Source organism: Podarcis liolepis (genome assembly GCF_965112155.1).
Source record: "Podarcis liolepis genome assembly, chromosome: 5".
In the NCBI taxonomy this organism is placed as follows: domain Eukaryota; kingdom Metazoa; phylum Chordata; class Lepidosauria; order Squamata; family Lacertidae; genus Podarcis; species Podarcis liolepis.
The window spans coordinates 4,013,600-4,257,392 of record NC_139556.1 but is presented as its reverse complement, the minus strand read 5'-3'; the positions used below and the strand labels follow the sequence as shown (position 1 = coordinate 4,257,392).

Genomic DNA, 243,793 nt, shown 5'->3' with positions numbered 1-243,793 from the left:
GTTTTTTATTCTCTTGCTTATCATTAAACTTGATCAGATCTTTCTGGCTTTTCTTTTTTTTACATAATAGAGGGAGGGAGGCAATTAGTTTACAATCTACACTTCAGCTGTTCAGTTTTCAAAACACTTCCCTTGGAATCGGTGAGTTAGAGTCAGTGAATAAATCAACAATTACAGCTTTGAATTTTTAAACATGGAATAACAAGAGGATTCTAACTAACTAGGTATCTCCATGGAGTAGATCTACTGAAATGTGAACCACAAACACGTGCCAGGAAGTGGATCTATTGTAGCTGTCCTCTGAAATTTGGATTTCGAGTCCCATGTTACATTGGAGCTTTTGATATATATTTTTTTATTGATGGTTACTCTGAAACATTACAAACAGCAAATGATGTGGGAATGATGATCCACTTATGGAACTACAACACTGAATTTAAGGCCAGGTTAACTGTTAGTCTCAGTCAGATCCAACATTCAGCTAAAATAAAGAGCTTTTTTGTTTTATTATCACTGAACATTGGCAAACTGTTCTATTACAATATGGTTTTTATCAACATATGCAAATATTTTAGGCAATATGAAAATCTCAACCAGTTAGTATCTACCAAATATCAATCTATTCCTTATGGAGGGTCAGAAAACACATTTCATTTACAACGTTCACAAACTAGAAGCATAAAACTGCTCATTAGAAACACACAATTCCCAAAGGGAAATAAACCCTTTACAAAATACAGTGAGTCACACAAACCATTATCTAATACAAATTCCTTCAGAAACACAAGCTTTTTACAAAGATCTCTGTGACAATTTCAACATCACAATGAAAGTAGATATTTTTTTATAAAAAACAAAACAAAACAAAACAAAACTCCATGTACAGTTTAGGATTAGTTTGGAAGAAATCCAGATGAATGAATATGTACAGAAAGAAACTTGGTTCAATGTAATCTGTCAGGTAAATTATATTTGCTGAAAACACTGCTTAAATTGAAATGTAATATTGCCTGGTGAATGAAATCTTAATCTTTTTCTCTCTTTATAGTCTGATTAGGCTTCATTCTTATATCTGTGTGAACTCATACTATAAAAAAAACATTTAAAATATGCAGCCAGGCAATTCCAATTCTGTGACCTGCACAAATTATACAATCTCCTGAATACTTTATATCATTTATTCCATTTCACATACTGGGTTATGGTTTTCCTAGACCTGGGATGTGGTAATAACCTTGGCAGAGTCCTGAAGCCCACCACCTCAAACAGTCTTATTCAGCCAATCGTCCGGCTTCTGAGATTTCAGCAGTTATAACCCGTGTGTTGTCAAGCATCTCTTCTCAGCCATAAGTGTCCTCGACCCCGACCACAGTTGCCAACGATGTGCAGTGGGGGCAAGGAAATTCACTACACGAAGTGCCTGATCCACGCAGCACAACATGGCTGGGGAGGTAGGAGGCTTGTGAAATTTGGCACAGGGGGACAATCCCAGTGGAGAATGGATTTAACCCAGTGTATAGAAGCTTGGAGTGGCATTTTCTGTGTTTTACTCTCTTAGTGGTTCCATTCTAATGCTGATCCAAATGAAAAGTGGTGACTTGGGAGTTGATTGGAGAAAATATGTTGCTTAACAAGGATAGTTCAGAGACCCAGTTTAAGTCAGCAGTGCACCTTCACTGTGGTAGCTCACTGCAGCCTTATTAAGAACTGGCTGAACGTGTCCTTGGATGTGAAAGAGGATGCACATCTTCATCTAAGGCTACTGTGCTCATGTGGGACCAGTTGCCGGCAACTGCAGCTACACAGCCTGCTAGAGCAAAGTACAGCCAACTGCTTTGCTCAGTTTGACGTGTTCCAGGAGAATGAATACAAGAAGACTGCTTTGGAGTGGGCAACACCTAAATCAATTCAAAAAGAGAATATGTTCTAACTTAAATTAAACCTGAATTCTGAAGAAGCATTAACTGACAAATGGTAACTTTGTGCTCATCAATGCCAGCAGAATTTGCATCCCGACAACACTGTACAGTCATACCTCGGGATAAATACGCTTTAGGTTGAACGCTTTCGGGTTGCGCTCCACGGTGACCTGGAAGTAACGGAGCGTGTTACTTCTGGGTTTTGCCTCTCGTGCATGTGCAGATGGTCAAAATGACGTCATGCACATGCACGGAAGCGGCGAAATGTGACCCGCGCACGTGCGTCTTGTGTTCCGTTTGGGATGTGAATGGGGCTCCGGAACAGATCCCATTCACATCTCGAGATACCACTGTATTGTATCCCACCAGAGGCTTGATAGACGCTATGTTTTGGTGTCTGGGTCTACAAATGTTGGGGTCAAGAGGGAATTATCGATAATACATGACTGAATTTGTCATGGTAGATTGTGTGTAGCTGAGGGCTGCCCTTCTGTATAGCAATGAGATGCTATGCTGTGTTAATACTATGCACGTTGTGACAGATCCATTGAAAGGCTAAGCGGCTGCTGTGGTTCTGAAGACTGCAGAACTGCTCCTTCCCTCAGAATCCGAGGGCAAAGAACAGCAGGGTACCTGACCTTCTAACACAACCTTTGCCAACCTTCTGCCCTCTGGGTGTTTTGGACCACAACTCCCATCACCTGTCACTTCTGCATGACAGAATCCCCTCTTCTACCCATCAGTTAAAGGTATACATGTTTATTCTCCTCTGCACAGGATTATAGTGGGTAGACAGGATTTCTGATGGGATGAGAAGTGGAAGAAGTAGATTTGCTCCAAAACCAGAGGTATATCATCTTCACAGCAAAGAAGATAAACAGAATATCAAGGCAAACATGGGCACAGAATCCCCCCCCCAGTAGATTTTGCTCTTGACTACACAATGCTGCATATCCGAATGCTTAAAATATTAATGCCTTTTTGAGAGAGTATTTTCCATTCTTATCCCACACCTTCAGATGTATTGGGGGAAACCCTTTCTACAAAACAGAAAGCTCAGAGGCAGTGGTGATATGAAGACCTTTGTCAACTCTACCCATCGGAACGCTACATCGATGGCTGTGGAAATAAAACATCCAGTCTGAAAGCCTGTCTCAAGGACCTGCAAACTCAGGCCCCCTTAAGAGTTGGCTGACTGTGAAGGGAACATGGCTCATGTCTGAGCTGCTACATGTCTAGGGCAACAGCAGACGTGGTGCCCCTAGGAAAGCTGGAGGAACTGTGCTCTCTTCCTGTATCATATGCTTCCCTAGGAGACGTCCTGCCAAGAGAAAAACAGGAACCAGCTCACTCTTTGATGTTCTTGCTGTATTTGGTGCTCGGGTTGGACTAGTTGAGCAACTGACAGCATACACTGCATGTATAAGGTTCTGGGTTCAATCCCTGTACTGCAGTGATTGGCTGAGCTGCCTGAATACTGGGTTGGCAGAAAGGCATTGGAAATGTGGAACAGATGTAATATGGGCCATATCTATGGGGAAGTGGGAATTCAGGATGGGGCTTGGAGAGGGAGTGGTCTAGGGGAATGCCAGAGGGAGGTGCTTACGAGCGGAAAGAGGCAGAGAGGAACAGTCAACGTGGCTAGGAGCAGCAGAGGTGAGGAATCAGAAATTGACTGGAAATAATCAGCCAAATCTTGGGCTGCTAGCCTCTGGTCTCCAGTTAAAGGCTGTTGGGTAGCTAAGCTGGATATGCTCTTGCATGGAGCTTGATATGCCATACTAGGTAGACCACTATTCTGATGAAGCATAAGGCAGTTTTCTAAATATTGTATCCTGGACTAACCAATATTACAAAGATAATGTTTGTGGACTTTTCCAGTTGTGTGCACGATCGCTGGTTATGCAACCTCCTCCTTCTGTCCGCTATATTTCTGCAGGTAAACAACCAATATTTCCCTCCCAAATATAAAAGCACAAAGTGAAATGCTTTCCTTTTGAAAAGGCATCTCCAGAGAAGACCTAATAATAATAATTGAGCAAACAGAGAGTGTTTTCCTGATACTGAATTGTCAACTAGCAACAGTGTGTGCTTTGCTGTACGTTAAGTCATGGTGCCTAATGGAGTTTTTTAAGAATGACCTATAAAACATTGCCATAGCTTCACATTATATCCCCTTCCATTAAACACGCAAGATGCTTCATAATGCACAATATCTGACCATTGCCACACTCCTTAGCAAGAGCATCTCGGCTGTCCTGGTTTGGAAGGCTGTCATCAAGTTTCTGAGGGGGAGGTAATTCCTAAGGCCAGTTAAAGGGCAAATAGTACCTTAAAAACAAAGGAATTGGACTATGAACCTCATTTATCAGAGGGCAACAACTATTTTATTGCTTTAAATTATTACAAGTGGTGCTATTTGTCTTAGATTCTCTTCCCCCCACTTGGGGTCAAGAAGGAAGAGGTTGTGCCTTCCCCTTAATTCCTCGTCTGAACAGGCGATAGAGGCCACTTGGTGTGCTCAGGAACATGACATTGATGCTTGACATCTTGTCATGGAGAAAAATGGTAAGATTACATAATCTAAAACGACTGCTGTCCTTTCTACTGGCTCCGAAAAAGGGCTCATGTGGGGGGGGGGATAAGAGAAAATAATTCAAACTGAACTATATCTACCATATTGTGACAACACTCACTAGAGAACTTTGGAAAAAAGCCGCATTCATTATTTTGACGCTTAAGAGTCGGCTCAAATACCAATTTAATGGATGGGGGAGGCAAATAAAGCATATCGACCAAAGGTTCATACTGTAGTCTATGCCTATTCTCAGCTTGGATTTCCACTACAGCAACTTGTTTTCCACTTCAATAAGCATCCCCCGCAATCGCTTTGTCTCTCCCCAATAAGCAAAGTTCTTCACAGGTATTGCTTGCATGCCATTTTCTCACAGCCATTTCTCCTTATCACCCACTTGACACAGTGATGGTTCTCTCCCGGCAAGTAGACTACACGCCATCTCTTGGTTGGGCCACTTTCCTTCATCATTCACTCAGATTTCTTCCCCCTTCCGGGACTGAAGTTGCTGCTCTTCTTGGATATAATCTTACCTCTCCCATCTTGAGGCACATCAAAATATTTTTCTGGAAAATATATACATATATAGCAAACACATCATTGCCAGAATAATTTACATCCAAAATGCTTAAGAGAAAAAAACAGAACAAAACCCAAAACTCAGATTTTTTTCAAAGTATATTTCAAAATGTATGTTTTCCACATGCCTAGACACACTAACAAAATTGAATTCTGGAACTACAGTTCCCATTACTGAATGAATGTCAGTACACCTATTGTGCTCCTTCCTGTGCAAATTGTAGTTGATATACTGACATGCACTCAGCCATAAAGTTAATTACACCAGAATTCTACTGTTTGTACAGCTGTACAGGCACAGATCACCATGATCTTAATAAACTTATGCTTGCTGCCTGCTGGGAATGCAAAAATGGTGGGTAGCACACGGCTCTTGGATTATGTTCAGCTTGGTGCATAACAAGATCTGCAAGTCACAACTATTGTCACCTGAAAGTGACACTTTACGACATTTTGGTAACATTAACAGCTGTTTATATTATCCTCTTGGTGAGGAAACATTTGTTGAATTATTTCAGCACTTCCCAGTGCTGAAAATCTGAGGACAAATAAATGGTGCTACATCCTCTGAAGGTGCAGTTCTATCCATATTTACATGGAAACAAAGCACATTAAACTCAGCAGGTATTACTTCTGCATAAATACACAGAGGATTGGGCTGCAGAAGACAGAGCCTTAGCATGGGGCATTTACCTCCCCTGTTCTACTTGTTCTCGCAACACCCCACCCAAGTAAAATGTTTAAGTAGCAATAAACTCAGCCAGACAAAAGGTACTAGGGATGTAGCAAAACGACAATAACACATTCAGCTTAATTCATATTGCAAAACTAAGTAAATATTTATTGCAAAAAGCAAACACAATAAAACAAATTGAAAATAAAACATAACAGATGGTTCTCCCAAAATTCAGATTTAGTATGAGACAGAACTGAAGCAGCTACCCAGTTTGTGTTCTCATACAGTATGCATTGTAAAGGTAAAGGTAAAGGGACCCCTGACCATTAGGTCTAATCGTGACCGACTCTTGGGTTGTGGTGCTCATCTCGCTTTATTGGCCAAGGGAGCCAGCGTACAGCTTCCGGGTCATGTGGCCAGCAGGACTAAGCCGCTTCTGGCGAACCAGAGCAGCGCACGGAAACACCCACCAGAACGGTACCTATTTATCTACTTGCACTTTGACATGCTTTTGAACTGCTAGGTTGGCAGGAGCTGGGACCGAGCAACGGGAGCTCACCCCATCGCGGGGATTCGAACCACCGACCTTCTGATCAGCAAGCCCTAGGTTCTGTGGTTTAACCCACAGCACCATTGTACTGTACTGTACAGTAATTGATGTTGCTGTGAAATCCCGAGTCCCAGTGGCCAGCTTTCAGCACTATATCGTGGACAGCTCCATGGCTCTTCAGGCCTGTCCAGCTAAAGATGACCTCTGACTAAAGACTGTTAAGGGGGAGGAGAGCCATTGTGCTGTGCCAGTAGGGGTCCAATTGCCACTCGACCATGAATGTCACTGGGTGAGCCTGGGCCAGTCACTATCTTTCAACCTAATCTACCTTGTAGCAAGGATAAAATCAAAGGGAATAACTATGTGTCCTGTCTTGTAAACTGCACCCCTTCCAAACAGCTCATGGGCATAAAGGTTGCCAGCTCCTGTTCTAACATAATGACATTTTAGAAGGTGAGATAGGGAGCAAAATAATTGTTTTCTTCACCTGAAATACAAAACCATAGGACAAACGTCTGCTACAGATTGAAAATATGAAAGTGTAGCAAGATTGAAGGGAAATGAAATGGGAAATGAATACTAGGAGAACTAGTAAATCCAGGAAGCTTATCATTTGTCTGAAGTCATTACAGTTTGGAAATAAGAGCTGGTTCCCCCCCCCCCCAATTTCTTAGACAGTATAGGCTGGCAATGAGTTTAGCATTCTGTTGACAGGGAAAGTGTTTTGCTGTAGAAATATAAATGATTTTATAGGAACTATCAATCACATCCCCTCAATGTGGGATAAATTATTCAGGTCCCATCAAAATGATTGGCTTTTGGGAGTGAGGATCAGGCAGGGGCTCAGCTCCCTGAAGAAGCAGGCAGAGTTCACGATGGGGGTGAGCAGGCGCCTTGCTTGTCGGATCTACTTTGGTTTTTTCCTGGAACCAAAAGACCTACCAACCAGAGCCAGGTGCAAAAGGCAATTAAAAAGCAGGGTGACTCTGACCATAATCTGAACTTCACAGTTTCTTTTCTTAGTACCAGAATGAAGCTGAGCCCACAATGCTCTCATACACTCACTGGCTAATCCAATATGTCTTCAACTTAGCAGCCTAATTTGAGGGTGGGTGGGTGTGTGTTCTCTTCTGCTACTACAATTGTTAACCACAGGGAATTTGAAACCCTGGCCAATCTAAGAAGAGCCAGACGGATCAGAGTAATGACCAGCATCCCATTCTCGCAGGTGCCTGTGGGAAGCCCGAAAGCAGCACCCAAGCACAGCTGCACCCTCCTCTTTTAAGGCCTTCCAAGGTGGTGGGCATCACTGCCTCTTGTCGGAGCAAATCCCACAGTTTTAACTATGTGATGTGTGCAGAAGTACTTTCTTCTGGATGTCCTAACATTTCAGCTTCGCTGGATGTCCCTGAGTTCTAGCGTTATCTCTATCCACTTTCTCCACACATGCATAGTTTTATACTCATCTAGCATAGCTCCTCTTACCACTCTGACTCACTACACGTGCAGCTCTGTGGCGGGGGAAAAAGGTCAACAAATGGTTTTCTAGACTGGCCTTCAAAGCACGTTTCCCTGGCCTTGCTAACCATGAAGAATGGGGTCCTGATCTTGAATATTCGTCATATATTCCTGATGTATCTTTTTTTTTAAAATAGATATTTATTAAGAATTTTCCATTTCAAAAAAAACCAAAAACAAAAAACAAAAAAAGAAAACATATACAGTTTAGAACCCTTCTTTTCCTATAACATATTTCTCTGACTTCCCCACACCTCCCCTTCTTATATTCCAATTCAAATTGTTAATTCAACAAGTTCTTATCCCCAATTTTTAACCTTTTTATATTTAGTTGAATTTAAAAAACCATTTTTTCAACATCAAAATTTATACATCAATGCTCATTCTTAAATCTTAAATCCTTTTCTAAAGTTGACCCAAATTCCCTTCCACGAATTCCCCACATTTCATACTAGTAACAAAACAAAAGAAAAAGAAAAAAGATGGATTATAATTATACACCCTTTGGATCCCCAAACCCCACCCCGTCCCCTTTCCCGGTTTCAATCCCCAACAGGTGTCCATCAGTCTTAATCTGCTATCAGCCTGGAGATCTCACGTCCGAGGCTCATATATATTCCTGATGTATCATCCTGACAATGGTCGAAACCTAGCTAATGTTAGGCACCAAAGAGTCCTGGGTAAACCAGTGGAGCAAATTAGTCACAACTAACGGGGCTCTCGTTGGCTTTAATGAGATACATGGTGCAATCCCCAACATGCTTCCTCAAGAGCAAGAACCACTGCATTCTGTAGAGCTGACTAGTGCCTACTAACTATGCTTAGGAATGCAACAATTGTCATGACTAACTTCAGCTGAACTGGAGCCCATATGCTTATTCGAAGAGCTTTCTTGAACACTGATTACGCTTGACTCTTCAATAAGACAGATACACACACTGGGAACACAGTGGCCACCATGTTAGCTTGATGAAAGGAACTGGATGTTCTGTGTTGCTTTTCCATATTTCACTCATAATGAATCCCACAGCATGTGTGATGTGGTTTAATGTGTCGTGTTTCCCCCATATCACTGGCTGCCAGGGACAGAGAGATGCAAAGCATGGTGACATCACACACTGCTTCACTTGGTGTGCACAGCATGAGGATGAGAGAGCAAAGGGACACTCAATATTTAGTTCTGTCCTCAATGGCAAATTCTACTAGTGGGAAATTTTGCAAGCTTGTTGTTCATAATCCTTTTACAGCAATGAATTTTGGCGCAAATAATGGCTTGAACTGTTCTAATGATAGAAATAATGTTGAGTCAGCAAGATGACTGCAGTGACTCCTCCTGTTATCACAACCTCTGGGGGAAGTGCCTCCAGGAAGTTTCTGAGCATTTCACAAATTGCAACATGCTTAAAAGCTGATCAATGATCAACCTATCATTTACATTCATTTTTGACCCTTGGTTCAGCCCGAGAGAAAGCAGAGCTTGTTTTGGGCTCGGCCAGTAAAGCGAGATGAGCGCACAACCCCCGAGTCGTCCGCAACTGGACCTAACGGTCAGGGGTTCCTTTACCTTTACCAAATTATTATGGGCCCATGTTGCTTTCTCTAGTGGCCTATGTGCAAATCCAGAAGACCAAGGGATCACACAACCACAGTTTGAAGTGGGAAAAGGATGAAGTTCAACATAGAGCATCAGCTTTGCGTGCAGAAGGAATGAGATTCAATACCGGCATCTTCAGATTGGGCTGGGAATGTGTCCTGCCTGAAAGTCTGGAAGGCGGCTGCCAGCGAGTGTGGCCAACCCTCAGCTGGATGGCCCAATGGTTTGACTTGTGCCTGGATTGTATCACATCAAATTACAGCTATGTGCTCACTTGACTGTATTAACCCCCACAAACCTTCCACGTTGAAAATGAACATGTCAAAGAGAGGTCTAGACTAGAACCCTTGACCCCAATGTCTAGCTTTTATAAGGAGAATTTATTATTATTAGTACGGAGGGGCATTCATTGATGCGAACATGCAGTGGAAGGTGGTGCAGCCCAGAAAGATTTCTAATCTAAGTGAGGCATAAGTCTTTGATGTGACAGGATGTCAGCTCTCGGGGCAAATAATGTGTTGGCATCGTGTTTAGTAAATAGGGTTTTCTGTCATAGGAGACCTCGGGATGTTATTAAACTAAAACAAATTAAGAACAAATAATTATCCATTGGTCCTGCTTAGCAATGAAGATTATTACAGATTTTCAAAATGTGTTCATCAAAAAGAACCTGTTAAAACAGGTGTTCTTTTAGCACTTTTGGAGTGCTTTTATGCCAGATTTTGAGTTCGCACTGAGAAACCAATTAAACCAGAACAGAGTGTGCTCACAAAATACTAGAGGCTTTAAGAGAGCATGCTGTCAAGCATGGGTGTGCAAAAAAGCCTTCTTTTGGACTCTTGCCTGGTATGCTCAATAAGGCAGGCAGGTATCAAAACCAGGCTTAAATGTTAGTCAAGGAAAACTACCACCAGCTACCCCAGCGGTTTCACTTGACACTGCTTCTATATCAAATCTACAATTCCTTCAAATGCGCTGTGTGAAATTGTATACACCGACAGCAAACTCATTTTCTGAGTGCCTACCCTTATGTAGCCAAACCAGTACCAACCACACACAAGACAGTAGGAGGCGCCTTGGTGGCCTGCCAGTTTGAAGAAGTATAATTCCCCCCCCCAAAAAAAACCAGCCTCTAAACTGCATGCTCAGTGGGCATGGAAAACTGAAGGACTGTTGCGGGGGTGGGGGAAGGGGAGGGATGAAATGGAGGGGCTGGAAAGCTGCAAAGGAGCAAATTCCACTTGTAATAGTCCATCTTCAGTGTTCTTCAACCTTGGGTCCCCAGATGTTCTTGGACTACAACTTCTGTTGTCCCCAGCTAGTTTAGCCAATGATCAGGGATGATGGGAGCTGTGGTCCAATAATATCTGAGGACCCAAAGTTGAAGAATACTGGCATTTTGTTTATCATAATGTTATTTACAAATGTTAGCTTTTCTAACTCCGAATTTTGGAACAAACTGCCTAGTTGATCAGTTCTCAGATTGGAGAACTGGCCCAAACTGAGGGACTTTGTTTATATAACGGATGCAGCACCTTCATGACTATTGTGGGCTAGCTGTAAATAATCCTGAAAAAAGAGCCACAGAAATTATAATAAAAATAATAAAATAGTAATCAAAACCCTTAGCCAAACTTATTCCATCAGAATCATGGCCAAAACATCTCTACTTCTATTCCAAGGTACTGTTCCAACCAACACAAGCATGACAGTATGCAAGTATGAGGCCTTCACTGTATATCATTTACAGTGATTTAACCAACTTTTGTTGGCTGTGACTGATAACCACCCATGTGAATAAGGCTGAAGGTAGGAAAAAGCTGAAGCTGGAGAGGAGCAATCATCAATGATATTTACAGCATCGTCAATGTACATGATGCTTTGTAAAATAATCGGGGGGGGGGGGGACCCAGGCGGGTTTCTGCCTTTAGAATCCAACTTTCAGCACAAATGAAGGGGAAGAAATGAAGACAACATTTTCAAATGCATATATAAAGCCATTAGTGTTCAGGTCTTTTCTAAATTTTAAGGGGAACTCACACACCTGCCAGCATAGCCAAAGGTTAGGGATGATGGGGCCGGCTGGCTGAGGGGAGCAGCACAACTACACTCTTCAGAAGCAGAGTCTTCACAAGATGAGGAGGCTGCCTGTCTGTTTCACTTGCATTTACAAATTTAAATTGAGCGACCATCAGCTTCTGCTTCACCTTTTCAAATGCAACGTGAAACTGAAATTAACCAATCTAGTCATCTTTGAAGAGCCTTTTGAGAGCAAAGTACAGAATGACTAATGTTCCCCTTTTGAAATTCTGTTGTTGGAGCCTGCTTTAGAAGATTGCTGGGCTGATTTCCAGATTTGCTATCAAATTAAAACAACCAAACAAAACACAAGGCAACTGCTTTTAAACGGTTGCCAGATTTTTTGTAGCAGAACATCAGATGTTCAGGTGCATCAGAAAATGTGAGGGAGGTGGAGAGACACAGGTCAAATTACACCTGGGGATAAAATGTGTCTTTGAATTCCATGAATTGGGTTCCCTTTCTTTCCATTGCTCTCTGCCTCTCTGTGCTTCTGTCTCTGTCTTGCTCGCTCTCATAAACAGAATCTTCCACCCACACCCTGTGGATTTTGACTGGGGCAGATAGGAGGGTTTAACCCTTTCCCCTGTGCTGTTTTTCTGCTGAAAATTGCCTCCCTCCAGTCCCCCCACCCCACTAATAGCAGCTTCAGGAGGGAAAAAACAGCTGCATTGGGTGTTTTCAGTACGAAAATGATACAGAGGAAAAGAATTTCACCATTCCTTCCCTGTGCAGCTGCTTTTAGTTTAAATGAAAATGAAGGAGAACAGAGGTGTACGTATGCGCTTTTGCGCCCTTGGCAAGGAACTGTATCGGTGCCTCTGAAGCTGGGAGAGACCATGTGAAACAGTTTGCTTATCATCGCCTTTCACATGCCACCAGTGAGTTCCTCCATGACCACCAGGGTTGGGTCTGCTGTGCACTGCCTCTCCACTCCCCCTCCGTTGGGCCATCCATCCTTCCTTTGCTCCCCACTCCCTTTTGCTCCTCCTGCAATTCTTTCCCACTCTCTCAGTCTTTCTTCCCGCCAAGCTTGCTGGATGCCCGGCTCACACTTCTAATAGTGCTGTTGGCTATTCAGTATAGTATACTATCAAAATAATTTTATTTATTTACAAAATATGGATAGATATGAGAGCAAGAACATCAAATGATACCGGAGACAATCCTAGTTGTGTTTTCCAATGTATTTCTTCGCAATAAAATATTTGGTTTGGCATGAGCAAATTTCTATTCTGCAAATGTGGCCCAGAGGAAAAAAGTTGGTGGTTGGGTGGCAACTGCCCTCCCAAGGCCAGTGTGTCTGCTGCTTACCTGAGAGGACGACTTCCTTCCAAATAAAGTTTTCCTGCTTGGCAGGGGGTTGGACTCGATGGCCCTTGTGGTCTCTTGCAACTCTATGATTCTCTGATTCTAAAGTTCAGGATCTGAATATTAGCCTTGCATAGTCTGAGTACATGAGCTCTTATAAATGGGAAAAGAGAACCTGGAATTGGCTAACATGCAATTGCCATCGTTTGAGCAATTGAATTTAGGGCTGCAATTGACTGGATAATTACACTTGCATGGGGAAAATAACAGACAGATCATTCTTGTCTACTGACAGGGCTGTGTACTTGGGTGCCATCATTCCAGAAGAGGACAGAGAAAACACAGAATTTAGTTTTCAGAACGCATCAGCTTTCAATGAGAAAAAATTGCAAGTTTCAAGGCCTTGTGGTAAAGATACGACTGAAAACGTATGCTCGACAGCTAGAGACTTGGAAAGGGATGGTGGTTGGCAAGGAGGGCTTTCCAAAGACTTATCACTTCCCAAAGACTTAGCAAATTCAGAAATAAATACTTAAAATAGTAACATTTCCAGCGTCAATTATTCAAAAGAAGAGTCATACAACTGTGTTTCCTTTGTGAAATATATTACAAGCTACAGTATTCAGGTTCTCTTGACAAAGAACTTCTGCTTCCACAGAACCCTAAATAGAGGCCATAATTTATATAAGCCCCAGTCTGTGTTTTCAGATGGTTATGCTCAGAGTGGATCTTTCTGATCAGATGTTTTTGTAAGGATGGAAAGGAATCTTTCTGCCCAATGTGGGGCTTGAACCTGCAATGCTGCCATGTAAGGGGCTGTTGGTTGGGGTGGTGGAGGTGGGGGGGATGAGAGTCCCGCTAAATACACCATTAGATCCTGTTCCTTGTGCAAGAAATGCCACACAGCTGACCACAAGCATCACTTTTTTAATTCATGCCCCAAATTTCTAGCCCAGTTTTCTACCAGGTACACAAGATGGCTTACAGTTAAAAACAAAACAGTGTACAATACTATATAAAACATCAATTAGAACACAAATCATGGTCAAAGAAGTAAAAACAAAATACAGGCAACTCCTCATTTATGCATGTTCAATGCATGTGTGCATCGCCACAAATCCAGAAGTGGCATGAAAAGGAGCAAAAATGGCCCTAAAAAGCATGAAAACAGCAAAAATGGTGCAAAAACAATCCCAGGAGCCTACTGAGCCTTTGAGGCATGTGGAGAGTTTGGAGGGAGCGATTCTGGTGGAGTTTGGTGAATTTTGGGTTTTTTTAAAAGGGCTTTCCAAGGGTTTCCAGAGGCTTACAGAGTGTTTGGCAGCTTTTTCAATGGTGTTCCCAATATACACAATTTCACTTAAATGTGCAGTGCCTCAGAACGTACCCCCCGAATAAATGGGGAATTGCCTGTAAAAATAAATAAAACAACGGTGGCAGCACAGACTCATATTGAAAGCAATGTTCTTAACAAGCCGCCTTCATAAATGAGTCCTTTGTGAAACAAAATCTCCTCTTTTGCTCCATCCTCCAGCAATGGAGCCAGGTAGGCCTCTCCTGAGAAGAATGATCCCCCCCCCCAATTGCTATCACTTAGCTAACAGTGCAATCCTATCCATGTCACTACTCAAGTAAGTCAGCTGAGTTCAGTGCGGCTTACTTCGGGGAAAGTGGTATAGGATTGATAGTCCCTATCAGTTGGACCAAATGCAAGGGGGAGGTTGGGATGCCTTTGGGGAGAGGCAATTTCTTTTGCTGGTGGTATCACTGCAAGAAAGGAACCCTAAAGTACAGGAAGGTGATTTGCCTGTGGCTGCAATATGGTCTGTGGAAACCAGGAGAACCCTTTATGTTGAAAGTGCATTGGATTATTGCCCACTTTCTAGTGCTTTTGGTATCCTAAAGGGCCGCACAATTATATTATCAAGCATGTGAATTATTATTCCCATTTCACAGATGGGGACCTGGGAGCCAAAACAATGGTTTGTCCAAAGTTATCATCAAACAACTCTGGATTGAGTTGAGATTTGAAAGTAGATCTTTCATAGGTTCAAGATCAACATTGCATTCAGTAGCCTCACTAGATTAATGTAGAATCATCTGTAGGTCTTTCCATTTCATAGTTGCTTCTGTATATGCCCATAGTGCTTTTGAATGAGAACGAAAGCAGAATAAGCAAGCAGTGACGTATTTTTGCACCGATTTTTCTGACACTTGCTATTAGACAGTGATTGCAAAACAGGTTTCTATTCCCATCTCCTTCAATATAACCTGGAAATCTGATCCATATGCCTTTCTGTCTTTCACAAAAATCATTTTTAATTAAGCCATCCAGAGTGCTTTGGGGTAATGTCACCAATGCAAATGAACACAGCAGACTGAGAGTAAAAATAAATTAAACTGTCACCTCAGAAGATGGGAACCAATTTGTAATCATAATCAGAGAAGTGATTAGCCTCAGGTTAATAATAGGATTCCTGCAAAACTATAAAGCTCTGATGTGCTCTTCAGTCTCTGTTGTGAACACCCAAATCCAAGTTGCCAGAATTATGTATGATTGACACAAGCTGAGATCAGGACTGATGACAGTGATAAAAAAGTAATAATAATCATATATCCAGGCAAAGGGGTTACTGGCTTGGAGCTCTAGAGCACGATTTACACCCCCCTTCAGGATATTTTGACTGGCTATATATTGCTTATGTATTTAATGGAGACAGTATTGCTTTCTTCCTATGTATCACTTTGCAAAACCTACAATGCTGTCTCCTTTTAAGTCAGGACGTCTTCAGGACGTCTAAGCTCTGTACTTTCAAGTTTGCTGGCCGGCAGCTCACTGAAGCCTCCAGCTTGAAATATATGCTGTTTCCAGACCTGTTACCTGAGATCCTGTTAAACTGAAAATGCCAGGGATTGGACCCGAGATCTTTGGCATGCAAAACATCTTCTCTCCCACTTCAGCAATGGACCCTGCCAGGCAAGACTCGGATTAGGCTGCCTTCTGTGAGAGGAACTGAGGCAGGTGACATGGCCAACTCAGGAAGTCTGCCTGCCAGATTCTCCTTAAGTCCCTCTCCTCAGTCTGTCCTTCTCTCCAAGCGGTAAAAGTTTCTTAGAGGCCAGGAAGGGTGAGCTGCTGGTGGGTCCCAGTTGGACTCTCCCCCCCCCCATTTCTTCACCCCAAACTGAATAAAATGCTGCTACTGCATCAATACTGCAGTGTCTTCTCCCAACTGGGATCAAGAGTCGTAAACTTTTCTTACTGCATGGGTCATATTCTGATCACATGCATGGTGGCTCTTGTGAATATTGATGACAAAGAACTTAAACCAGGCATAGGCGAACTCGGCCCTCCTGCTGTTTTGGCACTACAACTCCCATCATCCCCAGCTAACTGGTCCAGTGGTCAGGGATGATGGGAATTGTAGTCCCAAAGCAGCTGGAGGGCCAAGTTTGGCCATGCCTGGCTTAAACCAAAACCAAATGAACATTGATAGCATTTTTAAAGAAAAAGAAGAGGAAACAATTCACAGGGGCACAAATGATCAAAAGAACTGATGATATTCATATCATGAATCCCCCCCCCCCCATATGCACATGAAGAGAGATATAGACTGTAGCCCAATTTATGGGTATTCTGGGAACAACGGGTTGAAAGGAGTAAGGTGTCATTTGATAATCTTTTAATGTTTATCTTATCTAACTCAACACTTTTTTAAGATTAATGAGCCATCTTAGCAGAAGGAACTGCTGCTGTTCTTCTCCACGGAGCAAACGAACACAAAGTAACAAAACAAAAAGAACCTTTCAAATTTATTTATGTGCAATGTGGGTAAAATGAGCATATGGGTATTATAGAATTCTCTCTATTTTTATCGGTGTGGGGCCAGATTGTTTGCCTCCCCATCTCCTCCCTAACAAAAAGTAAAATGTGCGAAAGATTTCTTGAAATAGCAGACTTTGTGAACTGGCCAGCTTCCTCCTCCTTCTCCATCTTACCGAAAGCAGAACTCATCAAGAGGAATCTGCCAGGACACACGTATGCTGGGCATTTAGCAGCCTCTAGCCCCCATTTGCAATACCTCATTTGCTCTGTCAGCATTTGCTTTATCCTGAAAGCTCCTGGGGAAAGCAGAGCAGCAAACAAGGCCCTGTAAATAGAAAGTTGTACTCAGGACCCCTCCAGGCATCCTTTTTATGGCACATTCATAATGATTTTGTGCTCATTATACTCTCCAGGGCAGACTCACGTGATCCTGGTTTCAATATTTTTGCAATTGCAAAAGTTAAAGGGGTAGTCACTGGGGCTGGCCGATATCTGATTTTCAGCATCACAATATATCAACAGCTAAGTATCACGATATCTATGGCGGCAGAGGGCCTTGCCGGGCCTCCCCATGGCACTGGAGGGTCTTAAAATGTAAGGAAGTAGTAGATTTAATAAAAATATTAAATAAACTTCCATATAATACATTTAATATATTTTTAACTAATTTAAGAGTAGTTTAAGTGATTTACTAGTCAAGTTGCATCTGCTTCCCCACTCAAGAGGTCTAAATGGAATCTGCGCATACACAAGCCCCACTGTGTTCAACTAAACTTACTTCTACTTTCCTGGGAGTAAGCCTCATTGAATTCAGTAGGGCTTGCTTGTGAGTAGATACGCATTTGCTTGCACTGCTTACCAAAGAACATCCTCCCCATCATTCTCACATAGTACCCAACCTCCCATTTCAGCCATAAGGCAGCCAGCCAAGTCCTCTCTCCTCCATCTCCCCCCCCCACAGAAGCCCCCCCCAGCCCTCATCCCACCAAACTCTCCCTTTTTATCAAAGGGAAGGAGAGAGGGCAAGCAAGTGAAAAGTTAGTCTCCTTTAAATAGTTTTTTAATAAACCTTTCTGAAATGGAGGAAAGCTATTTAGGGGGAACCAACAACATAAACACCACCAGAAAATAAAAACAGAAACTCTTTTTTTCACCAGCGGGGTGAGGAAAGAAAGAAGAGTTTAGAAGAGCTTTCCAGTTCTTTACTTCTTCACTTTGGGCTGGATCTTGATTGTCTAGCCATGGGGGGTCCCTCCTGGATTGTTAGGATCTGCATAATTAGATGATGATGAAGCTGAAAGAGTTTCCTGGTTTGTGTGAGGGCTTATCATCATTTCTTATTGGTTAGGAGGGAGAAGGGAGAGAGCAAGCAAAGCTGGAGACACCAGTGCCTGCAAATTACCTGCAAAGTACGTGTAAAGTATTCTGAGCTACCCCCAGGGAAGCTGTTAAGTCTCCACCTCCTTTTGTTCATGGTGTTATTTCAATACTGGTATTCAACGGTATGGTGATTTATTGCACCTCTCTAGTAGTCATACTGCTTCATTTTCAGTCTCATAACTTCCTGCTGAAACTGCACAACTTTTATACCACAAATGTTCTGGTTTAATTTTTGTCTTCTTTTGTTCTACCATAGCCACTCAGGACTGCAATAACATAGTAGCGTTGGGGATCCATCACAGAAAAGTATACCAAAATAAATCTACCACCAACGCTCTATTATTGTGTTAAGAAAATGTGGCAATAAACATCTACAATGAAACACCTGTTGGAGGTGCCTGTAGACTTTTCAGTTAAAATGCTAGCCAATTAGATTCTCCCAAATGGGTACATTTCTGGCTTAATTCTCTTCAATAAATAATATCCCCTTAGATTTCAACAGCTGGTAAGATTTGTTGAGCTCATGATCTTGCCGATGACCCGGGAAACCACCATGGAGCAGAGCAAAAGAGCTGCCTCTTATTCAGCCATGGATCCCACACTGGTGTCAAGTGTGACGGCGTTTTGTGAATATTGTGGGTGCATATCTAACAGAATCTTGATTCAGATCACACAACACTCAGATGGTTTCCAGACTAAAGAGAAAGAAATTCTGTAATTAGTGAGTGAATTTACTTACTGCTAGAATCATGGAGCTGCATCAAAGTCAAAGTTATGGTTGCTGAACTTAATTAGCCTTCCCTCTTCTTCCATAAAACTCTGTCTGCTAGAGAGCAGCCAAGAATGTATGACAGATCCCAGACTCCTCTGGCTGTAATAATATTTTGACTATACATAGACATCTTTTCTGCAAACAAATAACTAAAGTGGGCTGCCACAACCAAAAAGCTTCAACAATTTCAAACACCTTTGCTTTTCCATATATTGCTTTAGGAGAGGAAAAGTAAGAGAAGCTTGTCAATGCCTTTAAAGCAACTATTTCATATTTACAGAGGATGGAATGGAAGACTAACCAGGTGTTTCCATAACTGAGACTTAAAGTGCCTCTTGCTTCAATTGAGTTGTAATGTGAATAGACTCCACATCATCAGAGAATCATTCACGTTACAAATGCCTGCCTTCCACATTTACAGTAATCAGATATTAAAATAAATAGGACAAGAGAGGCTCAGAGGTGCTTTCATGTGCGAAAATGCTGTTAGACTTTCAAGGATATGGCCTGACACAAGAAAGAAACGAGGCTGTGCAAATTAAGTCACAACAGCATGTGTGTAGGAAATTATTTTACTAGAATGATTCCAACAGTTTCTGACCTAATCTGACATTTGGGCAACTAGTTACATTCATCAGGGGCATCAGCTAAACAGAGTCATCATGTAACAAATTGCCCTATTCACCTGACATGAGCTACCAATGAGATGGAGGGCCTGATTAATGTGCTGTTGGCCTGATCAATCTGGTAAGTCCCACATTATGGGGTGTGTATGTGTAGGAGTGACTGATGCTCACACACAGTGCAATGTGTAGTCCAGGACATAGGGTGCAATCCTAACCCTGACCAGCAGTGATGGGAATTGATGGAGTGGCACAGCCAACATCACACCCATGCTGGCCAGCGTGGAAGGTGGAGGCAGGAAAGAAATGTTCCTACACCACCACCAGCTCCCAAACTGGTGCAGCAGAGGCCCAGATCAGGCCCAGTGCTGTCACCTGCCCTCTTTGGAGGGCATCCTCTGGCTACTGCTGGTGGGGACGACACCAATGGTAGCTTCCACCCACCTGCCCTTTTGGTGGGTATGTGGTGTGCTCCTCATCATTGGGCTTCCCTGATGGTGGAGCTACCCTGATGGCAGAGTCTGGTGGAGACTGGCAGTGCTGGGTGGAGGACCTCCTCTGCTCCATCCAACGCCACCCACTCCAGTGGACTAGAGGTTTGGATTGCTCTGCCCATTGCTAAAGTTCCATAGGTGGCACACACTCTGAGAAAGGGATGGAAAAGTTCCCCTTTGACTCATTTTCTGTGGATGTGCCAGCCTGGTGGTGGTGTGAAATAGCATGGCCACCTGCTCTTGAAATAGAAATTTAAGCTCCCACATTCTGCTGACAGCATGGGAGCTGCTGCTTGCCATACTTTTGGAATAACCTGGACTGGCCCAAGAGATGTTGATGCCTGGGGCAAAGGACATTTGGCACGCCTTCCTATTCCATGCACAAAAGCTGACTGGACCAGCAGCTGACTCTTACTTCAGCACCAGACAGCACCCTTCGTTGCATCTGAGGGCAGTTGGCGTCTTGAGAGGTGAAGAGTAGGTCATGTGGTACACACAGCCTGGTCTGCCGACACCCATTTTCTCATGGATTGAATCTGCTGTGGGGAAGAGGCAAACCTCTCACATCGTCTGGGGCTTTCCGTGTCGCCCCAGCACTGCAGGGCCCCCTACACTGCAGGCATCTTATAAGAAGAGTCTCTTAAGGGGGATCTCAAAAACCTTTTGTGCCATGGCAAGGAAGCCGGCAGCTCAAAGGAAAATAAAATCCCATTACTGTAAAACCCCCATTACGGTACTCATGGAGATTTAGCATGCTTTTACAATTCCAGCAATGATTTCGAGGAAATCTGGATGTTCTTTTAATCCGAGTATGGAAAGAACTGCTGCGGTGCCATGCCCTGAAAACTGTAGTCAGTGATGAATGAGCTGTTTTTAATATTTGCACAGAGAAGGTTTTATTGCTGTTGAGACTAACCAGAGCAGATCCATAATCAGAGACGATGTAAAGTAGTAAGACAGAAAAAACTAAAAGCACTGACCTTTGAAATGGTTGAGCATGGAGAATGATTTGTTTATACAATAAGTTGGTCATAGGTTTGTGACATGGCATGGTTCAGATTCCCCAGAATATTTTGCAATCAGTGCCTGCCACTAGTTAAGTATAAATTCAGTTCTTCCCCAAATCAGACTACAGTGGCACCTCTAGTTATGAACTTAATTTGTTCGGGAGGTCCATTCTTAACCTGAAACTGTTCTTAACTAGAAGTGTGCTTTCATTAATGGGGCCTCTTGCTGCTGCTGCGCCACCGGCACACGATTTCCGTTCTCATCCTGGGGCAAAGTTCTCAACTCAAGGTAATGCTTCCAGGTTAGTGGAGTTTGTAACCTGAGGCGTTTGTAACTTGAGGTACCACTGTATAAGCTGACAAGTATAATACAGAAGTACTGATTTTTCAACTTAGAAGTAGCATCTCCTCTTGAAATAATTTGTCGCCCAACACACTATACCAGACTTTAGCTTAGCAAGACTGCATGAGCTTCTGAGCCTCTGGAGAGGAGCTCATGGCTGCTTTCCTCTTCCCTGGTTCTTTGGTTCAGGAGCAATGCAGGAAATGCCATTATTGTCCTTAACTAGGGTCAAAATCCTTTGCAGTCGTGTTGGTTTCAATGGGAAAATGAACCATGTGTTTAAATATCTGCCACTGAAATAATTATAAGTAAAAAGTGCTTAACCATGGCTCAATCATGCCTTGCGACATGTTCAAGGAAAAAAGAAAACTCTTGCTTCTGTGAGACATTTTTACTCTACTAAAGTCAACGAGAACCTGAGCAATGGCATCAATGGGGTGAACAGAAACTCTGTGCCTGATTTTATTTTATTTTATAAAGGTTACTGAAACTTGCCATGTCTAACAGCACAATTTAAACAGTGTCTTCTCAGAAGCGAGTCCTAATGCATTCAGTGGGGCTTAGTTCCTGGTAAGTGGGGTTAGGACTGCAGCGCTACTAGGAGGGGAGAACAAGGGGGTCACATGAAGGCAATGTCAATCCTTTGAACTGCCAGAGATTTTTAGAGGGAAAAGGGAAGAGCTGGGAGAGGAAAATATGGGGCAAGCCAGGTTTTGGGGGTGGGGTGTCGTCCCACCACAGTTGTGATTACAACTGTTTCAACTGTGTGGGATACACTCACCTGATCCTAACATAGGATCCCCGTTTAATGCTTCAGAAGGCAAATAAGAACAAAAACAGAAAAATGATGGTTAACAATGTAACAGCATGCATTTCTACTTATACAAATGTTCTCTTAAAGACTAATAAGAAAACATTAGGCTTGAGACAAAGGTTTGAAAATAACCCCCTCCCTCCCTGCCGCTGCCACCCTCCACTCTCAACTACCAAGATGGCAATAATTGAGAGCCTATTTTGCCTTGACTTGGTATGGAGCGGGGGGGGGGGGGCTTTTGTGTCTAAGGACTGCAGTCCCTCGTGGGCAACCTTTTGGAGGTTGGGGCAGCGATAAGCAAGGCCAGAGCAAAACCTGGGCTGGTCAAGGGCAAAAGTCACCTCTCTGCCCTGTATTAAGGGGACAAAAAAAAAACCACCCCTGTGTTCCAATACAGAATAATCTGCTCCAATACAGCTGCAACACGTGGCTAACAAATTTAGTAAATATAATATTGTTCGTGGTTAGAATGTCATCCAAACTTTACAAGTTATCAACTTCAAAATATATATCAGTCCATAACCAAGAAGTAGTCAGCTAGTCAGCGTAATGAATTGCTGGGAGGGAACACCACGTCGCAGGCAGGGTGTCCGGATTGAATCTACTGTTTCGAAGGTGAATCTTTGTCAGCTGATGATAAAATTAAATATGTTACATACAATGAATGACAACAATAATTATTTGGTATGTATTCCTCATTTATTATTTATTCATTATTTACATGCAGCTTGCTCAGTATTATTTTTGTTGTCATTCATTGTATGTAATATATTTAATGTCATCATCAGCTGACAAAGAGTCACCTTCGAAACAGTTGATTCAGTCTAGACATACTGTTCTGTTTGTTTGCTGGTTGCTATTGAATTCTTTACGCTGGAACACCCACCACCACAATATTTTGGGACACCATCCATTGAAGGGCATTGAATACATTTACTACATTTATTGCCTCGTGTTGGGCAGAGAGCCCAAGCGCACACCATAATGCCTCTTGCTTGCTTGGATGGTGAGATGTGTGTGTATGTGGAAACCTCTGGCTTCCGTGTGGCTGGAATACAGCCTTACTATCCAAACGGTGAGAGTCATATTTATTGCCCCATCCACTTTGGTCTCTGGCTTGCCCACCATGGGCACAAGGCAAGTGGAAGGTTCCCCATAAGCAAAGGCAGCCCTTGGACTGAAAAGGGGTCCCTACCCCTGCCCTGCCCAGGCCGTAGCTGAATGGAAACCATTTCAAAAGAAATAACCAGTGTTTTTTTATGGGGTGACGCAGGGGTATGCATACCCCTAAACATTTTGTGAATATAAGTCTGGCCTCATTGAGTGGCAGGATTGCAATATGAGTAGGAAAATGAGAGCACCCCTAAACATTTTTTAACGAAAAAAGCACTGGCAAAAACAAACATTTGCCTCGAGTGAAATTGCAACGAAAAAGCAAGCGCTCTCTCTCTCTCTCTCTCTCCAGTATTCAAGATGTGGACAGATTGCAGCGTTCTGAACACATGATTAATTTTTAAACCTTCCAGCATTAACACAAAATAGCTACCGGTAAGTTGCAACGGAAAACTAAAACTATGGTTTGCTCCGGTTCAAACCAAGACAGCAGGCATTTCTTCCCCATCACAAGTGAGTGAGTGAGTGAGTGAGTGAGTGAGTGTAGGGAGGGCTTGCACATTACAAAGGCTGCTGAGCATCTTTGTGCAGTTCCCTGAAGAATGTCTGCCAGTGAGGGCTAGAGGGAACAGAGTCAGGGCTCCCGCCCCCATGACGGATAGGCAGCTTTTCAATTTTTCAGGAAAATCACATTTTCTCTGCTGGCCTCTGGTGGTTCCAGGCACCGAGAATCAAACTATTAGTCACACTTAGGCCCCAGTGAAATCGATGTGAAGAGTTAGTTATGTCTAATTAACTCCCATTGATTTCAATTGGGATGAATGCAAGCCAATGCATTTTGTGTTCTCAAAGTAATAAAATAAGTTTAGGTCTAGTACAAAACAAAATGTTGCATAGATTTATTCATTTGCTTTAAAATTCATATGCCAGTTTTTGACCTTCAAGGACATCCAAAAGTTTTGTAAAATCAAATTAAACAACAACAACAAACAGCATAAAGTGATAGAACATAAAGGAGACTGCATTCTCAATCGGACTGCACCAATGCCTAATAGCTCTTATTATTGAAATGCTTCTTCATATTTTTGCAAAGTCAGCTTCCTTACAACTGAGATTCATAGGTTATAGTCCTGTTGCTTGGAACAAAAGGAAACTAGTTTGCTGCATCCTATGCATCACAGTTCTCCAGGTATTTGAAGACCACATTCATGTATCCCCTCACCTCTATTCCAGATTGCATCTCACTTATTTTGCCCCATATGACTAAAAAAACCAAGCTGGTCTCTCACTGCACACCCCCAGCTGAAGTTCTGTTTCTTGGCACTATGTGGTGACTTGATGACACACTGTTGGCTAATTCACACGTTACAGAGAGGAAGAACTTTAAAAAGTAGCCTGATGGAGTGGAACTCAGCCATTTCACCAAACAAAATATCCCAAAGACCCAGCAGCTGCTCCTAGGGTTGAGGGCCCATTACTCAGTGGGAGAGCGCATGATGGGCTCAACACTTTGTCATTAAAGGGATTTCCAGAAGCAGAGCTTAGAAAGAACTTTGCCTGAGGCCACAGAGAGATACTGGCAGTCAAAACAGACTCTACTGGACTAGAAGAGCCAATGGCATGGCTCAGTATACGGCCACTTCATGCGTCCATATGCACATGCCCCGCTTTCTGCAGAAGTTATCGTGAGAAGCTCAGTCCTCAAACAGAAAGAGAAGTCAATTAAACCATAAACAAGTACCATATTTTTCGCTCTATAACACGCACCCGACCATAACACGCACGTAGTTTTTAGAGGAGGAAAATCCGTAGGCATGCCACCCGTAGGCATTCCCTCCATAACACGCACAGACATTTCCCCTTACTTTCTAGGAGGAAAAAAGTGAGTGTTATGGTGCAAAAAATACGGTACATCGTGCAACACTTCAGAACTTCATGTGAAGCACACAGCCACATCTTGTGGAAACTGTAATGACACATAATGAGGAAAACAGAGGCAGATTTCAGACGTGTGGGCTGAAAAGTTCTTACACAGGTTGGGTCACACTTCATTAATCTAACATTTTTCAGTTCAACAGCAAGATTCAAATTGCCTTCTTTGTTTTCCAGATAGGCAGCTCTAGTCCCTAGATATAGTGAATTGAATTTATTATGGTCCTAGACCAGACTCACGTGTCCCTAGATCAGTGTTTCCCAAACTTTTTTGGGCAACGGCACACCTGTTTACAAAAAAAAAATCTCGCGGCACACCACCATTAAAGCCCCGCCCCATGACGTCAGCGCGCAGCGATCGCGCACGCGCAGGCTGAGCGGCGATGGGATGTGGTAGCAGCGGCGGCACACGAAGTCCCCCAGGCAGCGGAGCAGCTCGCCCGTCGAAGCCTGCACGATCACCCGCCGCGGGGAGCCGGGGGTGGCGGCGCGGTTGCCGGGCAGCGGCGGGGGTGGCGGTGGCTGCTTGCCGCCCTCCTGGGCGGAGGCGGGCACGGTGGGCACCGGCACGGCCAAGGGCCCCTGCCTGGTGCCGTCGGACGTGGGAGCTCGCTCGCTCGCCGCCCCACGTGTGCTTGCCGAGCAGGCGCAGGCCCAGTAGCGGCACCTCGTAGCGGCAATAGCGAGCGGCGATGGGGCTAGCCGGAGAAGAGAGGGCGAGCCCCCTCTGCTCCGGCCCTAAAAAGGGTAAGCCACGCCCCCTCCAGCCAGCCGATTGGCTGGCCAGGAGGCGTGGCCGGATGGGATTCCCCTGCTCTCGCGGGGGCTGGGATGGGATTCCCCCTCACGTGGGGGCGGATGGGATTCCCCGCTCACTAGCGAGCGGATGCGCAGGCCCGGTAGCGAGCGGCGATGGTGGGAGCTCGCTCGCTCGCAGCCCCGCATGTGCTCGCTGCCGCCGCCCCGCCTCTCACCGCCCGACTTGGCCGCCTCCACGCGGAACACAAGGCAAAGTTCCACGGCACACTACTGTGCCGCGGAACAGCGGTTGGGAAACGCTGCCCTAGATATAGATTCTGAACATTTGCAAAGTTAGGGCAGTTTGGACCTGGAGTTTCCATTTAGGCCACTGTAAGAAAAAGAGCTATTGATCTATTTCAGATTGGCTCTGGTTTAGAGCAAACACAACAGAGCATCTCAGAACAAAGGGTCCTATTTAGATTCTCCTCTAATCAAAATGAAAATGAAAATAAGCTTATTGAAATTGCGTGAAATTAGAAAGGGGTGATTTCCCCCAGGCATGCACTGGAACAGCTTGGAAAACATGCCAAGCTCTTCTCCCCCCAAACCAGAAATAATGCAATGTATTTTATGATCTGTTCCAACATCACTCTTTTGCTTACCCAGGCCAGAACCACCCAACCCCATTCTCCCTATAAACTCAACTGACTGGGCCATGCCAGTGTAGCAGGAGTGGGAGCAGGGAATTCAGCTTGGAGGAAGCAGGCAGGTTCCTGGAGTGAAGATTGCAGCTGCAGCACTTGGCCATGCTGCTGTCATGCTACGCAGGGCGAAGTTATAGTTTTATGTTGTGGTTTGTCTCTCCCAAACACACAACAAGCAGTAAAGCAGGAACAAAGCTGGTTACAGCTCCTCATTTGTCTGGCACTGTCTGAGGTGACTTTGAGGAGGCAAAGAAAACAAGCTACACTTCAACCATAGTTAGGGACTGTCTGGGTTCACATGTAACAAGATTCAACCATTGTCAAGATCAGTAAGCCAACAACAAACCATGGCTTGTTTTTTCCAACAAACTATACTTAATAAACCATAGTTGCAATACTAGGATGGGTTCACATGTTACACTAAACTGTGGTTTATTAATTAAGGTTTATGCAAATCATGGTTTAATGTTATGTGTCCATCAGAACCAGTGTATTGTGGTCAATAAGCCCCTTAGGTTCTTCATTATTTCTGTGGTAAATCATAGAATCACAAAATTGCAGAGTTGGAAGGGACCACAAATGTCATCTAGTCCCAACCCTCTGACATGCAGGAATCTTTTGCCTATCATGGGGCTCAAAGCCACAAGCCAGAGATTAAGATTCCCATGTTCTACTCCCTGAGGTTTCCCAGCTACACTATCAAGTATCCACTCCCTTACCGTAAGCTTCATGTACAGGTTTCCCATTTTTATTTTGAATAAATATTGGAAAAACTCCCTCTTTCTCTGTCTTTCATTATTCTCTTGCACCTCCTTCTCCAGAAGCCCATGCATTTCCCTCAACAGTCCATGCAAAGGCTGCACAGAATAACCTTAATTTGCAGTAGCATCTCCCACACCACCATTTCCTGTGAATTCTTTCCTTGTGCTCCAAGTTCAAACTCTGGAGAATTCTTTTGATATCAAGTGGCTCATTTCTGCATATCTCATGGGTGACTGAAGCAACTCGTAAATCCAACGGAAACTTTGTCTATGCAGCCTACGCTTGGAGCAGACTCCCTCTGTTGTCTCCATGACTCTTATTTCTTTCATTGTTTCGAACACTATAGCAATTCACAGTTCAGATCAACATACGTTTCTGGAAATAACCATATGTCAGGCAGAATTATTCGCACGTGCAGCATATGTACCAAGGATTGCTGTGTGTTAGACATACCTATCCATACCAAATACACAGCTTTCACACTGGGAGCAGAAGTAATGCATATCTGCATTTTCTTGTACCCTGTAACTTATACTCTATAGCCGTGTTTCCCAAACTTGGGTCTTCAGCTGTTTTTGGACTACAACTCCCACCATCCCTAGCTAGCAGGTCCAGCAGTCAGGGATGATGGAAACTGTAGTCCAAAAACAGCTATAGACCCAAGTTTGGGAAACACTGCTCTATAGCATATTTTTATTAGAATGATTGTTGCCATGCTGCAGTTTGCAGGAGAAAGCAGAAAACTATATGTAAAGAAATTGGGGGGGGGGGAGAGAAAGTGAGCTATACTTCACCACTAGGGGTCCCCCTACTCCCTTGTCTAATTTCTGCAGAGAACAAACTTTGCAAGTTTCCCTCTCCACTTTGATAATGAGTAGGATGAGGAATAATGAACTTAGGCTCATTAGCTGGCAAGGAATGAGAACTCTGCCAAACTGTGATAGAATGGGTTGTCTTCATTACAAGATGGTGGGGGTGGGGAAACAGAAAAGAAAAAGCCTGGAAGCAGATTTCTGCATAGCCATCCTGGAAAGCAGCGCCTCATATAATTACAATCCTCATTCCTTCCAACACTTGAAAACCACAAGGCCACTTAAAATATTACTTATTGTCATGGGCTGGTGTATTTAGTAGCTCTCGCTCATGCACTTCTCATTAAAACAGTGCAATCATAAAACTTTTAATTGGGGAAGTCACAAATGTAACCAGACCTCTTTTATAGGAATGACCCATGGCCTCTCTCTAGTGTGGAACATCACATTTCAACTTGTATGACGTGCTTTTGAAGCTGGAAATCTCTACTCACAAGGTAGAAATGCAGGGCTTAGCAACTGAAAATATACAAAAGCTGGTTCTTCCTTGCTACTCACTACAAAAACCACTTCTGTTAACTAATTCCAGTACAATCAGCAAAAGAGGGAACCCCAGACCAAGTGCACAAAGTTTCATAGAAAAATGCATCCCATGTGATGCACATCACATCACATTAACACGTACACGTCTCAGACAAAACATATGACAGTGGGGTAACTATCAACATTATTTCAAGCTAGATAATCATTTAAAAGGTATGAAATGAAAGTCATACTATAGGAAGACGCTCCAGCTACTAGAGACTTTATACTGTTTTGGAATATATGGATAGGATTTCCCGAGAGTAGTTCTCTGAGCCTTTAACACGTCCAAGTCAATGAGACAGAATACCCCACTTATCTTGGATTTTGCAAAGCACTGAAAGAACTATTTTTTCTTGCCGGCTGAGCCCAGAAGTGGCAGAACTGGGTTGCCATTATAACCCTTTGCAGGGCGTTTTTTCAGAGGGAACTCACAGGAACTTAGTTCCGGCCCCTCTCAGGTGGGCACCATTGCCATTCTGATAGAACGAGGGAGGTGTTCATGGTGAGTTCCAGCACCTCTTTTTCTAGAAATATATCACTGACACTTTGAAAGAGACACAGGATATTTGACGAATCTTTACCATAGTTGGAATGCAATTCATATGTTAAGATGGCAGTTCATATATTAAAAGTTACTGGGTTTGATAAGCTCATGCAGCAGAGCTCTACCTTGTTGTGCAAACATTGCTGGCCAGACCACGGTTTCAGGATGACAGCCATATCTCCCTTTTATCTCCAATAAGGAATACTGCCAGCATGGGTCTCACATGACCCAGTCAGGTTCCTCCATGTTTTTTCACCATGGGATGGATGGCTCAAGTCACAGCCCTGGTGTATCCACGGCCCATAAGGTGAGGTGCAAGCTTGAACTCAGTCTCCTGCCAGGTGTATGAAAAGGGACCTATGCGTGCAAAATAAATGATGGCTATTCCATGACTGCATGTGAGATAACAGCAAACAGATAACGTGGAATGGAATAGGTAGCTATGTGCCTGGCTTTGCCCTCCAGTTTTTACAGATTCTTCATGTATCTGTGTGGACACTTACAGCTCACAAGCCAGCACAGAATGGGGAATCATTCAATAATAGTATTTCTCATCTGAAATGGTACAGTCACCTCCATCCCTGGACTCTACTGCCTGTTCCTGAAGCGTCCACGGATCTGGCTTAGTTCAGGCGATGATGGTGGGCCTATATTCTCTATATTGTACAGGTATTAACAAAATCACCCTGCTCTCCTTCTCATGAATGATACACTTTCCCTGATAGCTGCCAACTGAAAACATTACAGTACAAAAAGAGGGTTAAAAAAATAGGCACCAAAGCCTTCAAACTTACCAGGCAGTTGAACTGGGAAAAGACATCAGTGGCGGATTTAAAGCTTCTGCTTTTAATGCATGTGCTGCCTGCAGGGTTTGAGGCGTAGGCTGAGTCGCAGCCGGTACTTGTCTTGGGTCCTGAGCAGGTTTAATCCACCGGCTTGCTTCCGGTTTCATCCATTTCCCCTCGATTCCCCATCTTGCCAGGTACAGTTTGCAAATATCGTAGTTCATTGAGGAGTAATACAAAAGGTCCAGTACCAGCAAAACCACCACAAAAAACCCATAGATCCAGACGCCTAACAATGCACTGTAATTACTGCAAAAAGAGACAAAGCAAAGGTTAATAATGAGCCATGACTATTGGCCACTCCAGTCAGCCACTTAATTTTTTAAAATGCATACAAGTATTTTCTGTCTGCCAGAATGTATAGTTATACCTCTCTCTCCCTTTAAAAAGCTCAAAGCTGCTTACACGGGGACTCCCAATGTTCACACAGTGCTACCTATTTTCTTTACATAGTCTAAGTACAGTGGTACCTTGGTTTACAACCATAATCTGTTCCGGAGGTCTGTTTGTAAACCAAAACAGACTGTAACCCAAGGCGTGCTTTTGCCAATGGGGCCTCCAAAAAAAATTCTTCGTAATCTAAAATAAAAATAAAAATGAGTTGTAATCCAAAAAAAGTTTGCAAACCGGGACACGCACTTCCGGGTTTGACGTGTTTGTAATCCAAAACGTATGCGAACCAGACTGTTTGCAAACCAAGGTACCACTGTACCAGATTGTGGCTCAAAGTCACTCCAAGACATGGCTGCTTCTAAAAGCCAAATTATAAACTCAACAGGTTTTTGCTGGACTGTAACGCTGAATTACTCCTTCTGGTCTTGCTTTCAGGTTGCAGAGGCCTCCATAAGCACTAACTTAAGGGATAGCTTCCAAAACCCAATGTTGAAAGTGTCCTTCAGTGGGTGTTAATGAAAAGGATATAAAGTGTGTTGTGTGTCTGGTTGGGGCTGGAGCCAGTATACTTTTCTGGAAACTAAGTATTTTTATTCCATAGTTCTGCGTTGGTCAAATACCTCCACCCAACTCATTGCATTATGCCATTCTGCTCCCAGCCTGGTTCATTTCTATGCTGCCCAAGATCCTTTGCTGTTCAGGATGTCACACAAATTACATTTGGGTGCCACAAATTACCATTGGAATTAAACGACAGGGAGAGGAAAGCATTTTATATGTAAATTTTATTACTCCAGTAAGTAGGAAAATTAAAGGACAAGAAAAACCTCTTTGAGCAAATTTTCTACTTTAACCAGACCTTTAAATGATTTCATCTCTTTCAAATACAATGGTTCAATTCTCACCTAGCAAGCTGCACAGCACTGGTCCTGTTTCAGAACAGAATGAGGCCATGTCAACATAAAGTAGGTTTTAGCCTGAAGTGGTTTATTATGCATGCTTTACACTGCAAAGAATACATTTCAGCTGGTATTTGCTTGTCAAAGTCTACTCTTTGATTATATAGAAAAGAGAAAGGAATCGGAGGAACCCCCAGGGTCTGTTGGGCCATAAACTGATGCTTAAAGAGGGCATGTCCAGCTTCACAGCTGATGAGTCAGGAGACAGAAGTTAATGCTCTGGGCTCTGGTGTGGGACATGAGCGTTACAGCATTTTAAGCTGCCTGCTGGAGAAATACTTAGCTGGTGGGAATGGGAAGAGGTTAAGACAAAGATTAGGGGAAAAAAAGTCTTTGACAAGTTGTGGAAATAAATATTTATCACCATGGTAACTTTATCACTTCTTGTAATAGAAAACTTCCATAAGATGTCACAGAGCTGGCATCAAATCCCACAACATTCAGCAAAGATACATCCAGATGTTAATGGAACATGCTGAAAACGTGGGGAGAAAGTCGCAAATTATGTTTTGGTGGAGGTGTGAAAAGATTATGAGGTTTTCAATAGTTATTGCAGATATACAAGAAATAATTGGATACTTCATTCAAATGAACTCTAGTTCATATCTTAAAGAAGATGTGAAACCAAAATATCCAAATTTAGTTGGAGTTTTGTTAACTGCTACCAAAATATTGATAGAACCTAAATGGTATGCTTCTGTAAGTCCAACAGAATAAGTATGGTTTAATCAAATTTGGGTTTTTGGCACCATGACAAAAATGAAAAAACCTGGAAATTTATGGTTCATTCTTATTAAGCACATGAAAATAGAACATAAATTAGAACTATTTAAGGCTTTTTCACTGCTGTCTTAACCGACTAATTAATTTGCAACATAGAACTTCTAAATATATGATATAGATTTCTAGCACTGTATTTTATATTTGCACTGCATTACATTAAAGCTACTATTTTAGTGGATGATGATATAAACCGTAATTTTAGTGACTATTGGAATATGTGATTTGTCAGCCATAGAATAAGTTTGCTATAAATTATAAAATTTTGAACAAGAAAAAAGCAAGAAGAAGAAGAGGAGGAGGAGGAAGAATTTGGATTTGATATCCAGCTTTATCACTACCCGAAGGAGTCTCAAAGTGGCTAACATTCTCCTTTCCCTTCCTCCCCCACAACAAACATTCTGTGAGGTGAGTGGGGCTGAGAGACTTCAGAGAAGTGTGACTGGCCCAAGGTCACCCAGCAGCTGCATGTGGAGGAGCGGAGACGCGAACCCGGTTCCCCAGATTACGAGACTACCACTCTTAACCACTACACCACACTGGCTCTCAAAAAAGGGTGTGTGTGGAGCGAACATATCTGGTGGGATTTCAAAGACTAACAGGCTTCTTACGGCACAAACATAGCTACCCCTCTAAAAACGTTAGGCCAGTAGTTCACAGACACTGTGCTAAATGCAACCACCAAAATAATGTTGCTTTTCATTGGGAACAGTTACATGCTTACACTGCTAAAAAGAGCAAAAGACATTTAAAAAAAGCTATTAGTGATGGAAGAAAAATGACTGAACTGATAGCGATGCTGATGAAATCACTCTTTTTTGGACTCATGAGCCATTGTTATTCAGAAAAAGAAAAAGAAAAAACACAGTGCTATCAAGGGGAAGCCACTCACGAAACTTCTGCACAGGGAACCAATGTGGATCCCAAGTGTTTAGGAAGAAGGACAGGCAAGCCCCCTCCCGGACAAGAGGATTTATTCCTTCCTTACCTTGCTAAAAGTCATGGCACTTGACAGCCTAACAAGAATTCAATGGCACAAATATTAGCACCTCTTTAGATCAGCATCATCTGTTTACCCATACACATACTTTTTAAGGCACTCATTTTTGTTCATTAAAAATCATTTAGTGAACAATGAATAGTGTTCTAAAATGGCAGCTTATTAAATTGGCCGTACGTGGGATCTCCATCTGTTCTTTTAAAATAACATCTGCTTCCAACAAGTTAAAAATGAAAAGCCAGACATAAGCGTGCCCCCTCCCCCCACACAAAATGTTTTGTTTAAGTCCTAAGGCAAAGTGGATATACTTGTTCCTTATTCCATTAAGCACTGTCTTTTAGTACGATCTGGCAGGTCAAGTAATGGAGTGATCATCTGACACCACTTTATTGTACTATCACAGCACTAAAGTGAAATTCTTCTGAGCACTGGGGCCTGTAAAGTCTGCCCAGGGTGAAAAGGGGTTTGGCGAGTTAGGAAATGGGTCTCTGTGGGCTTATTGGGCCCCCTGCGCTAAAGCCATGTACCGTATTTTTCGCTCTATAACACGCACCTGACCATAACACGCACATCGTTTTTAGAGGAGGAAAACAAGGGAAAAAATATTCTGAATGAAACAGTGGACGTATCATTTTTGTGATTCATGCTGTGGCCACAGACATGTGATCTGATGGTGAATTTGGGGTGACCCAATGCAAAAATCCTGAGAATCCCTGTGGATCCATGCTTTGTAACCACGTTTTTGCACCATTGCAGCCCCAGGCAACAGTGGGTGCGTGATTTTTTTTGGGGGGGGACAGGCTGTAGCCATGGACATGCTATGTGCTCTGATGGTGAATTTTGGCTGACCCAATGCAAAGATCCTGAGGATCCCTGTGGATCCATGCTTTGTAACCACGTTTTTGCACCATTGCAGCCCCAGGCAACAGTGGGTGTGTGATTTTTTTTTGGGGGGACAGGCTGTAGCCATGGACATGCTGTGTGCTCTGATGGTGAATTTGGGGTGACCCAATGCAAAGATCCTGAGGATCCATGTGGTTTGTAACCACATTTTAAGTGGGGAGGGAAGGAAAAACACAGAAGGCTAAGAATGCAGGAGAGGGCTCTAACGTGAGGAAAGGAAGGCAAAAGTTTTCCCCCCCCAACCCACACAAGCCAGCCACTGTTTAAGGATTTCATCCTTTTAAATGGAAGAAAGCATATTTGAATGCTGTGTGTCTCCAAAAACAAAAAGCAGGAAGTCAAATCAGAATTTTAAGCCGAACCTGTAATCTCTCTTCCCTTCACAAACATTGTTCCCTCCGGAGCAGGGACAGGATAGAGCGAGGGACGCTCTGCTTTCCCCTCTACTTGCCTGGAGGGGAGGGGCTTTCCCTGCTCTTTGTTCGGACGCTCTGCCTTCCTCTCTTCTTGCCTGGAGGGGAGGGGCTTTTCCTGCTCTTTGTTTGGACGCTCTGCTCTCCTCTCTACTTGCCTGGAGGGGAGGGGCTTTCCCTGCTCTTTGTTCGGACGCTCTGCTCTCCTCTCTACTTGCCTGGAGGGGAGGGGCTTTCCCTGCTCTTTGTTCCGTTTGAGCAAACACAGCAACGAAACAGAGCAGGGTGGGCAGAGAGACCCTGAGGCAGAATGCAGGAAAGCAACAGCTTTCTCACGGAGCTCCCTTCTCCCTGAAGCGCGGTTTGATTTTTGCCTTATTTTTCGGCTACAGGGACCACACATTCGCTGCATAACACGCACAGACATTTCCCCTTCCTTTTTAGGAGAAAAAATCTGCGTGTTATAGAGCGAAAAATACGGTAGTTTTCATCTTCCATAGCTCCCACTGATTTCTGACTGCAATAAAAAGGCTTCCATCCTTGACCTTATCCTGAAGTTCCCAGTGGCTGTGGAGGGACTTGACCTCTGCCTCAACTGCTTCACAAAATGCACAGATAGGGGAAATATACTCCCTCTCAGTGCTGTTGGAGTACACCTCAGTCTCAGTAATACTGAAGATGCTGTTTATTAAAACAAGAAAATAAAAAGCGGTGCCTTTTTTCCAATGAGGGAGTAAGACAGGGCTCAGGCAGCTTAATATTTTAAATGGCACAGCTGAACGAGAGAGAGAAAGTCACAATATGCCGAAGTGCAAAGCTCGCAAGGAATTCAGATGAATAATTCATCAAAGTTTTATAGCATTAATTCATAAAAGATCTTTAAAGCAAAATAAAATGTTTAAAAAAGGCAGGAAGTGGAATGAATTCAATTTGCTGCTAAGGTGCTTTGATGGTCACTACTCACATTAGATTCTAAGAATGTGCATGTAGTAATGAATTTATCACCGCATGAAACTTATGAACTAGGGAAAGGCTTCTTCTCATATTTAAAAGGTAGGAAAGATCTAGTGCAAGACAATCAAAGCAGGGTGTCAGCCATGATGTTGCAAATCAGCTAAGGGAATTCACCTGCAATAACTTCTCTGGCTAGATTCATATGACCAAACCACCAGGGTGTGACCACGTCAAAGTTAAAGTGCCTTTAAGCCACACTTAAAAGAGAATTCAGCATTTGTGTCTCTGATAGGGAAGCCCTGCAGCACCCAATAAATGGCAGGAGACTTTATACTAGCAGTTAATTGCTCCCCGTTACCAGCACAACTTACTTGGGATGGCTGCTTTCTACTCAGGAGGCAAATTCAGAACAGCAACTCAGAAAGGCAGTCTTGGTTCCTCCAATGGAAATAAATGCTTATCCTTTCACACACTAAAATAAATCCTTTTGGGGTATATGGCACTGAAGTGTGTCTTAATTAAGCCTTCTCTGGAAGGTGCCACTAATAGAATCATAGAATTGCAGAGTTGGAAGGGACCATGAGGTTAAGGGGTGATATGATAGCCATGTTCAAATATATAAAAGGATGTCACATAGAGGAGGGAGAAAGGTTGTTTTCTGCTGCTCCAGAGAAGCGGACACGGAGCAATGGATCCAAACTACAAGAAAGAAGATTCCACCTAAACATTAGGAAGAACTTCCTGACAGTAAGAGCTGTTCGACAGTGGAATTTGCTGCCAAGGAGTGTGGTGGAGTCTCCTTCTTTGGAGGTCTTTAAGCAGAGGCTTGACAACCATATGTCAGGAGTGCTCTGATGGGGTTTCCTGCTTGGCAGGGGGTTGGACTCGATGGCCCTCGTGGTCTCTTCCAACTCTATGATTCTATGATTCTATGAGGGTCATCTAGTCCAACCCTGTGCAATTCAGGAATCTTTTGCCCAACGTGGGGCTCGTATCCACAGCCCTGAGATTAAGAGGCACATGCCTCCCTCCTTTTTCCAGCAGTGTTTCCAGCAATGTATGAGGAAATCAGGTGATATCACCATTTCCTTAACCTTTCTTACAATAAAATGGTCTTATTCCCTAATAAATATCTTTAGCATCGGGACAGCAGAAGAAAACTTGTTTTATTCCTGTAGTCAGGATGGTGCTATGATTTAAGTAAGTTCTTAAACTGCACGTGCTCAGAGCAACCGTTCCTTAATAAACAAAGCCAAGGTTGGCAAACAGTTTTTTCTTTGTTCTTAGCTCTAACATATCAGGATGTTGAAGCAGTTGCAGTGCGTGGAATGGCAGTGGAAGACACAAATGGGACCTTCCCATCCAAAGCCGCTCCAGGACTGTTAAGTCCAGGGTCTAAAATTACCACTAGCTGCTACACTGCCTGCTTTAAAGCCTTCTCCTCCTACATGACGAGAAGGACAAGCCTAGTTGCCTAGGGCATAGCAATTACTGTGGATGTTTAGCTGGAACACCTGAGGTATAAATTATGCTTAATGAAGCACAGACAGTTTGATCTAACAGCAAAAGGACCTCTTCCTTCAGTTCAGTTTAGAATGAAGTTAATTACAGTTGGAAAATAAGCTAGCAGTGATAATGCACATCATGTCTGCGATAATTAAAAAAAAAAAGTTAGAATGTATTATTGGATTAAGACTGAGCAGCATTTGCGGAGCCAAAACTTTTTGGTGCAGCGGATAACATGTTCTCCGAAACTCTCTCCAAAAACTTTGCAGTTTCTCACCATTTCCTACCCCACCTCCTTGCAGATTTAGTGCATTTAAAAAATGAATTAAAAGATGGGTCCACTGACTGTGTGATACAAACAATGAGGAGTCATGAGGCCAGTTGAGTGATGTCATGGCAGCATGCAGCCAATCAGATTTAGCCACAAGACAATACCTTGAAACCAAATTGTCCCTGCCCTCCCTCTGCATAAAAGTACTATTTCTAACAAAAATATACAAATATGCAATGTAGAATTAACACGGACACAGCCTCGTTTCAGCTCAGCCCTAGCATATACAACACACAGAGACAGCCTATGCGATGCCCTGCAGATGTTGTGGGCTACAACTCCCATTTGCCCATGAAGATGGGAGTTGGCTCCCTCCAGATGTTTTGAACGACATGTTGGCTACCTCTGCTTCAGCACTTCACATTCTCTCGGTCACACGGACAACAAGACAGAGGTTGAATGCTTAAAGAGCAAGGCTTTCCAGAGAAGCCATCCCACATCCATTGTTCTGCCAAGGGAAACTTGTGCATTGGCGCCATAAAGGCTTTTTGAGAAGAGTTGGGGAATCTCTGGCCTGTGGACTTAATTATGGCCAAGCCACACCCATCTTCCCCACACCGGATGTCCTATGTGATTCCAGGTGTGGAGAGGGGGAAAATGCAAGCACAGCCAACAAGCTGGTCAGAAGGGCTAACAGAAAGCACCATGTCTTTGTCCACAGATTTAGATTTCAAACTGCATGCATGAAACATTGTGTTGTCAGGTGATTGACAGATGGGCCACCTTTCCCACCTGTCAAATTTGGTATCTAGAGGGTGGTGTAGATAAGGATGTGGCCCTGCCCACCAGGTCTAGATCCTGCTTCCTGCCCAAAGATAACCTCAGCCATTAAACAAAGGGTCCCCTCTTTCCCTCTCAAATTAAGATGGGGGTGACTGAGATCTCACCAGCGCTGCCCTTTGCAGTGCACTCAAGTTCCATATAAGCAAAGTTTTTTTAAAAAAATGGGGAGGGAAAGGGGCATAACCACACCCTTGGTGACAGTCACATTCTCTAGGCAGGGAGGCAAGGAAAGCTCTCACCAATATAGACATTATATTTTAAAAGCAGAGTGATGATTCCATCATCTAGAGACGGGGCTTTTGATGCCATTCCCCCCTCCCACCCCTCTCCTGGGGGGCCAAGCGGCAGCTGCCATTAGGAAAACAACAACGGAGAGGAATTCAGGATTTCAGCATAGTTGTGATTGGGAGACAGTGTATCCACACTGACCTCCCCTCCCCAGAAAAAGGAGTTCATGTTGTTTCTAACTCAGGTCTTGTTTCATGGAAAATGTTTTTTTTTAAAAAAAAGCAACAAGTTTTTAAACATTAAAAATTGACATCCTAATGCAATACATAGTACAGTTATCATATCCGTGCTGCAAATTAGGGAGCTAAATAGGTAAAGGTAAAGGTACCCCTGCCCGTACGGGCCAGTCGTGTCCAACTCTAGGGTTGTGTGCTCATCTCGCTTAAGAGGCCGGGAGCCGGCGCTGACCGGAGACACTTCTGGGTCACGTGGCCAGCGTGACGAAGCGGCATCTGGCGAGCCAGCACCAGCGCAGCCACGGAAACGCCGTTTACCTTCCCGCTAGAAAGCAGTACCTATTTATCTACTTGCACTTAGGGGTGCTTTTGAACTGCTAGGTTGGCAGGAGCTGGGGCTGAAAGACGGGAGCTCACCCCGCCGCGGGGATTCAAACTGCCGGCCTTCTGATCAGCAAGTCCTAGGCGCTGAGGTTTTACCCACAGTGCCACCCAGGGAGCTAAATACAAATGGCTTAAAGACAACGCTGCAGTGTAGTCCACTGCTGGTATTGTAAACTGGAGATGCAGCTCAGGCTGAAAGGGCAGTTGTCAACAAAAGCTTCGTGGTGAGAAGCCCCACCTCTTTTTCTACGAAAAAGCACTGGCAACACCAACAACTCTGAGTAGTAGCGGCCTTTCCCAGTCTTGCTACCCAAGAAAACCTGAGCTGTGCCTCATCTTTCTTTCTTTTTAAAAAAAGGCACACCATGTTTCCTCCACTGACACATGCTTTTCTGGGATTTGAACAGAGTACCTCTTGTCATCAAAGTAAGCACCGTGTCTCACTGCACTTGAAAGACCATGATCACACGAACACAAGAGGTCAAGTAGATTGAAGCCTTCAGCTGATTCATACAGCCTTCAGACATCTATCACTGGCCAGTTAAGAGGACTTTTCAACTGGTTTTGCCAGACGCCTCCTGGTCCAGTTCTAATGCTGGTCCTGCTTTTCAAGTGAGGTGAAATGGAGAGAATTTGGGCTGCTTCCAGTTATTTAGTGGTAGGGAAAAACAATTTGTACATGCTCAGGGGCACCAGGACCTGAGTTTGAATACAACATGTGTTATGTGAACAAGACTTTGGTCTCAGCGCCTCCTTTCCTTTTCCTCCTCTGGCACAGCCTTCACTTCCACTTTAAACCAACCACACAGATCATCATTTTGCCTGAACTGGGACAAATTCTGCTTTCATTTAACTATGGCTTGTTGAAAGGAGCCAAGTTGAAAATGGAAGTGGATTCTCCCAATCTTTTTCCTTGCAGCTGTGCCAGAGGAAGAAAGGGGAGGGGGCAAAACAGTTTGGATGAAATGACAATCTGTGGTTAGTTAAAAATAGAAGCAGACACTTCCAAGCTCCTCATCATTGCTGTGCTGGAGAAGCAGAGGGGAGACAGAGCGAGCCAGCTCTCGTATGCAAAGTGTGATTTCCAGTCCAGGCCACTATTACTACTTCATCTTGCCCTTGGCACTAAAAAGAAGATTTGGGGCTAACTAAGTCCTGGGGCGTCCTGGCTCAAATGCAAACTTGCTTTCAAAATTTGTCTAATATTTCTTTTTGATCTTGATACTTCTTCAAAAAGTATTCTTAGAAAGGCATTTTTCAAAAATAAAGAGAGTTATGGGACTGAGGCAATAAAACTGGCCACAGAGTTAAAATTAAGATATAAAAAGGGATTCTGGGGGCAGATTACACTCCACAGACACACAATCAAATGCACCTTGCTGTTTAAGTGCAAGTGATTGCAGGTAATTAATATGCAAATCATGCACAAATTTAAAACAACAACTAGTCCTGTGAAACATTTGTGCTGTGCGGAAAGGTCATTTCCCTCTCCAGTGTTCTTCTCATCTTTGTCAACTTTTTTTTGAGTTATGGAAACACATTTCTGTTTTCTGCAGATGCAGTACAATTTTGATTACACCAGGATACATTTGGGGGAGAGGGGGAAGAGGGAAGTACCCCAGCTTATTTACTTACTTGTGCATATATCCATCTGCATTCCCTGTTAGGTTCATCTGCATAACAGTCTGAAACTCCGTCTCATTACAGCAGTATTTAAACACGGTGTTGTTATGGTGACAGCAAAAGATGTACGATTTATTGTCAGAAAGACGTGGACAGTGGAATCCAAAATGGGAGCGGCCTTTGTAGTCTGTATATGGCTCACAGACTCGAAAATGTGTGGACAGAGCTGTAAGGCAAATAGCAATTTTCTTTCTAACTCAAATTGCAAAAGAAAAACAATAGATTCTGCAATATAAAAACTATTCACCAATTCAGCAGATGCCTGATGTATGCTTGTTACAAAGTCACAAGTTAGTTAAATGTTAAGGAACGAATAAGTTGAAAGCTGAACTTCCGTAGTTAGGATAGAATCCAAACAAAGTTTAAACTCTTTGAAATGCTATTGATTTTTCATGTGAGAGATATAGCCCTATACTTTCTTTTCCCTTTGAAATCCATGGGACAAAGTGGTTAACTCTGGTGGAATCATACCCTTAAATAACTCCAGTACATTGATTTCCATATGTTTACTTTATGATTTAGTTGGATAGCCCACATTTTGTATGGCTAATGGTCTTACGTAAAAAGCAAAATGTACGTCAGTGATATTCCAGAAATCAAAACAATCCTTAATTTACTTGGAACCCCAGGATTAGTCCCTGCAGTTAGAAATTGCTTTTTAAAATCAAAGCATAGCAAGGTTGCTCCAGATGACCTGTTTATGGAACATTTATCCTGGTTTCTTTGCACCATGTTTGTGGGGAAGTTGTATGATGTTGTGTCAAACAATTGTCACCCCACACCTTCCAGTGTATTTCTCTACCACTTTCCATTTAACAAAAAGGCCGATTTTTTAGGATGAAGCAGGTTACTTGTATAAGATAAAACTCCACTATTGAAGGTCCTGGGGACCTGTCTGTTTTTTTCACCTGGCCACCTCATTTCAGATATACATCAAAGGCAGAATGCACATGTTTTGACCTCACAAGACCTAACTATTTATAGATGGAAATTAACTGCTGATTCACAATGTCGTTTTTGACCTTGGGTACAAAAGTCAAGTGATCCTGGCAAAAGATGCACACCACGCATTCAGTTGAGAATGGAACGCTCACATTTGGATGGGAGGGTTTCTCTGCAACATATTCAGAAAATGAAAATTTGGAAAGGACTCTGCTCCTCTCTGCATGGTATGGCAAAGCCCAGCCATGGAAACAGGAATGAACTTTTCAGAGAGGCTGATTCTATACATATTTTGCTATTAAACTCCAGCACTTCTTGTCCTCTAGTTTGAAATATAGCTCAAAGTAAGCTCTAAATAGCTTTGCATGTGGTAACAATTAAAAATAAAACAAAGAAAGAAAGAAACAGGAAATATGACTACTGCATGCAACAAGAAAAAAAGATATATGAAATATGAACAGGATACTGCTAGCAGTGCTTTAAAAACACACAAAGCAATTCAGCCCCCAACCTGACATGCTGGAGGGGATTTGGATGGAGGGAACCTGCCCTTCTTTCCAGCCATGCCTGGCTATAGCAGCTTCTACCGGCAGGGAAGGTCTGCCATCAACAGGAGAGCTCTGACAGTGAGGAGTGCCCCATTGTGCCTGCCCAAACTGTGGGTGAAACTGTTGTGGTTGTTTAGTCGTCTTAGCCGTGTCCGACTCTCCGTGACCCCATGAACCAGGGCATGCCTTGGAAACTCTCACTTTCAAACAAGGCATCTGAAGGGAGGAAGAGAGATAGGGATGACCCTGCTGCCATCATCTAACAGCAACAGGTCTGATCTGGGTCTCCCCGCTGTACCAGCCTGGGAGCTGATGCAATGAAGGGGCATTTCTCCTCTCCCAACTGCCCCAGTTTCTGCCCTAGTTGGTGTGAGCACTGGGGTTGTAGATGCTGCACTGGCTGCTATGCCACTCCATCAACTCCTGCTGGTGCTGGCCAGGTGTTAGGACTGCATCCTAAATGAGTAAAAACCTTGGGCAACACAACGTACAATTTTATTTTGCTACGAAGAGAACACGAGGGGAGGAGAATGCAGATTTCATTGCAAAAGTAAAGACTAATGGCTAACAGGGGCCAAATATTTGCTGTGCTCATATAACAGATGGCATCATTAGATTCCTATAAAGCAGTTTCCAAACTACGTATTAGAAAAAGGACAGATGCAAAGTATCACTATTTTCCAGACCTCAGATAAGATTTGTAAAATAAAAAAAAAATATGAACATCCAATGGCATTCCCCCCGCCCCCCTTAGCTCAGGCAGATTTCATTTGTCAGTCTTCTTTTGAAAAGAAAGTAGTAGAACATTTTTGGAAAAGTAATTCCAGTCTTTTATATCTCCATCAAAAGAACAATCGTTTTCTACTGCTGTGATTCTACAGATATCTGGATTCATATTAAGTGGATGGGAAAGAACACGACTACACAATGGTCAACACTGCTGCTGTAGATGGTGGAGTAGTCACCACCCCAGCTGAGGAGCTGTAGGCCTATCTTGTCCTACTATTTCACTGAGAACGGCTGTAACTGCTCGGAACAGTCTCAGCAGCCCTGGAAGATAGGGCATTAGGAGTGGGCAGCAGTTTCTGAGCGCCAGAGATGGCTTTGCTTGTTGTGCTACTGATACAGGAGAGGGTAGGGTTACATGCTTGTGCAGTTGGTGCCTGTTGTTAGTTGGGTCCAAATTAATTAGCTACTTGGTTAATTTGTAGCTCAGATATTCTAAGAAGTTGGATTTAACATCAGAAGTCCTCATTATAAATATGTATTTTTTAAACTCTTCCAGAAAGGAATATTAGCAGACCTGGGGTTGACCCCTGTCATTCTCAACCTGCTCCAGATTTCCTCAGAACCACTGCTACAACTTCTCATGGAGTGATGGGGTTGGAAAAGAAGTTCTACCTGTCATCTTTATTCTTCCCATGCCCACTCAAGGACCGTATTCTGCAAATGACACCACAGCCAACAGGATAGAGACCATATTTGCTTTAAATACCATCAGGTTATATAGAACTATGATGTCAAATGGCAAAGGGAAGAACTTAAGGAAGAAAAGATAGGCAGGTGATGAAATTAACTGGCTGGCTTACCTAGGTTTCTATGTTGGAAATGCTATATAAACAGTTCATTGGTAGAATTGCATAGTTTCACAGACCACTTGACTGCTCAGTTTTGGGCTATGTCAAAATACTAAACATAAAATGCATACAAAACAAAACTCCATTTTAGATTGAGGAAGGAAGATCTGCAGGTATATTCTGTGCCAATACACATCTGGACACAAATTAGATTCCCCAGCACATCTGGTGCTTATCTGGATGAAACTAAACTTAATGACACTTTTCCATTCGCATTCATGACCAAGTGAAATAAGTCTGACTATAGTATAGCTTGACTGGTGTACAAAAATAGCAGGCTATATTTAACAAAATCCTACTGAATTTTAGTTCTTCTGAATCCTGCTTAATAAACCACTGAAATTAATGAATGTAAGTAAGTCGTATCCATTAACTTCAGTGGGTCTACTCTGAGTTGAATACCACTGAACACTACCCAATATTTAGCAGATATCCTTATCTCTGCAAAACTCTTGGACTGATTCCTTAAGGTGTTTCTGCTGCAGAAAACTAAATGGAAGCATTCTTCTAGAATTTAAAAAGAAACCCAAGCCAAATAAAATACAAGGCTTACCTGCTGGCAAAAGCAAGGAGAAAACAACCATCAGCGTATTTAAGGATTGTAGACCACAACTTGTCATCGTTTTGTTTTCATCAATCCGTTTGAGAATTACCTGCTTAACAAAATGATATTTCAGAGTTAAGTGGCATCAGTGATTTGCATGTGTGCATTCATTTAACTAAAATAAATAAACGTTTTTAATGCTTTCTTCAAACTGTAATGCATGATGAGACCCCAAGGCACAATTCTGCAACAACTTTTACACATGTAAGGTTTGCACACTTAAATGCTACTGAACATGCTCAGCTGCTATATATAAATTTGATAGGGAATTTTTAAAGAGCACATTCAGGAACAGCAAGGTGGAACAGAAGTATATCCATGGCCCAGTATACCTAAAGAGCATCTCCACCCCCATCATTCAGCCTGGATACTGAGGTCAAGCTCCGAGGGTCTTCTGGCAGTTCCCTCACTGCAAGAAGTGAGGTTAAAGCAGAGGGCCTTCTCAGTAGTGGCACCTGCCCTGTGGAATGCCCTCCCATCAGATGTCAAGGAAATAAACAACTATCTGACTTTTAGAAGACATCTGAAGGCAGCCCTGTATTGGGAAGTTTTTAATGTTTGATGTTTTAGTGTGTTTTGATATATGCTTTGAGCCACCCAGAGTGGCTGGGGAAGGTATAAATTGCCAGATTGGCAAGGTATAAATATAATATATATTTGTTATTATCATTATCATTATCATCATGCTGTTGGCAATGATCCCAGTTAGAATATATTAGGTCAGACCATAGCCTCCTCTATCTGCACTGTGGTCTGCAGTAGTGTGTTCAGATAATTCCCAATTGTTGGTGCAGACAACTTCATGGTCCCAGTTATCTCATAGTGTTGGGAACCAACCTAGGCATTTCAGGCTACAAGTGGTCAGGTAAAAATGTGTTTCCTTTGATTCCTGGCCAATCGGTGGTGCTAGCTGCCAGGAAGAAGGCACACATCAACTGGGCAATGCAGCGAAGAGATCATCTTGATTTGCATACTATGCAAATAAGGCTGCCCAGGCTTGGGCAACTGGGCTATGTTAACACTATATAGGAAGCTTCCTTATGCAGAGTCAGACCATTGGGTCCTGCTAATTCAGTGTTGTTTACCCTGACTGGCAACAGCTCTTCGGGGTTTCAGACACCAGTTTTCCAAGCTGTACCTGAAGATTCTGGGGACTCAACTTTCTGGGAACTTTCTGCCTGTAGAACAGATGCTTTACAACTGAGCTACAACCTTCTCCCCATTTCTCTGTTTCATTTGAGCTTCTTCTTTTTCCATTCCATTCTCTTATCTTAGTACTTCCCAGCCTTCTCTTTCCTGCCTTTTCTTTTCCAGATTTTTAATTTTCACAGAACTTCCACCTCCCTCTCTCTCCCTTTCTCTTTCTTCACACCAGATCAAGTCCAAACATTTTGCTCCTCACAGGCTCCAAAAGACGTTGGACTGGCTCCTTGGGATTCAAACTGTTTCCATCCCTCACCATGACATATAATGAAATTAAATGTATACACCAAAACATAAAATTGGACATTTAGTACTCTGAAAATGAAGGGGGTGGGGGAACCTGCCTTTGTTCTCTTGTTCCTCCCTTAATAACAAAAAATAAACCCCAAACGTCCTTTCTATCTCCCTGAACCCAGCACATATTGAAACTTTGGATTATAACCTTAGTGGACCTTTTGTTTTTTGCTCCTGCTGTACAGCAGCCTATGCATTAACAATATTGAATTTATTATTATAATAAAACTAAATATTTATATAATGCATTTCAAGTAAATGGCTGTTAGTTCAGTAATTCCCACAAATGTTTTGCAAGGTATGTAGGTTAGTACATATTGGGGGGTGGGGTGGGGGTGGGTTATAACGGAGAAAATAGCAGCTGGCTCAGTTTGCAGCCAAGGCCAGATTTGAAACTTGGACCCCCCAGCAGGAGCAGACTTTGGTAATATGGCACCCTGACTAAGGACAAAATTTGGCACCCCCTCCTAAATATTTCTTATTTTCACAATAATTCCTTTTGGTGCAGTTGCTTTGTTAGGAATCTTCTCAGTAGGTACCTGTATTATTATTAATAATAATAATAATAATAATAATATGCACCCCCTTGACTCAGCACCCTGTGTGGGGGGGGGAACCACTCACACCACCCAAATTCTGGCACTGCTCCCAGTTCTAACCCCACATTACCCCCAGGAATACCAATGGACTAGGTCAGGGACATCCAACGCCCAAGAGACTGTGATCTACTCACAGAATGAAAAACTGGCAGCGATCTACCCCTTTTCAGGGGGGGGGTTCAGGTTTGAACTTTTTTACCGGGGAAAACTTGCTCACAGAAAGATCGCTTAAGGAAGCAATCACAACAAAAACTCCGTCTTCTGTCCTAGCATTCATGCGCAAATGGAGGCCGGGGCAACGGGGGGGGGGGGAGATGCTCATTTGCAAAGGAAAAGGAGCCAGCAATCAACCGCAATCTACCAAAACCTCTTGGGGATCAACCAGCTGATCCCAAATGACCAGTTGGACATTCTTGGACTAGGTGACCAAGAGGCAGATTAGGAGTGGACACTTGCAGCCAGCCACGAAACTCATGGGCCGACCTTGGACCAGCCACTGACTCTCAGCCTTTCAGGGCAGGGGCCCGAATAAAGCAGGGAAGAGAAAGCCATGTTTGACACCTTAAAGCTCCTTGGAGGAAAAGATGGGGTATACATGTGCCAACATCATCCAAACCCTTCAGAGAATAATGGGAATTTGTTGTGGCCAAGAGCTCTGCATTGTGGCATGCCAGGACAAGTGGGGAGGTGGGGACAGGAGGGAAATGCTGCTGCTCCCTCTGTGGACATTTGGGTGTGAAGAAAAAAGTAGGCGTTGCAGATTAGGGGGCAGGCCAATTTGAACTGAGTTAGAAATAACCTCATCTTGGAGGGAAACAGCTCAGCCTATTTCTGAACTCATTCAAGGTAGTGGGGCTGAGCACCTCTAATTGCTCCAGCTCTCTCAGGTGCTTTCAATAACTCCAAGTCATTCTCTTGCCTATTAAAATGATTTACACCAATCCGACAATCTTTATGAGTAAAATATGAATCTTTGAAGCTATGACTCTAGGCTCCTAGCAGGAATGCCTGTCATTGCCATTATTACTGGAGATTTCATTACAGCCATTAAGAACTAATATATATATGTGTGTGTGTGTGTGTGTGTGTGTGTGTGTGTTGAGGGTTGAGGGTAGGATGTAAATCACTTTAAAATCTATTTATATGCAGATTGTGTAACTTATAATACTGCCAGAGGGATCATTTGCAAAGGTCGTGAAACTCTCAGATGAATTTGGCCAGATCTCTGGGTACAAAATTCATTTCCAAACATCAGAATAGTTGGGGGTATCATATGCAGAAGAATCTTAAGTATGACATTGCCAAAGACATCTAATTCCATGGAAGAAAATCTCAGCTAGATACGTTGGGATTTGGATAACTCAGGAGTTTAATGACTCTAACCTGATGAAAGGAGACAAAGGGTAAAAGAGGATCTGTCCAGTCTGGAAAATTCAACACTTTCTCAGAAAGGAAGAAACTCAGTTATTAAAATAAGCATAGTACAATGTACTGTATTTTTCGCTCTATAACACGCACCCAACCATAACACGCACGTAGTTTTTAGAGGAGGAAAATCTGTAGGCATGCCACCCGTAGGCATTCCCTCCATAACACGCACAGACATTTCCCCTTACTTTTTAGGAGGAAAAAAGTGAGTGTTATGGTGCAAAAAATACGGTATTTTGTTTCTATTGTTAAAAGGCTCCTTAGACTGAATGATTAATTTATTAATCCAGAATTATATCTAACATACTTCATCAGCAATTAAAAATAGATGGCTGGCATTCCTGAATATCAAACAATATTACAACACAGCCATGCTTGGGCACCTAAAATATGGGTTAAAAACTCTTTTTACCAGATACAGAGCAAAATGATTATCAGCAGATTTTTTTCCTGCTACTGGCAAAAGCCTGGGTTTATCACCACTTACTACAATTTACTACAATGCTGAATGTGATAAGAAAGTCTTATTGGGTGACATGAAGCTTTAAGGAGAGACATGGAATGCTCAAATTAGGATGATAATAATAAAGGAAGGATTGGTAAAGATCTTTGTCAGGTGAAATGGGATCCTGGGTCAAGAGCGGCTGCTCTTTCTTCAATATTTCCAAATGGGCATATTACAAATAGATTACTAAGGCTTCACGTTTCATTAAGGAATCACACAAGTTTTGAAATATTAATTTCAACTGCTAACCAACTGCATAGCACATAACGCCTGATTTATAAAATAATAGCAAATTTAGGACCATCTGGAAACTATTGAGTGAAATAGGAATTTGATATGTATCACTGGATAAATGCACATGGCTTGGGAATCTCAAAGAAACATTTCTACAATATTAGATAGGTGGTATTTGATACCAGCCAGAATAAACAAGATCTGTCCAAGGCTTAGTGGTGAGGGCTGCAGATGCAAGGCACCTGGAACAAATACATTTCATATTATATGGGCTTGTCTATAGATTAAGACATTTTGAGAAACTGCACTAACAGAAATAAAATATTATGGGTCAAGATCTCCCCAGAGATCCTGTTGCAACGTAGATTTGCCATCTTAAGGGTACAGTATTAAATGATGATTTTGAACTGATAGTTCATGTACAGGTTGAGGCTAAAATGGCAATATACCAAAATTGAGAAAATACTCTTTCGCTTTCTACTGATTTATAGTTGATCAGCAGTTGGGATATGGCTTCTTTGATGAAATTGGTAACTATTACCAGGGTAAGAAGAGGTAGGCAGCAAAATAATACGTTTCTGAAAAATGAATTCTGTTTGTTCTTTATTGGAACAACAAAGTACAAGATTTGATCAATATAAATCCATATTATTTTTTGTGGGAAAGGGTATGAAAGTATATAGCACTACACAGTTGGTTTCCACTTGAAGTTTCAGTGTTACACAACTTTGTTTTGTTTCAGTATTATTGGCTTGTAGCCTTTAAGCCACACAGAATGTGATGGCTATTAGAACAAATAGGAACATCAATCAGTCATCGGTTTCAGCTGTTGAGGCTGAAGAACACTGGAATAAAAAATCCCTATTAGCTAGTTTGTGTTAGCTGTCTGTGGAAGCACAGGTACAACTCCAGTTACATAAGTTCGGCCTCCTTGTTAGTTACATCTATGAAGAAGCAGCCATGATTAAAAGACAGCATGAATACACCAGGGAACCGAATGAACAAGAGGCAAACTTTTAGTCCAGTTCCTAAAGAACAAAATGGAATGCCATTTACTCATGTTATGGTGAGAAAATGACTAGCGTGTGGGTCAATGCTCACCCCCTTTTTCCTTCCATCATTCATTATAGGTGTATTAGGATCTACGGTATGTACAATCTATACTTGGCTTTCCGACTGAACATCTGTACTGAAGGGGGGGGCCATGTGCTTTGCACAGTTACCTCTGCCTGCATCCCTAGTGTGTTCCTTTGCAGATTTTTTTTGGGTGGAAAACAGCAGGAAGGAAAGGGGTTAAAAGAAACCCCCATCAATGCACTGGCAGAGGAATGGGGGAGGGGGGAGCGCACCGCCCCGGCACCATTGGGGAGGGAGGGTACCATCGCGGCCACCCCCTGACATGCGCCATGCACCCCCACCACGCACCACACCCCCAGAATGGAAGCCACACCCCCACAGGTGGCATGCCACGCCCCTGGGATGTGCGCCAGCCACACCCCTCCTGCTCTCCACCCCCAGTGCTGGAGCATGCAGCTTCGCCACTGCATTAATGTATCCTTCCTAGATGCATCCTGAGGAAAGAATCACAAAAGTCCATATAAGGGTAGTCTGAGCATAAAAAATAAAAGGGAGTGCGCGCGCTCATGTGCACACATATACACAAATTTATGCACTGCGGTGTACACTTGGTGCATCTGGCTAAATGGGTTTTGGGGTATGAAAGCTTCTCTGCATTAAACTTTCCCCCCTTTTTTTTCTAAACCTGATTGTCAAGATTCATTGGTATATTCCAAGTAGTGGATAGTTTTTCAGATATCTGCTACGTTTCAGACATTTGTTTAAAAAAGTCATTCATCAGAAAATGATTGGGCAGAAAGTCACCAAAATTTGTCGTTAACCAGGCATCTTAAAATTTTTCGGAGGGCACAAGGAACTGCCAGAAGATTCTGATATTTATTAGTAAATCTGAAGCCTGGGTGCTCTTGGTAAATGATTGAATTTCGTCATCATTTATATTGGCTCATTTGTAAATGTTATTTTTAAAAAGTCTTATGACACCATTTCTTGTATTTACTGTTACTTTTCAAAACCATTTTTGTTTTCTTTGAAAACATCAGTCATGTCATGCATTTACAATATCATGTTCCAGGATACAGGGATCTGTCTTGTAAAATCAACAGCATATATAAAAATCATGTGCAGCACTGTTGAAGAAAACATTTCTGATTATGTACAAACAATTTTGGAATATGACCCAAACGTATTCATATTAACATGTTCATATACCATGTTCATATCAAGTTACTCTTCAGATAACAAACTTGTCCAAATTGGCCAGCAACCATTTAAATTTAAAATCTTCTGACTAGACTTCTAGAAAACTCTGAAACGAACAAAGAAATCTATCCCTTGGTGAATTGTATTAATTACAGAATGTAGTGCACATTAGGCCAAACTGAAGACAATCTGTATACCTATTGCCCTATTTAAATTTTTTACCAGTCAGACCTATTAAAAAATTTACTGGTGAAATAATAGTAATAATAACAACAACATTCTATACAAGACATTCTATACAAGATCTCAAAGTAGCTGTTTTACTACAAAGGAATTTCAGAAATAGACTGGAAAGAGAAGCTGCTGACTTGCAACTCATTACCAAACTTAAAACCATGGAGGGACCTGGTCTGAACAAAGACATTGGATTCTTATCTCATTATACATGACTAAGCCATTTTTCACCTTCTCACCCCTTGCCTTTTCCTGTAAGACCTATTGCAGTCGTTAAGAGTCGTCAACAGGCTCATCTCAGCTATCTGCCAATCACCCATTCCCACCACCCTTCTGAGTAATACCCCTCCCCACCTTCTCTCTATATAGAAGGATCTGGCAACTTCTGTTTCAGTGTATCTGAAGAAGTGTGCATGCACACGAAAGCTCATACCAAGAACTAACTTAGTTGGTCTTTAAGGTGCTACTGGAAGGAACTTTTTTATAATAACAACAACAGTAATAATAAAAAAACATTTCAACGCCACCCATCTGACTGGGTTGCCCCAGCCACTCTGGGTGGCTTCCAACCTAATAAAAGCACAACGAAAAAACAAACATTAAAAACTTCCTGATATATTATTCTGTGAGCACAGTTTGAAATCCAAGCTGAGTAAATGTGTGTCTAGCAGGAAAAGAAGTTAATTCCTACAGATATGCAGCCTTTTTATAGATGATTTAATTTTAACGTACCAAACTGAGGACTCAGAATTCTTCATATATTCAAAGTCCATCTTGGCATCTTCAGTAAAAATTACATCGCAGATTTTTGGGTCCAAAATGTCCTGAGATGAAATAAAAGGAAAACAATGAATAACTCAACAGCAAATGGTTAATGGCCATCTCATCCCTTGCTTTTTCCTGTAAGACCAATTGCAGTCATCAACAGTCGTCAACAGTTTTACCACACCTATCAGCCAATCACCCACTCCCGCCACCTTTCTGAGTAATACCTCTCCCCACCCTCTCACTATATATAAAGGTCTGGCGACTTCTGTTTCAGTGTATCTGAAGAAGTGTGCATGCACACAAAAGCTCATACCAAGAACAAACTTAGTTTGTCTCTTAGGTGCTACTGGACAATTTTTGTGTTACTTGTTGGTCCCTGATTTTAATTTTTGTAGCTATTTTGTAGATAGATAGATAACCACTTTGATATTTCTTACGATATGGTGGTATACAGTGGTACCTCGGGTTACAGACGCTTCAGGTTACAGACTCTGCTAACCCAGAAATAATACTTTGGGTTAAGAACTTTGCTTCAGGATGAGAACAGAAGTCGCGTGGTGGCGTGGCAGCCCCATTAGCTGAAGTGGTACCTCAGGTTAAGAACAATTTCAGGTTAAGAACGGACCTCCATAACGAATTAAGTTCTTAACCTGAGGTACCACTGTATAGAATTTTTTTATATAAATAAACGAACATCTGCAGGTCTAAAAAACACAGTTCTGCTAAATATTGCTCTGACATCACAAAGTTGTTCTGCTAGGAAGTTCCAAGTACAGTGGATGCTTGGGTTGAGAACGTGATCCGTGCGGGAAGCATGTTCGCAACCCACTGCACCTGCGCACGAGTGGGTTGCAATTCTGTTCATGCACAAAGCACGATTTAGTGCTTCTGCGCATGTGCTGAAACCCGGAACTAACCCATTCCGGTACTTCCTGGTTCAGCACAGTGCGCAACCCGAAATCACACAACCCGAAGCATCTGTAAGCCGAGGTATGACTGTACAAAGGAGTGGTGAGGGGAATAGCTAAGGCACTATAGGGAATAGGAGACATTTGGCCAGCTGAGAGTGGGAGCTGGACAAGCAAATGCAATGGGGAGGTATGGGGCAAGGCCATGGTGGGCTTTGAGGTTAAACATGTAGAGTGTGTTGGGATCTGGGAGCAAACAGAAAACCAATGTAGTTGTTTAAGGAAAGGGTGCCACATGATCAAAATGATGAGAGAGATTCAACATTTTGGGAGCTGTGTGCTCAGTATAGGCATGAGGGCCAAAGTAAGGCAACCAAAGACAACCAGAGAGTAGGACGGGAGAGTTTTATTTTTGCCAACTATTACTACGGCATTTATTTCTAAAGCACAACAAATCTATTAGTATATGGGTTTAATGGGGGACAACCCATGATCAGAGCAACAAGAGAGCGTATTGGCTTTGGCAGCAAAGTTTACTGCAAAGAAAACAAGTAATATGGCTGAAGTTTCTCATTAAACTGTTTTCCCCAAAATTAATAAACTAGGGCAATTTTTTCTTAAATTTATCATCCAATTGATATTCATCTGTGACATTTTATAATTAGTCAGTTATCTGGCAGCTTTTTTATGGTAACCTTAAACATGAAAATATTCACTCCTTACTGCTGACTGCAAGATTCAGTCTGAAAATGTACACAAGATGGAGTGTGTGATCTTGAGATCATATCTCTTCATCTTTCCTTTCAGATCACAGAATGATCATAAGGTCTATATATTCATAGCCCGTGATATCATTCATTAGTTTAATGAAATGCTTACTAGTACAGTATATATAAGTGTTTCAGGCATTGCCACCCGAGACAAACCAGGTGTACTGGGAGGTAATCACCTGGAGTTTCTTTTTTTAATGCACTTTCAGGTAGGAAATAGAATGTAAGTGATGCTCAAACAAACAAAATATTATTTGCAAATTCATGTACAGTATATCAAGTGCTCTGAACTGTTTGAACTGCTCAAAGTGCCTGATAGGGGTCTGCTTGGAAGCCTCGGTTCCTAATGGTGACTGTGTTAAGGCCAGTTCATGCCACACTTTTCTAAAACAAAATTGCTCCAAGTGGCACACAATCTGCCAGGTGGGTGACATTATAAAAACAACAAGAACAAAAGCAGATACTGGTTTCTAAAAGAAGATGAAGAAGCAGTTACATTCAAAGTTAGTAAGCTAAAAGGTCTTAAGCAGATGGCAGAATGCAGACTGACAGGTGGCTCGGTGTATTCTCCATTGACTCATGAAGCGAAATATGTCAAAGTATAGAAGGGATCCTTTTCAAACTAGGTAGTACTTCTACAGAAGAATAACTGAAGGAGGCAATTCCTCAGAATAGGTACCGTCTAGTTTGAAAATAATCCTCTCCACACACCCTGACATAGTCACTTTATGAGCTGATGGAGAATACACATCAAAAACATGAGAGGTGTGGGATCAAGTGGAAAAAACCACCAGCACAACTAAAACCAGATACGATAGTATTAAATTACATGGAATAGCATAGAATGGAGCCACAACGAAAAGAGAAAACCACACCATTCCTGTAATGTTAGAATTGAGCCTTAATGAAGATAAATGACTTTGCTCAGGCATAAATCTAAATTGCTGAAGGAATGAGCCTGGGTGAGTCTTGAACTTGCCCACTCCCAGTCTGCTGCTGCCACAGGCGTGAAGAGTAGACTGGATATTTTTCGCTTCCATTTCCAGCTAACTGTGGTGACTTGTTTTGTCTTAACTGAAAACTCTGGTTAGTGTTTCTATTTCACAACCTGAAGTTGGCTCATTTCCTGAAACCAGGGATGGGGAGCCAAATGTGGCCCTGCAACCCTGAGAATTCTCCCTATGCCACACCCTTCCCTGGCCCTGCTCCATGTTCTTGCAGGCCTCGATGTACCCTCCAAGTGTGATAAGGCCTCTGGACTGACTATGAGGAGGAGAGACAGATGCGGGTGTAGAAATGTCTGACTTTTACGCAGCTGGAATGTAGCCTCTCTCTGATTGGCTACCTAGACAGACAGGGGTGGGCGGAGCCAGCACTTTGGGAAGGAGAATAAAAGGAGCTGTTTCTGAGAGAGGATTCAGAGAGGGAGATGGTTTAAGAGAGAGCAGGAGCAGGAGAAAGAAAGTTGGTCCTGGTCTGCGTGTGTAACATCTACCCTGGGAAAAATATCTACAGCTAGAGAAAGAAGTCTCTGAGCTTAGATAGGAATCATAGAATCATAGAGTTGGAAGAGACCACAAGGGCCATCGAGTCCAACCCCCTGCCAAGCAGGAAACACCATCAGAGCACTCCTGACATATGGTTGTCAAGCCTCTGCTTAAAGACCTCCAAAGTAGGAGACTCCACCACACTCCTTGGCAGCAAATTCCACTGTCGAACAGCTCTTACTGTCAGGAAGTTCTTCCTAATGTTTAGGTGGAATCTTCTTTCTTGTAGTTTGGATCCATTGCTCCGTGTCCGCTTCTCTGGAGCAGCAGAAAACAACCTTTCTCCCTCCTCTATGTGACATCCTTTTATATATTTGAACATGGCTATCATATCACCCCTTAACCTCCTCTTCTCCAGGCTAAACATGCCCAGCTCCCTTAGCCATTCCTCATAAGGCATCGTTTCCAAGCCTTTGACCATTTTGGCTGCCCTCCTCTGGACACGTTCCAGTTTGTCAGTGTCCTTCTTGAACTGTGGTTCCCAGAACTGGACACAGTACTCCAGGTGAGGTCTGACCAGAGCAGAATACAGGGGCACTATTACTTCCCTTGATCTAGATGCTATACTCCTATTGATGCAGCCCAGAATTGCATTGGCTTTTTTAGCTGCCGCGTCACACTGTTGGAAGACTGTGTTGAGTGTCTTGGGAGAGCATTCAGACTGAGTTGGAGCCAGGAGAAGGAGAAGTTGTGAGGATAAAGTCTCCTTGGGTCTCCTTCCAGTTAGGAGGGGAGAGATCTTCCAGAAAGAGAAGACTCCCAAACCAGGAAAAAAGGGGTGCGTGGGGATCCCCTGGGTCTGTTAGACTGCCAGAGGTATCTCAGGAGTATGACTGATCAAAGGCTGGGAAACGGACAGAAAGTACCACCACCTTGTTTAGGAACCAAAGTATTAAGCTGTAACACCTACCCTAGATTAAATATAATTATTAATAAGTTAACAATTTCCTGAAAGAACATTATTTCCTGACACTTCGTTCTCTAAAATAAAACTTTCTTTATTGGTTCAACTCCTGCCTGAGTCTTCAAGGATATAAGTTTACCCTCACACATGGTGGCTATATTTAGAGCATACGTAGGTGGGATCTGCCACAATTGGTAGCCAGAGGAGTGGGATCTGCTACACATGCCCATAAAATCTACTTTGCAGAATATTACAGCTCATCCAGTCAATAGACAATGAGACATACATGAACAACAACCTTGGTTGTAAATCAAGCATGAGTTATGTTCATCACGACATAGCTTGAATTGAAATGTTTCATCTATGAAAACAGACAGCTGTATTCTCTGCCACATTTGCCAAATCATTTGCAGCTGAGTTGGTTATAGCCCTCGGCCTTTTGTTATGTCATCGTTTTTCAATACTGTCACCACTGGATTAGAATTAATGGCATGATATTAATAGTGGCCCATGTAAACAGATCACAGCAGTAGTGAAACAGGCATGTGGCCACAGTACCAGGAGCAATGCAAGGCATCTGTCCATTCCCAATACAGTGGTACCTCAGGTTACAGACTCCGCTAACCCAGACGTAGTACCTCGGGTTAAGAACTTTACCTCAGGATGAGGACAGAAATCGTGCAGCGGCAGTATGGTGGCAGCAGGAGGCCCCATTAGCTGAAGTGGTACCTCAGGTTAAGAACAGTTTCAGGTTAAGAACAGACCTCCGGAACAAATTAAGTTAGTAACCAGAGGTACCACTGTTTTGTGGGGTCCTGCCACAGCTCCCATTATATACAAGGCTGTGTTTAAATATTAACCCCCAAATTTGGTATCCCCTCCAAACCGATGTCAAAGTTTTGTGCTAGGTAATACATTAAAATCACTAAAGGTCTCACATATTTTAATGATTATAGAAATGAATATTATTAAATAGCAAAATTATAAAATGCTTCTAGAAAAGGATAACTACATCTAGAAAACTGTGCATGGCTTACATCTAGGCATTAACCTGAAATGCGTTGGAAAGCCAAACTGTCACCCAAGCCATCCAAGGTCCAAGGTGCCAGCTTGGAGTCAGATGAAGTGGTTGGATCAAGTTAGCAAAAATCTAGCATACTTTTAAGGTCAAATTTCAAGGTGCTATCTTGCCTCCCCAAATCCCTCCACTGCTCCCCTAAACCACCAATCTCTGCCCCTCCCCACCCAGTTTCAGCACTTAGCTTTCGATTATGAATATTTGAGAACCCCAAGCTGCCTTCTCCCCAAATGGCACTGCTCACCTTCCAAATATCTTACCTGTAGGGACAGTTCTGCTCTTCAATATCACCAGAGAGCTAGAGGGCGTTTCCAAACCTTTCCAGGAAAATGCTGGCAAACTGTGCACTCCATTCTAATGCAACCCACTTTGCTCCATACTCCTAAAAACTCCTCAAAATGGAAAAGGAACAGTCTTTACTGCTGCAAGAAGTAGCAGCTACTGGCGAATCAGCCCTGCCTAAGGGTTTGCTGTTCCTAGCCTTGAAGATGGTCCATGCAGGCCAAGGAACACTCCAGTTGGACACCCCAATCGGCCAGATAGCCAGCCCCTCCTTGCTAGGCTTTGTGTGTTGCAACCCTGACTTGCATGCATAACAGGCAAAGTTTTGACTTCAATTAATAAGCTCCTAGCTTGACTTCAATTTCCCACCTCCGATTCCAGAACAAAAAACTAATTACTGCATGCCACCAGGGGAGCAGACACTACGAATTAAAACCTGCATCCTTTTGTCAAGCAAGACAAGGCAGAAGCTCCATGTAATGACAGATTAGAACTTTCCAACAGAACCTAAAACTATACAAAGGGAAAAGTTGGTGAGGAGGACGGGCTCTCTCAAAGTTGACAGGCAAAAGGGGGAAATGCAGGGAGGGAATAAAGGGAACGCTGGTGACAGAAGGTTGAATGAGCTCGTACAACCCCCTCACATTTTTTGGACTTTAGACTCTTTTGCCTGCCCAAGCAGCAATGTTACCCAGTTCCTGTCCAGTTCCCAATGAATCATTAATTCACTGGAATTAATTCATAATTCAATAAATGAATTATGTCACTCATATAAATGAAGTGTTTATAAACAGTTTGGGTCAAACATATCATCCTGCCTGCACCTTAAGATGTGCTCCACAGGGTCTTCTGATGCGCCCACCCTCTTGGTCAGTTAAGGTGACTAAGAGTAGGAGGACCCATGGCTATGGAACTCCCATGTTCTCTCTGGTTCTGGAAAAGAATTGGAATCTAGAGTGAGAGGCTGGTAGATGAAAGGAAAGCTCCCAGGAGAAAGCTGGAAGGCCTCACCACTTTCTGTGTGGGACAAGGGTTGAGAACTACCCTTTGAGAGAGACTGTGTTCTCTTTTCCCTTTCCCTTTCTCTCTCTGTTTTGGTTTTTATTCAGATTAGTCTCTTTTATCTTATTGTATTATGAAAAAGCTTTAACAAAATCATATTTTAAAAAAGAGAAAAAATGTAATGTTAAGTTTTTATAATGTTTTAAATTTTGTGCTATTTTGTCTTCCGTTTTGAATCTAAGCCATTTTGGATGGAGGAGCCAAAATATTTTAAATAAAATAAATGCAAATAAATAAAGTTGAGTCTCACTTGAACAAGGTGTATCAGCTTGAAAGAGGAAAAACAATAGGATTTGGAATGGTTTTTGTAAACTACTAAAGCTCTGACTTTGAAGGAAAATAAATTGACAGAGCTATCATACGTTAGGAGAGATCTTCAGTTATGAGTGAGGTCCAGCTCCAAGACTCCCAGGATAGCCACAAAGAAGCTGTTATCTGCTAACGGTTTTTATATTACTATTGCTGTTGCCTTTATGAAAAGTGGCAGAATGTCTGCATCAACTTCTCTGTCTTAAAACCTTATTACAAGGGACCACTTCAAATGAAAACTCTTATGAACTGTGCTCCGACAAAGACACAAGGCTGAATGACTTTTGGAGAGCTAATAAACTCCTTTACAAGGAAGTCAAGAAGTAATCCAAACTGGAACATCTGCAATTTTCTTTTTTCCCCTTGCCACATCCTCTTGACAATTATAGAACACAACAATTCATGCTCCCCAAAGAACAAAACAGCTGAGAACATACAGGCAAGAACTACTGATGCACAAAAAAGATTTCCCTTACTGGATATTTGCTGCTCACTGCATGAATGAAACAGGGTCATTCAGAAATCCAGGCAGTGCTCATTGCTCATGAAAACAGCCAGAGCCTCTAGCTCAAGCAGACTGGCTAAGCTCTGAATATGTATTCATCTGTGAATTAGCCAACATGGGATATTATTATTCCTAAAAATAGTCAATATCAATGTGGAAACTCAAGTGACAGGAATGTCATGCCAACCAATATGTGAAACATAATTTTAACCTTCCTTTCTTCTTGACTGCCAAATTATGTAGTTTCTAAAATTCAGGGTATATGGCTGAAAGTCAGTGAATATTTCTAATGCAAGGTGATAAAGACAGTGCCTGTAGCAAAGCACATTTATGGAACTACCAACACCATAGGAGAAAGTGTAACATTTTTAATGTTTTAATAGTATGTTATATCTTGCCAATTTTTTGTATTGCACTTATAGCCAGATCATTATAGCAGCTTACATGCAGCTCTCAAGCTATCACCCACCTGGGCCTTGACCTGTTCAGCTTTAAAAGTCATGAACTCTTGAACCATTGTCTAAGACAAGTTTCTTACTACAGGGCAGAACTTTCCAAGCTTTCCATGTTGGTGACACATTTGCAGACTTTCATCATTAAGCCCATTTCCCAACTACCTTTGCTGAATTATGCAGAACATTAATATTTCAATACTAAATGAACATCAAGAAGAACTTGCAACCCCCGGCCACTTTCCCCAACAGCTGGTTATACAAGCAAGGTATTCAGAAGGGTCTGCCAAAAGCACTGTTTGGAAGCAAAAAAAGATACAGCCCTGGTTATGTCCTGGCTGGAAGCTAGAGCTGTCAGTCACAAGACAACCACCATAGTCTTCCTTTTCCACTGTTTTTTGTTTTTTTTTTTTTAAACGAAGAGCTTGGAGGTGAAATGTTAATTATTTCTAAACAGACAGACTGAAACCAGCTCTCTGAATGTTCTAAGTCTTCTGAAGAGCAGAAACTTTTGGAGCAGCTTGGTTTCAGGGAAGCCCTGCTTTGCATTGGACAGACTCCAAATCATTCTGAAGCAGCCCACATAGATTCTGGATTCGGGCATTGTCTGAAGTGGAGACACGTGCCTATTGGGCCATTTGAATTAAACATTTTGCTCCCAACGTGAAATAAGTTTCTCATCAGGTACAGAATGTGCAAAATTAAGGGGAATGTATTTCTTGGTACTGCATAGCTTACATTTTGATACTGTTACAGCCAGCAGCATTACATATAGTGGTGCTTCTGAACAAAAACCCTACAAATACCGTAATCTGTGATGTGAATTTACCATGCTGCTCTTCAATATCAAACACAATATTGGCTTTCTCTCTTTCATAAACCACACCACAATATAAACATACTGCAAAGCCATCGCAAAAATGTCAGCACACATGTGAAAAGCGCAATAAATTCTAACCTCTAGAGAATGACTTTCTTTACAAAAGAGAATAAGAGAGTTAATGAAAACTTGGGTTGGTGTTTTTTTAAAACAAACACACACACACACACACACACACGTAGCTCAGCAGCACTACGACAAGAAATGTACCAAGTACAAGACTGCTGATTTGGCGGTCTAAAAGGAGGGACAAGCAAATCCCGGTGCCTCTGCTTTGGGAATATTCTGAAAAGTGGATCAATATGCTAGACGTCTGAAAATGTAATTCGGACTCAATCTCAACTGGGCTCCTATGAATCAGCACATGCTTACTACTTTTAGTGTTTGACATTTCACTGTGTTTTTTATATTCTGCTGGGAGCCACCCAGAGTGGCTGGGCCAATCCAGTCAGATGGGTGGGTTATAAGTAATAAATTGGTGTTGTGGTGGTGAGGGAAATTCCTGCCTCAGGGAACAAAAGGGTGGAACTTCCAGGGAACTCCTGAAGAGCTGAGAGTGTCTACTAGCAGTTCCTAATACCGTGGTACCTTGGGTTAAAAACTTAATTTGTTATGAAGGTCCGTTCTTAACCTGAAACTGTTCTTAACCCGAGGTACCACTTTAGCTAATGGGGCCTCCCGCTGCCGCTGCACCACTGGCACATGATTTCTATTCTCATCCTGAAACAAAGTTCTTAACCTGAGGTATTATTTCTGGGTTAGTGGAGTCTGTAACCTGAAGCGTCTGTAACCCGAGGTACCACTCTAAGATTAATTGCTATGCTAGATTACAAAATCTCAGTCTAGGACACCAAATTGTTTGGTTAACACCACATGGTAGCAGCACAACCTGACTTTAAAAAGCGAGGTGGGGAGCAAGAGATACTACATTCCACCAAGAACAGCAAAGGTACACTGTGCAAGAGTGTTAGAAGGCAACAATTAGATCTCTACAGCAGCAGCTCTCATTTCAATTTCTTAGACTCAGTGCACACACCAAGTAGCACAAGACCCTGCAACTGCATTCAGACCATGAATGGAAGCCTTCCTGGTTATGGTCACCACCAAGTAATCATGTAAAGATTCCTAAAAATGTTCACCCAGCTATTCAACACGGAGGAAAAGTTATTCGCCACCCTCTTAAAGGTTAGCGCTACAGTGGAGACTGGCTTCAACATCAAAAGCCTGGGTAAATAAAAATGGCACCTAAAACCTGACAATGGTGGCACAAGGTGTGTTTCACAGACAGGGAGCTACCACTGAAAAGCTCATTCTTATGCAGCCAACCTCCACCACTCCCCTGGCACACAGAGAAGGTCCTTTGATGAAGACGGCAGGGTCAGGGCTGGCTCATGTCAGAAGTGGTGGTCCTTCAGGTACTGAGATCCTGAGTCACATGTATTATTATTTTTATATAATAAAATATTTGTTGAGCCTTGATGAGGTTGTTATACTGCAGGTCCTTGAGATCCTGCTGTGCTACTTAGGCTGCAAACAGCCTTAACACAGTATCATATTTTTATACTACATTAGAGTCAGCATCAAATACTCTTCATTTACACACATGTGACATAACTGTAGCCCATTTGGCCTTAATATTAGATTAGTCAAGTGATTTTTATAATTGTAAGAAGGTTAAATATTGTAAGAAGGTTAAATATTGAGGGGGGAATGTCATTATTATTTATTAATCATTAAATTTGCATACCACCCTTGATCTGAAGTTCTCATGGTGGTTTGTAGCATAAATAACATCAATTGATTGAAACGCGGAGGTAGAAAGTTAACAAGAAAAGGAACAGAAACAGCCAAGCTGCTGATTAATATGTTTCAGCCATGAAAAGGGAACAAATAATGAAATCAAGTGCAATAAAAGCCTTAATGCAAAACACACACATAGAGGCTTAATTCAAGCTGAATGACTGCATTAGTATAAAGAAAGATTATTTTTCAAATTTAGGCTGCAGGAGAATGGTTACAGCTGATTACTTTCAGTCATTCTTCAGCGCTCTTGCATTAGTAATGACATATAAGACAGACTGAAAGAAAGTAATCATTTCTCAGATGACCAGAAGTTTGTTGCAAGAACAGAAACGATACCATAATACATGTACCCTTCCTTATATACTGGGTCAGAGCATAGAAAGAACCAAGCAGTTTAGACCTATTTCAACTTGTTTTGTGCAGTGGCCTTTCCTTGCTCTGATACATAACAGCACAAAGGATCAACGTGGGGTTCTTTCAAAGGTGGTCTCATACCAGTCTTGGTATTGCTCTCCCTCCCTCCTTCTCAAATTCACAGATAACTAGCAGGAGTCCACTCAATAAACTCCCCGGGCAAACCTTCATCAGTCATGATAAATAACGATTGGGCAGATTGAGGATGAACAATCCCAAGCACATTTGTCTGCCTCTTCTAGTGTCAATAGCTGAAGTTCATCGGATGTAGCAAGATTAAGAGGGTCTGGACCACTGAGGATTTGTTATCCCAATTTAGCACCCCAAATCAGTACGGTTGTAAGGAATTTTACCTACAAAGCACTTCCTAAAATGGCCACAGTATTTTTCCAGTTTGGGGGCTGGGGAGTCAAAAACCCAAAACTATGAGGATAAGGCTAAAGCAGTTATTTCACTACTCAGAGAGCTCTGCTGAAGGAAAAGCCTGCATGGCTAAGATGATGATGCAGAGGAATAATCTCTGCCACCACAGACATAGGCCTTCAATCACACTCTGCGTCATGTTTGGTCAAACTCATTATAGGGCTTCTTCCACTTGCCCTCTGGCCCTCGTTCCCAGACCTGCCTTACCAGCCAAGCCTAACATACCGAGAAGGAATTTTCACTCAGCCGCAAAAGGTAGGAGCTTCTGTGTCTACACCCAAATTGTCTTCTGTAGAGACTCAGCCCACTAATCACCCCCAACTGAATATAGCAGACCCACTGCATGGTCTGCCAATAAAATGAATTTCTACAATTTACCCCAAGCTATCTTGCGGGGGTCTTGTGTGAGGGAAACTTCAATTTGGGGGTGTCAGGCAGGAGTTGAGCAAGCAAGAAAACTTTTATTTACAAAAAGAGGTTGGTGAGACAAAGTTGGGTCAGGAGATGGGTTCTTTCAGTAGAAGTTAACTTATTACTTAAACTAAATATAAAGATGTCAAAGCTTTTCTTAAACTTCACTTGCTAAAAAATCAGCCAGTATGCTTCAGGTAGATGTCCAGGTTTCTGGAATAGGTGGTAAAATGCTTAACTTGGTTACTTCACTCTCATTCCTTTACGTAGTTGTGTCAGGTGTGACAGTTAAATACTTTGGACACAGCGCAGCTTCCTTCGCAGCTTAATACTTTGGTTCATGAGTGAGGGGCACTTTCCATCAGTTACCCACTCTCTTAACAATCCCACTCCTGAGGTACAGTGGTACCTCAGGTTAAGTACTTAATTCATTCTGGAGGTCTGTACTTAACCTGAAACTGTTCTTAACCTGAAGCACCACTTAAGCTAATGGGGTCTCCTGCTGCCAGAGCACGATTTCTGTTCTCATCCTGAAGCAAAGTTCTTAACCTGAAGCACTATTTCTGGGTTAGCGGAGTCTGTAACCTGAAGCGTATGTAACCTGAAGCGTATGTAACCCGAGGTACCACTGTATTTGAATTAGTATAACAGACCCAGGGAGTCTGTCTTCCCACAGGTTCTCCCTCTCCTGGCTCAGACTCAGCCCTCCAGGTAACTCTGGTCTGTCCACTTTCCCTAGACACTCAGCCTGGTCTTCCTATCTAAGCTGCAAAGCTCTTTCCTCTTTCTATGGTCTCCTCAGAGCAGATGTTCAACTCAAATCAGAAGCAATTCTTCCTCAGGCAAACCCTATCCTAATCCCTATCTCTCATCTCAAATCAAGCCCTATCTCCCCAACTAAACCCTATCCTAATCCCTATCTAAAAAGTGCCTCAGAAACTGCTACTTTTATTCCACCTCCCGAAACTCCCCCCCCCCAAACAATCCTCTAAGGCCCAGCATGTAGATCAATCAACCTGCAGAGGTAATCCATCCTAATCCATCCACTACCCTTGTGGAAATGAGGAGAAACATTATTTTTTTAAAAAAGATCTCTTGCACCAAAAGCATTCCAGGTGTTCATCAAAAGATTTCAGGGTGGTGTACAAAACAAACTAATCTGCTTAACATATAAATTGAACTTAAAACCAACCAACCAACACACAAGATACAAATAAAAAGCCCCAAACTGCAGGGGGTGGGGGGACAGAATAGGCATGGCTTCTCACAAAGCTTTTAGAGTTATTTGACAACAAGCATATAGACAGACAACATGAACTTCCAACTTCCAAAAAACTTTTGATAAAATAACTCTGTATTTTAAAAAATCTTAAACTTAGTAGTCATGGGATAAGACAAGATGTTAAACTATGAAATTTACTCTTACAGGAAGCATTGATGGGCACCAATTTGGATGGCTTTAGAAGAGGTTTAGGCACATTCATGTTGGCTAATAATGATGATGATGATATGATGATGATGATGATGATGATGATGATGACAATCATCATAATGCTGTCAATGGCTGCTAGCCACAAGGACTATGTTCCAACTGCAGAGTGAGAGGCAGTTTGCCTTAGAATACCATTTGCTGGGAATTAGAAGTGTAAGAGTGCTGCTATACTCAGGTAGGCATCCGGCTGAGCACTGTGAAAGCCTGAGTCTTTGGTCTGATCCGGCAGGACAAAGTTTCAAAAAGCAGCTAAAATCCAAAATGCCTTGTTCAATTCCAGACGTGCCTCCATGGAGGAGCAAGTTTCAAAAGGTCAGGGCAGCAACACAGAAAAGGCCTGCTATTAAGAGGGTGCTTGGAGCAGGGCTTCTGCAGAAGCTTGTAAGACACAAGACAGGCTGGTATGAGAAGACACACTTCCCTCGGGTATTTGGGCCCCAAGCCATCTAGAGCTTTAATTGTCAAGCACCGGCACCTAAAGCTGTGCTCAGAATCAAATAGGCAAACAAAACAGATCTTTCAAAAGAGGTACAGTATCAAGTCAAGCTATACCCATCAAAATTATAGCAGCTGAACTTTCCACCCACTGGAGCAGCCCCACAAAAAACACATTACAGTAATCCAACTGAGAGAGGTTAACCAGAGCATGCATCAATGTCGGAACAGTCACACCTGGCTAAAGGCACTCCAGGCCACTAAGACTATTTGGGTCTCAAATGACATTGCTGGATCAAGGAATTGTTCTGTCCTAGGCAGAATGCAAGGGGTGGGTTCTAACCAAAATGGCAACACATGCCAACCACAGAATCCAGAAAGGGTCACAAACCACTAATCCTGCTTCAGTATCTTGTAGCAAAGTCAATCAAGCTGAGATCAGGTTTCAGCAGAGTAAGGTCAAACAAGCCAAGGCTGGACTTCAGTGAGTATGGTCAGACAAAGCCAAGATCAGATCCTACTGAGGTCAACCAAGCCAAGCAAAGGTCAAAAGACCCAGACAAGCAGAGTTGGGCAAAACAGTGCCCTGGATAGCTCCAAGTGACCTGCCAATCGGAGAAGTCAGAAGAATATTACCCACAAGCACTGAGCTGCATGTAGACCTCCAGGTGCGATTTCTCTGAGCCACTAGCCCCATCCCTAACAAGTGGAACCTCTACACTGAAAGGGACCCAGCCTGTTTTAGGTGCAGCTGACTTTGGCCATGTGGGAGAAACCAGCGTTTAGCTGTGAATTCTGAGAGGGAGTCTGAGAAAGCCAATGTGAACTCTTCAGGCTGGAGAAGCATGGGCATCTGTTGCTGGAACTCCAAAGAAGGCAGGGACATCACAGACAAATCTGCTTTCTGACCAAAGTTATCCTCTCCATGGTCTTTTCCCACATTGATGGAGAGTTGGAAACTGTGTTATGATAGGAGAACCCTGAAAATGTATAGCTGCTCTTTTGGGAGAACAGAGTAGGAGGAACTTCAATTTCATAGACCCAGAAACCGACTACTTCCACCTTCAAGAATTCAGCTTCAGTTAATAAGCTCTTAGGCAGTCCATTGTTGAGTCTAGACACTGATTTCAGCATCAGTGGAGTCTCATCTGGCTTAGATGATAGCAAAAAACAGAGTTGAGTGTCATCAGCGTATTTGGTAACACCTTACTCCAGATTCTTGAATGCAGTAGAGTTGTTTGGGGTTTGAGCAGAAGCCCCCACCCCTACAAAAAAGACTCACTGCTGGCTTCATAGGAAAGGTCCAGTGGCACCTTTGTTGAACTAGACATGCATTCATATGACTGGCAGCAAAACGAGCTGAAAAGCACTGAGGGTGATGACCCAGCTCAGATAACAACCATACAGAGCACCTGTTTGCACACCCAGTGCCTGATTGAGGTATGGACAGGGATGCAGAATTCTGCTTTTACACAGGTATAGCCTTAGCTGGATTGGACTGGTTATCATAATACAGGGGTTTTTTTGGGGGGGGGTGAGCATCTGTAGCTCCTTGTATTTCCAACACAAATGCTGAACACACTGTGTGGAAGGGAGCGAGGGGCCACAGAATTCTGTGGCTGTATGGTGTCCCTGTTGTTGTTGCCAATAGCAATATTACGTTTAGATTAAAAACATCAATAACATTTACACTGTAAAAAGGGATTATAGCAAATCAGATACAACAGATGGCTTTCTTGATTGCATTTGCTTTGTTTCTAATAACCAGGCAATTTAATTTAGGCAGCATCTAACCTGTCTCTGGCTTTCATACAGATTTAAAAACCAACACTGACTCAGTGTTTCCAACACAAGCTAGAACTTGTTGGACAGAGTCACAGCAAGGCAATTTGGAAATACTTTCATCTTTAAAATTTAATCAGAAGTGTGTAATCTTCTACGTAAAGATCACAGAAAATTTGTTACACAACATTACAGAGTGAAGTGGTAGCCTCCCATAGCGGGTCTTTATTTTAATAAAAGTTTGTGGGAAATTACATGCAATTGCATACAATTTGCAATTCAGCACTAGAATTCGTTCTTGATTTTGCCTAAGGCTTCAGCAAATTGCCAGAGGAATTTGAAAGACAAAAGGTTGGGGTTGTTTTTTTGTTTTTGTTTTTTTAGAAGTGGAAGTTAGCAGGGGAAGATGAGAGGCATTAGGAAATTCAGATTTAATACCTTCCTGAATATTTTGGAAAGCATTGGAAATGAAGAGACTAATTGCTGAAAAATGACTAGAAAAACATTTCTACATTGCAGTAATGATGTGACATTTGCCTTAAAGAGCCATCTCACATGTTACACTGGAGTGCAGCTGGGGGCAGTTGCCAATCTAACCTCTAAGCTGTCCTTTCTCAACCTTGGGTCCCCTGATATTATGGAGGGGACGACGACAGAGCAGCTGGCAATATTAGATGAGCCATAATTAAAAATTCAATGTCATAAACCCCCATCATCCCTAACTAGCAGGACCAGTGGTCAGGGATGATGAGAGTTGTAGTCCAACATCTGGAGACCCAAAATTGAGAAAGGCTGCAGTCTCAATAAAGTCACGTACATCATACACATTTCCAAACAGGTGTTTGCACGCTTGCACATTTTAGGCATTTACAACGACATTTTAAGGAGCTAACTTATGAAGCAGCCTAAAGCGAAAAAGCAAGTGATTTAAGAACCTTGCCACACAGGCAAGCAAGGTTTGGACTAATAAAGAATTCTGTTCTCCTAGAACAAGGGGAGCTGTTTATTTCTGCTCATCTTCCATCCCCTTTAGCAGCTAATTTTCTCCAGGGGCTGGTAGGGGGAGGAGTAGGGAAAACTAGGTGTTAAAGGAGAGGGGAGATAAGTGGGAATAAACAACTCTGACTGCCTCTGGAAAAGCTTTCAGAATTCTCAGTGGAGTCTGGCTTGCACACGGCTATTTTGGATGAGATGAGAGTAATGTGGAGCCAGACTCTGATACGTTCAGTCAAGACGACCCTATTTATCACTCATCAGAAAAGCAGAAAGACTAAATAATAGCAACTGCTCCGTCTCGTAACAGGTTTGTACAACGATGGAGGTGTGCACAAGAGAGAAAGAGATTTGGAGCTTTTATTTTTTTAATAAAAAGTCTGCAGATGACAATTCAACAGACTCCTATACCTCTGTTTTAATGATATATACAGTGGTGCCCCTCAAGATGAATGCCTCGCAAGACGGAAAACTCGCTAGACGAAAGAGTTTTCCATTTTGGAGGTGCTTCGCAAAACGAATTTCCTATGGGCTTGCTTCCCAAGACGACAATGTCTTGCGAATTCCTGCTGGTTTTTTCCCCTCCCCCCCTTTTCTAAGCCGCTAAGCCGCTTATCAGCTGATCCGATCAGCAGATAAGCCGCTAAAAGCCGCTAATAGCGCTAATCCGCTAATCCTTCAATGGGCTTGCTTCGCAAGAGGAAAAAACCGCTAGACGAAGAGAATCACAGAACGGATTCTTTTCGTCTTGCGAGGCACCACTGTAATAGTTTGGGGGCATGACCTACACTCTTGCTGTGTTGATAAGAGCAAGGCCATCTGAAAGAGCCCTGGGAGAACCTCAGCTATACCAGGAAACCCAACTCCTTCAGGGTCTGATGATTTGTACTTCATTTATTGAATTGCTATCCCACCTTTTCTCCAAAGAGCTCAAGGTGGGGAACATGGCTCTCTTCCTCCCCATTTCATCCTCACAGCAACCCTGTGAGGTAGCCTAGACTGCGAGACGGACAGGCCCAAGGTCACTCAAGGACCTTCATAGCTCTCACGCCATATCAACCTAACCAGCCCCTGCGATTATCATCTGATCTTCATGTGCCCCCCTCAAGGAGAGGTCTGGAGTGTGGCAGCATGAGAATGGGCCTTTTCTGTGCTGGCTCCCCACTTGTGGAAGGCTCCCCCCAGGGAAGCTCACCTGGCACCAGTGGCGTAGCGTGGGTTGTCAGCACCCGGGGCAAGGCAAGTAATTTGCGGCCCCTAACCCGTGGATTTGAGCCCCCTAACCCGTGGATTTTCGCCCCCTAACCCTAACCCCCAGATGTTGCGCCCGGTGTGGCCAGCCCCCCCCTGCACCCCCCACGCTACGCCACTGCCTGGCACCTTCTCTTCCTGGCCTTGGCTAATTAAACAATCTATGGCCATTAAAACGGGGGGGGGGGGGAGTGTCTTTGTGCTGTACAGTGGTACCTCGGGTTAAGAACTTAATTCATTCCGGAGGTCCGTTCTTAACCTGAAACTGTTCTTAACCTGAAGCACCACTTTAGCTAATGGGGCCTCCTGCTGCCGCGCAATTTCTGTTCTCATCCTGAGGTGAAGTTCTTAACCTGAGGTACTACTTCCGGGTTAGCGGAGTCTGTAACCTGAAGTGTCTGTAACCTGAAGTGTCTGTAACCCAAGGTACCACTGTACTATGGTGTGTATTTTTCCTTTTCTATATTGCAAACTGTTTTGTGATTCTTGGATGAAGGGCGGTATAGAAATTTAATAAATAATATTTTTAAAAATAGCTGAGCAGCAATATGAGCATCCCAGTCTGAAACTCTAACCACACCCCACACTGGCACAGCTATGACACCCAGGGATTGGCAGAACCAGAACTTCCAGCAGCATTGGCTATCTTTGCAGACCAACTTGAGAGGCCTTTCCAGTGAATTCATTAGGACAATTATGAGTGTACGCTCTTATAAATAAACATATTTTGTTTACTCTTTGCATAGTTCTTTTATCAACCATTAAATTGGAGAATGCTGATGAAAAAGAATTGTTCGAGTGGGCTTTGCTTGCGATAAGGCAGGCGATTTGATGAATAATCAGGATTCCCCCCTCACTTTTAAATTATGGTTTATTTCATGCACCCACCACCTTGATATATATAAACAAAAGTTTGGAAAGCATTGTTTATTTATATGCCACCCTTCAATAATAAAATATTTCTGAGTGCTTTACAAATAAATCAATAAATTATAGAATAAAATGCACAACAAGCGTAACTATTTTTTTACATAAAGACACCTAACAGCTAAAAGCAATGTAACATAGCAGAGATAAAATTAAGAGTTAGAAGGCCTGAGAATAGGTCTTCCTTCAGGTGGTGAGCCTCCCTGGAGTGCCTTCTGAAGAGACCTCGCGGAGGGTGTACAAGGATGATCTCTGTGAGCAGAAAAAGCTCACCAATCATCACTTGAACATTTGGCTTCCCCTCCCCTATTGCAATTTTTTTTTGGGGGGGGGGGGCATTTATTCTTCCTCCAAAAGGGGGTGGAAGGAAAGCAAATGCAGTAAGGCAGGGATACCCAATTGGATACCCTCCAGAGATTGTTGGGCTCCCCCTCTCAACAGACCCAACCTTCATGCTAAAGGTCAGGCATCCTATATCTATACCTATACCTATATCCTAGATCTAGCTCTATACCACGCCAAGCCATTAGTCCATCTAGCTGGGCAATGACTACATTAACTGGCAGCAGATCTCAAGTATTTCTGGCAAGGGTCCTACCAGCCCTTTCTGGCGATGCCAGGGACTAAACCTGGGACCTTCTGCATAAGAAGCAGATGTTGTACCACTTGCACGATCCTCCTCTTTCCTGGGCCAGAGAAGGCTGGAGGCAATTGTTTTAGATTTCAAACCAAATTCCGATCCTGTTGACTTCTGGCATGTTTAAACTATGGTTTGAGAACAAGCCAGGATCTGAAGCCATGGTTTGATCCTGGCTTGTTCTCACTAACTTTAGTTGAAACAGGCGATAGGGCTCAGAGTTCAGATGTCATGGTGAACCATGGTGAGTTTTTTAAAGTGGAAGCTTTCAATCTCCTCCTTTGATGTGGGGAGAGTCAGAGTGTTTGAGCCTGAGGTTCATATATACGGAGGTAAGCCATAGTTTCCTGTTAGTTTGAAATGGGTCAATGCAAGATGCTAGCAAAGATCAGCACTTTATTAGAAACTTGCATAATCCTGTACGGATTCATTGCATTTTGGATCTCATTTGAGAGGATGAATGAGCTTTGAGGGAAGATTACAGAATGCCCCCAAGGCATTTTTGAAGTAATACATTATGTTTGTGGTATTGACAGTTCTAGTTCAGTTGGACAAATGGGTCTTTCCTCTTGCAACACCAGCAGAAAAAGAAAGGAAATGAAAAAGATTTAGTGGGGAGAGATAGGTGAGGGGCGGGAACTACTCTGCTTCTCAAGAGTGCTGCAGGTGCCAGTGCCGAATACTCGCTGCACAGAGTATGGTCATTTCCCAAAGCTAGTTTATAACACAAGTTTTTTTTAAAAAAAAATTACACCACACTGGAAACAGAAATATTTAGATATGTCATCTCCTGCCATAAATGAGAGGCTCACTGCAGAAAATCTGAATGGAAAGTCTGCCTTAGAGACTGTGTTTGCATTGGGGCACCTGTTTTACTGGCCCCTTCCTATTCCTTTGCAGAAGACTTATACAAAACCAGCAAAAGCTCCTGATGTGACACATAATGGGAAAGGTAAAGGGACCCCTGACAGTTAAGTCCCGTCGCAAACGACTCTGGGGTTGTGGTGCTCATCTCGCTTTACTGGCCAAGGGAGATGGCGTTTGTCTGCTCCACAGTTTTTCTAAGCCGCTTCTGTTGAAACCAGAGCAGCGCACGGAAACGCCATTTACCTTCCCGCTGGAGCGGTACCTATTTATCTACTTGCACTGCTTGCTTTCGAACAGCTAGGTTGGCAGGAGCTGGGACTGAACAACGGGAGCTCACCCCGTCGTGGGGATTCAAACTGCCGACCTTTTGATCGGCAAGTCCTAGGCTCAGTGATTTAGACCACAGCACCACCCAGGTCCCTAATAATGGGAAAATATTCACCTAAAAATTTCTATATGCCAAGGGTCCTATTAAGGAAATAATGAAAGAAGCAGCTTTAAGCCAGGTGCACATGAAAAGTGTGTTTTATTTGGCCCAGCCCCTTTTTAGGGAATAATGGAGCACTATGAAAAATGAAATTCTGTATATGCATCTGAATAATTTCAGTGAAATAACTTTTAAAAACAAGAACCTACACACCTCAAATCACTGTGATTCTAAACAGCAAGAAACCTATAGAATGGAACAAACTGCAAAGAAAAAAATAGTATTAACAAGAACATTCAAAGCATTTACATCCAGAAGATGGTCCTTCTATTTGCAGTAGTGTTTACTCCCAGGTAAATGTGCATACGATTGCAGCCTAAACTAGAATGTGCAGGGCAATCCTAAACATGTCTACTTAGAAGGCAGAATTCAATGGCACTTACTCTTGCGTAAGTGGGGTTAGGATTGCAGCCTTTGCTCTGCGTTTGTGTCATTTGTAAACCATTTTTAGATTACATTTGTTACATAATATGGGTTTCTTTCATCCCTAAAATTATTCAAGTGGACATTTGTAAAAGAGTAGTGCTCCTGATGAAGAAGAGTCTTTGGGTCCTAATGAACTCCAGACTCCTAGAGCACTTTGGAGGACAAGACTTTGTCAGTTGTGTACACCGTGCCTTCTCTCTTGCAGGCTGCTGCGAAAACACAGAAAGAGCTAGAGAAAGAGATGCTATGCCTAAATTCCACATCAAATCTTTCCTTAATTAGCATACATTTTCCCAGGAAAAGCCAGCTGAGATGTTCACAGGCTCTAGGTGTTAATTTATTACCCATCCCTCTGGCCCCTGGCCATGCCCAGGGCTTCACTCACTACTTAATTAGCTAATGAAACTTTCCTGCCAGCTGACCAAAGCACACCTGGGGCTTAAGGTGGGGACATCACATAACAGAAAGGTGTACAGATGAATGAGGTGGCATGGCCAACCAACAATCCCCTCCCCCGCTAAACACACACAGACACACACCACACTAGCAGGATTTAAAGCATTTTTCTTCCAGGCTTTGCAAGAAGGAAGATTTTTCTTTTGCTCCTACCTGAAAGCCAAATATCTTTTGTAATGTAAATTAACATTTTAATTGCTTTTATATCGGAATGCAATTATGCTCTGAAAAGTAATTCTGTGCAAACAACAAGCCTTTATGCTCACTTGTCTTAATGATTTCATTAGCAAATTTGTTCCATTTAGAAATCCAAAAGATATATTTTCTTCGGTGCCATTACTTAAAGCTTCACTGAAGCCTTCAACTCTCAAGCCACTCAAGGACAATAAACTTAGACTGTTTTGGAGTGGAAAGAGGTTGACTGCCGGACAAACCACAAACATTTTATATTCATGCAAAGTGGTTGTCTAAGAGCATTTTCACAGATCACTTGCAAATATATGAATGTTCTATGAACATGCATGACCAAAAGCAGAAGGGAGAACTTTTTAAAACCGATTTTAAATACAAGCCAAGGTAGAGTTTGCATGAGACTCACCTATGTCATGTCATAATCCCTTCCCGCAATAAGGCAATGAAACTTTCATAGTCCAGGTTCACGCATGAAACTACAGCATGGCTAAGATCAGAAAGACAACAACAAACCATGGCTTATTTTTCCAAGAAAGATGCTGGGCCAGGTCTGCATATACTGCTAAATCATTTATGAATGAAGATTTTTTAAATAAACGAAAGAAAACCATGGTATAATGTTACATCTGAATCAGGCCATTTACCAGAAGAGAAATGGGGGGGGGGATGGGGGGAGGGGTCTTCAGAGCCACAATACACCATCAACAACAAAGGTGTGTGGGCAGGCAAGCTATGAAATCTGTTCAGCAGCAAGGAACTTTTTTGAACTTAGATGGATGTTTGGTTTAACTTGCATCAGTCCTCCGATTATTGCAACTATAGTCACAGACTCAAGTTGTCCAAAAGAGAATTGCACGTGAAAGTGCTAGAAATGAGTTGCCAAGTACACCAATCTCAGTTCACTATGTATCCACTCAGTCCCATTCTGAACTCTCCACTGTGGTTTGGTAAGCCATGTTGCAGAATTCAAGCCTCACAGTTCACCCCAGGAACTGAAATATTGCCTTCACTGCATGTTTGCATGAACTTGAGTTTACTGGAAGAGTAATTTTCAAACCCAAGGCACACTGGTCTCATTTATTAATAGGGATGAGGAAGGAATACCGCAAACTTTAATGTAGACCCAACTGATCCTATCTGGGCAGATCATGACCAGGATCGGATAGGAGTTCTGAATCCACAGTCAAGTGGATTTCCTTATGATGGAGTCTCAGGGTTGCACTTTTGTTTATAAATTTCCTTTTTAAAACTTCAGGGAAGTCTTCTAGCTACCCAGGTGGTTTCTTGAAGCCATGTGTTTTGAACAGAGCAGAGGAGCAAGTCACCCCAGAAGCAATGGGACTTGGCGATGTTCTGCAACTGTCAGAAGAAACTGTACTGCAAAAACACAGCTGCCTCCATGTAAACACTGGATCCACATGGAAATGGGATGGAGCAGACTTAGTCCCACCCCCTTGTAGAACCAGACTGGACATGAATGGTTTTTACACTTAAGTACATAATGGTCAGGGGTCCCTTTACCCTTTACCCTTTACCTACATTGGGTTACTGCATTTTTCTCCTCTGAAGATAAGCTGCCAGTCATGAAAACTAAACAGAACCCCACCCTGTTCATTTTAAGCCTAAAAGCCAACTGCAGGCAATGGCCATCCCTCTTCATGTGCTGCTGGTGGCCTTCCAGAGGCACGTGGCTGACCTCTGCTGGAAAGATTAATCTTGGCTGATCCAGCAGGGCTATTCTTAAGCCAGTGTGGTGTAGTGGAAGGATGTCAGACTAGGACCTGGAAGACCATGGGACCTACTCAGCCACAAAGTTCAATGGGTAATCTTGGGTCAGTCGCCTTCTCTCAGCCTAACCTTCCTCACAGTCTTGGTGCGAGGGTGAAATGGGGAAGCAGGGTGGGAGAGAAACCATGTGAGCCACTTGGGCTGCTTTGGAGGAAAGGGAAATAGAAACAAAACAAATAAATAAGTTTTTCTGCTGAGAATCTAGAGCCTATTCTAACTAGGCCTTCCATGTCAGAATGGACACTGAGAGAAGAGGCTTGTCTGAATCCCCACCAGGAATTGAGAGATACGAGCAAATGCGTTCTTTTCCTTGGTTGCAAATCCACCCTGTTCCACACATCCACTCTGTTGCTCAACTCACAAATTCACTCTGTCATTCAACTGCAAAATAAAAAAAATTCCTTCCAGTAGCACCTTAGAGACCAACTAAGTTTGTTATTGGTATGAGCTTTCGTGTGCATGCACAATTCTTCAGATACACACTGCAAAGTCGAGCAAAAATCAAAGGTGTCTGCCACCATCTACAAGCGATGTTTTGCCCAATTATCTGATGTCCCCCTCTCCTTTCTGCTAGTGCTGGAGAAGCCCCTTCCCCACCCTGCCTAGCCCAAATAGTGCCCCACAGTGCCCTCCTGGTAGACTCAGGTGCAAATTCATAGGTGTCCTAGTCCACCCCTTCACTTTCACCATCCCTACTCCAAGGTGCACACCAGAGCAAATGGCAAACAGACAAGAAGTTTTTCAATCTCTCTTCTCAACTTTGTGCAAGATCACTAAACAGCCAAACACATCTTCATTTCACCCACACAGATTGAAATGTATGCACAGTGCTGGCAAGCTCACCCTCACCTTTCTTCTCTCTACACAGATGGAAGGAAAAAAGATACACAGGAGGCGTGTCAGAGGGACAGGAAGGGACATTTGCTTTTAAGCAGGATAATAATGGTCCCCCCATTCTTCTGTGCAACTATGAATACTGAGCCTAGCCAGAATGATAACTAGAACAATCTTAGGGGTCACATCGTCATGGAAACAAGTTTCCACTAATGAGCTCTCCAAGAAACCAGTGATTAAAAACGGCAAACATTGACTCATAACACAAATGTACAAGGAGCAGTCAAAAAAAATGTTTTAAACATTGCAAACAAGCATGCTAACCTTTCCCCTAGAATAATAATAATAATAATAATAATAATAATAATAATACAGCGACATACCTGGCTCACTTCCTTCTTTTTTAGTTTCTTCAGCTGCATGCTCTCCCCACACCCAAGAATGAGGCAGGTAAGCTGACACCAGAAGTTTCCTAGGACAGCTGAAAAACCGATGTCCAGAAATACAGAACAAATCTTCTCTAGCGCCTTGTTTTCTAGTCAGTGGTTCTTTCTAACAGAAGAAGAGAAAAGAGACACTCCTTGTCTATTTCTGATTGTGGCAATGCTGCCAAAATCTGTTTTAGGACCAAAAATGTGGTGAAATACATACTCTGTTCTCCTTGACATTTTCTTCCCTGTTTTAAACTTAGGCCACTTCCAGATTGTTGCCAGTTTGCAAGTGGGATGCAATCTTATTGAGGTTGTGTAATTAAAGTAGATTTGTTCACTCTTGCACAACAAACCTACTTCTAAAAAGGGACAGGAATTTTTTGCAGTAAGGAAAGCAAAGGGAAATCCTCTGGAAAGTGTGGTATAGCAATTGTTTGATACAACACCATATAACCTTGCTGCAAACACATCAGAATAAACGCTCAATAGGCAGATCTGGAAGCAATGCCCTGGAGGAAGAAAACAGGTGGAGAAAAACTCTCTTTTATCAGATGTTCAATTCTTCTGCCACACTTTTCAATCATCCCACTGAAGTTACTATTAGCCTCACAGTAGAAAACACGCTGTTTTATGCAGCAGAGTTAACAGGAGCTTGAAGGTAGATTGCGGTCAAGGCATGGAAACAAGGGTTGAACTCTCCGTATCCCTACTCTAATCAAATAGTGTAGCCCTCACAACTCACAAACAAAAACCTCCACCAAATCTAATCAGAGGCAACAACAAAGACAGATCTGGTTCCATAAACACTGAAATCAAAGCATTTTCAAATCCAAGTCTTATTGAAACTGGCCATCAGGTGAAGCCACCAAGAAATTTTACCTCCAACAATGAGCCAGCAAATTTGCTGTCTCAGTTTTGAATGCACTGCAGTCTGCAAGGTTAAGTGAGGTATATTCCACAGAGTCCTCCAGGAGGGAGAGAGAGACTGGTATCTGGTAGCAATATCCCAGTTAAGAACGCTGGCTTGAGGACCACAGCGCCGCAGCCATCAGGTAGAGAGAATCCCGGAATTGGAATCTTCAAAAACCCGCTGAGCCGGAAGCATGAACAGAAGTATAATCCTATGCATGTTTAATCTGACTCAAGTCTCACTATGCTCAATGTGGCTTACTTCATGATCATCGTATTTTGGAAGGCAGTCTGGGCAGCCATGATATTTCAGCCTAACCTTCTCCACTGAGAGTGATGGTTACCCATCTTCCTGTTCTCATATATGACTCACCTCCCTATACAGCTGTGAATCCAATTAGATGTGATGTGGCACCTTAGAAGAATCTTTTTCCTTGGATGGGGGGAGTCCTGCGAGGTCAGGACAATTTGTGTCAGAGCTGCAGTGCATAGGAAAGGGGTACACCCTCCCCTATACAACACTGCCCTGATCCAAGTCGTCCCCCCATCCAAGTCCCCCCACAAAAAACCCTATTGGCCATGGAAGGGAATATTAAGGGATTTATGATGCCAGGATCTCCCCCATCTTGTCTACTTTTTGAACTCCTTTTCCCATCTCTTATATACTGTTTCTCTTCCACCTCTCCACCACCACTTCCCCTGAAAGCAAGAGGTGCTCTCTTAGAGAAAACAAATACATGAAATGATTAAAATAAAATGTTCCAGGATCTTTCTACTCAACAAACCAGGGGAGATTGTTTGATTGGGATTAAACAACAAACAAAACACCCCAGCCATCTCTCTCAGAAGTGTTGTATTATTTTATAAACAGAGAGAAGCCAGTGCGTATATATAATGGAGAGTTATACTGATGTCAACTAGTGATCAGGAAAACTAAGAGGTTAATCTGGCTTCCAAAACATCACAGCACCACCTCACTGTAAAAACATCATTTCATTCAGCCTTCACCAACCCTGGCATAATTTGGACTACAGCTTCTACCAGTCTCAGCTCCCACATTTGCGAGGTCTGAAACACCTGCAGGGTACCAGGCTGGCAAAGCCCGATCTACCTGATATTACCCTGGCAGAAGGCCACAGTGCCCAAGCTCCCGGGATCCTTCCTAGCGTTATCCAACTGCCCAGCTAAGAGGTGAACCAATGAGCACAAAGGCAAACCTTGCCATTTGCAGCCATGATCCCCAAATCCTCCTCTCTTCCTCACTTGCACTGGGGACATTTATTTCCAATCTTTACTTTGAAGCGCATTCAAGATGCACAGATGTTTCGTACAATTCAAATAACTTCAACACCCAATGCTTTCCTCCCCCTGCGGCCCCAGCTGGCTGGGGCTGATGGGAGTTGTAGGGCAAGCCATCTGGGAGGCCGGGGGGGGGGGGTGGCTGCTGCTTGTGTCTGGGTTCAGGCTGTTGTACCCTGCCCCACAAACCGCCTGCCCAAACAATATTTCTGACTAAGGACAGGGGTGTCCCAAGATATTTTGGTACCCGAGGTGGAAACCAAAAGGCACCACCCTCCCTGCCAGGGAAGAAGGGGTGACTGAAGATCTACATCAGGAACAAGCATAAAATAAAGATCTACATGGTGATCCTCTGCAGTGGCGTAGCGTGGGGGGTGCAGGGGGGGCCAGCCGCACCGGGCACAACATCTGGGGGTTAGGGTTAGGGGGCGCAAACCCACGGGTTAGGGGGCGCAAACCCACGGGTTAGGGGGCGCAAACCCACGGGTTAGGGGGCACAAATTACTTGCCTTGCCCCGGGTGCTGACAACCCACGCTATGCCACTGACCCTCTGGATCCTGCCTCCTGAAGCAGTTGTTCCACCTTACCTAATGGGCAGGCGGGCCCTGCCTTAGGGGCAGCCCAGTTTCCAAAGAAGCTGCCACCCTCGCCATCCCCTTTTCGCCCGCTAGTCCAGCTGCGCGCCCTCTCCGTCCTCCGACTTCTGCCCCGCGCCCCGCCACGCAAAACCGAGTGGGCCGCCTTCTGGCCAGCGAAACTTCGCCCTCGCCTCGAACAGCATCGAAGCGAAGCCGCGCAAGCGCTAAGCTGCCCACGGAACCTCCTCGATCCTGGACGGGGGGAGCGGAGCCGGCCTGGTCTCAAGGGGGATCCCGCGCTCCTCTCGGGTGCACCCTGCTTCGGGTGGAGCCTGGGGCGCTCGCTTCCCGCCTCGGAAACCCGAAGCCCCGTCTCCCCAGCAAGGGTTGGCGCACGCATAGGAACGCACGGGAGCTGCGCAGAGGATCTCCCTGCGCCCGGGGCGCGCGCGCTTGGTGTGTTCTTGTTGTTTTAAAAAATAGACGCGCGAGCGATCCAGAACCGGAGGCCAGAAAGAGGCAAGCCTTCCTTGCGCGGAGTTAAGTTGGATTCAGTTGCTTCCGTTTGCCAACCAAAGCAGCAAACTCACCGGGAACCGGAGCGTGGCCAAGGGACGTAGAGCCACGCAAAACCAGAATCGCGCCGTGGGCGCCCGTTTGGGGAACGTTTGCATTGGATTACCGCGCACCTGAACAGGTGACGCTTGGAAGACCCCCCCCCCCCGCGATGCCGGCGTTACAGGAATAAGTGAGCCGTTTCCAGCCTGATCCTTCCTTGGAAGCCAGTCCCATCGAGGTCAATAGGCTTCCTCGGAGGAGGCGGCACCGCTCTGCGCGCTTGCCCCGGAGCGAGTCCATTCGGGTCTCAAGCCAGACTTTACATCCGAGTAAACCCGCCCAGGTGCACCGAGAAGTAAAAGGTATGTCCACGATCGCTAGCTTCGGAGGAAGAGGGCTGCCTGGGAAGAGCGGGTCTCGGAGCTCACGGCGCCCGGAGCAGCTCGGTCTCTGCGCCCCCCGCCTCCGCGCCCGAGGGTGGGACGGCAGCGCCCGAAGTTGGCCGCGTGGCTGGGAAGCGCCGAGGCTCCGGAGAGCGGAGCCCCCTTTGCAGAAGCGACTCGACCGGCTCCTTTTGCTCGGAAGCCAGCTCCGGAGAGCAGCTTCCCGGGGACGGGGAGGAAGAGAGGGGGGAGCCGGGGTGGCGAAGGGGCGCCTCACTCACCTGCCAGGCGAGCAGGGGAAAGGGCTGGAGCCGAGAGCGCCATCGCCCGGGGCAGCGCCGGGCGCCCTCCTTCCTGGCTTGCCGCTTCCCGGGGCGCGGATCAGGGAGCGCCCCACATCCTGGCCGGGCGAAGGCTGCGCTTCTTGCCCGCTCCTCCGCCGGGCTGGGCTCCGGCTCCGGGGAGGGAGGGAGGAGGGCGGCGGCGGCGGCGAAGAGCAGGCGGGCGGGCGGGCGGGCTCGCTGGCGCCTGCTCGCAGGTCGACCCCGCCGGCGCGCTTAAGAAGCGGCGGAGGGGGCGCAGCCGCGCCGCGCGCCCTGCGCAGGGCTGGCGAGGCACGAGCAGCTCCTCCCCGGCAGAGGTCGGCGGGGCGAGGTCGGAAGGAGCTGAACTCAACGGGGCGCCAAGCAGCGGGCGGCGTCACCGGGGGGGGGGGAATCCTCCCGGCGGAACCCCGCGCGATCCGTTGCTGAGGAAGCGCGGGCAGGATCGGGCTGCGCTCTCAGCCTGTTTACTCGCGAGCAAGCCCCACTGCCTTCGATGGGACGCGCCGTCTACTAGCAAACATTGCTTCTTCTAGGTAGTAAGTCCCACCGAACTCATGTTGGGCTTTCCAGTAGCCTCTGGTTTTATGGGCTATTGCAAAAGCCCTGCAGTCACACACTCATTCCCAAGCAGGTGTGCGTCGAAATTTGCTGTTTCATAGAATCCTCTCCTAGGCAAAAGAGCACGGAAGAGAGAGAGAAATGCTACAGTCAAAGCACCATGGGATTCAGTGGCGTAGCGTGGGCTACCTCTGCCCGGGGCGGCACAGAGGGATTCCATTGCATTGGCTGAAGTTCTGGGCATCTTCACTTGAAAATTTGAAAGCAATGGAGCCGGAGCAGATGGTTTGTGTTAAAGAACTTAGTAAAATTCTGAGGGAACCAGTGAATTCCAAAGGCCATTGGGTAGTATTTGCTTTCCTTGTGTCCCTTAGGCTACATCTGATTACTTCCTTGAAAACAGTTCTCATAAGACATGATGTCACACTTCAGATGGATGGATGGATAGACAGACAGATATACATAAATTATACTGCCTGTTTTATGGCCTGGTTTGCAAAGTTAATTATAATTGTACTTGCCAAAGAAACAATATGGAGGCCAACTGAAACAGGAAGACAGGACGTGAGTTTCCATGTGGGTTTTGAAAAAAGGATAAGATCTTCGTTCACTTAATTACAACAACAATGGTTCCAGACACTTTACAGTGTCATAGCAAGCCTTGACATGGGGTGTCATTCTCTTCCCCCTCCCCCTAATATTACCCTGGTGTTTTTTTTAAAAAAAATGGCTAATGGTAAATATTTCAGATGAAGTCATTCCTTTTAAAAGAATGTTTTTAATTTTTTTTACTAAATCACCAGGATAAATCCCATTTTAGAAGCCTTACATTTACAGCATAGAACTCTTGTTTTCAAGACTTGTTTCCCTTGCTGTATATCCCCCCCCCCCATTTCCTCCAAGGAGCTCAAGGCAGCATATATGGGGGGGGGGGAGAACCTGTGACCCTCAAGATGGCTGAACTACAACTCTCTTCCTCTTTGTCCACTGGCCAGGCTGGCTGGCGCTGATGGGAGTTGTAGTTCAGCAACACCTGGAGGGCCACCACTGGCATACTTCCATTATATTCTTGCAACAGTCTTCTGAACAAGGTTTGCCTGACAAAGAGTGACTGAGTTTAATGGCTGAGTTGGCACTTCCCTGTCCTTGCACTCCAAGTTTGGCTTTGATTTTGCATATGGATGGTATTATATTGCCATCCTTATATGGCTTTGTATGTCATGGCCTAGGTGTTCAAATTAAAGAAGGGCAGGGAGAAGCCCACCTCCTTCTCAAATCACAAGCACCCTGTCAGAAGGAGCAGGAGATTCAGGGAGGCAGACAAAGAAGGCATCTGAGGCTGCCCCTACTCTGAGCTTAATTGTTCTCTCTTTACCACCTTCCCTTACCAGGTTATAGGACTATCTTCCGCTTCCCCGTGGCTGGTGTCATTTGTTTTGGTGAATCTATTTGATTCTTTTTTTAAAAAAATGTTGTCAGCTGCTTAGATGATTCTTGTTGAAAAGTGGGATGGCAATCAAATAAGTTGTAGTAATACTGTAGTTTGCACAGAACTCCTTACAAACTCTGATCCCCCCATTAAAACTTGATGCAGGAAAAGTGGTAGCTTTTTCTTTTGTTTTCTTTTTAGGACCAATGAAATATCACAAAGTAGCCTGGAAGCTTTTTCGTTCGTTAGAAAATTGCTTCAGGCCAGATGTTAAGGCAAAATTTAAAAAAGTTTAAGGGGATCAGAGCAGAAGATGGTACACTCTAGGAGTGCTTTTCAAACATGCAGTCTTCAGAAAACACGAGTCGTGTCATCTGCTGTGGAACCCCCAGGTTCTTACCCTGGGACTCTAGCAAATTCAGATCATGTGGGGCTCAGGGTATCACCATTGTCCTGTATAAACTGAGAATTTGCCCAGGAAGGAACCCCAAACCCCTGTATCTCCATAAGGCAGGACAGGGAGTGTAAGCGTGCTGAATAATCTGTCTTTCTGAAAAGCTTTCCTAGCATTATCAGTTTTCTCATTTAACCCTTATGCAAGCTTCTGGGGAACTTCAGGGTTTCCCCTAGAACATAAAAAGCCATGTTTCTAAGGGAAGTAATACCTGTTGCAGGACAAGCCACATTCTTGCCTGTATCAACCTGGCTGAGAGAAAGCAAATTGCTAATCAAGGCTACGTTACTATGGTAGAGGAGGAGAGCTTGGATTTTTGTCTGTGGCACCATATGACCAAACAGGCCTCAATTAGTGCCTGAAGCGAACCTAGCAAATGTGAAAAGCATTTGTTCTGAGGATACGGCAAAGACGCGTCCTCTGAATAGCATCTCCTAGGAGCAGAATGACGCAGGCAGCAGTTTCTGGTGTCAACGCTGCGAGCCAGCAGCCTTTGCTTAGGGGCAGGTTAATATAAAACGAAGCGAAATTGCAGCAAGCTACGCTGAGTCCATAGGCTAGGGTGGGGTATAAATGTTACCAGATACCGTATTTTTCGCTCTATAACACGCACCAGACCCTAGTTTTTAGAGGAAGAAAACAAGAAAAAAATATTCTAAATGAAATAGTGGATATATGATTTTTGTGGTTCATGCTGTGGCCACAGACATGTGATCTGACAGTGAGTTTGGAGTAGCGCAATGCAAAAATCCTGAGGATCCATGTGGATCCATGCTTTGTAACCACGGAGGAGGGAAGGAAGGGGAACCATGGATCCTCTGCTCACGACTGCAGCAGATCTCCCCCGCCACCCGTAGGCATTCACTCCATAACACGCACAGACATTTCCCCTTACTTTCTAGGAGGAAAAAAGTGAGTGTTATGGTGCAAAAAATACGGTAATTTGTAGTTTTATCCACCTAAGCCCAAACATTGTCACTGCAAACAGAAACACTAGGGCAGATGGGAATAAATATCAGTCCTGTTTAATAAAAGAGCCAGGAGAGCGTCATATGAGAGGTAAATGCCACAAGGGCATTTAAGTTGCCAGTTAATCAGAAAAAAAGAACCTGAACTGCTCTGTGCTTAACAGCAGCTTGAAGTATGGAAGTCAATAGGTAAAGCGCTGGTGATAAACATTTTCACCTGCCAATATCTACACAGGTGCAGGGCCCAGTAAAAAAAGTTGGCAACCTTAGGAATATTTAAAGATCTCAGTTTAAATGCCTATTTCATGCAAGACCTGGAAATAGATAATTAGAAAGGACACAGAAAAATGGAAAAGGATTTTTTTTTTTGTATAATCAAGATTCTTGTTACCTGATACCTTCTTGTTGCAATGAAACATGAATGAAGACAAAAATGCAGAATGGATCCTGCTCTCTTCCTCACAACTGCTCTCACTAGGTGCTAGGATGCTCTGAGAAGCTGTGTCTTAATTTTTCACCCTTACATCACAGTTGGCACAAGACAGGATACTACCTGAGGTGACCAGAACCACTGCTCTTCCTCTTCTCCTTTCAAGAGTTTTACTGCTGCTAATGCAGCAGAAATTTGGACATGCTATTTGTCTCCCCCTCCTCTCTGCCTTGCTTTGTGAAAGGGGGTCGTCCTTCCTTAGAAAAAGGCGTTTGGGGCACGCTGCCCCAGGAGAGTGTCTGTGCCGCTGCTTTTTCATGGTGGCTAGAAATGACCCTTTACATTTAGGGTGTGTGTGTGTGTGTGTGTGTGTGTGTGTACACACACACACCTCCCTCTCAGCAGCCTCATTTGCAATACATGGCTAAAAACACTTGCCCACCTTTTCATTTTTAGTTACTTATTTTCAGTATTTGTTTTGGCTTTCAGTGGGGTTTCAAGTTGGCTACAGAATAGAATCACAGAATTGTAGAGTTGGACGGGACCACAAGGATCATCTGTGCAGTTCAGGAATCTCTTACTCAGCATGGGAGCAGCGGCTGAGACCCGGGTCAGGGAGGAGGAGGCTGCGGAGGAAGCCGAGCTGGGATTGCTGCGGGTGGAGCAGTGGCGCCTCCACTTGGCACTCCTGGCACTGGCTCTGCCAACAGCAGGGGGCCATGGCCTGCAGGCAACAGCAGGGTGTGCAAGGGCAACCCCTAGCTCTCCCAGCACGGGTGCCTGCCACCCCTGTGGCTCACCACCACCACCACCCATGTACAGCCCAGCCTGGCCGAGGGGGGGGGGGAGTGCCATCACCACCCTCTGAGGAGAGAAGAAGAGGACGGTGGGAAAGCACCCCAAGGGGGAAATGCCCCCTCAGCATGCGCCTCCACCCCAGCTGCTCAGTTCACGGAGGGGGGGGGGATGCAACACTTAGAATCATAGAATCATAGAGTTGGAAGAGACCACAAGGGCCATCGAGTCCAACCCCCTGCCAAGCAGGAAACACCATCAGAGCACTCCTGACATATGGTTGTCAAGCCTCTGCTTAAAGACCTCCAAAGTAGGAGACTCCACCACACTCCTTGGCAGCAAATTCCACTGTCAAACAGCTCTTACTGTCAGGAAGTTCTTCCTAATGTTTAGGTGGAATCTTCTTTCTTGTAGTTTGGATCCATTGCTCCATGTCCGCTTCTCTGGAGCAGCAGAAAACAACCTTTCTCCCTCCTCTATGTGACCTCCTTTTATATATTTGAACATGGCTATCATATCACCCCTTAACCTCCTCTTCTCCAGGCTAAACTTGCCCAGCTCCCTTAGCCGTTCCTCATAAGGCATCGTTTCCAGGCCTTTGACCATTTTGGTTGCCCTCCTCTGGACACATTCCAGTTTTTCAGTGTCCTTCTTGAACTGTGGTGCCCAGAACTGGACACAGTACTCCAGGTGAGGTCTGACCAGAGCAGAATACAGTGGCACTATTACTTCCCTTGATCTAGATGCTATACTCCTATTGATGCAGCCCAGAATTGCATTGGCTTTTTTAGCTGCCGCGTCACACTGTTGGCTCATGTCAAGTTTGTGGTCAACCAAGACTCCTAGATCCTTTTCACATGTACTGCTCTCAAGCCAGGTGTCACCCATCTTGTATTTGTGCCTCTCGTTTTTTTTGCCCAAGTGCAATACTTTACATTTCTCCCTGCTAAAGTTCATCTTGTTTGTTTTGGCCCAGTTCTCTAATCTGTCAAGGTCGTTTTGAAGTGTGATCCTGTCCTCTGGGGTGTTAGCCACCCCTCCCAGTTTGGTGTCATCTGCAAATTTGATCAGGATGCCCTTGAGTCCATCATCCAAGTCGTTGATAAAGATGTTGAATAAGACCGGGCCCAAGACAGAACCCTGTGGCACCCCACTAGTCACTCTTCTACTTGCCCCACCCTGGGTGCCAGCAGCCCGCAGAACACCACTGCATGGCAACAGCCAGAAAGGAGGAAGAACAGCCAGGATTTTCTCTCTAGGAACCCACAAGTTTGCTCTTTTTGTGCAAAGCCTTGGCTTGGGGTTACGTGTTTGCTGGGTCAGAAAGTGACCAATAAGCATTTATCGAGAAATGCATGTTCTGTTTCTCCTTCTCCAAACATGGGGAATCTCTGTAGGCACTTTGGGAGAACATATGATGATTCATTCTATTACCCTGGTGGGGAATGGTGCCACATCTAAATGAGGCTGGCTCTGCTTAATAATGTAATCTGCTGTATTCAAAAGCATAAAGCCAGCCCTGCAAACCATTAGTTCCCCCTCTGCTTTGCAATGGCCAGCTGCTGAAAGCAGAGCAGAGAATCCAGAAAAGTGTTCTGTGTAACTACTAATTCCCACTGCTTACAGATAGATGACCCACCCATGGGCTTTTACTGCTCAACACTTGTGAACCAATAAAGGAACATAAATTCCAAATGAACTGTTATTCAGTCCTACTAATTCACAGCAAATGTCAATTAACAGAAATCCCTCTAAGAAGCTTTTACCAGCCTCCTGCTGGTTTTCAAGCTATTAGCAGGCCGTTTACACATTGTTATCTCTTTCTTTCTCTCATTCAAAAAACCACATGTGCAGCTGTGATCCTAAGCATGTTCACTCAGCAGTAAGTGTCCCTGAAATTAATAACACTTATGCTTTCACAAGGAACACGGGTGGCGCTGTGGTGTAAACCACAGAGCCTAGGGCTTGCCATTCGGAAGGTCGGCAGTTCAAATCCCTGCGACAGGATGAGCTCCCATTGCTCCCAACTCCTGCCAACCTAGCAGTTCAAAAGCACATCAAGTGCAAGTAGATAAATAGGTACCGCTCTGGCAGGAAGGTAAACGGCGTTTCCGTGCGCTGCTCTGGTTTGCCAGAAGCGGCTTAGTCATGCTGGCCACATGACGCAGAAGCTGTCTGAGGACAAACACTGGCTCACTTGGCTTTTAGAGCGAGATGAGAGCGCAGCCCCAGAGTCATCTGCAACTGGACCTAACAGTCAGGGGTACCTTTACCTTTTCCTTTTATGCTTTCACAAATGTGTCTAGCACTGCAGCCTCCAAAATTAACAAATCTTAGCTAACGTAATGTAAAATGCTCAAGTTATCCTCATATCAGCTAGCCAGCCCTGAAGAGACATATTTTGTAGTATTTTAGGAGGACTAGATTTTTTCTCTCTCTTGGAAAGTGTAGAAGCACTGAAAAGGCATGACTGTCAGAACTGTAGACATTGTGCTACATTAGAGAATTCAGTGCTAAGAAACACAGAATTGTGGTTTTTTTGCAGAATATGAGCAACTCTGTACAAGAATATGAACAACTCTGTAGAATGGATATATAAAATGAATATGTACCATCAACTTTGAACAAGCAGCTCCATCTTTCATTTTTATGAGTTTAAAACACTATGATAGCATGCCTGCACTTCATTGTTTTGTGGTGCAAATAGAGCTAATAGAGCGTTTCTGTGTGCTGCTCTGGTTCGCCAGAAGCAGCTTAGTCGTGTTGGCCACATAACTCGGAAGCTGTATGCTGGCTGCCTTGGCCAATAAAGCGAGATGAGCGCCACAACCCCAGAGTCGGCCACAACTGGACCTAATGGTCAGGGGTCCCTTTACCTTTTACATATTGTCAAAGAAAAAGAGTAAATTCTATCAAAACCTCTTTCCTTCTGAAGTGCTGAAGGTGTCATCCTCATACAGAATCATAGCATTGTAGAGCTGGAAGGGACCTGGAGATAAGAGCTCCACATCATCATCAATTAGCAGGACACTGAGAATGGAAAACAGGAGGAATCTCCTTGCAATTCTAATAGGAAATGAGTGTTCAGTTTATTTTGTCCCCAAATGGGGACAAAACCATTGAGTTTGAAATGCATTGCTCTTGCCATCCATGGACAAGAGCTTTGCATAGCAAACCTTAGAAACAGTCCATCTGAAGAGTCACTCAAAAGAACTTTAATCCATACCCCAGGCTCATACATTACTATATGTATATAAAAAATATACCGTATTTTTCGTCCCATAGGACGCTCTGTCCCACAGGACGCGCCTAGTTTTTTTGGGGGGGGGGGAATAAAGGAATTTTCCCCCTTTATTCCCCCCCAAACCAGGTCGGGGAACAGTGGGATGGCGGTGCTGCGCCTCCCCGCTGTCCCCCAAGCTTGTGGGGCTGGCCGATGTCTGCCCGAAGCACGGGGCGCTCTGCTTCAGCACTGCAGATATCTGCCCAGGCTGCGGATATCTGCCCGGCGTGTGGGGCGCTCTGCTTCAGGGTGCCCTGCGCGCCGGGCGGCAGGCTGCTATCCACAGCGTGGGGAGCCCTGCGGGAACTCCCGTGGGCTCCCCAGGCTTGCTGATAGCTTCCTGAAGCCTGGAGAGCGAGAGGGGTCGGTGCGCACCAACCCCTCTCGCTCTCCAAGCTTCAGCGAAAGCCTGTATTCGCCTCATAGGACGCACACAGATTTCCCCTTCATTTTTGGAGGGGAAAAAGTGTGTCCTATAGGGTGAAAAATACGGTAGTTCCAGGTGATAGCAGATATTCTATAATTGCAAAGCCTACTCTTGCCTGTTCCTTTTTGGAAGCCCCTGCTTCCATTCCTGCTTCCCTTCTGCTTGTCCTGTCCTTATCAGGGGTCACAACTGATCTGTCAGTGGAACTCCTGAATTCCAGAATGTTTGTGACAGGTAAATAACCCAGCTAACCAGTGCCAGCCGTTCTTTGAGAGAGGAGGTTCCCACCATGTAAACCACACATAGACAAGGTGTACGAAAGATGCAGCGAGTTCAGAAGCGCCACTGTCTGCAGTGAATTAAGGGCCAAACTGCTGACTGTGAATGAAGAGAAGCCCGAACTCAGGTGGTTTGGACAGGGCGCCCACCACAGGGCCTTGAAGGAATGCCAACAAAGGCATTCCAATAATAAAAAAGTCAAGGAGATGACTCAGAGGCCAAGCCTTGTAGCTGAAAGCCAGACTACACATATCAGTTTCAAGGAGAAACAGCAGTTCTCTCTAGGCAGACATCTAAAAGATGGCCACAGCCCAGCACATTTGGCACAGTTCACGGCTGCAGCCTTTGAGGGCAGCTGTGACTTCTGCAAGGGATTATCTGCCCAAGGCAAGTGGTGGGTCTTTGCTGGAGAGGGTGATGACGGAAGTAATTTATGTTTTTGGCATGGTGAAAAATAAGTGGAGAAAAGAGGTAGCGCTTTCTGGATGTGCAAAACAACAACCTCCATTTCTATAACTGCCTCTTTGCAGGCAACACACGGTAAAAAGTATGGATGTCATCATTTGCCAACCACAGTGTGAATTTTACAGCTGGTAGTATACAGTCAGACCTGGAGCTTCCATGAAATCTGGGCGTATCTTTACTCCCTTCTCCAACTACAGGTCATTTCTTGACAGGGGGAGGAATGCTTCCGAGGGCCCAGTAGCTCTGAGGATCACAGGTGGTAATGAATCCATAACACACTGGCTGACTTCCAGCTACTGGTTCTTAGCATCTGTCTGTCTCAAGAGACAATGGAGTGCACCTTCAGCAGCACCAAACTGACCTCCCTGGGGCACAAGCTTGGGCAGGGTGTATGGAGCTCCTGGGCTGCCCAGACAACAAAACTCCTCTCTCTGCCTTGTTGATGTGGTCCAAAGGAAAGCAGAGCAAGACATTTGGCACCAGCTTGGCTGCAGGCATATAGAACGCCATCCAGCCACCTTCGGGATTCCACTCCAGATTTGTGGGATGTTTACTCCTTAGTCTTTTCTTCTCCTGAAGATATCACGCAGGGCAACAGAGGTTTGGGATCAGAGTTTTCCATCTCCTAGATTGGCAACCTTCCCAGGTTGATATATACCAATGACTTTATACCACTGTCAGAAGTAGTGCAAAGCAGATGGTGTATGTTTTGGAAATCATAGCTCACCCAAAATTTTGTTAGAATAGGTGGAGAGATAGTGAAGCAATTCTATAGTAAAGACAACCAAGTCAACTGTGAGATAAAGCATAATATTGTGAGTCTGGGGTGGGAAACTGTGTGCCCCCTCTAATCCCTGGATCTAATTTTTGGAGTAGCCAGGCTAGCCTGGTAAAGTCATAGCCTGGGTGTTTAGCAGGGGAAAAGGAAAGAGCCTCCACCTCAGGCTCAGGTTGCAAATATGCGTAGATAAACCACGTATCCTAAAGACACCACAGTCTCCGCTTTGTCTCATTCCAAAAGGAAACACGGAGCCTGAGTAAGTGCCTGGAAACCATGGAATCTCACATCACTCAGAGATTGGGGTGGCGTGCAAAAGTTAAACACCCCTAATTTCTTAGACAAATTAAATTGATAGGGAGCAATTAAACATCTCACTCTCCTGATTTTTCCATCAGCACAAGCATTTCTGCTTGATAGATGGCATGGGGCCCCCCTCTCCCCTCACTTTTCTGGGGCATCCTCTGACCTGCCAGGTTGGAATTGGGGGTGCAAGGGAGGGTGAAAACCTCATTGTGCTAGTGGAGCCCTAGAGGTGGCTTTGCCAAGCATACTAGATTAGCTGAATTTATTTATACTACAGTTGTACCTTGGTTCTCGAACGTAATCCGTTCCGGAAGTCTGTTCGACTCCCAAAACCATTCAAAAACCAAGGTGTAGCTTCCAGTTGGCTGCAGGAGCTTCTTCCACTCAGTGGAATGTCCGATGCTCGTCGGACATTCGGCTTCTGAAAAACATTCAAAAACCAGAACACTTACTTCTGGGTTTTGGGCATCCGGGAGCCAAAATCGAACCAAGGGGTTTGAGAACCAAGGTATGACTGTATTTATTTACACACCTGGCTCTTCTTTTCTGTAATATGTGACAGTATTAGTCAGGGCGTCTGCTTGGGCAGTAATTCCTGATGTGAAAATATGGCTATTCTGAACATAAGAGGCTGTTATGGAGGGAAAGGCCACTGATTCATGTAGCCTAATATTCTCTCCTCTGATTTCTCAGCTCTGTTACCTGAAATCCTTTAAGATGGGGACCGTGCTACAAACCACATAAAAAACATTCTCCCTGTCTTTATGGGTTTTCTCTGAGTGGGAGTGTCGCAAATAAGAACAAGGGTCCACATTTCATCTGTGAAATGTAGGGTGCAATTTAGTAGCATAAAATGCTTGTGTGCATGTGTGTGTACTACAGAAAATGTAGTACACACACTTCTCGGGGGAGGGGAACAATCACACACCTGCTGCCTGTGATGCTTCTTGTCTCTCTACTAGGGAGACTGAGAGACATGTCAGTCCACTGATTTAGGATGGGGGTTGAGAGCAAACATGGCATGATGAAGCCTTGTGAAGTCCTTCGGTTGCAGCTGTGTGGAGCTTGTCTCATGCAAAACCAAGAATTTGATTCTTTATTTTCAGGGAAGAGGAATGGACTTTCCGTCTTTAATCAGTGAAGGTTTTCTTTTGATGCTGCTATAAATAAACAAGATTTCCCTTAATCTGATGTGTAATTCATCCAAATAATCTCTCGGTTGGGGCTTCACATTAATCCCTTTTATGGAGGAGGGTTGGGGGTATGTAGAAAGAGGCAGGGCGGGGAGAGAGAGGTTAAGCAAAGCCAAAATACGAATCCATGCCACAATGTTTTCTTCTGTAGGTGACTGCATGATAATAAAGACTAGTGTTTCTTTCCCCTTCAAAATTTAATTGAAAGGATTCCTTGCAGTTGATTCCTAAATGATAATAAGAGGATAGTGCTTTTTGTAGAAGAAACATGCTGAGTAAGAAAATCTTGTGTCACCAAGGGATTTCTCCACTGTAGAGCAATAAACTTCCCAAAGCTGGGTCAAGCGGTTTTTGAACCCAGAGTTTGAAGCGAGTTCTGCAGTTGCTTATGTTTATTCAGTCTCCATGGATCCCATCAGCACAAAGTAGACCAAAAACAAATGACAAAAAACAACAACCCTGTTGTAAACAGATCTCTTTCCCACAATGTTTTTCAGCCGGACAGATTTATCCTTGTGTTAGGGCTTCACGTAAACCAGTGACTGATAAAAATCCCTTGTGCATTAATGAGAAATTAAAACTTGGATACAATGCTGTGGCTTCCTAATTCACCAGTGGGGAAGCATCCTGGGTAGGGGGGAGAATTTCCTTAATGAAGTATTTTTCTTACAGGTTTGAGTATCAGTTACTCAGTTTGAGGGGGGCAGTACAAAACACAGGGTTTGTGGTACAAAACCATGCAAAACTATTGCAAACGTTTGGCAGCAGTTTGGAGTGAATAAGACAATGTTTGATATTTGGGTGTTAACTACAAACACCAGTTTGATGTATCAATTACTCAGTTTGGGGAGTGGTATAAAACGTGGGGTTTGAGGTACAATGAAATATAATGAATTGGGGGAAAATGCTGAAACCAGAAGCTTTTCTTTTAGGTATTTTAGGTCCAAAGATCCCGAAGGACCAGACGAAATTATTCACATACGCAACCACGGCTGCACGGATGCTGTTAGCTGAGAGATGGAAAGATGGCACAACTCTGACCAAGGAAGAGTGGCGGATAAAACTGATGAACTATGCAGGGTTGTCAAAACTTACAGGAAGAATTAGAAACCAGGAAGAGACCGACTTTAATGAATGGAGAAAGTTTATAATTTATTTTAAAAATTACTGTAAACACACACATTGGTAGCATTGACATAGAACGTGTAGCAAAAATTTGAACTATGGAGTGATAAAGGATTTATATATTTTAAAAATTAAGCTACAGAAGAAATGCAGAGGGGAAAATCATTAGATGAAGATCCACAAAGGGGGTGGGGGAGGAAAGTCAAAGGGGATTTTATATTTATTTACCGTATTTTTCGCACCATAGGACGCACTTTTTCCCTCCTAAAAAGCAAGGGAAAATGTGTGTGCGTCCTATGGAGCGAATGCAGGGGGGAGGCAGGCGGGAAAAGCTCTTGCGGGCTTTTCCACAGGAGGGAGAAGGGTGGCTGCATCAGTCCCTTCTCCTACCTCCCAGAAAAGCCAGGAGAAGCCACGATCTCTTTAAAGGGGTTGCGCGGCTTCTGCGGGCTTTTGCGAGAGGTGAGGGAATCCCCCACCTCCCAGGAAAGCCCGCAGAAGCCGTGCAGCCCTTTTAAAGTGCACGTGGCTTCTGCCAGTTTAACGGGAGGTGGGGGAATTCCCCCACTTCCCAGAAAAGCCAGGAGAAGCCGCGATCTCTTTAAAGGGGTTGCGTGGCTTCTGCGGGCTTTTGTGAGAGGTGAGGGAATCCACCCACCTCCCAGGAAAGCCAGGAAAGCCCTGTGCAGCGTCTCCTGGCAAGGAGAGGCTGCACAGGGCTAAAGGGGAAGCCAAAACAGCGAGCGGGATCCATCCCGCTCGCTGCCTTGCCTTCTTCCATAGCTGCGCGCAACCCCTCCAGCAGGGAGAGGTTGTGCGCAGCCTGTACGCTGCTCTTTGGGGCTGGGGGGGGGGAAGATTTTTTTTCTTGATTTCCCCCCCCCCAAAAAAAAACCTGGGTGCGCCCTATGGTCCAGTGCACCCTATGGTGCGAAAAAATACGGTATTTTTTATTCTGTTTTTATATTGTAAAATTGAAAATGCAAAATTAAAATAAAATAAAATAATTTAAGAAATCATTTAAAATACCCCAAAATGTGGGGTTTGAGGTACAAAATGGCACAAAATGAGTGAAAAACTTTGGCATCTGTTTAGAGGGGATCCCAAATTTGGGAGTTCATTGTCAATTAAAGGTCTGAGGTGGTGTGGCTTTGACCACCATTGCTCTCCTGGCTTCCCAAGACAGTGGGTCCCTGGCCAAGAGGGAGAGAGGAGGTGCAAGGAGCTTGGCCTGGTGCAGTGCATGGTGGTGGGAGCTTCAGATTGGAGCAGTGGTCTTCCACCAGTGCCATCTCACTGGCTGCTAGTGACTTAGGGAGTCCGTGTTCTGCCTTGAGATGCCTTTCTAATGGTGTGGTCCAACTCAGAAAGGTGAGGACCTTCTCAGAATCACCCTGGTTCACCTCATAATTTGTGTACCTACAGAGCTGGTTCACTGGGCTCTCATCCCCTTTGATGCAACAGCACTACCCACAAACACATGTGGTTGCACATAGGTTTCGCTGGTATCAAGCAGAACTTTAAAGTTAAAGAATAGCCAAAGAGTGGCTATGTATATCTTAAGAAAGCAAAGGCGAGAGAGTTGGTCCAGCTGCCTCCTCGTTTTAAAGATCAACTGGCCTGTAAAGATGAGCCAGTGACTCAGTGGTGTTCTAAAAAGAGCCACAAGGGAAGAGCACCTCCACTCCTTTCTTTGAGGAAGGTCTTCTGCTCTCCCTCTGCCTGCTCATTATGGATGCAGATGTTCATCCAGAAGCCACCAAACCGGATCGAACCCCAAGTATTCCAGTGTAATTTGTGGGTTGGACTGTAAAGATTTTCATCCTTTCAGCATGATTATGTGGGCAATGAAGTCACGGAAATATTCAACTGAATAATAAAAACATACCACATTTGTGAAAAAGATACTTACTGTGTGCCATGTGTTCAGGAAGTCAAGTAACCTTGTTTTTATTAAAAATTATTTTAAATTAAAAAGTATTTTCTGTTTTGATTTATACTGCCTTACCTATCACTTTTGTATCCAAAGAGAACAGGGTGATTTAGTTGGATGTTTTGGTTCCATAACCAATCCTGTATGTGTGCAGAATATTTATTTCAGTTAGTCATTTAAAAAATGGATACACCGTTTCTTCAAGGCTTGGCATGTCTTCCAATAAAACTTATTTTTTTAATGACAGTAGCAAGAGTTTAGACTACCTCTGGGCTCTTCCAAATGTCCCGTTTATTGAGCATTCATCTTGATTTGCTTGCATAAAGCTGAAACAGTGGTGAGCCTATGGCCAGTATTTATTGAACATTTGTTCCATTTTATTGTGGGGCACTTATACAACAATGAACATTCCTTTTGATTTGCTTGCAGGGTGTTTACACAGCTTTCCATTAATCATTCGTTTATCCCACACTTTTCAATGCCTTTCCCCTTCACTTTCCAAATCTCAACAATTCTTATTCATGTATTTATTGCATTTGTCATGCTTGAATTGCACAAACTTAAAATACTGCTAGGAGCATGAATCCCTCAATCAAAGTCGCCACAAGACAGTCTGGAGGCATGTTGTGTCACAGGCGACACCCCAAACCCAGTGAAATATTCAGAAGCAGCATAGATAAGTGGGTGGGGATTGTTTGTTTGTGTAGGAAGTTCAAGGAGAATTCGTTTTGAAGGTTGGATTTTGTGTGTGGAATATGAATTTCTCCTTACCTAAGCAATTTGCAGTGAATAGATTTCCAACAGGTATGGATGGCAGGTAAATGTGGCTTTTCTAAGTGCTAATCAAATCTAAACCATTTGGCCCAATTGTATAAATTAGGCCTGGAACACCAAAATCAAGAAAAATATTAGATATTTCTGTCTAGTATTTCCCCCTTACCTATCTTGTTTGTTTTGGCCCCCAAATATACTTTTTGGGTGCATCTAAAAATTCAGTGGAACAGAAAAGGGCTTGCTGTTTTTGTGAAAATCTATAGCGTAAGGAAGTCTTAGTGTAAGTGGATGCAATGTGAAATAAGAGTTTACTGCAAACTGAAGTTTTGTGCTGCCTGATTTGAATATTGGTGGAACCCCTTCCCAAAATGAAACAAACACAGAATTCTGCCTCTCCCCACTGCTTCCTTTCGTTATGGTAGCAGCTGCCCTTGTTTAGGAGGACACTCTACCCAGACAACACAACGCATGAACAGAGTGACAATGGACTCTCTTTGCAGGCCTCATCAGTTACCTGACTCCGCCAAGTGTAGGTGCTAGCCAAGCTTCTCCAAGTCCACTCTGCCCCACCACACCACAAGGGCTCTCTGATGTTATTTACTATTAATAAGCAAGAAAAGACTGTTTAATTAGTTGCTGTTTGGGCAGTATTATTCTCTAAGAAGAGTGGCGCTTGCGAGCATCCTTTCCACGAGATTCTATTTATGTAAGAGCGTGTGTGATACTTATTTGCAGGCCTACATTTGGAAATGTGGTTGGCTGGTTTTAAGTGCTGCAGCTGAAACTCATAGTTCTTCCTTCTGTGTGCTTCCCTGCCTTTGTGGCAAGCCAAGTTAAGAAAAGAAAAAACCTTAAGAGATACTCAAAATTGAGGCTCTGGGGAGTAGTGTTTATTTGCTAACTTCATCTTCTGCAGAGCAGTAGGGGGTCCTCCTCACAAAGTATTGCTTCCTTGTGTTGCTCCACCATGGCCAAGAGTACAAACAGATTTCAAAAAGCTGCTGCTAAAACACATATTGATTTTCTTGGCAGCAACTATTGTGATTTACGGCAGGCTCTGAAGACTCATAAGTTCAAGCAATGGGCAAGATCTGCTGTGTGGATAACAGACAGGAAATGTCTTTCCAGTCTTGGCTGAATTAGTAGAATGGGAAGCTTGTCCAACATTTCATATGCAGATATGTGTTTAGCTTTACTTGAGTTTAAAAAATCATGTAGTCTTTGCTCTAACAGGATGTCAAATTAGGACAGCACTGGTTGGCACTTTCAGCTTCAAATGCTCATTTGTGGAATTACGCCAGTGACTTTTGTCTGAGATGGTACGCCAACAATTTTTGTGCTATCTAGGATTTCATGTGCCGTTATCCATTTCCCTAACTTGGTGCCTCAGTCCTAATACTGTATATGGGAGGCGGGCATCCAGAGGGGACGACTTGGGCAATGCCACCCACCATTGCACTCAGTGTGTTTTGAATATATGCAGTTTGGACAATAGGCACGATCCCTGGAATGAATGTAAACCCTGTGTAAGTTGGGACTCAGCTAGACTGGTAAAGAAAAAGTGATTTATATGTGTTGTATGTGCAATATAACAGTGTGCCACCAGATAGAGATGTGGAGTCCCATTTTTCTCTACCTGTTTTCCTTGTTTAAATTTACAACGCTTTAAACTGAAAACGCTTCTTTGATGCGTCTAGATCCAGCCTTACTGTAAAGTTATTTATATCCACAGGTACTTCCTGACTTCTCTGCATTCTGGTAGGCACCCAATTTATGCCCACCAAAACCAAAACCAAAAATAACAATTTGAAGACAGTCTGTAAAGTGGAAATGCACATAGGAATGTGTCTCATAATAAAAGCAATTGGCAGCCCGCACATTAAGTGCACATGCTGAAGTACATTGTATTTACAGCTGTGTGGTTTCTGAAAGCAATGCTATCCAAGACAATGAGTAAGAAAAGCAGAAAACAGTATAAAAATAAAGGGACAGGCTTTGTGCATCCCTATTATTTGTTAATTTTGCTGTTGGCTTAGTTCATGTCTGAGCACAGCTGAAAGGCTGGGGTACTTTTACATGTTTCGTTAATTAATGAGCACACTACTGCGGTTTAAAACACTGAGTGCTAAACAAGGACTGCACTTAGAAAATCTTGGACAAAATTCACAGCAATGAGGAAGGAGAAAAAGTCAGGGCTACTGATGAAATAAATGGAAAGAAACTGTTGCTTGTGACAGATTCAAACCATGTTAGGTATGCTATGCAACAAATTCTAATTAATTTGGCCTGGAAATATTTAAGCAATGTGGCATGATAGAGCATAGAGCAAAGGAGATGCCAACAGCCCTTAATCTGCTGCTAAGTATTGTCTTCTCAGCACAGAATCATAGGATCATAGAATTGTAGAGTTGGAAGGGACCCCAAGGGTCATTTAGTCCAACCCCTGCAATTCAGGACTCTCAGCTAAAGCATCCGTGACAGATGGCCTTCCAACAGCAGGGTATACTGTTCTCCCACTGCACTTGCAGATTGGAACAGGTGCGTTTTGGCATTCAAAACAATGATAGATATTTTCATTAACAGGTAGGAATCGCTTAAATTGCTTTGGAATTGTAGTAGAGACTTTGACTTGAATACTGATGCCTCTTCCTCTGGATTCTCGGATATCTGCCTGTCAAACGGAATATCTACGTAGTCATGAAACATCCTTCAGTTGATTATTGAAATATGATTTATCCAGCCCTTTAGATATTTGAAGGTCTTATCTCCTCTCTGTCTCCTCTGTTCCAGGCTAAACATACCCAGCTCCTTCAACCATTCCTCATAAGGCTTGGTTTCCAGACCCTTGATCATCTTGATTGCCTTCCTCTGCACACCTTCCAGCTTGTCAATATGAACTTCACACAATTAATCCTTTACCAATTCCACCCCCTCATATTTACAATAGAATATTTGAATCTCCCTTCACCGTACAATAACTTCTTCATCACCATATCCACATAGTATACAATATAGTGGCATCGTTCCACACCCTGGAATGAGTCACTTGAGACAATTTTGCAAAAAAGTTTGGCTACCACTGGTCTAATCCTTTTTTTATTCCTTTTCCTTTTTAATAAATTCTTTAAAATCTAGGAATGAAGCAAGAGCAAAAAAGCAACACAGAAATTTGCTTACAACTGAACAAAAGTCAGCCGAAGTTGTTTCTGAATGGGAAATTGGAAGCAAACACATAACTGTTGCAAAAACTGGTGTTTGTGATTCAATAGGTGTCTGAACTTTCATATCAGAATATGTATTAAAACAATGACTCAGCAGAGTGTAGAAGGGATCCTGTAATAGCTGTTGCTCTGAAAGCATTAAAACAACAGAACGGCACTGGAGTTTCTGTCAAAAAAACAATATACTTTTCTTACAACTAAAAACACCATCTACAAGCAGTAGAATGAAGTGGTACAGCTTCTCCGGTCTTGGACATTTGAATTATTCTCCTGAAATCAAAACGCACACCATGTGGATGGAAAACTAGCATCTCAGAGGGAAGGATTCAGCGCACCCCTCTCTCCCAAATGCTATATTTTCTGTGATATATCGTGAATCATGATGTGTGTGTGCGTTCTATGTAAAAACTCGCGATGTGGGAAAAACTGTGAAGCCAGTCATCGTTTCTCTCAGGATTCCTTCTGCTCCGTTGCTCTGAACTATAAAACAACAGTTGTAGCAATATGTGAAGGTAAGTAAAAATGTATACATTTTAGACCCCCTAAGTCACACCAGGACATTGCCCTGTTCACCTCTTCATAGTTACATCCTTATTTCAGACATCGTGATATATCAGTATAGCATGGTATTTACCTGGTGATATATCACAATGTTAAAAGCCAGGCATCACTCAGGCCTCACACACATCATAATTTGTGCTATATTGCTAGGTCAAAAATTATGAAACCAAGACCATGATATGGGCTTCAAACCAGTTTTGGACGATATATCGATATATTGTCCAGCCCTAGTATCCAACTGGATGGTCCTAGGAAAGTTATCTGTGGTTTAATTCCAGCATTTGAAACTCGGGCACATTCTTTCTCTGAATATGGAGGTCATAGTGAGCTTCTCATGGCTAATAGCCCCATCTCCTCCGGTAACAGGTCATTGGTTTTAAAAGAGAGGGTTGTAAAATAACTCCTGTAAAGAGCAAGGGGTTGTTCCTTTGAGTCTCAACACAAGCCATCAGCTCCAAATGCCCTTTTAGAAAACAGGAAATGAACAAGTCTATACTTAAGCATCTGGCTCAGGAGACATTCACAGATTCCGGCCCAATGGAGCCGAGGAGAATCCTGTGTCTGTATGGAGGGCTTTCCTTGGACCAGAAAGCTCCCGGCAAGACTGTGATTATATATTTGGATAAGCTACAACAGGGAAGACCAACTCCCTATAGACTGCATTCTACTCACAGTATAAAAAGACTGGCAGTGATCTACCCATTGCCGTTGGTTGGACCAATTTTTTTGGATAGCCAAAGTTTTTGAGCTTTTTTTTAGGAAGTTAAAGTTTTGGAGCTTTTTCTTTCTATGAAACAAGATCACTGAGGGGCCAGAGATCTACTAGAATCTCCCAGGAACACCCCAAGATCTACCAGTAGATCGTGATCTACCTGTTGGACATGCCTGAGCTACAACAAGGATGTGTAAACTGGGAAAGAACAAAGTTCCATTCATGTAGTCAAATCTTAGAGAATGGGGAATCCAGCACCTGGGGAAACAGTACAATGTCTGTGGACTATCACACCCTCGGATTGACAACCAGTTTTACAATATTTTGAGGAGAAATAGCAATTTTCACTATTTCTATTGATACAGTATAAAACAAGTGATCAAAACCTTCCATTAGTCATCTAATGATACCCTTGAGACAATAATTACATAATACAGAATAATCATAGATTATTATTATTTTTGCTCGTATAAGAATGAACCTTCAGTCTTTTAAAGCTTTCCAAAACAGGGATGGCAGAACAGTGTGTCTTTGCACGAGACACAAGGTAAGGCTTTTATAGACGACATCTGAAGGCAGCCCTGTATCGGGTAGTTTTTAATGTTTGATATTTTATTATGTTTTTAGATATACTGGAAGCCGCCCAGAGTGGCTTGGGAAACCCAGGCAGATAGGCGGGGCATTTATTATTATTATTATTATTATTATTATTATTATTATTATTATTATCTGTTACCCCACCATCATTTAGCAGCGTCATACACTGTGCTTTTTTCCTGGGGGTACGCAGGGGTACGCACACCCCTAAACATTTTGTGAATCTGAGTTTGGCCTCATCGAGGGGCAGTATTTCAATATGAGTAGGAAAATGAGAGTACCTCTAAACATTTTTAAAGAAAAAAAGCACTGGTCATACAAGTGCCCTTTGCTCCTCTCTATGAGAGAGAGGGAGGGAGGGCTTACAGTGTCCAGTTGAAGGGACGTCCCAGTCCCGCTCTATTCTGCCTTGGTCAGACCACACCTGGAATACTGTGTCCAATTCTGAGCGCCACAGTTTAAGAAGGATGTTGATAAGCTGGAACGTGTGCAAAGGAGGGCAGCAAAGATGATCAAGGGTCTGTAAACCAGGCCTCATGAGGAACGGTTGAGGGTGTTGGGTATATTTAACCTGTAAAAGGGAATATATGATAGCCGTTTTCAAATATCTCAAGGGCTATCACATGCAGCAAGCTTGTTTTCTCTTGCTCCTGAGCATAAGACCCAAACCAATGGATTCAAGCTACAATAAAAGAGATTCCAACTAAACATCAGGAAGAACTTTCTGGCGGTAAGAGCTGTTTGACAGTGGAACAGTCTCCCTCGGGAGGTGGTGGACTCTCCTTCCTTGGAGATTTTAAAGCAGAGGTTGGGTGGCCATCAGTCATGGATGCTGTAGTTGAGATTCCTGCATTGCAGGGGGTTGGAATAGATGACTTTTGGTGTGCCTTCCAACTCTACAATTCTGTGATTCTTTGGGTTTTTTAGGCAGGGGTTTGCAGAAGGACAACATTGATACTTGTTGTTTCCCAAACACTATATACCACATTACATTGCATTTATCTACCTATGTAAAAAAAGCAGTATATGCAAACGAAATGGTATATTATGCAGAGGGCAAATACCTGTCTCTTATGTGCATCATCAAGCCATGTTCAAGATGGCCGTATTGTCCCATTGTCTGCTGAAAATCTAAGCAGTGATTCACATCAGGTCAAAGGACAGGTGCAAAGTTGCCATTCTTCATTTCCTTTTACACCTGAAAAGCTAAGAAAGAGAATATTAAAGTGAGAACGCGCACCTTTAGAACATTTCTAGCCTCTGATTCTTTTGATGTATTAATTATTACATTCTGAAATGATAGGCATTTATATGTACGTGTGTGAGTGTTTGATGTTTAATTTTTGCATGGCTAGAGCAACTATTGGTTCCAGGTGGTTTTTCTGTATGCCAGTGTTGAGCACTCCTCTGAATTCTTCTGGTAAGATCCGTATAAAAGCCAAATAAACAAATAAATAAACTAGGTGAGTTTGATTGACTATATAGCTTATTGATACCTTCATGTTCACTTCGTGACCCCTGCCTGGCTGAGAAGAGGTCCATTAAATTAAACAACAACCAGGGGTGTGAGGTGTGTGGCAAAGGGACATTTACAGATGGGAACAATTGCTGTGTAGAGGAACCAAAAATGGTATGAAAAAATGGGGGATTTCCCCCCTCCATGAGCATCTCCCTCTCTCCATCCCAAATGTTTGCAGAAAAACCTGAACCCTACAAAAAACAGATTCAGCCCTTCACGCGGTAATTCAAGCTGCTCCATGTATCCCTGTGTGAAAAGGAACCTTTTTCAGAAACATTACGCCTTTCCCTGAGGCTTTCAGATAAATGACGTTATGCTCCAAGTTAATGCTGTTTCACCAGAATCAACTTTACTTGTAAAGATCCTTAACCCTGTGAGAGTTTCATGGGAATAAGGCTGTCAGCCATTATTATAACTATAATGTTTCCAGGCTGAAATGGGTATTTATTCCCAAAGGATTCTTGTTCCAGAAGACAGTCTGGATATAAATCTTATGTGCATATATATATGATAACTGTTCAATCTAAGTGCAGGATCCAAATATTGTGAAGGGACAAATAATTTTGAATGACTATCAAGTTTGCTTTGTTAAGTCTTCCATTGAAGTTATTAAGCTTTGGAGCTAAATTGGAGGAGGAAAAGGAATTAATTTTATTAGATGATACTAATTAAAAGCAGTTCAGGTAGATTTTCACAGAACTCCACCCACACAGTTCTTCTGCATAGATATTAAGGTAGCAAAATGACATCAGCGGAACAAATCGCCATTGGCTGGTAAGTGATCCAGAGGGCAGTTCACGGTTGCTTAGCAACGTCTGGGAGCTGATTTTTAGTATTAACCCTTCCATAGTCCTCATAGAATGTAATCTACTCCCTCAAGCAAGACAAAGAAACAGTAATGGATTTGCAAACTTTAATCCCAGATTAAAGCTTTAAGCAATTCTTCAGTGTGGACCAATTTTAATCAGTGAGTGCAAACTTTAACCATTGACACACCCACACCCAAATTAAGACAATTTTAAGGTTACTAGATTTTTTCCAATGAATCCGGGGACACTCTTCAACTTCAATGGATTTTGTATGGGGACTGATTTGTAAATCCGGGGACTGTCCCTGGGAAACAGGGACATCTAGTAACCTTGAGATGGTTGGACAGTGTTCTCGAAGCTACAAACATGAGTCTGACCAAACTGCAGGAGGCAGTGGAAGACAGGAGTGCCTGGTGTGCTCTGGTCCAGGGGGTCACGAAGAGTCGGACACGACTCAGAATGAAATGTCTCGAAAACCATTGTTTTTAATTACTGACTTTTAACCCTAGGTGCTCAAAATCTGTCGACAATTTCTACTTTTAGTTAGGTATTTTTGTTCATTGCTTGATTTGGGGGGAGGGCAGCTGCCCCCTGCCTACGCCCATGCCAGCAGTGCCTCCTATTTGCCAAGAGATCGTTGTAGAGATGCCAGGGGGTGAGGAACAGACAAGTAGGCAGCAGAACTGGCCTCCAAGCAACACATGGCAGCAGCAGCGGGCAAGGCATTATTTGGAGACCAGATCTGCTGCCCCTGTGGATCCTGCCACTTGACGCAGTTGCCTCACCTTGTTTGAGGTCTGACCCTACCTCTCCTGCCAACCTAGCAGTTCGAAAGCACGTCAAAGTGCAAGTAGATAAATAGGTACCGCTCCGGCGGGAAGGAACATGAGTTGCAAAGCAGGTGATGAACACACCAGTAACCTTGACTCTAGCAGGTCTGGGGAACAAGGCAGGCCATGGAATTCTGGAATATATGATGCATTTATCCATATTGGATGTTGTTCAAACAAAAGGTGTTCAGTTGATAATAACTGACAATTGGCAAGCATTTCAATCCAAACTCTACCCAACCCCATAATTATGCATTGCCAAAAAGTATTTTACCACCTGGTAGAATTTACAGACAGTGGTGTAGCGTGGGGGGTACAGGGGGGCCCGGCCGCACCGGGCACAACATCTGGGGGGGCGCGCGCTTGCACTCGCAGCTCTCTGCCCCTGCCTGGCTCACTCACTCTCTCTCACTGCAGTGCTGGCTGTGCGAATCCGCTGCCCACTGTGGAGGGGGTGGGTGCCAGGCGTGCGGTGTGGAGAGAGAGCGAGGGTCTATCTGGGGGAGGGACAGTGCAGCGGCCACCCAGCGCAGCGCTGAGCGCAGGAGAGAACCACACCAGACCAGACCAGGCAGCAGCAAGAAGAAGCTGGCAGCGGCGGCAGGTTAGGGGTTAGGGGGCGCAAATTACTTGCCTTGCCCCGGGTTAGGGGGCGCAAATTACTTGCCTTGCCCCAGGTTAGGGGGCGCAAATTACTTGCCTTGCCCCGGGTGCTGACAACCCACGCTACGCCGCTGTTTACAGAGATATGAATAATGCTATCCTTTGGGTCAATCTTGATCACATTTAAATGGCCTGCCTCTGACAGTTCCAAATCTTGTTTGAATTATGGTGCAGCTTCAGAGGGAGCCAAATTAATTTGCAAGGTGGAAGTACATTCTGGATCTTTTTTCTGAAGCCAAAACAGGTTCACAAGTTACACATAATTCTCTGTTTTCTTGGTTACTATATTAATCTGGTTAAGCTTTAAACACCAAGCTATTATTCACTGGACAACTGACCAAGCATGGATTTTGCATTATGGATTCCCCCTCCCCCCTTCTTTGATAGGTCAAATGCCAGCCCTGCTGAAAACCTTTATCAGAATTCCACATTTGATTCCAGTCTTATTCTAAGTTCACCTTCTAAGTTTCCAGGCTAGCAGTCAGAAAGAAAAACATAGGTTTGCATTGCTCGTCTCCCTATGGGCTGCCTGCAGTTTTTGACCTACAGGCTTCTTTCTGCGCAGAATGTGTAGGTGGGAGCAATCTTGGAAATGTTGGGCTACATTCTGAGTTCTGATTCACATTTCTTAAAGTTTTGCGTAAACATGAGCAGCTGAATTATTCATGAAGTCCCTCTCCCTTTTGCTAAGACTGCAGGCTTGTTTGTTTTTAACAAGAAGGGGGAGAAAATGCTTCTATGCTCATTTTATTCACAGCATTTTGCCACACAGCAACCATAAAAGCAAGCAAGAAAGCAAGAGCCCTAAATCTTTGCGTAATATAGCAGGATGGGAGAACGTGGATGCAGAGATGCTAATGTCCTTTACTATTTCAAAGGCTTGCAAGATTAAAATGGTAATAACCCTTAAATCGCTCACTTGTTTGCTTTCACAAGCCATAGAAAGAACCTTGATTCATTCTTTACATTTCAGATTAACTTTTTAGCATAACCCATTCTGATTTTTGAAGACCGAATGAAGGCCACAAATATGGTGCAGGTCAGCCAGGATTTGTGAGGCCCCAGTCACAGAAGGGCACCATATTCACAGATCCTTTGCGCTTCTCATGAAAGGATTTCAGGTATTTGAGCCACTGCTAAGCAGAATGCGCAAGACTGGGCAAGATGGAGCAAGGCTCTGACTCAGCGTCAAATGCGAGGTCCCTTTCTCAGATGTTCAGCTTTTGTCCAGAAAGATTAAAAAGCACATTTCCCCACCCAGTGAAATCAAGCAGGCACCTTCAATGTATTCTTATGAGTTGCTGGGTAAAAGGCACCTTAAATTCGTGTTGAGGCTTCGTGTTGAGGCTCATGTGTTAAAATGGTGTGTCAGATTCCCATGAGTTAGAATCTAATCAAGTTCCGTGTATATTAGGCTGTGTCAGACAACCCTTTAATCCTAGGTAATAATAATAATAATAATAATAATAAATACGAGGCACTACACTTCTGTAAAACAAGAAAATCCTTAATAAAATATATATTAAAAAAAAGACAAGCCTACCCAGAAGGCTGAAATGTGTTTTAATCCGTTTTTAGCTTATTGTTTATTTTATTTTTAATATTTTTTTTTAAAAAATGGAATATTTGAAATAGTAGCTTTTACCATTTTTTACTGATAATTTTATTGTTTCCCCCCTCTTAGTAAACTACTTTGAAGTTGTTTTAACAAGCAAGCGTATATACATTTTATGAAATAATTTTTTAAAAAAATTAAAGTTATGCCAATTATAGAGGATCTGTTTTAATTCTGCTGCATCAGATTTTTACTGAGACATCATGAAACAGCAAATAATGTCAAAAAAAAAGCTAATTTCCTTTTGAGGTGATGGCCTGGGGATGAACCATTAAGACAACATAATGGATCAAGGGAAATTTTCATTTGCAAGTGAGTGGTCTCCCTCCATCTACTGACAGTTAGTTTAAAAGACAATGCCAGTATTTTAGAGTAATTTATGATTGAAGTTACCGTACTTTTCCATCTATAAGACGCCCCCATGAATAAGATGACCCCTATTTGGGGGGACTCAAATTTAAGAAAACAGGGGGAGATGGCACAGAGTTGTTGAGCTTTTTTGTAGGGGGGGATTGCCGAAAATCGCTCCCACACGTGTCACTAAATCTGCCTCCTGTCTGTCCCATCGCCGGCCAATCACCCACCCAACTGCCAGAGTGTCAGTCAATAACACACGCAACAATAACACGCAACCAGTAACATGCGCAATAGCCACTGACAGCCTTGGCAGCAACCAATCAAATGTCCACCCTATGCACTACCCATGTATAAGACAACCCCCACTTCTTAGCATGATTTTTAAAGAAAAAAACATAGTCTTATACACAGAAAAGTATGGTGAGCATTATGCAGTGGAGATAGCAAACAGCAGGCTGGAGAGAGACTCAGAGAGCAAAGTTTGAGATCAATGGCTGGAGTCTTGTTAAATCCAAGGGTGCTGTGGCTATGGAAGAAGTTAGGGGTGTTAATGCTATCCCATCCCACTTTCTGATTCCGGAATGTCCTATTTCCCCTTTTGCCTCTCCTTCAGGTCTTGGAGAACAATTAAAAGTAGTGGAGAGATCAGATGCCCCCTGTCCTTTTCAGAAACAGGAGCCTTTGTCTCTCTGTGTGTGTTGTTGTTGTTTAGTCATTTAGTCGTGTCCGACTCTTCGTGACCCCATGGACCAGAGCATGCCAGGCACTCCTGTCTTCCACTGCCTCCCGCAGTTTGGTCAAACTCATGCTGGTAGCTTTGAGAACACTGTCCAACCATCTCGTCCTCTGTCCTCCTCTTCTCCTTCTGCCCTCCATCTTTCCCAACATCAGGGTCTTTTCCAGGGAGTCTTCTCTTCTCATGACGTGGCCAAAGTATTGGAGCCTCAGCTTCACCAGCTGTCCTTCCAGTGAGCACTCAGGGCTGATTTCCTTCAGAATGGATACATTTGATCTTCTTGCAGTCCATGGGACTCTCAAGAGTCTCCTCCAGCACCAGAATTCAAAAGCATCCATTCTTTGGCGATCAGCATACTTTATGGTCCAGCTCTCACTTCCATACATCACTACTGGGAAAACCATAGCTTTAGCTATACGGATCTTTGTTGGCAAAGTGATGTCTCTGCTTTTTAAGATGCTGTCTAGGTTTGTCATTGCTTTTCTCCCAAGAAGCAGGCGTCTTTTAATTTCGTGACTGCTGTCACCATCTGCAGTGATCATGGAGCCCAAGAAAGTAAAATATCTTGCTGCCTCCATTTCTTCCCCTTCTATTTGCCAGGAGGTGATGGGCCCAGTGGCCATGTTCTTCGTTTTTTTGATGTTAAGCTTCAGACCATATTTTGCGCTCTCCTCTTTCACTCTCATTAAAAGGTTTTTTAATTCCTCCTCACTTTCTGCCATCAAAGTTGTGTCATCTGCATATCTGAGGTTGTTGATATTTCTTCCGGCAATCTTAATTCCGGCTTAGGATTCATCCAGCCCAGCCTTTCACATGATGAATTCTGCATATAAGTTAAATAAGCAGGGAGACAATATACAGCCTTGCCGTACTCCTTTCCCAATTTTGAACCAATTAGTTGTTCCACATCCAGTTCTAACTGTAGCTTCTTGTCCCACATAGAGATTTCTCAGGAGACAGATGAGGTGATCAGGCACTCCCATTTCTTTAAGAACTTGCCATAGTTTGCTGTGGTCAACACAGTCAAAGGCTTTTGCATAGTCAATGAAGCAGAAGTAGATGTCTTTCTGGAACTCTCTAGCTTTCTCCATAATGCAGCACATGTTTGCAATTTGGTCTCTGGTTCCCCTGCCCCTTCGAAATCCAGCTTGCATTTCTGGGAGTTCTCAGTCCACATACTGCTTGAGCCTTCCTTGTAGAATTTTAAGCATAACTTTGCTAGAATGTGAAATGAGTGCAATTGTGCGGTAGTTAGAGCATTCTTTGACACTGCCCTTCTTTGGAATTGGGATGTAGACTGATCTTCTCCAATCCTTTGGCCACTGCTGAGTTTTCCAAATTTGCTGGCATATTGAGTGTAGCACCTTAACAGCATCATCTTTTAAAATTTTAAATAGTTCAGCTGGAATACCATCACTTCCACTGGCCTTGTTATTAGCAGTGCTTTCTAAGGCCCATTTGACTTCACTCTCCAGGATGTCTGGCTCAAGGTCAGCAACCATACCATCTGGGGTGTACGAGACATCCATATCTTTCTGGTATAATTCCTCTGTGTATTCTTGCCACCTCTTCTTGACGTCTTCTGCTTCTGTTAGGTCCTTACTACTTTTGTCCTTTATTATGGTAATCTTTGTACGAAGATTTGCGTGTGTGTAGGTAGGTACAAAAAATGGTATCCTGTTTATACTGGATATAAAATACCTGCACCAAATGAAGGAAATGGTGAACCTGGCATACGAGCCTCTTTCCCCAGCTCGGACTGGCAGCAGTCACAGTGTGTAGAGCAGCCCAAGCCCAAGCTTGACAAACCCAGGCATTTCCTTTTAAACGTAAAAATCCTCCTGGATGGACATGTTGGCCCCCCAAAAGAGAACATGTCCAGTTTTCCCCGGACATATGGAAACCATACCTGAAGCTGTCCACCAACAGTTACTATCTGGAGATCAGACCCGAGCGCACAGGACACCAAGTTCACAGTATTATATTTCTATTTAAATTATTGTAATGATTTCTAATGGGATGCGGGTGGCACTGTGGTCTAAACCACTGAGCCTCTTGGACTTGCTGATCAGAAGATCGGTGGTTCAAATCCCCGTGACAGGGTGAGCTCCTGTTGCTCAGTCCCAGCTCCTGCCAACCTAGCAGTTCGAAAGCACGCCAGTACAAGTAGATAAATAGGTACCACTCCAGCGGAAAGGTAGACAGTGTTTCCATGTGCTGCTCTGGTTTCGATGTTCCGTTGCGCCAGAAGTGGCTTAATCATGCAGGCCACATGATCCAGAAAAACTGTCTGTGGACAAATGCCAGCTCCCTCAGCCTGTAAAGCGAGATGAGCGCCACAACCCCAGAGTTGTCTGTGACTGGACTGAACTAAACTGTCAGGGGTCCTTTACCTTTTTAATGATTTCTAGGGGCAGGATTCAACTAAGTTGTTGCAAGCATGGAGCAGGGCCCACTTGTGTGACAGGGCTTCCCTCTCCTCCCCTGCATGCTCTGAACTTGCTTTGTAAGGTTGGAGTAACCCCCAGAACAGGGTTAGGGGAGCAGAAAGGAGGGAAAAGTCCAGTTGCGCACCTAGTTCTCCTACTTAATTCCACCTATCATTTGCACATATAAACCAGCATTTGCAAATGTTATGCCATCCTCCCTTATCTTCTTTTTGGTGCTGCATTTTCACCTTTTGGGTGATGTGTGAGTGACCACCCTACCAGAATAGAGTACCAGATTTGAGTAGGCCCTCAGCAATCTGTCATTGGACCCCCTAGTGCTTCCCTGGTTAGCCCAGAAAGCAGAGGGGATGGGCAGCAATGGGCAATAGAGGGAAAGGAGCAAACACAGAAACCAGTGCAGCTCCAACGACCTGGCACTTCTCTTTACCGCCTGGACTGAGGAAGTACCAGGTGAGGCAGCTGCCACCATCTTCATTATCCACAATGAAGCACACATTTGGGATAGGGCCCACAGGTAATGGAAGCTGTGAAAGCTACAGCTGCATGGCTCAGCAATTCTTTTCACAGTCTATGAAAAAAGATATGTAAACATTTGTTTTTTAAAGGGCAGCTGTCATCAGCTGTTGTAGGTGGTGCCTTTTGTATCCCACCAAGCTGGATGCTGATGCTAGGCTTGGGGGAGCAGTTGCTGAAGCCAAATAGCTGACCAAGTAAGATTTTCATTGGTTAAAACAAAGCTGTGGGTTCCTTAGTGTACCACCTATGAGCAGCAGCAGAACAGAAATTGCTGGGGAAAACTATGCAAATTTGCTCAATTTTCATCCTTTTATACAGGTAACAAAATCCTGCTTTTCCTGGGACAGAATTTGGATTGCCTGGACACAGAACCTCTCTCTAACTCAGAAACTAATTCTGATCTCATATTTCTTCCCCAAATGTACCTGTATCTTTCCGTAGCTCCCTTAAGTTGAAGTGTCTTTTTGTGTATGTTGATTCACTTTTATTGGGCTCCAGTAGAATTATTGGTCTATAAACCACCTGGGCTTCAGTTTACCTGGGTGTGGATTGGGTTTGCCTGTTCCATTTCCCACAAGTTTTTTTTACATATAAAATATTATTAATCATAAATAAATTGCCCAGGAGCACACGTATATTGCGTATGTGGGCGTGAGAGTTATTTCCATCTTTCGCTGCCCCTTGGTGAGAAAATGAGTGGGTGGATGATGTGGGAATCTCTCAGACAGCATCACACTCTATATTATGCACTCAGAATACATATTTCTACTTTCTAGTGCAGATGAACAAAAGGGCGAAGGGAAAGAGTTTCAGTTTCCAAACAGTATTTACATTCTAGAATGGTCTGAAAAATCTTTGTGGGTTTTATTTCCTGCATAGAAGGGTTTCCTTCATGCAGATTATTATGTGTGCCTTGATGCATTTTTTGTTAAGTCGCTGCTTTGTGTCACAAGACCGGTCCAGACAGAATTTCATTTGGAACAATTTCATTTCCTTTGGTATGATGAGGACTGCTTAATATGTAGCATTTATAACGACATTTGCGAATGTCTGTATCTCTGAATGCTGTGATCCTTTCAGCAGCCTTTTAATGCAGATGACGTTTATTATTCCCCATACTGTAGTTATAGCAAGGTCATGGAGAAAGGGAGATTCCAGTGGATGACTTGCTAATACACACCTTTGTCTGCTAGCCATGATACTACATCAGATCCTTACTTCACATATTGTGGATTTCCTTCAAAGTAACAGCTTGTAGATCACTACATCTGATGACTTTGCTTGCATCTGTTTCAGTTCCTGTTCACAAACAGTGAATGCAGGGCCATTCCATAAATGTGTTTTTGGTATCGGAGTTTTGGAGTTTCTCTGTTTGGGGGGAAAGAGTCAGATTTTTCCTGGCTTTAGCTTCAAGTTGAGGCTGCGTTGTAGACATTACAGCAGTTGCACCGAAGTTGCTTTTTCATGGGTTCATCACATGAGTCCCTGCTATTCAGTTGCTGCACCACTCTTCACACATACAACTGTGTAGTAAGGCCCTACCCAAGTGGTGTTGGGTGTAAAAACTTGACAGCAGTGTCATTATAGAATAATAGAATTGTAGAGTTAAAAAGGACCCCAAAAGTCATCTAGTCCAACTTCCTGCAATGTAGGAATCTTAGCTGAAGCATCCATGACAGATGCCCATCCAGCCTCACTGGATGGATCTATGAAAGGGCATAGTTAGGTGAAACTGACATGGAAGACTTCTGCAGACACTACTTATGGCTCACTTGCTATGTTGCAGTGTCTCTTCTCAGAAGAGGAAGTAATATCAGAAGAGACCCCCACCCAGGGAAGTTCTCAGACTATAGCACAACCTGATTCTACATCAAGTGAACTGTAAGGCAAAATTGTAGAACTCTGCTTAGGCACAGGCAGCACAGAGCTGAACGAGGGAGGGTGGAGAAGGGTTAATTGAGGCTGTTCCTGAAGGCGGTGTGTGATGGCCTGGGAATCCGATTCAGAGGATGAACCGGAGGAATCCCAGCCTGCACAGGAGTCCCCGCCTCCAGGGCCGGCTGAACTGGGGCAGGGCCTTGATTCTGAGGCACCTACACCTGTGCCGGATCCTCAGGAGCAGGCACCAGGTGAATCCATTCTGGCTCCAGAGGTGGTTGAGGACTCAGTGCCTACAGGTGAGTCTCCTCCTGGGCCCAGTAACCCTTCAGCCTCTCCTGAACTGCAGAGGCTCAGGGCAGAGAGGCGAAGGGAACTGGTTTCTCCCAGGAGGAGTGCTCGCCTTAAGGCCAGGAGAGGGTCTCCTGGGGGCCGGGACCGCCCCTGGCCTCAGAGAAGATAAAGGCCAGTCAGCCCGGTCCCAGGTTGCGGAAGCAACGTCGTCATTGAGTACCTGCTCCTACCCGGACCCAGCCCTGACCTTCCAGTGTTCCTGTCCCCGCCCGGCTTCCTGCTTTGGACCTCGCCTTGCTCCTTGTGAGCTGTTTCCAGGCTAGTGACTCAGGACTGGACTTTGACTATGACAACGATAACCTTCCCCCCGGGGCTAGCACACGGTGTATGTCTTGCCTCCCTCAGGTAACAGAAGCTCCATGTCTGCCTGAGGCATGAAGAAGAAGAAGAAGAAGAAGAAGAAGAAGAAGAAGAAGAAGAAGAAGAAGAAGAGGAGTTTGGATTTGATATCCCGCCTTTCACTCCCCTTCAGGAGTCTCAAAGCGGCTAACATTCTCCTTTTCCTTCCTCCCCCACAACAAACACTCTGTGAGGTGAGTGGGGCTGAGAGACTTCAGAGAAGTGTGACTGGCCCAAGGTCACCCAGCAGCTGCATGTGGAGGAGCGGAGACACGAACCCGGTTTCCCAGATTACGTGACTACCGCTCTTAACCACTACACCACACTGGCACAAGGGAAATGGCATTTGTCCTGTGGTGTCTTTCTCTGTGAACGGAACGAGTGACCACCAAGATCCACAGATTCAACAAGAGGAGAGCAACAACAGAATTGAAATGTTTCGCGGATGTTGCCAATCATGAAGCCTGAGACTGTAAACGAGATCCCATCAAAATCAGGAAAGTGCCGCAGGAGGACTTTTCACATCTCCAATTGCTGTAGAAAACCATCTAATGACAACAACAAATTCAAAAAGTTGAATTTGGAGGGCAAAACGGCAAAAAGAACTTGTGGAGTTTTTAAATTACATGCTCCAGCATTCTGCCCATTCCTAACGTATATTTCCCTGTTGCTTAGTGGCTTACAATCTCCTGAAATTTAATCAAACCTCAGTAGGAGCTCTGTTCACCCCTGCTAATCAGACTAGGCTGTGTGTAATTAAATATCATTCCCTACTATTCTAGGTGACTCAAAGGCAACTTTGTCATTGCGCCTGAAGTCTTCGGAGAGGCAGTCATGTTTGTTTATGCTTTCAGGAAGAAGATGCAGGTTCAGTGATATGAGCCCGATCACACTGTGTGAAAATTAAATCTAAACCTGCCCAATTAGAACACTTGAACCACTGGGAATCATCTATTGTTAGAGATTCCTATTAACAGTTCTCACCCTACAAACTCCTTCCTGCAAGGAGCAGGCTGTCTTGATTTGCACTGAAATACCCTTTGATGAATGTTTCACCTCCAGAACTTCAGTTCTTTCACCTTTTCTCCTTTCAAGCAGCTTGCTGGCAGATTTGCAGGGCAATGCCCTGTATCCTCAGCTGCTGCAGACAAAGGATCAGGGAGGCATCCCGAAGCCCCATGAATCTGGGGGGGAAAGGATGACTGCAGATGAAAACACATGCCATGCTATGCTGCCAGAATGGCCAAGGTGGAAGGAGCACTGTATGTATATCTGCATCTATTGTACCTGTTCCCTTCCATTAAGCTGCTTTTGCTGGCTTTGCACATACCTTAAACTGAACTAGGGAAATACAATACCTCTTTTCAGAAGGCTGAGCTGTCATGAGCAGAAGCTCTTGCAGGTGGCTGTTAGCTAGCATTCATAGGTAAAGGTAAAGGGACCCCTGACCATTAGGTCCAATTGTGACCGACTCTGGGGTTGCGGCGCTCATCTCGCTTTATTGGCCGAGGGAGCCGACGTTTGTCCGCAGACAGCTTCAGGGTCATGTGGCCAGCATGACTAAGCCGCTTCTGGCGAACCAGAGCAGTGCACGGAAACACCGTTTACCTTCCCGCCGGAGCGGTACCTATTTATCTACTTGCACTTTGACGTGCTTTCAAACTGCTAGGTTGGCAGGAGCAGGGACCGAGCAATGGGAGCTCACCCCGTCGCGGGGATTCGAACCACGACCTTCTGATCGACAAGCCCTAGGCTTTGTTGTTTAACCCACAGCGCCACCTGCGTCCCTTACCTAGCATACATAGAATCATAGAATTGTAGAGTTGGAAGGCACCATGAGGGTCATCTAGTCTGACCCCCTTGAACGCAGGAGCTTGAACCCATTACCCTCATATTGAGACTCTCATGCTCTACCAACTGAGCTATCCCACGACTTAAAACTGAAGCTGCTCCTCATCCCTGAAACACTCCTGCTTTTACAAGTTAAAAGCAAAACAAACATATCCCTGTTTATGAAGGGTGAACATGTATTCAATTACTATGCTACAGATAGGTACGGGGGAGGAAGTCAGTTCTGTTTGCATTTTAATGTTGATCTACCTAATTTGTGCTTCTTGAAACAGTATGCTAACTGAAACACAGCTCTCCTTGGGAATTCACACTTTTCTGAATTCAGTGGTGCAAGTTTTCCTAGCAAAAAAATGTGTATACTTTTTGGGTGTGTGTACAAAAATGCATTCTATCAGAGAAAATTGCTTGCAAAAAGGTCTATGCTAGGGGAAATGTGCATTAAAATCCTTACAAAATTCCGTGAGGACTTTTTAATTTAAAAATGTAGCACACTGAAGATTTGGTGGGGGAGAAAGCAGAGAGGAATGAAAAGTGTCCATCGCTAGTTAGAATTCCAGGCTTTCCATCTGCATCGAGACTCTGTTTCTGTGGAATGAGGTCACTGGAGGTTTACTGGTGCTATTGTGCTGTTTGGTTGTATTTACACATATGCATTGTGTTGAGAATAAGTGAAGATTTTAAATTTAGTCTTCCATTCACTGCCCTCCATCAGATTTCTAGGAGGCCAGCAGGACAATAGGATTTTTGCAAAGAGCAAGTTTGTGTGTCTCTTCCAGTCCAAGACTAAACTCATCCTAAACACGCTCATGGCTTTTTCTCAAGCAGCTGCATGGCATCATTCCCCACAGAAGCTGGTGGAAGCAAGACATGCTCCTTTCAGAAAGAGACTTTGGCCATTTTATTAGTTATGGGGAGATTGGCCATTGAGCCCCACTGGAGCCAATAAACCTGACCAAAGGACAGTGACCAGGCTAAACTTGCCCACCCAGTTTGACTCTCTCTAGCAGTCTCTTTTTTACATCCAGGTTTGAGAATCCTTGAGAGATCACACAGACCAACCTTCCATCCCATTACAGCTTCCATGCAGCGGCTTCTGAAGACTTTTCAGAAATGTCAGCTGGTTCAAATCCAACTCAGCCCTCTGCTTAGTCACTGTCTAACCTAACCCAGAGGGACGTTGTGAAGATACAACGGGGAGGGGGAGGCCAAGGCACGCCACCTGGGAGGAAAGGTGAGATATAAATGAACAGAATAACTGCACTATTCCATTTATTTTTTAAAGAGCATCTATAACAAGCCTCCTTCTGCATAGAAGTTGGTGTCTTGTACTTCACATTGTCATGAAATATTGAAAGCATAATTTTGTGACAAAATCAATAATAGAAAAATCAAATGTTGCATTATTAATACTGTTCTTCCACCCATTTTAGAACTTTTCAGCTCAAAAGACTGCAAAGTGTTTTATGAACTGAAACCCCTGATTTTTCTGTCTATGGTATTCCAAGGGGGTCTTGGAAGACTCAAGTGCTTTGTGTAGTAGCTTTCCTGCCTTTCAGAAGAATCCGATAAAAACTTCCTAGTCCATGAGGCCTATGGCTCCCTTCTCAAATTCTTCCATCTATCTTCACATTAAATCAGATTAACTATAGGGCATAACTAAGCATCTGCCAAGCCCTGCCATTTCCATCGCTTTGCCAGAACTCCCCATGGCTCAGTTTGGAATTAGATTCAGCCATCCCAACAATTTCCCCACAGAGCCAGTTCATATGTCACCTGGAGTAATGTGGGCTGTGCCATCTTGCAATTGCTCCCATGCTGCTCTAGGGCGCAGCCAGTAGGGGCCTGGGTGGTGGGGCAGAGTTGTCCTCCTTCAAGGGTTTCCCCTGTGGCCAAACTAGTTTGGCTCCTAGTTTCTAGAATGTGAACATTTAATTTCAGAGTGCAGTGTTGTATCCATAGGCCCCAAACAATTCAAACATAAGAGAATAATGGGCCTCACACCTCAAGGAACTCTTTGCAGTGTGTGTGTGTGTGTGTGTGTGTGTGTGTGTGTGTGTGTGTGTGTAAGAGAGAGAGAGAGAGAGAGAGAGAGAGAGAGAGAGAGAGAGAATTTTCTACTAATGTGCACCATTAACTGGGGGAATCAACATTCATGGTGTTATGCCTTGGCTTGGTTTTTAGTATATTGCAAATTGCCTTTTCGGCTATAAAAAGTCAAATATGGCAAAAATAACAATATGACTCCTTTCTTATCTCTTTATATGCCTTGTTATTGATTTGGCCTAAAAAAGTCATGACTTTATCCTCTGTGTTTTGCATCAGAACCCTTGGGAAATCAATGTTTGATCTCGTCTATAATGCATAGAAGTTTTATCCCTTTTGCATCTTGGACATTTACTAGTTTCCCTTCAAATGTGGGATATAAAAAAAGCAGATGAAAATTTACTTCAATAGTGACTTTTTCTCCCCCTCCTCCTCTTCACAAAGATACCAACAACAAGAGTGCCATGAAAATTCATTGCCACAGCGCCAGTTTGATGCTGCAGACTATTTCTGAATGCCTCATGAAATTACAATGTGGCTCATATTTAATACTCTTTCCTTGGCCTAGTTTTCCTGAGGTAGTGAACCTGTGTCTCAGTTGTGCCCCTTCAACTACAAATGGGGGTGCACCTCACCTAAGAAAACTCTATTGCAAAAATAAGTAAAAGCCCCCTCAAAACTACATAGGGAAAAATACAGATCAGGTAGAAGCATCTAGACAATTTCTCTAGGATTTTTCTACTTTAAATTTAGAAGAAGATTCTGTCATGTGCCCTCCCCCAATACTCTCTTGCGTTGTATATAGCCCAGGCACAGGTCTACCATCTCAGTGAGAAATAGGTATTGGTTACACTCTAGCCAAGTGGTAAAGATGGAAATAAGACCGTCTGGATGTGTGACTGCTCTTTTAATGGCCCCATATCTACCCTTTCACACTGTGGATGATTAAAACAGAAGGAAAAGGGGTGGTTGAGGTTTTCAGAAACTGTTTGCAGAGGAAGAGCCATAGATCACTGGTAAAGCGCATACTTTGCACGCAGAAGGTCTCAGGATTAATCCTTAGCAACTTAAGCTGAGGGTTTGTCTTTCTGTTTTGTAAGAATGAAGGTAGGAGAAAGATCTCTGCCTGAAGCTTTGTAGAACTTCTGCCAGTCATGATATAAGAGGCCAATGGCTTTATATGTGATGCATGCCCACCACTTTAACACTAAATCATGGGGCACATGTGCCATAACAGACAGAACTCTCATTGGCGCAAGGGCAGAACATCATTTGCTTTTTTAAAATAAGAAAGTATATAGATCTCTAACATATAATTTTGATTAACATGATTCCTGAACCAATGCATGAACTGAAGCAGGGCTATTCAGCGGCGTAGCGTGGGTTATCAGCACCCGGGGCAAGGCAAGTAATTTGCGCCCCCTAACCCGGGGCAAGGCAATAAATTTGCGCCCCCTAACCTGGGGCAAGGCAAGTACAGTAATTTACTCTCCCAAGCAGCAGCAGCGAGGCTTCTCTTTCCCCCGCGCTCTCCTGGAGCTGCCTCTTTTCTTTCCTTTCGCTTTCTCTCCTTAATTGATTCCTCCTCCACACCGCAGCGTTTCCTGGCTGCTTCCCCCCCCCCCGCCTTCCCCTCTCCTCCTCGCTCTGCTTGCCTTGCCCTGCCTGAGGGCGCCCTGAGGAGACTCCGCTCTCCTTTTTGACCAGGCGAGGTGGAAAAGTCTCTTCCCGCCCCCTCGCCCGACTCCCTGCTCGGCTCGGCTCACTAGCCAGGCGGCCAGTGGAGAGAGAGCCACAATTACCATAAAGCTCCTCTCCCTCCGCTTCGCCAAGCTGTCAAAGCCCCGGCAGCAGCAGCAACGGCAGCAGCAGGCGCAGCCAGACCCCCCGCCAGCCAGCCAGCCCGCCCGCCCGCCCGCCCGGCTTCCTCTCCTTTTTTTGCCCGGCAGAAGGCTTCGCTCTCCCCCTTCTGCGACCTCCTCGCCAAGCCGAGCGAGCGCAGGCTCCCTAACCCGTGGATTTTAGTAGGGGCAGAGAGCTGCTAGTGCGAGCGCGCCCCCCGTCCATGTTGCGCCCGGTGCGGCCGGCCCCCCTGGCACCCCCCACGCTACGCCACTGGGGCTATTATTCAAAATGTGCACTTCTCTGAATCTTGTGATATTGTTCTCCAGTCAATATATGCTCAACACCCAAAAAACCAAAGTGCTGCACCAACAAGTACAAAATAACCCCTCTGCAGCACCACAAATCCAACTCAATGGTGTAACATTGGAAAATGTTGATCACTTCTCCTACCTAGGCAATTATCTTTCCACAAGGGTCAACATTGATGCCGAAATCCAGCATTGCCTGAGCTCTGCAATGCGGCTTTCTCCCGAGTGTTTGAGCACCAGGACATTTGCAGGGAAACCAGAATGCTTGTTTACAAAGCTATTGTACTACCAACCTTACCCTATGCTTGTGAAACATGGACCACTTATAAACACCATCTCCAACTTCTCGAAAGATTCCATCAATGGTGTCTCCGAAAAATCTTACACATCACTTGGGAAGACAGGCAAACTAATATCAGTGTACTGGATGAAGCAAAGATCACCAGTGTTTAAACAATGATTCTTCAACATCAGCTTCGTTGGACTGGTCATGTTGTGCGGATGCCTGATGATTGTCTTCCAAAGCAACTACTCTATTCCGAACTTAAAAATGGAAAGCGTAATGCTGGTGGTCAACAAAAGAGGTTTAAAGACTGTCTCAAGGCAAATCTTTAAAAATGTAGTATAAACACCGACAACTGGGAAACACTGGCCTGCGAGTGCTCCCCTTGGAGAACAGCCTTTACCAAAGGTGTCATGGACTTTGAAGACACTCGAACTCAAAACTGTTGTAAACAAAAATCTGCCCTGAACGCAAGGGAGAAACATGCTAAGAGGAAGGCACGCTTGGCAAATCCACACCATGATCAACTCCCGCCCAGGAACCAATGTCCCCACTGTGGAAGGATGTGTGGGTCCAGAATTGGCCTCCACAGTCACTTACGGATTCATTGTTAATCTTACTCGGCTATGAGTGATTGCCGAAGAAGAAGAAGAAGAAGAAGAAGAAGAAGAAGAAGAAGAAGAAGAAGAAAGAAGATATGCATACTGAGAAACCTATATTAGATCCTAATGATTAGGCAACAGTAGACACAAATATATGTATATTAGTGGAAATAATGTTTAAAAGTGCATGATATCAAGGGAAATGCATATATATTAGGAGAACACCTTCAATCTGTGACATGCTCTCTTTAGAGAGAAGCAACCTGACCTTGTGAAAAGACAACCTCTGAAGCCTCCTTCTGCTTGAGCTCTGCAGGAATACAGCTCCTTGAGGGGTCCACACACAGTTCATTAACCAAGGTTTGTTTGGTTGGTTTTTTTCATTGACTGGCTAAATCCATAAGAAAACACCCAGTGGATAAAAAGTCTGACATTTCAGCAGCTGGTGTTCCTGTTGTGTTTGGAATATAAGCTCATTAGCATGCAATTGCTTTGTCTGTTACTAAAATGCCATAGAATAAAATGCCTTGGAATTCTTTTTCCGTTTTTTTCTCCTTTGATATATATTGTACTATAATTCCTGCTTCATCTGTTGCATTCTACACAACTGGTGGTTTGCACACACACACCCGCCACCCAAAACAAATACAGGTTGTCACAGCAAAGCAGTATTGAGTATCAACTATAAAAAGTTTGCTAAGGATTTCAGGCATTTGTGGAAACATACCAGTGACTGTAAAAGGGCTATGCTAGCTGGTCAAATAGAGTACAGGCAATTTTGCATGGCTCATAAGAAAGTACAGCAAACTCATGGCAAATAGGTTGCCAGCCCAGCTGGCCATTGCTTGACTGATCTGACCACTAAAAACTGTTAAGTAGCAGGTATTAGAGCTTGATATTCCAGTAAACCCATTTGTTTATTTCAGTTTTTCATTTTTTCAAACCAAACTGAAACACATGCAAAAAAGTGCAATTTCCCTAATAAAATGCAATTTCATAACCTGTTTTCATTGGCATCTGCATTTTTAAGCACAGTTTTCCCCAATATACCAATTTTTGTACACATTGTTTGGTTGGAAAACCGCATCACAAAATTTGGACAAATACAAATTTCTAAGGATGCCTGTCGAAATATATAAAAAATAAAAAAATTGTCCAGTAGCACCTAAGAGACCAATTAAGTTTGTTCTTGGTATATAAGCTTTCGTGTGCATGCAGATACACTGAAACAAAAGTCACCAGACCCTTATATATAGTGGGAGGGTGGGGTGGGGCTTTTCTCAGGAGGGTAGTAGGAGATGGGTGATTGACTCAATGGGTATGGTAAACCTGTTGGGTACCCATTGAGTCAATCACACAATGCACACAAAAGCTCCTACCAATAACAAACTTCATTGGTCTCTAAGGCGCTACTGGAAGGATTTTTTTTATTTTGTTTCGACTACGGCAGACCAACACGGCTACCTACCTGTAACAGGCTCTTCCAGTCTTGGCTCCCAACAAGACTTGGATTCCCCTGACCTGCCTTCCTTCTTGCTCCACCAACACTATTTTTCTAAATCAAAGGTTCACCACCCTGTTGGTAAAACTATGACTGATCAGGCAACCTGTAGTTATGGACATATATCAACATAAATTAGCATACTGGGTGGACGTGTCTATTTGGGGGGAAGTGTAGAATAATCATTCTTCAGTGGCCAACTTTTTCAACTGGCTTTGATCCCCTTCCTTCTAGAGCAGTCAGGCATATGGATCTCATGAAACTTTCTCCATCATTTTACTGCTGTGCCAAAAAAGGTTTCACCTGTTAAATATCTGGTGTATAGGCAGAGGAAGAGGAATAGTTTGAAAAATGGGCCATTGCAGATTTATCTACATTTCACTTCATGTACTACACGGCAGCAAAACTGGGTTTGTTTGCCACTGATTATCAACTTATCAGTATGCGGAATAATGAATTTTCTTTCCACGCTACCCATTTCCTATACCATTAGCCGGAAGCAGCGAGGGGGAACAAACAGCTTCAGAAGTGGAACAAGAATAGCACAAACCTTGCTGAGCCCTAGACTTTGTCCGCTAGGTATGTAAGCACGGAATACCACACCTCTGCAGTTACTCTATAAAAACTTATGCAAACATTTTAAGAAGCATTAAGTGAAGGCTTGGATCTCAGGAAATACCCGGCTGGCATTGCTTATAAGAATATAAGCCTGCAGCAAGCTGGTAACCATTATCTTGCTTGAGCTAGCTTTAACAGCTGAAAAAAGGAGAAAAATTGCAACAACATCTCAGAGCTGCAATTGATCCAGAAGGACTTTCAAAACACATTCAAACTATTTAATTCTTTGGACTGAGATTCCACCAGACTTCTGGTGGTGACTCACTGTCTCTTGCCCTTTACCAGACCCATAGAGGTATGAGCGAGGAATCTGAGCTGTGTGTTTCAGATGTACTTAAGATATTGTTTTGCTTGCCTGAGGAGAAGCACTTGCCTCTCTATCCCAGAAACTGTCTCATGTCTCACAGCAGCCAATCACAACAGCCCTGCAGGAATGATGGCAGGGCTGCTGCAGGAGTGAAACTCTGCAGCTGAGCTCCAGGCCAGGCCAGGTTCTGACAGGGCATCTTTCCAAGGCATTTAGGACATGAAACCATAAAATGACTCTTGACACCTAACTTGTGCCAAAAAAGACCAAACAATGGAAGAAGAGCAACAACTGGAGAAAACAGATATCATCACAGGCACTTCTTAAAGAGTGGGAGAGACTGAATCATGCAAATTTCTAGAGGCAATGAGTTCCAAAGATAAGGTGCTGCCAAAGGAAAGGGAGAGTGGTGTGAGGCAACTGATGTGATCTTTGGTCTAACTAACAGATTGGTATCAGAAGAACACAGAGCTCTGGGAGGAGTAATTTAAAATGAGAAATAAAGTCAATGGATTTAGAAGTAATAAGCAGAATTTTTAAAATCAACATGGAGAGTAAAAGGAACTCTGCACAAAGAGAAACAGCAAAAACATGACCATGCCTGTGGACAAAAAAAGAGAGATGTTCTCACCACCTCAGCTTCAAAGTTAGATTGTAAACTTCTCAAGGCAAGGACTTCTTCCTTTGCTTACTTGGCAAAATGCCATGTACAGTAATGCCACACTAATAAAGCAACCATAACAAGGGACTAAAATCTAGTAAACTGCATCAAAGAGGTAAAGCAGAGATGAGGGTTGAGGGAAGTGTTGCCTAAACTTTACAAGACCACAACCCGATTCTAAATTTACCAGATCTCTTGCATCCCCACCCGCACAATAGAAATACACACCATGTCACTGTTGCCAATCAACTATGAACATTTGGAGCTGCCTTATACTAATCGCGGGTGGTGCTGTGGTCTAAACTACTGAGCCTCTTGGCCTTGCCGATTGGAAGGTTGGCGGTTCGAATCCCCACGACAGGGTGAGCTCCCGTTGCTCCGTCCCAGCTCCTGCCCACCTAGCAGTTCGAAAGCTTGCCAAAAAGTACAAGTAGATAAATAGGTACCGCTCTGGTAGGAAGGTAAACGGCGTTTCCGTGCGCTGCTCTGGTTTCACCAGAAGCGGCTTAGTCATGCTGGCCACATGACCCAGAAAAACTGTCTGCGGACAAACGTCGGCTCCCTCGGCCAGTAAAGCGAGATGAGTGCCGCAACCCCAGAGTCATTCGCGACTGGACTTAACTGTCAGGGGTCCTTTACCTTTACCTTTTATACGAATCCAGTTTCCGTGCATTTAGTGAATAAGTGAATAACATCCATGCATTCATCTGGAAGGACAGCAATGATGTACACCCGTTGGCACTGTTCATTCTATAGATGTGTAGAGTGGGATGTGGAACCCGTGGCTCTCCAATTGCGGTTGGTCTAACTCCCATTAGCCCCAAACATCATGCCCAAGGGTCAGGGATGGCAGAAATGGCAGTCCTGCAACCATGGGTAGTCTGTATCCCTGGGCAGTGATTGGGAGCAGGAACAGCTACTTGTTGTCTTGCATGTCCTGCATTCATTGAGCATGTGGAAAGGTCTACTGGAGAAGCCCATTCTCCTGACTCATCTAGTGTGGAATTATACACCCTGTCTGGCAATGGCTTTCTAAGCCGTAATTCTAAGGCACTCAATATCTTTTGCTTGAATTAAGTTGGAGGAGGATTGCAGAAATGGCTTCTGCACAGCCACGGCAAGCACAAACTGAATGGTGTGGAAAGCACAGTTGATGTCACACAACGGCAAGTGATAAACTGGTGGGAGTGGTTATTTAAGGTTGGTGGGTGTGGTTTTTAATATTTGGTTGGGAGCTACCCAGAGCATTTAAACACTTTTGCAAAGAAAATTATCCCAGCTACAATGCATTTTTATGTTATTTTCATGAACAAAAGACTTTTAAGGCACACACTGAAAAATTCAGAGGAGTGTGAGTTTGAAAGGACCGCTGTGTTTAAAGTTGTGTATTGTTCCAGGAAATGCAGATAGCTAGGTTGGCCTCCACAGACAAACTGCGCTGATTTTTTCCATCATCACTACCCAGCTCTGCTCTAAAGTCTCAGGGCCAACATACATCCTATGTTCACAGTTTTTATGTCCTAGAACTGGGCATTTATTTCTTGGCCAAAAGCAGCTGGAAAGGTTGGGGTCGGGGAGACGTATTCAGATCAGGACCTGGTACTTCTCAGTGTCTTGGGCTGGGGAAGCTGTACTTGAAGAGTTTTAAGGTATCTGTGGCCTCTTTTGATGTGGAGAGGAACTGCTAGACCCATCTTTTATATGTATAGATTCATTTGTTAGGTTTTTAATTGGTTGGGTTTGCTGCAATTGGTTTTAGTATTTCTACGGCATTTGCAAGCCACTTGGAGCCATTTCCAGCAGAGTGAGTTATTGTTACCGTCCCAATAACAGTGGTGTGTGTGTGTGTGTGTGTGTGTGTGTAGGGGTGGTGGTATCGCATTGGTTGCTGGATCATAAAGTTTGGCCGCCAGACAGAGGGGAGAGCAAGGCTGTACTTGGGACCTGCTGTGTGATTCTGCCACTGAACAATGCATCAAGTCACGAAAACTTAGCGAAAGATATTCACATGAAACATTTACAGAACTCACGATTGGAAAAACTTTGGAAAACCTATTCCCTTTGAGTTATTCAGTAACAAATCTGTATACTTCTGCACACCCCTGTTTATGCAGTAAGGCACGCCAAGATGACATGAAGATACCTTTTCTACCAGGCTTGCCACAGGCACTTTGCAAATATAGCTGAATTTCAAAATATGATTTCTTTTTTCTTGCTGTTGTTACTGCTAGATGTTGTTGGAGCAGGTTTTTTGTGTTAAACCCTCTTTGTTTCTTTTTATGCTATTGGTGTTTGGCATTTTTGAGGGGTATAGCACCTGTGAGCAGATCAGCAATGCTTGGTTGGTTTTTCAGCCCAAAGCAGCAGGGGCGGGGAGCCCCTGAGAATGCATGAAACACTCCCCCTGGAGTGGTGGCATCAGAAAAAAGAGCACTCGGGGGAGGGGGAACCACAGAACAGGAAAAGCAATTTTCGATGCAAAGGGCAAGTTTTATCCTGCATGTTAGATTTGTGAAGGAAATAAATGAATTCTCCCCTGAGTTGGGATGAGCTGCTTGTCTAGGTGGAAGCATTCGTCTTCCTTATTACATCTCTGGTGATTCCCATGCCAAGCAGTTCCATTGATCTAAACATTTCATGGGTTTTTTGTTTGTTTGTTTGCCAATTATTCTTTATATTGCTTTAATAATGTTGTTTGGCAAGTTTTATTTTATTGCCAATATTCATATAACACCCTTTGCGTTGAAGGGTTGATTAGAATCATAGAATCATAGAATCATAGAGTTGGAATAGACCACAAGGGCCATCGAGTCCAACCCCCTGCCAAGCAGGAAACACCATCAGAGCACTCCTGACATATGGTTGTCAAGCCTCTGCTTAAAGACCTCCAAAGTAGGAGACGCCACCACACTCCTTGGCAGCAAATCCCACTGTCGAACAGCTCTTACTGTCAGGAAGTTCTTCCTAATGTTTAGGTGGAATCTTCTTTCTTGTAGTTTGGATCCATTGCTCCGTGTCCGCTTCTCTGGAGCAGCAGAAAACAACCTTTCTCCCTCCTCTATGTGACATCCTTTTATAGATTAATCAAGTTAGTAATATAAAATTGCTAGGGTCTGCCATGCCTGCTCGCCAACCCCACTTCTCCTTTCACCCCCCTACACTAAACCAACCCCCCTTTTTACATCTGACCCACCTCCTCTCCCATCCCCCACAACTCACCCCAAGCCCCACCCCCTTCACAGTGCCTCCCCCCTCCATTAAACAGCTCAGCTGGGCAGTCTGGCCATTCCTCATGCTGCAGTTTCATTTCCCTATGGAAATCCATTAGTTTCAATGGGTTTACTCAGAGTAAAATTTAGTTGAATACTATCCTTATGTTTAGTGTTCCTATAGGGATTGCACATAGGGTCTTCAGCCACGGGTCCAGAGGTGAATGGCATTAGTTGAAAAACCTAAGTTTTGAAATCAGGTTTGTCTTGAGACATCGTTGCCCTGATGTTTCCTGTTTCCAATGAAAAGTAGAGAAAGGTTTCTAGATAGGCAGCAGACCAAATCAGGCCCCCATTGCCACATCTCAACAGCAGTGCCGGATTTACATATAAGCTAAACAAGCTCTAGCTTAGGGCCCCACTCTCTTGGGGGCCTCCAAAAAATTTAAAGGAAAAAATATGTAAATTTCCAAAATATAAGATAAAAAATAATTAAAATGGCTTTAGACACCTATTAGGTCCATAAATTACCATATAGCATATAATCAACACAAAAACCAGCAACAATTTGTTGTTGACAAAGGACAGCTGGACATATAAAGGGCCCCATTACCTTCAGGAGCTTAGGGCCTCATCACACCTAAATCTGGCTCTGCTCAACAAAGCCAAAATTATGCAAGACAGGAAGCTCTCCTCTGCCTCTTTCTTGCTTGTTTGTTAACACAATTCATGGCGTGGCATGCCCTGCTTTCATATCATTCACTCTGTCACTGGGAAAGGGCAACACACAGCTGTTAAGTATAATTGTTTAATTGACACTGGAATGGAAAAAACGCCTGTGTGTATTGCTGAAAGGTTTAACACTGGAAAATTCCACTGGAGTGTATCAAGAAGAGCTCTTTGAGCTGCCTAGATGTTTTGATAATTAACTATTGTTATTGTTTTCCAGTAGCTCTGATGGGGTGGAGCACATGAGAGGTATTGAATTATAAATTTGCCATCATGGAAGGGTGGTGGCTGAGTCTTCCTTCTCAGGCTCTGTTGAAGTAAAGACATGTAAAAGAGTCTTCTGAAGGGGACAACAGTTCCAGGCAAAATGGAGGCTCTGGGGAGACAAAGACCTCTGCTTCTAGGTCTATTTGGAATTATCTTTTATTTCTAAGATGCTGAGCCTGTGCTGGACAGCACAATATCTTATATGGAATCTGTGAACTTTTTTGTTCTGTTTTGAAGGAAGTTCTGCAAATAAAGCTTTGAACCATCTAACTGGTCTGGACAACGCTTCATTCCAAAAGGAATCATAGAACTGTAGAAGGGATCCTGAGGGTCATCTAGCCCAACTCCTTGCTAAAGCAGCCATGACAGATGGCCATCCAACCCCTGCTTGAAAACCTCCAAGGAAGGAGAGTCCACCACCTCCCAAGGGAAGTCTATTCCACCGTCAACCAGCTCTCACCATCAGAAAGTTCTTCCTGAAGTTCAGTCGGAATCTCCTTTCTTGTAACTTGGATCCATTGGTTCTGGGCCTGCCCTCTGGTGCAGGAGAAAACAAGCTTGCTCCATCTTCCATGTGAAAGCCCTTGAGATATTTGAAGGTGGCTGTCATGATGACTTCATGTCACATGTTATATTACTTGAGACATTAATGGGAAAGTTGCAGAGCAACAGAGGCTCCATGTATCCTGCAACATCAAATTCTGCCTTCACTAGGACTTTATACTACATTTAAATGTGCAAATCAGTCTGTATCTTATTTATCATTGCAATAAAACGTTTTGAAATAGTTCAGTGTGCACTCCATTTTGCAGGTGGGAAACTGAGATCAAGAAGCAATGTGCTTTTTCAAAGTACAGAAAAAAGTTGGGATTGAGACCAGGTCTTCTAGGACAAAGATTGGCTAATATTCCACACTGGCTTTCCGATGATATTTTGAACATACTTTTGGGGCTAGAGACCCCAGAGGGCCCTCAGTTTGATTCTCACGAGAGACAATGACTCATTTACTGCTAGATATATTTTTAGAGTGCTTCCTTATGAGAACAGACATACATTTCCAGTACAATTCAATGAAATCCACTTAACATTTCCTAAGAAAGATAACTCTTTCTCTCTTACTTAGCTTTCATCACTTCCTGCCTGGCTGAGTGTGAATCAGAAGGAATGCATGGGAAATTTATTGCCACATGAATCTCCACTGGTAAGCATATTTGCTCCTTAAATTATGTGAGCCACTGACAATGCTTGTGAAACAATTGATGAGAAGGAAGCCAGGAAAGTTGTTACCTTCTCTAGTAACAAGAGCTAGATAACTCACAGCCCCAATTCGCTCTTAGCAAGTGAATTTGTGTAATAAAATCCACTATCAGCCTAAGAAAGAGCATGTCATTAAATATTATACAGCATACTTGAGCATGTTTTATTAGTAACTAGCAATTTTCGGTATTTTCCATTTCATCATTTATAAATCTGAGCCTATAAAGGGATGTATCCAACTAAGACCGACTCAGAGCAGAAATTAATGCACCTAGGTTAATCATAAGAATATAGGAAGAGCCTACTGGATCAGGCCAATGGCCCATCTAATCCAACAGCCTGTTCTCACAGTGGCCAGTCAGATGCCTGTTGGAAACTCACAAGCAGGATCTGCGCTCCTGCGATCTCCAGTAACTGGTATTCAGAAGCATCACTGTCTCTGACTGTGGAAGCAAAGCAGCGCCATTGTGGCTGGGAGCCATTGAGAGTCCTCTCCTCCATGAACTTGTCCACTCCTCTTTCAAAACCATCCAAGCTGGCAATCATCACTGCCTCCTGTGGGTGTGAGGGCCATAGTTTAATTATGCACTGCATGGAAAAGTAATTTGTTTTATCTGTCCTGAATCTTCCAGCATCTTCCAGCATTCAGCTTTGTTGCATGTACGTGAGTGCTAGTGTTATGAGAGAGGAAGAAAAACCTTTCTCCATGTCATGCAAGGCAATCTGTTTTGAGCCTGTGGTGTGTTGGAGGGAGAAGGATTGAAAACTTTGTACTGAGCTCTCAACCTGGATCTCTGTCATCCTCTGCCTGACCTGCCTTCTGCCATGCTTAAGAGAGGACTTAAGAAGTAACGCTCGTTTGGCCCTAAGGTGATGATGATCTCAGTGGATGGGCAGAGAGATGGGGAAGAAGGCAGTCTAGCAGATATTTGGGGCCTCTTGTGGCAATTTTCAAATATAAATAGTAATACTATAGACATCTGTTGTCTCTGTCCTTGGAGTTTTCTTGGCAGGGATACTGGAGTGGCTTGCCGGTTCCTTTTCCAAAGCAGAGACATCACCTTGCCAACAAAGGTCCATATAGTAAAAGCCATGGTTTTCCCAGTAGGGATGTATGGAAGTGAAAGCTGGACCATAAAGAAGGCTGATCGCTGAAGAATTGATGCTTTTGAATTATGGTGCTGGAGGAGACTCTTGAGAGTCCCATGGACTGCAAGAAGATCAAACCTCTCCATTCTGAAGGAAATCAGCCCTGAGCGCTCACTGGAAGGTCAGATTGTGAAGCTGAGCCTCCAGTACTTTGGCCACCTCATGAAAAGAGAAGATTCCCTGGAAAAGACCCTGATGTTGGGAAAGATGGAGGGCACAAGGAGAAGGGGATGACAGAGGACAAGATGGTTGGACAGTGTTCTCGAAGCTACCATCATGAGTTTGACCAAACTGCGGGAGGCAGTGGAAGACAGAAGTTCCTGGCGTGCTCTGGTCCATGGGGTCACGAAGAGTCGGACATGACTAAATGACTAAACAACAACAACATAGACATCTGTATGCACATAAAACATTGGAGTTGGTAAGATCAGACATGCGGGGACTGGTTGAATCATCTGAGATCTTTGCTGAAATAATTTAGAAACACACCAGGGTAAAATTCCATTATAATGTTGTGTGTGGGATGTTACTCGCTTATTTCTATCCATTACTGAATTGAACTTTCCTCAGCGCTGCCTAGAAACATCCCCTCCTAATAAGCCACATTCGTTCACTGAACTATTATAAGAAAACATGAACAAATGCTTACAGTTATTGAATCCAGCTATCAATGATCTGTTTAGCATAATATGTAAAAAGGAACACATACACTCGTTCATAGTGGAAGGGAAAACAGAACTGTTATCACTTTGGTATAAAGATAGCAGATTATTAAACAGCTACATGATGGGCATGGCTGAATAAATGTCCCCATCTTTATTCAGTAGCTTGCAGAATCTCCAAGAAAGTGATTTAAAGGGGCAGTAAGAGCTGAGCTGGCAAATACAGCCACTAATTGCAGGCAAGGAGGACAAGATGAAGTGATTACTCCTAAAGCAGTAGGAGCAGCATAGCTTTATCAGGACATTCCAGAGGCAGACAAAAACATTTTCTTGAAACCTCCCTCTGTGGTGCTATAAATTGTTATGATGCCCAGGTCCAGGCCTGGCTGCCGGGCTCAAGCCCATGTGCTTTATTGCCATATAAATAAAAGCTTGGGGGAAAGAGAGCCAGCAAGGGGTAGTGGTTAAAATGCTGGACTAAGATCCAGTAGACCAGGGTTCAAATTGCCACTTGGCCATGAAGCTCATTGGGTGACCTTGGGCCAATAACAGCCTCTTAGGCCACCCTACCTCACAGGGTTGAGAGATAAAACTTTATTCGCATTAGCCAATGGCTACAGCAACAGTAAAACATCACAGTATACGCAGAAAAGGACATTTGATATAAGAGCACAATTTAAAGTCCTGAATCAGCCGTCAGTTAGTGGCCCTTATTCTGATTGCCCCTTTGCTGTTATCTGCTCATTTTGATCTGATAGAAGAAAGGACATTGTGGCAGCGGTTGAGCGCCCTGGGATGCTTAGTACGAGTGGGGTGATGATCTCGTTCCTCAGGTCTTTGTAGAGAGTGCAAGGCAGGAGGACGTGTGCCGCTGTTTCGGTGGTACCATCACCACAGGGGCAAAGACATTTCTCAGACAGGATCTTTTGGAAGAATTTCCTTATAGAGGCCAGGTTGTTCTGATGCTCGATATCTTTTAGACGTCGACCAATTAGACTGTTTGCTTTAGTAGGGCCCATAGTGAGTAGGTGTTCTGGGGATAGGCCACAAGAGTGGAGTTTTTGATAGACAGTTTTAAGCCAGGCACTTTTATGGGAGTCTTGAAGTACTAGGGATAGTAAACTGGGGGGGGGGGGGTGAGTTTAGATGGAGCCAGAAGTTAAGAGTTCTTTGCCAAGTCCGTACTTCTACTGAAGGGAGACTGGCCTCCAGTTTCCAATGGCCAATTGCTGGCTATATCCCAGACATATGGCAACTTGACTCTGGTGAACGTTTCTGGATGATGGTAAATCCTTGTAGTTTTCTGGTCCGATTGGTTATGCTTCCACCATGAAAAAACAAACAAACCAAATGTACCAATAGATGCTATTTTAAAGCAGAATATGGCAATTTCTTTTTAAATAGGCTTTCCATAGTCAAACAAATGGAACTCATATGGTACTGCTGCAGAAAAATTGAATATTAGTGAGCATGTGCACAATGTTTAGATGGTTATGCATCAAGGGGGGAGCACATTAATCTCTATCCTTGAATGTCATTAAAATTTTGCTGAATGCAGTAGTAAATTAAATATCAGTATACGGGTCAAGAAATAAGGACATCTGAAACATTGTTCTGGAACTCTGATAACAAATTCTGAAGTTGCTTATTCATGTCATAAAGATGGATGACTACTTTTGTCACTGGACAAATTGAAACACCTTCCAGGGAGAATAATACCCAAGAGTACATTTCTGAACTAATGGTCTATGGACAGGCATTTCTGAATATCCAGAACACTTAGATATTTCTGTTATAATGTGAATATCATGGCATACTTCATTCATTTGAGTGGATTTAATCACTTTATGTGACTAAAGTGAACTTCAAATGTAACAAAACACTTGGATATTTTGTGGCTCAAACATTAATAATCAGCTGCCAGTTCATCAGATGTGAGAAGTGGACATAGAATGTGTTAGAAACACACATAGACATGGTGGAGAAGACCTAAGTTAATAAAACAAGAATCAAAATTACAGGAACCCAGCACAAGGGGACTTGCCAGATAACCATTTCTAGTAGATATTGCCAAACACAGCTGTGCATTCACATACACAGCTTCAATATGTATGAAAGGCCTATTTCAGGCTTCCTCAACCTCAGCCCTCCAGATATTTTTGAAACTACAATTCCCACCATCCCTGACCACTGGTCCTGCTAGCTAGGGATCATGGGAGTTGTAGGCCAAAAACATCTGGAGGGCCAAGGTTGAGGAAGCCTGGCCTATATGAATGTTTGCAAAGGAGTCAGCCTCTTCCAGAGCTACTATCAGTGGTAGGCTGTGGGTTTTGAAATTTCAATGGCACCCTGTGTGATGCCAAAATTTGGTGCCCCCCTCCTTTTGCCTTCCGTTGTTTGTCATTGTTGTGGTGCTCCCCTAATTCCACGTCTGCTACTATGCCCCTACAGCATTTAATTTCTACCAGGGCTCAGTGTCAGGACCCAGCCTTAATCCAAAATAAGAAACAATGAACATATACCTGAGTCATAGAGTCAGAGAATTGTAGAGTTGGAAGAGACCACAAGGGTCATCTAGTCCAGCCCCACTGCAATGCAGGAATCTTTTGCCCAATGTGGGACTCAAATCCACAACCCTGAGGTTAAAAGTTTCATGCTCGAATGACTGAGTTATAAGGCTGGTCAGTACAGAGTAATTTTCCTCAGAATTGCTTAGCTTCTGAGAGTCCCTAGACATCAGGGATTTGTAAAAGGACTTCTAGATCAGAGGCTGTTGCCAGACAGATTTGGGATTAAACATCTCTTTTTCTAGAAATCAAGCCTCCCTAGACCTAGTCATTTTGCCTTCAAAATGTCAGAGCACACAGGACTGACATCCCCTCTAACATTTCTCCAGTGAAAATAGGGACATCCCTCTCCATAATGATAATTTTACTGTTTATACCCCACACATCTTACTGGGTTGCCCCAGCCACTCTGGGCAGCTTCCAACATATATAAAAACATAATAAAACATTAAACATTTTTTAAAAATTCCTTCCCTATAGCCTTCAGATGGCTAAGGGGTTGGATAATTCCATACCCCCAACATTTCTCCAGTGAAAATAGCGATATCCTAAGGAAAAGCGTGACATTCCAGGATCAAATCAGAAACCAGGACGGATTCTCTAAATCAGGGATGTCCCTGGAATACAGGGACACTTACAGGGTCTGGACTGAGTTTTTGGCTCAAACCATTTCATGGAGGATATCAATGGCTTTACTACTACCCAAATGAAAATGAAAATACCTCTGAAGACCATTTACTGGGAATAGCAGAATTCTGGCTGTGTTCTTTCATAGGTTTCTGGTTGACCAATGAGGGAGAAGAACGTTGATACTGCAGAGAACAGCAGCCCCACATTAGTTGCCATCTTTGGCTGCTGAAGGCCAGAATCATACCTGGTATACATAATACCTGGCAGACATAATATATATCAAATTAATAATAAAATAATAATACTCTAGAAGTAGATTTTCACCTGTGAACACTACTTACACACTTATTTAAAACATTTATATACCCCCCTCACCCTGTATGAGGGGTATGCAGTCAGTTGTATCACAGCACAAATACAATGAAACCACAGGGAAGGAAATCCTTTTCCAATCTGATTTCACAATGAATTGAAATGCTGGATGAGTAAGAACATTTTTGTCGGTTCCCCAAAAGATTGCGATGTAGGCACCCCACAGCCACTATCCCTCTGCTGAGAAAGCTCTTTCTTTGTTGTTAAATAGTGCATCTCTGAGGCACTGTGGAGAGGTATATTTTTGTTTTATTTCTCAGGTAAAGCTTTGTTTCAAAGGAATGCGCAGGGGAATCCACAGTGTTCAATGTAAAGGGATTTCTGTATGTAAAATGTTGCTCTTTCTGCTGAGACCTGTGGAGGGGCACATCATCAGCGGGACAGCTGCAGGTGACTGTCCATTTAATTGCAATTTTACTAAAAGAGCTTTTGTTATAGACAGAAGCAGCAGACTGAAAACTGGCAAATTCTAATTGGTCGTCTGTGTACATCCTGACTTTATCCCCTTGGACCATAGTTGCGGCCTGATGAGAGGGGAGAATTCTACCCAAATTTGACATGATTGGCTGGGGAAAGGCCTTTGAGAGGATCCTGCAGCTAAGAGCCACTGGGTGGCTGAATGCCAGAGGTGGCAGAGGGTGCATAAGAGACCCCAGGGGTCTCCAACCCAGCGCCCGAAGGTGCAGGGACACCCACAAGGTATGCCAAGGCAGGAGCCACAAGCGCAGAACTTCTGATTATGACTCTGAAATGACATACCCTCCAACATGCCACACAGGGAAATCAGGACGCACATTTATGGGGGCCATACTCCAGTGCGAGTGACATGACTCATATGAGAGCGAGGCCCCCTAAAACATGCATTTGGGGGTGTGCTCTTGGGGGAGCCAAAACGATACATCTCAAGATCCAATCAGAAGTCAGAATGGCTTATGTAATTGCAGGATGTCCCGCTCAAATTGGGACAGTTGACGGGTATGAAATTATTATTGTGAGTGTAAGTGGTCACTAGTTTTAACTGTATTGCTGTCGTTTTGGCATCTTTGCTGCTTCCTTTGGGGAAAGGCACACAATATAAATTTAACACATAATAATTAAAGTGCAGGTGGGTTGATAGAAGAAGAGGTGTTCCCTCAGGTTTTCAGGACCCAACACATCTAGGGTCTCAAAGGTAAATGCCAGCCCCTCAAATAAGGTCCAGAAGCAAAGCCAGACCTTTGGCTGACCTTTGGCATCCTGTGTCCTTTTAAATGTGTTTGTGGTGGGAGTAGGAGCAGGGTGGGGGGTCTTTGGTTTCATCTTGTTCTTGTTTTTATTATGTATTTTGTGCTTTTATCTTGTATTTTTATGTGAACTGCCCTGAGATCAATGGGTGAAGGGTGGTATACAAATGTAATTGATAATAATAATAACAATAACTCTTAAATAACTTTTAAAATTGATGTAATATTAATATGCCTGGCTGCACCAATCACAATTTTGGCTGTTGCATTCTGCAGCAACTGAAGCTTCTGGGTCACCTTTAAGAGTGGTCCCAGGTATAACAGTAATGAAAATGGGAACTTTATTGCTTGTCAGCCAACATGCTTATGAAAGTACTAAATAGGCATTACATGAATCTGGTCCTCAGCAGCCAGAGATTTTCAACCATTCTGGTGCTAATATCAAGCACATTAGGACAGTGGTTTCATTTCTGGGCCATTTTTGCCTGAATTGATGTGAGATGTCATGACCAATAATTACATTTAAACGAGCTGCAAAAGGAACTTTGGCTATTTAATTAGCAGCACTGTGGATAAATACATGTAGCTGAGCTGGCTGCTAATAATTAATTGTTTTACATTCTGGTTGATATGCTGCAGGTTGCCTAAATGGAGCCTAGCTTGTTACACTGTTAATTAAGGACCTGCATTTAGTAGATTTCCCTTTTCACAAGAGCATTTTATCAGCCCCTTTTCCTCCCGTGAGAAATAATCTGGCACCCTAGGGCTGGGCAAAATTGCCTTGCAGCTCTGGCATCTGGCTCCCTGGCAGACTTCATAGACAGCTGTGTCTGTTGTGTTAAAATTGTGTCTTATTTCTACACATCATTAGGTTCTCTTGCTGGAGTGTCAGGTCTGTCTGCTACTCAAGCAACGACTTAACTCTGCTGGTCTTGAAGAACACGGGGCTCTGGGATCACTGCTATAAGTAAGAACCCTAAGGCCCCCTATGAATTTCTGCACTCCTCAGAATCTGAGATCTTCAGGAATTTTCATGTTCCAAGCACCTGCCATGTCTGAAAATAGGCTGATAGTTGCAAGGAACAGGACTTGTTTGATAGTGGGGTCCTTCTCTGTCTATGGAGGCCTGACTGGTCAAGAGGATTGTCTACCACAACAAAACCTATAGCCCATTTTTGCTTTCAGGCTAGTTCCAGAAAACTCAGAAAAGTACTTTAGGCAAATATACATTTTTTTGTAGCATCTCTCCTATGCCTGCCAAAATTATTGGGGTGTGTCTCTACACCCACTTTGAGTTCCACCCCAGCACAGTATAAGATGATATAAGAAATATGTCAAAAGTAGACAACCAAAGAGGCCCAATCCCTCCTGACTTTTTAAAGCCTACATAAACCGTTTCATTCTGGGAGTTCTTTGAGACACCTGGCTAGATAATGATGCTTGTCACTGTTATTTTGCTAGTTGTTTCATCCTGGCTTTTTATTTGCTTCACAGGGAATTTGAATACATACCTAAACGTAAGGACTGTGTGTGGTCTGCTTTGGTCCTGAGAAACAGCTACTTGTGAGAAATTAGAGTAAGATCAGTTACCTTGGCACTCTCGGCTAAGCAGCTACACAGTGTTCTGATAGGGTTACAGGGTCCTCTGCAAAATTCATGCCGAACACGACATATCATGGCAGTAACAAATGAGATCTCTTCTCCCCTTCATCCCCTTGGATTTTCAGATTAAGCAGAAAGCAGAAGGGCCTTCATCTGAGCTAAAAATGAATTTTAAACTGAAGAAACAAATGAACTCTTTGTGCTCATCATTCATTCGTACACTGGGACCAGTTAGGCTGCTTGTAGTTATTGCCCCAGTGTCTTCATAATTAAGAACCAGCAGGAGCATGAGAATCTGCAGAGGGAGAAAGGAGGTGGGCAACTGCCTCTCCCTGCAGATAAATAGGAAATCCCTACTGCTCACCTTCATTTTAAAAAAAGAAAGTTTGAATTTTTAGCGTTCGTACAACCTGGCTTATCGGGCAAAATGTACACACAACCTTCGTCTCTTTTTTTGTGAGAAACTAGCCTGCTCCCCACTTTCAGTGTTTCACTTTGTCCACCCATCCAAACAATATCCCCACAGACAGCTGTGCTTTTGTTTTCGTGCTGAGGTCCAGTTTGCGCTGGCTTGGGCTCTTCTATACTGAACACACCTTTAAACACGCCTGCATTTCAGGACAAACCCCTTCCCTCCCATTCAGGGCACAGACGTCGGCCCCAAACTGTGGGTGCCCAGTGTCGGCATGTGCCATGCCATAATGATGTCTCAATGTGCTGTCATCACGGCGTGACATGAGTGTTCCGGCGCCACGGCCTCTGCTTCCACTGCCACGGCTGCTGCCTCTGACTGGACCGGGCCCAAGTGCCAGATGTAAGGTGGAGAGTGGCCCCACGGAGACCGCCAGGGCAGGCCCTGCCAGCCCTTTCAGAGGGCGCTCCAGGGCTCCCCCCTGCTGTGGCTGCGTTGAGCTGCATTGGGCCCTACACTCACTCTGATGGGCTGTGGCTCTGCTGCAGGCTATGGGTGACATGCAGAGGGGGGGGGGCATTGCACAAAGGTAGCCAGGGAGGCAGCAGGCAGCAGCGGTGGGAGTTGTGGAGGCCAAGTACCCACAGCAAAAGGCACCCAGGGCCCCGGAGAGTTGGCACCTATGTTCCCATTCTGAACAGAGGAGAACCTCAGATAACAGCTTCTGTAGGTGTTTTGATTAGTCCGTGACGTGCTAATTGATTTATTATCCGCAATTAGCTCTTTATGGCAGCTTCGGCAGGTCCGGCACACTTCCTCTGCACGATCTGCTCCTTCTTCTCCGTCACGCCCAGCAGAGTAAAACACAGCAGTAAACTGTCACTTAGTTTCCCACAAACACACAGAGCACAGTAATGTCCATTTACAGCTCTTTTATTGCATCATTTTCTCAGATATTTCCAGGACTCCTCGCAGCCATTATGAACTGCCTCTCTCTCTCTCTCAACGACCGGAGAGGAACAGCCAGGAAAGCTCCTCCCAGCTTCTAAAACTGACGTCAGAATGCTGAGGCATCATGGGAACAACTTAACCTCTTAAGTTCCAACTCCCATACCCCCTCTGCCACACATTCTGACAATACCTGTGGAACATCCACGTAACTCTCAGGTTCACACTGTGCGAAACTTACCAACGCACCTGTGGCTTGGTATCTTTCCGGTGGAACACCCTTCGTTGTGCGACTGGATCGCCTGGGCACAAACTCAGATGTTACCTCTGACTCACTGCCACTAGGAACTGTGTCCTCAGCATCACGGGATTCCCCCTCTGACTTAAAGCGTTTTCGAATCCTCTCCATCACACTCACAGGAGAACTGGGCTCACTCTTGGCCTCCCTTTTAACAACTTGTGGAGATGCCCCACCCTGCTCCAGACCTTGGTCAGTGACCTGATCGTCATCAGCAGACTCAGCCTCTTCTTCCTCCCCCTCAGAATCTTCCTGTTCTGAATCAGAGAGACACTCTGAGAGAACATCACGCTTGACAGCAGCCTTTGACCTTTCATCCTGCTCATAGAACTCAGCGTGTTTGCTGATCAGCAGTTTACTCTGATCACCTGATGGGAACGCAAACCTCCATGCATGCGCTGCTGGCTCATACCCACAGAAGATCATTTTCCGGAACTTGGATCCATCTGGCCCCTGCAAAACTTTAGGCACTGGCACAGATGCTTCCGACCCAAACTTGCGCAGAAAATGAATCTGGGGTTTCCTGCCATGCAACAAGCCAAACGGTGTGTCACCTACCACTGAATTGTAGGTCCGATTCCAGGTGAAGCTCACATACCTGATTGCCTCCAGCCAAAACTTTGGTGGCAACCCAGAATCTTTCAGCAACACCTTTGCAGTCTGGACCAGAGCCTCACAACGTAGCTCTGCCTCCCCCCTCTGATTGGGTGAAGTCACTGTGTGACGTATCCCTTTCTTGTGAAAGAACCTCTGCAAAGCAGAACCTGTAAATTGAGCTCCTCTGTCACTTGTGACAGCTTGCACTTTGGTGACAAACCTTTGTTCCACCTCCTCAATCCACCTTTTGATCAGCTGTGCTGCATCATCCCTGGATTTGAGACCATGGGTCCAGGAATTCTGCGTAAAATTATCCTGCATCGAGAGCAGAAACCTTGACCCTCCCAGACTTGATTCCTTCACAGGACCAAACAGATCTATGTGAACTAGCTCAAAAGGTTTTTCGGTTACCCTATCCACCTTTGGGTAACTGCACCCTTTCACCTTTGCATGTCTGCATGCTTCACAATCCATCGCACATCCACATTCTACAATGTGGCAACCGTTAGCGACCTCGGGTAGCGTCTGTAGTTCTTCTACAGAGCCATGAGCTGTCCTAGCATGCCAAGCGTGTACACATGCATCATGATTGGGAATTGTAGCACGCAGTGCTTGTGCTTTCTCAACCTTCCCCTCACCCTCCAGAGACGTTTTAAGAATGAAAAGATCATTCTGCCCCTTTTTAACCTTGGCAAGCATCCTCCCTCCTTTGGAGATTGTGCACACATCACCCTGAAAACAAACCGTAAATCCCATTTTCAGTAGATAAGGCACAGATAAAAGACAGTGGTTCATCCCAGGAACGGTACAACACTCCAGCGTTTCCTGTAAAATACGAAAATGCAGATTTACAACGTTAGTCAAATTTCCTTTCTGTCCATTTGCAAACAGTACAGATTTCCCGGCAGGAATTGCCTTGCAATTCCACCCCTCGACAGCAGGGGTCTCTGGAATCAAGTTGCGATTAGCTGCAGAGTCAATAACGAAACGAAACTCTGAGCCTTTCTCACAGCTGTTTTCAAACAACGCCAGACTAGCCGTGATCTCATACGTCTCTTCCTGGCACCTGGCACGTCCACCAGCCTCAGTCCCACGCCTGGTTGTTTTCCCAGACTTGTTGCCATGGAAACCCGACTGATTCCCATGAGAGTTGTCCTTGAAAACATCCTGCCTTGCCTCTCTGCTCCGGTGGGGGCAATCTCGACGTACGTGGTCAGCTGACTTGCAAATGTAGCAACGACGAACTTCAGTGGAAAAATACTGCCTGGGGCTCCTATCAGCTGGCCTGGCCCTCCTTCTTCTGGAAAAGCACCCTTTGCCAGATTCGCCCCCTCTGAAATCCACTCTAGCAGGCACAGTGGAAAACTTTTCAAACTTGCCTTTGGAACTTTCCGCCCCCCCGACTTGCTCACTAGCACTCCTTGAGGCTAAATCATCAGGAACAGGGGCTCCAGCCATCTCTAGGCTCTCAGCTTTGATCTGCCCTTGGCCTCCTGCTGAGCCTTCACACAGACGTTTCAGCACTCGCCAAGCCTCACACGCAGATTCAACGCTTCCCAGGTGATGTTGCAACTTAGCATGCACACCTGCTCTCAACATGCAGATCTCAGCTCTCTCAGCTTTCTCTCTCTGCATCTTCTCCTCCAGAGAAACAGATTGCAGCTTTCCTGCATCTCTGTCCACCAGCCCTGCACTTTCAGCAGCAGCCGCTTCGCTTGTGGACGGCTCTTTCTTGCTTACGTCCCACAAGCCAGTTGCCCAAAACCAGGCTCTCACCCTTCTGACCCAGATTTCCCACGACTGGGTGGTGAGTTCTTCAAGCTGTTCAAACGGAGCTTGAAACACCTCCTGGCCATCTGCCATGTTCTCCTGTTCTCCCCAGGGGCCCCAAGCTGTACTTACAAAAACACCAGCTCTTCCGGCTCCTGCTGCGTGGAGAAACGATTTCCGCTGTTCTCAGCACTTCTGCATTCAGCACAGGCAAACCTTTGCATCTTTCAGCTAGCTGCTTGCCTCAAATACAGACCTCCGCTTTCGCCAACTCCACTGCCATCCGAACGCAACTTCAAAGCATTCCAGCAGCCTCTAGCGACAGGTTTACAAGCGGTAATTTAGGGTCCATAACCTGTAGGTGTTTTGATTAGTCCGTGACGTGCTAATTGATTTATTATCCGCAATTAGCTCTTTATGGCAGCTTCGGCAGGTCCGGCACACTTCCTCTGCGCGATCTGCTCCTTCTTCTCCGTCACGCCCAGCAGAGTAAAACACAGCAGTAAACTGTCACTTAGTTTCCCACAAACACACAGAGCACAGTAATGTCCATTTACAGCTCTTTTATTGCATCATTTTCTCAGATATTTCCAGGACTCCTCGCAGCCATTATGAACTGCCTCTCTCTCTCTCTCAACGACCGGAGAGGAACAGCCAGGAAAGCTCCTCCCAGCTTCTAAAACTGACGTCAGAATGCTGAGGCATCATGGGAACAACTTAACCTCTTAAGTTCCAACTCCCATAGCTTCTTTATATATTAAACTTAACTAAAATTGCTGCAGAGGGCTCCGTTGTCTGTCTGAAGGTTTTGGGAACTAATTGTCCTCTATACTCCTGATTGCTTTCTTCCTGTGCCAGGGTCTAGGAGTAACTACTGTCCCATTTATTACACACAAACACTACCTTTCCCCCTGACAGGGATTCAAGGCACCTTACAGATAAAATAGGAACAGCTAAAAACATGAGGGTGCAGGGGTTGGAATCATTAAAAAACAATTAAACATTAATAGAATTAAGCTATATATAGAATCAAAAAACTGTAGGGTTGGAAGTCATCCCAAGGGTCATCTAGTCTAACCCCTTGTCATGCAGGAAGCTCAATACATAGTCCCCCTTCCAATTTAAAACCAAAAGAGAGCATGTAACCCTTTTTTACCTGTTTTTCAGGTGATTACGTGGTATTTGGGTATAATGCTGTTTTCCTCCGCCTGCCAGCCCATTATAAACTCCAGTCTGACCGCAAGGCGCAGATAGCAGAACAATGGCTTCGATCAAGCTTCGTGAGGATAATCCCAGATCACTCTTATCTCCAGAGCAATTGATATAGCCAGGCTATCTGGCTATTATCAACCACCACATAGTTATCTTCTGTCAGCTGGAGCTAACAGAAAGATCCAGGTTGCCATTCCTCTCAAGCTCTCCCATTCAGCTCTATTTCTCTGTAACATCTAAGTCAGCATCTGGTTATAGCTGTGGGATGGATGAGGATCAATAAACTGGGATAGAATCCTGGTAAGTGGTCTTGTGGGTGGGTGGCTCATGGATCTGGGAAAGTGTTCATTTGCCTGTTCTGGGCAGGATGACTCTCGTCCAGGTTCATCATCTAATTCAGCTTTGTCACTAGAGACTCAAGCGGCTTCATTGCCAATGGTGGACTTTGGGCTCTCAAATTTCAGCAGCACCCTGTGTAACACTAAAATTCAGTGCCCCGATTCTCATGCTCCATTCTACAGCATTGCTGTGGTGCCCAGTGTGGGCAAACCAGTCAAGCTACGCTAAAACCACCTCTGCCATTGCATAGTTGTGCCTTCTGCCATTTCAGCTGGTATGCCAGCTATGGCTATTCCTGGACAGGGATAATCTGGCCATCAGTAATCTCAGTGCCTGATTACTGCAATGCAATCTATGTGGGGCTGCCTTTGAAGTTGTCCAGAAGCTGCATTTAATCCGTGTTAACATAAAAATGCTGTATAATAATTTCTATATAGAGTGGGTTCCTAAACACAAGACCCATTCCTGCTAAAGTAAATACACACACCTGTTAAATCTTTCAGTGCTATTTTTAAGCTCATTCTCAAATACCAAAGGTAATAACACACTCATGCTTTTACCACACAATAACTCCATGCTGGTTCTACCTAAATTATACAGAGATGTGGTGGAATAATAATGGAAATTATGTTTACTTTTGCTACAATCATCTTCAGAATTCATTTTTTTTCTTTTCAAACATGCTCTCTGCAATTATAATCCTTTTCTCATCTTTGTAATCATATATTTTAAGACTCATTGTTCCTCTTTACAATGATTTAAGAAATCTGTTATTACTACCTCCTGTGATACCACCACTAATATATTGTATCTACTATATATGCTTAGTTTTGCTGTGCTTTGTGTTACTTTTTGGTGCTAAAACAGTCTCTACCTTAGCTACCTTTGGGCATCATGTTCCTATGTATGTTTAGCTGTTAACAGGAGCAGAGGAAATTACCTTCAAGAAGACCATTGGTCCATCCTGCTCCAAGGATGGGGCTCCTTTTCAGCCCGGTGGGCTAGATTGCCAGCTAAATTTGAAATGTGGGTTAGGCAGCCTCTCAGTCAACCACCTGACATCATAATGATCCACCAAGTGAGCAATGAGTCACACAATAAGTTCAGAAGGATGAACTTGGGAGTTACTTTCCCTGAACCAATTATAAACCAAGTACCAAACACCACACATCAGTTGCTGTTGACCATGAAGCTGAATGGAAAAGCCAGCCCAAGGTGGGGGAGGGGAGGGGAAATCAAGTGACTGCAATGTTAGAGATTCAGTTCATGTTTTATGCATGTTCCAGTTTGCCAGGGTCTGGAGCACTTCTGGTCCAGGTTTACACAAAGCTCAGTAGCTGTGGCTGCTACCAGGGTCCTGAAGCAACCGAGGACCCAGATTTCTGGTGGGCTTTTCTCATGCCCAGTGTGTGTTTGAGTTTGTTCTAAATAAAGGTTGTGTACACACTACTGTTTACTCTGCATTCAGTACCCCTCCCACTGCTTGTTTGGGAAGCAGTGATAGGATACACACTGTTAGCTGTAATCCACGTCTACCCTGCACTTTCTTCTGAAACACTGAATTTTGATGTGTTTTTGCCCCAAACCAGCTTCAATCCAAATTGAGGAGTGTTCACTGGATAAAAACATCCTTGCCTGTGCTAGGGCCTCTTGTGTAGAAATACAGGGGTGACTTAGATGCACATCAGACCATGCTGATGTGTGCAACAGTGTGGCAAAGCAGTTTGAGATGCAGTGAAAATGAACAAACTCGCTGAATTTTAAGCTGGTAATGTATAAGCAACCCAAGAGAATTGTTCACCATTCTTCATATAAAGAGTGTGACCTACATGCGTATGGGGAGAGTCTCATAGCCTGGAGTTAGTTGTTCAAAAACTGCTCACACTTATTGGGAAAGGACTGTTGTTTCTGGCATTAGCTTACAGCACTCTGTGATGACTGTGAAACAACTACCTTGTATCCACTGTGGAGAAAAGAAGTATACACTGATCTGATTGCTGGGTACTCTAACTATTAGCAATGCATTCATCCCTTTGTTAGATGCATTGACACACCGCAAAGCAAATGAATTATAAAGCTGGGATTAGAGTACTTGCTTGCTAGAATTTAATGTGAAAATGAAATAGACATAATGGCTGTGTTTGTCAAATAAAGCCAGTGACTTGTGTCTCCTTTGTAAATGTATTTGAGGCAGTGAGTATTATGAAATGAAGCCCTTTTTCCATGAGTGCATGGTTATTCTCTTAATATTAACTCTGTTCTACTAAGTAGGAACCCCCCCCAAAAAAATATGTCTATATTTCCCATCCTTGGCTCAATATGCTGAGTAGCATCATCTTCACATTATGTTGTGTTAAAGCAAAAATAGTTTCATTCCTCTAGTCTCATCTCATAAATCATTTTCTCAAGACACATAATTTAAGCTGCCACTGTGTATATAAATAAGGGGCAATGGAACAAAACCTCTCTGGAGATTTCAATATATGATCTGCCTGCACAAAACCAATATAATATTTTTCTTTTCTCTTGAAGTGCCACTGCATTCTGAAAACATCGATTCAATTCCTTATCTGCAAAGCCTTGGAGATTCCTTTGGCAAGTCTGTTCACCACATTCCTATGCTGAATCCTCCATTGTAACGCTTAGACACAACACTTACCTGTGTTGTGAAGTCATTAAAAGGCTACAGGGGAGACATTCCTTTAGATAGCTTAGTCCCAGACCATTTAAGACTCTTAGAGTACTTTAAATTGTACCCCAAAACAAGCAGGCAGTGTGGATCTTTCAAAATTGATGTTCTGTGGTCCTTTTGAGCAGTTCATAGGAGGAGCCTTGAAGCTGAATTTTGCACCTGCTCCAGTTTTCAAACAGCTTTAAAAAGTAAACCTACATGCAATGCATTACAGTAGTCCAGACTGAGCTTATGATGCTATATATCATGAAAGCCAGAACCTTATTCTTCAGGAAAAGGATACAACTGCCACAGCAGAATTCATGTCACATCTGAATCTTTCATGATCTCCACCAGTAACTTCATGTAGATGTTAAAGAGCATTTGGGAGATAAGATTAATCCCTGAGGAACCCAGCAGACGAACTACCAAAGAGAAAAACAGTTATTCTCCAATACCACCAAACTCTATGCCAGGCAAAGGAGGACCCCCTATTCTGTGTGCAGTAGAAGGATTGTTGTACTGATATTGCTCATCACAAGCACTTATTTAGCCATAGTCTCCCCTTTCCTCTCCCAGTGAAGGTCATCCATTAATACGACCAATGCAATTTATGCCCCATAACTAACTGGGCTTGAGACTGGATTGATAAAGGTCCAAATGTGCCCAGAACTGAACAGTCATTACATGCAGTGCACACAATGGTGAAAAAGTAAGGATACTTTGCCACCGTCACCACAGAAAAGGCTTTAAAATGAGCTCAACCTTGTGTTCAGTCAGATTTGTCACAAGTTGGTCTCCAATTACACTCTAGGTGTCATCCCTCCTGCTTCCTTGAACACATTTTCCAGTTATACTACGGATCAATTCAGAGTCTATTCAGTAAGGAAGGATGTCTCAGAGTAACAATTTCCCATGGAGACCAGAGTTTCACAGATGGGCTGGCAGATCTAGCTGAAAAAGCCCCAAGGGCATATGGCCGCTGAGTCCTTCAGCCAGTTCATGCAAACTGCTGGCTTTGCAGATCTCACCAATCAATGATCTGTCAAGAGAAGTCTTGATATTGTCTACTCTCAAGCCATTCCCTTCCCAACATGAACAAAACATCAAACTGATGGTAGAGTTTGCCTCGTGATACATGGCTGAGCTGAAGCAACCTGCCCTACAGACAACCGGTTCTATCTGTGGTCATAGTGGCCATGCAATCTTGTGTGGGACATACTTGACAGGCTCATCGCCTCTTCCAGTGCGCAAGCAAGATCTGAAATGGCATCCCTCTGGATCACACTATGTATAGGTGCTTAATATATCTAGAATCACTCCACTGTTCCATATGAGATGACAAAGGCTAGAGTGAAAACAGATAAATGCCTCTGACTGGTCCAGCCCCTAGTCTGCACGCTCAGTTTCAGCACATCTGCAGAGCATTAACTATAAAACCCAAAGCAAATTGTTTCTAAAATATTACAAGGCAACAACACATAATAAAGTAGCAGACCTTAAGCACAAGGGAAACATCTGGTTTTAATGTTTTTATGTACTGCCGGTTATGACTATTTACTTGACCTTTTACAGTCTGGTTCACTATGTATTATTAAGAGTTCTTAACTCGATGTCTATAATACTTTACTCAGATCAACCTTTCAAGTGTATGAATAATATCATCCTCAGTGGTGATCGTCGCAGCACACTCTCTTGCTCCTCTATACATTCCTTAGTGATAGATTGAAATGATTACCTTTTTATAAAACTATTTTGCTAAAATTCAAGGTACATTTCCATTACTTCTTGCAAAAGTTATGCCTAAAGAACTACTCTGGAATTACTCATAGCTGTAAAAATGGCTTTGGTTTTCAACTGGAATTGTTCCCTACTGCCTACTAAAGCCCAACAGTATGAAAATCTGGGAGCTATTTGCAACTAGGAAAGTAACGAATCAAATTCAAGTAGCCAAAGATATGGGAAGTCCTAACAATTTGTAGTAATTTATTTATTTACAATATGGACTTAGCTTGTAAATTGTATAGGTACTCATGAAACCAATAGCATATTTTATAAAGAATAGATATACCGGTATTTTAGATATATATAATTATCATACACTTAATATGATATAACCCTAATTATATTTAATATATATATAACCCGATATTATATTTGATTTCTACAGTATATGGTTTCTTTCTTTGCTTGAAGCTGCTTAATATAGTTTACTAATAACATTTGTAACTGATTTTATATTTCATATAAGCTATTTAACAGTGCAGTCTTATGGATCTCTACTCAGTAGTAATCCCTATTGTATTCAATGGTACTTACTCTCAGGTAAATGTGTGTGTGCAGGGCTATGGCCTCAATTATTTAATTCTGCTGTGGGATATGGACTTTTTTCGTTTATGCTTTTGTGTGCCCTATGTTAACCAATATTTTACCTAACGTTAACTTTCAGTTTCATGGCATGCATTGTATGGCCTCTTTCTATCTTTTTTCTGAAATAAAATCTTTTTAAAAAAGAACCATACAAGATGCTCCCACGAGAGTATATTGCTGTTTATATATCTAGCAAAGATATGCACCCAAACATTTTTACATGAGAGTACTAATCTTTGGTTTGTAGTTATAATTTTAACATAGGTTTTTAATATATATCTGATATTACTTGCATAAAAGTTAAATGAAAGATATTTCCCAAAGACAAAATGCCATGAGAAAGAACTTAGTACACCCATAAACATACATTCAGGAACAACAGTCCAGTCCCACCCCTCTTTCCAACAGTGGTCAGCTGACCAATTGCCCCAGGGAAGGCTTTACAGTGGGCCCACTGTGAGCTTCCTGTTGGATTTCTGAGTGATACCTATGACCCCTGGTTTGAGTAACAATTACTCAGTTTGTGGGGCGCTACAAAATGTAATATTTGTGCTTCCAAATCCTGCAAAACGACTACAAAACATTGGGACCAGATTGGAGTAAATTGGACGTTGTTGGATTTCTGGGTATTAACTATGAACCCTGGTTTTAATATATCAAATACTCAGTTTGTGAGGCACTACAAAATGTGAGGTTCACACTACAAAACCCTACAAAATGACTACAAAGCTTTGGTGTAGGTTTGGAGGGTATCCAAAATTTCGTGGTTCCTAGTTAATGAAGCCGGTATTTGAAACTACAGTGGTACCTCGGGTTAAGTACTTGTTAAGTTGTGGGTGAACATATCAGACGACACAGCGATTCTTCAAACAGCTCTTCTTTATTCAGAGGCCAGAACAGAACTGAGCTGAAGGGCTCGGTCAGCCTGCTTATATAGAGCTTCAGTACACATAATTGTTACAACTTTCTAAAACTATCCAATCACTGAACATCACTTTCGATCCCTTATTTGCATAACTATCTACAGTATCCCCCTGCTGGCCCAGGGTGAGAACTTCAGTACATAACAGTATTTACCTAATTCATTCTGGAGGTCCGTTCTTAACCTGAAACTGTTCTTAACCTGAGGTACCACTTTAGCTAATGGGACCTCCCACTGCCGCCGCCACGCAATTTCTGTTCTCATCCTGAAGCAAAGTTCTTAACCTGAAGCACTATTTCTGGGTTAGCGGAGTCTGTAACCTGAAGCGTACCTAACCCAAGGTACCACTGTAGTAAAATCTAATGCCGCAATCCACAACAGAGGCGGATGCACCTGAAAGCCAGCTTTTGCATGCTTATCTCCAGCCAGGTGAACAATCACATATTCACATGATTCTCTAACCCAGTTTAGTAGACAGGGAGACAGGCTAGAGTGTTTAATTCCCCTTCTCCATCAAGTAGCTGATTTACAGGCGTGCTGGTTAGAGCAGTGTTTCCCAACTGGTGTTCCGCGGCACACTAGTGTGCCGTGAGACACCGGCTGGTGTGCCGTGGGAGGGAGGCGGGCGAGTCGGGCGGCGAGACGCGGGGCGGCGGCGGCGAGCAGCGGCCGCCCAGCGCGGGGCTCTCGCCGTCTGCCTGCCTGGCTGCCTGCCTGACGAGCAAACCCCCGGCGCAGGCGCCTCGCTTGTTGACACGGGAGGGGAGGGGGGAGAGGAAACGCTGCTGGTGTCGCTGCTCCTCGGCGGCGGCTCCTCCTCTCAGCCCGCCCTGCCTATATTTGCACCAATCCCCGCCCACTAAAGCATTCGTGCCTCCCAATGGGAAGCCTTGCCGGGCGGCGGGTGCTGCTGCCTGAGAGTTCTGAAGCCACGCCCACTTTCCCAGAGACTGGCGGTTCTGAGGGATCCAGGGCAGGGCCGGCGCGTGCGCGCTTCTTGCTGCCCGGGCGCTTGCTCTAATCCCGCCTTCCCTGGGAGGGAGGGATGGCGGTGGCCGCGAGCGTCCGGGGTGGGGCGCGCGCTGGCTCTCCCTGGCGGCCCTTGTGCCTGGCGTTCTATCAGTGCGCCTCCTCTCTCTTTCCCCACCCATCCTCCACGTGCTGCGCTCTAACCCGGAGTTAGAAGCAAATTAGAACACGCCCCCCGTGTGTGGTGTGTTTTTTGTGCTGCTCCTCTTTTTTTAGGGCTTTTTGGCGGCTTTGGGGACGGCGTCGAGGGGTGGCCGCCTCAGCTGCCGCCGTCCCTCAGTCCCTCGCTCTGCTGCCTCCTCCCACCCCGGCAAGGGGGAGGGAAAAAACTTTCACTTTTGTGCGTCCCTCCCGGCGCGACGCTGCGCGCTGACGTCACGGGGCGGGGCTTTAATGGTGGTGTGCCGCGAGATTTTTTTCCGGTAAACAGGTGTGCCGTTGCCCAAAAACGTTTGGGAAACACTGGGTTAGAGTAATTAAGTTCTCTGATGCTGAATTATTTGATACGGTTTCTCCACTGAACATGCTACAGAAATCACACACGCTGCCACAGAACCAAATGCCTGTAATGGGCTGGAGAAGCAGGTCTGCTGTCTTTGGCTGCACTCAGTGTTCCCTCAAACAGAGCAAGAGTGTTGAACTTGGACCTGGCAGGACTTGGTTAAAATTCCCCCTCAGCTTTGAGCTCACCAGATGGATTCCCACAGCACCCAAGCTTAAAATACACACATGTTGCATGTCTAGACTGGATCTCCCCAGGAGGTCTATTCCAATGACTGCTACCGTACATGGTGTGTGCTATGTGTCACATACTCTCCTCACGCATTGGTTTGTGGGGATTTATTGAAGATGAAGCATAGAGTGGCAGGAGGAACGTGCTTCCTTGCCGTGTCCTCAAATCCACATGTTCATCTGTTTGTGGGTAGACCTCCAGATGACTGGAAAGCCTGCGCTGGTGGTGTCCCCAATCACATCGAAGTTTATATAGCACACAGCTAAACATGCAGAGACTCTCGCTGACAGGCTGTCTTTGCTGACCACATGGGTGTCAGGGCCAGGATCAGTGAGGTGTGTAACATCAGCTGCAGATCCTGGAAGCACAATCCTGTATCTCTCTCTCTCTCTCTCTCCCCCCCCCCCGCCACATTAGCCATAACCAGGGGTCAGCAAACTTTTTCAGCAGGGGGCCAGTCCACTGTCCCTCAGACCTTGTGGGGGGCTGGACTATTTTTTTTTGGGGGGGGGGAGAACGAATTCCTATGCCCCACAAATAATCCAGAGATGCATTTTAAATAAAAGCACACATTCTACTCATGCAAAAACACCAGACAGGCCCCACAAATAATCCAGAGATGCATTTTAAATGAAAGGACACATTCTACACATGTAAAAACACGCTGATTCCTGGACCGTCTGTGGGCCAGATTGAGAAGGCGATTGGGCCGTATCCAGCCCCTGGGCCTTAGTTTGCCTATCCATGGCCATAACCATACAGGCAAAATTGCGCTTTCTTTGACATCTTATATTCACCAATATGGTTCCTCAAGCATTAAAGGTAAAGGTACCCCTGACCATTAGGTCCAGTCGTGGATGACTCTGGGGTTGCGCGCTCATGTCACTCTATAGGCTGAGGGAGCCGGCGTTTGTCCACAGACAGCTTCTGGGTCATGTGGCCAGCATGACTAAGCCACTCCTGGTGAACCAGAGCAGCGCAGGGAAACACCATTTACCTTCCCGCCGGAGCAGTACCTATTTAATTACAGTGGTACCTCGCAAGACGAATGCCTCGCAAGACAAAAAACTCGCTAGACGAAAGGGTTTTTTGTTTTTTGAGCTGCTTCGCAAGACGATTTTCCCTATGGGCTTGCTTCGCAAGACGGAAACGTCTTGCAAGTTTGTTTCCTTTTTCTTAACACTGTTAATACAGTTGCGACTTGACTTCGAGGAGCAACTCATAGAACGCGGTGTGGTAGCCTTTTTTGAGGTTTTTAAAGAGTTTGGTGATTTTTGAAGCTTTTCCAAAACTTTCCCGACACCGTGCTTCGCAAGACAAAAAAAATCGCAAGACGACAAAACTTGCGGAACAAATTAATTTAATTTAATTTAAATTAATTTAAATTAATTTCGTCTTGCGAGGCACCACTGTACTTGTACTTTGATGTGCTTTCAAACTGCTAGGTTGGCAGGAGCAGGGACTGAGCAACGGGAGCTCACCCCGTTGCGGAGATTCAAACCGCGACCTTCTGATCGGCAAGCCCTAGGCTCTGTGGTTTAGACCACAGCGCCACCCATGTCCCTCCTCAAGAATTAGTCATACACAAATTTAAAGTTACAGATAGGTAGCCGTGTTGGTCTGCCATAGTCAAAATAAAAAAATCCTTCCAGTAGCACCTTAAAGACCAACTAAGTTAGTTCTTGGTATGAGCTTTCGTGTGCATGCACACTTCTTCAGATACACTGAAACAGAAGTTGCCAGATCCTTCTATATAGTGAGAAGGTGGGGAGGGGTATTACTCAGAAGGGTGGTGGGAATGGGAGATTGGCAGATAGCTGAGATGAGATAGCTGAGTTTCAGCATTTTCAATCTCCCATTCCCACCACCCTTCCGAGTAATACCCCTCCCCACCTTCTCACTATATAGAAGGATCTGGCAACTTCTGTTTCAGTGTATCTGAAGAAGTGTGCATGCACACGAAAGCTCATACCAAGAACTAACTTAGTTGGTCTTTAAGGTGCTACTGGAAGGAATTTTTTTATTTTGACAAATTTAAAGATAAGAGGAACTTGTCTGACAGCTTCAACTGTTCCTGGACCAGCAGTTCTGTTGCTGATAGGAGTCAGACCCTGTTTGCATATGACACCCCTGCTCGGAGCTCTGTACTGGCTGCCAATTTGCTACCAGACCAAATTCAAGGAGTTACTATTAGTATATAAAGCCCTTAATAGCTTGCAATCGGGTTACTTGGAGGATCATTTTACCCCATAAGCACACTTGACGGCTTCAATCTGCAGAACTGGTGCTTTGCCAGGTGCCACATAAAATTTGCACCCCGACTGGAATTCCCTTCCCATTCCTATTAAGCAGGTGCCTTGGCTGTGTTGCATTTGGAACCTCCTAAAACCGTTTTTGTTTAGGCAAACCTATGTGTAAAACTGTAATGTATTTTAATAAGTCATAACACTTCATTGTTCATAGTTTTAAAACTGCTGGTTTTATTTATATTTTGATATTTTTTTTATGTCAACTTGTTTGTAACATCCAATTTCATTGGTATTTTTAATATATGTTTTCTGTTTTTCTGTTAGCTGCTTAGAGACATTGATGCCGAAGAAGTACACTGATAATGCTAAATAAAATAAACAAATAAAATTCTTTCTCCATATTATAATTGCAGACAACTTCCCAAGTATCATGTTATTTTCACTAATAATTGCGAGGGTGATGTAGTGGTTGGAAGGCTGGACTAGAAGCTGGGAGACCAGGGTTCGAATCTCCACCAGCCATGGAGCTCACGGGGTGACCTTGGGCCAGTCACAGTCTCTCAGCCTAACCTACCTCACAGAGCTGTTGTGAAGATGAAAGGCGGAGAAGGAGAACTATGTACATCAGCTTGAGCTTCTTGGAGTGAAGGTGGGATCTAAATGCCATAAATAAGTAATATGCATTTTATGCAGAGCTTCCCTTAAGGCGTGCATTATTGTACACATCTTTCGGCTAGAGAACTTAATTCCAAATCCAGAGAAGTGCAAATTTCAAAGAATAGCGGTTTGTTCAGTTTATGCATTATTTCAGCACGTGGACATTACATAGGTTCACACCTACATGCAAAGCAACCCGCCTCCCTTGTTAGCTTCGAAGATTTCATAGAGTAGGAAAAAGAGGACAATCCACAACTAAGGGGGGATGGGGTGGAATAAAGGTCAGAGGGTATCTGAAGATCCATAAATGGAAAAGTAATTGCACTTACTTCAGATGCCAAGTAATGACAGGAAGGTACACTGCTCATTAGAGAAGCGGCACTTAAAACCTCTTGTTAGATAAAAACCCCATAATCTCAAAGACTACATCTGAATTAAACTGCCTACTACATGAAAAATATTAGGTTGCCAATATGGATAAACAAACCAATTACAAAGGCTGCAAATGGAGAAGCTCATAAATGCCATTAAGTCTCTCTGCTGAAAGAAAACAAAGCACTTCAATGGGAAGAGTTCTGAGAAAAAGAAGTCACAATTAATTGCAGGGGTCCATCAGACAGTTTTGCAGGCTTGAGAAAGGACTAACACTGCCAGCATCTCAAAAATAGTGAGAGTTCTGCATTTTTGGAACTGATGAAGGGAGAAAGGAAGGAAGGAAGGAAGGAAGGAAGGAAGGAAGGAAGGAGACTAGAGATTTAATTGACAATAATAGCACTATTCAGTAACATTAACTGTGAACTTTTGTATAGCTCAGGAGCTGAAGATGCTTTGCTGGCCTTTCTCCAATCGCACCAGACATGAGAATTTGAGTGAAATATCAGGGAGGACTGAAAGAAGCAATGTGACTACAGTGGTACCTCGGGTTAAGTACTTAATTCGTTCCAGAGGTCCGTTCTTAACCTGAAACTGTTCTTAACCTTTAGCTAATGGGGCCTCCCACTGCTGCTGTGCCGTCGGAGTACAATTTCTGTTCTCATCCTGAAGCAAAGTTCTTAACCCGAGGTACTATTTCTGGGTTAGCGGAGTCTGTAACCTGAAGCGTATCTAACCTGAAGCATATGTAACCCGAGGTACCACTGTATTTTCATCTGTCCAGGGAAAGAAAAAGAAGCCTGAGTCTTTCCGGAGTCTGTTGAGAAGCAGCCTTGGGCAACTGCAGTGCTGTGTGGCTGCTTTTGTGGCACTGATTATACAATTGTAGAGTTGGAAAGGAACCAAGAGGGTTATCGAGTCCAAGCCCCTGTAATGCAGGAATCTGTGTGTGCATACACATCCCTGCTTGCTCCTTCTGTGCTCAACTCTCTGCCCTCACAGGTCTCCAATTCTTTCTCCACACAAGGAACAGGTAAAAGGCTGCCCAAGAACTTTCTAGGACTCAGGGAGCTCTCTCTCTCTCTCTCTCTGATTTAAATAGTTAACATTGGCCATTGAGATGCAAGGAGCACCATGTGGACATTCATTGCAAAAGTCTTCACACACAAAGTACCTTGCAATTCAGCCACTGATGCTACCAAGAGCTAGAGGCAAAGGCAAAAGCAGAGATAATATTATCAGTTTATCAAAACACAGCAGCTGTGTCGTGTTTTAAACAAAGACATCTTCTTTAAAGAAGTACTTTAATTTTGACCTGAATGAACAAATGCATAAAGCAAAAGTAGATTGGTTTTAAATCAGGCATGTCAGAGGCTTCATTAGTGCACTGCTGGAAAATACTAATTTTGGTATTTCTTTCTCCCACAACTTGCATGAACCTTCCAATTAAGAAAGAAAATTCTTGTTTCAGCAAAAGGCTATTTGGAAAAGCCATTAAAGGGCCTTCTGCTGATCAGTCCTATAATCTGATGAGCTGCAGCTCTCCTAGCAAAGAGATTACTCAGAATATTAGCAGCATTTGTGTCTGCCAGAGAGTCTTGGAGCAGCATTTCAGCCTCATAGCCATCCTGCAAGGTAGGTTAGCCTGAGAACAGCTTACACATCACTTGCAAAGTGTAAAGTTTGGGGGGACTTGCTATACATTCCATTGCAATCTAGTGAGCATGTCACACCCAGACTTCACCCCAACTCCAAAAGCAACAACAGGAAGTGAAGGTTCAAGCTGCAATTCAAGAAATGTCAGCTTGTGACTTGATGGTGGACAGCCACTTTTATCACGATATTTCAGTCTGCAACAATGCAGAAAAACAATAGCATGTTTTTAAAGTGCCTCCATTCACTTGGCTACTAACCAGAAACAGAGGTAGGCAACCTTGGGGAATGCACATAGCCCTGCCACACCCAGCACCTCTCACTTATTCGCTTTGATCTTTACCAATTAGGTACTTATTAATGGAACACTTTAAACATGTGGAACACCCCCCCCCCCATTTCATCTGAAAACACCAGCACCAGGATATACTACAGTGATTGGACTTCAGTTTAAGTATTCTCTAATCAGTGGCGTCAAGTTACAAGAAAGGAGATTCCGAACGTGGTGGATTCTCCTTTATCAGAGCTTTTTAAGCCAAGGTTTGATGGCCATCTGTCATGGATACTTTAGCTGAGATTGCTCTCTAGGAGAGGGTTAGACTAGATGATCCTTGGAGTTCCTTTTGACTCTACAATCCTGTGATTCTATGATTCTTGTGATATAAGTAGTTCCTGCGGCTTTCACACAACCCTTCTGTAGAATGAAAGCAGTAGGACACTAGATGTTTCTCTTGGCTTGGTGATGGTTGGTTCTAAATCCATCCAAAGCTAGAGCTGTAGACTCAAAGTCTCTGACATTTCCCCCTCTATAAAAATGATTTACTGCTTATGGGATGACAGCACTACATGCCCTGTGTGCAGAATTTCTCTGTGTGGATTAAATTTAGAAGTTGGAGTTTTTGGAATACTGCAGAAACACTTAAAACATTGTGCCCAAATCTGTGTCAGGATCTCCCTTAGCGTTAGCCAAAGTTACATGCGCCAAACGGAAAATAATATATGGCCTCGTTTCAGCTTCAGTTTTATCAGGCCAACAATTCTAAATACACACTTCCCCATTTGCAGGACATACTTAGCTTTGACAAGCAAACACCACCTGCACCTCATTATAATGGAAGCATTCATTCATGTTCATTGCATTCCCCACTTTAAACCTTGCAAAATATCAATTTTACAATGTGAAATAAGAACCTATTTAAGCAAATAGGTGGAATCCAACCAGTAGACCTGACCTGGGGTTACTCAAGGTGACAAATGGGTCTTTCCCAAAATTTGCTAGATCACAATCTGACTTCAGAGTCAATGGGATAGGAAATAAATAGAAAAAGCTGACTCACTGAAGCAGCCTGTATTAGGGTCCGCAGTTGTGCTGATACCGTTGCTAAGGAGGTGGCTATGTAACTTTTGAGGTTTCAGCAGAAATCAGCTTTTACAGTGGTGCCTCACAAGACAAAAAGAATCCGTTCTGTGATTCTTTTTGTCTAGCGGTTTTTTCGTCTTGCAAAGCAAGCCCATTAACAGATTAGCGGATTAGCGCTATTAGCGGCTTTTAGCGGCTTATCTGCTGATTGGATCAGCTGATAAGCGGCTTAGAAAAAGGGGGGGGGACCAGCAGGAACTCGCAAGACATTGTCGTCTTGCGAAGCAAGCCCATAGGAGATTCGTTTTGCGAAGCACCTCCAAAACGGAAAACTCTTTCGTCTAGCGAGTTTTCCGTCTTGCGAGGCATTCGTCTTGCGGGGCACCACTGTATATGAGCCGGTAAAATCAGAAAGGTCATAAAAGCATAGAATCGTAGGCACCAAGGGTCAGTGAGTCCAACCCACTAAAGCATCCATGACAGATAAAGGCTCTACGCTGCTTGTTAAAAAAAGACAAAGACAAAACAACCCTCAAAGTGGTGCTGTGGACCTTCCGTTCAAATGTAATTGACCATACTGTGTGGTAAGGCTGAGGTGCTTGGGTTGGCAGGGAGGGCAGCAAGGTGCAAGTGTACCAGCAGGAAGGCCACATTTGCTCAGCAGGTGTGTTTGCACCGCATTGACCTCACCCATCTCACTCTCGGTAAGAAGCCTGTTGGGAGGTCAGGTGAGCATGACAGCCCCATCATGCCATCACTTACTGCCCATAGTTTATAGGTCAATGTGGTTTTGGGATTCCAGTGAGAACCAGTAGTAGATAGGTAGCCGTGTTGGTCTGCCATAGTCAAAATAAAAAAATTCCTTCCAGTAGCACCTTAAAGACCAACTAAGTTAGTTCTTGGTATGAGCTTTCGTGTGCATGCACACTTCTTCAGATACACATCTGATACACACTTCTTCAGATACACACTTCTTCAGATACACAGATGCACACTTCTTCAGATACACTTCTTCAGATACACATCTAAGTGTATCTGAAGAAGTGTGCATGCACACGAAAGCTCATACCAAGAACTAACTTAGTTGGTCTTTAAGGTGCTACTGGAAGGAATTTTTTTAGTGAGAACCAGGTGATTCATAAGAGGATTCTGAATTGAGAATATGGGGGCAGGGTTTCTTAAGAAGAAAGTCAGAAGAAAGAAGATGCAAGCCTGGAGAGAGTCTGGAGCAGAGAGCAGCCACTGCCTGGCAAAGCAGCAAAGTGCCAGGAGGGAGTTGAGAAGTGGAGGAAAGGGATCCCTTGGGCAGTTCTCTTTTTTGGAAGTACTCAATGGAATGCTGTACCTCCCCCTCCCATTTTGGCATCTAAAGTGAGTGTGTGAGGGGGCACACCTTTTCTCTCCTGCCCAGGTGGCAGCACTTCCTCCCCATCCTTGTCCTGTGGCAGCACAGCTGCAGGAAAGTGCTGGGCCAACACTGAACTTACCTACTGCTACTGCAGCGTGGTCCACCTGGCAGTAGCTGAAGTGTCAGCCAAGAAAGGTACATACTTTATGGTGAGTACCAGCACCCTTTGTCTGGAAAAAAACGGCACTGCTTTTAGGTAGTAAGGAGCCAATGCCCTGAAGCACAAATTGCAGAAGGCAGAAACTATAAAGATTTTCAAGGGGTGAGGAAGACTCCCGCAGTAGTCCTTCACAAGAGCTGAAGCCAAAGAACCAGAAGTTGGCAGTTAACCCGGGCAGCAAAAAGGGTTCCCTCTGACTGGGCAGCAGGAGGAGCAACAGCTGCCAACAGTGGGTTGTGTGTGTGTGTGTGTGTGTGTGTGTGTGTGTGTGTTTAACACCATGTTTTCTGAACTGATTTGCTATAGAGTCTAGGAAGCAAGAAACTGGAATTTGCAACATGAACAACAACTATTAGAAAGAAAATAAGAAATCTCCATAATGTTAATGCCCCTCATCCTGAGGTCCCAGGATGGGTCAGAACAATTTTTTTAAAAAGGTTAAAATAATCTAAAACAATTGCCAAAAAAACGCTATCACAAAAATAGGATGGGTCTTGAAAATATATCACAGGTATCTTTTCAGGACTGATTTTTAAAAAAAAAGTATATAATGAACTTTCCAGACACACCTCTGTGGTCGAGGGAGTGTTGAAGAGAGGTTTGGAAGAGAGATTTCTACTCTTAAATAGCGGTTAAGCAAAATGGAAATTGCTCAAAGCATATTAAAACTTTGCATCTGATCTCATCCACCTTTAAACAAATATTCTCCACAAAAATACTTAGGCTAGAACAAATCACACTTAGCTTTGCCAATGCTTCAACGTTTTACTCACAGAGCTTCCAGAAGTTACAGCAAACAAGTCTCCATCTGCTGGAGACAAGAGAAATGTTCCAAAAACAAATCTCTGCTGGAGACAAGAGAAATGTTCCGAACAATGGAAAGTACTTTGTTTCCTTATGAAAAGGATAATGCAATTTTTGGGTTAGCAAAAACGCAGGCTATAAAATCTCCTTTTAGAGAGATTCTTCATGCACACGCAGCATTTGCTGAGTTGGGAGCCAAGCTACAGACTCCCTCTTTGCTTGTTCCAAGAAGCACAAAGAGAAAAGAAAAATGGGGGTGGGGAGCAAGGGCTGCTACCCACACCGGTAACTTGAGATCAGGTTAACCCTTTCATGCATGCAAGTGTGAGTCAGAAACTGCACATCATAACAAGGAGTTCCACACCTTAGGGGGTGCCACAGAAAATGCCATCATCCTCCGAGCCTCTGAGGGTGGTGGAACTTTGAACATGAGCACCTTGAACTGGCCCACAAAACAAAGTTCAATATGTAAAGAGCTGCTAGACTTGAATCCAGAGTCTGCAGGCACGTTTTTGCCTGTCAATGGACATGTATAGACACACAGCGTTAATCCTCAACACTTCGTTGAGGCTGTGATTGAGGAACAAAGCCAGAAACAGCAGCTTTATATGACCAGCTGGACCTCAGTCAGCACAATTCTGCTGAGCTGGTAGCTCCAATATCACCTGTTTCCCATCTGCAGTAATGGTGCTGAAGAACAGTAAAGAGCAGGCCAGAAATGTCTCCCTTATCTGGCAAGCTATGCAGCTGCTATAGGCAAAAACGTGCCTGCAGACTCTGGATTCAAGTCTAGCAGCTCTTTACATATTGAAGTTTGAGTCGACATAGAGGAATACGTTTAGCTATTGCTGAAAGTGAACTTATGGACCAAAACTGCTAGTTTAGATAGCTAATGGCTTTATGAAAATGAAGCAACTTTCTTTTCTCCCCCCCCCCCCCTAGTTTCTTTTCTCAGTTATTATACACATTTACATGTCGGCTTTATCAAGTGGAAAAAGCCATTAAAGTTTCTGGAACTTAAAAGAGAATATTGTAATTTCCTCCATCTCATTACGTCCTCAAAACCGTCGACATTGTAGAACATGCTTTGGTTTTCTAGGCTACTAACTCTGAACTCTGATATGTGAAGCACCTGGAAAATGTAAACAACAGTTCCTTGTGCTTAAAAGTGCAGACTTTGTTCACAGTTAAATAGACTCCTCCTTTAAACAAACTTCTGTAATCACAGAATTAAACATAGATTTGTATTCTTTTCAGAACAGGAGGTGGTGTAAGGCAGCAGATTAAAGCTATCATTGGCTACAATTTTGAACTGTGCTGTATTTAAATATAATTGATTTCCATTTGTTTTTAAAATATATATATACCTGTACCACCTTCTGGGATCTTCCAACCGCACAGCAGCAGAACCACTCAAGAGCAGTTCAAGACCTGCTTGATAAACTGTAATTTTCCCGTCAACACTCCACAGCCACCCCTCCAATCCCACCAGCAAAAGAATTACTGAAATGAATGGATGTCATGCTGGAAGCTTTCTTTCAAGTTTCAGAGTTACAATAATTAGTGGTGGAGTGGTAAATTTTGAAGAATTGCTCAAGATTGACAGTCATGCTCCCAATAAGAGTCCCAAAATGCAGGTGACTCTGTTGAATGCCTTGAATCCCTCACATATACAGTGGTGCCTCGCAAGACGAAATTACAGTGGTACCCCGCAAGACGAATGCCTCGCAAGACGGAAAACCCGCAAGACGAAAGGGTTTTCTGTTTTGGAGGCGCTTCGCAAGACGAATTTCCCTATGGGCTTCCTTCGCAAGACGAAAGCCCATAGGGAAATCTCCGGGGACCTGTTTTAAATTGCTGGCGGTCGGGAGCAAAGACTTTCGCCCACAGCCGGCCCACAGCCACGCTTCGCTCCCAACCCCCAGCATTTTAAAATCTCCCCGGGACAGCGGAGGCTTCACTCCTGCCCGCCAGCATTTTAAAATCGCCCCGGGACAGCAGGGGCTTTTAAAATGCTGGCGGTCGGCAGCAAAGCCCTCCTGTCGCCGGAGCTTGCGGGGCGGGAGGTGGGAAGAAGGGCTTTTCTTCCCAGCGCCAGCCTTCAGAACAGCCTTCTGAAGGCTGGGGGTGGGAAGAAAAGCCCTTGTCCCCCCCCCAGCCTTCAGAAGAGGTCGGGGGACAGACTGTCCCCGGACCTGGTCTGAAGGCGGTTTCCCTAGGAACGCATTAATTGATTTTCAATGCATTCCTATGGGAAACCGTGCTTCGCAAGACGAAAAACTCGCAAGAAGAAAAAAATTGCGGAACGAATTAATTTCGTCTTGCGAGGCACCACTGTAATCCGTTCCGCGAGTCTCTTCGTTTTGCGTTTTTTTCGTCTTGCGAAGCTATTAGCGGCTTAGCGGCTTTAAGAAAAAGGAAACAAACTCGCAAGAACTCGCAAGACGTTTCGTCTTGCAAAACAAGCCCATAGGGAAATTCGTCTTGCGGAACGACTCAAAAAACCGGAAAACTCTTTCATCTAGCGAGTTTTTCGTCTTGCGAGGCATTCGTCTTGCGGGGCACCACTGTAGTTTTAATGTGCAGGAGGGCTCATTTGAACCAAATGAGAGGTTTCTCTCTTTCTCAGTTCAGCCACATTAACTTTGGCAACTATCAACCATTAGGGTGTGTTATTCTATGGGGTGGAACTTAATTTTTGCAAATTTCTTCAGTGAGGGGTCTTAAAAACATGTTTTTGAGTGTGAGGCATTCAAATCTGCTATTACTTTAGTGACATGACAATATTTAGCTTGTTTGCATTTGATGAAGATGCACATAAACTGCTTTTGGAAAACAAAAGAATTTTAATTTTACCTTTGGAAAATGTCAGGTAATGCTAAATAATTATCATAATATTAATATATAATATAACTGCAAGTACTTGGCAATCATTGCTAATGATTTCTATGCAATTTTACACATGCTTTACTTATCAAGCAAAAATATTAAATTAGCCAAAATATATTTCGAATTTCCAAGTCATGTTACAACTTTTTAGCACCACTCATTTCTGGAATTTGAAAGTTGAAAAATTCAACTTGTCCTGATCAACCATCTTAATATCGGGCTTTAAAGGTTTTTGGTTTGTTTGTATTGCTTTCTCAACACTTGTCTTATTCCCTCAGTTTCTAACTTGGTGAAGAGTCAGTCTAAATGCCAGAAGAAGAAGAAGAAGAAGAAGAAGAAGAAGAAGAAGAAGAAGAAGAAGAAGAAGAAGAACTTATTTCTCTTCACAGTATAAAGCAGTACCATTCAGCATGGGTTCTGCTGCATTCCCATAACTGTTGGGAATGTACTGTATATGTTCCCATACAGTACATGGTCCGATCTTCAATCCCAAAAGCTCATATCAACACTGATGGCTTCATTCATTCCTTTAACTGATTGTTTTATAGTCTGTACATGTTATATCAGAGTGAATTTATCTTTGAATTTCATTTTTATGGAACATTATGAAAGCTGCAACTAATACAGTTTCTCGTTATCTCAAGTCTCCTCAAAATGCAGCTTTTCCATTCTTTTGGATTAGAGGTTATGAATCTCTTACAGCAATTAAGCTTTTGAGACTGAGTTGCACACAAATCATTCCTGCCCTTCATCTTCTTCCCTGGGCCAAATTTTAAAGTGTAAGCGCCTCAAGGTAGGGGCCATCTTTTGAGGGTTACTCTGTGAATTGCCCTGAAGATTGATGGTACTATATATACAATTTCAATGCACAGGTGTGTCTTGGTATCTTTGCTATTCTAGCGGTGGTTGAATCACAGCTGTAAATCTGTCTTGACTAGCTGGTGAAGCTGAATTTATGGCTCCCCTGAAGCATAAAAAGCTTAATAAAGGAGGTAAAACACACCAATCAATCAAATTTATTCCATTAAATACATCGATGATTAGATCTGACAGTCTGCAAAAATGAAAGCTTGAAAACAAAGTTGTGAAGTAGAAATAAAATAATGCCAACTATATCTATCAAACAATTCTTTTTCTTCTTCATCTTGTTAATAAACAAAACAATGCTGGCATGGTCCCTGTGCTGCTGTAATGCCCCTCAAATCTGTAACCACATAGGAAAGTTTACATATTCCCTTCCTCCACCACAAAAGTTCTTCCATCCCCCTCTTTTTCAGAATCAAATATGGTGCAGTGTCACATCTTAAACCTTTTCCTTTTTTAAAAATTTTCCCAGGTGTCTTAAATTTAACCAACATTTGATTGCTGCTAGTTTTATCCATTGTTGTAATAGCATATGGCTTTCCTGCAAATATTTATTATTGTTGTTATTCTTAGAATCTTAGAATTGTAGAGTTGGAAGATACCCGAAGGATTCAACCTTCTGCAATGCAGGAATCACAGCTGAAGAAGAATCCATGGCAGATGGCCATCTAACCTCTGCTTAAAACCCTTCAAGGGAGGAAAGTCCACCACCTCCCGAGGGAGAATGCCCCACTGCCAAACAGCTCATGGTCTCAGAAAGGTCTTCTTCCAGATGTTTAGTCTGAATCTCATTTCTTGTAACTTGATTCCATTGGTTTGGGTCCTACTCTCCAGATCAGGAGAAGACAAGCTTGCTCCATCTTCTTCACAGCATAGCTAGTTGACGGCCTGTTGAAGGATGATGCCCATCAACAGACTAACTAATGATGGAATTCACTGCCATGATATATGGTGACGTATGCCAACTCAGATGGCTCTAGAAGGGTTTTAGAGCAATTCATGGAGAATGATCTACTATATGTAATAGGGATGCAGGTGGCGCTGTGGCCTAAACCACTGAGCCTAGGGCTTGCCGATCAGAAGGTCAGTGGTTCAAATCCCTGCGACGGGGTGAGTTCCCGTTGTTCAGTCCCAGCTCCTGCCCACCTAGCAGTTCGAAAGCACGTCAAAGTGCAAATAGATAAATAGGCACCGCTCTGGCAGGAAGGGAAACAGTGTTTCTGCGTGCTGCTCTGGTTTCTTAGTCATGCTGGCCACATGACCTGGAAGTGAGATGAGCGCATAACCCCAGAGTTGTCCATGACTGTACCTAACGGTCAGGGGTACCTTTACCTTTACCTTTATGTAATGGCTATGTTCTGTCTCGTGCTTTCTCAAACTTAGGTCTCCAGATGTTTTTAGATGACAATTCCCATCATCCCTAGCTAGCAGAACCAGTTTTCAGGGATGATGGGCATTTTAGTCCAAAAACAGTTGAACATATTGAAGTAGGTTCATATGTTTGTATGCCATTTTGTTTGCTATGCACTGCTGTGCTGATGCCAATAAATAATGGACAGTTATAGTGGTGGTGATGGGAGCCAGCGTACAGCTTGTGAGTCTGGCTTCTAATCTGCAATGCACTAAAGGGAGGAATGTGCTTTTTAAAATGAAAGTCAAGGATTTTATAAGCTGTTGCTTTAACTTGGCTGCAGTATATGACACAGAGAAGAACTATGGATAGGCAGCAACTGAATAAATGCAAAACTCTTTCTTCAACACAATGATTTGTGCATTTGCAATGCAATCAAATGCATTTTGATTATCTGATTACCACCTTTGGAGTGCCAGCAACAGAAATAACCTCTCTCCATAAAAACCAAACAGGCTCACTCAGACTGAATAGGAAACAGATGGAAAGATGCAAACCAGCTGCTGCTAAATCACCACAAAGGGGTGTGTGTGTGTGTGTGTGAGAGAGAGAGAGAGAGAGAGAGAGGGAGGGAGAGAATGAGAGAGTGAAGATGCACTAGCAGGCAGGAGGCATAGGCTTGCCACAGGGGGGGGGGGGAGAAGCTGGTTGTAGGAATCAAGGAGTAGGGAGGAGAAAAGATAGAAGGTAGGGAGAAAAGTCATCTGCTAACTAGATTCAGACTCCAAAGGCAACAGTCTGCAGGAAGGTGAGTTGGTGGGCAGGTAAATAAAAGCAGTTAATGAGCCAAACAGACCTACAACCAGACTTTTTCCCAAACATGATGATGCGGCACTTACTGTGAGGTCAGGTTAGGGATCAGTGGCTTTCTGAGGGTGCCGCCATGCTGGGACCTGAAGCACTCTTTCCTTACACAACAGCTTTAAGTGGCTCACCATAAGGGAGTCAGTAGGCAGACCATAAGATTCCCAGTTCAAATCTTGGCTACCCATGAATGCTAAAAGGGGAAAAAAGTTTACTTTAACTGCCTTATAAAAGAAATAGACACTGTTTCATGTAACAAGACATGCCAGTCGATTCATTCAATAAGTGGTTTCTCAGTCACGAAGAAGGTATTCTATGCCCCAACTTTCTAACCCAGAAGGGCGGGTCGACATGGAACATAACTGTTAAACCTTCCTTTGTGTCTGGCATCCATCAGCTCCTTAGAAATAGAGGAGAAATCTGGCACGACGCTCTCTGTTTTCTTTTCCAGTATATATTCCAGATTCAGATCACACTCATGCTGTGGGCTCCATTTCAACTCAACTTGAGGATGTGTCTGTTGCTGCTGGATGGAAATTCCTTTGGGGTGGGGCTTCTCTCTGACACAGGACAAACCTTAGGTTTTGCATTCAAGTATGTTGACCCAGCGGCGTAGCGTGGGTTGTCAGCACCCGGGGCAAGGCAAGTAATTTGCGCCCCCTAACCCGGGGCAAGGCAAGTAATTTGCGCCCCCTAACCCCTAACCTGCCACCGCTGCCAGCTTCTTCTTGCTGCTGCCTGGTCTGGTCTGGTCTGGTGTGGTTCTCTCCCGCACTCAGCGCTGCGCTGGGCGGCCGCTGCACTGTCCCTCCCCCAGATAGTCCCTTGCTCTCTCTCTGCACCGTGGCTCGGATCAGATTCGCACAGCCAGCACTGCAGTGAGAGAGAGTGAGTGAGCCAGGTAGGGGCAGAGAGCTGCGAGTGCGAGCGCCCCCCCCCCGATGTTGTGCCCGGTGCGGCCGGCCCCCCCTGCACCCCCCACGCTACGCCACTGTGTTGGCCACTTGGAGCCTCAAGGTGAATCACACAGAAACTGAACAACAAACTTATAGCAGACTATGCTGCCTAATCCAAATAGTTTTAATCCTATGCACACAAGAAACCTAGGTTTTAACTACTTAACACAAATTCAGACACTTCAGCCTCCAGAAATATAACTGAAGCAAAAGTATCACATATAACAAAATCAGCCTATGAAAGAACATTAAAGGTGCTTTATTGGCTTAAATAGACTTTTGGTATCCTCACCAAACAAGTAGCTTGTGCAGCCCCAAATGCCAGAAAGGAACTGTGCAAAATCTGTCTCAGACAAATGAGATCTAACTAGTTAGACCCTGTGGGATCAGTATCTGTTAGTGCAGCCTGAGGATCTGAACAAGACACTTGCAGCCGTGAGGCTGACTATGTGCCCACTCAGTCCCTGCCTCTTATGGCACGTAAAATCTAGTAGAAGGAGATTTGATGAAACCTGCCTTACTTACCCTTTTGAATGCCGTTGCCACCTTTTTACAGCTACTTTGTTTTTTCACTAATTCGTGGATTCAGCACTATTTTCTTGAATAAGGTCTTTTCCCAGAGAAGAATGTAGGTATAATAATAATAATAATAATAATAATAATAATAATAATAATAATGGTATTAATTATGCCATACCCATCCGGCACCCATCACACAGTATCACATAACTGATCAGATTTAACTATGCGACAATATCAGTAACCCAAAGCGAGGGCAACATTTAATGCACTTGAAATTGGTGAACATTTTTACAGCTCTTCAGGAAACCTGATGAAGCAGCAGGTGTTTTTTACAAGTGGCCAAGTATTATTTTTATGATTTTTGTTATCAAATCTGCTTCTTCCCCACTTTGCCTAAAGCCTGCTTAAATTCTGCTTTAGGCAAAATCTGGCAAAAACCAAACAAACTCATGTTCTTGTATTTGTTGTGTTTTTTAGTGTTTTATTGTGAACCACTTCAATAAATGATATATTGTAGGAAATGTTCAATTACTTACAATTAAATGAACAAAAAGCAATTCTCAGAAGAAAAGCTGACTTTTATGTTTTCTTTTTTATACCCTATAACACACCAAAACCAAAATATTCACTTTTTAAAACCACTCCCAATTAAAAGGAGCTCCAGTCTATTAAAATTATACCTAGTAGATGAATCATACTTGATTAATTCACTGGTAAAAGCCTGCATATCTATTTTTAACTACCTCCAAGCCAGAAACATTTAGCCTGTCTGGTTTATTTTGTCCCACAGAATTCAAGGTTGCTGGAGAGTTTGATGGAATGTTGGGATCTGGCTTTTAGTGTTGCCAGGATATTCAAGCTCATTTGACATTTATTTTACATGCATAAATTTACCAGATCTTCAGTTAGGTGAACAGGAAACCAAAAACACCCCTTCAATCCTTCACATTCCAGTCATATTAAGAAGGGACTATCCCAATGAAAGCTTTGAAGATGAAAATAAAAGCAGCCATCTCACAGTTGACCTAGTAAGTAGAGATCATTACAACAACAACAAAGGCCCTTAATTTGAAGCAGACAAAGTTGTCTTGAATAGGAAGGTGAATAGGACTGAAATAGCAAAAGGAGAAGAAAAATAAGTGGCCAATTAATTTCCGCCCTTTGCAGTCCTAGAGATGGAATGAATGAATGTGCCTTTATGTGGTTTTATGTGTTCACATATCAAATTGGATTATTTGTTTGCTTTGACAAATATCCAAATGAATCTTGCATCCTTAGAAAACTAAGACAGTCCTCCATTGACTCTGCCTAATTAGTGTCCTAATGTTGCCATTTAAAACTATGTGATTTGCATCGTGTTATTTTATCTGTGTTTGTGAAATGCCACTTACTTAGAGGAACAGCAAACTACAGAGACATAAAAAAGATTGCCATGAACTCCTGAAGAGAAAGTAGCTCTTTAGATAGCAGTAGGAACATACAGAAAAACCTTATATAAATGTAGATTACTAAAGACACAGACCTGACTTTTTCACCTTCATATTAATATAATTCTTCAAATTGTAGTTAGTTAACTTTTAGAAAATAAAATACAAAATATTGAGCAGTGATCCTAAAATAACACTACTGGATTATATTGCGTCTAAGAGTATCAATGTCTGATGTCTCAAGGATGCAGTTCATACGTCCTGTAAGGCAGCAAACTAGGATTCATTGCTTCTCATGCCGAATCAGGCATAATTGTCTTGTTACAAAAGTCGGGTGTCTCCCCCTCTCTCTGCCAAGAAGTGGCAAGAGCCCGTGAGGTTCCAGGCACTTGCCCGAGGGCTGCGCTCCTTTGGAGAATTGAGACACAGGGGAAACTGTCGTAGCTTTAAGAAATATGGCCCTCTGTCATTTCAAGAGAGGCTTGTATGCTGCAGCAGAGCAGCTTTGGATTCCAAGGCATCTCTCCCAGCCAGCCTCCAGCTAGCCTGCCCAACATGGACCCCAGCCCTTCCTCCTCCTCCTCCTCCTTCCCAGAACCACATGCTACCAGATTCCCTTTTCCTGTCACCTCAAACACCCAGTTACCCTGGCAACCTTCCAAATCTGCAGTCTCTGTTCACACCTCAGGGCAAGTGGGGAGGACAGTTCTCTCGCATGCCAATGACTCTCAATGGCCCTGTCTTGTTTCTCAATGGACCAAGCTTGGCCAAGTCATTTGCATAGGCTAGCCCAGGAATTCCTCTGCAGTTTGTATTTCTCCCTTCGCATCCCAAATCATCAGAATCATACCATTTGTTCATTTCTAGAGTTTAGGAGAGCCCCCCTCCATAAATCTATAACAGTATTTTCAATTTCTCCATGACTGGGAAGACTGGGATTGCATTCATGTCATGTTTCAGTCACATTGTGGTTGGTTGCCTATTTGGGTTTTTTAAATTAGCTCTGCATTGACCAGAATAGAACAGTAACCTTGCCCAACAAGCAGGTCTGGATCATATAGAACTCTTAGCACTGTTCTCAGCATAAGTGTCTGATCTGCACTTGGCTTAAGGCATTTTTAACATGTTCACTGTACATTTGAAACTGCATCATACCACTTTAAAAAGTCATGGCTTCCACAAGTTAATATTGGGAGCCATAGTTTGTTAAGGGTGCTGAGAGTTGTGTTGAGGATAGTTGATAGGAGATCCCTCTCCCCAGAGACCTGGGAATTGTGTAGATGGGGCCTTAAAAGTCATGTGCATCTCCAACATATGTAATCATATATTGAAATGTTCCAGTGGTTTGTCTCTTTGTGATACTCCTCAATGATTAAGAAATTGAATCCAAAGTAGGGGTTTTAATAAGGGTCTACACTGAGATGTAGTTCTCAGTGATTCTCTCTGAGTTCTATGTGAGAAAATTAGATGCACCAAGAATCAAAACACTCCCAAGGTCACAGTCTATGCCACAGAATGTGTGGAATGGCCTTTCAATTTAGTTCATCCTTGACAAAAGTGTGTTTCCGTGGATTAATGGCCAGCTCGAACTGGAAAAACCTGAGTGTGATTCCTTGTTCAGCTTTGAACCTCATTTCCCCCCTCAACTCCACAGCATTTTGTGAAGATACAATGGGATGGCTCCATGTAGCCTGCCTCAGCTTTCTTGGATTAAGGGTAGGGTATACATTTGATAGATTATTTCAGCTAAATGCTGTGCCTGTATTATTTAACATGATACGTTGGGGAAGAACTTAGACTAAGGGACTCTGGGTAAGGCGACTCACTCCTCCTTTTCACATGAATGGGGAAACAGCTCAGAAGACTGCAGTTAAACATAGCTGCCTGTTATGTGTGAACCAGAAAACCATGGTTAATGGCTTCCAAATAAACCAAGATATTAAGCCATTGTTTGTTTATATGAGCAAACATTAATAAATGATTAATAAATGTATCCATAGCTTTTCAAATGCCCCAAGGCTGTGAGTACTGCTCTTGTCTCTGAGAGTGAGCCTCACCTTGGCAAGAAGCAAACTTGATTCTGTAGGAAGGTTTGCCTGCTGTAGAAACTGAAAAGCCAAAGACGACAACTGTTTCTTCCATGACAGAGAAGTTGCAGTATAGACCATGTCTTTGTATTGCACAGCCCTAAAGTTACTGGAATTTGTATTTGCATAGCACATCTCAGAGAGCCCAAGAGAATGCTAACAATGCTGGGGAGCTGGAAATACTGCATAAGAAATGCATAGCATGTGATAATATACAATATAGTATAATGAAATATTCATGTATGCTAATCTGCTAAAGATTGGCAGCAACAGGGGCATTCACTCAGATATATTGACAGTGGTAAGATTTCTTCAGGAAAAGAAATCGCTTATCTCTAAAAAGTGGGCATAATGAAACTCTAGCACCAGCAGCTTAAAAAATTCCATTCTATTACTGATCCCAGACATTTCCACAGCCTCACCTGGATCGGCTGAAAAGGAAAAAATCCATCCCACAGAGTGATTTCCTCATGTGAAAATATAACATGTATAAAAAGTATCTGTGAGTAATACATATACTAGAAATGTGTTACTTCCAATCCAACATTAATTCAGTCAGTGGAGCTCAAGACTCTTAATCTCTGGGTCCCCAGTCCAAGCCCCACATTGGGCAAAAGATTCCTGCATTGCTGGGGGTTCAACTCTAAGACCCTTGTGGTGCCGTCCAACTCTGTCATTCAATAAGTCTATGATTCTAATACAATTTCAGAAGAGGAGATCCAGATCCAATAGGGAGAGTATAGATGATGGAGGTCTTGAAAGGACACAGCCGTCTAGTACAATGTTGCATACATAACGTTCAGGGCCAGATTTAGGTGTGATGAGGCCCGAAGCTCCTGAAGGTAATGGGGCCCTTTATATGTCCAGCTGTCCTTTGTCAACAACAAATTGTCGCTGTTTTTTGTGTTGAATATATGCTATATGGTAACTGATGGACCTAACAGGTATCTAAAGCCATTTGTCACTGTTGCTGTATGTAGGCTTTATTTTATTTGTTTTTTATCTTATATTTTGGAAATGTACATCCAGGTTTTTTCTTTCCTTTAAAAAGCTATAGCTTGTTTAGCTTATATGTAAATACAGCACTGATAATGTTACCGTGAGTGGCAAATATGTGTAGATATTTGCTAAACGAAAGTAGAATTCTAGCTCTAGCTTTTTCCTCTTTACTTTCTAGAATGTCACCTAAAAGCTCCCTAGGACTCCCACTCGGGCTCATGGCTAAGCCAAAGCCCTTAAAACTCCTATTCAGGTCACCCATGTTGAATTATTCAACAACTCTACAAATAATTAAATACTTTTACCTCACATTCTCTTCTGGATTTGTGTTCATTTTGGGGGCAGCCACAGCTGCTCGTCTGTACGATCTATAGTTTCATAGGAGAATTACAGACTTAGATACCCAATCTATTTTACGACAGGCAGACATTTACAAAGTGCCTATCTTACTTTTTTTGGGTGCTGGTATAGAAATTTCATCTCACCATGTACAGAAACCTGACCTTCAAAGGCTCCTTACGACACTGTGAATCATCCTCAGTGAATTTTGAAGCAGTGAAAGAATGCAGGAAGTGGGAATGGGAAATGTCCTTGTCAAAAGGTTCCTCAAAATTAATTCCATTTTAATGTTAATGTGTTCTGATAGGGCCATATTTATTGAAAAGTAAAGGTCATTTTTAAAAAATCATTGCATTTTTAATTAAAAGCCAGAAATATGCAGCTGTCAAGAAGTGCATCAGATAATAAACCAGCAAAAAGAGACAGAATAATGTTAGCTCAGTGATGGAAAGTCATTTGAAATTTGTATTGAAAATATATATATTCTCAAATAATAATAGAGAATCCAGGTTTAAAAGATTCCGCTCTTCATTATCAAAGTATTACAATACTAATAAATACTTAATAATTGCAGTAAATGAAAATCATTAACTTCAGGAATCTATAGGCCATATTTAACTAAAAAGTTGTACTGGTGGAGTGGGAGTCTGTGCAATGAATCCCACCAGCAGACAAAAGCTGTTCCCTCTTCCACTCTTGGGGGGGGGGGTGGATGTTCCCAGAACTGCACACTTCGCCCTAATTTGAATTCCACCCATTGTCTTTTATACCAATACTTCCAAAATGATTTCTATCTTCTTTTGAAAATATTGATCTTTGCTGTTGATTCCTTGCCCAAATATCGCTTGTTAATTTATGTTTAGTGGCTAAATCCCAAAGTGTTGCCAGCCAGTCTTCGAGTACTGGAAAATCTTTTTTGTTTTGTTTTGTTTGCTTCCAATATTTAGATTTAATATTCTAAACAATCACATAAAGTATAATGATTTCTTTTTTTCTAGCAGCTTTCAGTAAAGTGAAGTAATATATTTTAGAATCAATGAGCAAATTAATTCCCTGTATTTCAGGAATCATTTCTATATTCATTTAGCGAAACGGGTTGAGGGTTACACTAAGAGCCTATAGTCCACCCTCAATAGAACATGAGCCATGTCAATGTTTTATAGTGGAATGGGAAACCAGTTACCTGCCAAATGTTATTTGACTACAACACCCATCATCCTTGACCACTGCTAAGTTGCTGGGGGGTGATAAGAAGCAGACAACATCTGGAGGGCTACAGGCTAACCACCCCTATGCAACTTGTATCTGATTCTAGGTCAGTAAAACTCAGCACAACAGAGATCTAGGAAACAGGAATTACTGTATGAATGCATTGCTCACTGAATTGGTGTTTTCTTAGGCAGTGAACCGAAAGTTTATAGGTTCATGGTACCATTTTTATTGTGGGATAATTTTCACACTGTCTGCCTTTAGTGTGTGTGTGTGTGTGTGTGTGTGTGTGTGTGTGTGTGTGGTGTTGACAGCTGCTCTGGGCTTCCTTTTTGGAGGGAAAGGGAGGCACAATAAATTGAATGAACAAACGCAATAAAAAATAGTAGTTTGCCTTTTCCTCTTCTCTACTGGGAGGACCAGAGAAGGGTCAGTAGGCTGCGTCAGCTTTAGATCAGTTGAAGCAGCTCAGGTCAGAGCGTGTAGGGAGGTTTTATATAATCGCTATCACCCATTTCAGGCCCAATTGCCAGACAGACATCAAAGGGAGCCGATATTAAAGGAAGCAAACAGGCAGCAAATATAATGGATAGAACTACTTTAAGATAAACAAACAAGGTGTGCATCTGCTGCTCTGTGCCAGAGGGAAGGATTGGACCCCACAAGGGAGTAGGAGTATGATTTGGCGGGTGAATGCAGGTAGGTGTTTGTGGGGTCCAGCAGCAGTTATGTGAATTCAGGTGTGTGGCTGAAAGGAGCAGAAACCTTCTCCCCAACTTGTATTAAATAAATTATTCTGAAAGTGGGCTGTGGAAACTAAATGCATCTTGTGAGCTTGAAAACTGATAGACTACCTCCATTGTCATAATCTTGTTTATATTCAGAGGGGTGGGGAGTAAAGCAGTCTCTGTCTTTCCTACCTCCCCAATCTATCAATCTCCATTTAATCCTATTTTATCCATTTTACATTTTAAATGTATTCTGGTTTTACGAATTTATCTCAAAATGGAAACTATTCTCATGTGCCAAATGCTGGCATTTAAATCCCAAAAGGCAGAGTTGGTGTAATCCCTTTACAGAGAAACCCTCATCTAAATTATTCCTGGAGAGTCCTTCCTTATAACTTTGGAGTATTCTCATTGGTATTCATAAACTTTCCCTTAACATTCTGTAAAAAAATAAACCCCCAATCTTTGCCATTTGTTTAATGCCTCTCCCTCTCTCTTTTAAATCAAACTCTTGATCACTTTCATTCTCTTCACACAAACAGAATCTGACTTTGAGATACTGTAGAACATTGTTAAATCTACTGAACAGCCCTGTCCCCTGAGCTGCAGGTGGGGAGTGAAAAAAAGTTGCACCTGATGAAGTCTCTTCAGTGACCACAAAGGAGCTGTCCTCCTCCTTCCTGCCAGGCCACCCCTTTTCTTTGCCACACATAGAATGTCTCAATTCTTCTAGCATTTAGCCTACTTGGCAGGTTCCATTTAGCCATTATTCCTGACAGGGGCTTTCAAGGAAGAAGCCAGAGTGGGACAAGTGGATGGAGAAAAGCAAATCTGGCAGGGGTATGTGAGTGGGTTGGTCGGCAAGGGACTTGAGAATTGCAGCACATCCAGTTTTGGGAGGCATCAATCTTTCCGGATTTTGTGTGCCTTGGAGATTAAATAAAGAAAATGGTTAGAAACCAGTATGACTCAACAGTGTTTCGAGATGTTTAATTGTAGCCTCTTTTAGTTCACTTTTTATCGTTACTTTAAGCATAGCATTTAGTTCAGCTCAGAGTTTCATGACCTGCAATTATTCACCAGGTCTCTTACCTCTGAATCGACAAAGAATAGAAGAATTAATTAGAGCAAATCTAATGTCCTTTGATTATACAGCTCAGGTGTCAGGTAGGAAATAGAAAAGGAAGAGAGAGAGAACAGCCTGTCTGCAAAAGAGCCCACCCACCTCCACCTGCTCCTTTGTAGTGATGGTCAGCATAACTACAACATACAAGAGGAGCAAAATGCTTCTTTTTTCCTAGTGCCCACAAATTGCTTTATGCACAGCGCAAGAAGCTAGTGGCATTTGTTTGCTCCATTTGTTTTTGTTTTCATTTCCCCCCATGAGTTTTTATATTCATATGTTTTAACAACACATTCTTCTTTGGTGAGTTGAAGGTGGTTTGAGAAAGGTGTTGTGTGTACCTATGGTGTGTACACTCATCCTGCTTCCTCCCTAAGCTTTTCTAAGCATTACATTGTTTAAACATTTCTAATATTTATTTCTAATATTTATTTATTTCTAATATTTATTTCGTAATTTCTAATATTTATTTCGTATACCTAAGAAAGTAATATATGTTTGTCATGAACTTATCACAGAGGCAGAACTGGATACAGCCCTCAGTCAAGAATATTCTGATACAGACACTTAAAATTTTGGGAGGGTGCCCCAGCACCCATTCACACCTGAACATACCTTCTGTCTGTCAAATATTGTATTTAGTTGTCAAGGTCGACACAAAGGGGGGCATAAATCTGCATATACCACAAAGCCATTAATACACACTTGTGCAATCTTCTGCAGGTGGGGCAGAGGGCTCAAAGCCCAGGAAATTGTGCTGGCACCACTGGAACTAGGTACAATCTACAGCAGGCTTCCTCAACCTCGGGCCTCCAGATGTTTTTGGCCTACAACTCCCATGATCCCTAGCTAGCAGGACCAGTGGTCAGGGATGATGGGAATTGTAGTCTCAAAACATCTGGAGGGCCGAGGTTGAGGAAGCCTGATCTACAGTAACAGCACTGAGTACAAGATGTCAAACCCCAAAGCTCCTTCATGACAAATCCGCTCTCTTAGTATGAGTTAATACAGAGGTGGGAAAAGGGGGGAAGCAGCCGAATGACTCTCATGCTAAATTAACAAACTGCCAGAGGCAATTGCCTTGTGTGATGTCTGCAGCTTTAGTTTATAACCCAGCCAGGAGCACACTAAGTGACAATGACACACTTATTTCAGATTGAGGATGAGGCCAACAGTCAGGGCAAGGTGAGGCAACTACCTCAGGCGGCAGGGTCCATTGGGCCAGCAGATCCCAAGGTCAGTCTTTCTTCCCGCCTCATTCCTGATGTAGTGCTTCCCTGACCCCTTCTTCCCTGGCATGGAGGAAGCTGCCATTCCAAGTAGGTCTGATCAAGAGTCACTTGGACTCCTCAGGTGGACAAGAGGGAGATGACAATGTCCTTCACCCAACTCCTCTGTTGCCACGACTGTTGTGGGAGCCCGCAGCAATGAATGTGGTTTTATACAGCCTTTTGATTCCAGGGGGCTCAGAGCTGCTAAAGAGTATATATACTTCATATATACTAGGGTTGCCATATGTCTGGATTTCCCCGGACATGCCTGGGATTTCAAGGGTGAAATCACCATCCGGGCAGATTTTTACTCTGTCTTGCTCTTGCCCTGAATCCTGTTTGCTTGACTGTTTCCTATTTGTTTGCTCTTAGTTTTTCCTCTCGTCTTTTCTTCTGTCTGTAAGGCTTTGGGATGGGAGCTATGTTGACAACTTCATGGGGACTAGCCAATGGAGCCTTTTTAAAGAAAAAAAAAACCAGTGAAAGTTTTGTCCAAATGAAGATTTAAAAAAATTCCACTTTTTGAGCCACAAAGCAGGCAAAGAAAGAATTTCACTTAGTGAAACAGAGCCTTCTATATTTCATTGTCCTGAAGAACAAGAAAAACATCTGAAAGTCATCATAGATGTATAATTTGAAAAGGGCCCCTGCTTCTAGCAACCACACCAGACCAAATTCAGGAAAACCAATTATTGAATGCGAAAATTAAATCAGCACCATTGTCTAGCTATTCATTCTTTACAAGCAAAAAAAGTTGTGGCTTCCCTCCCTGCAGAAGCCAGCTGCCATTATATGACTGCATGGTCATTAAGTGCTAATTAATTTCTCTTCTACTAGCAAAACCAACCAAGCATCTTTTGAAGATTATTTTAAAGGAACGTAGTGAGGGATGTGTGCATGTTTCAGTTTGAAAAGGTTTCAGATGAATAGTTTCAAATGAAGGTTGTGTATAGGACGTCCCACAACAAGTTGGAAAATTCAAAGTCATGTGAACAGTTGAAATGCAACCTGCTGTGTACAGGTTAAGTACTTAATTCGTTCTGGAGGTCCGTTCTTAACCTGAAACTGTTCTTAACCTGAAGCACCACTTTAGCTAATGGGGCCTCCCGCTGCCACCGCGCCACCGCTCCTCGATTTCTGTTCTCATCCTGAGGCAAAGTTCTTAACCCAAGGTACTATTTCTGGGTTAGTGGAGTCTGTAACCTGAAGCGTCTGTAACCTGAAGCGTATGTAACCCGAGGTACCACTGTACTTCACAAAGTGGTTGTCACATTCCAGCCCCTCATGATCAACCACATGACACGGGATGCACACACTAGTTGAATGACAATGCCCATCAACATTGGAGAGGCCTGGACCCCTCAAATATTTTATTGACCTCAGCCCCTAGGAGTTGGCTCCTATGTCTCAAGAGCTGTCACATGGAAGAGGGAACAAGTGAATTTTTTCCTGTTCCAGACGGGTAGGACGTCAACCAATGGATTCAAACTTAAAAGACAGTAGATTCTAACTAAACACCAGGAAGATGTTTCTTTCTGACAGTAAGAGCTGCTTGACAGTGGACCGGACTCCTCTGGAAGGTTGTAGACTGTCCTTCCTTGGAGGTTTCTAAGCAGAGGCTGGGTGGCCATCTGTCATGGATGCTTTAGCTAAAATTCCTGCATTGCAGGGAGTTGGACTAGATGACCCTTGGGGTCCCTTCCAACTCTATGATTCTGTGAGTACATTCATTCATTCTTACTTTGCATGCCTGCTGACTGTTTCTTGACATTGAAGATAGATGCTAAGGCTGGACCCTGCTGCAGAAGACCGAATATGTGATGTGACATGTAAGCACAAGTGACTCGCAATTCTTGTCCCATGATTCTAAATCTAAAAATAAAATAAAATCTGGAGATGCGCCTGTTCCCCTGGGGGTGATATGCATTGTTCTCATACATCTCAAAGTGTGGGAGAGAGTGTAGATCTTTCTGGGGAAAATATTTAAGTCTCAACGCTTCATATAAAATGTGGGAGAGTGATCACAGGACATACAAGTGATGCACACTTCCACTTTGCATCAGTTCCAAGCTCTCAGCAAACAAGTAACATGGCTGGTTTGGGCCATCTGCTATTCTTCCGCCACCCCAAGTTCATGTCATGCCACTGGAAGACTCCCTGGCAGTCATTTCGAACTGCCTGATTTCATAATTGGCCCAACAGTGGCTCATCTTCAGTGATGGTCACCTTTGCTCTCCCATCTGTCTAGCTAGCTGTCTAGCTAACCATCTATATAAAAAGAAGTAATTCAATATGTTTGCCATTCAATCCTTGGCAATGGCTGCCGCTTGCCAGTTGTCATCAGAGAATGTAACGAAGCTTAATGATGCAAGGAACTTGTGCCATCAATTTAGAATGCATATCAGGTTTACTTGCAAATATAAAACATCAACAATAAAACAGTTTCACCACCAGACTTTAAAGAGCGGCTCCATTAGCATAAACATTCCTGATTGATTCATCTCAAAATCAGTGTCTGAAGAATCAGTTTATAACCAAAGGAAATTGCATGGAGTGGTTCAATGAGCCCTAGTAGTTAGAGCTAAGTTACCTCATTTCACGTCATAAATACTGCAAGAAGATCAAACGTATCCATTCTTAAGGAAATCAGCCCTGAGTGCTCACTGGAAGGATAGATCCTGAAGCTGAGACTCCAATACTTTGGCCACCTCATGAGAAGAGAAGACTCCCTGGAAAAGACCCTGATGTTGGGAAAGATGGAGGGCACAAGGAGAAGGGGACGACAGAGGACGAGATGGTTGGACAGTGTTCTTGAAGCTACCAGCATGAGTTTGACCAAACTGCGGGAGGCAGTGGAAGACAGGAGTGCCTGGCGTGCTCTGGTCCAGGGGGTCACGAAGAGTCGGACATGACTAAACAACTAAACAACAACAACAAGTGCTTGTGAACACTTTCTATTGTTTCTATACTCTTCTTCCTCTTTTCCTTCTTTGGCCTTCACCTTATTTACCATGCTAGTATTTAAATCTTACTGAATGTCTCGACCTGCATCCTTCTGTATAACTGTAGCAGTGTTAGGTCTAACCCTATGATATCACGGTCACTAATGAACAAAGCCAAATAGGGTTTGCCATTGCTAACAGGATTAACTGGCAGGGAGAGCAACTGAGCCTGGCCGCAGTGAGGACAAAGAATAAGAGTGAGGACAAACAACAAGAATACGCAGCACAATGGATATATTTGGAGTGGGGGGAGGCTGCTTTTGAAAAAAATATTACAATTAATTCATGCAGCCATCCCATAATCCATCGATAGAAGGCCCATTGCAAGAGGGGAGAGGGGGGAATACATATTCAGTATTCATATTTCAAGAGCAGAAATAATCCTAGATTCTGTAAGTGCTTTAGTCATCTGATCTCCCCTTTCACAGGGAATTTGGGATCAAAACTAATCCTCTTGCTTAAAAAAAAATTCCCCTTAAAGGTTAGATTAAGAATCCATTTAGGGAGTAATTAATGCTGAGGGCATTAGAGAAATGCAAGGTCTTTTTAAGTGTATCAGCCTAAGACCATTCCTATTAGAATATGGTGATCCATAGCTCATGCAGGTTCCCTTTTCAAAACTGGAAAAGGAAATACTATGTATGCTGCAGCTTCAAGAACCTCTCCCAAAAGATATGGTGAATTGGCGAGCAGGATTTGAACTATGAGCAACAGAAATAATTAGAGATTATTGTATTATGGTTGTGACATAAAAGAGTGAAGATAGACTGCAGCAATGAGGTAGAATTAAAAACCCCACAGAAAATGGCCAGGCCACCTCAAATATTTTATTGGGTGGGTGAAGACCCCTCAGCCCTCAGGAGTTGGCTCCTGTGATGGCTGTCTTCTCTGAAAGGTGGGTCTATCAATTGCTATTAGCCAAATGCTACTCCTATGTACAGAGACTGTATACCTCTGATTGATGAAGATAGTGGAAAATAAATAAATTTGTCTCTTGGAGGCAACGGATGATCATGTTTTGAAGCAGAATGCTGAACGGGGTAGATCTAGGACTGAAAATGAAATTGAAAATGCATTGAGATGGTCCCACCTTCATTTGTTCATTTCCCAGTAATACTTCCCAATGCCGCAGTTACCCCCAGTGCCAACTCCCAATTTCCATGTGACATTACATTTGAACTTAAATGCACCATATAAATTGAGCTACACAACCTAGGGCCCACCAAAATGAACACATCCCACCACCAGCCTGTCAGGTCAACTGCCCCACACAGCCCCAGGTAGACAGCAATAACAGGAAGTTTATTGAGCCATTTGAGAACCACAGTTATTCTAACTTGACAACTGGGGGCCTGAGGCTGATAGATAAGGGCTTGTCCAAGTCAACACAATGAGTCCATGAGCAGAAGAACCTATGAATACATCTCCCAGGTATAAGTCTATCCATTAATTCCACTAAGTCATCAGTCCCATATGCAGCCGCTATTTCAAACAACATGTTCAGTTCAATAGAAGAACTTGCTGTAAGAAAATCAACAGCAGTTACTACTATGTAAACACAGCCTTAGCCATGTGTATTTATACGTGCATGTTACACCAAAGAGGGAGAGCATGATTAAAGAAAATGGTCAGATCCTGAGCTAGCCTTTCATGGAAACCTTATGTGGAAGAAAGAAAGCGGGGCAGAATATCTTGATTTATTAATGGAAAACTTTACAAGAAAAAGAAAAGGACAAAACATCTGGCAGTGTTGATTTAGAGCCAAATTAGATGTGATGTTAAAAGGTGTCTTTGCATCTAAAATGTAGATTTTTCCTAAAATACATACTGCATCAGGTGACAATTAACAGGATCAAAGCAGGCATTAAGAAGAATGCAACCCTTTACTCTCCTGCAGATTGAAGCTAGTATTTGCATTTAGACGAAATCCCCTTTGGTGCTAATGAGGAATTTCCCCTAAAAGCTCATACAAACTTCAGAAGAGGTATGTTCTTCAACAGAATTGGAGGGAAGAAAAGTTATATTCCCTCCCCGTCTTCTTGGATCTCATTCCTTGTTACCCCTCCCAGCTGATGCAATTTTGTTCTAACCCCCCCCCCCATCCCCCAATGCAAACATGCATGTCTAGTTTGACCTTTTTATAAAATTTAAATGTGTACTTTGGAACAAAGACCTGGAGGAGTTTTTTTAAAAAAGTAGAGGCCTGCTTTCTTCAATGATATTCCAGTTCCTTTCCTTGATCTGCTAGTTTTCTTTTTTAAAAAAAATAATAATGTGTGTGTGTCTAATATGTATGCATTCTCCTGTATATATCTACACACACACACACACACACACACACACACACACACAGCCATATATATATCCCTAGCCTCTTCATTGACTTAGAGCAGGCTTCCTCAACCTCAGCCCTCCAGATGTTTTGAGACTACAATTCCCATCATCCCTGACCACTGGTCCTGCTAGCTAGGGATCATGGGAGTTGTAGGCCAAAAACATCTGGAGGGCCAAGGTTGAGGAAGCCTGACTTAGAGGTATGGAGAGATGTGCAAGCTATATAAAATTGTGCAGTAAAAAGTAAACCTGCTCCTAGCTTGTTCCCAGTATTCTGGTCAATGAACATAAACACACTGGAATGTTGCAATTTTGTTAACATTATTTAACACATTGAAGAGCTCTGAATGCTTAACAATCCACTTTCATTTGGATGTTTGCCATTTCAAATTGATTTATGATGACCCGCTCTGCCACAGGTAGACTTAAGCCTCATTATCAGTCACCCCCCCCGGGGTAACAATCAATATAAATGAATACATGCATGCATACATGTAATGCCACAACTTTTTTGGCCCAGACCTGTTTCAGAAACAGATTAAGCATCATTTGTCATTTAGAGTTTTGGAAAAGTACAAATTCCTGACTGGAAACTCCAGGATTTCTTCCTCATTCATCTATAATTATTGTGCTTTGTTAATTCTGCACCAGTTGCGCACTATCTCTAGCACTGAAGGAAGCATTGCCTCTGGATTTAAGTCAGGGGTCAGCAAACGTTTTCAGCAGGGGGCCGGTCCACTGTCCCTCAGACCTTGTGGGGGGCCGGATTATATTTTTTTGGTGGGGGGAAATGAACCAATTCCTATGCCCCACAAATAACCAGAGATGCATTTTAAATAAAAGCACACATTCTACTCATGTCAAAACACCAGGCAGGCCCCACAAATAACCCAGAGATGCAATTTAAATAAAAGCACACATTCTACTCAGGTAAAAACACGCTGATTCCCAGACCATCCGTGGGCCGGATTGAGAAGACAATTGTTTGCCTACAGGCCTTAGTTTGCCTACACATGCTTTCAGTGGAACATCTCTTTTGAAGAAAATCAGAAAAAAACAATGTTTTGGGGAGGCAGGAATGAGTATAAAATACAATACCTGTTAGATGGGTGGTTGTTGCCGCTAATGGGTCTGAGGCTACAGGTAATGTCGCTCCAGGTGCTTGCCTGCTACTGATCTTCTTCATGTAGGGTGAGATGCATGCTCAGAAACTGCAGGTCTGGTTAGTTTCAGGTCTACCGAATGCCAGTTCTTTCATAGCCAGCTCTAGATGAAATATTCTGTAGTTATTTTTCACCTCATCAACCAAACAGTGGAAGGTCGAAAATTATCGAAAGCCACAAAACCTTTTGAGGCAGCTGGGATCCCACCTCTAGATTCAAAAGCAAGTGGGGATTTAGCAGCGCAGGTTTTACCTCATAGCACAGAGCAGTTGTGACAACCTGCTCTCGGTATACCAATCCACATCTTTTTCTAGTCTACAAGGTCTCTGGCTGCTCCTTTTCTTAGGTTGCTCGAAAGGTTTATATTTAGCACATGGTCTTTTTGAACTCGACAGATACTTAAAGAGCCTTTTTCAAAGAATCAAAATTGTTGAATATAAATTCCCCTTCCTTGCGCAGAGCTGAACTGAGCTCTGTTGTGAATTATTTCTGTCCAGTGAGTGCTGAAAGCATTTGGGAATATTTTATTTGTCATGCTCTTCTTCCCCCTCCAGCCTTTCCTCATGAGAAGCACCAGCAAGATGGATGCTAATCCCACACACTCCTTGTCTTCTGTGTTTTCACATTCAAGGCTAGTAACCCATTTTTGTCAAGTCCTAATAAAGGACTCCTCCAGAGTATATAACGAGTCTTTATTTCCCTTTGCAGTATGGACGGCAGCCAGTTGTTTGGTTTCTTTTATTCTTTGTGGCATTGTCTTTATTTAAATAGAAACTGGGTCGAAGAAGGCATTCAGTTCTGGGATATTTTTATGTCACGTTGTGCTGTGCAACAGGCAATGTTGAAAACAGAGGTTTCCTCAGAGGCTCCAGAATTTCCCCAGAGATTTCAAAAGCAGTTGAGTAAGCATCTGTCTGAGGTGCATGCTCAGTCTATGCAAGTAAAGCATGGCACATTCAGAACACATCAAACTTTTAAAATACAGTATTGCTTCTGTTTAGTACTTCAGCTTTCCTGGCAGAGAAAAGTGTCATTTGCTCCACTTCTATGTGTCAGGGAGTAGATAAAGACATAATACTGGGGCCAGGGGAAAAACAGTAAACAGAGTTGCCACCAAAACGTTGACTAAGTCAAATGCAAAATGAATATGGTTTTTTTTCCTCAGACAAAAATTTGTATGGTAGAGAAATTTCAGCAATCTTTTCAGAAGTCTTTGACTTCCCTCGTTTCTACATTATGCTCGGTGTTGCTCGGGTTTTACTAGTATGTTGCCTAATTCTGTAACTTCTCCAATTTTTTGATATCAAGTTCCAAGCGTACAGAATCCATTGCTTGTTTGTGTCCTTTGCTGAAAGAACTGCTGAAGATCAAGAGCCACAACAGAACTAATAGGATTGCAAGAATGTGCTGGGGTGGCTGGCGGTGCTATGGATGCCTTTCTTATTCCAGCCAAAACAATCTGGAATGCATTTGCAGGAAGAGATATAATAAGCGGGAGAAATGGCAGGAAAGGAAGACCAGCATGTCTTGCTGTAGCTGCTAACATGGTAGGTAAACATGGTGGAATCTACACACATATAAAAAATGTTTTGGGGAAAAAAATATTGAATTTCCCATAGCTCACTGTCACCATCTAGTGTCACATTTGTATATTGCACTTTACAACATACTTAAAACATTTTATTTGCAGCTGAGTCCCATGTCCTCCCTCAAAAAATCTGAAAGTGGACATTAAAACTCCAGCAGATTTGCAATCTAGAATTCTGCTCTGAATTTTGATACTGAATATTCTCCAGGTCTTCTCTGACTACTCAATTATTTGGCAAATACCCAACAAATATTTAATATCTGATTTTGACAACACTTGTGTAGTCAGGATGTCATGGTTCTTTCATAATTGACCATAGTAAATAGCTGAAATGCAATGGCAATTAATATCTGTTCACCTTTGATAGCTCAGGGCCTGGTTATCTGAGCAGCCCTCCCTCCCTGCCCAGCTCAGCGGCTATTCTCAGTTGGGGGACCTTTGCTGGAGGCGCACGTGCAGTAGGAGGTCTGCTGGCTGTTATACAGCAATGAGCCTAGCTCCCACTTTATGCAACTCTATCCCTGGCTATATATTGCAAGCATCAAATGTGCATGTTTCAGCACCTGCTAAAAACTTTCTTCTTGACCCAAGCCTTTCCTGATCAAGGCTTAACTGCATTTGTATTTTTACCTCATCACTGCATGTTGTAACTGCATGTTACAACATCTCTGCATGTTGTAACTGGAACCAGTATTTCAACCCATTTTGCATTATATGCATTGATTTTACTTTGCACCATTTAAGTACGTCAGTTTGAAGTGTTATATGAGCAACTACAGCAGCCATTGGTGTGAACAGTGGCGTAGCGTGGGGGGTGCAGGGGGGCCGGCCGCACCGGGCGCAACATCTGGGGGTTAGGGTTAGGGGGCGCAAATCCACGGGTTAGGGGGCCCAAATCCACGGGTTAGGGGGCGCAAATTACTTGCCTTGCCCCGGGTGCTGACAACCCATGCTACGTCACTGGGTGTGAATGCGGGGTTTCCTCACAATGCAAATAACAACTTCCGAGGAGAGTTTCCTCAGTTCTACAGCAGGGGATCGCAATAATGATTGCCTCCCTGCCTTCTGTGATCCCAGTAATGATCGCTCCCCATCCAGTGTATGCATTATTAATTCATTTGTGATATTTATATCCCGCCCTTCACCATGAGGAAGAATATATGTCATGAAAATGAGAGCGCATACATCATTAAAATCAATATCAATGACTTTAAAATCAAATAGATGCAGACTAAACTATTGAAACCAATAACAGAACAATCAGCACTAGTAAAGGTAAAGATACCCCTGACCATTAGGTCCAGTCGCGGACTACCCTGGGGTTGCAGCGCTCATCTCGCTCTATAGGCCGAGGGAGCCGGCATTTGTCCATAGACAGCTTCTGGCTCATGTGGCCAGCATGACTAAGCCGCTTCTGGTGAACCAGAGCAGCGCATGGAAATGCCATTTACCTTCCCGCTGGAGCAGTACCTATTTATCTACTTGCACTTGACATGCTTTTGAACTGCTAGGTGGGCAAGAGAATCAGTACTAATAATCTATTAAAACAGGGAGATGCATGATTTCTGACAGAGCAGCTCATATCAGTAAGCTTCATCCCTTCCCAAGGAGGTGCATCTTCACCTGCCCACAATAAGCTAATGACATGGTACAAGATGCATCTCAGAGAGGAGATTATGCCAGAGGTGGGGGACAACCACAGAGAATGTCCTTTCCCCACTGCTAAAATTCCCTGTAGTGGTGACACCATGAGTAGGACTTCTCCCGCACATACAGGCAGGTCAGGTTGATATGGTAGGAAGCCTTCTATGGCTTATGTTGCACTCAGCTGAGAAAATCCCTGGTCTCTTGCTGTCTGAGACTGGCAGGACACTGAGGAGCGGTGGCTGGATACGAATGAGTAGGCCCTGGGAGAAAGGACTGTTGGAGACCGCTTTGGAAGAAGGGATCAGGTATCTTGGGGAGTCTCTAGCAGCCAGGAGATGAATCCAGCACTCAGCCATGGGAGAACCAGGACACTTTTGGGGTGTTAATGCTGTGACCCCCTCCATTCCAGGCTCAGGTTGTATATATGTGTAAATAAACCATATATCAGAAAGACACCACAGTCTCTGTTGTGCCTCATTTCCCAAAGGAAACACAACCCCTTAATTCCCTCCTAAAAGAATAAAGACACAACAGTCTTATTCATAAGTAACAGAAAGTACTTTTACCCACGATCAGGCAGAGCACAGTGTGATCCCTGAAGGCACGCTTTAGGCTTAATGTTATAAATAAGTACAAATAGGTTTACCCCATATGGGAGATAACCCAGGGACCGCTGGCTGAGAGGAAGAGGAGGTGGCTGCGCGACTTGGCCTTTTACCAGGTCTGGAAAGGTCACGTCCACCTACTGGTAATATGCAAAGGAAGGATGTTCCAGCCAGGAGGAACAGGAAGTTTGACTGGCTGGACCAAACATGCCCTTGCATGTCCACTCTAGCGAAACAAGGAATGCTGTACTTGACTGCTCCAGTGGATTACATCCCACATAGGGCAGTGACAACTTGAGGAGGACCCTGGCACTGTGTTTGGCACCGTGTTGCCCCTTGTCTTCTGCCCACCTAGAAATATGCTAGTTACTAAGACTTAGTATATAATATGCACTATGAAGACTGAGTTAGCTAAATAAACAACATGGCCACAGGGTGAGGGACCTTCCATCTTTGACAAAATTGGGGTTTTTAAAAATTGCTTTCTTGTTAAAAGGAAAAGATGCACATTAACATTCTTGCGCAAAACCTTCATGTCAACTGCACTGCTGTTTATATTGCAGAGGATGTTTACAGTCTTCTCAGCTTCCCTGCGGGTTTTTAATGAAAATGATGGTGGGGTAAGTCTTTTCCTCTTGGGTCAAGAAGAGTTCAGCACTATGGAGGGAAATGCTCTGTTTATGCATAGCACAAGGAATTATGCCTGCCCGCCAACCCTGTCTTCTTCAACAGACAATATTTAATTTCAAAGGACAACAGCTTGAAAGCTCTTCTATCCCCACCACTGAAAGAAAACAGCCCTGCCCCCCCCCAGTTTGTTGAGTCTGGACATGGGGGTGGGGGCACTGCAGGATGCCAAGCTGGTCTTTGGTTTCCAACTCAGGTTGCCTTCAGCCAGTGTCTGGAGCTGGAGCTGGAGCTGGGTGCATGCCAGGGTGAAAGGGAGCAGATCCTGAGGTCAATTAAGCATTTATTGCAAACTGTTAAGGTGGTCTGGCCTTGCAGCCACCACCATCTCCCAAAAGAAGAGGCAAGGCAGCCCATGGGTAAAATAGAAGAAGAAGGCAGGGGGAGAGCAAAATCTAAGAAAGGGAAAGGGGGAGAGAAGGGGTGGGGGGTGAACACTGCGACTTCTGTGGCTACAGCTCCATTTAGTGGCTGGACATAGGAAAGTGTCTCAAACCAGTTATAGCACTGGCCTAGCTAGCTCAATAGTGTATACAGTAACTGGAAAAGGCTCTTCAGTCCTACTGAAGATGTCAGGGACTAAACCAGGGATCCTTTGCTTCCAAAGCATGCGCTCTGCTACTGAGCTAAGGCTGTGGATTCGGGGAGGTCTTTGGGCACAGCTCTGGTAGAGCATGAAACTCTTAATCTCAAGATTGTGGGTTCAAGCATGGCAGGGGTGGGCTAGATGACCCTCGGGTTCCCTTCCAACTCTACAGTTCTATGTTTCCTCTAGGAATAGGCCCTCCAGCCTGGAAGATGCAGGACATGCAAGCCAAGAATTTGCTCATCATCCCATCCCACTGCCCCTGCTGGCACCGATCTCCTTGCGTGATTTGTGCAAATCAACAATGTTCACAATCAAACAGCATTTAACTTGCAGAATGCAGATACTTGTGATCTGGCTACCTGACAAGCACCTGATCCAACGATACCTGCGGATGCTGTCAGGCCAATAAACCAGGGAGCTTGGGATAATTTCAAGGAAGCTGGAAGCTCCAGTATACTTACTCTATTGATAGCTGTTGTTCAAGGTATTAACAGGGAAAGCCAATTAGCAGCAGGAACTGTTGCCCACATTGAATGGCTCCCACACTTTGCTGTAAGTAGAACCTGTTCTTACATTTATCACAAGCCGATAGCCTTGAAGTCTGGATGCAGAAGCTACTGACGTCAGACGTATCCTATGCTTGCTGGAATCTCAGCTTGCTTACCCTTTCTCATTGTGATGATGTCACTCTAGTTAAATACAGTTCAGAATGGCTTTGTTTGGGATTACAGAGAATTGGGGACTTTCCGTGACCTTTCCTGCGCGCAGTGGTGCCCTGCACACCCCCTCTGCGCTCGCTCCCAATTTATGTTTCCCTGCTATCCAATTAGCACCTTGTTCCAGGTGCTTATCTGGAGTGCTCTTTCTTGGGGTCACTGCCCCTTAGTTATTAGCCTCCCCCATTTCAACACCCAACAGCTGCTCTGACATGGAAGCGCAGGAACAGTTTCGCACATTGTCATGCTGCTTCAGAAACTGAGGGGCCACTGATTCCTCCTCCAAAATGGCAGGATCCTAAGATTTGCATGAAAAGACTGCTCAGCCTTAATTTGTTCTTTAGGACTATGTGCAACAATATTCTTGCCACAGGCCTCACTATAAGCAAAAAAAAAAAGCCGTGCCTTTTTAATAGCTTCTCACTCAGATACTTAAAATGAAGACTCCTGGAGCCTTTCCCAACCTTGGCTCCCCAGATATTGTTGCACTTCAGTTCCCATAATCCCTAATCACTGGTACTGCTGGCTAGGGATGATGGGAGTTGTAGTCCAATAACATTACAGGCCCCAACTTAGGAAATAATAATAATAATAATAATTTATTATTTATACCCCGCCCATCTGGCTGAGTTTCCCCAGCCACTCTGGGCGGCTCCCAATCAGTGTTAAAAACAGTACAGCGTTACATATTAAAAACTTCCCTGAACAGGGCTGCCTTGAGATGTCTTCTGAATGTCAGGTAGTTATTTATCTTTAGGAAAGGCTGTACTACAGCATCAACGAAGCCTATACTGTGGGAATGTTCAAGTTTTTTTGTTTTTTCAGAAATCCCCCCTGGAATTGGTCTTCTTTTGCTGTGTTGTGCTACCTAAACTGTACATCTCGTTATCACAAATAATAGCCAACTGGACTTTCCCCTCCCTGCCCCCAGGATAATCTGCCATCAATCACTTTATGGGAATGATCCTGGTGACTTTTTAATATTATTTATTGCATTTTTAGAATTTGTAATTTAATGCTACCTGTAAGTCACGTTGAAAATATGTGTATCTTGAAAGGTGGGATATAAATTATTTTAATAAAATAAATATTTAACAGTAGTAAATTGTAGTTACAGTTCTGATGTTCTAGTCACACCTGTCCCAAATGTCTTCCCAATGGCATCTCAACACCCTTACAGACTGCAGTGTCACCACAGCATCCTCCATAATGGAAATTAAACAAAGAAAGAGGTGCCACGTTTATATTCTAAGCTAACTGACAAGGCACAGTCTTCTTTTCCTAAGTGATAAAGTAGCAGTGCTTTAGAAGAGAGTTCATCCTCCAGATTATATCTGGACCGACCAGGCTTTATTTGAAGTGCAATTAAGAGGATCTCAGGAAAGAGCTGCAGTATATCCATCATTCTCAGATTTAATCATGAAGGTTAAAAAAAAGCCCTCCTTTTCCCAGCTCATTCCTATTGAAAGTTCAGCTTTTGTGGAAAGGTTAAATTCATCCTTCAAAATCTGCATTTATATTTGGATTAATATCATGAGATTCAGAGGTGCTTCTTAAGAATGTTATGATCGTTCTTGAATATATGGATAAAATGGTGATGGTTGAAAAGGGGTGAGGTTTCTTGTTTTTCCCCCTCCAGATTATGTTTGAAAGTTATTCTGTATTAATGATTTTATACATTTGTTGAAAAAAATGAACCTAGGAAAGTAGACATTTATCTGATTTCTTTGTCCATATGTGCATATGCAGGTACAAATTCTACCAGTGCCCCACAAGTCATGAAGAGTGTTTGCCATAGAGTCTGTTTTCCCCAAGGCAGCTTCTCTTCTTGTTGGGGCATGTGGGGTTGAAGCAGACCTGGACTAGCACAGCAGAAAGACAGGCGGGCAGAGGAGCTAGCTCAAAGCGAGACTCCGAAGAAGACCAGAAGAGCCTTGGCCAGATGCCCACTCCAATACTCACCACCATTTTTTGTGTGGCATCTGCCCTCCAACACAGACCAACAAGGCCCCAGACGGATGGCCTGGCTGCCGGCACATTTGCTGTCATTGAAGGGGCTGTAGTGGGGGGAGGACAGGAACGGGAAACAGGGAAAGAAAGCAATTCTAAAGTAATCTCATCTTCTAAATTTGTATGATGCTTGCTCATGTCTTCTTATTTCTATCTTCTCTTACGTTTGCAGTGTAACATCACCATGGAAAATAAGAAAATCTTTAGTCAAAGAGAGAAGGAGGGAGAGAGGGAATGACTCGGAACATGTTATCAAATTCTCAGCTCCCTCACCATACTGCAAAAGCCAAGGATTTTCATGTGTGTGTGTGTGTGTGTGTGCGCACACACACGCGCAGGAGTGGGCAGAAATTCAACTGGTATAAAACCACTATGTCTATAATGATACAGTGTCCAGAGCATCTACATTAATTGGGAACAATACTTAATTTTGGGTAATTATATGGGACCTAAACACACTAGTCACATTAGCAAAAGAGAGTAGAGAGTAGCTATACCTTTAGTGAATAATATATAAATAATTGAAATTAAATTCATGAATTGAATCAAAACATCAACAGATTTGAAGCCAAGTAGCCTTGATTCCTGTCCCAATTTATCCCCACCCCCGCACTACCAAAGAAATATTACGTTCCTTTAACCAAGAAGTGGGATCAATTTTAATTTCGTTCCGCTTTGTTAGAGAATAGCCTGCAGGATTTCAGTTATACTTAATGACACATCCATTTCTTCTGCATTAGGGTAAAAACCAATATTTATATTACAATGAATTTACAGTAGAATTAGTTGCAGCGAAATCAAACAAGCCGAAAAGGTTTCTGCAGTGTAAATGGATCACGCTCTTGGGAAAATATACCAAGGTCTGCAGCTATTCCTGGAAACATGCCAATTAAAGTCACCTCATATTTAGGCAGCAGGAAAACAATTCTATTATCCTAATAGGACAAAGACTATGCTATCCATGCCTCTTATTTCAAGGGTATTGTTAGTCCGTGCTAAAACCAATGAAATAGCTTATAAATGCATTATATGTAAATGTAAATAAGATGGTCCTGAAAGCCTGTTAGCCACACTGCATTTGGACAACAGGGTCCATAAATCCTATTTTTAATTATTTGTCAACATGAGGTGTCAGAGGAAAAGGAGACAGCTTCCAAATATGTGAGGTTGCTGTGGGAAATGTTGCTACTTTTATTGGATTTTTATAATTTTTAAAAATATTTTTCGCTTCCCCTAGAAATTCCCTAAATGTTTGTCTCAGGAGAAACACTCTAGCTCCTCTTTTTTTTTAGGATGGATCTGGTGACAAGGAAGCAGCCTCAGGTACCTGCTCTGGGCATCTTTTTCTGGCTTTGCCTGACTGCCAAAGCTGGACCTGCTGTTTTGTACTTTATGATGCCATATTACCCCCTTGGATGTTGCTTCCAGTGGTTTATACTGCCAGATTTATTGTGCATTTGAGTTTTACTGGACACTACTTAGGGATTTAAAAATAATAATAATTAAGATGTTTAATAAATAAAAGTTTTGGTGGCAACTTTATACCCCACCCCCACAAAAAAGGAGACCTGAAGACAAGAAAGCAGACTACCAAAAAGTCCTCTGAAATTATTTTTGTGCGCACAGTGGCCCAATGTGTTCCCAGTACAACTGCTATTCCTCATTGTGTAATACATCATTATGTGTTATGTTGCTTGGTCAGTTTCCTAAAATAAAAAAGATGGTGCAGCATTCATCCAACAAATGTATTATTTGTTGATAGGATTTATATGCACCATCTTTTAAGTGCAACTGCCCCTTAGGATAGAAATGTCAAACTGTGGAGCAACAAAAAATTGGCAATGGAGGGAGTTCAGGTAACTCAAATTTTCCCCAGCAATATCTGTGCCTCAGTGGGGATGCCTGCTGATCAAAATAACTGGGTAATTAAACGATTATGGCCTGTGGTCTCTGGAATGGTTTCCCAGGGCTCCAGGATGGATCAGATCTACACTTCCAGTACAGTGGTATTGTGGTTTACAACCATAAACCGTTCCAGAGGTCCGTTTGTAAACCAAAACAGGTTGTAACCCAAGGCGCGCTTTTGCCAATGGGGCCTCCCAAAATTTTTTGTTCATAATCCAAAAAAAGTTTGCAAACCGGGACACACACTTCCGGGTTTGACGTGTTTGTAATTCAAAACTTATGCAAACCAAGACGTATGCAAACCAAGGTACCACTGTACTGGAGACAGCTCTGATGTCAGAGAGTGAGCTCTGATGTCAGAGCCTCCCTCTTTGGCAGTACCACTTCCTTCAATGCCCTGACCCAAGCAACATCAAACTGCCCGTGTTGGAAAAGTCCCCCCCCCCCCAATTTCTTGTCACTCCTGCAAATTGGGCGGGAGGTGTTGGATTAGTCATGCCTAGAAATAATGGGGGAGAAAAGCTTTTAAAGTGTTTTTGAAGCTGGGAAATGGTTGGAAGATTGCAGAACATTCTTCTTCTCTCACTTCTACCTTGCTGGTGCAGCTGGACATGGGACAAGGCAGTTTAACCACCTTCAGGTTCCCACCTGCACTACTTAAGGTTGCAGTCTAAAATATAAACCGAATACTTTTTGTCAGTTGCCCATTCATGTAACTTGACTTATGTAGAACCAAATGGAAAATGTTTCCGCCTGGCTTAGTTCATCACAGCTACCATGTTCATCACAAGACCTCTTGCCTTATTATCTTATAGCTGGGTATAGTTGAACGTAATGCGTTAAACATAAAAGATGCTGCTATTAAATTTCCCAGTTTAGTAGTAGTTGCTGCTGCTGCTGCTGCTGCTGCTGCTGTTATTTTCATCTCTTAATGCAAAATGCCTCCAGGGCTCATCTGAGCAGCCTTCTTCTATCATATTCAGCATTTAGCAACCAATAGATAGTCCCACAGCTGACAGATGGTGACTATTTCAGCAGGTGGCTGTTAGGAATGTGGCTGGTGTTAATTCCCCAAAGAAATACTTTCACATTTAATTCGTTCTATCCATATAAGTTGAATGATTTATTTTGTCACATTCCCACCACTGGTCTCAAAGCGATGGTTCCATTTAAATCCCCTTGGACAAACAAAAGGTATATTTTGTTTGCTTGTTCCTGAAGCTCTCCCATCCCTGGATGCTACTGTTGCCAGCAACTCAATAAATGAATCCAAAATGGATAAAGCTGTTCTGCGGGTGACCTTCTGCTAGTGTGTTACTGACTGCTGAATTTCACACCTCTGACATGGATAACCCAGAGTAGTGACTAAGGATGCATGACACAGATTCAGTGAAGTGGCACTTTTACTCAATGAATTTATAACGAGTACTTTCCCCTCCAGCTGGCTTTATTAAGTAGTTTATTTCAAAGTTATGAGATTAGAAGTAAGGAAGATGGGGGCAAAGCCTCAACCAATTCCCAGAGTCCCACTTCTGACAAATGAACTCTTTCCTGTTGAGGCAGTTCCAGCTTGTCACTCCATGCTTTAAACCCACCTTCGACCTCAAATGGAATTCTCCAAGTTTTTTTTTTTAAAATCCTGGGGTGTTTGTGAGTTTATGTAGCTGAGCTAATTGATATATTGTAAAAGAAAGGCAGGTAGGATAAAACTAATTGCTTCAGAGACAGCAGCCTGCTGTTTGTTTAGGAACTCTGTTTATTTCATGTTGATTTTCATTAAACCAGGAGTCTTAACATTGATTGCCTGGGTTTCCATGGCTTATGCTTACATGACAAAGGAAGTGTATACATGAGTAGCCAATGGTTGCAGGGAGAAGGTCAGATGGACTAAAGCTCAGAATCAACTCACACTTGCAAGAAAAGTTAAAAATAATAAAAGGGTTTCTTTGGCTATGTCTGAAGCAAGAGGGAGAACAAGCAAATAGTAGGTTCTCTGTGTGGAGAAGATGGAGAAATGCTATTAGGTGGCAGAGGGAAGACGGAACTGCTCAACACCTACTTTGCCTCTGTCTTCACCCCAAAGGAAAGCAGTGCCCAACCTGGTGATAACAGAATAAATGATGCTAGGAGGGAGCTGCGACCCAAGACAAAGAAAGAGGTGCTAAGGGAACTTTACTTGAATTCAGATCTCCAGGGCCTGGTGAGCTGCACCCAAGAGTACTAAAACAGCTTGCAGATGTAATCTCAGTGCCTCTGTCTATAATCGTTGAGGATTCTTGATGAGTAGGTGAGGCTCCTGTAGACTGGAGGAAAGCAAACATTATGCCCATCTTCAGAAACGTAACTACCAGGAAAGGTCCTAGAACAGATTAAATGGTCAGTCTGTGAGAATTTAGAAAAGGATGCTGTGATTATTAACACCTAGCATGGGTTTCTCAAAAATAAGTCAAGCCAGAAAAATCTCCCTTCTTTTTTTGGACAGGCTTGGTGAATAAGGGGAATGCTATGGATGTAGTGTATCTTGTTTCAGTAAGGCGTTTGACAAAGTCCCCCATGATATTATGGCAGAGAAGCTGATAAAATGTGGGCTGGCTGAGCCAGATTTGTAGCTGGTTGACTGGCGGAGCCCAAAGAGTACTCATTGACAATTCTTTATCATCCTAGAAAAAAGTGACCGGGGGTTCTGTCCTGGGCCTGTTGTTGTTCAGTGTCTTAATAAATGACTTGGAAGAAGGTATTGAGGGGATCCTTGTCCAATTTGCAGATGACACCAAACTGAAAGCTGTAGCTAATGCTGCAGAAGATAGATTCAGGATTCCAGATGACCTTAACAGATTGGAGAACTGGGCCAAAACTAACAAAATGAATTTCAATAGGGAATTAAAATAACTTCAGCGAGAGTTCAGTGGGGGTAAGAATTATTAAAAGTTCAGATGCAGGGCATTCTCTTGCAACTTTTCATACATTTGTTTGTTGCTACTCAACCTTTTCTTTCAAAACATACACTTCTGATGCCAGAAAAAAAGGCTCTTTAGCTTAGTGCTCTTAACAAAGACTTGACTGAAACAGTTCTTGAAATCAAATCATAGTTATGCTGCTAATCACAAAATGTATATAGCCAGACACATGGAAGGAGGGTCAGGATGCTACCCACACGCCTCATCACCTTGCGCACTGGAGGTCAGCAGAGAGGCTCTTGAGTTTGCAGTTTGTATTGGATAGTTTATTTCAGTCTTTTAAATCTTTTGACAATATTTAATATGTAACACAGTTGACCTTTAATAGTACTTAGCATTTATTTGCTGATTTTACTGTATTTTAACCATTGGCATACAATGGCAATTGGCAGGTAGGTGACATGTAGTAGTATTAGCATTTGACTGTATGGAGTAACCAACAAAGTCAGCTTTTGAGAGGTAATATTTGATAACATTCCTTTTAAACAGCTTACGTTTCAAATTTTGATGTAAAATGCCATTCAAAACTAAATTGCAGATTCAAAACCTGAACGGCAGGTTGGATCCAGTAAAGTCTTAGAATTAAATCAAACCCCCTGAACCCCTGGATTCTGCAAGGGTTGAAATATAAGCCAGGCCAGTTTTCCTCATGCGGTAATCACCTGGGAGATGAACCATTAGGAGAACAAAGGGACGAGCCTCTGTGCCAGACGGCAAGTGGGTGAAGCCCCTCCTCCAGCTCTGGTTTAGTTAGAAGACAAAGGCAGAGTTTGAAATAGAGTCCTTAGAGTTAGCTGGAAGATGACCTGGAGGGGAAAAGTTGCAGTGTGGTAAAGGCGGCAAGCTGGATAGAAGGTCAGGGCACGATGCCTGATTTCTGATTTGAATCCACAGCTGCAAGACCCTCTTGGGGGTGTCATGCTGTGAACCCCTCCACTGTAGGTTCAGGTTGCATTTGTGTGTAAATAAGCCATATATCACAAAGACAACACAGCCTCCACTGTGCCTCATTTCCTAAACAAACAAAACACAAACTCTGGGTAAAGCTCCTGGAACCCCTGGAACCTCACACCACTCAGAGATTGGGGTGGAGTGCAGCAATGTTTAGCTTCCCAAAGATTTTGACAAGGTGAGGGGTTGGGTCTTTTACCTCTTCTTTTTCTTAGTTTTAAGAGGCTTAAGGAAGTCATTTACTCTTATTTAACTGCTGGTATTATTCTGTTCCAAGCGGCTTTCATAATATGTAGACAGATGGCTGAGGTGGCAGTGGGGAGGGACAATTTGACTCTTGCGCAGATGGACCAGAGTGCAGCGAAATATTGGGCCCACAGGGAGTGCAGCTTGGCTCCAGAACACAGCCACAATCCCTAGAACAGCCACACACCACCATCCTATGCTTGCTTCCTTGGAACAGCAGTCCCACGGTGTTCATGGGTTAACCTCTTGGTAAGCGATTTAGAACTTCAGCCACACTTCAGGTCTTGGAAGCTAAAACCCCCACATTTCATAAAGGTCACTTTTACATTGCAAATGTTTCAAAGGCGGGTGCTCTACAGTATTTTCAAGTAAAGAAAATAGAGTTGAGCTGCACAGCAGTTGTCCCCAGTTTATTCTGAGACAATGTATAACAGAGGGAATTGTCTCAAAATAAACTAATTAAAGGATACAGCTAGAACTAGGCTTTTTTGTAGGGCTCAGTTGAAGTACCCCCTAGCTGAAGCATTCCAGATGAAACTGCAGATTGGTGAAGCTTGAAATCCCCCTTCCATAATTTACCTTGCCATTAATTTCTTTTGTAATTCCTCTTGTCTGTCCTGAATCTTCCTTCATTCAGCCTCATCGGATAACCTCAGGTTCTAGTACTACGAATGATGGAGAAAAATGTCTCTCCAGAGACAGATTTAGGGCAGCACAACCAGGTCCGCTGCACTGGGCACCAAGCCTAGGGGGCGCTGCAGGGCATTGCAGCTGTGAAGTAGTGAACTGAGGAGAATGGAAGGTGAGAGGCGGGGACGCCCTGATTTTTGGGCTCACACAGGGTGCTGCTGAAAATCCAAAGTCCATCTCTCCACATTCTCCACTGAGAATGGGCATCATTTCACAAATTTCTATCATGCCTCCTCTTCTCACCTTTCCTCTAAACGCCAAAGGCCCAAAGGTTGTAGCTTCTCTTCCTAGGAGAGTTACTCTATTCCCTTGATAATTTAGTGGCCCTTTTCTGAACCTATTCCACCTCTACCGTATCCTTCATGAGGTGTGACTGCCAGAACTGTACCTGGTATTCCAACCATTGTCATGACATAGATTTGCATAACGGCATTATTATATTGGTATATTTATTTTGAAACCAATTCCTAATTGCTTTTTTTTTTAACAACAATTTCTGAATCCCTCCCCATAGGAGTACTTTGAAGGGAATTTTCCACTTTGTATTTTATTACAGACAACAGCTGTTTTGTTTTATTGTGCAGTGACAGTCAGAAGACCAAGGAATGTGAGCCCAATTTTCAGGTGGAGGTATCTTTTTGATGACCTGAGGAAATCTTCTCAATTATTTTTTTTACATGTATCTATGGAGAAAAATCTGATGCATAAAATATCACAAGGAAGTTAGAGTCTGATATGAAATCATTGTTTTGCCTTATAAAAGCTTTTTACCCAATATCAAACAAACAGTTGTAGTCAGAGTCCTGGTTTTTATTTTTGCTCTCCAGCCCTGCCTGTACCTTGTTGCAAGGTCACTCTGTCTTTCATCTCTAGCTTAGCTTAGTTTAGGAAATGTACAAGGCCCTATCTCACGTCAAATCTCAAAGCGAGCACATTCATTTCAAATTAGGGGTAATTTATAGGAGAGCAGCTTCTCAAACTTCAGGTCTCAAGCAATCAAAAAGGCGAGAAGAGCAGCTGACAAAATGGAAAATGCTGTTGTGTTCTCTGAAATGAATAGATGAGGAACAGATGCTGTAACAAGAGTGATGGCTTAACCTGAGATAAATGACGAAAGTACATTGGTAGGGAGCCCAATCAAGGCTGAATCAATGCTCAGATCTTGCAGAGCCTAACAAATCTTTCTTGCTATTTATGGCTGCTTTCCACTTCAACTCGCTCAGATTGCAGACACTGGCAGTTATAGGAGACCTTGTCAACATCTCTCTCTCCCGCCCCCTCCCTCTCCCCCCCTCTCTTTATCACTGTCCAGGCAGTGTATCAAGGTAGTACACATTTGTCATTGGTTGGGGGGAGGAATGAAATCTGCCATCCCAGCTCAGTAAGTTTCAAGTGCTTCCCTATGCCTGCTCCTTGTCATGGTCTTTTAGATCTTCCTTCTTGCTGTCAATTTCGTCAAAATGTAATTTGGTGGTCCATGGACCATTGGGGAGGCAGTTGCTAAAGTGAGCCAGCAAATTTTCTGCTTTGCCCTTAGTAAATGAACTATTGGTTCCACGCTCTGATTGTCTCTAGAAAGGAAATCAAACCTCAACTCAGTTTTCTTGGTAGGGACGGAGAGCTATGGACTGACTAATGCACAAATAAAACAAAACCTAAACCTCAGACACAGCCAATCACATCACAGTCAGAAGTCACCAATGTGAGGTGAGAGGAACAGCTGTGGTGCTGCATAAGAGAATATTTATGTACTGAACACAGTGACAAGGAGTCTGAAACCGGAAGAAGAGGACAGGACAAATAGTATCAAATCACAGGAGACTAACCAAACACAATGGAATGTGCCAGGAAACCAAACAATCCACCCGCTATCTATATGGTCAGTAAGCACTATAATTCAGGGGCGTGGGTGGCGCTGTGGTCGCAACAACTGAGCCTAGGGCTTGCAGATCGGAAGGCCGGCGGTTCAAATCCCCGTGACGGGGTGAGTTCCCGTTGCTCGGCCCCTGCTCCTGCCAACCTAGTAGTTTGAAAGCATGCCCCAAAGTGCAAGTAGATAAATAGGTACCGCTCTGGCGGGAAGGTAAACGGCGTTTCCGTGCGCTGCTCTGGTTTCGCCAGAAGCGGCTTAGTCATGCTGGCCACATGACCTGGAAAAACTGTCTGCGGACAAACGCCAGCCAGTAAAGCGAGATGAGTTCCACAACCGCAGAGTCGTTTGCGACTGGACTTAACTGTCAGGGGTCCTTTACTTTTTAAGCACTATAAAGCCCTTCCTATGGAAGAAGCCAAATGGAGGACATAATGAGTGATCTCCTTTGACCGTGTGTCATATCTTGGTTAAAGCTGGTCAGAAGAAAAAGACTGTGGAATTGGATCCTGGAAAGGTACCACATGCAGAATCGGCTCCACTTCCCAGTACAAAATCAGACTGCAGTGGTTCCATTTTTCTGGCAACTTTTCTGCCACTAAACTGTTGCATTCCAGTGTTTTCTTCCACCACACTCCATCAAATACATTACAACATCACTACTCTATTTATTTCTGATTCCCCCCCCCAACCCCCCCCCCAATAGCACAAATAAAAAACAGAATAAGAAGTGGACTTCTGTTGCAAAGTGAAAAAGAGTCCGTAAAGGGCCAGTTTCAATAACGCCAACAACGGGAAGGAATGCATTCAGCAATGCCAGCAACATGAAGAAGCAATTGTTGTGTTAAACCACACCAATTTTTTCCTTCAACACCTAATTAGAATCATAGAATCATACAGTTGGAAGAGACCACAAGGCCATCGAGTCCAACCCCCTGCCAAGCAGGAAACACCACCAGAGCACTCCTGACATATGGTTGTCAAGTCTCTGCTTAAAGACCTCCAAAGAAGGAGACTCCACTCAACTAATTTCTTTTAATGGGGATGTGGGAAGATCAAGTTGCTTTAGCTGAGATTGTATTCCAAGGCATATCTTGAACCTTTACCACATGAAAACTCCACAACTATTTTTCCTTAGGAAGTTTGCCTTGGTAGTGGAGTAACAGGGTATATCATAGCCTAAATGCAGGTATGTGCTGATAGGATAGATCTCGGAAGAAAATATTACTAGGGCAGGAATGCCAGTTAAAGAGGAAGAAAAGGGCTCTGCCTGCTGAACCACTGCATTCCTCTATCCCTGCTTTCAGGTGTCCCTCATGGACAACCCAAGAGCCCTGCCCCACAGAGAGGGTAAGGTAAAGGTAAAGGGACCCCTGACCATTAGGTCCAGTCGTGGCCAACTCTGGGGTTGTGGTGCTCATCTCGTTTTATTGGCCAAAGGAGCCAGTGTACAGCTTCCAGGTCATGTGGCCAGCATGACTAAGCCGCTTCTGGCGAACCAGAGCAGCTCACGGAAACGCCGTTTACCTTCCCTCTGGACCTTCTGATCGGCAAGTCCTAGACTCTGTGGTTTAACCCACAGCGCCACCCGTGTCCCCACAGAGAGGGTAATGAAGAAATGAAGAAGACTCTCTATCCGAAATGGAATAATAGCAGGTGGCAATTAAATAAAATGTTACATTTAAAGTAACAGATTTTGTGTGCATGCCCTCTTTAATTTTAGTTTTTATTAAAGCTGAAAGGTTAGGCTTGAATGGTACATTACTGCAGGGTGGCCTTTAAACATCACGATTCTGGTAGGTGAGTAATAGGCACGTATTCATTCTGGAATGGATCAAAATGCAATATAAAGGCTATTTCACACTCCTCTGGCCTTTATTGCCTTGAGGAGCTGCTATGCCATTTCTCGGTAATAAGATGCACCCAGTTTTCAGAAAAATAAGAAAGCTCTGAAAGAATTGCAGGAGACCTAAGCCAAGGCAGTTTAATGTGTGTTGGTCATTTATTTATATCACAGCCAATTCCCAACAGCCTGCCATTTTGTCAACTTCTAGAGTGTTTTCGTGGGTATTTCACAAATCACACTGAGGCTTGCAGTAAATGTACACTTGTCCAATAGGGGCTGCAGGCTACCATGCTCCCTGTGCGAAACACGTGTTTGCACTTAAGTGCCTGAGGCATATGCTGGAGGCTGTTATTCTATATCTACTTACCTGGGAGTAAGCACCACTGAAATAAATGGGAATTGTGTCTGACTGGAGATTCATAGGTTTCTGCTCTACAACCCCAAGAAGTGTAAATGTGTGAAGGGGCCCTAAGAAATGGAGAGAGGTACAGATAAGTTCTAGGTCAGGCATCCCCAACCTGCAGCCCTCCAGATGTTTGGGCCTACAACTCTCATGATCCCTAGCTAACAGGACCAGTGGTCAGGGATGATGGGAATTGTAGTCCAAAACATTTGGAGAGCTGAAGGTTGGGGATGCCTGATCTAGGTGGTGGCACTTCAATTAGGGAATTCAGTTCCAAGGGATATGACGCAAGCAACCTCCCTCTGGATTTCTAAATGGGGCTTAAATGCTCATCTTTTTACCAAGTCGTTGGGTCTAATGATGACACTACAGCTAATATTATGCTGGGCCTGATGGAGGTTGTAGCCCCAAACACCTTGAGGCCACCAGCTTGGTGAAGGCTAGTTTTGAATTTGTTGGGCTATAGTTGTAAACACTACCTTTCAGTCACATTCAAAGCACTTTCCCCCTCATTCTATGTGGGGTAAACTAAAGTGCCCAGAATTATTTAAGGTAAAGGATGTGCTTTAAAAGTATGGTGTATATGCAGCCCTAGTATTTTTTTATGCTGATTTTTAATACTGGTCAACATTTTAAATGGATTAAATGTTTTATTTTGTTCTGTATTTATATAGTTGTGAACCAGCTTAGGAGATCTCTGTTTTTATTAAACAATAAAACTAAACAGGTGAAAGAAGGGTTAATGTTCTGGAAAGTAGTCTTTTTTATTATTGCACAGCTTTGCTGACTCGTGTGTCCACTAAAGCTACTACAAACATTAAACTGAGTTAACATTTCTATAAGTAGGTAGTTAAGAAGTTATTTTATGGCATGCCAAATAAGAAGAGTCTTTTCTTCTTCTTCTTCTTTGCATGTACAGTACTGTAGTTTGTTGCATAGGCGAAGCTCAGATTCCCAACATTGGATGCTTTTGGATTGGTGATTGGATTAACAGCTGCACTGATTTCTATGCACAGCAATGCAAAGCATTTGGCTCAGGAGGTATTGGTGTTGGCACTTTTTGAAGTGGAACAAAACCCTGAACTCACCTCCTGGCAGATTAGACAAGAGTTAAACAAGTTGAGTTTTATTTCATTTTAATCCCACACAAATTTTGTTGCTGATTAGCAATTTTATATAGGACTCGGAGCTTATTTATTTAGAAAGCATTTTATTGCTGGAGCAAGCCACTTAAAAAAAAACACCTACCCTGGTTTTCTGACAAGGTAGTATTAGATCAAGAGTGCCGGATGTCAGAAATCATCAAAAGCAAATAAGCAGAAATCCCCTTGGTTACAGAACACAAAGGACGATAATTAGTCAGCCTTATCTATTTTCCATTTGTTCAGCCTAGATGTTTTTTCCAGCACCTGCTTGTGATTAACTATCCAAAATTGAAAGCAAACACCTTTACTGTTCTTGAAAGGGAAGCAGGCTTTGGAAAATGCACAGCAAATTGGACATTCTCTTGCTCTCTTGAACATGGGGCTGAGGCAGCCTTTGAGACAGGGGCTGGGCTCCCACAAGAAGGCAGCTGCACAACCACCCATTTAAAAGACAACTAGGGTGCCGACCAGGGACACAAGGATCTGTCGCTTCCAGGTCTCTTCGCTTCCCGTTTCACCAGTGTTAAATTTAGTTCTCCACATTCCTGAAGCAGTGAGCAAATTTGGTTTGGGGAAATTGTCATGAAGATTCTTTAGCATTTTCCTGTTGCAAATGAGGATCCAGGACAGGAAGCTAGTTTGGGTGGTGAACGAATCTGGCTTCCAAGTCTTAGAGCATCTTCTCCAGGGTCCATGGAGAAGCAACGAAGATGCGACAGTAGCGGTTCTGGTCTTGTCACTGGAGGTGGGGGGTGAGGTGGTTTTCTCACTCCTAATGTTCTCCACTCATCCTGTGGGAAACTTAGCTGTACTTCTCGTCTTGTTAAACTCTGACTAAAGTCTTATGCCTCAGTGCAAATTTGGGACATTACCCTCATTCAGCCACAGCTGTCATGTGGCAACTAAAATGAAAAACTTAGGAAAGTTTAGGTCAGCCAGCAAAGCTGCTTCTGAAACCCTTCAGACCGTGGGGGCAGCTTGATTAACTTACTTTTCTCTCTTTTTCACATTTGGCTTTGCAGTTCTTTAGCAGGTGCTGCTTCAAGACCAAAAGTCAGAAGGACTGGACAAAACTTCATTTCTCAGCACTTTCTGCTCCAGCTGGAGAGATTAATTCTATCCCTGCATCCTTCCTTCAAATATCTATCAGGAACACTTTAAATATGTATCGTTAAAACGCTAATATTTTATCTGGATATTTCCTTCTTTGCTCCACTGCAACTTTCTGCCTCTCTCCTTTATTTGAAACACACTGCAGTGAATTCCACATTCAGACTGCTATTTCCTTTTAAGTCCTTAAAGCCATAGCCATAGGGCTTCTCGGCCCATCTGTAGCCTCACACCACAGCAAAGAACAGCATCACAGGGAGATGGTGTGGTCCCCATTCCCCCCCCCCTTGATGTCTCAGGATCGGGCCTTAAACAGGCTTCAACATAGCACTAAATGAGTTAATATTTCCTTTATATGCAGCATTTGTTCAGTATAAAATAATAGGTTGTCACATGATTGGTAAAGTATGCTAAACAACTGGGAGGATCAAAGGCTGAACCTCGCTGACTGTTTATCTTTCATAGACAACCTGAGAGTTTGGCTCGCACTGTTTCATTTAGTTCAAAGCCATGAGAATATTTACAGGAGACCACCATTTCCCTAGGAATGTGTCTACTATCTATTTTGGGAAATTGTCTGTCTGTCCATTTGATCTCTGTGGGTTCAGCTGCCTCTTGAGATTTCATCACCAAACTTGGTATGGCGGTTCCCAGTGGGAGAAGGCAGTGATCTTTCACAGCATTTGGATGCTGGCTGCCATTGCAAATCAAGATGGAAGCCTGAAACTTCACTTTGGTGAGACTTTGCCCACCTTTTGGCATAGATAAGGCCACATCGTGAGCTGCAGACACCCACACCCCTTCCTGGAACATCTTGCACCTTAACCACCACTCATTACATAAAATAAAAACACATATTAACATATAAAATAAATATAAGCAGCATAAATGGGGGGACGGACTGATTTGATGCTAATACAAGCTAAAATGACTGGGAAAATGAAAAGATATTTGGTGCCAGAATGAGACTAAAAATGGTATCAGGGAGAGAATTCAAAGCCAGGGTGTCAACCTAGCAAAGGCCCATCTACTGCATTTTGCTGGGGGGCAGCTGAAGAACACATTCATTCATTCATTCATTCATTCATTCATTCATTCATTCATTCATGTGAGCAATTCTCCCCTAGTCCTGTTTCTTGAACACTTGAGCAGCCACCCCCAAGCTGGTGCCCTCCGAGGTTTAATACCATCAGCCCCAGTCAGCATCCCAGTGGATGATGGTTGTGTAGAACAAAATGTCAGGTGGGCACCACCAGTTTGGGGAAGGCTTCACAAGAATGTGGCAGCAATGGGACCACGCAGCAGACATTTATGTAACTCTCCAAAGAAAAGCACTTTTTCAATCCTGCCTGTCATTATGATGGATAACGAAAATATATTAAAACTTAGTTGAAGAGAGTTAAAATGTGAGACAGTTGAAGCAGGGCAAGCACAAAGCACTCCTACCCTCCTTATAGAAGGCTTAAATCCATACAGCAAGTGATAGAACACCCTCTTATGGGGATGTGATACTAAGATACAGAGATACCGAAAAGTAGCTAAAAATCTATATAATTCATGCTTCGTGAAGGCAACTCAAAAGGCATTATGCACTTTCATACATTGTATAATCAATATGAAGTTCATAGCAGTACCAGCTAGTAAAATAATTGCCTATGGGATGAGTTGTACACTGCTACATTTTATTGTATTGTACTATAGTCCCGACATAGAGATAAAACAACTATGCTGACAACTAAAAATCAGATCAGCGGTTCCTTGCTTTTGGCTTTTTAAGCACTAACCTTTTGCCTTAATTATGTATTCTTGGCTTGGTCATTATGTGTAACCTCAGATTGATGTAGACATACTGATTATTGCACTTTCTGAATACCTTTGAAATTCATGGGGTAAAAAAACGGTCTGGAGGAGAAATTTATTCCACATAGATATGTAACAATGCAAATTGCTTCATTGACTAGTCATTTGCACTTATAATACAAATTACATCCAGCAAGGTTTGTATTCTCTCACTTCCCCCCCTCAAGTTAACAGAACAGCTAAGCTACATACAGTGACATATTTTAACTCAAACATGGGTCTTATTATTATTAATATAGTTATTTGCACAAACCACCTTGCAGATAATTTTTGAGGGAAAGGCAACTTATAAATATTTTAAAGAAAATAAAATTGCCATCTACTAGAAGTATTATGTAGAAAAGGTCTTTCCCCAATCATTTAAGGTTTATTGGATATCCTACTAGCAAACGTCTTGCTCAATGGGGGCTAATGCCCCTTCTTGTTTATTTTTTAATTTTTCAAAATGATTTAATTTGTTGTTTTCAGTGGGTACATATATCCATTAAATTGAGCCTTAGAGGTTCTTCCCCCATCACCTAAGTGCTTGATAGACTGACTGTACAGGGAAGGAAGAACTATCTCATATTGGCGATATCATGTTAAGAAGGAGCCAACAATCGCCATATACAGTCAGCTTACAAAAACCCTTTCAAGAGTTTAGCCCTGGAGAGTAAAAGGTTTGTTGGGACTGAATGCAGAGAGAACATTTTATGATCACGCCTGCTGCTTTAATACGTGTTGGCTCCTATAGAACACAACTATCCAAATCTATATAGAATCCGGGATGTACTGAGTAAGACTTATTATTGCTGGCAAGTGTTATTATGGAAAACAAATCCACAGAAAGTTCAAGAGATTTGTCCAAAGCCATAATCTCAGTTTAAGAAAAAGGAAATTGATTCCACCGTCCTTTCCTTCTAGTCTCACTTCCCGAAACAGGCGCTAATACATACTGAGGCATCCTGCGCTATCTACCAGTAGGGAAAGAATGAGGCAGCTTTAGTGCAAATAGTGACCAAAAATATTTCTCTGATGTGAGCATCTGGAAGAAGAGCAATAGCATGTTTTCCTCTGCTTATTGCAAGCTTACTGCCTAGACTAGATGACCTCCTTCAGGAAGTTTAATTCAGATACACTATCGTTTGATAATCTCTTTCCTCCATGTGTGTCCCACTTTCGTATTGGAGGCTTCCAAATTTTCTTCATTGGTTATCTTTACCAAGCAGAGAACGAAGGGAGCCTGGAGAGTGTTGATAAAACAGGACTGTGCTCTACACACAGATGGAAAGCTGCCACTGCATTCTCCAAAACGCACAACTCTGAGTATGTATTTAGCAGTGTGCAGCTGATATATTTTCGGATTCTGTTTAAAAACAGGAGGGAAAGTTTATGTGAACTTGAAGAATTGGGAGTAGATAAAGGTTTTAGAGATACCGGTACTTTAAAAAACAATGTTCCCTCTAGTCTCCTGAAGGCCACCTTTCTCTCCACCGTCCACTCTCTTGACCACAAGATCAACATATCCTCTTCCACTACCTTCCAACAGCATTTGGACCCCTGCCACTTCCTGGGAGGGTGAGTGGAGAGGCAGAAATGCAGTTGGGCCTGTGAGGGGAGAGTAGCAGGGCCACCAGATTGGCTTAGCACAGTCCCAGTCTAACTGCCTCCTCCCAGCGGGCTATTGTTGCAGCTCTGCCCCACCAGATGAACCACTCCTGCTCTTACGGTTTCCTCCAACTCCTTTCAATGCCCTGCAATCTTGCGAGCGCTTTCTGCACTGTCACAAAATGCCCCGACTCAATTACAAGGGGCTTCTTCGTCTCCACTCCACTCATGCCGTAGTTTACACAATTCTCTTCTCAGCAAGTTCCCTTCCTATCCAACAACCAGCTCATTCAATGTTTCCTCTGGCTAAGAGAAGCTGCTCCCCTGTCTACCTCATCTCTGCTGGGGCTTCTGGAGATGCAATATCTGGTCCTCTTCTAATTCTCTCTCTCTCTCTCTCTCTCTCTCTCTCTCTCTCTCTCTCTCTCTCTGCTTTCTCTTCTGGCTGTCCAACTATATACTGTATGCTCCTCACGGCAGAGAGATGTTCTTAATCCTTATGCTGATTTGTGAAGCACTGTTTTAATTGATTACACACACACACACACACACACGGTGTTGTTTTTAATTGAATGTCTTGTAACATGTTTTTAAATATATATTTATTCAAACATTTTCACACTACTTTTTAAATCCTTTGTAAACTGGTTTGCAAGGGCCATCTGAAAATTAGTGATAGGGCATGTGTGTCTCACTTGAATATCAAAAAAGGACACTTGGGCAATGGGAGCTGAGCCCTTCCTTCTTACCTCGCTGTACTCAATGGCTCCACGGCTGTTTCTCACAGTCCAGTTCAGCTCCAAGATCAGAGATGGGCTGGAGCAGGGAAGAATTTGAGTCAGAAGTGGTATCCAGTTTGGAACCCTTTTGATATGGATGGACTACATTCCCCTCACCCCTAGGCAGCCCAGGGAATGGTTGGGGGAGACAAGACACATTGACTCCCCCTGCAGGACAGAGATGCTTGGTGGGGGAGGGTTTGGCACTCTTTCCCCACCTCCTTTGACTTCCATTATTACACAGACCCCCTACTCCACCTGCCACCAGAGTTTAGACATCCTTGGGGAGACACATGAACGGAGAAGAGGGCCTCTGCTATTGCGTCTGGATTGCTTCCCATGTAGCAAGAGGAGACAAATTTGGCCAGGGAATGGATATAGAATCTGTCAGAAAGCAGCTTTCTGAACAACCCAAACCAAATTTTAAATCAGCCAAGCTTCTGCTCTCTGTATTGGGTGAAGTAAAGGATTATGGTCACCGTAAACGCCAGAGGTACAGTTTTGCTTTGCTGCTATAAACAATTAAATTGTGTGAAACCTAAGATTTCAAACTTCAAACAGAGAACTCATTAATAGAGCCAGAGAATAAAATTAACCAGTGGGATGTCTATGAGCTTATATGGCCTACTGTGACGAAAATGGCTTCGTTGTTATGTGAAAATGAGATGTAATGTCAAGCAGCTGACTTTTCAAAGGGCAGTCAGTCATAATGCTGTGAGAGAGGGAACTCCAGGCAGCTTAGATGCACTCAGTTTTTCATAATATCATTCTGAAAAGGGAGCACTAGGCACCTTGAAATTGTCCTCTGTCAATTTTCCCCATGTTGGTTAACTGACAAAAGTAAATGTAATAGTAATAATAATAATAATAATAATAATAATAATAATAATAATAATAGTAATAATAATAATAATATTATATTTATTTATACCCGTCCATCTAGCTGGGTTTCCCCAGCCACTCTGGGTGGCTTCCAACAAAATATTAAAATACAATAGTCCGTCAAACATTCAAAGCTTCCCTGAACAGGGCTGCCTTCAGATGTCTTCTAAAAGTCTGGTAGTTGTTGTTCTCTTTGACATCTGGTGGGAGGGCGTTCCACAGGGAGGGCGCCACTACCGAGAAGGCCCTCTGCCTGGTTCCCTGTAACTTGGCTTCTCGCAGCGAGGGAACCACCAGAAGGCCCTCGGCACGGGACCTCAGTGTCCGGGCAGAACGATGGGGGTGGAGACACTCCAGATATACTGGACCAAGGCTGTTTAGGACTTTAAAGGTCAGCACCAACACTTTGAATTGTGCTCAGAAACGTACTGGGAGCCAAATGCAGATCTCCCAGGACCGGTGTTATGTGGTCTTGGTGGCCGCTCCCAGTCACCAGTCTAGCTGCTGCATTCTGAATTAGTTGTAGTCACCTTCAAAGGTAGCCCCACATAGAGCACATTGCAGTAGTATGTATGTATGTATGTATGTATGTATGTATGTATGTATACGTGAAAAACAAGAAGAGAAGGGGAAATAGCAAGGGGTTTTTTATTACTCAGATTGACAGGATCTTCACTTGGCATTTGGACCTGATAATGAAATACTGAGCTGAGTAGTACTTTTTATAAAGAACTCTTCTTTATAAAGAGTTAGATGATGACCAATGTTAAATCCCATATAAGGGTTTTGCTTCTTCTAAATGTACTTTATCTTACGGAAAGGTAGCTTTTATATGGAGTGCATGCTTTAACATCTGTATGTTTTGATTCTTGTATCAAATAACATTTTGAGAGGGAATCTATCATAAGAATAATTGTAGAACAAGTTTATTTAAATAAAGACAGAGCACGCTCTCACCCAAGTGACTCAAAGTTTTCAAAGCTTTCCAAATTTCCAGGCTGCATTCTTGAAAAAGAAAGGGAAAAAGGAATGAGCTCAGCACTCCCATAAATTATTTTAAATGCCAGCATCTGATTTCTAATCAATCGCTTTAACAGAGGCCTTGACAGATACTCATGTTTTCTTGCACATGGAACAATTGTAAATGGGTGGAGATTTAAACTCATAAATGATACAGGTCCCACTGGAACTTGCTGCCATACACCAGGGTGGGGGACCTTTTTCAGCCAGAGGGGTCAGTTCCAAGGGCCACATAGACAGACATGGAGGGCCACATTTGGCTCCTGAGTCTGAAAGCCCCTACTCTTGCCATACACCCACTAGAAGATAGTCACATGGCCTTTGGGGCCTGAGAGTCATGGGCAGGAAGCTGCCAGCAGAGGCCTGTGGCGCCGTGCCACGTTCCCTGCTGCCTTGCCGTTCTCCTTCTCCCTGCTGGTGCCACCCAACTGGCTGCTGCTGGAAGCTGCTTGTGTGCAACAGGATGGAAAGGTTGGCCAATCAAATTGTGATTTTTTTCCTGTCCCAGAGCAGCAAACAAGATGCCTACAAGCCAGACCCAATGAGCACTGTTGGGTGGAAAGGTAGGGAACAAATTTAAGAAATAAACAAATAGTATTTCCAATCTGCCCGCATCAGACCTGTAAAACAGTGTTCTGACAGGTAAGCTAAAAAACCCCAATAAGCTCTAGAGCGTGCTACGCTCCTGAAAATTGCAAGCAGGTAAAGGCAATGAGGTGCAATTGTAATTTAATAAATTGTTCCCAATACATTTGAATACCTTTGTCAGGGGAAATTGTTCTACTGAAATTGAATCACTGATTCTGATGGGCCTTGAGCACAAGCCAAGCATGACACGGCTCCGCTATAAATGAAGTACAAGTTTGTGTTTATCTAGGTATTGAACAATTTCCCCTGACGAAGATTCTCAAAATGCGTTGGGTACTATTTGTTCAATTGACTTTGCTGGTTAGACTGGCTTTGTGCATCCCTCTTTCTTATTATTTTAATATTCTAATTACTGGAGAGCCAGTGTGGTGTAGTGGTTAAGAGCGGTAGTCATGTAATCTGGGTAACCGGGTTCGCGTCTCCACTCCTCCACATGCAGCTGCTGGGTGACCTTGGGCCAGTCACGCTTCTCTGAAGTCTCTCAGCCCCACTCACCTCACAGAGTGTTTGTTGTGAGGGAGGAAGGGAGAGGAGAATGTTAGCCGCTTTGAGACTCCTGAAGGGGAGTGAAAGGCGGGATATCAAATCCAAGCTCTTCTTCTTCTTCTACTTACATCTCACCTTTCAGAATACAAATTTTCCAAGATGGCTTATAGTTGAACAAGGTAACAGTTAGGTGGATTTGTAGCCGGCTGACTGACCGAACCCAAAGAGTTCCTTGTCATCCTGGAAAAAAGTGACCAGTGGGGTGCCACAGGGTTCTGTCCTGGGCCCGTTGTTCTTCAACATCTTTATGAATGACTTGGATGAAGGCATTGAGGGGATGCTCATAAAATTTGCAGATTACACTAAACTGGGAGGGATGGCTAATGCAGAAGATACAATCAGAATTCAAAATGACCTTAACAAATTGGAGAATTGGGCCCCAACTATCAAACTGATTTCAACAGGGACAAATATAAGGTTGTGCAGCAGAGGTGCCGACTTGGGCCCCAGATTGTGGGTACTCAGTGGCACACACACAACTGTGGACCATGAGTCAACAGTATGATGCAGCAGCAAAAAAAAGAAAATTCTACTGTAGGCTGCATCAACAAAAGTCTGGAGTCCTGTGGGAAAGATTATTTATTGAGAGGCACAAATACAAGATGGGTGACACCTGGCTTGAGAGCAGTACATGTGAAAAGGATCTAGGAGTCTTGGTTGACCACAAACTTGACATGAGCCAACAGTGTGACGTGGCAGCTAAAAAAGCCAATGCAATTCTGGGCTGCATCAATAGGAGTATAGCATCTAGATCAAGGGAAGTAATAGTGCCACTGTATTCTGCTCTGGTCAGACCTCACCTGGAGTACTGTGTCCAGTTCTGGGCACCACAGTTCAAGAAGGACACTGACAAACTGGAACGTGTCCAGAGGAGGGCAACCAAAATGGTCAAAGGCCTGGAAACGATGCCTTATGAGGAACGGCTAAGGGAGCTGGGCATGTTTAGCCTGGAGAAGAGGAGGTTAAGGGGTGATATGATAGCCATGTTCAAATATATAAAAGGATGTCACATAGAGGAGGGAGAAAGGTTGTTTTCTGCTGCTCCAGAGAAGCGGACACGGAGCAATGGATCCAAACTACAAGAAAGAAGATTCCACCTAAACATTAGGAAGAACTTCCTGACAGTAAGAGCTGTTCGACAGTGGAATTTGCTGCCAAGGAGTGTGGTGGAGTCTCCTACTTTGGAGGTCTTTAAGCAGAGGCTTGACAACCATATGTCAGGAGTGCTCTGATGGTGTTTCCTGCTTGGCAGGGGGTTGGACTCGATGGCCCTTGTGGTCTCTTCCAACTCTATGATTCTATGATTCTATGATTCTATTATTCTATTGCAGGGAGGACATTTTCATAGGCATCCCCATAGCAACCAATGAGATGCGGTCTGGCTGTGATTGACCTAGTATTTCATATCAGAAATCCTGGGCTCCTGAGCATGACCACTGCAGAACCAGCCAGGTCAGAAGCAGAGCCTGGTAGGCATTGAGGATCCATGGTAGAATCATGCTAGCAGATTATGAGTGGAAGGAGCATAAGAAAGCATGTGGTTCCAGGAGAGAGAGGAGCAAAGAGAAAAACCACTTTAGAGCATGCCTCAGCAGGGCTCTCCCCCTCCCTCAGGGTCATCTACCTTCAACTGTTCTGTGGGAAGTATAGCAGGAGAGAGGCAAAGGACTCAGCTACGTTACTCAAAAAACAGCATTTTGAAAGCGTTATAAGCATGCAACACCTAGATGGTGCTGGAGAGCAAAGAAAAATTCTTTGTGATTTTCCATAGCTTTTTAATATTTTGTTATAACTATTTATTTTCTGACTTATTTATAGCGTGTTTTTTCCCCTGTGTGTAGATCCACCCAGAGACTACCTGAACACTTGGCCCAGCTTGACTCCACTATTTCAGAAAACTCTGGGGGGAAAATGGTTCACTTAATGTTAAATGGAAAATTTTGTTGTTAGTTTATGTTGGCGGATGAAGAGAAGCTAAGCCAGGGGAACTGAAAGTGGAGGGCAAGCCCATTGCTTCATTCAACAACATTAAAATAGATTGGCTTGGATTCACATTTGTGCTCAAAACTCTATAACCTATAAGCATGTAGAAAGGAGGGGAGGGCCTGGCTGGAATTCTCCAGCAGTTTGGGATGACCAGAAAATGGAAACCTTAGATTGTTTCTCAGAATATTTTTATGAGAATATTTTTATGAGATAGCCGGGGGTGGGGGTGGCCCTGCGTGCAGGCAGGCAAGGGATGACCCCAGTTTGGTAGGGCCTGGCGCTCCTCTCCACAGGTGTTGGGGTGATTCGCCTGCCAAAGGCTGTGTTAGCCAGCCAGGCTCCCCGCAGCGCAGGTGGGCAGGCAGCACTGGTGCCAAGGGCTGAGCTGGTGCAGCGGGCTCCATTCACCCTCCGTTCGCCTGCGCACACCCCCAGCCACAGACTAATAATAATAATAATAATAATAATAATAATAATAATAATATCTTTATTGTCATTGCCCCCTTCGGGGACAACGAAATTACTTGACTGCTCCATAAAAACACTAATTAAACAATACAGTATAATACAGCAAGGGAGATTAGATGACTTTCAAAGTCCGGGCTTCCCATTCAGGGCCGAGATCGCTCTGGAGAAGAAGCTGTTCTTAAGACGGCTCGTTCTTGTTTTCATCGTCCTGTATCTCCGTCCCGAAGGCAAGAGCTCGAAGAGACAGTGACCAGGATGCGATGGATCTTTTACTATGTCCAGTGCCTTCCTATGGCACCTTGTGGCACAAATCTGCTCTAAGGTGGAGAGTGGGCAGCCAACAATGCTCTCTGTTGCCTTAACAACCCTGCACAACCCCATCCTGTCCTGGGTAGTACAGCTTCCGTACCACACACATAAGCCATAAGTGAGCACGCTCTCAATGGCACAGTGATAGAAGGCATTGAGAGCGTGCTCACTTATGGCTTATGTGTGTGGTACGGAAGCTGTACTACCCAGGACAGCACTATGCTGCTGAGCCTTAAAAACATGCCCAGCAGAGAGCACTCTCTGTTGCAGCCCTAGAGAGGTGAGTCTGGCATCTACATTATGCAGTTTCTGTCATATGCTTTTTGGCACCTGAGACGTGTGTTTTGGGGGCCCACCTGATTCTTATGTCTGTAGTTTGTTTTCTATTGTTTTATTATTGTATTTTAAATTGTAAAGGCAAAGGTAAAGGATCCCTGACAGATAAGTCCAGTTGCGAACGACTCTGGGGTTGCAGCGCTCATCTCGCTTTACTGGCCGAGGGAGCCAGCGTTTGTCCGCAGGCAGTTTTTCCGGGTCATGTGGCCAGCATGACTAAGCTGCTTCTGGTGAAACCAGAGCAGCGCACGGAAACGCCGTTTACCTTCCTGCCAGAGTATTTATCTACTCGCACTTTGACGTGCTTTCGAACTGCTAGGTTGGCAGGAGCTGGGACCGAGCAACAGGAGCTCACCCGGTCGCAGGGATTTGAACCGCCGATCTTCTGATCGAAAAGCCCAAGGCTCAGTGCTTTAGACCACAGTGCCACCCACATCCCATTTTAAATTGTACCCCAAGGGTGTAGTCAAGGGTGCGTAATAAATTGGAAAAATAAATTAGTAATATTTCCAGGCTTCTCTCCTCTCCTTCAAATGTCACAACTGAGCAATAGATCGCTTGCTCCTCTCAGTTTCTATACAGTCATGAAGTGAATATTGCAGACGGGTAAAAACTTGCATCATGACAGTTTTGTTTGTAATCCTCATGAACAACTCTGTTTCCCACACAACCAGGTCTTCTCCAGATTGGAGAACAATTGAAAGCAGAAATTTAACATGATGAATAATATTTTTAGACAAATCACTGAGGTCTCAGTCCATCATACTTAAGAACCATAGTTGATTGTCTAAAATGCTGCTGTGCTTCTTCTGAAAACTGGAGAAATACGCATCTCCACTAGAGAGATTCACTGTCTCTGCCACAACTGGCAGAGAAGTATGGTGACAGTAAGCATTTTATGAGTCATTCATGCCTCTAGACTAGATCATTTCACATCTGACGCCACCCTCTGTGCAGTAGCGTTCTGTCGCCTCAATTGCATTAAGTATTGCAATATAAAGAAACAATTTATGGAAGAACTACAATGGCATTCTTATTTTTTCACACTGTATTAGGAACTGAAAAGGATGCGTGCCTGCAATACATAAAAATAAGGATGAACATAATCTGAAAGAGTGTCAAGAAATGCATACTTTATTTGGATTTCATTCTTAGCTCAGCTACTGTAGGTTGACTCCTGAACAGTAATTATTTGGAAAAGATTACATGTATTTAAAATAACTAATTTGCATACAAACAAGGTCATCTATCAAACCAATAAGCACGGACTACAAAATACCGGCAAAGTTATGAAATAAAACCTCCAGGGAAATTTCAGCTCTTATCTTAATCTCCAATGGAGGAAACTATGAAACAAATAAGAATTGCAACTTGCATAAATGAGATCACCCATATTCTGTGTTCAGAGTCTTTGATAAATATTTTTGTCCTGAATACTTTTTTGAAAAAAAGTCAAAGTGATGAAATTAATCTTTAGGGACATAATTACCATGACTCTTTCCTGCCAACTTCATGTTGCTCTGTTGTGAAATAGTTTTCATATGAAAAGCTATTTATTTTCACAAAGCAGTCAACATATTCATTTACATTTGCAGTGCTGAGCCACAATACAGTGGTGCCTCGCAAGACGAAATTAATCCGTTCCGCGAGTCTCTTCGTCTTGCTTTTTTTTTTTGTCTTGCGAAGCACGGCTATTAGCGGCTTAGTGGCTTAGTCGCTATTAGTGGCTTAGCGGCTATTAATGGCTTAGCGGCTTAGCGGCTATTAACGGCTTAGCGGCTTTAAGAAAAAGGAAACAAACTCGCAAGAACTCGCAAGACGTTTCGTCTTGCGAAGCAAGCCCATAGGGAAATTCGTCTTGCGAAGCGACTCAAAAAACGCAAAACCCTTTCGTCTAGCGAGTTTTTCGTCTTGCGAGGCATTTGTCTTGCGGGGCACCACTGTAGTTTTTCTCTGAGAGGTTATTAGTTTTTGGAAATCTTCATTGTTCGCAAAATATTCTGCATTTGTACAATTGCATAGACAAGGAAAATTACAAGCAGGTCTGAGCCAGTATTGGAACTGAAAATTCGATCAAGTGATTCTAGAGAGAGGCCCAAACAATTTGTGAGGAATAGCTTAGTCAGAAAGACAAGGCAGAAATAGATGTTATGCTTAACATGGAGCTCTCTTGTCTTTTCTTTCTCAAATTCTTACCCCTTTCCCCAAAACTGTTGTACTGTGACTGCGTCAGACCATACATTTCTCTGTCCTGATTCCGTTTCATTGGTAGCTTCTGGTGATGCAGAAAGATGCAGAAAGTGAGACTGAGTTTTACAGGCGGAGGACAAAGGAGTCATTTGCAGCAGCTGCTGCAAGTCAAGCAAACTGTCCAGTTCTGCCCTAATTGGTCTGCCCACGAGCAGAAATCTCTTTTCCCAACCCACAGCAGAAGTTTCCAGCAAAAAAATCCATCTGCTGATTCAAATTTCATCCAATTCAGTTTGCAGCAACATTCCTTCAGTGCTGTCAACCGCTCACTTCAATTAACAGTTCCAGATGCTGTCACATATGCATGTTTAAAAACCTGGTTCTGTGAGAACGGGGCTCGATTTTCATAATTAAATGTATTAGAAATAAGCCTTCAAAAAGCTTCCAGCTGGAAAGAAACATAGTTAATGGTCCAATCCTATCGCCTTTGGTGCATGGTAAAGAGAGGAAGGGTTGTGCCGAATATTTTTTTCTGTTTTAATCAGCATTTTATACCTTTTTTAAAGACTGTCTACCTGCTACACCACTGATGCAGCTCTTTAAAATAATAAAAATACTGATAATCAAAAGACTATCTTTTGAAATTCACACGTCCCCAAGTTTTTTGGTGCATACCATCAACCCCCAAAATGTATGGATAGGGGAAATTGCTTTGGGATATGCATCTATTAGGAGAACTCTTCGTGAGAATGCATACAGTTTTTCATGCCAACTCTATTTTCCCTTTCTTTTTCTTTGTGATTGGAAAAATGAGAAACCAAGAAAACTGTCAGATTCATCCACCCCTAGTACAAACTTACTCCCCCAAAACATTTAAAGAATGTCTGCATATGGCTTAAGTGATGTGTAAATTTACTAGGCCTAACTTTCTCTGGATTAATGTTGATGCTTTGCTAGACCTTTAAAGCAGCTTGGAGCATAAGCAGTTGCCATACATTATTGTTAAGTTGTGGGTGAACATATCAGACGACACAGCGATTTCTCCAAAGCAGCTCTTTATTTGTAAGCTGGAACAGAACTGAACTGAAGGCCTCAGTCAGCCTGCTTATATAGAGCTCCAGTACCTTGTTACTGTAACAACTTTCTAAAACTATCCAATCACTAAACGTCACTTTTGATCCTTCATTTGCATAACTATCTACAGTATCCCCCTGCTGGCCCAGGGTGAGAACTTCAGTACATAACAATTATATTGGACCATTGGTCCACCTCATTCAGTCTTGTCGAAAGCAGCTTTTCTCAGCCTTGGATCCCCAGATATTGTTGGACTACAACTGCTATCATTCCTAGCTAGCAGGACCAATGGTCCGGGATGATAGGAGTTGTAGTCCAACAACATCTGGGGATCCGTGGCTGAGAAAAGCTGCTGTCGACAAGACTGAATGAGAAGTGGCTCTCTAGGATTTCAGACTGGAGTCTCTCCCAGCCCTGCCCAGAGATGCTGGACCCTTTGCAAGCATAGCAGGTGCTCTGTCCCTGAGCTGCAGTTTCCCCCCTTCAAATTCCATCTTCACTGTCAGAGGCTGCATGTCAGCTGCTGGTTGGCCACTGTGAGAACAGGATACCACCCCATACATCATGTTTTTTCTCGTGAGAGCATGGCAGCCATTTTGGGCACCATGCTCTCTCGTGATCTTGCCCCGAAAAAGCACTTTTCCTGGGACTGTGATCTATTATGGGTCACGTGACTCACATGGGGGTGCAGCCACAGAAGGTGGCCTCCTGGTTTAGGGCCACATCATGTTGGAGGGCTGGACTAGATGGACCATTGGCCTGATTCAGAAGACTCTTGTTATGTTCCTGAACGTTAGGATCCGAAAATCAAGTTCTTCCTGTGAAGGGAAGCAGGAACTTGAAATGTCTAATTATAGTTCTATGAACTTCACACCAGACCATGCGATTCTGTGGAAAGGCTATAGTTAAGCAAAACAAAAACAAAAATGAAATGAAACCCAGAGAACTGGGGGAATCACTGCAGCCAAAAACAACAACAACATTATGTCTCATGAGCAGATGTCGTTTCTGTTTTGTACCTCCTAATTTTCTCCTTATTTCTTTTGGATTTCACCATCTGCATTTTAAAACACATAGGGAATGAAAAGAGCAACAGACCAAAGAAATGAATATATTTTCCAGTTGGCTGCCTATAGCAGGATATGACTGACTCATAGAATTTTAGTGTCACCCACAGGTTTTTAATGGGTATTTCTGGAAGATGGCAGGGAAGGCAACAAGTCAACTATTGATCAGCACCAGTGTTATGAATGGCACATGCCTAAACAGTGACAGGTGTGAAATGAATGACCTGGTTGCATTAACGCAATTCTTTGTAGGGCCGAAATGTTTCAAAGATTAATCTATTTACAGTAATTATTGAAAATATTTCGATTACAAAGGTAATTACAAAAGTTTTGATTATAAATTGAACAGTAGTGTTGTAAATAAAAATATGCCCTTTTCCCTTATGGGGTATCCAAGAGCCCATATAGAGTCCTTACATAGGTTCCCTATTGGTAGGAGAAAATAACAGAGGCCAACCAGAGAATATTGAGAAGCAAAGCAGCTAGTAAGATTGATCTTTATTGATCTGTTGCAACAGGGTACTCCCCTCACACGCAGGAGAGGAAGAGGACCCAGAACAATGGCCTGCAAGGCCTTATAAAGACTTTTGAAATTCCCCTTCTCTAGATCAGGACCACCCCCAGAAACATTATGCATACATCACAGAAGGGGTGTAACCGGTGTAACCTAAGACCACCCCTCAGATACATCCCACCTACATCACAGAAATTTAAATGTTGTTTTTCTCTTCTCCTTGTTTATCTCCTGTCTAGCAGGTTGCTTGATTGGATTTCTGGGGAGCCTGGCCATTCTTTTGTAGTGCTAAAATACTTATTTCCTGGGCCAGGTCACAGGCTCACACCTTATTCATATCTTTGAGACAGGATTTGTGAGGAAACAGACAATGGGGAGGCTTTTCCAGTTTAACCTTGCAGAGAAACATTTGCTCAGTTTAGGAATCAAAATGGTTCCAGGATGGCTTTCCTGTGTTGATCTATGTATGTGCAGTTATGAACATTACTATATATTTAAGACCATAAAATTCCTATCACATTATTCCCCCCTTTGGGGCTAGAATTTTTCTTAAAAATTTTTGCCCCACAAATAATAACATCGTATGTTGTAAATGGATGTCTTTGTATAAATATATCATATAAAAATAACACATGTTGCGTTTTGCTACTAAATTACTTGTGGCATTCTAACACTTTGGGAGGGACCATTTACTCAATAGTGTTCTATGCTTTACACCTAGCAGGAAGGTAAGGTCCACTAATGACTGAAAAGTGCAGTTTGCTTCCCCCCCGCCATTTTTGTGTTCTCAGGTGTCAAGGTAGCTCTTCTGTGGTCTCACACTGACATAGTGCTACAGCAACACATCCTGTCTGTTGAATCCCCTCAGGGCTTTCATTTAACCATGTCGCCTGGCATTCACCATAGCTGGCACAGGTTTGGGCATCTCGTGAGGGAGAGGTCTTCGCCTTGGCCTTTAGCTATGGGATTTTATTATAGGCTGTGGTCTTGTACTCATGGAAGTTGCTCACTTGCACTTAAAGGACCAAAAGCTAATTGCAGCCTGGATACACTTGCCCAATTCCAACTGAGTCCAATTTGAATTTATCTTGCCCCATGGTTCTCAACTCTTCAAACCAATCTGTTAAAAGAAAACCATTCTTAACAAGGGCAGTTGTCCAAATAAGTCAATTTAAGTCTATAAGGGATCATTCCTGCTAAACCAAAGCATATCCACCTTCATGTACCTGGTGTTTTATGGATCCATAAGTTTGTCATTGGCAAAACGAGGTTTAACACATATTAAAATGGATAGGGAAAGTTGGCAGAGTGCCAGGTGGAACAATGTGGTTATAAATTGATCTAAACATTGGACTACACAATAGTGTGAGCTATTAGAAAGTATAAAATGCATGTGAATTCTCCATTGGTGTGTAAGCAATAAGACATTAAACATAAAAACAGTTACACACAATAAATTGCCCCCCTTTGTGGAAATCACACTGTCAGACACATTTCAACATTCTTACATAATAACACATAATACAAAACAAAATAATTAAATATCTGTTGCATATCTTGACACAATTGTGATCTTTTACGTATGTATTTTTTGAATCCTGGAGCAGAGGCTTGAGGTTCAAGTGAAAAAATGTCCTTGCAATTCAACTCCTCCCCCCTTTGTCAGCCCCCCCCCGTCAGTCTATATCCTTTGAAAGAGATAGCTGTGGGCACTTTGAAAACTCTGTTGTTGCTGGTCTTGTGATGGGTTGACTGAGTTGAGGGGTTGTTGCTGGTTTTCATCTTTGCACATCTGTAGAAGTGATATCCTGTAAGGGGGCAGGGTTTTGGGGAGACTTAAACACAGTTAGACAAGAAAGGGGCAAAAGGCAAAAAGGATGTCCTCCAGTTTCCATGGGAAGCTGCAAATAATAACAATCTTAGTGGATTAAACATTTTATTCATTATCACATTTCCATATAATTACTGTTATTATCTGCTAAGTTTGTTTGCTTTCCTTCACTTAATTTTTGTTGTTGTTGTTCTTTTCATATTATAAAATAAAAAATTACTCCACATGTATAGAAAGAGAACTGTAAAAAATACAAAGGTTAAAAATAGAAAGAAAGCAAAAAATTAGATTACCAGTTAGATGAAAATGGACTTGACACAAAGACATCAGATTCAGAAAATAACTATTATTAAATAGTATAAAGATATTATCAAAACCACACATATTACTACTGGACTGGAAAAAAAAATGGGAAAACAATGGGGAAAACTTAAAATTCACCATGTGCTATCCAATAAAAGAACTTCATGAGACTGACTTTCAACATGTGATGAACATGTCCCCAAAGTAAAACACAAACACACAAAATGAGCTATGAGGAACCAAAAATAAATAAATGCTAAGACACACAATTAATAAGTAACCTGAAGTAATCTGTTTTGGCATTCTAACATCCCAAATGAAAATAAAAGTGTTTCTTGAGGTGACATCATCAGCTGTAATGTTAATACTGGGAAATGAGTTAATACCAAGAAAAAATGAATGGCAATTTTAAAGTTGTGCAAGTAACTTGCACTAGCCAAAATGACAGAATTAATAAATGCTCAGGCAAAAGGTAAACAATACCATTCCACAAACAATGTTTGGTTGTGCTTCGATTAATTTCATATATATAATGGAAGAACTGATAAAACGAACTTAATAAACGAAAACAAATTATTTGTAACCTAAAAAAATGTCAAAGCCACAAAGAGATAGATGGAAATCAACTAATATAGCAGGGATTCAGACTTGTTTTGCTGAACAGAAAGAAAGTGACTGTTTGCCTTTAAGGGAAGAAAAACAAAAAGAAAAACAAATGCAATTACTTTTTATAGAGTATTTAAATCACTGTTTGCATCCCCTCATTATCATTTGTGCTGTGGGAGAAAAGAAAGGACACTCTGTTAAAAGGGAAAATTATTTCATGTGAGCGGTCTGTCAGGAAATGCTGTTCCTAAAATGCATAGGCATATACACACCTGTTGAAAGGGAAAATTATTTTATGTGAGAGGTCTGTCAGGAAATGCTTTTCCTAAAATGCATAGGCATACACACACACACACACAAAAAAAAACAAAAAAAACTGTTATAAAATTTAAATCCCATGGGGGGGGAAACTACTCAAGAGAGGAACTCACAGTGGGAGTGCTTTGATATTTACCTGTGAAAAGAATTTGGCATGTCCAGTACTTCACTCTTTTGTATTAAGTAGCCCTTGGAGCAAAACACATTAAGGGTGATTTCCCTCAAGTTTTACATAAGGAAATTTGGAAAGGTTTCTCCCTGCAACACACTGCTCTCCAAGCCTTCTCTCCCCCCCCCTTCCTCTCTCTCTCTCTCTCTCTCTCTCTCTCTCTCTCTCTCTCTCTTTTTTAAGCTGATCTAGCCTCTGTGCATGTGAAGAGTTCATGCCTCAGCAAACCTTTTATACCATTGAAAATGTTGCATCTTTTGGCTCAATTAGAATAAGGAAGGGAAAGGTAAGGAGTAGATTTTTAAAATAGGGTTAGATTTTAAAACAAAAAAGAGAAACTCGGCAATTCAAGTATTCACCATTCAGCCCAAGCAAAGGAGTGCTTCCTTTATGTACAGGAAAGGGCTATCATTATTGGTCATTTTATCTGGTCATTCGCGGAACAATCAACCGCTCTCTTATTTATGAGTAAAAATGGCCAGGTAAGGAGTAGATTTTTAAAATAGGGTTAGATTTTAAAACAAAAAAGAGAAACTCAGCAATTCAAGTATTCACCATTCAGCCCAAGCAAAGTAGTGCTTCCTTTATGTACAGGAAAGGGCTAATATCCCTCTGGCCATTCGCGGAACAATCAACCGCTCTCTTATTTATGAGTAAAAATGGCCAGAGAGTTTAGAATTCATAGGATTTTTTATTTAGTTTTTTTAACATTCTCAGTCATGGTCAAGGCTAATTCTACTTAACTATATGAATTTTTATGTGCTTAAACTTTGAGTAGACTTTTAAGTCTGATTTTTGTAAATAATAGACAAAATGATAAACACTGTAATCACTTAAATGCCTGATACCACCAGTTCTGCTTCAAACATCACGAGCAAATCTGGGCTGAATTTCAACACATCAGCTACAAATTGGGAAAGTGGAAAGGGACCTGGGGTCATCTAGTCCAACCCTAAAATACAGGGTTCATAGCAAGATTTGTACTACCAGAAACACACACATTCATCTCTCACCTTTAAAAACAAAGAGCAAATCTGGGCTGGATTTCAACTCATCAGCCACAAATTGGGAAAGTTGAAAGGGACCTGGGGTCATCTAGTCCAACCCTAAAATGCAGGGTTCATAGCAAGATTTGTACTACCAGAGAGACACACACATACTTATGTACACAGACACAACTGGGGAAGAGACCACAAGCCATGCGCCTATCACAAGCCATGCGCCTATCATGTACTAAGGAAGAGGAAAATAAAAGTACCCAACCCTTTTAGCAGATCTTGAAGCTAGTTTGAGTGAGTGTTTACTTCCTTAGACTAAAGAGTGAAAGTTCCTAGATAAATTATCTTTAAAGACTGAAGTGAACATTTTTCCTAAGATAGGGAGAGGATCTCTTATAAAGCATAGTTAAAACAGCCATAGATTTGATTTAAAAGGAATACAAAAGTGACAATTTTTCCTGAACTTGCAGAGGAATAGTAAGCCTAATCTATGCCCCCCCCCTTGCAATTTCCTTTAAAGGAAGCTTACTCGGGAGTAAATTTACCTGGCACAGAATAAGAAGGAGAAGGGGAAAAAAACCCTGAAAGAGACAGAGTGAAACAAGGGGGGGCATTTTCTAAGAAAAGAGGCCAGGACGTCTTATAGAGACTGATATCAGGAGCCTTACAATAACTCTTCTGTCCAACCAAATCAAAGTTAAAACTGGACTCACATATTTCTTAGAAGGAACACCATACTTTCATAGGCATATGCTTAATGAAGTACATACACTGCATTTTAGCTTGAGAGAGCAGTTGGCTCAACTAGGCTTTTGCAGCAGAAACATTAGGTTAACTTAGACTGGAACACAGGTGTAGTCACAAACTTAAAAGTTACAAAACAACATCATTTACCATTAGACTTAAAATCACCCTCCTCACTTACTAGAGGAAGGAGGTGGGGTAATCCTCCTTTCAGAACATAAGTAGCACATATACAGGATTTTACCACTTGGGAGAAAAACTCTCTTTTAGAGCCTCTTTCAAATAACAAACATTTGCACACTTCATTCTCAATTTTTGTCTTGTTTAAGATTGATAAGGCTTCAACATGGCTTCCTTAGATTTAGAATTTGGAGCAAGCTTGCATTTTTATTTTAGGTGGCACATTTAAGATAAGCAGCTGCTGGATGTTACCTAAGTACAATTTAAACACAGGAAAAACGTTTCTTAAACACAAATTGAAGGGGACTGTCAGAGTCCAGGTGGGAAGTAAGCACCAACTGGGCTTCTTTCCCATCAGGAGTCTGTGGGTTCATTTCTTTTGATTGAGGTGCACCCATTTTAAGAATTTTTAATAGCGCTAGCTTTTACTTTTATACTGCAGTCGGGGTTTTATCCCCACTTTTCAGGAAACACAATAAATAACCCACAGTACACTCAATTTGGACAACTCCGAGAATTTGTACTGTGACACACCGCCGTTCGTCTGGCCTGACTTACTAGGCTGGTACAGCTGTTGGCCTTTCCTGGCTACTAAGCTAACAGTGCGGTCAGCGATCTCAAACCCCCCCCCTTTGGTCATTACTCAGCCAGGGAGCCCACAGCAACCTCCTGCCTCTTACAATCTAACCTGAGAGTTCCCTACTGGACGCTTGCGTAGCGCAGTGCCAGATTGGGACTCAGAAATGACAAAGAAGGAAAGGAATCAGGTGCCCTTGCTTTCTCCGCTCACAGGTCATCTCTAACAAAGATCGCCATGGCAGAGGTGCGGCTGCACCTGGGAGTTATAGTTTTGGGAATTATAGTTTTCAGTGCAGAAGAAATTGCACAACCTTTCTGGGCAAAACTCCGAAGGAATAGGTTGGCATACAGAATTAAGTGGAAGAAATCACACACAACCTTTGCCTGGGCATACTCCGAAAGGCTAGGGCTGGTGTTGAGATCGAGGGGACAGAAAGAAGGAGAAGGCAATTTTTAGATGAGGAAAAAAGTAGAAATTTTAGATTTGAAGGGAAAAGGAAGAATTAAAGAATTTTGGTTGCTGTGGTTTAGAGACCCCAACCCACTACCCGTGTTTCCTACTTAATACTCACTTCCGCATGCGCTGTTCCTGGTGATCCCACGATCTCTTGACTGGTTGTTTAAGGCCGGCCTGATCAAGCTTTGCTTCCTCTGGTTAGCCCCGCTGAAACTCCAAGTTATTTCCAGACCCTGGGACCGATGGAAGACTGGTTATTCCTCCTGGCAAACTGCCTGGTGCGCGCTGGATAACCAGTCCTTCCTCGCTTCCAGAATCCGGGTAACCAAAAGTCCCTTCGTGCGTGGTCGCCATCTGTTGTAAATAAAAATATGCCCTTTTCCCTTATGGGGTATCCAAGAGCCCATATAGAGTCCTTACATAGGTTCCCTATTGGTAGGAGAAAATAACAGAGGCCAACCAGAGAATATTGAGAAGCAAAGCAGCTAGTAAGATTGATCTTTATTGATCTGTTGCAACAGGGTACTCCCCTCACACGCAGGAGAGGAAGAGGACCCAGAACAATGGCCTGCAAGGCCTTATAAAGACTTTTGAAATTCCCCTTCTCTAGATCAGGACCACCCCCAGAAACATTATGCATACATCACAGAAGGGGTGTAACCGGTGTAACCTAAGACCACCCCTCAGATACATCCCACCTACATCACAGAAATTTAAATGTTGTTTTTCTCTTCTCCTTGTTTATCTCCTGTCTGGCAGGTTGCTTGATTGGATTTCTGGGGAGCCTGGCCATTCTTTTGTAGTGCTAAAATACTTATTTCCTGGGCCAGGTCACAGGCTCACACCTTATTCATATCTTTGAGACAGGATTTGTGAGGAAACAGACAATGGGGAGGCTTTTCCAGTTTAACCTTGCAGAGAAACATTTGCTCAGTTTAGGAATCAAAATGGTTCCAGGATGGCTTTCCTGTGTTGATCTATGTATGTGCAGTTATGAACATTACTATATATTTAAGACCATAAAATTCCTATCACAGTAGGTTGTTGTTTTTTTTAAAAAAAGCAATTGTCTTTTTTTTAAAAAAAAGGTATGTATGACAAGGGTCCATGGTTATGGTTAGACTGTTTGGGCTAGGACTCTGCTCAAATCCCCACTGAACCATGGCACTCACCCTGTGAGTTTGGGCCAGGCACCCTCTCACAACCTGGCCTGCCTCACCAAATTGTTCTGAGGACAAAGTAGTGAGGTGGGTAACCGTAATATATTGCCTTGAGCCCCTTGGAGGCCAGTCAATAAGATAAATAAATAACTAAATTTCTGAACAGACATTCCTCATAGAGGCAGGGATTTCTCTTCCCAGGTGGTAACTGATCTATAATTTGTGCTGATGAGCAAGGAAGCTTCGCTCCTGCAGCGTTCATGCAGTGTTCAGGGCAACCCCTAGGGAGAATGTTCCTCTCTTTGGAAGAATTAGTTTAGCCATATGGAACTTTGTGTGGATGCAATCAATTAAACCAAATATCGTTTTCATCTAAGATCATCTCAGTTCTGGTCCTTTGGCTCAAGCATTTGAGCCTGTGGTCATAAATTTCAAAGTGATTTTTATCTCAGTGACTGTACTTTTTTTGGAGGGGGGTGTGAAAAAGTCACCTCTCCCTGCCAGGACAAAGTGCAGTAACCTTCTCCTGGTATCCGTTATGTGTGTGGGCCCAATAACAAGGCAAAGGAACTAAGCTATGGGGGACATACTCCTCTTCTTTGCTGTGCTCTGTTGGTGCTGTGGTGGTAGAAATGCTCTGCAGGTGGGGGCCCCCCACAAAAAATGGGGGGTCGAGGAGGGTCATTTGTACGGGAGTAAGAAATGCCCCTATTTTCATCTGAGAAATGTTGGAAGGTATGCTTTTACTTCCCCCACAAAAAGCCCTTGGCTCAATTTATCTGCCATTTGGAAGGCGCGATCCACTCCACATCAGCTCCTGCGTCAGTAAATTTCATTCTACTTTGATCAAATGTGGGGAAACGGCAGCTGTTTTTAGGTTTCCCATTATAGTGAATCAGTACCAACTTACTTTCATTTTATACAGAGCAGCCCAGAACCTGAAATGGAGATTGGAGTGAAGATGGCACACAGCAACTCAGAAACAGACAGGGATTTTGTAAAATGCAAGAGTAATCTTCAGGCCCATGCACACCCCTAGCAACTACTGCGTTATGAAAGACTTGTGGGACTTGGCAAAATAGTGGCAATGGTACAACTCAAATGATCCTAAAGAACAATCTAGAACTTCATCATCTCATGTTTCCACAGTGATTGATCCAAACATGCTCCTGTGATTTTGTGTCTAGAGTTGTTGTTATATAAAGAGGGGTTGTTAAATGCTTCTGTCCAGAGGTCTAATTAAGCCCAGTACAGGTCACAGTTTGGCCTGCCAGGCCATTTCCTACAAATGCCAACTGCTCCCTCCCACCTGATGTGATATATGACATTAGTTGTGGGACACATGATACATATTAAAGAGGATCAATCACTGAAAGCACATCTTCAAAGGAGCTTGCTGTAACTGCCCATCAACTGCTAAGTGGGTACAGCAACCTTCTTTTAATTTCCATAGGTGTCCATCACCTGGCATCATTATGCCACCTGGTGACTGACAGATGAGTAGTCCTGCCCACCCGCTGAAGTTGGCCCACGGGGGCTGAGTGGTTTTAGAATCTAGCCCACCAGCCAGATCCAGTTCTCTAACAACTCTACCATAATGATATACAAGAATCAGTGTGTGTGTGTGTGTGTGTGTGTGTGTGTGTGTGTGTATTTCTGTGGTGGTGTGATTTGGCTTGGTATGGCTGCTTTAAAATATGTTACATGAAGTTGCACTATCCAAAGGACTTTCAGTCTGTTTCTGTTGGGGTAGCACTCAGTTTAAAGAATGAAAACCAGAATTTAGGATCTTCAGGTGGTGGCTGTGACCAGGAATGCTTTTGTATAGCTTAGGGTGCTGTTTTTTTGATTATTTGATTATTTCTTAAAAAATTAAGTGTTAGATGGCTTGGGCATTTTTTGAAAATAGAAACATGGTTGAGTAGCAGCTACAGAGTCACAGTTTACAATTCACACTGTTTCTGAAACACAAGTCCAAAATGTAGGCAGATTGCTATTAAGTACATCCTTTGCCCAAATGAGCAGCATCAGTTCATCAGATTAGCTGTTCTAGTGAGCTTCATTATGAACCCCAAAATTTGGGATCCCCTCCAAACTGGTGCCGAGGTTTTGCAGCTGTTTTTGCAGAGAAAGCCCTGTGTTTTTCAGTGCCCCACAAACTGAGCAATTGACACGGGTATCACCCCAAACCCCAGTCATCCATTTCACAACTTTGAACTTTGGCATTAACTTAGAAGCCCAACTTCATGTATTCCTTGATGTGTTTTCTGCAAAACTATTCTCAAACTTTGGTTGCAAAACACTGCAAAACCTTTGCCAAATTTGGGTTCTGGTTTGGAGTAAATCGGACAATGTTGGATTTGGGGGTGTTAAATACAAATCTTGGTTTAATATATCAATTACTCAGTTTGTGGGGTACTGCAGAATGTGGGGTTTTCTCTGCAAAATGCCGCAAAACTTTGGCACCAGTTTGAAGGGGATCCCAAATTTTGGAGTTTGTAGTTAATGAGGCTGTTCTAGTAAATGCATAATCTTATGTCTGTTTACCAAATAGCTATGAGTATGAAACAATTTACAGATAGACCCTGTATATGCAAATATAAAACAAAAATGTGAACTAAAGAATATATTCACTGCATAATGAAAATGCAAAGGGTAGCAAGGCCCAAGGCATAGCATAAGAGAGGAAATGGAAGAATAATATGCACTTTAACTGCCAAAACATCTGAATTGGATGGTAATTGCTTAAAACCTTGTATTTAATTAGCACCCTGGGTGTTTCTGAGCCAGCTGTATCCATATGTTTGCAAGTTAGTAGCTGAATTACAGTTCTAATTACCATATTCTATACATAAACTGATATTAGGGCCCTGACAGATGACAAACAAGTACAGTATAGGGTTGCTTCTCTGTCTCCAAGGCCCTTGGCTTTTCCTCTGAGCTTCACAACCAGATGATTCTGAACAAGGCACGTTTTTGCTTCCGTTAACAGCTGTGCAAAGTTTCCTTGACATCCCAACAACACCAAAGTACATAGTTCACTTTGGCCCGTTCTCAGGTCCTCCCTTCAGCAACTCAGGAAGGCCGTTGTAGGAAGATACCTTACAAGGAGAGGAAATGCCCCGGTGGCTCTGGGCAGCAGGAAACAACGGAGCGTGCCCTTCTTCACTGCCAGTATTATATAGACATTCGAATTAGGTTTATCCAGCCCATCTTATATAAGTTTCCTGGGCGTTCAGAACACCACAACATCTCCCTATTATTACAGGATGAGAGACCAGAAGTCACATATTCAGTCGCCAGATTTTGCACTGCCATGATAGATATTCGACGAAGAACAGTCTATGCTACAATTCAGTCCTAAACTGAAGGCCCGTATTGTTAGATCCGCACTTCTGAAGCCCATCCCATATAGCTGTGTTAACCGATCTTTTAATTTTTCTTATAAATTTTTACTCACCCATTCTATGCTTAATTAAGTATTCTATGTGTATGTTTAAATCTACATTTGGTTCTTGCTCCTATTTATTTAATAATTATTCACTTAGATTCATACTATTATGCTATTTATTTAGCTGTTTTGCTTAGAGGTTTTTTTTTAATTTGATATCCCGCTTTATCACTGCCCTAAGGAGTCTCAAAGCGGCTAACATTCTCCTTTCCCTTCCTGCCCCACAACAAACACTCTGTGAGGTGAGTGGGGCTGAGAGACTTCAAAGAAGTGTGACTAGCCCAAGGTCACCCAGCAGCTGCATATGGAGGAGCGGAGAGCCGAACCCGGTTCCCCAGATTACGAGTCTACTGCTCTTAACCACTACACCACACTGGCTTATGCTGGTCTACGACCATAATAAAGTACTTGACTTGACTAAAATATTTGTGGCTGCACAAAGACATGGGCACTTGTGGTCTTTCACAATATGGAAGACCTCTGCAAGCCAGGGAAGGTCTAGAATTGTATTTTGCCATTAGGCAGTAGAATGACTGTTTACCAAGCATTAGTTTGCAATGGTCCACCATGATGTCACTTGGTAAACTGGGCACATGAATCCTTAGAAACTACTCCAGATTAAGTTTTCCAAGGGACATTTGGTGGACTGGGCCTGCATAGATCAAATCACCAGAGGATGAGCTCTCAAATGCTGGGATGCCTTGGCTTATTCTACCAACTGGTAAGAAAGATTTTATCACACATCCAAGTGCAGTTATTTGTAGCAAGATGGCCATCTGCACAGTTTTCCTGTATCACTCTGACAAATGGTTTGCTCTGTTGCAGATTTGTCCCAGCAAGCTTCTGAATTGTTAGCTGGGTGGGGCCAGGAAGTGGTTAATTGCTCTGTACAGGAGGGCATCTAGACAGCATCTCAAAAAGCAGACACATTACCTTGACAACAAAGATCCGTATAGTTAAAGCTATGGTTTTCCCAGTAGTGATATATGGAGGTAAGAGCTAGACCACAAAGAATGCTGGAGAATTGATGCTTTTGAATTATGGTGCTGGAGGAGACTCGTGAGAGTCCCATGGACTGCAAAAAGATCAAACCTCTCCATTCTGAAGGAAATCAGCCCTGAGTTCTCACTGGAAGGACAGATCGTGAAGCTGAGGCTCCAAGACTTTGGCCACCTCATGAGAAGAGAAGACTCTGGAAAAAAACTCTGATGTTGGGAAAGATGGAGGGCACAAGGAGAAGGGGATGACAGAGGATGAGATGGTTGAACAGTGTTCTCAAAGCTACCAGCATGAGTTTGACCAAACTGCGGGAGGCAGTGGAAGACAGGAGTGCCTGGCGGGCTCTGGTCCATGGGGTCACGAAGAGTCGGACACAACTAATCGACTAAACAACAACAACAGGAGGGCATCGTGTCAAAGGCGTGGCTTCCCCTTTTGTGGGGAAGGTGATCAGCCAGCTACAGACATGCCCACTGTTGATTCCCATTTCCCTTTGGAATGATGAGAACAAGCAACAAGGAACGGGGTGGAAGCAGCTCAGGAAGCACAATCTCTTGGCCCAGCCCTGCCTTTGGGTAGATAAAAGTGGTGGAATCCAGCTGTGTTGTGTGCCTTGGAAGGAAAATTACTTTGACTGGAAAAAGGTTTTAAATGCTTTAAACTTCAATTCTGTAATTTTTTATATATTTTCTTTTTGTATTATACAATACAGTCTCCACAGAGAAAAGAACAATTTTATTTTGCATGGTCTTAGAACACTGGCATATAGGTTCTCCACAGACAGGCTTGTGAAGCTGGTGGGAGAGCTTTGCTTTCTTTTCCCCTTAGGTATGAAAAGAAGGGAGACAAGGTTTCATCAAAAGTATTTTCCTTTATAACCTCATTTGCAACTCTTTTAAGCCCAGTTAGTTGTTCTGAACTAGCTATATCCCAAATATTATTAAACCATATCTCAAGAGGTAGCTCCACCTGGGAATTCCACTGATACACTATCACTAGATGTGCAGCTACCAATAGAAAACGAATTAAATCCTTATGCTGGATTGAAATCTCGGTTTAGTGAAAGCAAGGTTTGTCGAGAGAAGTTGTTTAACAATTTTGGATATAATATTGAAGATCCCGGTCCAATTTTGCATTCCCACCAAGCATAAAAATATGCCCCAAGGTTCCCGCAGCCCCTCCAACAAAGGGGGGGGGGGTTAGAGATTTATTGATTTTGGCTAGAGGAACCGGAGTCCAGTGCCACTTGAGAATGACCTTCAGAGAAGCTTCTTAAAGGCGAGATAGAATAGTTTTTAAGGATGGGGTCCTCCATATGCCATCCCACTTAGTGCTGTTAATTTTTTTGCTTCTATCTGTCTCCAATACTGAATGCAGACCCTTTGCATTCTCCATATAGTGTTCCATGATCCTACACTTTGTCAAAGGGAAACTCCCCACCGGAGTAGAAATCATATATCAAACAGATGGAAAGCTCTTCAATCTGAGCAGGCTGAAAGCAAAGAGTAAGGTTACCGTAACTTCCGTCATAGAGCTTCAGTATGCTGATGGCAGCGTAGTGTGTGCACACTCACAGGATGACCTCCAAACTATCCTAAATATCTTTGCAGAACCTTACGAAAAGCATGGCCTATCACTTAACATGCAAAAAACCAAAGCGCTGCACCAACAAGTACAAAATAACCCCTCTGCAGCACCACAAATCCAACTCAATGGTGCAACGTTGGAAAATGTCAATCACTTCTCCTACCTAGGCAGAAATCCAGCATCGCCTGAGCTCTGCGAGTGTGGCTTTCTCCCGATTGAAGTGCAGAGTGTTTGAGGAGTGGGAGATTTGCAGGGAAACCAAACTGCTTGTTTACCAACCTTACCATATGCTTGTGAAACATGGACCACTTATAAACTCCATCTCCAACTCCTCGAAGGTTTCCATCAACGGTGTCTCCGAAAAATTTTACACATCACTTGGGAAGACAGGAAAACTAATATCAGTGTACTGGAAGAAGCAAAGATCACCAGTGTTGAAGCAATGATTCTTCAAAATCAACTTTGTTGGACTGGTCATGTTGTGCGGATGCCTGATGATCGTCTTCCAAAGCAACTACTCTATTCCGAACTTAAAAATGGAAAGCATAATGCTGGTGGTCAAACAAAAGAGGTTTAAAGACTGTCTCAAGGCAAATCTAAAAAAAATGTAGTATAAACACTGACAACTGGGAAACACTGGCCTGCGAGCGCTCCAGTTGGAGAACAGCCTTTACCAAAGGTGTCATGGGCTTTGAAGACACTTGAACTCAGGATACAAGGGAGAAACGTGCTAGGAGGAAGGCACACTTGGAAAATCCACACCATGATCAACTCTCACCAAGAAACCAATGTTCCCACTGTGGAAAGACATGTGGATCCAGAATTGGCCTGCACAGTCGCTTACAGAGTCATTGTTAAAACCGTGTTTATGGAAGACAATCTTGCTCGGCTATGAGTGATTGCCAAAGAAGAAGAAGAAGAAGAAGAAGATAGATAGATAGATAGATAGATAGATGGATAGATAGATAGAAATTTCTATCAAATTTGATAAAATCAATTTTGATAACATCACTGACTCTTGCTGTGGTCATAATGAATCATAAAATCATAGAATTCAAGAGCTGGGAGGGACCCCAAGGGTCATCTAGTCCAACCCCCTGAAATGCAGGAATAGGCAGGTCTCCCATATGGAGCTCGAACCTGCAGCCTCGGTATTATCAGCAGCACGCTCTATCCAACTGAGCTGTGAGTCACAGAACAGGTTGCATCTTTCACACCGATGAGTTGAAGGTGACAGAGGAGTTCGCGGTGATGGATTTGCAACCCCTGGCTTGGAAATAAACTGAACTACTTTCCCCAATTTGGGAAGCAGCTCAGGGTTTTTCTGAGCCTGCCTAAAGTGGCCATCTTTACATTTGCCCATCCATTTCAGCTGCTCTCACTTGTCCTCAATGCCATGTTCTTTCAGCAGGGAAAGTGCAGCAGCGGGAGCACTAAATGGGTTGTACCTCTGTGCCTGCAGTGTCCCAGCTGCCCCACTTCATTCCTGGTGGTCATCGCAGAGTCAGTGCTGGTGGCAGGGGGCAGGGGCAGGGGCAGGGGCATCAAAGCTGATGACACATGCACAGAAATGTTTCAGGGAAAAGAAAATTAAACTTTGTGTTAAACAGTACTTATGCCAAAAGATTCTGCAGACTTTACCCCCAAAATAGAAAACTCTCCTTTGTTTTGAATGCATGCTTCAAGCAAGACTTGCTCTCTGGAGCCATAACTAAAACAATCTCTGTCAATCCTAGTCCCTTTTTCAGGAAGGTAGAAGGGCGGGAAGGTTATATGTCTGGGAACAGAAGTGCAAACAGAAGGAATCTTTCTCTTATCCTGTGAAGTAAACGTCACACTCTTGACAAAATAAATGATAAATCATTAGCGAATCAGCTTCCATGCATTGTGAAACACCAGCAAGGTTGGTCTTTAAAAAGTCAGTCCTTGACGTATGACTTGGGCATCATTAGCCTTGTTTTCAAGGGGTGAGGAGAGACAGGCCTGTGGTTATAATGCCAGTCCTAGGGCTGAAGATAGACTGTAATTCATTTTGCCTTATACCAGCAGTTTATACCAGTATAAACACTGTGAAAGTTGCAAGTAGACAGTCAGCTCTAGGGGCTGGGGAGGAGGCAGCATGAGAGTGGACTGGAGGTTGTGGCATCCCAAAATAATGGGATTAGACTTCTGAAGGAAATGTAGTGAAAACATTTACAGGAGGTCTAAGTCTGCAAAGGTGGGGAGACAGATAGACTGGGAATTCGGCTGAGAAGTGCAGTATTTGGTGGTGTTGATGGCCTATCTACACAGCCAGATAAAGCCAAAATCTTACTGGAGTCCAGGCACAGATAAACCTGAAAGTAAATATAACAAGGACTGTTGCTCAGTAAAGCAAACCAATCACGCAGCATGATATGGTGACAAACACATTTTTGATAAAAGTGTCCCTTACAAAGATGTTCAGAACTCCTACTAAAGTTGGGACAAGCCATCTGTGGCCCCTGCCCTCTTCCTGCTGCAATTCCTCACCTCCTTCCTAAGTTTCCATGTGGGGCACTTAGTGCTCTCTGCTCCAGGGGTCAGCAAACTTTTTCAGCAGGTGGCTGGTTCACTGTCCCTCAGACCTTATGGGGGGCCGGGCTATATTTTGAAAGAAGGAGGAGGAGGAGGAATTCCTATGCCCCACAAATAACCAGAGATGTGTTTTAAATAAAAGCACACATTCTACTCATGCAAAAACATGCTGATTCCCGGACCATCCGTGGGCCGGATTTAGAAGGCGATTGGGCCGGATCCGGCCCCCAGGCCTTAGTTTTCCTACCCATGCTTTGCTCATCATAGCATTTAAGAAAGAGGAGCAGGCATGCAGAATTCCTTCATTTGTATCTCACCATCAGACTGTCAACAAAGGGGATTGCAGATCCATATAAAGCAACAGAAGTTAACATCCATAGAAATCAGATCCCCGAAAAACCTTATGAAGCATAGACCAAGGGTGGGGAATGGGACCACCCCCACCCCCACCCCCACCAGTCTCCTGACACCAGGTGATTTGACACCTACTGTCACCTCCTTTGAGGATGCACTTTCCATGCTAGCCAGGTGAACACACTGGGAACACATCTTCAAAGAGGCTTAGCAGCTCATCGGTAGCTACAGGGAGCCCCTTTGAAGTCTCTGCAGAGGGGGAAAGGCTCCTAACACCGGAGCATTTTGCAGAAAGCAGTTTGTATTAAAAGTGCTTCTTCCAGGGCTTTGAATACAAACTGCTTCCTTTGGAAAGAAAAAAGAAATACTGGAAACTCAACCCAGTTGAGAGATCCATGATAAGCTAAGCAGAGTCCTCTGCCAGGTTTTAGGAAACAGAGGGACAATCTGAAAGGGTAGCCAAGGCACCTTCTAAGTTACTCTGGACATCTTATGAGGATGACTGGCACCTGCACGAGGGAAAGGGAGTCTCTTTCCCCCACGCCAAGGGTTGCGTTCTCTCAGGAGAAGTGACCAGGAGCTGCAGACTAGTGGGCAGGAAGGCAGCTTCAAAAGACCCAGCATCTCTGAAATCAAGATTACTTCCTGACAGTAAGAGCTGTTTGACAGTGGAATTTGCTGCCAAGGAGTGTGGTGGAGTCTCCTGCTTTGGAGGTCTTTAAGCAGAGGCTTGACAACCATATGTCAGGAGTGCTCTGATGGTGTTTCCTGCTTGGCAGGGGGTTGGACTCGATGGCCCTTGGGGTCTCTTCCAACTCTATGATTCTATGATTCTAAGATGGGAGGGTGTCACCCATTACTGGTTTTTGTGTGGTTGTTGTGACTGCTGTATGGACCGATACTTTTTTATTCACTCATTCCCCCATTCACTGCTTGAATTTTGCTACTGTTATCTATAGAACAGGCTAGTTAAAAGGCCTCATCCTGTGTCAGGGCCTGCCATAACGCGAGGCAACTTGAAGTGGCTGCATCAAGTGGCGGAGAACAACAGCAGGATGCTGTGAGGACGGAGCCTGCCTCCCCTCAGTGTCCCCTCTTCAGTCTGGAAATGAGAGGGGGTGTCATCTTGACCTCTGCCTCAGGCAGCAAAACGCCTTGTGCCAGTCCAGGCTGCAGCCCTGCAAAAGCTGAAGAGCGGGAGAAATACCTTCCCTTTGAAAAGGAACCTAATTTGAACGGGATGTTAGAACCATCTCTTCTTTTGTCAAAACCTGTCATTTCCTTTCTCCTTTTCTCACATTATGGAAAGTGGGGCTTATTTTCCTATCTCCAAGTGGAAACAAAGATTCTACTTACTGTATTTAGTTTTGTGGCTTCGTGCTGCACCCTTCAAGCGAAATGCAAAAGGGCTGCCTATAATGAGCTCCTCACTTGCCGTTACCTGAAGACCATAATTGCTACTTCCTTAGAACAGGAATGAAAGCTTTTCATTGACCATGGCTCGGTTGCTGTGGCAACGGGCTTTGCTGTTTACCACCTCACAATGTGACATAGAGAAAGAGGGTAAGAAAAAGCCCCCCCCCCCTTGCTTCAAGAAGCGATAGCAGGTATGTGCATTTTCTGCTCTCCAATTTGCAGATGGTTTCTAAAAGAGGATCAAAATGTGCTCCCTTTCCTAATGGCCCTCTTAAGGAAGAAGACGCACTTGTCAGACGAACAAAGCCTGATCTTTCTCAATGCCACCTCCAGTCATTCTGCTCAAGTAGTTGTTGTCGACCACTCAACCTTTTATTTTTTATTAACCTAGAAATGGAATAGAAAGCGTGATGGCAGGTCAGGCCAAATACAAAAGGTTTATTAAGAAATAGGGATCACAGTGTTGTTCCTGAGTGCAACTAAATACTACAGTGACCAAGGCTGGATTTAGGTTTGATGAGGCCCTAAGCTACTGAAGGTAATGGGGCCCTTTATATGTCCAGCTGTCCTTTGTCAGAGATATTTTAGGGAGAAGACTAGCAGGCAGGGGCTCATTACTTACATCATAGGAGCCCACACAACACAAAACACTGTTGCTGTTATGTAGCTTTTATTTTATTTGTTTTTTATCTTATATTTTGGAAATGTACATCCAGGGTTTTTTTCCTTTAAATTTTTGGGGACCCCCAAGAGAGTGGAGCCCTAAGCTATAGCTTGTTTTTTGTTGTTGTTTAGTCGTTTAGTCGTGTCCGACTCTTTGTGACCCCATGGACCAGAGCACGCCAAGCACTCCTGTCTTCCACTGCCTCTTGCAGTTTGGTCAAACTCATGCTGGTAGCTTCGAGAACACTGCCAACCATCTTGTCCTCTGTCGTCCCCTTCTCCTTGTGCCCTCCATCTTTCCCGACATCAGGGTCTTTTCCAGGGAGTCTTCTCTTCTCCTGAGGTGGCCAAAGTATTGGAGCCTCAGCTTCAGGATCTGTCCTTCCAGTGAGCACTCAGGGCTGATTTCCTTCAGAATGGATAGGCTTGATCGTCTTAAATCTGGCACTCACAGTGACTGACATATGCACTGGATATATAACTCAAGGTACTTTGATCAAAATTATGAGAGTCTCTGGTTGAAAACAGCAGAAACTGATGTACAATGTACCCACGTTTCAAGGGGGTGGAAATACAATGCCCAATGCCAACTACTTGGATTGCACACTGCCACACAAAAGCAGGGCTGTCAGAGGGGAGAGACTGCCAGCTGTCGTGCTTTCACTGGCCCCAAGTGGCAATGGCTAGCGGCCATGCTGAGGGGGGGCCCAGGCCAGGGTTGGCAGAGGCCTGTAGGTGGCGCTGTGCCAAAGGCCAACTCAACCCTGGCAATGGGAAAAGCTGCCCCTCTGCCCTGGGCAAGTGCCCACCTCTCTCCCCGTTCCTGTTTCTTGTATGTCATGTTTCACTGGATTGCAAGCTTTCAAGCAAGCAGTGCTTTTAATGGGCTTTTGATTTTGGTACAGTGTCTAGCATAAAATATTTAACCTGCGGCACCATCATCATCATGAGCAAAATGCAACAAACACCATGCTAGCACAGCAAAGGAGCACATGCCAGCATGTTTCGGTCAGTTGCCGCCAAGTGCTTGGGCAAATATCTGGGACTGAATGATAACTAAGTTAATGCCAGATGAACAGTTTGGGCGAGGGAGTCCCAAGAACTCTTCCCGGGAGCCAGCTGTCTTGTCTCAAAAGGCACATTTTATTTTTGAGAGTATGAGTTGTAGGCGTGATGGGAAGTTCCCCCTACAAAATTTAAAAAACTGCATTTTCTATACTTTATAATAGACATCACTACAAAAAAATCACCATGCATTGAAAGAAACTGGAGAGTCAGATTTTTCTTTTCTTTTCAGAGCTTAACATTGCTAAGTTGAGCCTTAAATATTTCAGTGTGGCATTTTGAACTGACAAACATGGAAATGTGAAACCTGGATGAGAAGTAGCACCTGATTACCTCCTGCTGTGTCCCATGTTCAAAAAAGAAGCAGAAAAAAGAAATGAAATGAAAACAAGATGCTCCTCTAGAAGGTAATAGAATTACATAATCTTTGCTTTAAAAATGCATGCAAGATATCTCAGCCTGTCACAGGTAGAAGGTGTTTATGGCACATCTGGACAGATGCAAAAGAGTTTGCAGGCAGCAGAGGTTAGGCCTCGGCTCCTACCAGCTTTGCTCTGCTGCCTGCTTCCCAACACAATCACCATAGAAAAAGTCCAGCAAGGGGATATCAAAAAATATTTTAACAGAAAGCCCAACTGTTTTTTGGGCTAATCTAACCTTCTTTTGGGTATGTTAAGGGCAGTTTAAAATCACAGGCCTGGTATTTTGAACCATAACTCCCATTACCCCTAGCTAGCATAGCCAGTAGTCAGGAATGATGGGAGTTGTAGTCCAAAACATTTGACCAGCACCAGGCTGGGGGAGGCATAGGCACTGGGTACCGCCCAATTTCGGGGGGTGGGGGTGGCGCACATGCCATGTGGTGGGAGGAGGTTGCAGCTGTGAGTAGACCCAGTGGGGCTGCAGGTACACCCAAGAGTCCCAGGTACTATAGAAGTCCTAGAAGGGTAGTGGGTGGTGTGAGGGGGGAGATCCCCAGGAAAGACTGAAGTGTGGAAAAGCCACCCCTCCAACCCCAAATCCTGTTGGTGAGAGTTGGCCTATGCCCCACCCCCACAGACCTCTGCGCATACAGTGATGATCTCTCCATTACAGTGGTGCCTCGCAAGACGAAAAGAATCCGTTCCGTGAGTCTCTTCGTCTTGCGGTTTTTTTGTCTTGCGAAGCAAGCCCATTAGCGGATTAGCGCTATTAGCGGCTTAGCGGATCAGCTGATAAGCAGTTGAGCGGCTTAGTGGATCAGCTGATAAGCGGCTTTGCGGATCAGCTGATAAGCGGCTTAGCGGATCAGCTGATAAGCGGCTTAGCGGCTTGGGAAAAGGGGGGGAGGGGAAAAACCCCGCAGGAACTCGCAAGACATTTTCGTCTTGCGAAGCAAGCCCATAGGAGATTCGTTTTGCGAAGCACCTCCAAAACAGAAAACCCTTTCATCTAGCGAGTTTTCCGTCTTGCAAGGCATTCGTCTTGCGGGGCACCACTGTAACTTGCAAAGATGAAGGCATAGATCCATGTGAAAAATTTACACAGTTTTTGATCTTTCTCCCCAAATCACTGTGACTGGAGTGGAGGGGAAATCATTCACTGTGACTGAAAGCTAGATCTCAGCTTCTGGGTTCTTCCCCAACCAAACTGGCCTCTCTCCACAGTTGGGGGATGCGTTTTTTCACAGGCAAAGGCACAGAGGCACTCAGAAACTGAAAAAGTCCCTGATCAGCCTTGAGACAACTTTTCAATGACACAATCTGACCTGGAAACATGAGAACCTTCCCTGATTCATCCCAATTTGCCTTGTGATTTGGAGTGCCCACAAAATCAGTACCAACCCCTAATATATGTTTAAAACCAGGACAGAACAGAAAACAACATGCCACAGCCTATTAACATGCCGGTTATGGAAAATATTCATGACTCAATAGTGCATACAATTGGATTGACTCTAAAGCTACAGAGAGAAAAGCATTTTGAAATTTACATTTGGATTATCTGCACTTAGACAAATTCTCTTTGCAGCAATATTTCTGTCAGAAATAAATGGGGGAGACGCTGATGCTATTGTCATATTGCCGTGAAATCTAAGTAGAGCTTTTGCTAAGTCAAACCTAATGCACATTACTTTCTATGTCACAGAGAGAGAGAGAGAGCGCTGAATGGGAAAGATGACTTGCAAATTTATTTCCAACAAAATAGACCTGGAATGTGTCCCAGAGCTCAGCACATGCAAGATGACTAATGATGTAGCACTCCTAACAGATAGTATTAGTTTTGAAAGCCACCTACAGCGCTGGTAGTTTCAAACAGCTTGTGATATACATAACAAGACACACAGACATGAATTAGATTCACTAAGGCATTCCCTATAAACAGAAACACGGGATGAACCTTTACATATAATTTATCCATTACTTCTGTTACGGAAATTACGGGGGTGGGGCACATCTTTAAAGTTAAATGTTACAAATATTATGCCTGAATGTATCCTTTCAACTTGACAGCTCAGGGAAGTTACCTAGCTTTGAAAATAATATAAAATCAACCCCTTTCCCAGTTTCATCCATTCCAAAGCTATTTCCCCCTTGAAAAAGGACTCCAGGAAGTGCCCAGAGGTGACAATTGCTGGGCTCATTGTTAGCCAAGGGAAGCCAAATCTCATCACCTGACTCGCCTCAGGATCCAGACATGCAAAGGAAGTTCTATTGTACTTTTGGGTGGTGGGTACTTAAGACATATTTGTCTATGCTAATCTTATACCTGAGTCTTGCCCTGCCATGTCTGCTTATGCTAATCTTTTACCAAGGACTTGTCTGGACATGTTTGCCAAGGTTGAAATAGTGTAACCCCTGTCTACCCCTCCCCTTTTGTGACATGTCAATGATGTAGCAATGATGTAGCAATGATGCTATACGAACTGTATTCTGGGATATGGTGGGAAAGTTTTAAAAGTCTGGTGACTGAGCAGCCTCACACCTAGATATTTCCGTAACACTTCCCTCACAGGACTCTCAGATTGGATAGCATGAATTTATGGTATTCATTGATGGGTTGGGACACACAAGATGGGTCGAGGTCTCAATAGCAGTCACATGCTGCCAGAATAACATAGGAACTGGGCAAGTATCTCCACATAAGGGATTCCTCTAAGTGTTCACCAGCCTGGAGTGGACATCTTATTCCTGAAGGAAAAGGTTGTGCTATACATTTCTATGCGCTTTGTATGATCTAACAGATGGCAGGGCTGCATTGAATATTCAATACTCACTTCGGAAATAGGACATTTAGCACACAGAAAAATCGCCAAAAATTAGCAACAGGAATTCGTAGCCCGCCAAATATTTGCAGTTCCAATGCTACTTGACATCCATTTTGTTCCCCTGGCTGTGACTGCAGTGCGGTGAGGGCAGAGGCACAGAACTGCCCTCCCCCTGCCCCTGGCATCATTGCAGTTTGCCAAGACAGGGCTGGAGCAGGGGGTCAGCAGGGGCAGGGCTAGGTGGGTGCCTTGGTTCCTCATCCTCCTGGGAAGAAAGGGACACACGGAGTGCTACAGGGCTCTGTCCTGGAACCATTGTTGTTCAATGTCTTTATAAACGACTTGGATGAAGGAATTGATGGGATGTCCCCTCTAAATGCTAGAAACTGGGAAATGATCAGATTTTGATTCTTTGGAGTATTGAAGTGAAGACTGGAGACCAGGCTAAGCTTTCTTTCCAAGCCAGGGCTTCACCTTGGATAGAGGCATGAACATAACAAAAAGGTGTTGATGGCCCATCTATAGTAAGAGGAATCTTGGGTCTGGGGAGACAGAGGTTGCCAGGGTAACTGGGAGTGAGGGGACAGGAAAAGAGCATCTTTAGCAAGGTGTGCTGGGAAGAAGCAGAAGAAGAAGCAGAAGAACAAAGAATGAGATCCTTCTTGGGCACGCTTGGATTCCAGGGCTGCACTGCTGTGGGGAACAAGCCCCTCTTGAGATGACCATGCTGTAAGATCAGGACTCCCTCCATACAGACTGAAGGTGAAAATTGGTGAATAAATCATATTTTGTAAAGCTACAACAGGGTGATGGCTTGGGACTCAGGCTTGGACTCGGAGCCAGAGTCTCAGTCCTTTGCCTCAGGTGGCAGCTAAACCTAGTCTGGGGCCTGATTCTGAAGAGCCCCAGTCTGCACAGGTTCCTCTGCAACAACACCAGCTGGGCTGAGTCAGGGGCCTGAGCCTGTACTGGCTCCAGATGCGGGGATGACCTTGTTGTCTCCAGCTGGGCAATCACTTACAGCTGCTCCAGTACCAGTTGGGTCAGGAGAGGCTGAGGCGGCCTCTGGGTCTAGTAACCCACTGACATCTCCCAAGCTGCAGAGGCTGAGGTCTGAGAGAAGGAGAGACCTGAGTACTTGCAGGAGGAGTGCTCGCCTTCAGGCAAGACAGGGAGGTGAGTCACTGGGGGATCAGGACCGGCCGTTACCCCGACAGAGAGAAAAGGCTGCTGGACCCTGCCTCTGGTTGCGGGAGCAACATTGCTGTTTGCCAGAACCTGCCTGTGATCCTGTGTCTGACCTTGCCTGGTTTTCTGCCTCGTGTCCTGCCTTGGCCCTGTCGGACTGACTCCTAGTGGAACCCTTAGATTCAGGACCGGACCTGGACCGCGTTACTTGGGTTACCCCCAGGCCCAGCACAGACAGTCTCCACTGTGTCTTCAATTCTCCAAAGGAGCAAAAACCCTGGATGAGTGCCTGGGACCTCCTGTAATCTTGGCCCCCCTCAGCAGAGTGTGGGGGCAGTGCCCAACTTTTGTAACAATATACAAAATACAAATTCTAAAAATCTGGTCTTTGGTGGTGGTGTGGTGTGGGGGAAGTAAAATAATAATAATAAAAAATGCACATTTGCATTTGCAGATAAAAGTTCCAAACTTGCAATGTCACTTTTCAGGAAAGTGAAACTAGTAAATATTTCACCCAAGCTGTTTAAGAAGCTCTGTCCTTTATTATTGTTAATGCACCAGCAAAGGTAGCCAGCAGTGAAAAGAGGCATCTTTTGAAGGTTGTGCTGACTACATTAGAAGCAAGCATTAATTCTTTGCACTGCTGCATATTACAATAAAGCCAATTGGTTTCAGGTTGTGTTAGAAATGATGCAATATAAATGCAAGTTGTACAAAAGAGATTCAGCTTTATGCCTCATAAAGCAGACAGAATGGAAAATCAATATATCTTTATGCAAGTGATAGAGTTTAGAATTAATCACTGTACTTGGGTAAAGTAGCAGACCATTTTCCTAAGCAGAAAGAAGTCAGAGTAAGAAGGGCAAAGTAATTAACACTGAACAGGTATGGAGTGAGAGCCGAGTGGAAGATTTTGCAGTTCATGACAGGTTGCTCTGGTGCCAGAAGTACAGCTGTCAGCAATCAAAAAATTAGTTTTCATAGAAAACTTTGGTTCAGGGGGAAATGGTTTACAATTTGAGCAAAAATGTTCAATTTAAAACTTGGTAGCTGGAGCATAAGAAATTTATTCTAAAGTTATGATTATTTATATTTTTTTAAAAATCCTTCACTGGGATTGTAAGCCAGGTTGCCATCTGTTGCCAACAATGTTATTTCAAGATTTGTACTCATAGAATCATAGAATTGTAGAATTGGAAGGGACCCTGGGGATCATCTAGTCCAACCCCTTGCAATGCACGAATACAGTGGTACCTCGGGTTAAGAACTTAATTCGTTCTGGAGGTCCGTTCTTAACCTGAAACTGTTCTTAACCTGAAGCACCACTTTAGCTAATGGGGCCTCCTGCTGCCACTGCGCCGCCGGAGCACGATTTCTAAATTACCCCTTCCAGACCAGAAACACAGAGCAAATGATAAATTGCCATCCATATGGGAACACCAACTGCATTCATCACAAAATGCAACAAATGGCATTTTCAGAACCTGTTTGTAGGAGTGACTGGCAAATTACAAAATAAAAATAAAAATGAAGCTTAATTTGCAACTGTATGGATTTCCTTTGACATACAGTGGTACCTCAAGTTACAAACACCTTGGGTTACAAACACTTCGAGTTACAGACTCTGCTAACCCAGAAGTAGTACCTCGGGTTATGAACTTTACCTCAAGATGAGAACAGATATCACATGCCAGTGGCGCAGCAGCAGTGAGAGGCCCCATTAGCTAAAGTGGTATCTCAGGTTAAGAATGGTTTCATGTTAAGAACGAACCTCTGGAATGAATTACAGTTGTACCTCTGGTTATGTACTTACTTCGTTCCGGAGGTCTGTTCTT

At 43.4% G+C, this 243,793-nt stretch overlaps 1 protein-coding gene and 1 long non-coding RNA gene across 17 annotated transcripts; both read right to left on the bottom strand.

Annotated features, from left to right (window-relative positions):
• Positions 1–338: 338 nt before the first annotated feature.
• Positions 339–182,410, bottom strand: SHISAL1 (shisa like 1). Of its 16 annotated transcripts, none has more exons than XM_083503596.1 (9): positions 181,792–182,410; positions 115,989–116,148; positions 102,077–102,218; positions 76,623–76,791; positions 51,889–51,980; positions 44,332–44,431; positions 40,604–40,817; positions 30,048–30,347; positions 13,713–18,702 (listed from the first exon to the last, which is right to left on the bottom strand). In XM_083503596.1, exons 6-9 carry the CDS (start codon positions 44,396–44,398, stop codon positions 18,687–18,689), a joined length of 597 nt encoding a protein of 198 aa, XP_083359722.1. In that variant the 5' UTR covers positions 44,399–44,431; positions 51,889–51,980; positions 76,623–76,791; positions 102,077–102,218; positions 115,989–116,148; positions 181,792–182,410; the 3' UTR covers positions 13,713–18,686. The 16 variants fall into 16 exon arrangements, with proteins under 16 accessions (XP_083359726.1, XP_083359725.1, XP_083359724.1 ...); XM_083503597.1 differs by lacking the exon at positions 76,623–76,791 and having other exon boundaries at positions 181,792–181,959; positions 182,109–182,131; XM_083503600.1 differs by lacking the exons at positions 13,713–18,702; positions 76,623–76,791 and adding an exon at positions 339–5,060 and having other exon boundaries at positions 181,792–182,399.
• A 32,771-nt stretch (positions 182,411–215,181) lies between these two features.
• LOC310707050 lies at positions 215,182–235,810 on the bottom strand. Its single transcript, XR_014526300.1, has 3 exons — positions 235,736–235,810; positions 217,186–217,324; positions 215,182–215,517 (listed from the first exon to the last, which is right to left on the bottom strand). It is a non-coding gene; the product is annotated as an uncharacterized lncRNA (long non-coding RNA).
• Positions 235,811–243,793: the final 7,983 nt, after the last annotated feature.

What these genes read in the sequence shown, in the direction of transcription:
- SHISAL1 (XM_083503596.1), bottom strand. Translation starts at nt 44,398, where the DNA reads ATGACAAGTTGTGGTCTACAATCCTTAAATACGCTGATGGTTGTTTTC. An exon ending in CTCCTTGCTTTTGCCAGCAG is followed by an intron (nt 40,818 to 44,331) that starts GTAAGCCTTGTA and finishes TTTGCCTTACAG; the next exon opens with CTCTGTCCACACATTTTCGA. An exon ending in GCAGATGGATATATGCACAA is followed by an intron (nt 30,348 to 40,603) that starts GTAAGTAAATAA and finishes CTCTTTTTGCAG; the next exon opens with TAATTACAGTGCATTGTTAG.